The sequence below is a fragment of the Streptopelia decaocto genome (genome assembly GCF_964273445.1).
Source record: "Streptopelia decaocto genome assembly, chromosome: 10".
In the NCBI taxonomy this organism is placed as follows: domain Eukaryota; kingdom Metazoa; phylum Chordata; class Aves; order Columbiformes; family Columbidae; genus Streptopelia; species Streptopelia decaocto.
This window is the reverse complement of record NC_138665.1, coordinates 18,972,111-19,221,549: the sequence shown is the minus strand read 5'-3', so window position 1 is coordinate 19,221,549 and position 249,439 is coordinate 18,972,111. Positions and strand designations below refer to the sequence as shown.

The window sequence follows — 249,439 nt, the reverse complement described above, 5'->3', positions numbered from 1 at the left end:
AGAAAAACCTCTGATTTCCTCACTCCCAGTCCTATTCTTTAAACCAAATTCCAGCCTCGATTGGATTGGAGTTCTGCAAACCTGAGATAGTTCATTAAGCTGCAAAGCTCTACTGAGAGTTGTTCCAAAAATTGCTGAATGGCAAAAAGTCAGCAGAGAGAACAGCTGCAAGGCTTCTTCAGCACAACAGAGGATGGTTGTAGATGAGAATGACAAATAGGCTACAGTCACTTGGGGATGAGATAATCACACGCACACTTATCACTAGGCATTAGTTTATTTTGCCTGATGTTTTGTTATGAGTTTCAAACCTGCAGCATTAAAAAAAGAGGCAGTGTTTAACACTGAAATTGCCTAAAACATGCCTTCCCCAGCTGTCTAGTGAAATTGAGTCCAAACTCGTACTTTCATTCAATGGAATGGTTTCTCATACTTTATAACACTGAATGAAAGATCTTTCAGACTCACAAGAAAGAATAAACAGCCTTCCCAAGAGGAGGACTGTGTGTTGCATTTATTTACAGACTGGTCTACTAAAAAAAAACCCAACAAAACCAAATGATGATTACTGCTGGCAGATGAGACCTGGGGAAGTGAAAACCTGCTATAGCTGGATCTAATCACCTGAGAGACACACACCAGTGCTCTCTGCTTCCTGGCCATGGAGGTGTTTGTTTGCCTTGTTTGTCTTTCCTCGAAGGAAACAATTGACAGAATTTATACACCCACAAAGACAAAATCTCCAGAAAACAGACAAAATCTAGCAACTCACACTGAAGTCAAACTATGTGGTAACACTCCAGGGAGAGCTGGCTGGCTTCTCCTGGTTTTACCTTTGAATTCCATTTAAAGAGAATGTAAGTTTAAGAATGTAAAGATTTTATTTAGATAAATTTTTGCTATCAGTTTGCTGCGTTCTTTCTTAAGTGGTTGACACAGTGAATGCAAAGGTGAAGGGGATGAGAAGCACATGGAACATACACAGAGATAAACTGGGTACAGCCCAGCTGCATTTGCTGTACCTGACTTCAATGCAAGGAACTTCTTGTTGAAAGAGACTTGTTCAGAGCGGGTTATACTTACAGAAAAATAGTCTTATAGTCTTTTGCATTCCAAAGTCTTTGGCTGGCAGTGCGGCATTGAATCTTTCATTTGGTTTGGCTATTGCTGGTTTCTATCTGTTGCTATGAGAGAGGTCACATTGCTTTAAAGTAAGAAATAAGAAGTAACTGGCCTCTGCAGTCACACCATCCATTCCCATCTGATCTGAGTTTTTGTCTCTGTAGCAAATTTTTGTCTTGTGAATTGTGTCCAGTTCAGCACCTGCTTGCCTACACAGTTTAACTTGTTTGCTTCTGAATTTCTCCTGCATTTTAAGAAAGTGCTTGTCTGCTTAATATTTGCTCACATGTGTGGGGTACACAGAAGCATCCCAGGGAGGTGCTACTTGATCCTTCAGTACTGCTGGTAGGTATGGGATTGTTCATAAAACTACATGAATAAACTTCAGCCAGTAGCTATTGAGGTGCAAGCGTTTGGGGACTTGAAGGGCATGTAGCTTCAGGACAGCACTGCAGATTAAATAAGCTCAATGTCTTGCTTGCAGAGAAGAACAGATTTCAAGTATCAAAGAATGTTGCCGAGCTTTCATTTGACTTGCAGGTGCCTGTTTTATCTAAATCAGTTGCTATGAAATGGGACTGTACAACTATGACCATGAAGACAAGATTCATGCAGAGAGAGCCAGTTTAGGAAGTCTGTGGCTATTAGCTTGATCAAATGATATGGTGAAAATGGGTTAATAAATCTAAAAAAGGAAGGGAGGAGGTCTTCTGAATTATTCAACGTTTGTTTCCCAGTTGACATATTTACTTAGACATGAAATTCAAGTGGGAGTATAGAGAGTGGGTTATTTATTAATTACAGATGAACTGGACAGACCTTCTCTCTTATATCCAGATCCACTTTTGCAACTTAGCATTGCCTGCAGCTGGACAACTTCTTTTTGCCTTCAGCTGAAGAAATCCTAGAATACCTCTGAAAAATCCAGTCCATCAATAATTCAAATTCAGTTTAGGATTATTTTTCACACATAAAATCAACTTAGATTATACTGTTCTCTATTATGAAAGGGCTGAGAAGGAAATTTTCATATAGTGTGTTCTAGAGAGCAAGCGTGCTAGGAACAAACTTCTTGTGGTGATTTTTCAGGCTTTGTTTTGCTATCTGTGCCCACGCAATGAACATGAGGAATTGAAGACTGCTTTTGTTCATGCTGGAACTTTACAGCCTTCTGTAAATGCCTGAGGATGGTGAAGATCTCAGAGAGCTTTATCAGGTCAGGTTTTGGTAGATGGAACGTATAACACACAGTTCCTTTTGTGAACAAATATGAAATCTGGCAGGAACAATAACTGAAAATGTCACCTTCCCCAATCAAAAGGATGTAGTCTTAAATCTTCTCTTCTGGCTTTAGCATTGTTTATAGAATTATGTATTTGGGTGCTATTTATTTAAGATTTTGTCTAGTCTTTTTTAAGCCCGCTGCATCTATCAAGCAGACTTCACCGTCTCTAGGTTTATTTTTCTATCAAAATGGCAACGACTAAGTTGACAGCTCATGTACCAAGAAAATACCATTTGGGTTTTTTCCCCTTTTCTGATATATCTGCATCTGAAGTTTCAGTCGTGCATGTCACTGTAAGACTACACATTTTTTGCAGGGCTTATCTGCACTAGGATGTTGCCTCATAAGTAGTTACTACATTAGTAACTGCAGGGTGAGGACATGTTTCTTTTCCTAGTGAAGACAAAGCATGCAAGTAAGTTTTCATTAATACTGACAGTTCAATGGATGTGCGACTTCACATAATTTTTGGTTTCAAACGCACTTTTTATTTCTTTTTCAAGTAAAATTGAAAAAGGTCCTTTGGGGAGCCCAAGGCTGATCTTCTGCTGAGTTATGCTCTTTGCAAAATTATGATCTTCTCTGCAGCCCTGAGAGGATATGAAAATATACATTTATGTTTACACATTCTGACACAGAGAATGAACATATTTTATCAACCCTTTCTGCTCAATACTTAAGGGTTTGTTAATGCAGAAAATTCATGGATGTGGATGGAAATCGTGTGGACAAGATTACCCAAGCATAAATCCTGTAGAATATATGTGGTTTGGGGAGTTACACCATACTCAGGTCCTGACACCACCTAGACTACATACCCTGGGAGATTTGGGAGCGAGGGTGGTTTTCTGCTTGCTCAGACCTCGCAGTCCCACCCACAGGGAACAGCAACGCTCAGGCATTTTGCTGCTCCTGCAGAACAACACTTGTTTTGCTGCTGTCTTCCCCCGCAGGTATGGAATGGAGGAGGTGATGAATTTACTAACTAGTCCCGTTTGTTTCCAGTGCCTAAGATAGGAGTAGAGATGAGAGCAAACTGTCCTGACTCGGGTAATATTTACACGGACTGGTAGGGGGTCTTCTTACACAGATGCCCCGTGAGGCCAACAATTACTTTGAAATGAGCGGCACCGCTTGAGCGTATTTCTGCCTATGAGCTGGTCTCCCACGTCCAGACCTGGGAATAGCACAGAGCAGTCAATGACTCACCATTTATAGTGGTATGTCTCTTTATTTTTGTAACCCCCCCCCTAATTTTCTGTAGCAGATGGATGAGTGGGAAGGAAACAGGCTGTTGGAGGGAAGGGTATGGATGTGACACCTGCAGTTCTCCAGGATTCAGCAAATCCATGCAAAAGTTCCAGTTGCCAGTCCTTATAGCCAAAGGATGCCGAAGTCCACTAAAGCCCACCCGGTAAACACAGGTCAACACATCTCAAGAGTCTTTTTTCTCAGGGACATCAGGTCTTGCACATTACAAATGAAAATTAAAAAAGGGAAAAGGCATTCTTCTGTTTCTCCATGGGAAAAGCTTTAACATTTGCTGGCATTGTACAGACCAGTGAGGTACTCACAGTGCCTCTGGGACTGTAGATGTATCAAGTGGGATAGATACTTTGTGTGAAATGAAGCTTTAGAAAGGAAAACTTGTCATTTTAGTGTTAGAAGATAGGGCTGCCTTCCTTAGCAGTATTAAATAGAAATATACAGTCTGCCCAAAGATACAATGTAATGTAATGTAATGATATATATAAAGTGATTGCTCTTCTATTTACAGTACACTTACTGAATAAGTTCTAAAGGGTTGTGAGACTTTTCTGAATGTTCTTTAGTATGAAGGAAGGAAACAGTCTTGACACCTGCTCTGGGGGGCTTTTCAGCTGAGATCAGAGCAATCAGAATTTGGGTCCTATCTTAGATTCTGATACTGTCTTTTTCCATTAGTAGATCTGGTATTTTATGTCAATATTTGAATCCATCCTGCAGCTTTTTGGAAACAAGGCTTTTCCACAGAGAGTTGTGCTGGAAGGCTAATGTGGTTTTGTTGCTGATTTAGTATGTTAGAATATTTATGGTGTATGTAAATTGTAGCTTTTGAATCAAGAAAATTGAGAGGCCAGACATTGAGCCTGGGCTAGTCTGCCTCATGATGGTTGAATGAACAACACATACCAAGCCAACTTGATCTGCATAGATTTTTGTGAAATTTAAATATCAGTGACTAACTCAGTAGCCATCTGTCTTCGTTGGATTAATGTCTAAATTGTCACACCAAATTTGGGCTCTTGTGCAGTACTGAGAGCAGCAGCCCTTGAGGAGACAGGCTTCAGATGGGCTGTGAAGCCACCACCCTGCCTGGTGGCATCTGTGTGCTGTCCCCAGGTGGACAACCTGCCTCCTGCCTTCTTGTCCAGGTAAACCACCAAGGGTGCCACGGGGAGATGTGGCTGAGTGCATCGTTTGCTTACACAGTCACCCTGCTATTTCAGAGATTAAACCTGCTGGGGTGGAGGTTAATGGAGTATAAAGGTGCTATTCAATATAAGGAAGCAATTTTTAAATAGTTTCATACTGAATACTTCAGGGAGAAAAGCATTAGTCCTGCCCATGGATTAGCTGTATCCTGGTATGGATGTTACTTTTCATTCTGCTTCCCCCCCACACACTATCAGCTGTAAAAGCCATATTCCTAAGTCCAAACAGCTCACCCATATGTACATCTTTAAAGGTAAATAAAGAACCTGTTGGACACAAAGCATTTGAGAAACAGTTTCTTGTTACTATCACAAGTCCACGGAGTCAGTGTCATCTCTAATTTTAGCACTGTTTTTGTATGGGGAGTTTACACTTTGCAAGCCCTTGAAAGGGGAGAATTGGCAAATTATATAAAGGCGGAAAGCACCAAAGGATTGTTACACTAAGCTGTCTTGAAGATAAGCTGGGTAAAATTCATGCCCTTTAGAGATGTAGCTGGAACAATCTTGCTCAAGGTTTTCCTGTAAGAGGCAGTGGCTCTCCCAGAAGTGATATGCCATATTTTACTCCATCTTTCCCATCCACAGAAGCAAAGTCTATCTCTATATCATTCATAGGCAAGAGGATTGGGTGAGATTGTTGTTTCATCAATTTAAGTAAACATTTTTTTCCTTGCTGTTCCAAATGATCTGCTGGGATATTTGAATCCAGTCCTATTTTATAGTGCTAAGTGAGTTTACTTTCTATCTGCATGTTGCCTGCTAGTCGATGTCCAAAGCTGTTGACAGTATTCGTTATCGCAGTGCCAGGCCATGGCATTTCTTCAGCTTTCCTTGGAGCAAAACAAAGAAAGCTTTGGCAGAGTCCGTCTGTCTTCTGAGAAAGAAAACCCAACACAGACCTGGGAGGAAATGTTATGAATTTGAGTCTATTAGGAGAACAATGTCCATTTGACTCACAAACTTTACACTGCATTTTAATTACTGAGTGATACTGGGAAGGGTGAAATGCATGGACATGTTGGTATTCAGCTCAGTTCATGTAATGGAGAGCAAAGGAAGAGAGGTAGAGTGTCTTAACATTTTTTCTCTCCTGCTGCTCGTTTCCTGCTGATGCTTTGTTTTTATTTTAAACCTTTGTTAAATGTTATCTTTATTTTTTTCCTCTTTAAATGTTCTGTCTCTTTCTGATATCCTGAATGCAACTATTCCCTGTATGGTTTTTAATGGCAGAAACCAATAGTTCCAGCAGGTGATGAAACATTTGTATACTTCTGAAACTCCGTTGTGTAAATCCACCATTCAAGTGGAAAAAAAGAAGTTCAAGGCTTTCCTTCTTGAAGGGGAGAAATACCTGAGAATTTCCACACCACCAGTAATTTCTGTACGTGCCCTGTGTGCTCTTCGCGCTTACACCACTTAACATTTTTCATTTAACTCTTTTCACAAACAAGGAATTTAAGGGCAGAGAGAGAGGTCAGCAAATACAGACTCCAGGACACAGTCTCGTACGTGTCTCTTTGGGTTTTTGGCTGTCGTTATTGTGGCTTTTACCATTTTCTGCAAGGGCTTTTAGGGGGATATCAGTCTTTCCTGACAGCAGTAGATTTCTGTAAGTAAATTTTATTGAGGCTGTTGCACACATGTTGCCTGTAGTGTCCACGGCCAGTGGCTCCCAGCCAGTCAGTCTGAGCTGTGTGACGTTGTCCAGGTAGTCTGTGCTGCCGTTGCTGGTTGTGCAACAAGTTGTAGGGCTCAACAGGCAGGCAGAGATTCTTTCTCCCACCATTTTGCTGTTTCACAAGCGCAGAGCCCCCGTTGCTTTGGTGTCTCTAAGTGGTAGGAATCCTGCTGTGCATTTCCACATCTGTGAACTGCTGGATGTTCTCAGTGCTCTCTGGAGAGGTGGTGATAGGGGAAACAACGTGCTTCAGGCGCAAGAGCACGGAGAAGAGCAATATGAGAAGGATAGCCAGAAGCGTTAGGAACAATCCCACGTACACATAGAGGCCGGAATATTTATCTGCCGTTGTGTCTACTTCTGTAGCCAGAGTTGGAAAGTGACTGCGACCAGTCAGGTTTCCACGGAATTGGAAATAAATCTCAGTCATTGCTCTCTGTCAGCTTTGGTCCATTTTCCTTATTTACCTTTAGATTTCCTGTCTTCCTTCCCCAGGCTCACAAAGGAGGTCAAGAGAGGAAGCTTAGGACGCATGGCACAATGGCTCCAGCAAGAAATGCCCCATGCTCTTGGTCTCAAGACTGCTGGTTCACACAGTTAAGCAGACTGCATGAGACAGGCCTTTACAAATAATTTTGGAAGTTGCTATTACAATGACAACAAGCGTCAGACTTCTGTTTTACACCTCCATCTGGCTTTTATTTTGTCCTGAAAATGCACTGGTCCTTCTGTTGGTAGGTCAGCTCCTTTGGTAGGTGAAAAGCTTTGGTCCTTCTCTCCAACTGAGCCGCAAAGGTTTGCACAGATTTGGTCTTTCCAGAGTCAGCTTTCTGCCAGCTCCTCCCACAGTAGGTGGTTTATCCTTGTATGAGCTGGGGAGGTTGTTTTCTGCTTTGCTTCTCTCCTAATCCAGAGCTATTGGTACTTGCTTAAAGAATACGGACTTTTGAGTTTCTCATTAGGAACGGTCAAAAAGTTGGCTTCCTAAAAGAAGAAAAATGAGAGAGAAAAGTGAAACTAGGTACCAAAATAGCCCAGACTATGTGTGTTATCTTTATAACAAATAGATAAGAAAACCCTTGTCATGTTCCTGTGAGACACCTTGGGATCAGGAGAAGCACCAAGTATATAAAGACCATTGTTAAGGTCTCCTCTAGTAACATTCATTACTTATGGGTAAGAGAAGGCCCCATGGTCTATGGAATTAGATGTCACAGAGGAAGGCAAGATATTAATCCATTCATTGTATATCAGGAACCGCTGCTTCAGAGGCCGGGTGCACCTGGCAGGTGTCCAGAGCCATCCCTGTCCCACTGGGGCAACTTTGCAGTATATGACACTTCACTCACCTCCTTGGAGAACTTGCTAGAAATGGAGGGAATCTTAATATTTTAGCATTTTCAATTCTTCCAGCTGGAAACAGAAAGCATAAATGCCAAAAATTTGCTGTAAATGCTGCATCCAAAAGCATCATGTTCTGCTTTGATAAGACCAGAATTTTGGTTTTAGATGAAGTAAAAATGAACAAAGCAATGTGGTCTTTTATAACTTTCACAACATACATACCTACATGAGATGTAAATACAGTAATATTAAGATATTAATATACTATGGTAGTCAGATTAAAATGAAACATTAGTTCAAAGTCATTGATGCTCTGATGCTTTTAGATAAAGATTTCATCTAAAAGACATATTGCTGCAAAACATTTTGACTTTCACGGGCCTTCGGTTTGTAAAACATGGCTGCTTTATTGTCAAAGTTTGGTTATGTTCTCCCCATGCACTGATGGGAACATCATCTTGCTGTTCTTCAGAGAGAGGTGGTTGAAATATGGAGGCCTGAGTCATCAAGGAGCTGATATTCGGGCTTTCGTTACAGGCAAGACAGACCCGCTTTGGCTCATGTGATGGGCAAACATCTGATGTGCTGAGACACTGGAGAAGGGACACTGGGGATTGTCACCTCTTTACCTCTCAGCTCCTGCAATACCTTTTTCAGTATCAAAGCATTTGAGATAACATTGATCCAGTCTAGGGAATATTGGGCCAGATTCTCCTTAGTAATAGGCTGGCTAAGCTGGGCCAAATTGCTGATTGAAAAAAATTGCCTGGGGATTTGACTCCTGCAGTCCTGTGTGGGCAGTGGGTGCTGTGCTTCATGCAGGAGGGTGTGGGCAAACATGGTAGGAAAGGGCTGCTCAGCATTTTCCCAGGGGCTGACCCAACCCCTTTGGAGCCACTTATTCTGGCAGCAGGTTTGGAAGCATCCGCCATGAAAATGAAGGTTGTGTTGCAGCCAGGCACTTCTGCTCTCAATTATAGGGCAATAACGCTGATTTTCACACTTCAAACCTATAAATGGAAATTCTTACCCCATGAAGAATATTCTTACGTTACACAGCAGGTGGGAAATAAAGGGCGTGAAGGTTACTGGCCATATTAAACCTCTTCTTTTTTTTTTTTTTCCCCAATATGCAATCAGTCTGGGATCTGCCACTTGTGTGAGTTAAAGTACAGAGCAATGTCTTTGCCCATCTCATCTGCTGTCTTACCAAGAGCAAAAGCCAGTGCTAATTTCTCTCCTTAAAGAGCATAGAGCCTAATGGCTTCACATACTTCATAAAACTAGACTGCAGAATGCTAAGGACATTAGTCTGAAGCTCAATAATTACCTGCAAACCAAGACGTTGAATTAACAAAGCTCAGCTGGGCATTTATTGATAAAAGGAGCAGATTAATTGTAAAAAATATTGACAATGGGGAGTCAGTGCAACTTTTTTTTCTTTAGTTTCAACTATAAATTGTCAGGAGCAATCAACTATTCAGACTATTGAAAGCTGTGAAATTGACTACATTTTTTTTTCCAGAAATGAGCCAGAAATAATTCAGGAGCTTCAGGCAACCCCAAAGTTTTTTACCTTTCAATCTACCAATGATCTCACTGAGCAGCATCTTTTTGGATATTAGTATATTTAGCTTTGTGCACTCCCCGTTAAGGAATAGGAGTTTAAAGACTCTGGAGACCAAGGTCCTGTGGAAACAAGTGCTACCCAAAGATTCTGAAAAAACTGTGTATCAAGCAGGTCAGCACTATAACTTTGTATGACTCAGATTACAGGAGGCAAACCTCACTGGTACCCTGAGACCACCTCAAGTCTGTGGACAGAGACCGTAAGTAGAAGTAATAGAGCAGAGCAGTGTAAGCAGAGCCCACGCTCCCTGGGATCTGAGTTATTGACTAAGACTTCGTCATTCTGCTCTGGCTGGACAATACTCCCATTTCTGAGAGGTGCCAAGCACCATTAGTGTTCACTGATGCTCAGTGGGTACAGGTTGATTCCAAGCAGACACTTCTTTTTTTAAATCAGTTTGTGCTTGCTTTTAAGCAACTATTTAAAAAAACCCAAACCAACATATTTAATGTAATAAAAACCACTAATGAAAGTAGAAGCCTCGTGTAAAACCACAGAAAGGTTACTTCTCAGAGTGTGTCACTGAGACAGGAAATTCATGAGCCAGAAGTTCATGAAATTGCCATCCTCTCGCTGCAGCTATCAGGTTTGGGGAGTTTTAATGAAGCCTGCATGGCCCTGCTCTGCACCTTTGTAGGTCACAGAGGAGCAAAGAAAAAGAATTATTTTCCTCAAAACGGTGCAGACGGACAATACAAACTGATCTTGCAGCTGCAGTAAATGTCTCATCTTGCCTACTCTCTTCCTTTTACTCTCATTCCTTTTAAGTGCCACTTGCCAGCAAGGTATCTCTGAAAGTGCAAGCAACTTTTCCAAGTTCTCTTTTGCTTTTCCACCCGATACTAAAACTACTATAAAGAGGTAAGTGGGACAGAACAGAACAATTACTTGTGTAGCTTTTTCAAGGCTGTTAATTTAAACTGCACTGAACTGACTGGCAGTCATAGAAAGGTTTGGTTTTGAACACAGCCAGTACCAGGTGTGTTCTGTCTAGGTGATCTTTAGAGGGAAAAAAAAACGGCACTGAAGAAATGAGAACAAAGCATTAAAGTATCAATTCTGTCCAGCTTGCATTTTCTCCAGGGAGGATCTGAGAGACAGGAAAGAGGGGATGTCTCTTCTTTCAATGGCAAACGGTATTTTTTGTTCTCATGCTGAAGTGCAAGATGGTATGTCGGTGTCTCCGCTGTGGTAGTGCATAGGAAGAGAACAGAATAAAGCGTAGTTACCTTTCAGAGCAGGCAGGGCTGTTGGAACCAGGCACTAGAGCAGCTGGTTCAGACCACGAGCTCGCAGGCGATTTATCTAGGAACATCTCCTCCCAGAGAGTGGGGTTTGCGCAGAGAAGATTTGCTGGAGTCAGGATATTGTCTTTTCAGCGACATGCCGAGTGCGCTTTCTTCTCCTCCGCTCTTGAATTCACATGGTTCACTGACAGGGGTAGTTCTTATTCCCACTCTTGAGATGTCAACTGTCAGTCTAACTGAACAGCATCACTGCTGATGCCCTTTCTTCGCAGGCGATAGGAGAAGAGGGTGAGGAGCCTGATCTTCACGGGCTTCGCTGCTTGGCTGGAGACAGCAAGTCCTCTCCCGCAGCAGCGGTCGGCACGGCTTGGAGCGGAGCGGATCGGTAGCGCTCCAGCGCTGCTGCGTCTGGTCTCGGCAGCAGGGAAGGGAGGGAGGCTGGGAGCTGAGCTCGCAGCAAACTTTGTGCAAGGTTCATCTTAACCCTTTCGTGCTTGCAAGTGGTAAACGAGACTGAGCTGCCTGCTAATTGTGGAGGAAGACATGAGCCAGGAGGACAGGATATCAGTTTCTCTCTCCGGTTTTCTGAAAGATGAAAAGGCTTTTTGTTTTATGCCCCTTGGGAAGGGTTGTCTGGTGAGGGCTCCCAGCTGTGCTCCTGTCTGGAGCCATGGACAAGTGTCACTTTACAGCTGGGACCCTCAGAATAGTCCCCAAGCATTGTTTTTTGGCATTGGAGCTTTTGATGTTATTTTGTCCCTGTGCTGTCTGGTGGTTTGGGAAGGGCTGTGTGGCTGGTTTAGTTTACGGGTCCTGAGTAGTTTGAAACTTGGCATGAGTGACCATAACCCCAACTTGCAGCATTATGGGCAAAAATGATTTTCGCCAATTTATATACATGTGAAGCACAGATCAACCTACAAGGCACCACAGAAATGAGGCAGAAGGAGCCAAAGCTTGGGTGAGAACCGAAAGGAGCCTAATTCCTCTGATTGCCGTAGCTTCTGATCTGCATTTCTTAGCTCCCCCCAGCTGACAGTAAGGGTGTTTTGTGATGCTGTTCCAGTTACGACACAAATTAGGGTAAACTGTATCAATGAACTACTACAATTTTAGTTGTGTGCGTGTTTCAGAAGGGTGATGGGGAACAAGATTTCCTTTGCTCTATGCAGGGCAGCTCCATCTTTTGGGGACAGATGTCAGTTTGGGGTGTATTGAAGTGAGCCCAAGGTTTCCCCAGCAGTGGAGCACAGCTGGAGGTGACCAGCACAGGGATGGAGCAGCTGCAGTTTGCAGCTCTGAGCACTGAGCTGTGTACAGCTGCATGCAGCTGTATTTCCCATGTCCATATCCCTCATGCCCCAGCAAGTGGGCTGGCTGGAGGCACCTCATGCGCTGAAACCGACCCATAGGCACATACTGGCCACTTGGCTTGTGTTAATTCCCAGTGCCTCCAGGTTTTGTTTCATGGCCTGTGTGGGAGCAAGGTTCCCCTCTGAAAAGTGGGTCCCACACGGGGGGACAAGTTCATTCTTTCTCTGCAGCTTTCTGTGTGACAAAATGGAGACAATCTCAAAACTGTCTCAGAATAGCTCTCCGTCTCTGCTCCCCCATGGCCAAAGGGTAATGAACCCCAGAGCTGCACAACTCTTTCATCCTCCTGGGGTGGAGGGATGTATTATAAATCCATCTCTCTAAGGGCTTCCATCTCTGGAGCTAACAAGCACAGTGTATTATTGCAAAGCAGCACTACTTAGATAAATAAAATGTAGGCCCTGGGAAAAAAAAATACAATTCCTCCATGCTTTTGTGGTGGGACCAACTCTCTGAAAACCAAGACTTGTAAGACAGCTTTGATTGCTGATTTTATTTCAGATTTCCTTTGTTGTAATATCGTGTGCAGTGTCCAGTGTTGCAGTCTATGCTACAGTTCCCTGCTAGCTGCATAGGAATGAAAGTACAGTGATAAACCAGAAGGAAGACTGTGTATTTTTCCTTGGAGTCTGTACAATTACTGCTTTACCAACAAACTACAGGATAGCACCTCTAAACCTTGGGTACATGTCCTCTTATTTAAGAAGAAACAAGTAAGAGCTCTGTTTAACCAGGAATTATATTGCTGGCTGAGTTATGCGACCCAGAAGAGACAGACGTCTTGAAATCCTGCGACTCTGCTTTCTGTGTGACGCTAATGAGCAGAGCTGAAATGAATGGCTCTCCCTCCCTGCCCATGCAATCCAGCTGCTCTGCTCAGCTTTTCTTTCCTGTGTTGATTTTGCAGTACATTATCTCTCTCTTTGTAGGATCGAGCTGCTGTTTGCTGGATTTCTTGTTTCATTTGTAGCAGGGTATAATGAAGACAGATGAATTTTAGATAATGCCGCAATTTGTACCAGCTGAGGCTGATGAATGCGTGACTGACTGATTGCTGGATTCCTGAATTGTGGAGATGTATGTAAGGCTCTCTCTCTCTATGTAAATTTTTGGGCCAATCAATGACAAATTTGTGCTACATAAAATGAATTTGTACAAATTCCCTTGGAAATACATGGAGATACGAACCCAGTGAAAGTAATTTTTCAAGCAGCCATTAAGAATTTGGGACCAAAAGACCAGGGAGCTTGTTAGGTTCTTTCCTTTACATTATTTGACCTGTGTCTCAAGTATTCTATCAGGTCATTTTATGCTTCTTTCTCATAACGGTCCCACACCGGTCTTGGAGTGAAATGTGCATTTAACAAGGGGCAAATAATATCTTGGAATGATTGTTAGTGAGTATAATTTGTATGTTCCTACAGAGATTCTTCTATTGTCCAAATTAATGAATCCTATGAATGTAGTAAATGTATATTTTGCGTCTTTAAAAATTGCTTTCAGTGCAGCTGCAGTGATTGGAGAAAGAGCTGTGCGCTGCTCTCCCCCACATCCCTTTCATAGCAGGCACAGCCCAGAACGGGTTATTCCAGCCCTCGACCTTCCATCATGTGGGGCTGCATGTGTGGGAGGGCCAGGGCCAAGCAGAGATCTCTTGTGCTGATGTAGATGCTGTATATGGAGCTCAGGAAAGAGCTACGACGTGGTAGGTGCCTGTGTATGTGTCAAAGATAACAGAGAAAACAGAAGCAATGGCTGATTTTTCAGTATAAGGGCAGAAAGTGCATTAAATTGAAGCAGACTTGGAGTTGTTACCTCTGAAGTGTATTGTGTGTTTGCACAGATTTTCCACTTGTCGTTTAGAGGTTACAGTTAATACCAACTCACCATTTCTCTATTACCATCTTTCCCTTTCCTCCTGTTAAAACCATTTCTCTCCTTGGCCTGCGTGTTTAATCCCCGCCTGGATGAGGGTTTGGCTGGCTGAGTGGTTGTGCTGAGTTTGGAGTTTCACAAGCTTTCCAAGGGCTCTGGGGGAGTTCCCCCACTTCTCCTCTGAGAACACTGCTAGAAACCTGCACCAGATGGCTTAGAAATCAGCTCAGCACTCTGAACTTCTACAAGGATTCATTACTTATGGCAGTAATAATCATGCTTAGCACTTCTGTATTTCAAGACACTCCACGGTTACACAGTCCCTCAGTGAGGTGCAGTCAGACAGTGTTGAAGAGGACTGCCAAGCATCCAGTTTTTGGTAGATTTGTGGCTGTTACAGGCTCTGTAGCTACCCATGGGACACCTCCTTGAAGAGGTACCCAGCCCCTCTCTAGCCTTAGAGGCCACAAGGTCCAACTCCCAAGGTGTCCAGCTGATATTAGGTGTATTATATGGAAAAAGACCCATCCTTTGCCTTTCCTGCCTTCCTCAGCCCTGCCCTGGCCACCCACAGGGGTGCCAGGTGGCCCCTCGCTGCCACGAGGAGAGTTAGATGCTGGCACTGCCCTAGGGGGTTGCCTGGGCAGTTCTTCCAAAGATCAGGATGGTTCCTAAATCTCCACCTACAACTGTCCAAGTGCTGTGAACAAGAGGGTAAGTCACTATGGAAGAGCTGCTGAGCAAGTGACAGCACTTAGCACTGTTTATCTTCGCAGAGCGGAGTCTGTTGTAAATGTTTTTGTTTTAATATGTTTTGTCTTTATAGCCACGGTACTGAGTGATAGATGATCTGTACCACAAACAGGCTCATGGAACACATTTAAAAATCGTGTTTCTGTAGGTTTTGAATCGGGAGTCTCGAATGAATGTTTAATCTTTCAAATATTTATTGCTCATTCAGATTAATGTGAAATAGATCTAGCTGCCATAAGCCTTAAGGGGGAAATACCGCAGTCTATGGAATGGCAACCTTGAAAGCAAACAAAGTCGCCTGCAGATTGTTTCTTGCTTAAGCCACTAAAGGTCACAAGAAAATGTTCTGACTTCTTTTTGTGTCACTTCTTTTTCACGAAAAGGGAAAAATGATTAGTACCTCTCCACCATAAAGAATCTGTCAATACTGAGCGCTACACAAATGCCTGTGCTCACGTGCCCATTGCTCCAGCGAAGCCGAGCGCCTTTCCCTCTCTGCATTCCCACACGATCTTGTCTTGTCCAGTGCAATCTGTCTGAAAACGCTCATGCGTTTGGACTCAAAGAGTTTTGTTCCTTTGAAAGGCTTTGGAGTGTTTTGAGAATTTGGCTTCGTTCTGAACTTCCTTCATCAAAAACACTGCAGTGCTTCAGTTTATTTATAGAAACTGATTCTCCCACAGATAACTGAAGAAATTCAGGCTGGTCTGATGTTCCTGCTAATTTTGAGGAGTATTTTTAATTTGATTTACTGTTGTCCGTGAAAGGCGACATTGTCTGGCACAGAATTCTGTCTGAAACAGTCCTGAGCTTCGTCTTCATGAGTGAGCTTGTGAAGAAGGTGTTGCAGGTCCCCAGAGAAGAGACTTCCAGTGCTGTAGGTAAGCTGAGGAGAGGCGGCTCAGGCAGGGCCAGCTGGCCCTGAGCAGGGGCGTATGGACGTCCCGTGGAGCAAGGGGCGGCTGAAAAGCAGCTTCCACCTGGATCTGAACTGCAAGTACATATCAGCCACCCTCCATCGAGGTCCCACAATGGTCCTCCTGAGCCTTGGTAAAAATCAGTTGAACAATGAGTCAGGGTTAGAACTTAAATCCTGTGTTCCTGTGGAATATTTCTGTTTCCTCTGAAGTAGGACAGTTCTTGCAGCAATGCCTATTTTTAGGGAGTTCAGCACAATTTCTAGACCCAAGAGCTTCAGGTAAACCTGGGGAAGCTTTCAGATGTGCTGAGCATCAGTTTTTGGCTGGCCAGTTGCTAAGATACAACCTGAGAGGTGCTTGCATGACAGTGAGCCACTCTGGCTTAGTGGCTTGAAATGGGTGCTTGTTTTTCACCCTCACAATTGAGCTTGTCTTACAGCTCATCTGCACAGCTTACCAGGTGATCTTAACGTGACTGACAATGCACAATAAATACTAACAACTGGGCTTTATTTTAGCAATGAGATAGTGGATTGGCTCCCAGGACTAGGTTGTTTCTCTGCATGATGGACAAATAATCCATGTGGACACTGCAGCATTTGCTGGCAATTGCTCATGGAATTTTCTTCTTCGTGTCTGCATGTCAGGGCTGGTGTCCCCAAGAGACTTGGCATGGACCTCAGTATCAACACAACAGCTGAACTGTGTATTTGCGTGAAATGGGTGTATTTTGTGCTTCGGTGCTCTGTTTTTTTTTTCTGAAACTCTGGAAATTCTTGATGAAGCTTGAAAATCCACTTGTTCATTTTCTTTGTTCCCATCTCATTTCCCCACGGGCAGGTTCCATGCTCTGGCTGTGGACAGCGTGGCCTTCAGTGTTACTTAGTGTTGGTCCGTGGGCAAGTGGGTGAGTCCCTCTGGAGCCACTGGCCACGCTGTCACCACGAAGGCCGTCTCAGCCCACCCAGAGCTGGGCCAACCTGTAGGCAAAGAGTCCTTGGGCTCCTGTGGGCTTCACACAGATTCCTGCCTGCAAAAACAGCTTGTGGGGTTAAAACTTGATGTGATTCCCTGAAAGGTGCTTTTCACAGCACAGATGACGTGAGGAAGGTCTCTGATACTATCACGTGTTAAAACATGTGCCTCTCCTCCTGTTACAGTCAAAGGTGCTACCTGAACTTGCCAGGCAGCACCATGATTACAATGCTGATCAGTATAAGGCTTTTCAGAATTCAAATCCTCAGCAGAAATGTCCTAAAGCTGGCGTTCACTGTCATGCAGGATGGTATTTTGGTCTGAACCTGGAGCTCACAGACTCCAGAATTCACTAACTCACTACTGGCAGGGACTCATGAGGCATAACTTCCAGAATCTTTAAAATATAAACAGATATTCCCCAAATTCTCACAAAATCCTTCAAGCCAGACCAAAAAGCTGAATGCACACTGGGTAGAGTATGGGGAATGCTCGCTGCAAAACAGTTAAACCCTTCTCTGAAGTCCCCGATGTCACATTATTTGCATGATTCACAGTTAACAGATGGGCTCATGCTTATATTGAGGGGGGACCAGTTCTTCAATTGCTATCATTAAATATTAATTATGGCAGTTTATACTGAAAGGAAAACAATTTTGTGATGACCCCATTACATAACTTTTTATTTCTTTGGTTTGTTTGTTTTAATTCCAATCTTAAAGACAAAAATATTTTCTTGGTTCTCATTTACAAAATAAGCAGCTGAGAGAACTCTGCCCACCCACACGCTTCAGCATTTCAGATCCCAGCATTTCCATCCAGGGCTGGATGAACTCTTTTTAAACCCGTTTGGAGGAAAAGTGGTTGAAATCTTCACAGCAGGGAGAGTGAAAACCAGTCAGAGATGCAAACACTGCCGTGTCTGCTCTGCCACCAGGTTCCACTGCGATTCTGAAGAAACCCTCCCTTTGGATGCATCTGTTCTACACAGGAGGGCACAGCACAGGAATCCGGAGCTGCTGCCAGTTGTAGTAAAAGAGTTATCGTAGTTCAAGCTAAAAAAAATTCTTCAAGAGATACGAAAGCCCGTGATGCTGTACCTGACTACCATGGCACTGGATGAAATCTTCCAGGGGTTCAGATTATCCTGTATCCATCTGCTTCATAGCTTCTGACACCTTTCTTACTATGGCCTTGCTCAAGCAAGGTACTTGATGTACTGTGGGTCTGAAAGAGTGTGTTGAATCAGAGCTGCTCAGCCCCACTGTCCTTGTATGGTGTCTGTGATTCCCTGTATGACACAGGAAAATTCCTCTTACAGCTAAGGTGTTCCCGGTGGCTTCTGTCTGCATGGGGATTCTGCTGCAGAGGGCCATGGTGCCTCCTGGGACAAATATCAACAGCACAGATGTGTCTGGGAATAAGCCCTCATTTGTATTTAACCTGTGGGTGGGCATGAGAACCCACTGGTGCTTTTCAGTGAAATAGTCAGGGACATCAGATTGGGAAAAATAGTTGCACTTTCTTCCTTTGCATCATAAAATAGCTCTTCAGGTATTTCTCTTCAATCTGCTTCCCAGGAGTGACCCTTCCCACTAGCGGGGATCCCTCTCTTGCTGTGGCTCCCTAAGCACTGCTCTTGCTTCTACCCCAAAGCATTTGTGCCTTAATATCTGCTGTTTACTGCCAAAGAGCCCCATAGTTCTGTGCTGGGACAGAGCCCAGACATTGCCCTGACCCTGGGCAACAATGTCCCACTTTATTGCAGGAAAAGAGTTATGTCACGTAAACCAATTTTGAAATAATTTGTGATTTATTGGATGAAAACATGCTACACTATTGTCACTCACCTCAGGTACAATAATAAGAACCAACATTACCAGGGAATTCCGAGTAGAGATGGGTCTTGAGCCCTAGTTCCAAACTTTAATCCCCAATTGGCACTTTTAGAGTGCTGAAGAGGAGAAGAGCAGCCACTATGAAGATACAGAGCAACTGCATAGTGTCTGTGTTTGAGGCCTCTTTACACCACAACTTTTAGCATCGCCAGCTTTCCACCGACAGTGCAGACAGGACATTGGCCTGGACAGACTCTCAGTCTGAGTTATGACAGTAGTTGTTATACATTTATGGTAAAGCCAGGGGTGTTTCCATTTGATGCCTTTGTCTAATAGCAGTCACAAGTTTCCTTTTCCTCAGCCTCTGGGTCTGTAACAGAACAAGCTGACTGGCCAGTTCCACTTAATTATTGTTCATTTTTGTGAAGCAATGAATATATATCACTGTGTGACTGTGCTTAGCTAATGTGCCTGATTATTAATAGCCAGTTTTGGTCCCCCTCCCAGCCTCTGTACCACAAAATACATTTCCCTTCTGTCTCCAAGTCCAAGTTGTCTGGGAAGTCACTGTTCTATGAAGAGACTGGACAAAAAGCTTATTGAACATCCCTTCCTTTTTATCAGAAGACTGATCTCCCTTTTTATTTTTAGCATGTTAGCAACAAAAGTTGCTTTATTGCTTCAGTTTTCATAGATGAAGACACATTTTCAATACAAAGAGCTCTACCCAGAAAAATTCGCCACATGGTTCTCCTGCATGACACACATCAAGTCTGCTGCTTGGTTGCCTGGTCCTTTTTCTCTCAGACCTCAAACATTCACCACACTCTGCACAACCTCCCGTAGTTCTCACTGAAAGCAGAAGGTTTTCTCCATGCCCCAGATTGACTTTACCAGCTTCTCAAACCCCAGCCGTCTCAAGTGCCCAGGCTTCAGCTCCGAACACCAACTATTTTGCCATGTAGATCTTGTACTGGAATCGGGTGATGCTCTTTAGAAGGGAGAGAGGCTGCTCGTTCTGTGGAGCGGTCAGAACCCTCCTTGCTGGGCAGTAATGGCCAATGAGACGTGTTGGTACAGGGGATGATACTGAAATGAGATACCTTACAGATGCCGTGCTGTTGCTGAAGACAAGCCTTTTCGCTGCCAGTCCCTGTTGGAACAGCAGTTCCATGTACCCAGATTAAAGGACATACCTTCTGGGCCAGATTTACTCTCCATACATACATGTGACTGCCACGGGAGGTGCAAAGGCATTTGACCTGACCCTGGCAATGGCTTTAGGAAAGCCCACCTCAGGCTCTCACAAAGCTCACAGGAGCAAAGCCAATTCATTGCAACGTTCATATTTCAGTGAGTGGGTCATATTGGACAGGGCTGCAGTGGAAAAGCAGCAGTGGGCAGCTGTTTCCCATTTATCCACATGTAACCTCCGCAGCACTGTCAGCAGAATATTAAACAAGGTTTTAGCATCTGCTTTTTTGGTTGGTTGGGTATCAGCCAGCTGCTCCTGAATTCTGAGACTGACTAAGTGCCTGTGTATCTCATTAGCAGGGTTAGCTAATCTTTATCACTCACTGCCACAGCAAAACCTCAGCAGCTTTAAGCTCCTTTGCAGAACATAATTGTTGTCTGCAAGTGTTTGATTCTGGTGATTCCTATTGCCAAGGCACAGCATAGGCTCTCCTCTGTTTCACATGGACCTGTGAAACCTCCAGGCTGTACTAGACTTAAAAGAGCTGGTCACTCTCAGGAAAAGGAATGTGACTTTTCTCTGGTGAAAAAAAAAAAAGGTAGTATTTATCTTACCTCTCTGCTGGCTTTTAAATTGAACACAGTACAGAAATGTACTGGCTATTTCACTCTTGCTGGCCCAGAGTGACATCCAGGTATTCATGTTTGTCTTCCAGGCAAAACCCCAAGGACATCCCAAGAGGTCACCGTTTGTGATGGGCTGCAGCTCCTTGCAGCCTCCTCATTCCGGTCAGTTCATTCTTAGCTCTCGCACCCACTCCATTTTCTGGTGAGCAGAGGCTATTCCAAGAGCTCCGGTGGCAAGAAGGAAAAGCAGGTGGAAAAAAACCAAGCAAACACACACACGAACAACCAACCAACCAAAACCAAACAAAAAACCAAAGCCAGGAGGGAAAGATGCAATCTTTGAAGTCCCACAATTAAACTGGCACAATTAAACCTGCATGACTTGGGTGAACACATTCCCTTCTCACCAAAACAGAGTTGTTAGCAAAGGCAGTATCTCCTCTCCATGTTGTGTGAAGGCTCTTTCCTGCAGCACATTTACAAGTACTTCACCCAGTCTACTTTTAAATAATGCACTTGACACCAGTTAAGAGGAAATAGCAAAGGTGAAGTGTATTTTCTATGCTGGCAGCGACTTTGCCTTGGAAGATTCCTCTGCTCAGTCTTTCTGTCCATTTCAGTGATGCAGCTTAAATTCTACTGGGGGTGGGTGAAGTGCAGCCACTGAAGAACATCTGAACACCCTGCAGTGCATTCAACTCTGCTAATTTAAATATAAGTTCTCTGAAGTGAATTTAAGTCTCTAAATCTTCCTGAACCAGCTGATCTCCTTTAAAGTAGCAGGCAGATTTGTACCACTACTTTTTCTAGCCATAACATTTCATATTTTGAGGTATTTCATTTTCAGCGAGTACACTTCCACAAGCTACCTTCATGTTATGTAAAATGTACACACAGTTTGCCACGCATGACATGTGACACAGCAGCTGTCTTCTCCATCAAGTGTTTCCTGTAGGCAGGAAAACGTTTTTTAAAAGAAATGAAGACAATATAGATTTCTTTCTTGTGCCCTACAGAGAAGCACACTCAGACTTAATGGTAAGACAAGGTCCACAAATTAATAACTATTTTGAAAGGAAACCTGTATTGCTAAAACCTGGCACATCAGTCTCTACATTCACACGCTCCTGTATGCGGAAATCAGAACGGTCACTTCTGGAGACACGTCCTGTTCTTTCTGGCGGTGGGACATTGAGGTCTTTCTCAGATCTGCTGACATTTAGTGATTCTCCTTTTTTGCCCTGCTTGTGACTGTCACAGCACATCAGATTCATTGCCAGCAGAGACAAGGCTTGTTTTATGAGTCTGACAAGAGATGTTAAAGAGTCTGAGGCACTCCGGATAATTCAGCTGAGACAGAGGGTAAGTTCCTTGCACAGCAAACATGCTGACCTGCCAGAAAGAACTACAGAGAGGCAACTGAAGAGAGTGCACGTGTACAGAGAATTTGAGTGCCACTCATCCAAGCAGCAAGAGCAGCATTTCAGTTGCTCAAGTCTGATCTTGCTCAGGTCTCAATAGATTGAAATACCTTTCTATATTCCTAGTGACCTGAGCACCGTTTTCAGTTCCTGCTGAAGCGTCATTGCCTTCTGCTGCAAATCTGAAGTGAGCCAGTGTGCCAGAGAGGATGAGGCAGTTAAAATAGTACAACAGGAGCCCATTTAAATGCCTTTCTGTTTGTCTGTGTCCAAAGTCACAGGGTTCAACTTAGCGCTTACACGGTTTACCCCGCTCCTGACTTGCACCCACAATGCTTTAGCAGCACGAAGTGGTGCAAGGCCAAGCCGGTATGTAGCTGACAGCGCAGGATCACTGAGACGCTTCAGCACAGAGTGCTACTGTAATAAACATCAAGGCCCCAAAAGTAGCTGACATTAAAGGGTCCTGTTGCAGCATCAGCAACTACCAAAACTCTACAGCATAGAGCAACCATCAGCTGTCTGGGGCTGACAGACAACCTGGGGGTAGATTATTGCCCAAGTGTTACTACTCAGGTTTTACAGCAGCTGTAAGAGCAGCTGTCTTGCCGTGTCTGTGAGGAACCAAACTGGATGAACTCTCACCTGACCTTCCTTCCTAAATCAGTGTTAGATGTTGGGCTCCTGACTGTCTGGTGATACAACATTGTCTCCCTAGAATCAGCCCAAACTAGTACATTTTGAGGGAAAAGGGCAAAACTTTGTCATGTTTTGCCTAAAAACCAGCTTGCGTATCCTCTACAGGGAAAGCTTTGTCCTTCCCTGCGTCCAGAGGAAGGGATCCCAGCTCTGCAGCATGGGTATGTCTCATTAGATCTACACAGGCATGACTCTCACATGCAGTTTGAACAGTAGAACAATTTTCTTTAAGGAGCCTGAGGGAACAAGGGAGGAAAAATGGGGGAGGCAAAGTAGTGGGAGACACTGTCTAGGGAATTTGACTTCAAGAGGAGAGTGCCATAGGCTGATTGATGTCTTCACATCAACAGAAGGCAAACACAGCCGCCCTGACTTCTATATTCAGATTTTGACTGTAAAGCCTTGCAACACAAAGAGCTCAGACGTTAAGAATCCATATTAGCAAAAAAGAAAAATAAGCTTCTTGTATAGCAGACTACTACAAAACTTACAGACTGTTAAGTGTTGCAATTTCTCTACCAGTGTTACCTTACTAGGATCAACAAGTACTAGGAAAAGAATAAGGAAACTATCCTACCCCATTGCCTTTAAGTGCTCTGAATGGCCACACCTGGCCTTTGCTTTGAACCAATCCTTGCCAGTGAGCCTCTATTTAAAAGGTATGTAAACCCTTACTAGAGGACAAGTTGCTTTATAAGCTCTGGTGGTTGCTTTCACATATGTTGAAGTCACCAGATTTTGGTACTTTGAGGCCTTTTTCTATATGTGGTAAATAGTGTTTCGGTTGTTTTTTTTGGGCTTGTTTGGGTTTTGTGGTTTGGTGAGAGGAAAAGGGAGGAGGTTGTAGTTTGTGTGTGGGTTTTTTGTACCTGTGTTCCTACAAAGTGTGTGTGGCTGGACAACAGCTTTTTTTTGGCTGAGTACATAGTCATAGTTCTGGGGTTTGATCTCAAAAGAAAAAGCTGCTATGGACTGTGCAAAAGATGGGGTTTCACCTGGGTGCTTTTTGTACTATGGTATCAGAATAAGGCAAAGAAAGCCCGTGTGCTGGCTTGTGCCAGACACCGAGTGATGGCTGAGGGGAATCTCTGCACTAAGTGTGGCAGACCTGGGCTCTCCTGGCAAGGGCAGGAGCTTTGTGCCTGCAAGCATGGTAGAGAATTGTGTTGTGAACACCTGCTGTGGTTCTGGTGTTTGGGATATGGTGTTTGCACTGTTCAGGGAACCCTGATTCAATGCAGTGGGTTAAGCACTTTCCTGAATGCTTCTCTTTTTTTTTTCCTAATCTTGCTCACTTTCCCCCCGTCTTTATGCTAGCAGACTGGACATAATCTTGCTTCCAATATCTACTTGCTCTCAGACATCAACTATAGGATCTTTAAGCCTAGCTCTCTCTTCCTCAGGTTTTTTTCTTACACATTCCTTCTGTGTCTTACACATTCCTTCTCCCTTGTGTCTCTGCTGTACATGTGCTTATTGCTCCATCTCCCCTGTGCTCTCCACCCCATCCACAGCATCAGAGCTACGCTGGCAACAGCCCAGCTTGCGCTCCAGATGGCTGGCATTGCTGCATCTCACACCGGCTGGGGTGACGAGCTAGTTATTTCAGAAACAAATCCAATGCTATTTACAGCAGGGAATGCTTATACTGGAATATGCTATTGCCTGCTTCATTTCTGAAGGATGTTTTCCCTGCTAGTTAAGACATCTTTCTGTAACTTCACTTTGAATCTGCTCCAGGACTTGCTCACTGAGGCATGGAGCAGACTGTTTTCTAACAGAGGTGTAGTAGCACCTCTCCTCCTTGCTGGTGTTAGTCTGATGATGACTCTCACTTCAGGACCGCTCACCCTTAGTTTTATCCACCACATGGCTATTTTTTCCAGTCAGTGTGCAGAACATAAAGGAACAAAAAGCTCTTTTGCCAGCCCATGCAATGCAGCCTCTCTCAACTTATGAGTAACTTACTGATAGCTGTTTGAAATGGTATTGCTTTACTCACACTGTGTTGCTTGTTTCAGTGCTCTATAAATCTTATTTCCTTGGATTCATGGCTTTAGGTCTTATATGTCATGATTTTGCTCATCAGTCCCATTGTGTACCCTATGGACACTTTGCAAGCACCAGAAACTTTACAATAGGGCAACCAAACCAGTGAATACTCTGCTTCTGCTGTGGCTGATACTGGTTTGGGACAGCCACAGGGAAAAAGCTTTCTGACCATGGAGCCAGTTCTTACTTGTGGGAAAGTCAGTGGAAGCATGTGGAAAGGTCAGTGCATGGGGAGGGTCTAGAAAGTCATGCCACTTCTGGCATGTCTGTATTCAGCTGGATTGTGGCTAGACTGGAGAGCAGAATTTTGGTAGGGAGTAGCAAAGCCGAAACTGTGAGTAATTGCTTTGTATTAACAAGTCCTGGGACTTGTCCCATTCCTGTCACTGTAGCAGTAACACAGATGTGCCACCTTCCCCATCACGCAGCTGGTGAGCTGCATCCTCCCCTGTCCCAGCGTGGGCTCACTCCTGCTCTGGACTCCCCGACCTCACACCACCCTGCTCTGTAACAAACCTGGTGTGTGCAGTGACACACCTGACATCCACAACCTACTAAATCCTGCAGTGGATTAGAAATAGATTTATAGGAGCTGAGGCTTAGCTTTCAGACAGGGACTGCTTATTAATATTAATGTTTCCTAAAATTGCTAGCATTTCAACCGACATAAATTAACATAAACTACTGCTATTCTCTATCCTGGGTGAGCAGCCTTCTGATACAGCAATTCCACATGCTAATTAAAAGCATCAGCTTCATCAGTAGTTCAAAGAATGGGACTTCTTGTCTCCTACCCTACTAATCAGCTAGATGTTGTTGTAGTCTTCTCCTTTACTAGGCAGCTCGCTTGTATCCCCTTTAATGACTTCAATGGTTGTTTCATGTAGTCCTTCTGTATGTGTTTGTCCTGATAATTACCACCCTGTGTAGGGATATTTTTCCATTTTTCATCCCTTTTCGAGAAAACTCATGTTGGTGAAGCATGTGCCTGGGTTTGGGGTTTGTTCAAGTGCTGGGAAGGCTGGGCAGGCTTCACAGTTTCAGAGCTAAATTCTCCACTTTAAGTGCAGAAGCAGAGGCTGAAGAATAGAGCGGACTCTCCTCTTGAACAGATGTTCCTCATGTGCTCTGCGTAGGCCAGGCTGGTAAGGCATAGTCAGCAAGCAGGCATCTTGAGCTGGGCTCTTTCTCAGTGCAGAGCTGAGCTAATGTCAGAAACATGGATGAAAAGCATGTGGGTTGTGGGTTGTCTGGATTTGTGCTCTTGCTTCAGTCCTTTGGATTCTGCCAAGTCCCTGGGCACCCTGGTCCTGTGGCTGTGGGCAAGCACTGCTCCTTCCTAAGAGGCAGTAACTCTGCAGGGAACAGCAGACCTGCTACCTAGCAGCCTCTGAAAATCCAGGAAAACTACAAATGCTTAAAGCAATACTGAAAATATTCTTCTGCATGTAAACCCTAACTGCCTAATACCAGAGTTTTTGAAGGAAGAGGGAAATGTGCCTGAATGGCAATTCACAGCATAAAGTAGTCCTCCTAGAGCCAGCCAAGAGGAAATCCTGAGCATGGGCACCTGTAGAAGTTGGCTGTGTGCATGTGGTTTTATGCTGTGTGAATTCAAAGCTGTACTTTGGACAGCGCTGCTTAAAGGAAACCACTTGGGAGTAAAAAGGGAGACTCTGGCACTGCTAAGTCACTGCAGTCAGTGACCATATGTGTGTGGTGTGAACTTCCTATCTGTTAGCATTGAGAAACTAGTAAGAATTTTATGGGATGAGTTAAAAGCTATCAAAATGGGTTGTTCAGGTAATACCACAGAGGCATCACTGCTGCAGAGTGGCTGACTAGAGTCTAAAACGCCCAGATGTTCTCTTTAGCCTCTGAGATCCTTCACAAATTTGACTGCAGTGACACAGAACTTCTCTGATCCTCTTGCCGCTTTGCTGAGACAGGAAAGCGGATGCTTTTGGCTGCCCATGCATGTTTTTGGCTGCTGGTCTGCATGGCTCCAACAGCTGTTAGAAACTCATATTGGGTTGCCATCTGCTGGCACTGCATATAACTGCTTCCTGCTGGGGGTAGCAAAAAGGACACCTACAAAAGAGGGTCAAGCAAGCCTGATGTGAAAGTGCCTCATAACTTATTTCCTTCAAGTGTTTAAGTCCTTCAACCAAGTTGTCTGCACTGGCTTAGCAGAGCTTGCATTAAAGGGAAGAAAGCTGTGCTGTTGTGTAGGGAGCCTGTTCCTAGTGTTTGTTCTGGTTTGAAATGGTTTATTACTGCCATCACTCAATGGGCCACATGAAACAAAACAATAATTAGCTTCTACAAAGCCTTCACGTGGCCTGTCTGGAAACAAATAAGTCACATTACAGCTAATATTTCTATGCAATATTGACTAAGCTAAAACTCCATCTCTGGAGCTTGTTTTCACTAGAAATAGCTCAAAAGGTAAGTTGTATAGTTTAAGCAAGAGCTATTCTGCTTTTGATGACCCTGTAAGGTGAAAACCAGAGTATGTCTGTGTTCCTTTTCCACTTGCAGGATGGTAAATCCCAATATGCAAACTGAAAGGTGTGTATAAATCTATCTGTATCATTGCCAAGCAGCAGTGCTCCAGGCCTGACTATCCATTCCAGATGATTGGAGAGAGACTCAAAGCTCATGGGTTCAGGTGAACTTGCTAAGATTTCAGTTTGCCTTGTTGTCAGGCTCTTGGAAGTGTGTGCTTGGTCTGTTGTGGTGGCTTGACCTTGGCTGGAGGTGGATCTCTGCTCCACCACCGAGCTCCCTGGCTGCAGGGGCAGCCCCCCCACCACGGGCTGTACCAGGGCTGAGGGGAACCTCTGCTCCGCTGCCCCTCCTGCACTGACCTTGCTGTCTGCAGAGCTGTTCCTCTCACACTTTCACTCCTCTTCTGCCTGTTGTTCCTGTAGTTTATTCCCTCTTTTAAACTGTTATCCCACAGGTGCTACCACCATCACTGGGCTCAGCTTTGGCTAGCAGCAGCTCTGTCCTGGGGCCAGCTGGCGTTTGTTCTGTTGGACATGGGGAAAGCTTCTGGCAGCTTCTCACAGAAGGCACCTCTGCACCACCATCTCCTACCAAGACCTGGCCACACAAGCCAAATACATTTATGGTGAAACTTGTAGGAAGAATAACCAGGAGATAGGAGCCGGATTGTGAAGACAAACTTGAAGGACAAGGCTGTCAGTTCATTTGAACTAAATCCATTATCGTTATATACTAAATCTATCTCTTTTCTCAGCTTCTTGCTGCCATGCCAAGGGGGTGGGAGGGGAGGTGACTTCTTTCTTTCTTGCCATAGTAGTTCATTGAAAGATGGCCTAGCTGTTGTACCTGCAGGTTCTGCCTCGGGATTCCATGGCCCACTGCCCCTAGAGCATGCTGACAGCTGGTTGTCCCCGTGTCCTTCCTCTGCTTTCTAGGGACCCAACAGCACAGTCATGAGCAGAAGTCACTCCAAACAGATCAGCACCTCCACAGGCTTTCCTCTCCTGATGCTCAGTTTTACCACAGGGTGGCATCGTTGGTGTCTTACGGACACCTATGGCACAAAAGTGGCACACGGCATGAATGGATTGCAGGGATCCTCAGTGGGATTGCTGGCCAGCACACCAGCTCCACGGGCACTCTGCAGCTCTGTGCTGCTTTGCAAGGTGCAGTGGAGGTGCCCTTTGTGCACTGAACTTGTGCATCATCTGTGCCTCACAAATATCCCATCGCATCTGTCAACCTCGAGGGAGCCAGCTGGTGTTACTGCACCTGCGAGTGGTGTGTGTGCATGTGAACTGTGATGAGCCACGCAGGATGTACAAGATGTCTCTCTTCCTTTCACACATCTATGGAAGAGACAAGGAAAGAGGACTAAAATAGGTATCCCAAAGTGAAGTGAGGGAAGAGTGCCATAAAGAAGAGAATGCGAGGATCTCTGGCATGGCCAGCCTGGAGATGACTGGGCTTGTGTGGGCTAAAAGTGAGATGACTGCTGCCTTTCATAATTCTCTTTCAGGGTTATATCTACAGATTTAGCCCACAAACTGGAGGTTTGAGCTAGTCAGCAGTGCTGAGGGCTGGATTGTTGCAGGGTGACCACAATGAAAAAAGTCATGACCATGCCCCGGAGACATGCAAAGGCAATTCACATTGTGGTGTGGGCCTTGAATTATTCTGAAGTGCTATTTGAGCAGAGTGCTCCATGTGTGTTCAGGGTTAATAACTGTAAGGATCAAACTGAAAATATTTGTTGGGTTGCCTAGTGAGTGGAAGTCACCTAATCCAACAAGCAGTTTGGATTTCTAATTGGAAACAGAATAAAACTTTAGCTCAGAGCAGTAAAGCGCTTCATGGGTACAAAGAACAAAACAATGTCCTGTTATTATAGTATTTATGGCTGTACCCTGTTTCTCTAGTGGGGTTGCGGTGAGCTGATCTGCCTTTCTCTGGTGGCTAGAATAAAGCAGGAGATGGACAAAACTAGTGGCTGTAGCAGTTATATAATAATATGCCATTATCCCATGGTATAAAGGTGGGACGGTGACATTCTGCCAGGACTTAGCAATGTACACAGAGCACTGGGGGCTGAAGCCTATTGCTGCAGGAGGGCCCTTGCCTTTGGAGTTTAGCTGATGCTAATGAGGGAGAGGGCTGTGGTTATAGTCCACAGGGCGCTGTCTTTTTCTGTTCTCTTTGAATTTTTAGGATAAAACAGTTTTGAACCATCCCCTGCAAACAACAAAATACTGGTACCAAAGCACTCTTTCCCCGCTCTGCTCTTCTCTTTCCTGGAGAGCATCAAAACCTTTGAGCTGCCTCTCTCTCTCAGCTGTTTCTGCTGGTAGAAGGAGGTGAGCAAGCTGAATGACAATTACTCCTACTATGTAGCTGACAGCTCAAAGCTTCTACATTACAGCTGAGCTCAGCCAGAATCTACACTTTAAATACTGATTACTCATCTCCTGCCAAGAGTCAGGTTTCCGTAGAGCCGTACAGCTCCCCTGGGAGGTTTCCAGCACCCGGGCTCTGCTGCCAGTGGCCAGATGCGTTGGCACAAGCACAGGCTGTGCCAGCGTGACCCTTCTGCCGCTTCCAAAGACAGCATGGGCCTGAATCAGGATTATCCACAGCAACGTGTTGGGGTGCATTGACCTGACAAATGCTTGTAATATTAAAATGCAAAAGGCTTAGACTGTGAGAACTCCAGGTTGGTGTAATTTGCTGCCTTATGACCTCTAGTCTTTGTTCTGTGTCATGCTGGATATCAGTTCAAAAGCTCTTAATGTCTCCTAAGGCCACTGAAGGTATCTTTTTGTCTTTTGTTTGGTGTGTTAGTTTTGTAGTTCATATGAATTCACTATTTGAAAACAAGAAGGTGTTTGCCTAGGACACTTATATGGCCAATTCTGCAGCCTCTATTGGGCTTGGTCTGGGAAGACTGAGTGTACTGAGTGAGAAGTCTCTTGTGGAAAACGACTCAAATTACAACAATAGGCCATTTTTGGAGTTGTAAGATGGGCTGTTTGGATATCTTCCCCAGTGACTTCACTGTCACTGCCTTCAGAGTGACAGACAGGATCTATGTTTGAAAGGAAACATCTTGCATTTTCAACTTGAATGTGACATGATTCCCCCATGATGGCTTTGATGGGATTTTCCTTTCCATCATTTAATATTCCATCAGGAAAGTCCTTCAAACCAATGTTACATTCAGCAGGCATTTTGAGAGAGGCTGGCAATCATGTATTCAGGTAGAATTACTGTCTAAAATGAAATTATCAAGAAACTATTAATGTCTTGGTCTTGAGTGTCCTAACTACTATGATGCAGCCCATGGACAGCCTCAGAGAAAGGAGACATCTGGATTTCTTGTGGTTTCATTTGTCATGACCTTGGCTGGGACTTGTGGACCATATATCATGCATAATTTGGTCAGCAAAAATGTGCTGACAACCTCTGTGAGGTTCTGCGTGTCCCCCCCGGTACTGGCAATGCACATGGCAGACATTTCCGTGGCTTTCTGCAAGCTTTGCGAATTGCTGCTAAGGGAAAACGCTGCCACTGAGCTGCCACCAGAGTCTGGCTGGTGGAACTCCCTGGGGCTGCCAGGATTCACCCAAGACCTCCTGGGGTGTGTATTGGGGTGAGGGAGCGTCGTTTTTACTGCTGTCAGGGAATTTGTTTTCAGCTGGGAATGATGTATTGATTGTGGTGGTTTGCTTGTAGTAAGGAGGGGATGGAGCCAGAAGCAGTCTACTGCAAAAGGTATTTTTCATTTGGATGACTGGTGTGTGTGTATTAGTGTTAATGTTTTCTTGTATCTGGATGCCTTCAGTGAATTCATTGAATAACTCATTATGAGCTGTGTTGTTTCCAGATACTTACAGAGGGCTTATTAGCAGAGAAAATGGCCTTTCCATTTGCAGCCTGCTTCCTGTTGGTCCCTTGAAGGATGCAAAGGCCTCTTTCTCCCAAATTTCAGCAGGAGCTTGTCTGAAACCAAAGTCATCTGCTGGGGTAGAGGGCATCTGCCAAGGGTGTGGGGCCACAGCACAAGTGCACTAAGGCAGCGCAGCCTCTGGGGTCTGGAGGAGTGACAGGTCTCGCCCAAGAGATACTGGTGCTGTGGAACACTGGGGGGGACCCTCACATGGGCTGCTTGCTGGAGGTGGCCTCGGAACACAGCTTCTGCTTCCACCCCCTCCTCCTTCCCACACTGAACAATTGTCCCTGCTCCTCCCTGGGGTTTCCAGGGCTTTAGGCTGTAGAAAGGTCCAGCTCTCTGTCTTCAAGGTCTGAACAGCCCCTGCACACGTGTACAAGGCTTGAAGTGGTGAAGCTGTGCTATGGAGGTGTCCTCCACCCTTCCCTCCCCAGCAGCTGAGCTGACTTTGGCTCACTAGCATTGGTATTTAAAAGACTTTCAGATGTGTGTGGTCCCTGTAAAAATAAATCTCCAGAGGAAACAAATGTTATATGGTGAAAGTCTGCCAAGTCCCCATTGCTTATTAGCTCATAGTGTTATGTAGGAGAGACTTAACTCTATAGAATAACTCTTCGATGAACGGTTCTTCTGAAAATTCAGGTTTAAAGCCTGTTGCTCTGTAGGGTCAAGACTGAGCCATTGGTTTTATGGGCTTTGAGTTCTGAGCACCTTGACACACTTTGCAGAGCTCTGAAATAGTAGTTTGTCATTTCAGAGGGTTTTGGCAGGTAAGTTCACATCAAGCAAAGCTCTGAAAGCAGTGATTTGGGATAATATTTTCAAAGCAGTCCAGAAGAACAGGGGTTAAAATAAGAACTATAACTAAGCATATGCATCTAAACAGACTGACTTGAAAATGTTGATCCAAGAGTTCCTTCAAAAGCAGTGATCACTTGTTTTAAGTTTTTCCAGAATTCACATCTGTGGTGCAGCCAAACCTTGGCTACTTACTACCCCGACTTACATCCTGGTGAGAGAATATGCTGTGCTATCAGATGTAATTTTTTATACAAGTTGGGATGATGTATAACAAAGCAACCGGGCATTGACATGGAAAGTACTTAAGATGGCAACTCTAATGATGCTGCAAACTGGATTTTCTAGGTCTATGTGAAGCAGTTAGCACAAAGTAGTCACAAGATCCCTTTAACCTGAAGTCTAACCCTTTCCAGGGTATCACAGTTGCTCGGCAATGTCAACAAACATGTATTCATACAGATTTAGTTACACAGGCAAAAGTCTAAATGTTAACTTCCTGGAGGAAAGATGATTCACCTGATTTAAAGCAGATAATTTAATCTGAAGAGCTAAATTTATCTTTTCTTGATGAAATTGATGGGAAGAGTTTTCTTTCCAATTCTCAATCACTCATGTTGCCTAAAATGCTTTAGATTACGGTGTCTCGGGGGGTGAGTCTCTTCTGATGTCAATAGGTTGTGACTAGCTTTAACTCCTTAAGGCCAGTGAAGTTCTTGTGCCTGAGCCACAGAAGTGAAGTCAGGATCAGGCCCTCACATTCAGCAGGAAAGAGCTCTTCATTTCTGTGCCTTATTGCACAGCCCAGCCAGTGTCTGCGGTAGAAGGTGATCCTGTTCGCATTTGAAGAGAAGCAAATATGGTGCAATTCCCTGGAGAACGTGTGAAATCAATCTGGCTCCAGTGCTTTTCACGTCTGTGCTCTGGCTGCTGAGATCCTTGTCTTGTGGCAGGATTTAAGGATGACAACTGTACTAAGGGTGATTTGGGCACCTTTTAGGAATAGCTTGAGGTTTTACCCAAGATGAACATTACCATCACTGGCTATAGAAACCTTATCCTTCAGTCAGGAACAAATACCAGGTTTCTTGCTGGAGTAATTCTGCTTTTAAAAGGAAGTGTCCATGCTCCAAAAAGCTGCTCGCAGTGTCCTGAGCAGATGCGTTAATATAGACACGCATGTCTTCTCACCAGCAGGTATGGTCTCAGATGTGGAAAGAAGTCAAGAGCCACCTGTTTATGCTGTTTGAGACCCCTTGCCATCCTCAGAACTCCATACAAGTCAAACCTGGGAGATGAATAAGTTATTGTACAATTCCAGTGACTGCATGGGTTTACATCATCCTGCCAGGTTACCCTGGGGTAGTGTCCAGGTCCTTTGACATCATCCCAAACAGTCTGCCTCTTCTCTATCAAAGCTCTGTGCTCCACTAAAGACTCAACTTGGTTTCTTTTTCTCTTTCTTGCTGTTACTGTACTTAGCAGATGCATAATTCTTTGTATCTTTGGTGCATTTGTAAGTATGAATAAATTTACAGCAGTATTGTGGTATGGGGAAGAATTGTTAATCCTGGACAGATTAAGCACAGGGTGGTGAATGGCCAGGTATTACTGAATTTGGAATGGGATCTAATGGGAAGGAGAAGAAGTCCTACCTACCTTTTGCATCTGCATCCAGAGACCTGCCCTCGATTGCTAATTGCCAAGGAGGGAGAGCAGATCTGTGGTCTCATCTGTAGTGATCGTGCCAAGCACATAAGGGACCAGCCAGCAGTTTTAGTGGAGGATGCACAGGAGCCTTTGAGTAAAAGGACAGTTTCAGTGAATAAGAAACTTTACAAATGTCATGTGTGAAAGTTGCTGGCAAACAAAGACAAGCTCTCAGTGGGTTTGTGTCAGTGCTGCCTGTACAAGGCAGACAAAGCTGGAATAAATACTAACTTTTTCTGTGTAAATGTGATACTGCGGTGGTGTGCCAAAATGACCAAATCTGATGTTTTCATTAAAAACAGACAGTGTTGTTAGGAAAGATTTCCTTCTACAGATGGAAAGACCCTCCCGCTTCCAAATCTTGTTCTTTTCTAAAAGGAAGTTGGGACCAGCACCAGTGGGGTTAGGAGCAGGGTTAGTGGTGCTCTCTTCTAACTGCAGGATGGGTATCTCCAGCCACAGAGCAGGTGAAAGTTTTTGCTGTCAAAATGAAAGACCTCAGTCCGATTCTGTAATAGCTGAGTCCTCATGCAGTGGAATCAGGAAATAAACTTCTAGTTTGGGATATGAGCCAGCTTGGATCTGTTGGGTTAAGCTTGCGTTGCATGACTCCATCCTGAACCCCTTGGGGATTTGAATGAACTGGGATTCAGAGCTCTGGCTTTGGCTTGTGTCCAGTGTTAATGCAGAAAAACTATTCAGGGGTACTGCATGCAGAACCACCAAGTGAATTCTCCCTTCCTGCTTGCCAGTGTAAACCATGAATGCTGTGTAAAACCAGTACAGGAGCAGGGCTGTGCCCAGTTCCACTGCTCAGCTTTTTTCTTAGTTGCTTTCCTATTGCACAGCATTGTAGCTCGCTGCAGGACTGCAGCCATGACCTCCCTGTGCTGGTAATCCTATAATATTGGTGCATCAGTCAGATTATGCCTTTTTTTTTAAATTGGGGACAGACGCATTCTCAGTGGAGCTAGAACCAAGGGGAAATTTGCATCCTTCAGAGCATCACGTCAAAATTTGCCCCTTTAAACTTTTTCTTTACCTATCTGTTAACATATCCAGAGCTGGAATGACACACTTCTTTTTTTTCCTTCTCAAATACAGAGAAGACTACAAGCAGATGCCTGATAACGAGAGTAAAAACCACTGCGGCAAAGTTACCGTGGAGGGATCGAACAAGGCACTAGGACCTAGGAGGCGTCTCATCCACCCTGGCAGGAATTTCTTGCTTGGAGCTCAGACAACAAAGGCAGAGTGAGCCTGGTTTTCTTTCTCTCAGCATCTCCACCCTGCGCGCTGAAAACCGGTGAGTAGAGCTTTTTTGAGTGACTTGCATGCAGAAAAGTAACAGATGTCAGATAGAAAGGAGGAATCTTTCTCTTAGTACCTTACAGCATCTGCAGTTCATTTTAAAATCAAAACCCTCTGCATCCTCTGATTCACTCCCGAAGTTGCGGGGATGTTTCATTGTTCACTGCATGATACCAGACTGAATACACCCCAACTGGCACCGTGGGGAAAATGTTCACAACTTGGGGTGTTCGTGTGCACATTGCCTGCATTGTCACCTGCTTTATTGCAGACTGGGGACGATGATTTTTCTTGGCACAGGTCACGTTGACATTGTAAAACACAGGCAAGGAGCTTCGTTCTGGCAAATGTAAGGAGTGTGGGGGGGAGATAGCAACAGCTTTTCCTAGATTTATACCTGACTGCCAAGTGCTGGTGTAAATCCCCTCTCTGCCCTGTTTTACCGTGCAAGCAAGGTAACATGAGTTGCATGTTCCTGGTTGTGCCGGGTGAGAGGAAGGGATTTTCTGTTGCAGGCTTGGGGGTTCCTCCTCCTTTTGTGTTAGGGTTTGGTGCGGGAGCAAGGTTATTCTTGAGCATAAACTAGACACACGCAGAGATTCCTGCTTGCTGGGTGTCAGCTCCAGCCTCAGCTTTTCTGTGCTAGTCCCTGGCGCTGGGAGCCCCCCGTGCTCAGAACAATGAGAGGTGAGGAGCAGGGGCGGCGTGTCCCTTGGGCAGGGGCACTTCCAGCAATTAAATCACTTAAGGCTGGAAACGGGGTGGAAATAGCCCCTTTATTTTCTCTTCCTCATTAAACGGCAGCAGAAATGCAATTCAGAGGAGACTCGGGCTGAAAAGAGCTTATCGGAGCCTCGTTTCAATGACAGATTTTTTTTCTTTGCAGTCATTTCTTCTTAGAGATGGAGGCTGGTCCTGGGAATTGATTGATGGGCTAGGAGGGGGCTGCGGATAGGGGGAAGGGTGGGCTGGATCTCATTGCTAACCCTTATTGAACAGGCTGTCACAAAGAAACTGCTTATTCCCCTGTGACCATTCTTTCATAAATGCCAGTTTATTCTAATGTTAAACATTCAGATGCTCTGGTTGCTTCCGTGATTCGACAGATTGAAGGGCTGACTTACTGGGATCTCCTTGTTTTCTGTTACCAAAGGAAACCTCACAAGGCTCAGAGGTTTAATTCATTGCCAACTGGTGTTTGGATGAGTTTTTGGGGGCTGAGTTGTGATTGCAATGTATTCCTTTGGCCTCAAATCCCAATTTACTGCACTTTGAAAACTCCCAGGTGCAGGAGCAGACAGCTCTCTAGAAACACGTTCCCTGCCCCCAGTGGTTGGATCCTTTTCAAAATGCGAGGACCCCTCCTACCCTCAGTCCCCCAAATCGATAGAAATGTGGGTCAGAGGAGGGGGAGCTTCCCAAATACATCTGTCCTGCTCCACATACAGCTCTCGTATTAGTGTCATTTTTCTCTCTGGGTTGTAGCTCTGCTTGGCTCTAACCTGCTCTAACCTGCACTCCTTCTCTCCCCATCTCCCTCCTGCTCAGCTTCAGATCTTTAGGGTTCACCAAACTATGGAACTTGATTTTGGACACTTTGACGAAAGAGACAAGGCGTCCAGAAACATGCGAGGCTCACGTATGAACGGGCTGCCCAGCCCCACTCACAGTGCTCACTGTAGCTTCTACAGAACCAGGACCTTACAGGCACTGAGTAATGAAAAGAAAGCCAAGAAGGTGCGTTTCTATCGCAACGGGGACCGCTACTTCAAGGGGATTGTATACGCCGTGTCCTCTGACCGCTTCCGAAGTTTTGATGCTCTCCTGGCTGACCTGACCCGATCCCTGTCTGACAACATTAATCTGCCTCAGGGAGTCCGTTACATTTACACCATCGATGGGTCGCGGAAGATTGGGAGCATGGATGAGCTGGAGGAAGGTAATTAGCATCGCTGTCTGGTGCAGTGAGGAGGCGGGGTGGGAGGGGGCTGCACCACTCGGCTCTGCCGTTAAGGTCACGTTTCCCCGGGCGGTATTTCTGCCCCTCTGTGCTGAACCTCCCTGTTCGCCTTCCCCACCAGAGCGGCGCGGGAGAGGGTGGCAGCGCAGGGGCTGACACCCCGGGCTGTCTCCAGCGCGCTCACTCGGGTGCAGATGTGGAGCCAGAGGGGTGTGTCCTACCCTTGGCTCGACATGGCTGTGTCCATCGCTCGGGGGGTTGTCTGGGGGTGTCCCCACGTTTGTCCGGGCTGGGAGGGTTCCCCGGTGGGTGCAGGGGGTGGCTGAGGATGGATATGGGTTTCCCGCTGGGGTGGATTGGTATGAATGGAAAAGTGAGGCGTGCCGGGGGGCTCATGCAGTGTGTGTGTGATAGGGGTGGGAGAGCTTTACGCATTCTGTAAATGGGGGTGTTTTGATGGGTGCATAGGGGTGTTTTGATGGGTGCACAGGGGTGTGGTCGGGACCGTGCAGGGACTCTGTGTGTGTGTGGAGTGGGGTGTTGGGGTGCAAGCGGTGTGGGTATGGGGGGGGCAGGGTGTTAGGGGTTCTTACTGTGGGGAGTGCGTGGAGGGGTGTGTTGGGAGTTCACAGCGTGTTTAGACGGGGCGGTTAACGAATGCCGTGTGTGTGTGGAGAAGGGTGTTTTGGGTGGGTTGCCCTTGGTGAAATTTAGGGTTTTATTCCTTTCCGGGGGAAGGTGTGACAAGGTGGTGGGATTCCTTGAGGGGGTTCATGCACAGGGTATGTGCTGGGATTTGTGCTCAGGGGTGTGTGGAGGAGTATTGGGCTGTGTGTGCAAAGGGGGGTTCTTACATAGCGATGTGTGTGGAGGGGGCGTTGGGAGTTCACATGCTGTGTCTGAATATGGTTCATGCAGGGTCTGTATGGAAGGGTGGTGGATTGAGGTGTTCACATGGGCTGTGTGTGTAAGGGGGTGTATTTAGGGAGTGTTTCTGCAGGAGCTGTGTGCTGGGGCGCGTTGCTGCGGTAGGTCTGTGGGGCAGTGTGGGAAGGCAGCTCTGAGTTGATCCCTGTGGCCAGGGGGTGTTGATGTGCCTGTTCCGCTGGGCAGCACTGGGACTGTGGGATGAAGGACGAGTCAAAAATCAGCCGTGTGCCCGAAGGGGTGACCTGGGGCAGGCTTGCTCTGCGGGGCTGAGCTGCCCCGGGGTGCTGCCTTTCTCAGGGAGTGTCAGCAGGACCCCAGCATGAAACTGCTGCACGGCCAGTCCTGCCTCCTTGCCCATGGCAACCTCTGCTGGGGGTGCAGGCACAGTGCGCTGCACAGAGGACGCCCACAGCCACCCCGCTGTTCTCTGCCCTGAGCAATCCAGATATTCCATTCTTTGTTTGGACTGGTATATCCCAATTACTCACTTGCAGGAGGGGAGTTGCTCTTCCCCGTTCCTTGATGTTTTCCTGCAGGCAGATGCCCTGGCTGGTTTGGTGACTACAGAAAAATCCACAAGGCTTCTGCCTTTAATAAAAGACAATGGGTGTGAGTGTGTGAGCCACTGAACTGCAGGGGCAGCCTCAGCAGCGAGTCATTGTGTGACCTTGACTAAAGCATCTCTCCCTAGAATTCCTTATCTGTCAAGTGGGCTGCTCATCGCCCCAAAATACTTTGTGGGGACAAGCACCCAGAATAAATACTGGTTTCCACAGAGGAGTTTTACGGGGAGGAAATTGCTGCCTTTCAGAGAGATGATGCAGTCCTGGTGGAGTTATTCTCAGCCCAGTTTCAGCTGTCAAATGGAGGTGTGGCCTCCCTTAATTTTAGAGATTCTGCCATGTTTCATTCTGATCTCTTAATATGGCCACAGCCTATGTCTAAGGGCAGCGCTCAGTCCTGCGTGGCCCAGGTTTTATGGAAATCTTCAGGAATAACTCCACAGGAGAAAATGCAGTTCTTTATCACAGTCTTTTGCTGCTTTTTGTTAGTGAAGTTAAGAAACCTTTAGTAGTTATACCTGCTGAACACTGGATTTTGCTGCAGGTAAGAAAGTACCTAGTTCTTGAAAATCTTTTTTACTGGTGAAGGTCCAGGCAAGAGATGCTGGCATTGGGGTGCTGGCTTTGTTCTGCCAAAATGGGATCTGGAAACAGCACTGAAGAAGTGGCACTGAAACAAAGCCAGGATTTTCTGTGTGGCTGTGTCCTCAGCACGGCATCAGTGAGGAAAATACCATCTGAGCAGAGGGAAAACTAAGACAACCAGTATTTGAAAATGCAGAAGTAGATATGCGTGCTGTCACCGACAGTTTCATGGTAACAGTACTCCCGTCTTTTTACGGATGACCTATGCACCTGTTGTATAAAAAGCAATAGGTGTCACTTTTGATTTATAATACCATGGTTGTAACCAACCTTGTGGTAAACTATGCTGTTAGCTTGGGTGTTGGTGTAACTGTGTACCAGGTACACGCATGGACAAACAGAACTTCAGAGTAGTTGGTCTGTGACATACAAGAACAGTATGTACACAAGCAGTATATGTTAGCCATATAGATTAGCTTTCTGGTGGGAGACCGAGGGTGACTAAACCAGTTCTAGTTGCTATAACATGACTAATTTATTACTGTAATTTCCAACAAACAAGTAGAACCTAGGAAAAGTCATCAGAGAGGCTCATCTCAGTAGTTTGATTGCAAAAGCTGTTGAATTACTGATAATGTTTCACATCATGTTCCAAGTACCTGCTTAATCCTGTATGATTTAAAAACGTGTGGTGTAGTCTGAATGTATTTCTGGAGGGGAAAGAATGATATTGCACAAAACCAACATCCTTGAGGCAGTCATTTCAAGTGAAAAAACCCCACTTGGTGTGCTGCTAATTAAAGGGGAAATAACCTTCTTGGTCTCCAGACCCAGCCTTGGTAATCTTTTCTTCCCTGGCATTCAGGGTTGTTCTCAGAAGGTTCTGGCAGCATCTCCCACTTGTGTACTCTCTTGGCTGAGTCAGGAGTGGATACTGGGCCCAACTGCTACTTTCTATCATGGTTGCTTTAGTCAATAAGTGAATCTTTTGGAAAAGAGCACCAGGTGATATTTATTCCCCTTCATATTATAATTGGTTCTAGTGACCAAGGCTTTGGGAAGGCAATAGATGAAGCTGCCTTTACATAGATTCTTGGTGAGCCACTGTCGTAACAGTTAACTCTATGCTTTGTGCTGTGAGAACTTGATTATGAAAGATACTAAAAAAAATAATGTGGCATCTTTTTCCAGCATTGCTCAAGCTGATAGAGTAACTCACGTTGTCATCCAAGTTTCTACTGAAATCTAGTTACCTTTGACATCTGGGCAGGGTGGCTTGTTCCTTGGTGCGTTTTGAGCCTCTGTGCTCCTGCAGACTCGTGATGAGATGCCGAAGTCTCCGTGCCTCAGCTCTGATTGCTCTTTTTCTCTGAATGGAGGGCTGGATGAAGGTGGAAACCGATGTTATGCATTGACTTCAACAGCAAAGAGGGCTTAAGAAATGCTGTTCTTGGCCATATGTTCCACACTCAGGTTGCAAGTTGCTGCATCCATTGTCCCAGAAATGAGCCATTTGTGGGATGAAAATTTGAGGGGTTTTTTGGCCACTCTGTAATTTTCCTGCTCCCCCATGTGGCCCCACTACTATTTCTCGATGTAATGAAAGGGACAGTGAGGTGTGACTTGAGAGTGATGGAAAGGCTCAGGGCAGCAGGTTAACGCCAGTACTGGTGGAGATGGTGATTTCTTTCCTGGGGAGGGACTGACACTTCCCCAGAAGCCAAATACCTCACTTGTACAGATTAGACATTTGTCACCATGTATTTACAGGTGCTGGCTAAATGGGGCATCCTACTGTGCCAAGGCACTATTTAAATGTGTAAAAAGAGAGAGCTCCTGGTCTGAACATGTGAAGGTGGAAGGTGATACTATTACTGAGGAGGAACTGAGATGCAGAAAAGCAGTCTGACTTGTTTGCCCAAAGTCCATCGACAAGACAAAGATGGAAGCTGGAGCCCTGAGCTTTCTTGTTCAAGTGCCTTCATTCCCTTGCTGAGCCTTTTTCAGGGTCTGGTCAGTGGTTTAGAGGTACATGCATCTTCCAGGCTTTTTTATAGAAGTGGACTTCGGACACGCTTCTGGTCAGCAGCTGATTTCATGTGAATTAAGTGTCCTTTACTGTGTATAGTCAGGGTCAAAAATACACGTGGAAATAAACCCAACAAATACAACTATAACATGGATTGGACACAGATGCAAACACAGATTAAAACTAGAACTTGAGAGACTCAACATTGAGCTGAAGCTGTGGAGCTCCTCCCGGTCCCGGTGTGCTCAGGCTGTTGGGCAGGGCACAGCCCTCCTTGCTTCGTGTTCGGAGGGCTCAGCCCAGGTGGATTTATGCCCTTGGCCTGTGCTGGGCTACTTGTCTGAAATTTGTTCTTGCCTCAGATTAAGCAGTAGAAAAAGCTGAATAGGATTTTGTTTTGCTCGGTGGGGTTTCATGCAAATACTCTTGGGCTGTGTGAGATATTCCAGAAAGTGTTTCCAAGCTTTTTTAATCCTATCATGCCCTGGGGAATCTTTTCCAAAATCTTGTCCAGGATTGTTTCAAGTAATCACAGGAGGAGCCCCACCCTGGGGCTGTGCGGAGCCTGGTGTGTGCTGGGACCGAGGGCTTTGGAGGAAATGTATTGAAATCTCCACCCAATGTGTGCGTGTTCCAGTTTGCATGGAAAATAGAAATTCATGTAGTCCAACAGTGATGTCTCAGTAATCTGTGGCATTGTTTCCTATGACTGTTGTCCTGGCAGCTTGGCTAATTACCTCCTATATAACCGAACATATCCCTGTGGTTGTGTTTTATTTGCACGTCCTGGCCATCACACTAGAGCTGGTGCGGTCCCATCAGTTCTTTACAGGCATTGTGTGATTTTGAAGGCGATTTGGTAATCCTGCGTTTCTTCTACTTTTTCAGCAGGAGGTTCTTCTCTCTTATGGGAGAGCTCCCTGTGGAACAGCCAAAGGAAAGAAACTCTCCCAGAGTTCATTTTGCCATGGTGGAGTAGGTCTTGAGGCGGCAGAAGCCCTTTTAATGCATAAAGTATCAGGAAGTCCATGCATTTGAAACTAAAGGCCTACACCAAATGTAATGAACTCTGCAAGGTGTTAAGTCCACTTAATTCCGATTGAAGTCATAGTAAATCCCATGAAACATGAAAGCTGGGCGCAGCAGCAGAGTCTCAACTTCTCAACAGCACAGCTAACAACCAAAATAATTGACTGGAGCCCACAGAGGCTGGTTTTGGAACAACTCTGAGCAGTTACACTTTCAAAATGGTCTCAATTCAGCTTTTCTGATTTTACTCGCAAGACTTCTGCCTCCAGTTCATTATACTTGCAAACTTGCTGGTGCACGCTGAGAAAGGATAACTTTTCTGAAAGCACAGCCTGTCATTTTTAGTGCTGTCACAAGGAGCTGCTGTAAGAGGGTTGAAGGATTAGCACTCATTTTGAGCTTAGAGTTTCTCTAAGAAGCCTTCTCTGAGGCAAACCTTATCTTTGCTGAGATCATCCCTTCTTTAGGAGCCGAATAATCACCTTGTGCTTCTATCAAATTGGTAGCATAGTAATGTGGAATGCACTTGGAGCCAGAGTAATTCAGTGTGACGCAAACCATGGCTTCAAATGGCAAATATGCTGATTGTGACTTAAGGTCAAAGGTCTGCAGTCAGTCCATCTCTTGCTAAGGGCAGGATAGAAGGAATAAATCAATGCCCTTGCTGGTTTGGTGGCACGATAGAAATTTCGCCAGCTCAGGAGCACGCTGGCACGATGCCAAGTGCGTATCATCCTGCAGGGTGTCAGCTTCTCAGTGCAGAAAGGGCGTCTTGCACCAGCCTGGCACTGCGCTGGACAAACACTGTCCTTAGCACCCTTGGTGACCTGCCCATCGTGTGCTGTTCAGCAGCAGATTGAATCTTGGCAGGACGATGCTTCTCGCTCTTACAAAAGCTTCCCACCCTCAGTGCATGAGTGTATCTCTTTGGGGCTCTTACTTGGGGTTTGGTTTGGAAGGAATGACATAACTGCTCATCATACCTTCTCCTGGCTTAGAGCTGGATTGCTGCACGTGTACACAGCTGCATGCTGTCTAAAGACGTGTTCCTGAAAATATTTGTGCGCAGATTTCTATGCTCAGGGCTGGGGAGCAATACACTTCTTGGAGCTGTTTCTTTTGCTTTTGACAAAAATCTCATGTCCACTTTTCCTCTCCTTGTGTTCTGCTGTGCACGTCTCTGCAGCCGTGCTGTGCCTGTCAGCTCATCCCTTTGGCTGGCACAGTTGCACACCTTGACGTCTCATTAGAGGCTGAGCATGGAGAGATGACACAGAGGAACCAAGAAATGGCTCCTGTTTCCGTGGCAGCACTATTCCTCACAAGATTTCTCTCTTTCATGATCTTCTGGCCACAGCACACGTTCAAAGCTGGAAAGTTCACAGGTCTTGCCCAATCCTGCTACCACCTCATGGTGAGGTTTAGGTAAAAACTCAGCTTGGGAAGAGAAATAGAGAGAATAGTAAAGAGAATAGAGTTCCTGGCTGGCAAATGGTGAAAGGGGCGTGCCTCACTGAGTGATAATTTTGCTATTATTTTAGGGCCATAAACTGAGTTTGGGAAGATATCAGTTGAAGCAGATTTTAAATTAAGTTAAAGCTTCAGGTTACATCTTTAGGTTGGGGAAGGAGGAAAGAAAAGCTCCTCTTCCCTGGAGCTGAGCTGCTATAACTGCAGATACGAAGCTGAGAAGAGCTGCTCTTCAGAACTGGTCTTCTGAAGTGTCACTCCAAGCAAATTTTTGTCCAGTTCTAGAATTCAGTAAAATATCTGCTAGGGTTTAGGTTAAAGGAAACAAAGTGAGAAAGGGCAGATTATGTTTTCCAGTTGTGACTGTGAGCATAATTTAAAAGGCCAGTGTACATACATGCACAGCTCCCTAATACCACATTTATGGAAGCAAAGCCTGGGAGTATTGCCCCTGTGCCACCGTTGCCTTCAGTGCGTGCTGCTGTAAATACACGAGACAGCCATGATGTGCAGGGAAGAATCCAAACCATTCAGCTGCAAGTAGTAGTACCCTACCAAACAGACCAAGAATCTTTTCTGCTTGCTTTAACCATGGAACTTATTAATGGACAATATGCTCCAGCCCTGGTGGAACTAAGAGTCAAGTACTCTACTGGACAGACCAATGTTCCCTTTTGCTTACTTTAAAACTTGGAACTTAGTAATGTAAAATATGCTCCAACACCTAGTGTTTATAGAACATGGTGTCAGTATATACTGTCTTTCATTGTGCCATCTATCCCAAAGTATTACAGAATCACAGAATCGACTGGGTTGGAAAAGACCTCAGAGATCATCGAGTCCAACCCTTGGTCCAACTCTAGTCCATTTATTAGATCATGGCACTAAGTGCCATGTCCAATCTCAGTTTAAAAACCTCCAGGCATCGATGGAGAGTCCACCACCTCCCTGGGCAGCCATTCCAATGCCTGACCACTCTCTCTGTAAAGAATTTCTTTCTAATATCCAGCCTAAATTTCCCCTGGCAGAGTTGAAGCCCGTGGCCCCTTGTCCTATTGCTGATGCCTGGGAGAAGAGCCCAATCCCCACCTGGCTAGAACTGCCCTTCAGGTAGTTCTAGAGAGTGCTGAGCTCACCTCTAAGCCTCCTCTTCTCCAGACTAAACAAGCCCAGCTCCCTCAGCCTCTCCCCATAGGGCTTATGTTCAAGTCCCTTCACCAGTCGTGTTGTTCTTCTCTGGACCCGCTCCAGCACTTCAATGTCTTTCCTGAACTGAGGGGCCCAGAACTGAACACAATACTCCAGGTGTGGCCTCACCAATGCAGAGCACAGGGGAAGGATCACTGCCCTTGTCCTGCTGACCACGCTATTTTTGACACAGGACAGGATACCATTGGCCTTATTGGTATTATGGTGGCTTGGGGCAGGGGCGAGAAGAGCATTCAAATCACTTATTCCTAGTATTGCACTTAAACATAGCAATCCCTTTTCTCAAAGGATAATGCTGCAGTTGCGTTGAGCCTCTGCCGCCCAGGGATTATGGGCTTGGGCGGGCTCAGGTCCTTAGTGGGACTAATTCCCTGTGAGCATCTCCAGCTCTCGGTGCTGCAGCTCACCGCTGTGGAACCGGAGCGGAGTGTGGCCCCCGGGCCAGGGCCTGCTTGGGGGAAGCAGATGAGTAAACCACAACTTATCACTTATTAATCAGAGAGATTTAAAGTGCTCAGTGCTTCTGGAAAACAATCAATATCTCCCATAGGATTTATTTATGATGTATGGTACTCTCTGGGGTATCTTTATGCTTCTATTGAGTTAGATTCAAGAAATGTAAGGAATTAAGGAGCCTCAGCTATGGCTACTACATGTTCAGTTTATTGAGGGGTTTTGCTTACAGCATACATGCCTCAAGTATAGATTTGTATTTGTTCAATCCAACAGAATGGGATTATCACATTAGTTTGGGGTACACTAGCTAATAAAATGCCCAGCTGACAGTGTTTGTCATGAACCTTGATAGCTCTCTTCTGCCTTTTGTATTTCTGTTCCATCTTCAGAAGGGAAAATGGAATATCTGCTTTCTCTTGAGAAATGATTTTGGCCATTTCATGCAGCTGAGGAGACAGAGAAGCTGCAGCTGGTGGTGCTCACAGTACACGTTGCTTTTTGGCAAACTGGCTACAAAGTCAGGGTTAAAAAAAAGTTGTCATCGTGCATCTTTCCTGTGGCTGCTTGTGACTTCACTTAGCAGTAGGAAGGACATAAATACCACACAGACCATTGTTTTAAGCCTATTAAAGCTTTATTTTTTTCCTTATTGTGTACCTTGTAGTGGCCTCACCATATGTTCTATGAAGGGATCGTCTCGGTGCCTCTATCAAAAATGCAAGTTAGTCAGCAGGACAACTATTTGAACTGAATGTTATATACCTGGACCATAAAATTCTGTGGAAATTAGCAGGCTGTTTGGAAATCCATATTTACACCTTTTCCAGTTGGACATCAAATCCTGACCTAGTGATCCTGTAGTGGAAAACCAGACTTGCATGGTGGGTCAGGCTTTCAAAGACCTCCAGGCCCTGGAGTCTGCAGTAGGGAACAGATCAGGAAAAGCAGCCAGCCTGTTTATGTGAAGAGGGTTTTTTTCTTATTCAGTGTAGTTAAGTCCAGATTTTTATTTCAAACCTATTGTAGTATTTGAAGCACTTCATTCTGTAAGAGCAGCTCAATAAAACACTGAAAGAAACTCCACAAGATCCTGCAGGTACCCATGTTATGACTTCAGTTCCTATTAAAATTTTATTTAATGGCGAGACAAAAGCGTCTTCCTCTAGCAACGACCGACTGCTTTCAGTGCATCCTCAAGTGCTCAACAGCCTGAGTCATTTCAGACTAGACAGCTACATTCCTTCAGGGATACTGTTTTAGTCTCATTCTAGTCATAATTCTTCTAGCATCCATCACATTTGCAGGCACAAAAGATGATCCTGCAAATCCTTTAAGGTGCTCTTAAGACCTTTGATAGATAGGATCCTGTAAATTACAGAGAAAGCTTGAAACTAACTTTGGATGGCATAGAGAAGGGCTTTTTTTATGGATTGCTAACAAGACTGTGTAACCCTTCTCTACCATGTCTAAATTTGGATTGAATATATTTTTGGTTGGTACCAGTCATATAAAAGCAAGCAGTGGTATTTGGTGTAGTGTTTTATCTCAGCTGCCACTAGGTCTGTCCCTTAATAAACCACTGACACTGTAACAAAGCGTATTTGTTATGCCTGCTAGATTTACCGAAGCTGCTTTTGCTAGAGACTGTTCAGTGCCTTATTTTCGTTATTTTTCAGGCCTGACACAAAAGGTACTCTGTGGAATAATGTCGATATCCTCTCACCAGGGCACGACAGACTGAGCAGTAGCTGGGGCTGGCAAATTTACAAAATAATTTAGCTGATAAAATTATTCAATTAACTTGGTGTTGAAGAGCTTTTAGGCAGCTTAGTTGCATGTTCAGGTACCTAAATACCTTTATAACTGTTAACCTTTTATACCCCTGATTCATGTTACTGAGTGGCAGTGTGTATATGCTGATGCAAGCTGTGGCTGACTTGCTTACTTTGGGGAAATATTAGTCATGTTTTAAATAAGCATAAATATACAATTAAAATAAGACAAAATGTTTTAATAAGAAGCTCTCATGGAAGTGCTAATGAAAAAAATGATCAATGATTTACATGATTAATGGTGGGAAATGTATAGTGTCTCTTTCAGCATTCTTACAGTAGTAACGGTAGAATTAGACTGATATTTGTTTCTTTCCAAAGGAGAGAGTTACGTCTGCTCATCTGACAACTTCTTCAAGAAGGTGGAATACACCAAGAACGTCAATCCCAACTGGTCTGTCAACGTGAAGACATCTGCCAACCAGAAAGCACCTCAGTCTCTGGCCAGCAGCAACAGCGCCCAGGCAAAGGAGAACAAAGATTTTGTGCGTCCCAAGCTGGTGACCATCATCCGCAGCGGCGTGAAGCCGCGCAAGGCGGTGCGTGTGCTCTTGAACAAGAAGACTGCCCATTCGTTTGAGCAAGTTCTCACCGACATCACTGAAGCTATAAAACTGGAGACGGGAGTGGTCAAAAAGCTCTATACCTTGGATGGGAAACAGGTAGGGGGTTTTACAGATGTTACATCTTTTTCTTTCTCTTATCTTGAGGCTTTGCTGACTCGGAACAATTTTTGAAGCCTAAAATTAACCTGAGATGATCACTGCCAGCTGTTCTCTTAGAAATCAGACTTCTTATGCCAGTGGTTAAGTTACTAAATTTTCACTGATATTAATATCAAGTATGTAGCCAACCGTCTGAGTGAAACAGATGCTCTGTCTTGCACGCCAGCGTGCAGTTGCGTGTCTTCCGGACTAGCTAAATAAATTACATGGGGAGTTCGGCTCGCAGCCACCAGTTGATTTGGCTCTGAAGTAATTGCAAAAACTCTTGAGCTTTGGATTCATTAAGTGAAAATGTGTTGCTTGACTTCCCTTGCTTGCAAAGAAAAAGTAATTGATACAAGCATGCTCATCTGTCTAGCTCAGTAATTAGGAAAAGCATGGAACCGTGTTGCATTTTCTTGACTAAGTGCATGAAGAAATAATACGCAGAAAGGGATTTGGGTCAAAAATATTTGGTTGGTCATCATAATGTGCTTCATGTCTACATTTTTTTGGAACTGAAGGCAACATCTGTCTCTTGTTAGCAGCTACACAGTAATAAGCCATTTCATGTTGCTGTATCTATGAAAACCCTGAAAGGAATGTGAAGGATAACTCTGGGGACTGGGAAGAGCTGGATTCTTCAAGGAACATTCTGAGCTTGATTTAACAGTCCTGTGTCTTCTGTAACTAACTGAGGGATGGTCTTATTTTTGTCACTACTTTTCTTGCTCCAGATTCTGGAGTGAGGCAATACAGCTCTTGAGTGGGGCTTGGATGCTGGCTATTCTAGGGACTGATGCTGTTGCTTTAAATTAACTTTATTTCCTATCTCTGGAGAAAATGATTCAAATACCAGCTCTTTAAGTACCATGCCAACCCTAGGCAATGCGTCCAACTAACGTGCAGACTTTACATATGAAAATGTTCACCCTTTCAGCCCCAAATACAGGCTCATAAAGTGTCCCACACCCTCCAGGTGCAGGGGCTGGGAGCTGAAGTAGCGTGTTACTCTAACCTATCTGATATTCTCGCTTTTTCTCTGTATCCTGCACATTAGCTAGTGGCTGCTTCTGGTTTCAGATATACAAACATCTCATCTGCTTGTCAAAGCTTTTCTTTCCACTTGTCTTAACCCAGCACTTTTTCTTCGTAAGAAGGATAGTTTATACACGAGTAGGTGACTTTCCAGATAGCATGCTGTAAATAAGCAGTGAAACAGGGGGTAATGTACTGGAAACCCTGAAAGTGGCTGAGGGAAGACGAAGGGGAGTCAAATGATCTGTCCTCACTGAGGAAATAATATATGGGCACAGGGCCACGTGTTTTCAATCACAGCACCTTTACAAAGGGCTTAATGGACGGCTCTGGTCTGAAAGCAGCTGTCTGCTCATGCTCATATACAGAGTCCTGTTGCTTTCACTGTTGTGAATGAGGATCTTAATCTGAACCTGGAAAACACCTCAGTTCGTTGAGAACAGGCAGCATTTTGGAGGCAAGATGGTGCTTTGGATGTTGTGCAGAAATAGGCATGCCCCGTGAGCTTCCACCGCTGACTGGAGAGCAAGACCAAATCAGCTGAAGTGAGCTTGTGGCAGGAAGGGGTTGTCGGCATTGGAACAGGCTGCCCAGGGCAGTGCTGGAGTCATCAGGGGTTTAAAGGCGTTTAGACGAGCTTCTTGGGGACATGGTTTAGTGCTGGAGTTGGTCAGGTTATGGTTGGACTTGATGATCCTGAAGGTCTCTTCCAACTGAAATGATTCTATGATTCTAATTTGTTTTGCTGGCTTAATAGTTCATCATTTTATGAAATGTGGTATTTCTTTGTGTTAGAGACACCCATGGGAGTTTCTCTGTATGCAAATGTACCTGCAGTATTGTGGTTATTAACAAGAGAGATGTTGTGATTTGACAATAATAGAATGTTTGATATTTGTTTGCGGCATCAGTTACTCTTGAAGCTTCCTGGAGAGCAAACCTGCTTCACCAAGGCTTTATTCCTTCAGTATATCTTTTTTTACCTAAGTTTATTTGAAATTTTCCACATACGTGTGTCTTTTTACTGTTGAAGCTAGAGCTAGAAGCTTCTGCTGTCAGTGCATATTTGCTGTTCGGGTTGCCATAGCATACTGCTCCATAAAACCTGACCTTCCCATGTGATATTAGAGGCTTTTGCATGTCTGATTCTGACATTAGAAAGAGATTCTTGAATGCCTAATTCTGACAAACAGTACTTTATTTTCAGGAGAAAATATTCATGCAAAAACGCAAGATGCTCAAAGCTGAAATACTGACAAGCGTCCTGACAGTCTGTCTCTTCCAGTGTCATCAGAGGCGCGTTCCTCCCTCTGTTGTGAAATGATAAAATTTACAAAAGGAATTTACAAAGGAAAATAATCCTTGCTCAGTCCATGAGCTGTAGCTTAATGAGGGGAGATGATTATTTTATTTATAGGCGCTTCCATGGTGCTCATCAGCAGAGTAATCAAGATGCTTTAGAAGTACAGACAGTAGTGGCGATGACAGAGGGGTGTGTAAATAATTACATTTCTGTGCACCACAAACCTGCCGCATTTGGAGTGAGAACGTGGTTGCTTGAGAGCTGGATGAAGTGTGTTTGAATATATGTAACGCTCAAAACGAGAGTGACTTCAGCTTTGGAAAGGAAATTTTGTTTCTTATGGCTTGGGTTGTCTGTAGAAATATCGCCCTTTGGAAACTGCTCAATTAGTGTCTTCTGGTTTAAGTATTTTATTTAACTTGGTCTTGCACATCTTTCTAGTGCCTTTTCTATGTGTACTCAAACTCCTTCCCTCCTCGGAGTATATCAGCACCTCTTGATGGACACCCCAGAACTCAAAAGGGGTTTCGAATTGTTGACCAAAAGGAATCATTACAGAGAATCACAGCAGAAATTTAACTTTGGAATCTTCATGGCCATATAGGAAATGACCTGTAGCTCAAAGAATTTAGTGCCTTAAGCAAATACTACAGTGGATCAAATTCAGCACTTGGTTTCATGACTACAACTGCTGTTGTGTTGGGATATGTAATATACATAATTAATATATACATATGCAGCATTTAATTTGGTCTCATCTGCGGATCCTATTGGACAACAGTTGTTTTGGTAGATTCTCTTTTTTAAGACTCTTAGTTATATCCAGCATCCCAAATAAGTCTGGATTCCTGAGAGGACTGGCTACTTTATAAACACGATGACAGTTTCTGCCTCATGTCATTAACAAACCAAATTAGAAAACAGAATTTGAGAGTGAGGATAAAATTGCTCTGGATATTTTGGATGCAGTAGTCTGAACTAGTCTTTACAAATGTTGTGTAGATTTATTGTCCTGTTTGTGCTCGAGCTTCTTTTTCACCATGGCACATGATACATTGGGGCTTTTCTGGAAAAGAGGAGGCCAATGTAGTTTCATCACTGGCCGTCCAGTATCCGTGTTCTGCTTTCTGCTTTTTGCTTTGGAGCTGGTGTGGGTCTGCATTCATTCCTGTTTTGAGAAGTGACCTGTAGAAGCTCATGTCATGTGTACATACTGAACTCTTTTCCTGCACTGTCTTGGATTCCAAAGTCTGAGTGTTGTTCAGCAAGTCTACAAACAGACGTAGTAACAAAAATCAGTCCTTTTGTTTTTTGTGATACTCTGAAGTGGCCAGAAATTCATCAGGCATCTTCAGTTGTACTTTAGCATTAAGATGTTTTCTGTGATATGGAATTCCTTCTCGTTTTCTCCAGCTGATGTGTTGCCATGTCTTAATTAACTACATACTCCATTCTGTGACCCATCAGTTAGCATCACCAAATAAGTAGAATAAGGTGCTGTTCAGAGGAGGGCGAGCTTGTATGCTTCATTTCCCCACAAATACAGATATTCTGGTCAACAAGCAGGGAAACAAATGTGGTTTTAGCCATAATAATGTACAGTGATCTCTTCTGGCTTTGGAAATCTTCAAGCACAGGGAGAAGTCATAAGTGCTATTCATTGGCTTTTCCCCAGCTCAAAGTGATTCTGTTCCATCGGAGTGTGAGCTGTCTCATCTCATGAAATTCCATACAGTGTCATACGGCAGAGCATTCGTGACTGTGCTCCCAAAAGAATGTCTAGTCTTAATAAAACGGTCCCCTCTAGCAGTCTTTGCTTTGATAAGGATTTCATGGGGCAGGTGATGAGTGAAGTTCATCTTTCTGTTTGCCAAGCTGATGTAAGTGCCTGGAAGGGCAGCCCACCTCTGCTGTCCCCAGGAGCTGTTGCTGTTCCACTTGGGCTGACTTGCATTGAGAAGCGCAGCAGCTCCAGCGGGAGAGGCAGAATGACTGAGCTCACAACAGGTGAAAGGCTGGGACTTTGGGATCAAAGCCAACAAAGTAGTTGATAAAGCAGCTCCTAGTACAGCACTGCTAGTAAAAAGCTGCCTTAGATGCATCCATACAAGTTGCACTGGAAAAGGCTACCAAACTTTGGAGTGCTGCACTGATTTTAAACTGGTATTTGGAAACAAACTAGTAAAAATGTCATTGCTTCGGTGTCACTGCAAGCAGTGGACCAAACTCTGCCAGGATAGTGTAACTCTGTTGGTTATATTAATGAAATTGAATCAATGTGACACAGGACAAGGCTTGTACCAAAAGATACAGATGCCTCCAATGGCTGTAATCGGTAACTGGTGCTTAAAAAGAAGGTGAATACTTCCATGAGGGGCCCAGTAACATCTGCATTGCTGGAAGATTAGAGGGAAGATATTCCCCCTAGAGGCCTGAATAGAGTTAACTTACACCCTGAGGCATGAGGTTCAAGGCTGCAAAGCAAGCAAATTGGTTTGCGTTATTACATGTGTCAAGGGGTAGGATGTCAGAAACTCCTCATCCTTCTGAGATTTTGTAATCGACTGCCCTTTTGGATACTGAAAAACTGCATTGAAGTAACCCCAGAACAAAGCAGTTTCATGCACTCAGGCAAAGCTGGGATCTGGCCCCAAAGCAGATGGGAGGGAAGCACGGGAGATGGGTGCAAGTGTGCTCTGTGTCTGCCCCTGCAAAAGGCTCTGGAGCAGCTCATAGGTAGAGGCGAGTCTGGGCTTCCCTCCCCGCTGCGTGAAGCTGTAACAATAAATCTGGTTTGCATCTTTTTCGCAGTTCTTTCTTCTCAGTGGTTCCTAACTGCTGAAATTTGGCAGGCCTTGCTTAAACCCCTCGCTTTGGTACCAAGAGGACAGGTGTGGATGGCAAGCACCAGCAGAGGAACGTGCAGGCAGGATCTTTGCCCACAGCCACCTCCACCAAGAGATCGCTCAGGGTGAGGATTAACTCCCAGCTTCACTCCTTCTCATTGCTTTTGCAGACTGCTCTGGCTTAGGGTGTTTGCATGAGATTATTCCTCTCTAGCAACTGTGTGTCATGCAAGGAAGGGTAGTAATAATGTATGGGCTGAAGAACTTCTGACCCCAAGCTGCTTACGCTGCCAGACAACATAGCCTAGTTCTCTATCTTTAGGGAGCTCTTAGTCTAAACTGGAAACTCAGCATTGCCTGATTCATGCAATGACTAGACACTGACACAGACAAAACCAATTAGTCTGCAGGTATCCCTTAAGGATTTTATCATTCGCTAGAATGAATAAGCCAGGCTTCCATGAATGTGGATCTAAGTGCTTATGATAAAATATTCAGAAGGCTTTCTGAGATGTTATTCAGAAACCTTATGCTTATTAATTTCTGTTTACTTAGTTTTGTGAGCCACAGAATCTGGGAGAAAAGGAGCTTCTCTGGAACACTGAATCCTAATTCCTGTACTTATTAAAGCAGAAGCAGTCTGATATCAGCAGCTAAAGTCTTGCTTAAGTCTGTTCCCCTGTGAGCATGGGGACTGCCCTGGTTGCCATCATCAGTGCGGTCTCCAGTCAGCTCCCCAAGGCGCGTGTGGAACAAGGGGAGACAGCAGAGGAGACCATCATCTTGAAAAGGTGGCGGTTGTTTTGGCCTCAGGCTGGGGTTGGGAGAAGTGTCACTCCCTCCCGCCATCCTGCAGAGCTTTGCCTCTCTCTGTTCACTGGTGTCTTGTCTGTTATGCAAACGCTGGCTAAAGCTCTGGTGAATCTATTGTCCTGGTAAGGCAGTGAGGCTCCAAGTCCAGAAGTGGGCTCCAGAGTTATTCTGCTGCCTGCTGAAAATTGGTGACCTTCTAGAAACACAAGCCTTGCTGGTCGACGTGTACTGACCGAGATCCACGTGAACACCTGCTACTTGTGTCACAGATGGCAGGCTGTCAACATTACTGAAAGATGCAGTCAGATCTGACCTGGTGACCCAGAAGTGCGTGGCCCCTATTACTGAATCCTGGTGCTATTCACACCCCAAAAGAGACGTATGGTAAAAAAATCAGTCCTCACTAGCATTTGTATTTTGGCAGCTCTCTCTGTCATACAGAGTGATATGTTCTCTTTTCACTCTGAATCCCAGGAGAGGGTTATTCACTGTAGTGCCAGAGGGTTTATCTAGGAATAAATGGGCTGAAAATGAGCAAGGGAAATTGGTCTGAATGTAAGGAGCTAAGACGGGCCAAGAAAGCCTTGTAACTTTTTCCATTGCTGATTTGTATTGTCACGTGAAAATAAGTTTCTGGTTCCTTTTGGTGCTTAAGTAGGAATTTCACCAAAGTGACTGGGAGTCCCTCCAGCTCTGAGAGGGAGCACGTTACGCTGAATCTATTTTGAGCATTTTGATCATGTAGAATAATCAAATATGTATCATTTTCTTGTTTGTAGTGGGGAAATGTCCTGGTGTATCAGGGTCCCTAGTCTTAGGCTGTGAGTGGCATCACACGTGGTATGTTTGCTCACATCTCCCTACCTGCAGTCGATGCTCCCCTGAGTTTATCCAGTGCAAGACACTTTGAGAATCTAATGGTGATGGGTGCCATATTCCACATCTTGTTGCAAGTCCTGCCTCTTCTTGTCTGCCTGAAACTCCTTCTTCTCTTCCCTTGCCTTCTCAGCTCTTACTGGCCTTTGATCAAAAGGCTGTTTTCACTCAGTAGGGAGTTAACTTCTGACACAGCTCATGCTTACACCTCTTTAGGAAGAGCCTGTGCTACATGTGGGTAAAGGCACACAGCCTAATAAGAGATCTGTAAAACATAGCGTGATAGAGCAATCAGCCAGCACACCACTATTGCCTTTGCTTGTCCCTAGAGCTGCACACAGAACTAAACCAGTATGTGCATCTTGATGGAGCTGAAGTGTTAAGGAAATGAATCCATGTTGCAAAGGGCCCAGACTGGGCGTGAGAGGTTGTCAAAGCCTCCTCTCCTTGTCCTTTGAATGTGATGCTGGTGTCACTCGGAGGTCTCTGTGTGGGGCAGCAAGGGGAGGAGTGACAGCTTTGCTCATGTGCAGAGGATACCAGCTTCTGTCTGCCCTCAGCTCTGCCAGAGGTGGCAAAAGATACTGGCACAGAAATGTCTGTAAGAAAAGTAAGTCTAAAGGAGTTGAGGAGAAAAAAAGCTGGATCCGATCCATCCAGATTTTCCGAATTGGCTCAGGTAGGCCTGCATATGTGGGAAATGCAAAGCCAAGCCATGAAAGCTGAGGGCTATTCCAGCTTGTCTTCATGGGTTCTCAGGCTGCAGCAAATTGATTAACACATGGAGCTGGAACTGCAGACCTGCTCCTGGAGATTTGCTTAGCCCTGAATTCAAGCTGAACAGGGGAAAATAAGCAAGGCTAATAACCAAAGCTTTCCCTGCTCAGAGCCATGGCACACCCGCTCCCCTCTAAAAGTACAGCCAGCCCTTCCCAAATTGATAGAAACAGTTCTGGTTTCCTGGTTAATAGCAAGAAGAGTATGTATGAAACCAGACATGGGGAAGACGAGATAATATGCACCATTGATTAGAAGGATTTTTCCAGGAGATTTTGCTTCAGTCAGAATTGGTGTGAGAGGGTCAGTCCTTCCAGTCCTCCAGCTCTGAGCTGTGTTATCTGGAGGACAATGAACACAAGGAGCTTTACTGGCTCCCCAGGAATAATTATGCAGGCAGTGAGCCTGCGGGGGAGAGCGGGACTCGGGGCTCCTGCCTCCTCCCTGCCCTCGCCATCTGCTCTGCTGAGCTGGGCCCGGGTCCCCTGGGCAGCCGGGGCCACCGCTCTGCTTGTGCTGCTGTCTCGCTGCGGGCATCGCTCCCTGCTTGGGATGGACCAGTTCGGGTCAGCCCCGGAACACCTGGCCGTGCTAACTGTGCTACTGGGAGAACAGCTTAGGGCTGCGGGTGTGTTCTATTGGAGTTCTCTGAATGGTTTGGGAAAGCATCTTGTGGTGCACGCACGCTTCTGTGAAAGAAGCATCTCTTCGGGATATTGCTGTACCCCTGCACTCCTGACGCAATCTCTCGTGCCCTCCCTCGTGCTTATGTATTGCTGAAAGAGGAGCAGAGGCTGGGAATGGTGACTAATGGGTGCACCTGTTCTCCTCGGCATGTCTGGTGGTGAAAGCACACTTGGAAAATGGATAAATCAACTGAAATGAGTGTTAAAATTCTGAAATGCACAACATGGTATAATAAGGCACGAATAAACATCACTTCTGCAAGAAAAGACTTTCACCTTGGTGGTCTAGTATAGAATAATAGAACAATTGAAGTGAGGGGTAGGGGAGAGCCAGTGGACAGTTGGACTTAAATCACGAGGAAAGGCTCCTTAAGAACCTAATAAGGAACCTGAAGTAGCGATGAGAAGGGAAAGTATTATGACAGATGGGAAATAGGTTTAGAAGAAACCAGAGTAGGAATAACTTTTTTTCAGAGTAAAAATTAAGTATCAAGATCCAAGTGTTGTTTACTGTCATCTTGAGTGACCTTCGTGTGGAAGTACCTGGTGAAGACGCAGGATTTGTGACTTCTGACAGCCACTTCTCTGCTGTGTCCAACTTTTGCACTGTCTTTGTATCTACAAAGTAGTACCATTGGAGTGGAGAGAGAAAAAACACCCTTCACCCTTTTTCCATGCCACCCAGTATTTAGAAGTAAAGCCTGTGAAGTATTTTAATAATGGAAACAAGCAAAAATGTCGTGCAGTCATTTCAACTTTGTCAAGAATTTTAAACCTAGCAGATCAACTGTTTGGGAACAAATGCTGAGAAGCATTTGCAGAGAAGCAAAAAATTGTTCAAAACCTTAAACCTGAGCAGCTTTTCCATCCTTTCGCTCCAGAAAGGCAGTAAGAGGGCTGAACTTCTTTCTCAAATGTGCACATATCGGGAACCTTATCAATTGCTGGCAGGCTGCAGGATTACATGTAAATTAAGTGTATCAAAGAGTCGAGTTAGATAGCCAATGTAGGAGCTAAGAATGTTATTCTTGCCTACTTGAAAGCCCTTCATAATGGATTAGAAACAAGAACTTACATCTCTTAATGCCAGCTGAAAATTGAGGCATCTTTTTGCTTCTAGTAAATTTTAATACTGTGAGAGTCAATGGTACTGGGGATTTCCTTCATTTCAGACAAGCCCAGTCACAGGGGGCTGCAAAATGTGCACGTTTCTCATGCGATATGAAAGCCATGATCTGCCTGAATTTTCTGTAAGAATCTCGATAGAGGTGTTGGCAAATGTTATTTTTAGTGCTGTAAAGCAACAGAGATCTTCACAGTTTTGGCATTTCTTGCGGTTTTAAAATGGAGAACAGCTTTTGAAATGTCTGATATTCCTTGAATTTGTATCCGTATCATGAGCGTCTTCATGAAGTTTTTGCAGCGCTCTTGGCAGCAGGCAGCGATTTAGTGCCGAACAGCGCAGAACTGCTTCGTTTTACACTGTTTCTGCAGAATGCTTTTTCTTCCAGAAAATAGATGCTGGAAAAAATGCTATATGGTCCTGACATTCATTATTTGGGTTGTTTCCAGTTGCATGTGTGAAGCGTTCAATTTGGCGTAAAATGGACAGTAAACAAGGAAAACCAGAGTTGAGCCTAAAGTGGATACACTAAGCACTAATTTACAGATCTTGGAATGTCTAATACCCATGAAAATCAACTTGTGGTTTTGTTTGTCTAAGCGCAGCTCACCAAATAAGTTGTTTCTCTCAAAAGCAGGAGGAGGTGGCTGCCACAGCACATCTCTTGTGTCACAGATGGGCACCATCCAAGCAGCGAGGCTGGGGCTGGGCTCCTGGCATCGACCTGAGATCCAGCTGCACTGGCTCACCCCGGTTAAGGCAAGCGGTCTGGTATTTTCAGACAGGTGTGCCTTGGCACATTTAAATTCATGGGGAGACTAAAATGAGTTTGTCAATTTGTCTCGAATGTTCGAGAAGTTTTCACGTATCTTTGTCTTAGCTGTTTTTTGGTAAAGCAGAAGGTGACTCAGTTGTAAGACTTGGACTGCTGAGAGCTGGAGGGATGGTGTAGGTCGGGGATATATCCGTTACCCATTTCTAACAGTTTTCTAACAGCTAACATTGCTATACCAGTCAGTAAAACATAAAGCACAGTTTGAATGTTCATTTATCTCCATTTTTTTCCCTCCCATGCCATTCATCTCTGCTTGTGCACATGGAGATTTGCCCGTTTGCTTTGCTTTCCTTGCCATATGGTTTCAATTTCCAGACAATCCTTTTTTCACCTCCCCTTGACTTATATGTGGGTTTGACTTACAGCTGGGACAATACAGTCATTCTGGCAGCTGTACCGTGGGCCACCTTCTGCTGCTTTTTGGACCACCGGCTGAGACTGATGGAGAATACTAAATCTCAACAGCATCATAACAGACTCAATCCCTCTTCTTTTATTGCATCTAGATATCGCATACAGGTTACCTGGGTTTAGTACTGCAAGGGTCTGGCTTCTAAAATAAAGTGTCCGGGTTCTGCCCCCTCAGCGGGTGACATCCATTGAGGGTGATCTCTTCTTGTGTCTGGTGCCATATTTAGGCGGGAGACAAAGTGGAGATTGATTCAGTCCAACCCTTTATCCCTTTCACATGCGCTTCCTTTCCATACGTCATGCTTTCAGTCCTGTTTTGCAGTCTGGCAGCTCCAGGGCCGGTTGCTTGGTGACGCTCTCAGCAGCACAAAGAGCGCTCAGCTGGGAGCCCAGGTCTGCCCGCCACAAACAGCTGGGCTAATTTTATTTGTCTTTCTCTTGTTCCTGTTAATTGCAGGGACCTGAATCAAAGTCAACATAATAGATAAGGGAGCACCAGCAGATACTATTTATGGCTTCTTCAACATCCACCTTTTTCTCCCGGAGTCAGGGAAGAGACAGCGTGCACCAGAAGTGCCCTGTTACTTGAGAAACGTGGGAGTAAAATTAAAAGGTACAATTTCCACGTCTGCTTCAGACAGGCTCTTACCAGGTCTTGCATAAAAGCAACATGTGAGACTGGGTTTTGGATTTATGAATCATTGTGCCTTAATCGGATGTGTGACTGCCTGCCTGTTCATTCTTTGTAACAATCATATGTGGTGCAGATCACATCTATGAAATAATGACTTTCTTCTACCTCAGGAGGATACACCACTCCTAAGACTTTGTGCAAGATAAAACCAACTAATAACTTCCACATCTGAAAGTCTTATGATTTAATGGTCTGGGCACAGGTCTTGGTTTTATGAACTCCTGGTTTCTCACTTCTGCTCCTGTGTAGACTATGTCCTCCTGAGGACTTTTTTCTTATTTCAGGTCTAAATCATAATATGATACTAATCAGTTGTTAATTTTATGGTTTTGGGTAGATTAATTATGCAAGGTGCCATGCAGTAATCAAACAAGTAAACCGTAACAGTGAATATTCACAGTTCACTGATGAAATGCACGTTAACGTGGATAAACTGATATATGAATATACTAAAGGATCTGCTGTTAAACTCCAGACCACGAAGTGCTATTGGTTTGTGCATTTTCTTCCCTGATCAAAAGCCCTCAGGTGCCAAGAAAAAAAAGTGCCTTTTGAGAGCTTGGGCTGCTCTGTTCCTAGGCCTAAAGTCAAGGAAGATTGAGGAATGTGAACTGAAGTGCGAATGTACCCGCTTAACACAGCGCTAAAGCCAGTATGCAGAGTTGCTGAGGGAATGGACTAAAGTAGCGTGATCTTCTGGTCGGATTGTGAAAATGAGGACTCTGAATTTTAGTGCCCCAGATCCACGAGCTGTGATAGCAGGTGTTATAGGAGACGCTCTGGGTTTTTAGACCTTATTTTTATGCCCGCAGGCCTGCACAAGGCCTTATTACATGAACATTTTCAGTGAAGAGACAGCAATCCAGGTGGTATTTCTTTGATTAAAAAAACATGTGCTTGAGGTATCATCTCTTTCTTGATCTGAAAAGATTTTGTCACTCTAATCCAGGCACTTACGGAATAGTTTTCATCCTTGAGCTGGTGCTTCCCAGATATTTTTGTGTAAAAGGCATTTACATAGATTTTGTTGATTCCAAATCAGTTTTTCTCATTGATTACTTTCCAATTTACTACTTCAGATGTAAATGTATCGAGGCAATAATCAGGGCCGTAGCTCCTGTTTAGGGTTTAGAGTGTCACTGAAGGGATCAAGAAGGAATTGTCCTCTCCAAGCAGCATCATGCAAGCAACTATAAGTGCATGTGTAAAGGAGGAGCCTCCCTGTCCTCCCAAACGTCAGCTCTTACCCCTCACAGAGGCTGCGAATCAGCCTGCATGTGCCGACTGATGGACTGATCCTCCTTGTCAAATCCTTATGGAAATGCAACAGCCTAATCCCCCTGCCCTAATAGGAATTTCACACCTTAATCCTCGCTGTGTTCAGGGGCAAAGACATTCCTACTGGGCAGTCTGACAAATGTGTCCTATTTTGAGAAAAATCGCTGTATTTAAGTTTGTGGTAATAGGGAAACTGTAGTGTCTGATTTGTATGGAAGACTGAAGCATGTCACTAATAAAAGTGAGGGGATTATGTTCCTAAATTGTCAGTGGATTTCAGAGGATTTGCCACACCAAATGAGACCATTAGCCTACCACGTCCTTCATTTTGCCCCTGGCCAGTTCTTTCTGCTTTAGCTGGAAATGCTCCCTGGGCGATAGCGCTGAGTCTATAGGAGTGACAGGACAAGGATTCCCTCCCGACTCCTGCAGCCGTCCAGGTTCTACTCGCAGCCCGGGCTTCCACTGCTTGACTTGGGAGAAGTGTAGGGGTGTGGGGGACCATTCTGAAGCAACGTGTAATTTACATTATTATATAGCCTCAAAGACATTAAAAAGCTGAAGTTCAGCACTTTGGGGGACCTGGGCAAGTGCCTTGAAGTCATCCTTTCCTATATAGGTAAGTATTAGTCTCTCAGTCATGGATATTCATTTCTTAGCCAGCTGCAGCCTCATCCAGAGCTCGCTGAAGTCTATGGAAGACTTCCACAGGCCACCGCCTCAGTCTGGGGCTCCAGTGTATTCAGACCCTTCCACGACAAAGGGGCAGACCAGCACTGTTCCTGAAAATAAGGATGCACCAGTGTGATTCACGTCGCAGCTGAGAATTGCACACACAGAGGCTCCCTTTCTCAGACTCGGAAGGACCTTCTTTGTATCTCTTGTGGTCCTGGTTGTGAAGATAATTGTAAGTGCAAATCACACAACTAGACGTGCAGTTATTAAGCGTTATTCCCCCAGTCTGTTTGCTAGATGCACGCACAGGCAGGGTGGATCTCAATCAACTGTGGATTAACCGCTAACACAGAACACAATGTGTGCACATCTTTACAGGCAACAGTGGTTAGCTGGCCATTTGGAAGAAATCTGTGTACATGTGTCTTGTTCTTTCCACTGCCAAAGCTTTTCCAACCCAGCCTTTTGTTTTAGTTTTTCTCACTGCCGAAGCCTGTTATTCCGTGCCCTGCTCTCTGGTTGCAGCTCCAGTCCCTCTTGGCTGCTCTTTGTTTGCCCTGTTGTTACTGGGCGCTTCAGTTTGGACTCGGTTCACACCAGTGCACGAATGGGGCTCTTGAACAGTCAGGCCTTTATATCTGTTCTCTGCAGAGTCCATTCTACTAGGGCAACCCTTTGAGCATTCGCATCCAAAATGCCAGAGCACTGAGTCAAATCTGCTACTACACAAGAGAGTATGCACAAACTAAGCCTTCATTTCTTTTCTGGCTGTGGAAAGTTTTGTTCTTTGTAACTCTAAATCCTGGGGTTGTTTTTAAACAAATTTGACTGTAGCTCACTTAAGCGTTTGTGGCTTTTCCTTAGGAATGATATCACTGTCCCAGCTGGCTCCTGTGGAGCAAGGGCTGGAAAATCTGCTTTATGACAAACTATAATTTACAAGTCAGCAATGTCTGATGTAGCAAGAAATGCAGTTTTGGAGGGGAAACTGTTAGCCGGTTATTTAAATGTTTCTGTCACGTAGAATAAATCCATCTGTAACAGCAAAGGTCACAGCATCCCCAAAAGCTACTTTTTCTACATTTTTTTACTCATCTCTACCATGGAGTCAGTGACCTGTTTGCATGTGGCCCCACAAAAGGGCTGTCCCCTCCTGTGGGTGTCCCTGTCTTGGCTGGGTTCAGTTTGTGACACTGTGGAACCCCTGGGAAATCGTAGAGGAAGCCATGGCAATAGTCAGGTCTCTGTGGATCCCTACGAATGCAGCCTTTTCTGGGCTTTTCTAATGCTTTTGATAATTGCGTGTCATTTTTGCAGCCTGACTAAAGCAATTCTCATATTTCCTGGTTTTCGTGCCCTGCGTCAGCATTTTCCTGTACTGGAGGTGCCCAAGCACACTGCGTTCATCTCCACACTCACCATTTTGTATCTTTACCACGTACCTAAGCAAAAAGTTTGAAACGATTTATTATAAAAATTATAAGGAAGGAAAAAGCATCTCATTGCAATTCAGGCAGAAATGGCAAAACACAGAGGGGGTTTTTCCAGGCTCACTGGGTCACGTCTTGAACAAAGCTTCGGTTCTTGCATCCAGCCTGCCCAGTCAGCCGGCACGCGGAGCCGCGTTCGCCTGCCCTTCAACCTCCACACCCAGCACCTCACCGATGTTCTGTGTCGCTCTGGGCTCTCTCAGCACTTTTCTACTTGTTCACACGTAAAAATAGCATACCTTGTTGATTGCAGAGAAGTATATGGTGGTTGTCTCCTCCCTGTGTCATTGTGCCGGATTTTAAATGGTATCTGCAAGAGGGAAAATATCCCGTAGGGCCTGTAAGCATAGGGAGAGACGAAGCCATGTGAAGCTCTGCAAACTGAGACCTTGGCCTCATCCCTATTGCTACAGGTGTAGAAACTACTCTGTTCACAAGTGTAGCATCATAATTCATCCACCAGCCAGGCTTTCTTAACAAATTCACATAACGAATAGCTGGAGCCTGCTGCAGCCAGGCTAAAGCTTCCTACCTTGCCTGTCAAGTGGAAAGTTATACCGGTTGCAAGTGCTGATTTATGGAAAGGAAACTGCAGGTCATGCATGGCTGAGCGTGTGCGTTTGTGGGTGTACGAGTGTAGATCAAATTGCAGCAGCTGCTCAGTACTGCCTGGCATTGCTTCTTTGGACAGACATGTGGAAAATAAACACAATTAACATAAATAATCTCAAGTTTTTTCTTGTTTCTATCAGGCTATGCTACAGTAATAAGAGTAAAGGGGACCGTCCCCTCACCATCATCTGCTTTACCTGTGTCCTGCCAGGTGCTGGCTTCCTCCGGTCCTTGCACATCAGTAACGTGTGTGTCAGGTCACGCTGGCTCTGACTGGTGTCATTTGAGCAGTGTGCCTCAATATTTGAACACCTTTCTGAGACGTCAAGCTATTTCTGTGCTGCCAACGGGGCTGGGCTTAGTGAGGCACGGGAGGCGCATCCTCAGCTACCATCTATTACCAGTTAAGTGGATTTGCAACAACTAGGCATGATACTCTAGGTTTTCATCCTCTTTCCTCCTTTCAGCTGAGTGGTTGGGAGGAAGATGAACTCTCAGTGGAGAGCTGTACAAGAATTATTTGTGGGTAGCACCCATGTAATTCTCCCTGAGCCGGCACAGTGGTAGAGATGCTATTTCTGGCAGCACTCAAATGTGCTCCCAAAGCACAACGCGTGTAGGTCTTGAACTTGCAGAAATCCATTAACAGGGCTGGTATGGGAGCTGCCTGGCTGCCACATTTTGGTTATGTTTGCAAGAAACCTGGTAGAAAAATAGATCCTTCTTGACAATAGAATATCCCCAAAGCAAGATTTTGAGATGCTGTAAATGGGAAGATCTGAGGTGCTATTTGCAGCATCAGAACTGATATAAGCCTGGAATGCTCTTTTAAAAACAGTGCGGATTTATTGATATATGCTAGCTGATAATCCGTTCCTAAAGCTGCTTTTAAAATAAAAGTAATGTAGTTCTTCTTGTTTGTCCTTGTCCTTCCAGTGTTGCTTCTGTCCCTTGCTTAAGCGCTGACAGTTTAAAAATGTATTTGGAGAGAGTGTTCAGAGGATATTGGACACGATATTGTTAATAGGAGCATTGTTCTATCAGTCTCAGCAATTACCCAGTTTCCTCTTAGGGCGAATCTGCCATTTTATAATATCTGCTTAGGCACCAGATTACCACCTTGGGGAACAATCTTTTCTATTTTTTCCCTGCCAAATAACACCCAGCATCTGTAGCAGCTCCAACAGCAGGTTTGGTATTTGTCATTTGCATTGCTGCAGAGGAAAGGAAAAAAAATACATAGAAGACAGATCTCTCCTAATTATCTGGTCTGAGCAGGTCAGAATAATTTTGAAGCAACCGCATCCCCGTAGCACACTTCGCTCAGCAGAGAGCGAGCTGAGAGCGGCCAGCCTGCCTGGTGCTGAGCACTCAGCGTCTCTCAGTGTGTGACACGCGTCCTCCTCGCCGGCAGCGATGATGTAAGCCAGCTCCCAGCAAATCCTTTGTTTAAGCGATTGCTTCAGCTCAGTGGAAAAGCTGAGCCGCTTGGGCTGCAGTGGATGAGCTGCGTTTAACAGCAAAGGAGCTCCGAGGAATCACTTCTGTTCCCCTTAGAATGGAAATTTTCTTCAGAGGTGCTTTCCTGATGATCTTGTTTGTGCTGTTTGCACATGTTGGAGATGGACTGTTAGCCGTTCAAGCTGTTCGAAGCTTTCCCTTGCCCAGGATACAGCCCCTTTCCCTCTGCTACATCAGCAGGGGGTAAGAGAAGAAGCTCTAAAGATTCTATTTGGCTCAGTTGTTTACGAGGTGTTTACAGAAATGTAGTAAACAACAAACCGGACCAGTGAGGCAATACTGCCGTGTCCAAATCTTCACAGAGAATCTGGTAAGCAGAACTGGACTTGATCAGTTCAGCCATTTGTCTGTTTACACTGGAGAAGACAAAATAGGCTTCTGATTGCAGGCGTCTTCCGTTCCCATGGAGGGGGTTTACAGACATTTGTCTTTTACTTACTGAGGAGACATCTGCTCTGCGTTGCACGTGGCTTGTCCGCGGTGCAGAGGCCATAAGCAAGCACGTGTCAGCGTGTGTCGTCAGCATGGCCGCAAGTGACAGGCAAATCGAACCTGATCAGGGAGGGTGAGGTAAAACTCCACTTACTGTGCTGAAAGGAAAGTCAGAAAATGGTGGGCTAGAGAGGATGAGGGTGCTACCTTGAACGTGTGCTTACCCCGGGCTGGCTGTCACCTGTAGCATCAAGCACTGCAAATTGAGGGCTTGGCCCCAATCTGATTATTTTTAAACTTAACACACTTGTAATCTAGCAAGAGACTTAATCCTATTAGCAGAGATGCTTGTTTATTGTTCAGCTGGCCATAAAGACCCTGATTTTCTGTCTTTTTGCAGTCTGTGCTCGCTCCACGTTGGTGTAAATGACTGAACAAAGCCTGGGGCTGCAGGCGACGTGATCTAAAAGCAGCTCTGGTGTTGGGGGTTCCCCAGAGCTACAGCAAATTAGAAGTGAAGTGGAAACAGGGCTCTTCTGCCTTGCTGTGGTAACATCACTCCGCGGACAGCCTTGGTTTGCATAGACCGCTGCTGAAATGCTTCACCACTTCATATTAGTATGGTTGACTGGTAGGTGATGAACAACAGCTTCCATGGGCAGCTGTGGCGGGAGATTTGGAAGCAAGGATACGGTTTTGCACACCCCAGTGGGCAGAGAACTCAGTCCCTTAAAAGTAAAACATGTACCAGCACAGGGGAGTGAAGGGATGAAAGGGATATGCTGCTTCCTTGTTGCAAATGTAAATGCTTATGAGACTTCTGGTTTAATAGGTAGCTATTTAGAAACACGTCCAGTGGGGACAGAGGGGCTTTAGGAAGTTGTTGTAGGAAGCCAAATCCTCAGGTGGTCTAAATCCAGTGTGGCCAGTGCGTGTGTGCTGAACCAGAGTAGTTTATCTCACTCCTTTGCACTGGTGGGATGTCATAAGGTTCAAAAGTTTGCTTGCTTGGTTGTAAGAGGCATCCGGTTTGATTATTATTTCAGTCTGATCAAACAGGTCATCTGCGTTTGCTTGTGATGGTTGATCTCGAGGCTGAAGAGGCTTTGGCAAAGTACTCTGCTCTTGCTCCGCCAGGATTTTGCTCACCGAGGAGGAAGGAAAGTAAGTGGTGCCTTTTTGCTTGGCATCTGTGTCTGTGGATCGGTGCTGCTCTAAGAATTATCACAGGATGAATCATAATAGAGGTACTGGATCTTGGAGGTTAGGAAAAGATCTGGAGGAGGCAAGTATCCAGTGCCTTATTCATCTAGTTCAGTGTATTTGTCCAGATTCCTCCTCCCTCTTACCCCAGTATTTATATAAAATTAGTGGACTGAAAAGTAAGCTTAAACAGGATTTGGCCCTTGAACACCAGTAATGTAATTCAGTTATAGAAGACAACCGACCTTCGCCTCATAGGGAGATGTTATAGTAACTCCTCTTGCTTTCTATCCATGTATTTCTCCCTTAGAATAAGAAAGGATATGGATATTTAAGTATGCAAGTTACCAGGGGGGTTATAAATGATATTCTTACTGCAACTTGCTCTTGTTTATTTGCCTGATGTAATGCAATAAAAAGGAAGAAGTGGAAAAGGAGCCAAGCCATTTTCTTGTAGTCTGCAGGGGGGCAGTTTAATGCATCTGGAAGGCAGCAGTGCAGGGAAAGAGTATTTGAACTGGCATATGGCAAAAGAAGTGTTATGGCAAATCTGCGTCAAAATAGGGGCGGTGTCAAATTGGGCTCAAATTCAGTAATCACAGGTGCCAAATGGATGAATTTAAGTTCCAAGTTTAGAATTGTTGTGATTACTGTGGTTATTCTGGGTTCCTTTTTCAGATCGTCCCAGCGGACAGCATAAAAATTTAACCATTTGAATGTAAGGACACTGACAGAGAATGACAGACTCTCTGATGCAGGAATTTAGAGTGGGAAGTTCAGAAAATGTCGATGAAATTAAGAACTACTTGCAATTCAGTCCAATATAGGACACACTTAAGTTTTCCAGCCCTCAAAACTTGGGTGGGTTTGCATAAATAGATTTACAGCTCACCCAAGCGGCATTACTTTGGCCAAGCATACCTTTTAACTTGGGGGAAAAAAGAGCAGCTTCCAAACCAAGCAATTAGTCAAGTGTGAGAATACTTTAGGCACCTTGTGCTTGCTTAAGTTGCTCAAGGGTGAGACCAAAATCTGGGGAAATCAAGTGCATTTAGAGAACAGCATCACGGAGATCTTGGTGTTGGATGCAGAAGATAATGCTGCATCCTCAGCCTTTCTCACTGCCCCACTAATGTGGCTTTGTGTCCCACAGCACCTGGAAGGTTTATTGCTATTTTTCCTTGTCAATTAAACTAAAATCCCAACTGCATTGTGCTTAACTGCTGCACTATGTGCACTGCATCCCCGTTCAGAATTGCCCTTCCTGGACAAATCATGTAGGCAAACCGCATTTATCAAAGTAAGGACTTTAGGGAGAGCTCAATTAATCTTCACTTATCCCTGGAGAGCTGCGAGGTGGAAACAGGTCTGTAGGTGTGAACAGCGGAAATAGCTTGATTTTTTTCCCAGCTCCAAAATGAACAAAGAATTCCTTGTGGGAAGAAGGTGTGCATGGAGAGTGATACAGGATGAAAGAAGAGGGTAGCAAACAGGCTGGTAGCCTAAGACTTGGGGACATTACTTGCTCCAAGGAGCCTCTCTCCTCCATAGTTAGTCTGTCACAGGGAACACAACAGTTTGAAAGAGCAGGAGCAAGGAGAAAGGAGAAGTGAATTAGCTAAAATGGAGTCAGTACTGCTTTTTCAGCATCCTTTGCAAACATCAAAGCATACCATTTATTATAGAAGAGTACTCGAAGGTGCTTTTCAAGCTTTTTTGCCGATGAGATAAGTGGCCTTACCTGTTACTGGGAGCACCTGGATGCACAGGGAACATCAGGACCCTCCCGGCCCGGGCGGCTGGCAGGGGATGGGGGGTGTCTGTGCTCCCCAAGGCACGGGCTGGGAGAGGGAACCGCTCGGAGGCTCTGTCCTTGCCTTCTCATGAGAGATCTCTGGAACTCGGGCTGTGTCCCATCTCCTTAGTGCTGCGCAGATTAGGATGTAGCAGCGGATGGTGAGGAATAAGCTGCGTTACGTTACCTTCATTGGGAGAGTGAAATACTTTATTTTAGCTAAATTCAGTCAGTTTAGTATCTGCGCTTTGCTGGCCAAAGAGCAAGCTGGCTGAAGCCCATGCAAACAAGGTTCTGGTCTGGAGTAGTGTCGTGGAAAGGGGATCTCGACCTGTTCTCGGTGTGCGCTTGTCACGGCAGCACGGGCTCTGTTCCTTGCTTTGCTGTGCGATACGCAGACCCAAGGGAGTTCTGCGACCATCTGCTTCTGCTGAACTGGGCCTCCGCACACTAATCCAGCCCTTTGTAACCTGTGACTTTGGTCTTTGTTGTCAAAAAAAGAGCAAGGCCATAGCTTGTTATGATGAGCAGCAGCACGATTGCACACTTGTTTTTTCCCTGCCCCTTATTTCTTTTTCTTTCCCTCCACACCACTACATTTGGAGTGCAAATTCAGGCTATTAACTTGGATTTGCAAAACTGCAGGTTGTTTGGGGCATGAGTGCCGAAGAAGGATCAATCCCCGTATCTCAAATACTGAGGCACAAGGTAGGATGAGCCAGGTGCCCTGGACGTGTCCCAGATCTAATACCTCGGTGCCAACTTTACATCGAGGGCGCTTGCGTTTGGAAGGTGCCTTCCCCAGGGGCCCAGTCAGTCCTGAATCACTCAACACCGAAGAAATAGCAATAGTGCTGATGTCTCTTGTTCTCCCTGGGCACGGCTGGGTGACCACAAAGACGGGAACCTTTCCCCTTGCACAGAGCAGACGTATATGTGCCTACGTGTGGGGGATTTTAATTAGCTTGTAGAAATCTTCCCTGAAGTGTGTTGGGAAGAGGGTGCATTTTGTACTGCTAAAAATAAATACATATGAAATTTGTATATTAGATTTCTCTTAGGGAAACAGGCTAAAATGTGTGTGTTAAATTTAACTGCAAAAACATAAGTGGAATTTGATTAAAAAAAAACATAACTCTGCAAGAATATTGTTTTTAATGATTTTGATACATTCATGGAGCTTTTTTCAAATGCTTTAAATCCTAACATGATTCATTAAAGCCACTAGTGATTTCTGTAGAGATGGAAGCACTTCCTTATAGTAACTAATTTGGCAGTGTAGCAACTTAAATAGCTGCTTTAACCTCTCGTCCTTGAAGATCTGATGGTGAAATCGTTTCATCATTTTCTCTGTAATACTGTAAGATACTATATCTTATGTTCTTTCAAAATGTGAAATTATTTTTGTTACATATACATGAGTGTATAAGCATACGTACCTGTGTATGTGCAGACATGCACTTCCTTATCTTTTCAGCCAGCTCTTGATGGGATTCCCTTGGCCTGTGGAATGAGGCAGCTGGATCATCAGGCTACGATAGCTCTGGGTGCTTCTTGCAGAGCTCTCAAAAACTAGGAAACTTCCTTGATGGATCAAATAACATGTTGGAAGTAATGCACTTGACAATTGTTCGTGGTTTCTGTTGCCTCATTTTTCAGAGTATGGTGCAGTACTAGCAATGGGCAGCCCACGAACCAGAAATAGCTCAGAAAGGCTGATGGTGAGCTTTGGTTTATCTTCTGTGCAAATATGACTTTTTTTTTCTTAATATTTTACCAAATAATCTGCATTTCTATGAAGAAAATGTCACAAGACCTGATTTATATGGGTAGGGTGGCCATAGGTGTTCTGTCTAGAAAAGCTGAATGGTGTAAGTTTATAGGAATGGCTTGAGTGGAGCTGGGAAGCCATGGGATGGAGTCACTCTCGCTATAATGGAGAACAGGGCTGAGAAACCTAGGAAGGGAAAACTAAACTGGAAGCAGCACAGAGCAAGAATAGGAGTCTGGAAAGATCTGTCCGTCCTAGGGACAGGCGGGAATCACACATCACAAACATGCACACAGGGCTGTATGCAATCATGGGTTATTAGGCACCATTGCAAAAGCAATGTGCTAGAGGAATTGGTACAAAAAGTGTAATAAAATATGTATTAACATTATGAAATATGTATTGGAGTGAATACTAAGCATGGCTCTCAAATGAGACAGCTCTGGCAGGACATGACTTTGGCTCATGGAGAAGCTGCATTGCGTGTTAGCCCATTGAAGGTGTTGGAGAACTTCCACACCGTGTCTTACTGCACAAAACACTCCTCCTCTATGTTGAGACGATGCTTTAAGGGGGAATTTAGCACCTTTTGGATTCCCCTTCTGCAGGAGGGCAGGCAGGGAGCTGCCGCGGCCCTGGGGGAGGGTGAAGGGCTCCTGCAGGCTCCGGGCCCCAGGGCTGTCCAGCTGGACGTGGAGTGTGTTGCACACGTGCACATAATGACAGTTTTTCAATGACAGTCTCTTACAGAAAGGAGGCAGGAGAGATTAAATACTTTCTGTAACTCATTCCCATTCTGAGGCACTGAGAAAACACTGCAGAAAGAACAAGGCAGACCCCAAAAGGAGAAGCCCTGGGCCCAGTTCTACCCTTGATTATGCCATCATCATTTTTACCAAAGGCATTAGATTTGCACAGGGCATAATGGAGGCAATAACTTAGGATCCTGCAAGCCGTTGCAATTCCGGGAGTGCAGCGCAACTCTGGTGCCAAGGTCTCTTGCTGCCGACTCTCCAGTGTGATGTTCAGGCGTGCAAAGGTCTCTGGCACAGTGGGCAGAGTGATTCAGAGGACACAGAGCTCTGAATGCATCTCCACCAAACATTTCTTTGGGAATGCAACTCCAAGGCTCCTCTGGTCATGTTTCTTAGTATAAAAGCTGGTTATGGTTTTGGCCAGAATCCTGTTGTAACTATTACTATTAATGATATTACTATCATATTCCTGCAAAGCGTCAGGGAAGGTTTTCCAGACAGATTAATCACTAATGAATTTGTAATCTGGCTTTGATCACTCATTCCTTTTGAATGCTGGTAGGTGGAGTTTACATGCCAAGATTTTCTGAATAATGAAGATGCTGTCTCCAAGGATCCTTTGGAATTAATTTTTCAAATTTAGATCCAATATGTAAGCTGGGCTCCCATAGTTGTTTTTCTCCTGATTTAACATTGAGCAGAAGAAACTCTGGCAAATTATACAGCTATGCAGGCCTCCGCATGCTCCTGCTGGAATAAAACACACCGTTCTATCTGCTTCTGGAGAAAGTTGGAGCAGACAGGTAGAAGTACTTGCAATCATGAAGGCAGATGGAGTGTTATCAGAGGAGCTGGAGCGAATGGCTCTTGAAAGTGACTGACAAAGCTTCAGTCTCTAATCCTTCCACGCTGTGGTTTACGGCACTGAGATCTTGTGCAATGTCAGCAGCATCCGACATCAAACATCCAGGAAATAGTCGCAGTCAGCTTTGACACAGCGAAGTATAAATCTCATTCCTGTTGAAGCATAAATGTCAGAATACTGTCTGCACATTAGCCAAGGGCGGTGTAAATTGTAATTAAAAGCATTTAATTTAAGTTAATCTTCATTAGGAACATAATTATGTCCGCACACAAATGGCTTCAATGCAATTGTCACAGTTGTAAATAACTAGTTATATCAACCAGCTTTTCTTCAGGATAAAGCAGCTAAGAGATGATGCGCTGATTTTGGAGCAGGAGCAGAGGGTGTCTGTTAGTGTATCTGTAACGCGTGCGTGTGTGCAGTTGGAGGGTGGTACCAGCTTGCACATCCCCTATGGCTCCAAATAAGCCCTTGTGCAGAGATAAGAGGATACTTTCTTGGAGCTTCAATAATTTATTAGAACTTGTTTGTAGAGAAGCAGAGCAAAAGGTCCTCCTGCCCCAAAAATGGCTCAAACTTGATTTTTCAAGGGGTGTTTTAGTCTACAATGGCACTGGCTTCAGCGTTGTCCCTGTCTTGTAGGCACGAAAGTAAATGAGAGAAGTCCACCTTCCATAAAGATGCCATTTTCTAATCAAATTACCAATGAAATGTATAAATGGGCTTTGCTGTCCTGATGCCCAGAGGAGAACTGCACGCTGCAGAAGCCTGGAGCTCTGTGCTATCAGCAACGTTCTTCTGGTGGAGACAGGCCAAACTCTTCCACTGGTAAAATGGCATCTACCAATTGATTACTGTAATTCTGTCCTTCAGGTTTCTTGATTTCTATGGGAATTTAAGGTGTGATCAAACACATGTTGGAGTCAATAGGGAATTTTCCCACTGAGCTCAGTGTGACCAGAATCACATCTGCTATGGAGGAGCAAAGGATGTAAGACCTGTTGGATTCTGCTGAGAGCAACCTGACCTGAATCCAAAGAGGCTGAGAGCAGCTACTGCAAGACTTAGCTTAGAAAAGGAATGATTTAATCTTCTTCACTGCCTCAGGAAACAATGCTATGAATGCACGTAAGAAATTAAATAGTGCTTGGGACATGAGTAAAAATAGTCTCATAAGTGGACATGCATGCTTGAAATGGATGTCCTAACATAGTTTAAAAAGTAAAAGGAGCTTTTAACTGTTGTCAATGCTCTTCCCAAATAATCTGCGCTGTTACTGCTAATTGGCATAAATCTTGCTCGTAAAACCCATAGCAGAGATTTGCACTGAATCCATTGCTAATCCTATCAACTGGTGAGTTTGATAAAGTGCATCGCTTTGGGCATTGCTAATTTTATTTTCATGCATCCACTTGCTGTCATTCAATAACCCCCAAATGGCAAGCTGGTCTGTGTATGCAAACGAGCAATAGTCATCTTGTTAGTGGCTATAAGAGGGAGTGGGAAAAGGCAGGAAAATGAATACATATGCAATTTAAATAGGGTACCTCTTCCTGTGTGTTGGAATGGTGCTACCTGCTAAAAAAAGGGCACATGCAAAGTTAAGTCTAGTGCAAGGAAAATCTCTACTGAATGGCACTATTTTTCACATGGCTTTCTACTGTACCCCAGGCACCACAATATGTAATACTCCTGCTCTTTGTATCTCATCGTCTTATTCAAAACTACATATGTCACATGGTTTAAATTCTGCACCACATGCAGTTATTAGAGCACCTATCAACTGGTAGCATATCTGGGGCTCAAACCTGCCCACGGGTCTCATTGGGTTTAGTAACAACCAGGTTCAAAGACCAAATTTTGGCATTACAGTGGCTGAGACATCCCTCATCAGTATTAGAGAAGATGTGAAGGCCAGAAGAAGCATCCCTAAGGTCCGCATCAGACACGGCCGTTTAAGGCAGAATCGGAGTGTCACTGGAGCACAGTGGAAAGGCTGCCAATATTGATATTTGTAGTTCCATATCAGTGAGCTGGGCTCCTTGAAGAGAGTTACGAAAACAAAGGATCAGGCCGTAAGACAAGACTTCCCGTTCACACTCTGAACAGAAGAAAAATCTGTTCACTGAAAGACTGGAAACGTCCTCTGGCAACCACTGGGCAACTAGGGAAAGCAAAAGAAAACAAAAGGTCTTTACATATAAGTCAGCTTGGATAAGAGAATTGAATACTTGCCTTGGTGTTACCAGGAAGTGAAAAGCAGTTGCAGAGAAAAATATACCATTCGTTATCTAAGGCTAATTTTCTTCTAGGCAGCCAGAAAATCCACGAAAGCTGCCTTGGAACAAACACAAAACAGTGGCCTGGATTGTGTATTCTATTCAGGAAAGAAACAAAATATTTAGCATAGACTACAAAGGAAAAACAGTGTGAAGTTTTAAAGATCATTTCAGCATGTTGAAGTTCAAGACAGCACAGCAAAAGCAAAAGGCTTGTTAAATCATTCTAGTGTGCAAGTATGGCAGTAGATTTGACGTTCCGAGAACTGACTGCAGCAGCATGCCAATTGTCAGGATAGGATTTTGGTTTTAAGGATGTACATGTGTTGCCTTATTTGGTCATAGATGTTTTACTGCCTCTCGGTACAGAATGAAAAATAAGGGAAATAAAAAGGGCAGTTGTTTTTTTTTACAGTGACATTTTAGTGAACTCCAGCACCACATTCCCTATAGAAATATACATTCTGGACTGAACAGTATTTCTACAGAGACACCAATGAAACTACAGCACTGGTCTTGCTACAGTTGCCTCTCTCCCCTTACTCCTGCTGTCCCATGCTGCAGAGGTGCCGTGTTTCTTTACTTTTTACTGGACCCAACTGGAATTGCAGACATTTGATGTTCCTTAAAAACAGCTACCACCGAGGGGACAGAGAACGGCCCCGCAGGAGAGGCTGAGATTGCTGGAGTACCGGTCCAAAATGATGGGAGATGAAAGGGGAAGGGAGCAAAGTGAAGCCAAAAAACACTTTAGGGGAAAAAATAGAAATACAAGTTTGAGCAATGCTGTCAGTGTAATCAGGGAGGGAAGTCAGATTGATGCTCTTTAGAATTCTTTTGACTTCAGTAGATTTGTACCAAGAGGTTTGTATGTCAATACAGATTTGGCCGGTTTGCTTACATTTCTTTTCATAACTATATATTCAGTCTTTATGCAGTGTCTACACAAGCTTATGTATGAAGAGTATTTGCACCCTGAGCAGACAGCAAGCCCAGGGTTGTTGGGTTTATAAGTGAGATCGGCAGCTGACTCAAAATCTGCAAGGAGCAAGAAATATCCAACTCTGGGTCAAAGCACCAATTTGAGTCCTCGTGGTGACTGTGGAGATCAGGAACTTCGCAGCTCCAGTTAAAACAAAAGGACGTTAAATAACCCTTTGTTAGGTTCAGCAAAGCTTAAAATCCGCAGGTGTTTTCTTTGGTTGGTTCGTTGTTGTGTTTTTGTTCTTTAGTCTTGTTGTAGACACGAAGAAAGAAACAGGGCTTGCTGTCTGTTGGTGGTGGAAACGCTGCTCATAATGATGTCTAATCCCTGTCCCTGGGAAGGTGCAGAGTGGCGCAAGGCGCTGTCTGTGCTCATTACGGCCTCACACCGGGGTGCTGGGGAGAACAAACAGCTCGGTCCAGCCTGTTGGTGCCAGCGGCAGCGGAGACATGCGAGGATCCTGCTCTGGGAGGATCCGTTTGTCATGGAAATGCCGTGGTCAGTCTAGAGGGAGGAGGTGGTGAATTCATGCAGCAATGGAGAGAGGAGGGAAATACCCAGATGTGTTATTTCTGTGGTTCAAATAAGAAAAGCAGCACCCAGCTATCCCAGAGGCAGCGCTCGCAGGGAATGTAAATGCGCACAACCATCTGCGGCCGCTGATCTGTGAGCTCGTATCGTCACCTCTGCACAGGCACAAGTGGCATTTGTGATTTCTTAGAGATTGGGAAAGGAACAGACACGGTTCTGCTTGTAATTCTCTGGCCATCTCCTGTTTCTCTTATCATCTGTCTCTTGGGGGAATCTCATAGCAATTAGTTTCTAATTGCTTCATTGTCTACAACTCATTTAATGAGAAATACCAGTTAAATATAATGGTTCTTGCATGTTTCACAGAAATTGACTGCATCATAATTTTTAAAACCCTTCTTCTTTCTGTTCCTCCTTCTTCCATCCCATAATACTTTATATTTCAAAAAGAAAGGTAAAACCTGAGAAGGGAATGTTGTGGTGGTGGGGTTTTTTGGATTGGCTACTGTTCTGCCACTGCTCAACGGCAAAGATTCACCCTGATGTGCTATACATTTTTTATAATGATGTAATTTGAACGATACTCCCAAAATTAGTGTGGATCCTTTAATACCTCTCTCAGGTGCTATTTAGTTGGGGCAGGAATGCTTTAGCCTTTCGGAATCCCCCTAGTAAATCAACTGCATCTTGGGCTCATCTCCAAATGCAATGTGCTTGCTACGCAGCAGCAGGGAGACGTGAGAGGATTATAAAACGGGGCTATTTTTCACTGCAGAAATGCTTGAACTCACTCCAGACAATCATGCAGCTGCCATTTCACACATCAGCTCTTTCAGTATTGCTGCAGCAATTATTCCATTAACGTCACTGCATACTAAGCTAGAACTTGTCATTGGTCCTGAAGACAGGGAAGGGATGGGATCTATTTCCAATTAAGAAAAAACGAAGAAGGAAAAAAGGCATTTTGAAGTGAGAGGCTTTGGGACATTCATCTCAGTGGCCTCGCCGCATGTTCCGTACCAAGTATTTCTATCTCACAGCCTGCTTAACATGGTGAATTTCTACCCTAATTTGGCTTAGCTCAGGACACAATGCTGCATTTTCCATTACTCTGCTGGCTGTCAGCTGAACTGAAAAGACCTGTTAATTAGAAAAAAATTAATAGCTTTATTCAAAGATTAACAGAAATTAGAGTGAAAACAAAATTGTTCCAATAGGGAGGGCACACGCATTTGCTGTGAATTCAGGAAATCTCCCGAAACACAAAGAATGTGTTCAGAATTATAATTAAGGAAGAAATTTTAACTCCCTGAAAGAACAGCTTGATGGCAATTGTTACTTTCCTTTACATTTCATGTAGCATCTGTTACAATTTAATTCTTAAAGGACACCATTTTTCATTCCCATTAATCTCCAGAATTAAAAATGTTATAAAGATCTTGCAAACATGTAACTAGTCAAATTGCCTTCAGGAGCCTTTACAGAATACTTCAGCAATTGAGCAACAGCTTTGAGTGGGGGGCAACGCAAAGCCCGTGTTAATTAGATATAGAACCGGTGGCATCTTCCAATGTTCTTCGCGAATGAGGCTGCCTTGGATCCATAGGCTGCAAATGAAGTTGCACTGTTGGAGGATGGGATGGTTTGTTCATTGTCGAATTTGGAGATGCATATTAGGACGGATGACTTGAAGGTTCAATACTTCATACTTGTGTCTTTCTTTCGTTAACGTGGACAGCATGAATTAAAAATGTTGGCTTCTCGCCATCTCCTTTCATAAGAAAGTAGTTTGGATTTTGGAGATGTTGAGCAAAACAGAGCTGTATAAAATATGAGCTCAGTGATACATCCAAGAATTAATAAATAGAAGAAGTATCATTAGATATGATAAAAATAGCAGAGCTGATTGAAAGGCTGTGTGAATGAATACCTAGATCCTGATTAAATCCAGTGCGGGCTGAGGTACAAATATGTGTATACACCGAATTGACAGAATAAGAATAGTCTTGTCTGGTCAGAAAAGGTTTTTATTTATAATCGAGTTAGAGTGCATGTTCCCCCAGAAAAACTGTGATAATACATTGCCATAATCCTGATTACCATATGCTGTCTCCCCCAAACACCCAGGCAGACGGGTTATCCGTGGTGAAGCGTGTCAGTGTCCTGCTGGCCAGGGGAGGCGCGGCCGGTTCGGAATGTGCTGCCTTCAGAGTCAGTGCCAATGCCCGACTTACGCTGAAGTGTCCTCGAGCTCTCCTGACGCACTAATGATACCGGCAAGTGTGACACTGAAGTGTCCCCAGCACTTCTTTTGGAAGGAAGTTACTGATGGCAGCAGGACTCATGATAATGTGAACTCCAGTTCTTGAAGTGAGGCTGCCTCAGTGAATAGACACATCCACTTATGACATGGAAACCAAATCTGTGCATATTTAAAATCATTTCCTCTGCCTCTCTGGGTGATTGTCAAAGACAGTATTTCCTCTCTTATGTCTCTTTACACCAACACCACATCACAAAGGGGCTGTAGGAACAAATCCTGCTATTTCGTACAGTTGTGTAATCCTCTTCATTTTGCCAAAGCTTCTCTGTGCCCCGAAGCGCTGGGCGGGCGCGCTGCCCCTCGGCCGGGGCTCCTGCTGGGCAGGGCTCGGGCAGAATGGGTGGGCTTATCCCTGAAAAATAGAAACGCATGAATAAATCAGGCTTTTTCCCCCAGTGAGGGTTCATTTTTGGCCATGCTGTACTGGGCTGGAGTCCATAGCTGTACCCATGTGGGTGAAAGTACAAAGGCTTCTCTATTTGGTAGTTGGCCAATGTACAGTCCTTTGAAATGTTTAGGTTGAGAATTAAGTTCTTGATGCATCTGACCATGAAATAATTAACTGGAGGAAGTATTTACATATAATGCTGACTGATAAGAGAGAAGAAGGAGCAGGAGCCGGCAAGACTCACAGGACATTGAGGAGGGAAAGACTCTCCCAGGGCGCCCTTCTGGCGGGAAAGGAAAGCAGAGATGTCATCTTAGTCTTTCAAGCAGACAACACCCACTGCGTGTGTGGACAGGAGCAGTTCTCAGCGCTCCCATTTCACTTCCTCCGTTCCCCATGCTCTCCCCCAAACAAAAGCCAGCAGGCAGAGGGGTGGCTGTGGGGACCCTGGTCCTCACCTTCTCATGCACCAGGCGGGTGCTGTGGGGCTCAGAAAGAAGGGCTCCTGGAGGGAGCTGGGGAGCAGCAGTGAGACACAGCCAGGGGGTGGGTATTGGTCTCCTCCAGCCCTTCCAGCTTGCTTACAAGTAAATCCTTGGTGTAGCTTTTCACCCCTCCAGACCTGTTCTCAGCTAATGGTGATGTGCTCCCTGAAGGTGGAGGAGGCTGCTCGGGGCTCCTGGTACAGGGCATTTTCTTCACTTGTGTTTTAACCAGGGTGAGGATTTATTTACCAAGCCTCTCCACCACTGTCTGTACTGTTGTTGCAGCTGAATTAAAACTCGCACAAAGCTGAACAAGCGCCTTTCTCTTTTATGAAGATATGCACAATAGGATCAGCAACAGCTATAGGTTTTAGGAGCTTGTTGCTGGAAATCCCATTAACTGGAAATTCCAGCCCATGGGTTCTTCAGCCTGACCTTGAGCAGGTCGACAGGCTTCCTGTGCTCCTGCTTTCATGGCTCTCATTTCAAGTAGTGTTGCTTGACCTTGGCTGCATAGACTTCCAAAGTCTCTGATGCTCTTTTGTAAGTGCGGAACTACTGACAAGAGGGACGATTAGGAAGAATGATTTGGCAGTTTTCTGAATTCTTAAGTGCTCTCTGTTTTGGGACAATTCGTGCTGGGAATCTTTCATGGTCTTAAACTGTCACCTAGAATTTCTGGTTTTCTGACATGAGAAAGGGTGATCTTTTATATCTTGGTGTTGATGGCTGTGCTCCTTGTTCCCCCCAACTGCACGGCACATTTATCCCCAGCCTCATACATTCATGAATGCAAGGACAAGCTTTTCTTCTAGGTAAAACGAATCAACAGCCTGAATATCTGTTTCATAGCCCCCTCCATCCGTATGGGGAATGGGGATAACAAACTAACCTTTCTTCCAGGGGCTAATTGGATTTCACACAGTTTGGATGCACCACTGATTCACCAGATATATTAAATTCAGCTTTAACATTCCCGCTGGGTAGCTTGACCTCCTCCTCCCCTTACTTTTTATTCTATTCTATTTCAAACTTATCCATTTCCAATACTTAAACGAACAGGCCCCTTGTGCTGCAGCCCTTTGGAGAGCAGCGTTTATTCACGCGTGAAGTCTTAGAAGCTGCTGTGCACATACATGCATGAATATTTCTTATTCCACTTAAATAAGCATCACAAATGCTTATTATAGAAATAATGCACATTGGTCAGAAGCTGGTGTTCCTACTCTGGTTTGGTTGCATTATAACAAAATACTCCAAGTGGACGCAAAGCAGCCGTAATCAACCTGCTGTAGTTATACAGCCTAAGAGGATCTGCATTTTGCATCAATAAGAAGGTGTAAAAATGCCCTGTCGCATCAAAGGAAACACTTGATCATGCAGACTTGCCCAGAATTTTCTCTTTTGAAGGTGAGAAAGGAAGAAAAAAATACCTACAGAAGAGTGGAATTTGATTCCTTCAATCAAATACTCTAGACTTAAATGTAAGCCATGGCTCTCCATGAATACAGAAAAGGTGGCATCTCTGAATAATGTTTATAGAATGGCAATCTCACTGCCTGTTTCTACTGAGAGGTCCAATTACGGGCCCTGAACCCTGGAGGGTGGAGGTGATTTTTCCTCCCCGGGTGGAACTGCACATATTGTATGGTATGGGCTGGGCACACAGGAGCGAACCCGAGCCGGTTTTGAATGGCAACATCCATGCTTTTTCTGTTCATCTTTCTATTGCTTATCCATTTTAAGCAGTATTTTTTCATAATAGCGGATGAGTAATTCTCTTTCTGTGAATGCAAATGTGGAATATGTTGAGTGGGCGTGTGCATACTTTAAAGAAATAATTGAATCCAAACATCTCTTCTTTGTAAACGCAGGAAACCAGAATATAATAAAATGTAAATCAATTCAGTGTCTGCTTTGGGCTTGTAGCCTTCAGACTGTTAAAAAAACCCCCGAACTATGAAGTGGTGCGCATTGCAATATCAACATCTTTATTTTCCATCATATCGTCTTAACCCCTTAAGTCTTCTGAAATCTTTTTCTTTCTGGACATGTGGTAAAGAGTTTGTCAGAATAGAGAAAGCTGCTCATTTAAAGTCTACTCTGCATGTTCATTAATTCCCAGCATTCACTCTGGTCCGTGACCTTACTGAGTCTTCCTGTGGCCAAGGGTGTCTGTGTTTGGTTTCTGTACCCGGCTTTATTGATTGCAAACACCCAGCTCATTTATTGTAAAGCACACTTGCCTTTGTGATTTAGGACTTTGGCTTCTCTGACCCGAAATAAACACACCACTGCCAATTCATCTTGGGGTACAGGTGCTGGAGTATAAACAATTCCATCATATTTCTGGTTTGAGTTAAAACAATTGAAACAGATTTTAGATACATTCTCAGCTCAGTTAATTCTCAGTGCCTGTCTAGCTGGTCTGACTTGCTTTGCTTCATCTGGTGCTGCTAGAGAACGGATGTGAGCAGGCATCTAAAATATGGTATTTGTCTTTAGCTGACCGAGGGTTGGGTATGCTCAATTTTATACTATTTATCGAAGCAACCTGGAAAGTAAGAGGATGTCTTAGTTCTGCTCTTGGTAGGCTTTATGTGTGTACGGCATCCAAATTGTCTTGTATGGTCTTTGCGGCCTTAAGGGACGCTGGTTCTGAAGACAGTTTTTCCTCTCTGCTGGACTCTGAGGCCTACAGGCTGAACATGTGTGATGATCTGAAGAAAGCAAACAGACATCTCCTTGAGCATAACCATGACCTCTGCAGAAACTGAAGGAACAGTTTCAAGCTACCTATCCAGTGGTACCACTTTCTGTTCTGCTGTCTAAATTCTTAAAGAGAAGGGATCTTACAGAGAGAAGGTTTAACAAAGTCATTATGACTAAGGGAGTGAGGAGCAGAGGAAGAAGCCTTGCCCTGGCCCTCACTTATCCGGAGACTTGCAGGGTCAGGCAGTTGGTTAAGTCCCCAAGATGGAAGATGTTCAGTCCCCAGGTCGAACCTGTGGTTGTGTTACTCCAGATCTCCTTTGCCAGACCTCTGCTGGCCATTTAGGCAAAGGTCTTTCCTCCTTCCATGGCATAAGGAAGAGCTGTAAAGTCTGGGAGCAGGACTACGTACATAAATCACTGTTCTGAATAATCCCTAGCTACAGTGTCTGATCATTTATCATTCAGCCTCATTTGGCTCCATCAGCTAAAAATAGAAACCTCTGCTAAAGACATGTCTCAGAAAGGTGAAAAAGACAGTTCCATCAACCCTCCTGGTGATATATTCCTTTCCAGAGATGTGCTCCGTCATCTTCTTGGCAAACTGATGGCCAGTCCCGGCTACCGGACACTCCTGCTAAAGCAGCGGCCACGGGAGCTGCAGAGCTCGGTCCTGGAGCCTGTGCTGCTGCTGCGAGGATGTTCTGTGTGCAGGTGTTGAGGTGACAGCGCGGGCAGCCCTGGCACCCTGCGCACACCAGCTCTCTCACTCTGCACCTTGGGAAAGGGAGCAAAAGGACCTGTGAATGGTAACACCCTTTAAAGCACAGGAGGCTCTGCATGGGCAGGTGATTTAAAGCTTAAGTCGTCAGGCTTTTGATTTCTAGTTATTTTAAATGATTGTATTTGATAATGAATTACAGTTTGTAAATACTGCTGCTGCCTCCTGGAGGATGGTAGAAGTAGCCAGTTACTCACAACTGTGCAGGTATATATCCTGCATATTTACTGCTGCTTTTCCAGGTGAGCTCTGAAAATCTGTAGCATCCCAGGTGTTTCAGCAAACTGGGAGCTCACATCCAGAATGATGCTGCAGGCAAGTCCCATTTTGTCAAAATCCTGAAAAATGCTTAGTTCTACAGCTACCGTATTAAAGTGAACGGGACGGCTCAGCATCTCTCAGAAGGCTGAATCTTTCCATTCTGCAATTGGAGCCGCTGCAGCAGCCGCTAATGGATTGTCACTGCAGAAATCCCCTCTTGGAAGTCCCAGTTAACACTGTCCTCTCAGGGAAGGTTTTTCTAACATAAGCAGAGAAGAATTTCATTGAACGAGAAAAGAAACCACAATGAAAACCTAAGGAAGTGCAAACACTTTTGTAGTCCCTAAAATCTCTGTTAATCTCTACCAGCTTCTATTTCTTCCATAATATATTAGAAAGTTTAAAAAAATTAAACCTTGACACAAAGAAAAATGCTACTGACAAATCTATTAGAAATAATTACTTTGTAAGAAATAAATTTGTGCCTCGTCGAGTGGAGTGTGAAGATTTACCCTCCTTCATTGGAATTGCTTAAGCTACGGGAATTGCAGAGAAAACACTGCATGCAGTATGACCCTTTTTAACTCAGCGTTCTCTCCTGAATTTCAAATTAAATAATATCCTCCTTTAAATGAAGACTTGCACATATATCTTTGAAATCAATGCTATTTATCCTTTCTTCTGTAATTATGTACTCAAGTTTAATTCTTGTTATAAATACATAAGTTTCTAGACTTAAAAATGGAAAAAGACCAAATCTTTCTAATTTGATGGTTTCCAGTGTTGTTGCTAAAGGTGCGGGATAACAGTCACCAACACAATCCCCATCTGCAGGTAGCGGCACAGGCCCTTGCACTAGCGGGCCACTGTCCGTCAGGTCTCGTGCTTTAATAAATTCAGAGCTAAGAGCAAAATGCAGCATTTATAAGCAAAGATTTTCCAGGTTATCAGCTGGGGTAAATTTTTGTCGATGTGAACTTTCTTTTGGGGTTTTCATGGTATTCCAGACTAATTATTGGATATAATTAGAATAGAAGATTACAGTAAGCTCAAGCAGAACCTACAATTTCCAAACAGCCCAGACTGCCTGGGGGGAGACTTGTACTTTTATTATTATTATTATTTAATTTTACTGAGGAAAAATTATTTAAAAGACTTTTGAAGAATGGAGAGAAGACGACTTATAAGGTTATTCTGGGTTCACTGAAAACCCTTAAAACAATGAATGCAGGGTAGAGGTTTGGCCTTGCTTGTCCAGAACAACCTGAAATGTTCCATACTGGGTAATAAGGTCTCGCACCAGCTTTCCCAGCAGAGCAGCCCGTGGGCCCACCTGTGTCCTCCTCAGCTTCACGGCCTTCAGCGATGAGCATATCCAGGCCTTTCTCCTGGTATTGTTCTTTCTCTGTGCATCACTCGGGCAACGCGGCTCTGGTGCTGTGTGATCCATCACTTCAGCCCCATGTTTTCATACAGAAAGCTTCCTCCAGCGGCTCTGTGTAGACAGCAACACATCTGGGGCATGTTTCAGGGACACGCAGTCATGGTCGTGGATTTACGTTGAATAAACAGAAGTTAAAAAAGGAAATACCACACACGTGGTGAACATAAGCAACATAGCTACAACTGCATAATACGCAACACCTTTCATTTTCTGAATTTTGCAATGTTTTGCACTGTTTAGTGGCAGCGGGGCTGTGTTTTGGCTGTCTTTTCTACCAGCTTGTGGTGAGTTCTTAACAGTAGAAGTTACAGCAGGAAACAAAAGGGAACAGATAAAGCAAGTACAGAAGTTACTGTCCCATGAATATTAGGATTAACTAATGTCTTTACCAACCTCCAGTGCTCATCCAGCCAGCTGTTCATAACTATATAATACACATAATAACCTACTATCTGAAGGGACAAGAATGCAGCAAAGCAAATGTCAAGCACCTCTGCTTGCCATGTAATCAGGTTCCTATCCACGTGCGTGCTGATAGTTTTCCATCACATTTGGACCCTCGATCTGAAGGCTTTCTTGGTTGCCCAGACTCTTCTTTTTGCGTGTGGTGGTTGTGGGGAGTTCAAGGGCAAAATATACACTTTGACTTACAACCTGGAGCCAATAAAAGCACCTGTGGGTTCTCTTTGACTTCATCTAAAAGCCTGCAAAATTTTGGAACCCTTCCGTTATGATCCAGCTTTGCACTGTGTTTAACAGTGGTTTCGGTACTGAAGGGTGAGCTAAGCAGCCCATGGGATTTTTCCATGGCATAAGTATAGTACTTAGCATTCAAATGGGAACTTGTGTCTTGAGCCAAACCCAATTATTTGCAAATGAATCGGTGCCACACATCCGCAGGGGGAGGACTGTAATACCAAGTGCTGGTTTGAAATGTCATCTTTTCTGTGGGAGAATTCTCTACGGATAACATGTTAACTATTTTCCAACTAATTTTAGGCAAAAGGAAATTGGAATTCACTGAGGTTTGCAAAGAAAATTCTACCTTTGTTCGAAGCCATAGCTTCCGTGGATTTCAGTTTGCTCCATTATGAAGTCAAGCCAATGTGACAAGCAAGCTTTTCACTGATGTTTGGCATCGTAACCAGAGCTGGCACTCTTAGGCAGTGCTTTAATTATACATTATATTAACCAGTGTGAAATACTGAGCCTTATTAAGATAGCCAAAAGCCTTCTTTATAGTTGATTTATTAGAGCTTGAAATTAACTTTTCACAGTCCAGCTCAGCAAGATCAGTAGATATGGAAATTCAGCTGTGTCTACAGCAAGTTTCCCTGCGGTTATCTCCAGTGCTCACTCCCTTCCCTTGCGATGCAGCTGTAAAGTCCTAATGCTCAGATGTGCCAACACCAGCCGTCAGGCCGGTACCTCTGTTATCAGCATCAGTGCCAATCTTGCAGTCTCTTGGGATGGTCTCCTGGACAAATGGAATTTCAACCCCCCACGTCTGGCCGGGGCTCAGCCGGGTGCTCAGTGTGCCCGCTGGGCTGCACCGGCTGGCTGGTGCTGGAGAAGTTCTGCTCCGGTGTGTCTGCACGTCAGCGTTCGTTCTCCTCCTGACCCAGTACTCAGTCTGTGTCTGGGAAGTCAGGAGCTCAGGCTGAAGTTCTAGGCAAAGTCAGTGGGATAAAGGTACTTTGTTGTCCCTCCAGCCCTTGGAGGCAGGTGCTGTGCTGAACGTTTGTCTCTAGAATAGCTGGACAAAGGCTTTGAAGTTGGGCCTTCTGACATTTTCCTCCTCTTCAAAGCAAGAGTGTTACTTTCCACTTCACATGAGTTTTCAAACCATTTTCTGAAGCTGGAAGAGCAGCACTTTCTTTGCCTCAGAAGAGCCGCTGCCAGCCTGCCAGGAACCTGAATAAAAGGGAATCTTCTACAAGATACTGATGACAAGTCTGGGTGTTTATGGACCTCTCCAAAGAGCAATGATGTGCACATTTTCCACTAGTTGTACTGAGATGGTTTGGATTAACTTTAGGTATGTGGAGATAACACAAGAGCATTGACATGAGTTACTGTGTTATTACCACTGGTTCAGTGTAGTTACCATTAGCACAGTTGTCTTGTCGCTGCGTAATCACTTCAATTATTTCCCTGGTGACTGTGTAAGTTACCGTGACTGTAACTGTGTGGATTCATATGATGGGAAGAGTGTCCAGTGATGCTTTGGGCCTCTCCCTCACCGGTGCAGATGAACCTTGTGGTCATCCTGAAAGGATTGCAAATGCCGTAACCTCAGACAATTTGCAAGGTAGTTGGGATTTTTTTTCCTCTTCTTTTAATTACACTTTTAGGCTTGACTTGCCCAGTGAAGTTGTGTGTTGTGCACCAAGCTTACGGGAGGCAGGACCGAACCAGCATGGGATGGGGGAACAGCAGCGAGGCAGCTCCCTCCTGTTTAAATTAAAACTGAGCCACATCAGAATGTTGCCAACTAAGAATAAAATGAATTACTCTGCTCTCTCTGTAGGTGACCTGTCTCCACGATTTCTTTGGGGATGATGATGTGTTCATTGCCTGTGGTCCAGAAAAATTCCGCTATGCACAGGATGACTTTTCTCTGGATGAAAGCGGTAAAATCAAACACACTGCTCTCCAGTCTGTGTGTTTATTTGATTTCCCTTCACTTGCTTGTATCAGATAATAATGCTGCATGCTTTTGTTCTGTTGTTTAAGACCTAGTACATGGACTTTAACATCTTTTTGCAATACTTGTACAGTCAGTTGATATTATAATTGGGCACATGCTAACTGCAGTAGCCTGTCAGAATAGATGAACTACTACACCATTTGACATTTACTGCAAAATCCGATAGTGTAAATCTTTCCGGTTTTATCCAGCTGCAGTCAGATACATTTTTACTGAGAACTAAGCAGGACTCTTGTCTACATATATGTATATTAAAAAATGGGAATAAACACAATTAAAAGGAAAATCTCACCCTCCACTGCTTTCTTCTGCTGATTCAAAAAGAAGGGCAATAATTCCTTTTGTAGGGGAGGGGACTGGGACAGCACCGTTATTTCTCCCCGTTACAACTGCAAGCACAGATGTGTAACAATGGCAGTCTCTAGGATCAATTAAGCCATGAAATCTTTGATTTCACAGAATATACAGAGCTTGTTGTAGGAGTCAGCAGCCACCCCACCTGGCAGCTGCGCACCCCAACAGTGCGGGCTGCCTGCTGGTGCCAGTGAGAGCAGCAAGAGTCACTTCATGGAACTTTGACCATTTAAACTAGAAGAAAATATGGTCTCCAAACATTCAGGCTCATTTCCTGAAGCTCTGAGTATCCTATATAGGGAACAGGAGCCCCATGCTGTCTTGTGTGCTACAAACTGCCTCAGCATTTAAGAGGATCTTTGCTGTATAGCAGGAAGTCAAGCAGCCTTTAGTCTCTAAACACTGTATTTTTATGACTCCTTTGCAAGCCTGATTTTATTTGACGCTGGTACTTCTGACCTGTGTACTCCAGATGAACCCATTTGATGGTCTTGGGTGATTCAAAGAAAGGTTCCAGGGTTCAGCTGAAACTTTGCAAGCGGAGAATAAAGCCTGTGTCCGGCCGGGGGAGCAGTCTGTAACGTGAGCTTCAGATTGTTTGAACACTCGGCAGTCGAGTCAGCTCCACGGGGAGTTCCACGCTGTCCAACAGTTTGGATGCAATCCTGGCAGAACAACCTGATGGGAAGCCCAGCTCTCTGCCTGCATTCCTGGTTACTACTAACTTTTCCAGCTTGGATTTCTCTAGCAAAAATAAGCCAAGCCTGCTGTTGGGAAGGCACCCAGTAACTGCAGCTCTCAGTGGTATTTTCAGGGGAGTAGGGGTGCCCTGTGCCTCTCCAGAAGCAGATGAGGAACTATGAGCCAGCAGCATTTTCCCTTTAGACACCCACTGTCCTTCCTTGTTAGGAGTCAGATGCTGCGAGAACTGTGAGTGCTGAGCTCTTGCAGATGAATGTCACTTATTAAAATCTCCTCTGGCATGGGGTACTTTTTCTTGCCTCTTTGGATGACGTGCCCTTGAACTGCTGGTTATTATGTTCACTCTGGCAGGACATCAGGAAGCAAAAAGAGAAATAGCATAAGAGGATTATGTCATCTTTTTCCTCCTGGCCGCCCACCACAGCTTCTGCCCGATAATTCCTCTTGCTGAGCACCTTCCAGATCATGTTGCTCTGTCTCATTTGTACCCAGTGGTTTCAGCATCAGCCCATGGAAATCTCACCCCCCATGTGATGTCTAGAGGCCTGTTTACAGTAACTTCAGCTCAGTCAGGTTCCCACCTTCAGAACCTTGTTTCAAGGCGCTCAGGGATCGCCTTTGGTGGACCGACACTAACCGGCTGAGCTGGACGAACTCCTCGGTCAGCCTTTCTGGCCTGGAAAACGCAAAGCTGAACTTCTTTTCAAGGAAAAGAGACCCCCTTGCTTTCTGAGATACCCACGAGATATATGATTGCCAGATACCACACAGGGAGGCCGTACTCCCGTGTATCTCACATAGCATTTGGTGCCCATGGCTGGGCAAATGAATGGTGCTCTAAGATCAAATCATTGCACTGTTTTTGTTAAACAACTGTATGTAAGAGCCTTGAAAAATATTAGTTCTGCAGTGACTGAAGATGATTTTTGCCTGTGTTTTGGCTTGGCTGGTTAATACCAGGAGCAGTTATTTGCACACTCTCCTTAGTGGCTATTGCAGTGTCTCATCAAACACTATATTCTTTAGTATCAAGGAGGGATAGTCTACCTTCCACATCTGTCCCCCTCCCGGCCATTATTGCTCTTCATGTATAAAAAATTGGGTCTGTATTGGTGCTGGAGCCCTACAAGCCTTTCTATGCCATCATCTGTGACAAGTAAAGTATGTTGAAAAGAAAACCCACACACTTTTTCTATCCCTGAGTTAGAGTTTCCAAAATCCATTTAGCAGGAGAGAGAATAAACTCATCGTAGGTTTAACTATCGCCTTGCAGCATCCCTGGAGCACAGGGAGGTGCTACATCCTCTCTTCATATTCTTTTACTGCATGACCCAACAGCAAACTCTCTTGCAAGCCATCTGGAAGAAGAAGAGACTGACTCTTGACTGTCTGAGATTGAGGAAAGCCTGGGGAAAAATTTAAGGCAATTAGATTTTCATAGATATACTGATATATAAATAAATAACACATACATTTAGGTCAGACGACTTGTTTTTCGGTTGACCAATTATTTGTCTGCTCTGTGCTGCCTTAGTTCATTCCCAGTGGGGAACGCAGTGCGGGGAGCCCTCGGTCCAGCCCTGCACGCTGAGCTGAACTTTTCCACGGAAAACTGTCTGTATGTGGAACATCTAATTCATGTCTGTAAAAAAGACCTGATTCTCACATCTTGGTGAGGACAATCCGTTGCAGGAGACGAGGTGCGACCAGTTAGCCTTTGACAGAAAGGAAATCCCCTTTTTATTGCCTCCTTCTTAACTGGGTTAAGTTAATAACTTGAGAGGTGGAAAGTGCTTTTTCTGTTAGCTCTCAATGTAAATACAGCCTGGTTTTGAAGATCTGGCATGCCTGAAATCCTGGGACACCCAGAGGTTTGTTAGCATTTCGGTTCCCTTCTGCAGGACGCTGGAGATCATGTTTACATTTTATCCTTTTCCTGGCCTATTTATTTTTTAAGAAAACACAGTTGGGGTTCTCATCTGCCCATGTCTTTAAGTACATAAATCTCCTAGACTTGTTTGTACAAACCTTTCTGAAAGGGGTGAGTGGCCAGGACAGAGGACGTGTTTTGTAAAACCGTTCTGTCTTCTTTGCTTTCTGCATCTGAAAAGTTGCAGCTTGTTGAAACCGCAAAGGAGGTTGATTGTGGCTGGGTGAAAGCTCCTGGGGCACATGTCCCATCAGCCACTTACAGACCTTTATGTCACACCACGAGCTGGTAGCTGGCTTGCTGCAGCGGCATCAGTTGCACTCATCATTCCTACCATTAGGTCTTCCTGCAGGAGTTACAGCAAATTAACTGGTTGTTTTGCCTGATTCTTCATGCAGTCAGTGTCACCCATAGTCCTCATTAGCTGGTGAGAACCAAGGCAAGGGGAAGGACAGAAAATCTTTGGTAGGACACAGGTATGGAGATGGGAGCCAGCGTGATCTTGTTTCAGCACCTCTTCTAGAGAAGCAAAGCTGTTCTTCTTTTTGCCCTCCCCCTAAAAAGTCTCCTTTCTGCCCTGGAAAAAAAGCAGAGATAGCAGCTCTTCCCTTGCTGTTGGTGTTTTCTGCAGCTGCCCCTGGGTGTTTGCCAGCTGGTGCCCGTGGGCAGCGATGGGGCAGGGCCGTAACCGGGCTCCGTGTGTGTCCGCAGAGTGCCGGGTGATGAAGGGGAGCCCCGCGGCCGCCACGGGCAGCAAGTCCTCTCCCACCCCGCAGAAGAGCTCCGCGAAGAGCCCAGCGCCCATGCGCCGGAGCAAGTCCCCCGCCGATTCAGGTAACCACCAAGACGGTGAGTGATTGTTCTTTGCTGTCTGAATATTAACTGTGCTCGAGAGGAAAACACATACTGGGTGTCTTTGGATACACTGACGTTGGCTGTTTGCATATGAAACAAGCTGGTGCTAGAGTACAGGGGCCCCTAATAAATATTGGAGAGGGATCCTCTGGTCAGTTAAGTGCAGCTGTGCACCACAGTCTCACAGTTTCCTGCATTAACAGAATTTTAATAGAAGTTTCCATTACACAGGCCAGAAATCAAGGCCCATAACGCTCCCATATGTTCCTTATAGATACAGACTGATATACAATAACCCCTTGTGCAATGCAAATGTTAATTACTGTGCAAGTCAGAAGTGTCTCCTTCTAATCATTGTTTAAAGAAGACCAGTGACCTTGCAATTGGAGAACTAGCGATGGGTTTATTGATGTGACATGCATTCAGTAACAGAAGAGAAGGAACATGGGAGTTCTGATGTGCTGCAGCAGCTTGAGCCATTGGAAATGTCTGGACATAAATCAGAAATTGCTTTTCACTTTCATAGTAACACATTGCGTATTGCATGTGGACACCCCACAACAGTCAACCATCAGTAGATATTGGATTACTGGATATAAAATTCTCCTGACAATATTCAGTCCGATTTTTCCCAGGACTGATTTAGTTTGTTTAGGGTCTCTTGATGTTCTTCAGCTGCTTAAAGAGACAACGTGAAATTGGTTGGCACATGCAAAGACTGTGATTTTTAAAAAGTTATTTATTGGTAAGGTGGTTCTGCATTCAGAGAGTTTTCCTTCAGGAAAACTGTTCCTAAACTCAGGGGTTTTTATTATAAAAAGCTTTTACAATCCCAAATGCACAGTAAAGTTGCGTAGGTACATTGAAAGCATGATGTGAAACATGTTGTTGATTTCAAAATCCAAATAACTCCCATTCAGTGATCAAGGAGTCAGCTCAAGCATGAGGCATGAAAGAGCTTTCATACCTTCTCCATAAGCATCGGGTGCTAATTACCACCAGAACTAGACTTTATTGCATGAACACATAGTCTAATGTGAAATGGCAACTGTTGTGTTCCTAATTTTAAGTGACTGAATGACTCAAAGGAACAAAATGATGAGTCATCTGATGAGGTTTAATGAACACAGTTAGTGGAGCCTTTCAGAAGGAGATTAAAATAACCAGAAATGCTGAACAATAGCCAGCCCCTGGAGTTAAGGCCAGTAATGAAGGACAAATCAGGTTTCCTTAATCCATCTAGACAAGGGTCTTTCGTACTTCCTGTGATTTCAATACAGAAAAAAATGGCAGCTTGTCCTGATTAATGAGAATGTAAAAGGACTGAACTGTTTTCGTATGGACTGAACATGCTAAAACAGACATAGGCAAACTAGAGAAAATCCATAAGAAATTTCCCAGGGTTCAGAAACTGCTTTGGGAGGGAAGGTTGAAGGACTGATTCAGCTTAGGAAAAAGGAAGATCAAGAAAGGACAATTTCCCACTCTTCAAATGCATTTGCCGTGTTATAAAGAGGATAAGGATCAATTTTCCTGTGTGCCTATCAGGGATAGGACAGGACGTTGGTTTAAACTTTAATACGGGATATGCAGATCATATATTAGGAAGACTTTTCAATTAGAAGCTTCTAAATCACTGAAGTGGGTGTCCTGGAGAGTTTGTGGTTCCCAGTCAGACTTGATGATTTTAAAAAACACTTTAGAAAGATCTCTACTGGGGACGATCCAAATATGCCTGATCTCAATTCAGAGCACAGAATTGGAGTTACAAAGCTTCTATGGTTCTTTCTAGCCTCTATTTTTCTTTATATGACGTCAGCTCTGCTAAATGACATAGCTTAGAGCAATAAAAACCAGACTAAACTACATCTGCAGTATACCATCCAACTCCTTCTCCTAACATGACAGACGAAAACTGGGCACAAGGAGATAAGTCTGTGCTGCTGCTGTGGTCCATGAGATTTAAATGGGGCAGGATCAGCGTGAAGTTTGGCATCATTTCTTTAACAGACAGCTCCACCAAGAAGTCAAACCAAACCAAAGACAGAGCTAAATCTCAGGGGAGAAAATAATGATGTCATTTGCCATTACTTCTTTGTTATAAAAATATTAATACATCTTACAGTAACTCACATAACAACCAAGGATTCAGTTGTATAAATACATGTGCTGTGATGGTTTTTAAAACCAGCACGATCTTGGTCCTTTGCAGTACGGAGCCACAGGTCCCTGAGCTATAAGCAGATGGGAGCAGACCCCAGTCCTTATATTGGAAAGTGTCTTTTCCCCAGCGTTGCCTTGATTTGGCACAGGGAGCTGCCGCTTCTCAGTCCTCTAATGGAAGGGTTTGGATAGAGGGACAAAAGCATATTCACAAGGCAGCAGCAATTAGCAAAACAGATACAGAACGTCAGTCTGTCCTGACGGCAGGTCTGGCTCCCCAGGGTCATTATATATGAACGTGTTAAAAAGGCAGCAGATGTCTTTTGGGTTGCACACGAGATAGAGCAGCTTGTTATCCCACTTGTGCTTACTTAGGTTCTGCTAGCTGACAATGCACAGCACGAGTCCAGCGGAGGGATCACCCTCGCAAGATGTGACGAGAAAAGGTGCCAGCGCGGCAGGGCTGGGTGCTTGGAAGTCAGGAGGAGCCTGGCGCAGGATGCCCGTGCAGCCTGAGTTCTGCCACGCCAGTCTCTGTTTCTCCCAGAGGCTCCTCTGTCCTGGAGGAGCTCACTAAAGAAGCTGCTATTTCTACCTTTGCTTTACGCTGTCCTTGTTCGGGTTGTTGCCTCTCTTTATTTTCTCACGACTCTTCAAACCCTGACTTGGAGACAAAACTTTCCACGTATTTCAAGCTTTTTTCTCCCACTCTTGCGATGTGCGAGTGTGTGCTCCTCAAACTAGAAACTCATCCACAGAACCCAATGGAGCAAGGAGTATTAACCTTGTTTTACAGTTTGATAGAAAAAGAGGTATTTCCACACATTTTGAGCACTGACTGTGATCCTCGGGCCCTGCTTTTTCCACTTCTGTTCATTGATGGAAACGTGGTTTCAAAAGATGGACCTCAGTAAGCTCATTTACAGGTCTCGGGGCTTATCCCTGCTGGAGAATCAGATCCTGAGTCCCAGTTGTCCAGGCAAACCTGAGCAGCACTCAAGAACAATTGCATATGAGGAGTTTGGCTGAAATATCTCTGGGAGAAGCAGGCACACCATTCAGTTTACCTGCATCTCTCACAGCCATGTAAACAGGATCTGATGCCCTGTTCTCCATCCTCTCTCTCATTTGCTGGACAAGCCTGATCTACCTCCCAAGTACAAATTGTGCGCTGAAGGAGGTAAAATCCTATGAAAAAAGGCAGTGCACATGTTCACACAATGAAAGGATGTGTCATAGCCACAACGGGGCTTGAAGGTAAATTGAGGTTGTAAAGCAAATACAATGACATAAATAAGATATAATACACAAACAATAACATCATGGGGAAAAAATAATTAAAATGAAAGCCAGTTATAAAGAATGGTTTCTAATAGTTGAGCTTATGTGAGATCCTTCACTACCATAAGTCATCAGCAGATTTTAGTGGAGCAGCAGCATTATACACCACCTGGGATCTGCTCTTTGCCTCTTGTTATTTTCTTGCATTTGAGTTCAAAAAATGCATGTAAGTTTGGTTATGATCACTATTCTTCATCATCAGACACAAAGAAGATCAAACTGGGCTTCTTAGTTGTTGCTCCTGCTGCAAAACTCTTTGTGTTTGTAATGATGCACATCCGTCTCCTTGGATTTCTGATTTGGGTGTCACGTCTGTTTTTTCTTTGGTGCTCATAAAATATTAACACCCCTGCTGTAGCACTTAAAGGTCTCATTGTATTAGGGAATTTATGTCCTTCCCTAGAGCAATTACACCTTTTTGCTGCACACCGACTGTTCTCCCAGCCTTCCTGTTAGAGGCAGGGAAGTTGAGCTCTTTGGTCATTTAATCCCAGGCACAGCTCACCGCAACCAGGGCATTCCGGGCAGCTTTTTGTCTAGTTTGTCATGAGTGTATTTGACATTGAACATTTCTTGTGTAGGATCTGGGATATCCGCAGCCTCCGGTTTCCACTCATGCCCTTCAGTGCCATGTGGTTTCAATTGTGTTCAACTGTTTGAGAACATAGAAATTGTCTTTTTGTTTTTCTGGCGATGTATATCTTGGATCAATTTGGTGAATATTTGTAGTGTTAAAATATTGCTCCTTCAGTCTAGTTTGTATTTAATTTATTTTACAGTCTATTATCCTGAACAGCTGAAAGCCTTAAGTTGGGTGAACAGCCATGCTGTTCGCTCATTTTTTACCTCCTGCCTAACATGACTAAAATATAGTGGTTTTGTGTTAAATGTTTGGATACCTTCCATCTCCCTGATGGACAAAGATCTTCTCTTGCTTGTCTGATCACCAGCTTCTGTCTCGTTTTCTGGCAGCAAACGGGACCTCAAGCAGCCAGCTGTCGACACCCAAATCAAAGCAGTCCCCGATCTCCACACCCACCAGCCCAGGGAGCCTCCGGAAGCACAAGGTATTACGTTTCTTATACCTTACTACATCTGTTTCTTCCGTAGTCTGCTCAGATGTGTCCATCATTCAGGCCATGGCGTTCTTCTCTGGAAGCAAAACTCCTTATGTTGAAACAGTGGAGAATTTGGCCCGTTACTCAAAGGGTTGGGCTTTAGCGATGGTGAACAACGGATCACTGGCCTGTTCCTTCCTCTGGAGTTATTAATGTATGCTGGGGATCGTACATATGGATCAGTAGAGATAACTTAACCCTGAGCTTTCATCACTGTCTGAAAAAGTTCACAAGTTATTAATGGATGTGATCTTCATATAAATCCTCCTCTCTTGAAAAGCATTAAATGTGGGCACATCTGGTCCATTAAAGAGCAGGAGAAATGGAAATGTTACCGAAGCTGTAACACATCACTTAAAGATGCTTCTCAAGGAATTTTTTTAATTAATATTATTTAAGACCATGTGCTGTTTTACAGGAAATCAGTGATTTTTTAATGTTAATATAGTAATCGTGTTCTGGTACAGAAGGCAGTTTTCCTGGTAAAAATCAGGGTGTCTAAAAGATAGCACGGCATCCTAGTAGAGATCAGTGAACCTGTGCTGGACCATAGATAATTCATGTATTGATTTATTTAAAAGATACAGCAGCAGTCACAGCTTTCTTATGTTCCTGTTAATCAGTGTCATTCTGAGTCCAGACGGTCACTTCCGTGGGCTTTCTCATTTCTGGAATAGCCACAGTGTTGCTCCCAGCAGTCTGTACTTGATACAGCAACTGGAATTTAGACATAAATGTAAGTGTAAGAGGAGGTCAGTGGGATTTCTCTTTAGGAATCAGAATGTACCTCTCGGCCCAAGTTGCATTGACTTTAAATTCTGGAAGAGTCATTAAGAAACTCTGCTAGGGGCGATGTTTTTGCAGTCAGCAGCCACACGTATCCCCAGAGGTCCAGATTGCACGGGTTGGACTCATCTTGTTTGAGGATTATGTTTTTCCTCAAAGCAAGGAGCAGTAGCAGCAGCTGGACTACAGTTGTTATCATGGTGGAGCAAAGCACAGAGAATTCAATGGGAAGAATCCCCAAAATTCCAGTGGGCTTTGGATTACACCTCTGCCATGTAAGATTTGGGATCACAGACCTTTGGACGTGGGGCTGGGTGGTTCTGGGGAGCCTGCGCTGGACTTTGGCCTTCTCAAAAATCACATCTTTAAAATTTTCCCAACATGTGGAGAGGTTGCATTTACTCAGCTTTATTTGACTTCCATTAGCAAAGCCAAAGCTGAATCCAAATAAAATCTTGTGTTTTCCTTAAGAACTCACTCTGATCTCAGCTGCTCAGTCTAAGTCTGAGAAAATGCACCGATTTTAACACAATGGGTGCAGATTTATTATTAATTTAAAACTGAGAACAGGATCTGGCCCATAGTCTGAATTCAACAATTGCTTGTGAGTATTCCAGCAACAGTAATGCTGTGATCTGCATCCTTCGCGTCAGCCATCAAGGACATAAAATACTTTCCAGCACCATCTCCTGCAGGACTCTGCCGAGGAGTGTTTGCTTCCTGCTAAAGACAAGTAAAACTCACCTTCCGTGATGTTTTATGTAGGTTTTCAGCTGGCTGATTCATGACCTTTCCAGAGAAGCCTCCAGAACATTGTAAGAGATGCTGACTGCTGAGGGCAAAGCCAATCCATCTGTGTGTAACATTTTAGGTCACCAGAATATTCATGCATCATTGTCTTCCTCCCAGAAGCAATTTCCTGCTTATGATGAGGTCGCTTTTCTTTTTTTTTCCCCTAAAACTCAAATGATAAACGCTTAGGTTGAGTTCACTACAGAGTTGTGTTTTACCCCTTCTTATATCAGGATTGTTGCAAGTTTCTTTTCTGTGTATGTGGCCTTTTCCTCATTTTGCTCACAGTTATTATCAGTGGGTGAGTCTGAGTTCAAAAAGGTCCAGGGAGAGCTTGAGCCCTCCAGCAGGTTTGTGTTCCTAGTTGCATGCAGAACTCTAAGGAAGTGGAATAAGATGGTTACCCCAAAAGGGACCCTGGAAAAGCTTTACATTCAACATTTGATCCAAATAATAAACTTGGGATTATTTTCTTAACCCTTCTAATCAATCTGAAATGACTCAAAATCAAGAATAGATCATGGAACATGTGATTTTCCTAGAGATCTGTCCTAAGGGCGACTGTCAAATCAAGGTAAGACTCTTTACTGCGGACTCAGGTTCCAAGAGACCTGTTTAAGGAAAGGTCCTGCTCTTTCATACATGAGCTATAATGGACACATTGATCCAGAGGCGATTGAAAAACTCTTCTCAGACCTCTCACCGCACAGCCACCTTTCTTTCGTACCAAGGTGCACGGGCTGCACTGTGTGAGTAACCTGCCTTGATTTTAGATTAAATTACCTGGACAACTGGTCAGCCTGTCCAGTAACCGGTGTCCGAGTCTTCCAGGCTCTCCCCACAAACTGCACAGAATGGGACCGTTCGACTCCTTCCTTAGTCAGGACCAAAGGTGGAAAGTGACGGTGTGAGTTAACATTTCCCTCTTTCTCCCTACAGGACTTGTATCTGCCTCTGTCTTTGGATGACTCCGATTCCCTTGGAGATTCCATGTAAAGCCACGTGAAGCTAAACGTCCATATTGCAAGCTCTGGTTAAGATACAGTAGAGTACTTCTGCCAAAATAAGCAGATAGGTGACTGGTGCTTTTAAATCAGACAAAGGACACACAGTTATGATGCCATTTTTTTTTCTGTGATTTATCCTCTGTGCCACAAATCAACACCTGCCAGTCTATAGAGATAGAGGGATACCATTCTTCTAAGTTCTAGGGATTCAAAGTGGACATTGTGAGCAATTTGGGGCCAATGTACCAACGATCCTGTGCATTTCCCATGTTCTTCTATTAATTCTTCTGCTGCTGCAACTATGTAATTTTCCTAGTGATAGTAAAGTAGCTCCCTCTGGAAGTGTGCAGGCGGATCTCTTGCTGACCAATTTGCAGGCTCCAGCAAAGCAAATGATATTCTCCACCTGTCCAAATTGCCAAGGTTTGCCAGCTCACCTGTTCCTCATTTGCAGCCCTGATTTTAGCACCTGCATACTAACGAGTATTGGTTTTATTGTTGGAGGGCAGGAAGAGCAATGACTTACTAGTTTGATGCTTAACATGCCAGCAGAATCTTGGATTAAATTAGGAATCGTCACATAAGGTGCTGAGTAAGGTTAGTACAATAGTGATTCAAATATTGGGATTCCTTTTTTTTTTAATGATTAAGCAAAAAAAACCTCTAAGTTAGCTGAGTTATCTGGAGTGAAACATCTTTCACGTCTCCAAAGATACTGCTAGCTGGGAACAAACCCTTATACCTACCCTATGGTATCTCTCTATCTCTGTTTGGAACAGTAATGCCTTGTGAACAGCCAACACTGAAAACACTGTGAACATTTGTTTTCAGGTTTGACACCCTATAGATCACTTTTTATAGCAAGAAATCAATACACTTTTTATAAAGGAAAACGTTGTATCTGTGTTTTGGGAGCAAGGATTCCAGATCCTTCTTTTTTATAACAGCTGGTAATTTTCTTTTGTTTAAAAAACACATGCAGAAAAATGTACAAAAAAAACCAACCCACAATTGCGGAACAGTAATAACAATAGCTCAGTTTAGAAACCTTGTTATCACTGCCAAAACAGATGCATGTAGGGGGAAAAAAAGGTCAGTTCAAAATATTGAATGTTTTGATAGCTTTTGTAATGTTTAAGATTACATATTTGGTTTTTTACACTGCCGTATTCCTAACTATGGCCAGATTCTCTACTTAGCTAACAAATGGAATTTTGTGCTGTTCAAAAACCCATCTTTTAAGAAACTCTTCTTTCTGACAAAAACAAACTTACTGTATTTAGAAAAACCTTTTGCTTTTGTTACTCAGTAACGACTCCTACGGAATGCAGAGTTCATCCATTCACGCAGGGCTGGTGGTTTTTACTGCGCCGAAGCTTTGTCACAGGCCGGCTGGCATTGCCTCCCTTCTCATGGAATAAGCTTGCGATGAAACAGATGACTATGGAACTTTACCGAAACGAAATCTGTGCAATCGAGTCTTTCTTTGTTGCTCTATTTGCCTCTGTTTCAACATGCACACCTATTCCCGATCGCCTCGCAACCCCTTGTGATTGGAATGCATTAGAACGTTGTGATGTTTGATGCTCTGTGAATGCTGGGTTGTTCCCAAAGCCACTCCACGTTTTGTTTGCTTGGAATGCTGGTGTGAAACAATCTGTGCAGGCTGCGTCTTTAGAGCTTCACGTGACAATATAATGCAACTTAAAAAAAAGAGACGTATCTGAGAGAAGCCAGGATTGGGAATTAGCAAGGGGTCAGAGTTATCATGCACCAAATTTGCACCCAGTAGTCTTAGTGCATGATCATTAACACCCAGAGTTTTGCACAAGAAATCATTTGTTCCCACAAAAAACTTCATTTAATTGAATAACGCTCTGACTACGCAACTGTTAAATGATACTTTCACCTGTTTGTATATAGAATCCTGGGTTTAGTTCAAAGGCCAAGGGCTCATGTTGAAGGTTTTGGGGGAAAGGATGGCAGTGTGGACAAAGCACAAGTGCAGTAGTCAGGGCAGCTCCATTCAGCCCTTGGTATTGCTGAATTGAGTGTCTGAACAGGAGCAGGTCTCTTAGTAACCCTGTGCCTCAACCTGTCTGTCTGTCCCTACAGGGACAATACTGTTCTACCTCACTAGGGTTTGTGAGGCCAAATGTTGGTTAACATTGGTAAAGTGCTTTCAGATCCTCTAACAGAAGGTGCTGAAGTATCCCGGGTGCAGATTTGGTTATGGGTGCTAATTTTTGGCTGTTTAATCTTGTGGGTGCTACTGTAGACACTGGTCATGAAAAAATGACTCTTTAAGCATATAAGGATGTCAAAGGCCATGGTTGTTCTACCAATATTATTCATCAGAGCTTTTGTCTTAGTAAAAGCTTTAGTGGGCTGGATAATTTGATGTGCTTTTACCTGCTCATCTGTTCTGTTGGTGTGAATCTCAGAGTCCCTCCCCAGGTCTCTGCCTTTCCAGGGAGCCTCACTAGTAGTCATGACCCTGCCTGTTGGAGATGATGGATTTGGACTCCAGTCACAGATGGTGTCACTCCAGTGACACAGGCCATTCCTGTCACAGTCAGGGTCAGCATGTCCTGCCACCTTTCCTCTGAGTCTCTGCTAAACCAAGAGACCGGCCATGAAATCACATCTAGGTTCTCTTGAATTCAGTACGGGGCACTCACTGCAGATCCACCAGGAAAACCTAGATCTTTGATATCCATCAGCAGACTGAACTGCTAGAGCCGATGGCCACAAGAAATGAGTCTGAGATGTGTCTTCGTCCAGGATCGGTGAGTTCAGTTTGTATAAGATAAAGCAGGATCCCAAGGGGCGAAGGCACCTTTGGATGGATGGTTGTTGAGGCAGCTGTTGAGAAGCGGTTCCTTTCCTTCCTGCCACAAGCGGTGTTTGGTTATTTGAAGATGCTCTTCCTGGTGGAGCATGCAAAGGAACCACCGAGGCCACTTCCTGAGCTGCACCTGGGGACAAAGCCGAAACCCCATCCTGCAAATGCTCCCTTGGGAGTGGACTCGTGTTTCCACGAGGACCATCCCAGGCTGGGGCTGAGCCCGACGATTCCCTCAGGGAATTCGGGGGACCTTGAAAAGGCCTACAAGAAGAAATAAAACAAATGTTCAGTGGGAAAAATAGCCATTCAAACCAGCAGAAGCCACAAAGAAAACAGGGTATGAGGTCAAACGCCCAAGTTTTAAAAAGCAATTTTCTAGGTAGAAATGCCTGGGCAGTAGGAGAAGTCAGTGAGTGTTTCAGCTGTAACATATAGTTAAGTCTGTATTAATGCCAATATTGCATGAGTTCTTGTACAGAAATGCATGTGGAATGTTACCTACATTCCAGACTAGTTCTCTTTGGCTTTGTAGGATCCCTAACATAGATTTGAACACAAAGAGAAACAATTCACAGGCATTGTACCTTAGTCATTTAAATATAAGGACAGCCTTGATTCAGGAAATAATTTAAAAGACATGCTTAAATTTTAGCACATACTTTACTCCTGTTCATTTTTCGCTAGATATAAGCTTGGGTTTGGTCAGAAAGCTTTCCTGAACTGCAATGAATTAGTAATTACTTTCAATATAATATAGTAATTCCAGACCCTATGAGACCCTGGAACAGATTATAGTAATTCCACTATATACTCCAGAGTTTATATTTTTTTTTTCCCTACCTTTACAAGCACATAAAACTCCACAGGATATGAGGATTCACCATATTAATTCTGCTATAGAAACCCCATCTAATTTCCCTCTTGAGGCTGCCTTTAGTGTTTTCAGAGACTAATTGAATCATGAAGACTATATTGTTTTAAAACAATAGAGTATTAAAAAATAAAATGGAGGGAGTCTTAAAGTAGTAGGGCTTTGTTTCTTTGAAACCTGCCTCTATTCAGTATCCAGGATATTTTAGCAAATTGTATATACAGTAAAAATACCTGTTTCAGACACAATCATGAGGAAGGAATTAAAGCAATCCTCCAGGCATAGACTGATCTGTGTAGTATTCCCGAATCCCAGTGATTGTCTTCGCTTTAGGAGATCGGGGCAATGCAGCAATATCTTCAGCCTTAGGATTTTTGTCACTTGTAAAGCATTTATATCGTGAAGTTTCTGGGTTAAAGCCTTGTCTGTTGTAAGATTTGGAGCTAGTTCAGTTCCACCAGCTAAACCGCCAACCAAGACTCTGCACCTTGAAGGAGTTTGGAAATGGGACTTTACCTTGGTCCACTCTGCAGTGGGAGATGGAAATAGCCTTTGTGTACCATTGTCTGTGCTTCCTAAATCTGCACATTACTTACAGGCTTTTCAGGAGCGAGAATCGCTCAGTATGCTATTTCCATCGACATCAGAAAAATAACTATGCTTAGAAAACAACTTCCAGGGCACCTTGTGGAATGGCTCAGGCTGGATCCCCCCTGCACAGACGCTGCTCCGGCCCCGGGGCCGCAGCCTCGAGGGGCTGAGGTTTCACTGCTCGGAGAGCACAGGACGGTATTTTGTCACATCCATTCGAGGCAATTGCAGAGTTGTCTGGTACCATAGTAGAGACAGAATCCTTTTTAGAGAAAGGAAGAAAAAACAGCCAAGTAGAGTGGGTACAAAATTAGTCCAGAAAGTGTCTCTTCAAGCTAAGACAATCCACCAGCAGAAAGAAGCTATACAGAGGTGCGTTTACCACACAGAAGGTCGTGACCAAGACCTAGTGGCAAGTTGTTTTTGTGGTAGCTGAGGGAAGCAGGCTGGGACAGCGTTTGGGACTGGGGAGGTTCTGTGTAGAAGCAAATGGATGGCACAAGATGGAGATCCTTTTCTGTCTATCTGGAGAAAGAGTGAGGTCAGTCCGTGCAGCAGGATTAATGCTTCACACAAGATACCTGGAAGAGATCCAGCTGAAACACCATCTTGGTGTAATGAGACCAAGAAGGTTAAGACTTTAAGTGCCTTCCAGAATGCTTTGGGCTCCAGAAACAGGACTATACAAGTGCCCAACAATGCCTAGGTGAAAATGGCCTTGAAAAAAGGGGACAGGACAGACTTTGATTCTTGAGAAGTTTAGCCCATTTGCATTTATTCAACCAGCTCTTGCAAATCACTGTCTCCGGAGTCACAGATTTCTTCTGGCTGAGGCCTCTGTCCCATCTCTATGAATCCGAACAGGCCCCTCCGTGGTATCTCAGGAAATGTTAAAGCTGAGTCTTGTGTCTCACGGCATAGCTGCTCCTCACCAATGGTGGAGGGAACTGGGCTGGGTTCTGCTGCATTGGTCATAGATTCTGTCGCTCAGATATTCTTCACCCTTCTTCTAGGCTCCTGGTGTCTCATTCTGGGTGCCTCCAGGTGAAGGGCTGAGGCCAGCAATGTGTATAGACGCCGCATTTTGTTTTGTGTCCTCTGGAACAGATCTAACCATTTGATGTTTGTCTGAAGGTCTGGAGCCAAGCTGACAAAACCCGATGTTTTAATAGGGAGAGGGGAGATGCTCAGATTGTAAGTGGCTGGACAGAAAGGCTCTTTTTTTTCAGCAATGCCATTGCATAGCTGCTCTGACAGGATCCCAGTTGCAGGGTATGAGTTCTGCTTCTGCAGGTGAAGATGTGGAGCTTGGTGGTCAGACCACTATCCATCCCTCAGGACACTCTGTTTGGAGAAGGCTAAAATCACTGACACGTTTTCAGCCAATAGATGAGCTTCTGAGCAAATGAGAATCAAACCTGGTGGATTCAGCAGTGGGATGTCAGAGCTACTGGGATGTCAGAGCTATTGGGATGTCAGAGCTACTGGTCTTTGGTGTAAAAGTGGACAGAGCAGTTGTCCTAGTGCCATGGGGTCGCAATACTCACCTCCATCTGTAAGGTGCTTTGAGATAAGCTGATACAGAGATCTATGGGAGAGCTTGCTCTTAAGATTTATTCATTACTTAGCAAAGTCAGAAGACCTTATAGAAGCAAACTGGTCCATTGTCTTTAGCAAGTCTTTACAGGAACTCTGGCTTTCTCAAAATTATGGTGTAAAAATGCTTCATTGTTTTACTAATGGTGAAAGACAGACGCATCACTTTTAGTTATCCCCAAATGCGTGAAGGCAGCAGCACCCCGGAGCAGGGCCACGGCCTCATCCAGCAACCCGCTCTCTCATCTGGAGTTGCCACCTCTGGCCTGAATGCAGTCCCCTGCTGCCCCTCTTTTTGCCACACGTACGTGTACATATTGGGGGCAATTCGTGTTACCATCCAAAATGTGAGCCCTGTATTTGTAAATGATAAATAAGGCTGGTGATTTCAGTGGCCTTCTACCAAGAAAACAGTGGGCCTGTTGTTGAAAGCTTTCTTGTTTAGAAAGTGTTGATGGCCAGATGGCTTCATGGGAAAGAGTTGCCTTTCAGTTTCATTGCTTAATGCACATTGTTGAATTAACCTATTTTGGCCCTTGCTCTGTATCTCAATGAACTGTAACTCAGGACTCCTGAGGCAGTTTAGAGTTTCCCCAAGTCTGACAGTTTATCACTCAAATGACTGCAGAAGAAGGATGCCCAAAGGGAATTAACAAATGTTTGCAGTAATTAGAGTCTCTTGGCTAAAAAACAGAAAGTTGGCATCATTAGAGAAAGATGCCGTGATGGCCAGTGTCACGGGAAACAAAGAGACGAGACTTCTTTCTAAGAGGAATGGCAGGGGAAGTTTATTAGGAGTTATTTACTGAATGATGAAATGAGCTTGAACTTCACAAAAAATCAAACGGAAGGGAGAGCATGAGGCAGAGCGCTGGAAGCGTCCGTGCCGTTGTGTGGGACTAAGGACAGACAAAAGCCAAGAAAGCTAAGAGAGAAACAAAAGGGGAGGCTGGGGCGGGCTGAGGATCCACAGCCTGGGCTGGGCAGAGAGCAGCAGGGCTTCCCGGCTGCGTGGGGAGCGCGCTCTTGCCCCTGCAGGTATCTAAGCAGGGATGCAGCCACACCACTGTGTGTCCCACTCCCATGGCAGAAATAAGGTCACACTTGGCCACAGGCAGCAGAGCTTAAGGCTTGAAGCTCTTCCCCTGCTCCTGTTCCATCTCCTGCCAGCACGTGTCATCCCTGAAAGCGGGGAGGGAAGGTCCAGCCCTCTGCTGAATGACAGCACCAACCTGGGCTTTGGGTTTATTTTTATTCCTCCCCGTCAGATCAAAAGTAGCAAAGAATCGGGGTGGCTGGGAGAAGGACGGCGGGAGCGCTCCGGGGAGCCAGCAGACCCTGGCAGAAGGAGCAGCCCCAGGGTGCTCCTGGAGGGGCTTCCCTTGCGCTGCTGTGCAGCAGGGGCTGGGTGACTCCTCCATGAATGCGCAGCCCCCAATGCGAGAGCTGCCGCGGTCGATAAGTCAGTGAAGTCCACGCTCAACAAGGGGATCTGTGTTTAACACCCGTTTTCTCATGAGATCTTTTTTCTAAATTCAGGAGAGTTACAGTGCTTGTGAATTTAATCCTAAAAGGCAAAACAACTGACTTATTTGAACACATTTTTTGCTGTTTAGTCTCAGATTTTTATTTTTTTTTTTGCATTAATATTGTACCTCTTTGTTTCTGTAGATTCTCAGACGCTCAATATAGCACTAGTGAAACCCAATACACCTAATTCTCTGCTGCTTTAAACAGGCAGAAGCTCCTCTGTAATTAAGGGAGCTGAATCCATTTGGTCCAAGGTCAGTCTCCTATTTCAAAGATTGATTACTGTCAATAATTCTTGTCTGATTGATTATTTAAGTGCAGATTCAGTTTCCTGGGTGACAGCTGCAGACTTTGCAGAGAAAACCTCATTGACCCCAGCCGTAAGGTGATCTCCTGTACGAACACTCTGATAGCAAGTTATAAAGAGGAGATATTTTGTATAGTTTTATTGTAGTTAATGGTAAAGCTGAAAGAGTTTTGTTTATTGAAATATCTTAAAACTTTTAGAACTGAAAATTAGAACCAGAAAATATAGAGGAGACCCTGATTTGCGAAGGTTCCTTGTTTAAAGAGTTGGCTTTATCTCACTTCGCTCTCCCTTCCGTCTGCCGACAGACCTGCTCTGAGCCCAGCAGGTTCACACAGGTAGAAACAGCATTTCTCTTCCTAGCCCCACCTAGTACCAAACAGAATAGACCTTTGTGGTTGGCTCTGAACGTGAAAAGGAAGGTTTGGTTCATTTTCGATGACTCATCTAAACTCAAGGCTGGTTTTAGTTTTTATCCAGGCTGGTTCTTGCATCTCCTTTTGCGACAATTATATATAGGAAATCGAGACTAATTTGAGCCACGTTGGAGCAGTGGGGTTGTTGCAGAGCAAAGTGATTCACCTGGCATGTGTGGTCAGAATGGAACACGGTGCTCGGGGTGACCTGAACCAAACCCTGGTTCTGAACACCCCAGTTTCTGAGGCACCCACGTGCAGAGTCAAACTGAGGAAATGTCTGTAATGGGCCAAATGACCCTGAGCTGGGCCCAGGCCCAGTTCTGGAACTGAAGAATTTTAACTCCAGAGAATCCCTGTGGAACACTGAGTGAGTTTTTTGGTGGTGTTGTTTGGGTTTAGGTTTTTTGTGGGTTTTGTTGTTGGTTGGTTGTTTTTTTTAATTCCAGCCTGGCTGTTTTTCTCCATCTGCTTCCCACCATTGCACAGCAGGTACGGATGGGTGTTTCACTCAGTTCACTTTGCAGGTGGCAGTTGCAATGTTGGGATATTCTGTCTGTCACGTTGGCTACGCAGTCACTGAGGGGTTGCAGAGCACCACACACCTTTTATTTCCCCCCCGCTCCCCTTTACAGCAAAAGAGCTTTTTTCCAGATTTAGTGTGATGTCTAATGATGTGTCTCCTTAAAAAGAAGAATGTCTAGGGAATTAATTGCACTGTTAATTGGTGTTTATAGATAAGGTGAAGCAGAAGTATTGAATGTAAGAACAAGAAAGCCTGTGAGTTATAATTACATGCCAAATTCTGACATGTAAAATTCTTGTTAGTTTTCTTCTTGTTTAAATTATGTGTGATCCAAGCAGCTTTATCACCGTGGCAGTACTAGTACAGCGACAATTATCAGTTTAGAAGACACCTAGGGTCTTTTAGAAACAGAAATCCCATCTAGCCAAAACTCCTTCTATTCTCCGAAATGACGCCACATTCCCCTCCGTGATACTCTCTCTTTACGACGCTGTGTAGTCCAGAAGCACAGGAAAGGGCTCTCAGCTTGCTGACCTCGCTGTTGCTAGCCTCTGCCTCTTTTCTGAATCACAAATATCATCACAAGCCGGGGTTAGCAGCTCTCATCGCATCCGCCCGAGCTCCTCACGCCGCTCTTCTCCCAAGAGCAGGATCCGCCGTGGCCGCGGCTCTGCCCGGCTGCACGGGTGCCGAGGGACGGAGACCCGCAGCTCGGCCGCACCTTGGTCACGGGTTACTGTCTTAGGTCATCCATTGAGTTCGTATGATTTCATAATCAATAACAAAGCTGCAATATAATATAACTGAGAGGCCACAATGTATTTTCTATTGTCGTTCAGCAGGTGGGCGTTGGAGGGGCAGCCAGGTTTAAAGTTTAGCTGGTATACTTTAAACTCTGTGTACATAACCTTGGAGGACACGTGGGTGGTAAGGGTTCGGTTGTTGTTTTGTTGGGATTGGTAAAATTCAGTTTGTTTTTGTTTAAATAATAAGGTATTTAATTGTACAAAGAGCTATTAATTTAAAAGGTGTTTTTGTTCTCCTCAAACAGATCTATCTGACCTTTCTTTTGGCAAACCTGCAGCAATCCTAATCACGTTGACTTTTGTACCTTGGGGGAGCGCGTGGAAGGCGAGGGGAAATGCTCTTCTCTTCAGACAAATGATGTTGCCCGTAGTTAACTTTCTGCTTGGCCATATACCTTGAGTTCCCTTTACACTGAATTTTAAGTGAAATTCTCTTACAGGGACACAACAAGCAGAGGTTATTCCAAAAGATCTCAACTGTATCATCTTGTAATATATTGCAGCTTTATGCCAATGATTCCTCGCTTACCTGTACACAGTCCATGCATGTTTTGAACTAATTTTGCATTCTCCATTTGTGGTGAGTTATTTAGCATTTTAACCACCTTTTGTGCCATTCAACTTGTACAGAAAACATTTTTATTGACGTTTAAAAGGGAGGGGGAAGAAACGATTAAAAAAGCCCCCTTCTGCTCCCTAGTTGTAGGTAGAACTCAGTTACTTAGCAAACAGATGTAGATGAGTGGTTGTAGTGTTAGAAATGTTAGCTTGCTCGTGAACAAGCTTTTGAGAGTAAATGCATGGTCCTGTACCTCTCTCTCCTTAATTAGCTCTTCCTTTCCTCCTGGAAGGATTCTCTCTCTCTCTCCCCCTCTCTCTTCTTCTGTCTTTGTCTCTCTCGTGGTTGTAAAGTACAGATTTGGGCATAAATAATACACAACAAGGTTTGAAAAGCAGTTCTCAACAGGTTCTCTTGGTGAACTTATTTCTCACAGCGCCTCATCTTGGCACTTTGATTAGACTGTTAACTTTCCCAGTAAAACAGATGGAGATCAGTCACCTGTTGCCTCTGCTTGAACTGGGGAACGCATTAAATCTTTGGAGTTTGTGTCACTGGTACCCGAGGAGATCTTGCTGATCCTCTGCAGCTGAGGCATGTGGCACGTGGTGTATTGGCCGTGGCTTCCACACCCGGTGGTTGTTGTACACAGGTTGGTCCCGCGGCCCCTGATTTGCGGAGTTTGCACACGCTTTTTGATTCCCCTGGATAGACAGCGGAAGGGGGTGGGGATGGGGTATTGGAATGACGTTGTCTGGGGCTCTGTAGACAGTTCCTCCATGCCAAGCTCTGAGTTGAGCACGCAGGGTTTACTGTTTCATAGCTGTGGTTCTGGTGGCAACGGAGCACAGGAAACAGTCAAAGGGTTGGAAAAGAGGCGTCACTCACAAAGACGGATTTTGTAAGAAATGGATTTTAAAAAACCCCACAAAGCCCTGCCACAAAACCACAAAATGGACCTAGATCCACACGTCTACCCCCCATGCCTCTTCTCCCTTAACAGAATTTCCTTTGTTAGAAGATTTGACTTTCTAGAAAACAATTCCTTTTTTGTGAGGTGTTGTGAACTGTTTTTACTACTTGTAATAACCATCCCAGGTCTGAGTATTCTTGTAATGCAATGCCATGCAGCAGAGAACCTGTCCACTTTATAGCTTTGCTCTCAATATTTGTTACTCATTGTTTTCTCATCTAAATGTACATTTGCAAGATGTGTGTAATGTCATTTTCAAAAAATAAAATTTGGGTTCAATATTTAGGCCGATAAAACCTTTCCAATGCTTTTATTTGGCAAGCGCATGTTGACTGTGACTTGTTAATTCCAGTGGTACTTGTTCATTTTGATTCATCAACTTTCCCAAATCCGTCCTACTTGTACAAATGCAGAAAAAGACTGGGAAAGAAACATCGTCCTGATTGAAACAGCCCAACCTGTGTCAGACCCGTCCCTTCGGCTGAAGGGCCGAGCCCAGCGTGGGTCCCGCTGGGAGAGAGATGGTGCAGGTAAGGGCAGCACTTCAGTCCAAACTGTGCACTCCAAATAGCAGGATCCGGCCCCCATCTGAACTTGGCCTCGGCATGAAGGGCCTGGGAAAGGCCTGAATGATCTCACGTTGGCTTTGGGAAGTTTGGTGAGATTTGAGAGAGAGAGACTGTGTTTGTCCTGCCTTCCCACACAGGCCTGAAAAAGGTCCAAGTTCTTTCACAGCTACCCTGTCAGAACCACAGTGAAGACAATAACATTCTGCCTTGTAAGCCCTGAAAAATGTTAATAAGGGTTAGACCTCATTTAATTATATAATACAAGGCGCTTTGCTGCTTGTTTCTGCTTCACATCTGCAGAATTAAAAGTGAATGTGGTGAGTCAGCCCTGGCCATCCCCGCTGTACACCGGGCTGCCGTGGAAGAGCTCAGATTCTTCCCAATGTTTCATGCTCAGATGGAGCCCTTTATCTTTTTCATTCTCCCTGTGGTCAGCACACGTCAGCCCAGGGACGGCTGTGCTCTTTGCCCTCTGGATGCAGAGGAGATGCTTTGCCAACTGGCAAACAGCACCGGGGCTACCAACTCATGGGCCCAGCGGGTCCATTCCTGGCACCCCTGTGTGATGATGGTGCCGTGCCTGGCCAGGCCAGAAGCAGCACACACACTACGGCTCTGTTTGCGGTGAAAGACTAGGCTAGAAAAAAATTGCAGTTCCCAGAATAAAAGCACCCTAAGAAAAACACCCTAAGAACAGCTTTTATCTGAATGTGCATGAACTGAAACTGAAGCAAATGTTATCAGAAAAGCAGAACAAGAACTTTAGAAAATGCTCCGCTGGTGTCTTGTGCACTTCAAGAGCAAACAAAGCACAATGGTGTCTTTTCTAGGGGCTACGTATTAGATGGGATCCATGAAAACCGAAGAGCTAGTGCTCCTGCCTATGTAAAAATGTTCTGGAAATGGCAGATTTAAAACCCTTAGCATGCTGTGTGCATCCATCACAGCTATTCCAGGGACTCTAGAGAGCAGTAAGAGGAAACCTAGATGGTGATAGTGTGGCACCAACAACCAGCACTGCAAACCAGTGGAAATGACACTGCTGTCTTAGTATGAATCCCACTGACATATATGAAATTACTGCAGATTTACAGATATGTGAAGTAGAGCAAAATTAAGTTTCCAAAGTCCAGCCTTCCTCCTACACCAGCTCGCATCTATACAGAAATGCACCTCAGGTATCCTGAATATGTTGGTTCATCAGAGCAGCAAACCAGGGTTTGTTTCCAAAAGGTCAAGGTTCAAGTGCATTGGCCCTGCGTGGTGTCAGTTGTTTGGACTGAAATAAATGTTTTGGCCTGGTTGGAAAACCTTTGGCTGGTCTCTCGACCTCACTGCCGTTACTTGATGTTCAGCCGTTGCTCACTGTACAATCTGGTTCCAATCAAAGAAAATGCACTTTCTGCCTGTCAGGCTTGTCAGCTGCAAATAATCCAAGTTTTCTGTGGTTGCTGGTTTTGAATTGCAGCCCAAAATATGGCAGCCAGATTCACATGTAATGGGACATTTACTTGGCTCTGTCAGCTTTGCTCTGTGAAATGGTGAACACAGTTGTAGCATCAGCTCTATGGCTCAGGGTTTATGTAGTGATGTTTAATCTTTTCTGTAAACAAAACACCTTTAGAAGTTAACAAATCTAGATCATTTGCATGGTTTCTCCTACCGTCTGAGCTCTGTCCCTTGTCCTGCACTGCAGCCATCTGCTCTCCCACCGCAGCCCTTCTCAAATACACCTAAACCTCAAAGGTACGGTTTTCTGTGCGAGCATCACCCTCACCATAGTGCGGGCCCTGCAAACAGATGTGACTGTCTAGACATCCACTGGAAAAAAGAGTCGTAGTACAGCTGTTTGTTTTCATAAAATAAAGCACCAAATCAAAAAGGTTTGATTTTACAGCCCCCAAAGTAAATGAGAACTCCAGTTACTTGAAATTGTAGGCACTCAGCCCTGTGTTTGCAGTCCTGTTGATACGAGTAGTGCTCACCTGGGCTCTGTATGGTGACCAAACTGGACCCCTTGTGTTCAGTCTCTGTGAGATTATCAACTGTGTGTGTGCAAGGCGGCAGGACTCACGGTTTATGGAGTGTGACTTCAATTAGCATATACATACCTTTGCCACTGAAAATAACAATAATCATTCATTGTTAATTTGTATTTTTGTAGGTCTACTGAATTTAAAAATTCCCATCAATGTTTTACGTAGATCTGTTTGCCCTGAGATCCCAGAACATTTTGCTTCACGATGACTGTGACTGCTTCTCCCTAATCTGCATGTATGAAATGATGCAAACATTTTGTTTCAGTTGATATTGCTTTTCTGGGGCTATACTGCAGGGTAATAAGGCACTGAGTGTCCCAGACTCCGCTGATATGTCTGGGGGTCAAAACGTAGGAAAGATCTTGCAAAATATGCTTATCTTTGGATGGTACAAGCAGTGATCAAGAACACAGTTAGTGTGATGTGCTCAGAACCTGAAACCAGCGGGATAATCAGACGACATATCAATCAGGGATAATCAGACACGGTGCTGGCCTAGTGGTGACATCCCCTCCCTCCTTCTCTCCAAAGTCCAGCATCCAGGCCACCAAGTACAGCTGGTTTTACTGCAGGGGTTTGTCTTTGCGAAGAAGCACCTTCACCCAAGGATAGAGAAGCACCTTCTCTCTCCTGCTTTGCTCAGGACAGAGCCCACCAGCCAGGCCACCAGGGTGATGCAAGGTGGTGGTAAACCTGAGCGCTAGTAAAGGATGCTAAATAAGTCAAATCCGCTGCTTTCTTGTGCTGGAAACCCATTTATTTTAAACGTAGGTCTTCCCACAGTCGGCGCACCCAAAGGAGTGCTGGCAGTTGAGCAGATGCTTGGAAAAGATTTGAGTTTCTTCTGACAACGGTGCTCCAGCCACGATGCACGTGTTCAGAGCGTGCTCTTAGCACCCACATACAGCCATGGGAAATGCCGTTCAGCTGGCTAAACCTCTGTTCTTTGAGCCAAGTGACAGGCAGGAAGACAACTGGAGCTGAGGAGAAAAAGGTTGTTTCTGAAGGACCCTTGAGTGACACAGGCTGCCGCGCACGGCACGCAGGGTTCCCAGCACATTCACTGCTTTTAACGGTACATGGAGACCGAGGAGGATTTTAGATCACTGGAAACGATGTTCAGCATCTGTCTTCAGATCTTGGTCTTCTGAAGCCCAGGGCAACAAATCATGGGTTTGATCGCTTTCTCACGTGCAGCCTTCAACGTCCATCATAAAATCCTGCAATCTAAGCAGTTTCTCTTACCGCAGGCTGCCTGCTTGCTGCAATCTGGACAACATGTCCGTGTTTGTTCACCTCCTAAAGCAGAGATATCCAAATGGATACAAGCGTTCATAACCATGGGGAGATCCTCCAGAGAGCTGCAAAACCATTTTAACTATATCACTGCTTTACCAGCCCCATTAGGCTGATCTGCATCTTTAGCTGCCTTAAAAGCTTATGAAAATCTGGAGCTGTGACTAAGAGCCTGCGTACATCATCCAGTGGGACAGGGTACAGAGATCTGAGCATCGCAGCACAGGGTCCTGAAGCATCACCGCGCTGATGTGGCCTCGGTGCCTCTGGGACATGGGGCAGTGTCACTATAAAACTGCTGCAGCTCCTGGCAGAGAGCACCAGAGCCCTCCCACGCATGATATGATATCACATTTTCAATCGCTGGTGCAACAGTGGAACTCAATTGTTCTTTCTGGTGACAGGAGGGGGACAAACATACCATTCACATATGCCCCAGATTTGCTGAAAAACAGCAAAAAACAGCAAAGCCAACATAAGCTTGTATTAGCACAGTACAGCAACCTGACTGTAATGACCAGAAAAATTCCCACTGGAGATTGCATACACAGCCAAATCTGCAATGAGCCTGTGAACCATGATTCTTGCTATACTGCCTAGAAAGGTGACCAGCATCTACAGTAGGATGCAGCAATAAAACCTTCATTTTTATAGAAACAGATTGCCAGCCTGGCCTTTGAAGAACAATGCATTTGTGCACCCAGAAAAGAGAATCTTTGGAAGATGCTGTTCTGTTACAAATTGTTCATGCTTTAATTAAGATGTCCTCATCAGGGAAGAAGATAACTGTGAGATACGTGAGGGGAGGAACACACTTGATCTCTAATGAAATCAACTCTCAAATGAGGTCGCCCACCCATGTATTTCCACGCACATGCAGCATGAAGATGAGCCAAATGCAGCTGAGATGAGGCCAGGCTTTTGTAGCTCTGCAAGTGAATAGTTTTGTTCTTTGGGTGAGGTGGTACAGCTACGTGCTGGAAAACTGGAGAATAAGGGCAAATGTGTCCTCTTGTGCCCTCCTCACAGCTCCTTTTAAAGGACAATTTCCTTTTGCTAGTGTCGCATGACAAAGTACTGTGGGACAGGCACATGTGGACAAGTGCAGCATCCCCCTCATGGCTTATTCCATTAAGGCAGAAACTAAAAACCACCTTTCCATCCCCTTGGCACAGATTTAGATACAGAAAAATAAGCCTGCCCTTAATATCCTTGATCTTTAAATCTAAATGACTCAAGACAACTTTGCTGCTGGTCAGAAAAGTAGATCAGCTGTGACTTTTAAAAATGTAAGGCAGTAGCACTAGGAAAAGAGTAATTAGACCACAAGGCTACAACTCAGGAGAGCTGGTTTCAACTCCTGATGTGGCCACAGGTTTGTGTGTGACCTGGGGAGTCACAGCCAAAACATGGGAGAGATGCCCAAAGTGGACTTAGAATTTCCTTGGGTTCCAGGTGTCAGCAAGAAGGATAATCAATATGCCAGACTCTGTGTAAAGAGTTTCACATGTGGAACTAGAGCAGCTGCCAAGAGTTACCAGCACCTGAAATCACCAGCACTATCAGTAACAGAGCTGAGATCTGAAACTGCAAGAAGACAGGCCCTCGTTAAATTAAAAAAGAAAAAGTCGTTATGTGGCCAAGTGTTTAAGGTAAAACCTCAGGGGCTCCCAAGCAGGTGTGAATTGCAATGAGCACTGCTGGGGCACACGTGGTACCCGGGAGAGACGAAGCGAAGGAGCCCAGCGCGGCGTGGTGGGCTCGGGAAAGGCTCAGGCGACGTTCGTGCCGCAGCAGCATCCCACAGAGCGTGAGCGTGGCCGAATCCAACTCCTCCGAACGTTAAACGAGGCTTTGATTTAAGCCTGTCTCAGAGGGACGCCGCTCCTAGAGACCTCGGCTGCTCAGATGGAGAAGGTAAAACAGTTCAGCCCGTGAGCTTTTCTCATGACCCTGAGACAGGAACGGCTTTATCCAAATCCCACTGAGAAACAAGAGTGCTACAGGCAATGTTTTAAATATTTAATGTTTACACAACACTCAGAATACAAATGGCAATTCAAAGAGTAGGAAACCCCTGTCTTCTGTAAGCTCCTGAGGGAGTTTTATCTTCATGTGTGTTTTTCAGCACGATTGACATCTGCCCACACAAATGGTAAATGGCAGCATATCGCATTCCTCGTGTGCCTCTAGTAACATCTGTCTCAGGGCCTTTCTGCAGGACCCTCGCTGCCAGCCTCACATCTGCCTTGTGGGGAAAAACCCACCTCATCCACGGGACCACAAGATGGAAAAACATTGCCCGGCGCCATGGCTGGCTGTGGAGGAACACCCAGCCTCCTCCAGCCCCAGAGCTCCAGCTGCCTGACACAGAACGTGCCCAGAGAACTGGCTGAGGTGAACTCAAGGGCTCTCCTGGCCCAGGCTGAGGTGAACCAGTTCACACCAGTGTGTCCAGCTGTGGCCCCTCAGTTCCAGCAGGACAGGGAACTGCTGGAGAGAGTCCAGCGCAGGGCAATGGAGATGATGGAGTGGAGCATCTCCAGTGTGAGGAAAGGCTGAGGGAGCTGGGGCTCTGGAGCTGGAGAAGAGGAGACTGAGGGGTGACCTCATTAATGTTTATAAATATATAAAGGGTGAGTGTCAGGAGGATGGAGCCAGGCTCTTCTCAGTGACGACCAATGATAGGACAAGGGGCAATGGGTACAAACTGGAACACAGGAGGTTCCACTGAAAGAGGAGAAGAAACTTGTTTGGGGTGAGGGTGGCAGAGCCTGGCCCAGGCTGCCCAGGGGGTTGTGGAGTCTCCTTCTGTGCAGACATTCCAACCCGCCTGGACACCTTCCTGTGTAACCTCAGCTGGGTGTTCCTGCTCCATGGGGGGATTGCACTGGATGAGCTTTCCAGGGCCCTTCAACCCCTGACACTCTGGGATTCTGTGAACACCTCGGGCGCTGTCCCGGCCCTTCACAAAGCAGGTGACTGGCACTACCGGGGGACCCCCGTGCACAGGAGGCGGATTCCCGACACCCGCTGCCAGCCGCCAGGGGAACCCCACAGGGTCCCGGCTCCAAGATGGCGGCGGGCGGGATGGGGCGGGGCCGCCTCGCGCGGCGCCAGAGGCGGCTCGCGCACCGTTGGGCGAGGCCGCCACCTAGCGGCGCGCGGCGGGGCCGCCCGGGCGGGGCGGCGGGTCCGTCACGCTCCGGGACCCGCACCGGGACCCGCACCGGGACCCGCACCGGGACGGGGGCTCGACCGCCCCCCCGCCCCGGGCCCCAGCTGCTGGGCTGCCCCCGGCAGAACGCTCTCCGTGGTCGGGGCTGGGTCGGGGCTGTCGGAGGCACTTGCTCGCTCCCGGGCAGCGGGAAGGTGGTGACGCTGCAGGCAGTGCCCTTGGTTTACTCACAGCTGCTCGGGGTGGGTTCCCAGCCCTCAGAGCCCCCTTAGCTCCCGGCTCCGAGCTCCCGGTTCCCGCCGCGTGCCCTCAGCCCCGCACGGTAGCCGGTTCCCGCCCGGGTTTGTGCCCCTCAGGGGGTCCTGGGGCCGGTCCCTCCGGCCGCGGCTTCTCTGGAGTCGTGTTCGTCTGCTCCGGACCCCCATGGCCAGCCCGCCTGAAGAATAACTCCAAACAACGCCTTCGAATCGTGTTTCTCCAGGTATCCTTATCCAGGTATACCTTATTGCTGTCACAGCTGCCTGAAGGGGGTTGGAGCCAGGGGGAATAGCGAGTGATAGGACAAGAGGAAATGGCCTCAAGTTGCGCCAGGGGAGGTTTAGATTGGATATTAGGAAAAAATTCTTCATGGAAGGGGTTGTCAGGCATTGGAACAGGCTGCCCAGGGCAGTGCTGGAGTCACCATCCCGGGAGGGGTTTAAAGACGTTTAGTCTTGGTTCTCAGGGACATGGTTTAGTGCTGGAGTTGGTCAGGTTATGGTTGGACTAGATGATCCTGAGGGTCTCTTCGAACCGAAATGATTCTATGATTCTCTTCTACGATTCTAGGTAGCCTGAGAGATGGTAACGCTGCCTCGTTTGTCTCTGCTTCTGTTAAAATCTCTGTTGTCTCTGAGTTGCTGAAATGGGCCTTTTCTTTCTCATTTTTCTTATGATTGTGGTTAGGGTGGTTGGGGGATAAATCTTGCCCTGCACTCAGTGAGCAAGAAGCTTCTCTGCCAGCGGTAGATGGGGCAGAGCACGGCCCGTCTGTTGTCTGCCCTTCACCCAGGGCCGTGCAGAAGGTTCACGACCAGAGAACCATCAGTCTGGGACTGATCCCTCCAGTGTCCTCAGTCCCTCCCGGCATTTATGCTGTGGGAGAAAGTAGGAAGGAACCTATTATCAGGATCCCAAGAGGCAAGGGATGAGTGATCCGGGTTCAAAATGCTGTTGCTGAGCAGCGCCAGACCCGGTTCTCCGAAAGGTTTTTCTGAATCTCAGTTAGTTTTCAGATTCTGCCTCTTGGGCTCCTCTCTGTATGAAACTGCTTAAATTCGAAAGAGAAAACATGTAGGATTTAAGTAGAATCTCTGCTGGAAACCACCCAGTGTTTTATTAATAAATTGCCCCATGCAATTAAGTGAATAATAGATGAATGTAGCTCTGGTGGGACATGAGAACCTGACAGTGGAGTGTGTTTGCAAGGTGACAGACAGGTTGCAGGCTTCTGTGATGAACAGTCATGAGTGGGGCAAAGCCACCTTAACACCTCACATTAATAGCTCTTCTGACAGGCAGGAGAACAGCTATTGCTGCAGAGCAATGTGGACTGAACTGTGAAACCAAGAAGCCCTTTGGCATGAAGAAGAGCCTGCTATTGCACCCTTCTTTGTGAAGAAAGCGTTTCCATAAGAGCCAGTCTCCTGGATCAGGGTTGGGTGAGAAGAGAGGAACAGTGCTTGGTTCTGGATAGCAGGATGTGGCAGATAATAAAGAAAATGGGGTGGCTTTGGACCACAGCCTGTTCAAATTTGTCTGCTACCACCAGCTTTGGGTGTTGTTCAGGCTTTTTAGGATCTTGCTGGTGTTTGCCTTGTTCAGACCTCGGAGATACGGCAACCCCAGCAGAGCTGGGCCAGATGCAAATGGGAAATGTGCCCTTTTACTGCTTGGCATGAAGCACCAAGTTGCTCTCAAAGGAACAGCTTCTTGTTTGATCACTACAGTTTATTTATTCTAGTAACCACAATTAAATGGTGATACCCACTGGCATCCTTATTTGGGACACCTCTTAACCATTTCAATAACTTTCAGAAGCGCTGCCCATTGCCCTGGTAAGCCCGTAGCTGTTCTGCGTGTCCTGCCATCAGACCTGCTGCTGGCACCCAGGAAGGCAGAGCCAGAGGACACCGCCTGGGCCAAAGCAGCCCCTGCAATCTCTGGCAGCTGTGTCGCAGGTTGTAGCAGGTTGTGTCCTCTCTGCAGCTGTGGGTGATTCTGCATTAGGCACAGCTGGCACAGCACTGATTAGACCGTGTGCTGCAGGGGGGTGGGGGTTCCTGTGTCGTGACTCAAGGACTGAAGGGTGTCAGAGTTGCTTGTGGATGCAGGGTTGTGCAGATGGCAGGATGTTCCCTTTTAGGGGAGAACATGTATTTATGGAGGTACAGATGGGTTTTGGGCATGGGGGCAGAGCTGGTGCTCAGTGTACAGGTGTGTGGGCACCATGGCCTTGTGAATGAGCTAGTTCAGTTGATTGCCTGTGCTGTGTTGTTACACAAAGGGCTGGCTCTGGGCTCTGCCGAGGGTGCAGGCATGAGTCAGGTTTGGAAAGCAGTAAGTCTAGAGCAGAGGAGAGTGGTCAGTGCTTTGGGGGTGTTAGCAGGCTGTGCAAGACAGCAACAGGGAGATCGGGACACCTGGACATGCAGCGCGCTCATGGATGTAAACCAGCCTCGAGGAGCATGTGATGATGGTGATTCTCAGGAAACATCCAAGAAGGAGGCTGAAGGCTGCTGGGAACATCCAAGGATTTCAGGTACGTTGTTGAAAGGTTAAACTGTCCACAGTAAGTGAGACCTCTTTCCATGCCACAGCAGTACATGCGAGCGTGTCTCTTTGGATGCCTTGGCAGAGCCCACTGAATTACAAGCATTTTCTGCCATGGTTCTGTAGAGACACCAGAGCTGTCTGCTGCCCTTGGTTTGTTGTTGCCTGCATGGCTCATCTTGCTGCCCATCTAAAGGAATTCCTATTTCTGGCAAGACTTCCAGCAAAAGCTCCTCCTCAGCCCAGACAAATTGCACACAATTACGCCACCAGATTTAATACTCACATGAAAAAGTTCTCATGGTTGTGTTGCATGTTGGATGAAAGGCAGCTACCGTGAGAACACATCTATATAAACTGTGAATATTTATTATCAGCTTGCAAAAAGTAGAATTTTTGTTGTGTTCACGTGGAATTTTTCACGTTCTTCCCTCAGCTGTGCAAATGAATCGCGGTGTGCGTGGTGTATATAGGTGGACGTCAGCTTTTTATTATGACTTAAATTCTGGTCTATTTCCTCAATCATGAATTGAAAACACATGGCTTTAGTTTGTAGGGCTTTTTTACTCATTAAATACTAAAACTGTAGTGGCAGTTTCCAGGGGCTTTCTGTCCAAATTTCAGCATGCCTTTGAAAGGAAGTTGGGCAAGTGCTTCGTAGGAGAGCAAACAGCCCTGCAGCGAACCCTGCAGTACAGAAATTTATGGTACTACTTAACACTTAATCTTCAGAGTGCTTTCTGTGTGTAACTCACCCCTCGAGATCCAAACTCCTTTGGGCGAATAGGAGGTTTGCTGAATAGTAGGGTTTGGGAGAAGGAATGGACCTATGTGTAAACTTAGACCAGTTATGCTAAAATAAGGAGGACTAAACGGAGGAAGCAAATTGGGGAGAATATTTAAAACTACTGGTACAAATGGAATTTTGTAATGGCCCTGGTCGGGCTGTTATCGGAAGGGACGCGCTGAGGCAGAGGCATTGACACTGGCTTTATGCAAGTGAGGAACAGCGTGCAGCCTAATAAGGAATATGATTTATTTTTTTCATGGTGCGCATTAATCTGCCCTGTTTTCCATAGAAAAAAAACCCTGCAACTCTGGCCAAACAGCCTCGCCTCATCTCCTTTAAAAGTTCATTCACAGTTACAGCCACCACCGCAGCTAACAAACAGTTTACGGGGAATAAACAAGGCTCTGCGTTTTGGGTCAGTTTGGGAGGTTTCCTGGTGTCCCTGGGACTCACCACTGGAAGGGTCATCCCAAAACACACCCCCCGGGTGATGTGATCTTGGTACAGTCCAGAGAGTTTCAGGTTAAGAAGCCGGGGGATGTTTGTTCTCAGGAGTTGTTCGGAGTTGATGTGCCAAGAGCTGGGACAGACCTGGGCCAGGTGAGTGCAGAGGTACCCTGGAAACTGAGATTTGCTTCATTTGCACCTTTGCCACCGGCATGGAAACTCTCTGTGTTACTAGTAACGAGCGCTATAGCCAGCACAGTGAGAAATTGCTTTTGTGTGCTGCAGTGATGTACATTTCTTTCGGAAAGTCGCATCTTGACTGTGTGCGAACTCTGAGCCAAGTGCTCATTGTGATTTATTGCAAAAGCAATTAAGCCTTCTTTCTGCTGGCATTGTTAACAGTTATACTGAGTAAGGGGCCAGACTGATACAGTGTGACTTGATCTCGGCATTCGTATAATTTCATTCTCCATACTGTCTCTGATCTTTAAAAGTACTGTCAGTGCTCTCTGTAGATTCTTTCACTGTGAAATTTGAGTGGGTATTTTACTTTTGTTGTTGTTGTTCCTGTGAAGGTGAGATTTTTTGTACTGTGTCTAAAATAATTGATAAATGGATACATAAAATAATGGATTGACCTGGTAGGGAGTTACCCATTAATTAGCGGTCATTGTCTTTTTTTTTTTTTAAATTAACTTTTATGAGAAGGCAGAATGGAGTGATACTGGGCTTTTGAAGAAAGTTTTCCGGTGGTTTCAGCATAAAAGCTTGGCTTGAAGGAATCAACTGACATTGCTGTTAGCGTTTTCTTTAGAGCTTGTTATATATCTCGTGACTTGGATTGATGTTAATTGTAACAATTGGCATGTACAATGCTAAATTACTTTTTAAATTATTATTCTTCAGAACTGGAATTGTACCTCTCTCTAGTTAGCTGCAAATTTCTCTGCTCTTGAGGCTGTAGGGGAAGCCACAGAAGGTCAGGTACGCAGACACCTGTGCACTTTGGAAAACCCTGTCTGCCTCCATACCCTTGAAAACATGTCCCAGAGCCACTTTGGGTCCTTACCTAAACCAGAGGTGTTATATTAATTTAGTTAAAGGATCAAGCTGTACTCAGATTGGATCCCATGCAATATACACAGCCTGAGACAGGACTCCTTTCACTGAAGAAACAAAGTGGCAGTGTAAGAAGAGCAAGTGGCAATTGCAGTTTAATCTTGCATGTCAAGTGCACGCAGATGTGCCCATATTGACCCGTAGTGCTGTATGTTCATTCTTGTGCGGTCACCCCGGCTGCTGGAGGAGTCGGAGACCCCCCAGGTCCAGGCATGTGGAGATTGTGAATTGCTGAACGCTGGCTGAGGTCTGGCAAGGGGCTTCAGCATCTGCAGTGGGGATGGAGGCAAAACGTCAAGCCTTAAGGCTAAGATGTAGTCTAAAAAACATGACTCGAGCTATTGCTTAATGCCTAAACTGAGTGCCACATAATTCTATAGCTTGTGGACTTTGTGTGCCCCTAGTACGTGCTCAGTACAACAGAGATGCTCTGTGGATTTCCAGCTGCAGCTGCCAAGGGAGTTGAGCCCCTTAGGGCCTTGGTACAAGATATCTTCCAGCAATTTGCTTGTTTTATGTGGCCAGAACCAAGAGCCACACAAAACACAGTTGCAGAAGACCCCACTTTTCTAGTTTGGGTGAAGGCAGTGGGGCAGCATGTGCCTGAGAGCACTTATGGAGGAGTAATTCTCTGCTTGGTGTGAGTGGAGTTGGGCCGCTGGGCTCTCTTGGGGGACCAGCCTTGTCACCCAGCCCGTCCTGCCACAGCATGCAATGAACTGGTTCATTCTAAAGTGGTCAGCTGGACTGAAGGCAAGGAGCCCTGGGGTTCTGTCTCTGCTTGCAATGATCTTTAAGCATTTTAACCATTGAAGGTTTCACCTGGAAGCCAATCAGTTGGAGGCAAAACTCTGCTGCTGATTCTATTCCCTTTAAACCTTTTGCCTCTGCCTAGGGGGAGAGAGAAAACAGTTAAGAACTAAATCACAAGCAGCTACACTGGGATGAACTCTCAGAGAAATGGCAAGGAGGAGAGAGAGAGACTAAAGTCAGGATTTACCCTCTCTGAGTGTGTCCTGCCAAGGCTTTGATCGGTTCTGACCATGAAATCATGGTAATCCCGTGCACACACTCGTGTTGATTTTGCTCCATTTTCAAGCTGAAAAGATCACACACGGCCCCCGACCGTCAGCCCTACAAATGCAGCCTCCTTCTGCCAGGCGGAGTCCTTCCCCCTTGGGCGCAGCCGCTGTCAGGTGTTTGTCCCACCTGTCCAGCCCCAGCCCTGGTTGGTGCCCCGAATGCTGGAGCAGCTGCGCTTTGTGCCGTGGGACGGGGTTGACCAGCACCTCCCACCCCAAAGCGCTGCAGAGCGCTGGCAGGGCGGGCGCCCCAACTCCAGCACTCCCTTCCCGAAGGATTTGCATTTTACCTCACTGGCGACTGACTAGAAGAGACGTGGGAGAGGGAACCAACTCTGAAAATCAATGGCAGGGTTCCTGGTGAGGCTCCTGGGCAAAGGGAACGGCAGGTTTGGTCTTGAACTCACCCCCCTCCTGAGCTGTCTTGCTTGGGGGCAGGTTTTGTAGTACAAACTGCATTCTGGCTCCCAGCTCAAGTTCTACGGAAAGTCTCTCTGTCCCTATGAGACTGACAGAAAAGCCTGGTTAAGCACCATGATGTTGCAATACAAGTGTTGTGACTAACTTTTTTATAGTAAAGCTTTGGTTTGTAGGCAGGTGCTTCTGCCAATCCTTGATGCTGTCCATGAAAACAAACAGACTGTGGCCAGTCCTGGTCCTGGTGTCCAGTTAGTCTCCCCAGCATTTCTGCTCAGAAGTGACAGGATATGGGCAGATATTCTGAGACAAAAATATGTGAGTTTTCCTCCCTCAATGTTAATGCTAAGTATGGCAAAACTGCACAGCAGAACAATGTTGGCACTTTCCTGTTGCTATGAGCAGAGAAATGCTCATGTCTCCTTCCCTTAGCCAATTCTTGAGCTGAGCTAGGACAGAGAAACCTTTATATGCCTATATATATGCCTATATGCCTAGAGAGGCCATAAAATAGTTCAATTAACATTATTTTGTTGAAAAATCCAAAAGCTGGATGAGAGAAGAGCTAATGCTGTGCAATCATGGTACCCCAGAGCACACAATAAAACTTGGTGTTTCATCCCAGCAGAGAGAGTATTGCTGCCCAAAACAACTCAGGAGCCCTGCGAGCATGGTCATTTATACTGGACTGGTAGTATTAAATTATCCTGTGCAGCAAATTTCATCCAAATTGAATACACTCTTACTAACACAATTGCATTTCCACACAATACAGATTTAGTGCTGACTTTATACTTTTATATCAGCTTATGCAGAAGAAAAGGGGACACCCAATCCAGCATAAAGACTCCCAGTGCAGTTAATCTGTTGAACTGTTTAAAAGAATTGGAATGAGTAAGTTTCTCCAGTAGCGACATTCTGTGTTATGGGCAGTGATGCTTCTGATCCGTTAGCAGCAGTGGAACAGCCAGGATCACAAAACCACTGCATACATGAAGTGGAAGCTTTTCAGCTGCTTAAAATTCTCCTGCGCTCTTAATACAAATTTGCAAAGTCACTGCTTTGTAAGGACCTGTAATCATTCTGCACAGGAAGAGAAGGCAATAACCTTTTCCAGCTGGAGCCCTGGAAGTGCCTTTAATTAGTTTTACAGAAAACCAGTTCAGAGTAATTTAAAGCTTTTGGCTGCAGGGCCACTGTTTTGGAAGCTCTCAGTGATTTGATTGCTCCGAAGCAAGCTGCAAGTTTGGAGAAAGAGATGTTTAGGAAAATGCTAAACTACCTCTGCAAACAGTTAAATACTCAAGTCTCTGTTTTGCTGTCACAATCTAAACAGCGGCTGTGAGGTTTGGTGAGAAGTCAGTATTGAAAGAACAGAGTCTAGAGCTGGGAGATTTTGTGCATTGACAAGACAGGCACACAGCTGCAGTTACACACGAGAAACCCAAGAACCAGGTGTTGGTTGTTATTATTGGTAAGGCTACAGTTCACATGAAACAAAAGCAAGCTTGGTATCTGCGGATGGATAACAATCTTAGGAGCGGGATGCTGCCTCAGAGCACAGCACACGCTGCAGCAGCAGCAATGTTGTCCCAAGGCTGGATGTGCCTGAGCTTGGACAGTTTGATTTCAGAATCTGCTTTCTGGAAGAAGCAGCTTCATGTTCAACGCTGTGTTCAACCACGGTGCTAAATACTGGCTAGAAATGCACTTTGCCTTTTAGTCCTGGTGCTGCACATGGAAAAATTCTTTTAAGTCCTGCAACTGGAACAGAAAAGTGGGGTGTGTGATCAAATCCATGTGTTAGAGCGTGCCAAGCCTCTGCCTTGAGGAGTTTGATCTAGAACAGAGGGTTCCCTGCAGCTGCTTGGCAGCGTTCGCCTTTGGGATTGCAAGTGCTGGTTTTTGTTAAGGCGAGCCCAGCTCTGTGCCGTGCTCCTCCTGCGGGAATGCGGAGGGAGGATTGCTTTGGCATGCGAGCGCTTGGTTAACAGCTGCAATAACTTCTCTCTCTGACTTCTTTTACCCTGCGTGTTGCTTAGTTACCCAGAGTAATAAAAATGGTTTAAGAAGAGATGACTTCTGTTAGTTTTCATGTACTTACTTTGCGTATTTAATAGTAGCGAGGGTGTAAGTTTCCCTCACACGCCTGACTGGACAGTTGGTCGGTCTTGTTTGTTGTGAATCTTCTGCGTAGCAGCTGGGGAAGAGAAAGGTTAAAACAGGAAAATGTGAGTGAAAAGAAATACTACTGGAAATAATACTTGAAGCTCACCTTAATACTTTTCTGAATCCAGTTCTGAAGAACTGGATTTCAAGTGAATGTCCCTTTAATTTAAGGCTGCAAATAACACCAGGAGCTGGTATTTGCCACTGTGCTGAGTGTGATTTAGCTGTACTCTTGCTGGTTACGACAGGGGGAAGCGTCTGTGAGTATTAACTGTAAGTAAAAATGAAATGCTTCTGTTGTCAGGCTGAGGAGGGGACTCTGTGAGTAGAGCCCCATTCAAAAGGGGACCTGCACTGGTTTGGCTTCCTTGTTCTGCTGAAATCCTTTTTCTGATCAAAATAGGAATATTGCTGGAAAAAGAGAGGGTCAGAGGAAGACATTAAAGCTCGGTGGTTGAAAGCTGAGAGATGTGGGGCCTCCTGTGCTCCTGCTGGTGTCAAGGGGCATTGCTGTGGTGCTTGGGCTGGCTGTGGAGCTGTTGTGCTGCCCTGGGAGCTCAGCCCAGAGGCTGGAAAAGATACAAGGCAAAATTCTAATTGTATGTGGTCAGGGAGATAAACCAAAACTAGAAGAATGGCTGACCTGTAGAGCTCTTCAGGCTTTTCCCCCCCTTCCTCTCTCTTCCGTCCCTCTCCTGGAGCGGTCCCTCTCTCTGCAGAGCAGCACAGGGTCTCCGAACTGCAGGACGGTATTTTTAGGAGCGTGGTTCTCAGCCCTCGCTCCGTCTCACGTGGCAGAGCGGCTGCCAAGCCGTGCTTGGTGCCTCCTCTGCATGGCCGTGCGTTGTCAGCCCAGCCAGCGCTGAGCCTGCTGGGGCAGAGCGCTGCTGTGCACCGGGGGCTCCGGAAAGGAGGAAGGGCTGGCTCGTAGTTTGGGAGCTTCAATGTTCAACTGAGAGCCAAAAACTGGCTTCAAAAATAAACCTTGGAGTGGGAGGCAGGTGCCTGTTGTTGTGACGGGTTAGGCCGTGTCCTGCTGGGTGAACCCCAGCAGTGCAGGGGCTTGGCTGTGGTCCCCCATCCTCAGCGCTCAAATCATTAAGCTATTGTATAGAAACTGCATTTGCATTCTTTACTGTGGACTTTCCAACAAGAAAAAGAGGCTTCTATGAGGCGAGTTAGCGTATGGAATAGGGGTACAAGTGAATCATTAGCTGAGGTTCACATTGGCATAAAAAAATTATGGCTCAAACCGCTCTTTATATATGAAGGCGTATTAAATACTCACCTGAAGTGTTCACTGTACAAAAGTAGAATTAAATACAGCTCTTGGGTGTTCATGATCTAACACAGGTGACAGAGCACTCTTCAAAAGAGACCATTCAAAAAAGGTTTTAAAGATTCTGCTGAGAGCATGAAGTACCTATCACAGTGGAAGACTCATGATAAATCTAAGCCAAAGAGCATTTCTAGATGTACAAATGTCTTCCTAATAAATTGATAAGAAAGACCATCGTAAAAGAGTGAGAAGATAAGGGAAGATCTGTATTTAATGGTTTCTCCACAGAACAAGAATTACAGGTGTGCAATTTACTCATTCTTCCGAAGAAAGTAACTGCAGATCTTCATGGATAGAACTTGTTAGAGGAGGATGACAACCTTTTCAGAATTAAAAGCTGAACATACAGGGCTGTGTTCTGCCTGAAGCCAAGAAAGAAGAGAAGAACTTGGCTCCAAAGTTCATCTTCCAAACCCAGAAAATAATAGTTCATAGACATAAATAAATAATGCATTTTAAATTAAGATGTAATTATTTAATTACAAAGGAGTGGATTTATTTAGAACAATTCAAACCTCTAAAATGGAGAAAATAAATGATAAGTTGTACATCATGAGCAGTCTGAAAAATTTCCAACAGAATATAGGATGCAATCGTGTTTTGATTATAGGCCTTCAGGTCGAGGAAAAAAGAGCGGTTTTGGGTTCCAGTGTAACTGGGTTCCTGCTGGTTCAGCAGATGGTGATGGGCCCTGGGTTGAGCTCCAGAGCTCGGTGTCCCCTGGGCTGTGCTTTGTGGCCGCGTCCCGTGCGTTGCTGTTGTGTCATGGGGTGTTAATCCTGGCAGGACTCAGGCTCCAGTTCCAGTCCAGCAGATAGGAGGGGACAAAGGGTGGGGGAATGAGGTCATTAAAACTTATCTCTGTGAATGAGGCAGTGACAGCTGGAAACCTTATCACCAGGGGGCTATTTGAAAAGCAAGCATACCTTGCAAATAGGCTTGGTTTAGAATGTCAGCTTGTGGGGGATTTTTAACAAGCGAGAATGCCAGTTGTCATGAAGTAATCTATATCCCATCTATATCCCACCCAAATCAGCCAAACTTTTTTCTTTAATTGTTGCTGGGCTATCTTTTTATAATTGACAAATTGTTCTGCACTTCGATTTGAAAAACTGGTTTGTGGGGGGGGAAGCAAGGCTATTTGCATTGTCTTGGGAGGCCATCTGCCCAGTGAGATGGCTTGTGACTTGTTTTTGAGGGAGATAATTAGGAAGAAAATAGCCCTTAAGACAAAGGAAATTGCAAAAAATGGCATAATATCAGTGAGCTATTTTTGTATTGAACAGTTCATTTAAATGTAGTTTTGTTTTGTTGAAGCTGGATAACACAGTGTCTAAGGGACTCTGTGGAAGGGGGCGCCTTGGTCTGGCTAAAGGCATAGGAATTTTTCCATCCATTCCAGCAGCATCAGGATTTGACTTAAAGTCATTACAGTCCTGATGTATGCAAAACATATTGCTGGATTTTTGCCCTGAGAAAGGGTGGAGAATGGGCTGGCATCTGAAGATTTGGATGGTTGAAGTCTCAAGAATAAACTGGTTCTTCCTCCTATCACTTTGCTGTGTAAGATTGTGCTGGTAGAAATCAGGTGGTGTGTACACATGGGGTAGATTGCTCTGAGCAGCTTTAGGAGGCTTTGGAATGGATGCGGGAAAGGCAACAAGAGCAATCCTGAATACTGCCCTCATTCCCATGGGTGAAGGCATTAGAGCAGCATTTCTCATCCTTGAAGGACCATAAGATTTATTTTGGGGTAGGTAGGGGGAGAGGAGTGAGGGGAAGGAGAGAGAAAGAGGGTGTTAAAACCATCCCTGGACTATTTTGGCCACAGTACTTTCACCTGCAAGAACAAAGACTATGGTAAATTTGACATTTCCAAGTGCTCCTCATTACCCTTCTGTATTTCTCTCATTGTGCTCACTTGCGTGCCTGGAAAGACTTGTGCCTATCTTGGTTTAGTTTGTATCTAATTTGTGGAATCTCATCCAATTTGAGCTCCAAGTGGCTCAAGGAGCACAAGCTGAGGTCACTGCAAGAGGGCACAGCAAGGAGGCTGCTAGACAATGTGATGCCACGCTCCCATGCATGCGTGTTGTTTAAATCTCACAATCTGACATCAGGAAAACCTGCGTTTGTCTTTATTGCTGTAGATAACTCAAGGAAGGGGAGACACACCTCTAACCTGTAGCGCGAAGGAGGAGGAGAGGAGTTGATGCACTGGAACGTTCCAAACAGAGTAAGTTCTGATATTCACTCCCTTTCTTGTAACAGAGGTAGCACCCTTCATGTGCCACAGACTTCAGACTAGGCTTAGACTGGATATTAGGAAAAAACTCTTCATGGAAGGGCTTGTCAGGCGTTGGAACAGGCTGCCCAGGGCAGTGCTGGAGTCACCATCCCGGGAGGGGTTTAAAAGGTGTTTAGTTGAGGTTCTTAGGGACATGGTTTAGTGCTGGAGTTGGGTTAGGTTATGGTTGGACTTGATGATCCTGAGGGTCTCTTCCAACAAAAGTAATTCAATGATTCCATCCTGAATGATTTCTCTAGAGGATTTCTGATTCGTAGAATGTTCTTACAAAATTCTTTTGAGCTCTGTGGCTTGACCGTAAACTTGCCAGGTCAGATAGTCATTATTCTGGGAACGAAGGCAAATTGTTTGAGTTTGTTGTTGTGAGTTTGGGTTTGTTGTTTGTTGTGTTTTTTTTTTTTTAATTCTCAGCAATTATTTGTGAATATTTGCTGCTTCTAGGAATTCAGTTCCCTGAAATATAACATAAAGTTCAAAGACAATATCAGCCAAAGTGTTGTCACTTAATTTAAGACAGACAACTGTAGAAATCTGGTTTTGGTTGTCTTTAGGCATAAGAGTTGGAGTAGCTAATTAGAGCTTTAGTGGCCAGAAGAAGAATGTAGCACAGAAAGATGGTCCAGCCCTTCGCACATAGTTAAGACTGAGAGCGAAGTCCCATTCTGCCACCTTTCCAATCGGACAGAACAAAACGCTGGGTTTGTGCCTTCTCTGGGCTTTCTAATGTCTTTACTGATAAGAGTTCTGTTCAGCCAAAATTACTATCCTAGTATTTAATATCTTCTTGGGTTTTGTGGTTTTCTAGTCTACTACTTAATATAATTTATAATTGTTTGTGTGTTTTTGTTGTTTTTTTAACAGAAATGAGTAATTAATCTTGTTTAGAACAAGTTGTATGCTTGCATGTTAAAGACCAATGAGTAGTATCATCTGTGGACTTTAAAGAGCCTTCATAATTTGCACAAGCCAATATCCATCTTCTCTAGACAGAAAGATGTCCTCATCAGTGCAGCTCTTCAGAGACCAGAAGTACCACGAGCTGAAAGCGCAGTGTGTCCAGCAGAGGCGGCTCTTCGAAGACCCCGAGTTTCCAGCCTCGGACGAGTCCCTTTTCTATCAGTCAGCGCCACCAAGGAAAGTTGAATGGAAGCGTCCAAAGGTAATTGATGCTCTCCTTGTGAGGAGGTGCCGTGTGTGTTGTTCCACTCCTATTGTATTCTCTGTGCTAAAACACAGTTACGTGAGTATATTCTCTCTCCTTTTTCCGTTCATTTCCATCACTGTGTGATTCAGACAGCAGCCCCTCTGTGCTGTGCTAGTGTCTGAAACAAAAGTCATGCCTTACTGTAAAAAGACCAAAAGATAGTGTTCTGGGCAGCTTAATCCTGCTTTTTACTGTCAATGGCTCCCTATTAACGAGCAGCAGTGTGACTCCAGCCATAATGATGTTTAAGTCAGTCCTCTATTTAATTAAGAATACCAGTAACAGATCAGTCAGTACAGGAGTATGTTTCACAAATAATTTATTCCCTTCCCAGGTTAGTCATGAATATGTACCTGTCTAGGTTGCTGCGTTGACAGAAGCATTTCACCAAGATGTGAGGTTCTTAATTGAAGTTTCTCTTCAATACCTGTCACTTCTGAGGGGTTGGTGTCTACACACAGTAACTGCAATATAAACCCTTAGCTAGCCAACCTGGTGCCCACCCCCGCATTGTTTTGTCTCGTTTGGTTGTTTTTCTCAAGTTAAATATTATCCTTGCAAAAAGCACTATAGAAAATTAGATTTTATTAACTGAATAGATAGCATCTTCCTGTCTGGAATACTGGGAACAACTCAAATAATAGTGGAGGATTATCATTCATTATTATAGATCTCTTCAGGTTTTCAGAGTAACTTTTGCCTTATTAGAATGTATGAGGAAAGGAAATCTTAGCAGCAAGTGGAACTTTCTCCAGTCTCAGATATCTGGCTAGCTCATTTATGTGTATAAACAAATGATTTGTAATTTTTCTTGGAGGAGACAGTAGGAAAGAGAAGAGCCACAGTCTGCCCAGCAAGCGATCTCTGTGGCAGCAAACAGCAAAGCACCATTGGCAGAGCGGTCTTCTTACGCTAAAAAAAAAAATGCTTGGATATTTCTAAATGCCGCCAATGGAATTGCTGCCCTCGTCAACCAGTCACAGCGAGGTCAGGGAAAGCCTTTGTGCTTCTAGACAAGGATGCGGTTTCAGGCTGTTTGTGTGTGTGTTCATTCAGGGTGGTGATCAGTGGTACGAACTCCAGTTGTAGGCAAGTCTTGCCTTTCTTGAGTGGGAGAGGGATTCGATGCTGAGGTGGTGGTGGACACTGCCTTTGTTCTCATGGGGAGCCTGTAAGGACATCTTGGGGGAGAGGGCCTTGTGTCTGTGCAGCAGGGCAGAGGTGAGGATCTCGTTCATGGCATCTGCTCGTGGATTATCTCCTCTCTGCCACATGGAATGACATTGTCCTAGAAGTTAACTGGTTGAATGCTTAACTGTCCTTTTGGAGTCATGGGCTTTCCAGAGTGTTTCCTTTTTTTGGGGAGGGAAATGGCCTTGCAATGTGAGCATGAGGCAAAGGCCAGAACTGTCATCTGCTCAGATGGACTCTGAGCGGGCCACTTGCCTCACCAGCTCACCCAGAAATTACAGTTGTTTCTCCTGACCACTCTCAGATGTTGGCACAGCATCTCGAATGTGAAGGAACTGAATGGTGATACCCTGGTTCCAGTCCTTCTGCCCCCTACATAGACAGTGGGTAGCCTGTCTGGATGCTGGTACTTGGACAGTAGTACGAGCAAGCAGCTTTAGGCTTTAGAAAGCCTGTGTAGCTGTCTGAGCAGCTGGGGGATGCTGCTGCAGTTGCTGATGCTGGTGCCCAAACAAAGACATTTGGGATCTGTGAATCTAAAGCTTTTCTGAGAGGTTAAAGCTGGTATTTCATTTTCAGCTCACAAATACACTCATGCTTTGTTCAGTTACCCTGAGTGGTTGGTGCTGGCCAGACAGAGCAAATGCTTAGGAAGAGTATCTGCATAGTCCAAGGGGTTTTATTCTGCCCTAATGGAAAAAGAGTACACATGAGAGAGAGAAAAGAGGAGGAGGGATAAAGGGCTTTTTCCACTTGGTTTTTGTCCTTGGATCTGCACCTGCGATGTTAAATCCGTTCTGTTTGCTCATTCCAGTCAGACTCGAAGTGATAGGTCATTAACAATCTGACATTAATTACTTGTTTTGTACTTTTAAAGTCTCTTTGGGAAAGAGAACAAAGACAGGGTAGAGTTACTTCTTTGGCACCCCAGTATTAAGAAACTGGAGAACACAAAAGGCACAGTGTAATTACCGTGCAGGCTCCCTAGGATGGTGTGACTTTCCAAGGAGAAATGTTGTTATGGAAAGATGATCAAACAAATAAGAGGAATACACGCTGCCCGTGTGCAGTACTGGGTCTTGATTTCTCTGGGTGCAGTTGGCAGGCAAGGCTGCTGGGTTCTGGTTGTACAGAGGAGCTTAGGTGCTGGGGGGGAAATGAACTCCAAGGGATATCCCACCTGGGGTATCTGATAGAGCTGTTTGAAACATGGGATTGCCAGGCTGTAGCACTTTGAAATTCCGTATTTTATTCTGAGTAGGAAAAAGAGAAGTTTGAATGTGCTACAAGATTTGCCTAAGTATGAGCTGGGACCTTATTTTGCATTGTTTCGATATCACCTTCCTTTTTGACACTCTCCAAACCAGTGATGGCTTATGAAAAGTAAAAATAGTACAGAAATGCCAAACCGTTTTTCACTTCTGGTAAAAACATCTGGAAGTGTTGGACTTGATTTCATAGAAAGACATCCTCTTTGTCAGAGTGACATTTCTGACAGCATTGCTGGCAGATGAGGCTGGTGTCAACCTGCGGGCTGTGATTTCCCTGTCTCGCCTCTGCAGCCCCAGCGGGGATGGCCAGCCCTGGCCCGCCCTTTGGTTGCCCAGACCGAGGCTGTTTATGGGCACTTTGGGCAGGACTCGCCTTGCCCAAGGGTTAGATGTCCATGAGTGCTGCTGTGGGGCAGCCACCACCAGCTCCTGTCCCAGGCAGTGGAGATGAGTTGATGTATATAGGGTGTCACACTGACGTACCTGAGACGTTGGCTTCAGACCGAGATGGATCATACCCCACATGTGCCTGATCTCTGCCAGCCAGGAGTCCAGAGGGTGAATTTGGGTGTTGATGCCAACAATGCAACCGCTTTGCTGGTGCTTCCAGATGTTGGGCTCTGATAATATCTCAGTTCCTCTGTCTACCTGGCAAACAATGATAGGACAAGGGGTAATGGGATCAAGCTGGAACACAAGAGGTTCCACCTAAATTTGAGAAAAAATTTCTTCTTAGTAAGGGTGACAGACACTGGCCCAGGCTGCCCAGGGAGGTTGTGGAGTCTCCTTCCCTGGAGACATTCAAACCCGCCTGGACATGTTCCTGTGCGACCTCACCTGGGCGTTCCTGCTCCAGCAGGGGGATTGGACTAGATGATCTTTTGAGGTCCCTTCCAATCCCAAACATACTGTGATACTGTGATACCTGTAAAACACCTGACCTGTGCACAACCATTTTAAAGGTGCAGCATCTTTCAGAGCCCTTCAGCATGCAGGAAGCCCCCTTGCTGTTATGTGTCTTTATGAGGTACAGCTTATTCCCTCCTTTGGACCTGGCACTGCACAGGGAGGTGCTCCCGCTGCTTCTGCGCCCTTGCATCACATGAGAATCAAGGTACATCCTTCCCTCTTCTGTTCACAATCACTGAGGGACACTGTCTGTGCCCGTGGAGGGGGAAGTCATGCAGGGGCTGGTCACAGCTGTCCTCAGGCAGAAGGGCTCAGTCCGTGAGCAAGGATTTATAAATGGCTGATTCCATGCAGCCGTTCTCAAGAATTGCCTTTAGAACCGAATGCAGAGCTCAGGGACTCTCCTTTATGGAACTAGCCACCCACCATTTAGATGAAAATTAATAATGTAAGACGCAAAACACCTGAAATTTTCTTTGGGGAAAACCTACTGATTCGTTAGAAAAAGAGTAAGAAAGAATCCCCCGCATTGGTGGATGTTTTTTCTGCTCATTGATATTAGTGTCAGAGCCGATCCTGCTTTTTTCCTGTGATTTCCCTGGAGTTTCCATCCTCTGTGCCAGACTGAAGGGGGCCTGCGGGCAGCTGTGTCCTGCCGAGAGGTAGGAGAATCCTCTTGCCCTGCTGGCTCTGCTGGCCACCTGGCCCAGTCAGCCCCCTCCTGAGGGCAAGCGCTGCCTCTGGGGGGTGGTCCTGGCCAACAGCGGCTTTTAGCAGCGAGCAGCTCTGGTGTAAGTATCTGGGAATGACAGTCACTCCGCTGAAAGGATATATTTTTTTTTTCTGTCTTATTTTTAACTAAACCCCGGGTTTGTCTCAGGTTTTTCACTGAGCGCTGACCTTGCAAAAAGTATTAAATCCCAAGGACATCTTTGTCAGCGTTAAACAAATAGCAGTGGTTCCCTCAACCAGGGCAGGCATCCGTGTGGGAAAAGAGTGGATAAGCTTGATTCAGAGATAAGTGACGTTCTTGAGTTATTCATAAACGAAAATACTAGTCTGATCGTACAGAACAAGAGTCTTATGTGCTTTACTGGTTTCCCTGCTTGACCCCCTGTTTTAGAAGACATATTTCTACTTTTGTCTGCATCTTCTCCTTATGAAAGGGATATGGTTGTACTCTTAATGTCCTGGAAAAGCAGAACTAGTTCTTTTTCAGCAAGACAGTACAGAAAGACACTGTGTGACAATACTGCTGAACTGCTTCCCAAGAAACCCCTCTTGCTCCCAGGCCTGTGTTTGATTAAATCCCCATTAACTCGCTGGTGCCAAAGGTCTGATGCCTGAGTAATGATGGCGAATTGCACGCTCATTGCACTGCCTGCCCCGTGTTCCTGGAAACACTGCATGCCATGGGCCCGATTCTCCACTCTTTTCACCAATTTTCTCATGCTTTCAGGGATGGTTATGACCATGCAAGTGAGAAGGATCAGGAAATAAGGCACCGTGTTCTGGAATGATACAGCGATAGGAACGAACAGAGCAAGTTCCCAGATCCCAAACTTGTGAGTGTGGGATGAGTTGGTTGGTGACTTATTCAGGGCAGTGTGAGACACCGAGGTACCAGAGAACTCAGGAGCTCTGACTTCCGTGCCTGCACATGTTTCTTGGAGGCATCACCAGCTTTTGTTTGCTTCAAACCGGTGGGAAATGATCAGTTGTCTCAGGAGCTAAAACATCTTCATATTTGCAAGTGCTGATTTGAACCTTGGAAACCTCTACACCTGTCTGAGAAGGTTTTGCCCTCCTTTGGAGAGCAGAGGAGACTTGGGGCACCCCTGCCTGGGCACTTAGTCTGGGTTAGCTTTACATGTTTTGCATTTATGTTCTTTATTCCCTATATATTCTCAATGGCAGATTTGTGGTCACAGTAAGCAGTCCTCCAGAATGTTTAATAGTAACCTAGTTCTCATAATTTTTGTGAAATGAGTGTCGTGAAAGACTTGGCTGTCAGGCATGAGCACCCCTGAGATAAAGCACAGCTCCATCATTTGATTCCTCTGTCTCTTCTGTAACTGCATTGCTGCAGCCTAACCCTATTTTCCAGTTTGACTGTGAACAAGACCAGAGACATCTGCTTACATTTGGGACTGCATGTCAGAGGCCAGTAAGGCGTGCAGGAGAGGCACTGCGGAGGGGGTGTCCTGGCACTGTGTCTGGATTTGTGCAGTTGCCCGACAGTGCACTGTGAGAACAGTTTTGGGGCACGGAGCGGAGTGACAGCTCATTGCACCCTGGGACAGCTGCCAGGACGGGGCCTGGGGATAATGCAGAGCTGGCAGAGAATGGAGATTAAAGGGGAATACCGTAAACTGGCATGACAAAGTGCTGTGAATTCTTAGCAGTACAGTGTAGTGACGCTGCTGCCTTCTGTGTGACAAGCGGGTTTGATTGTAACAGCCCCCATGAACAGTGACACTGCCCTGGTTTGCCAGATTCCCTCCCCACACCCCCAGCTCCTTTCTGGAGCTCTGGATTTAATGATTGCTTTTTCAAATCTGAACGTGCTTTTTTTCTTCTTTCAGCCTCTTCTTTCCAGTTAAAAATATGGGTCAATGCCGGTGCTCTTGCTTAATCAGAATAGAGGTCTCTTCCCACCCTCTTTCCTCACCCCTCAAGCTTTGAAGGATCTCATTATTCTTATTCTGCAAAGGCTGCTGACACGTCCTGAAACAGCCTAAGTTTTGGGTTTTGTTTCTGTCTCTGTCTCTGTGCCCAGAACTGTCCACGTTTCTCTGTTGTAGGTGGCTATTGACTCTTGTTGAAGTGCAGATGAACACAAGTTGCAAAGCCCTGTGTGCTGTGATACTTGCATTTGTACTTGAAATACTGGCACATGTGGAATGCGCCTGAATCTGAGAGGTGAGGAAATGTATGTTAAAGTGTGGTGGTGAGCCTCTGCTGAGCTTTGGGGGAGCTCACAAGTCCCTTTAGGTGCCTCAAACATTTGGAGGCATTGATGGGAATACTACGGTGGTTTCAGGTTGTAGGTTGTGTAGGCTACACACCAGCGTCTTGCAGCTTATTTGATGTGTCTCTCTGGAGCGTGTTTGAAGGAGAAAAGGACTGTGAAAGCCTTTTGTGGCTATCACATCCTAGATCACAACACCATGGATATTGTCCAGCACAGGCAGACCCAGTGAGTCTGAGGTACTGACTGTAACCTTCAGTGGGTGACATTTCAGACACTGTGCTCCATCACTGGTGCTGGTTGGGGCTCCTGGAGGATTATAGCGCTTCCTAGATTACAGTATTTATCATTTAACAGCACTGTTGTATGCTGTAATTAGCGGTGATTGCACACGAGTGCAGTGCCGTTGTTATGAATAGCTTTACTTGCCATTAAAAGCAGGTTTAGCTTGTCATCTTGAGCTCCAGCTTGTTCTCAGCTATGGAAAAAATTAAGCCAGATGTTTATTTGCTAGACATACATGTGAGCATATATAAAGGAAAGGGTTGCATTACAGCTCTTTTTTTTAATAGAAGAACATAAGCCTTGCAGACTCAAAAGAGGTAGGCAAAGTAGGCTCTGACCTAAGTTTAAAACATTCATCTTAAAGAAATAGGAAAGAAATGAAGAGCTGAACTCTGGGAAGCAGTCTGCTCTGGGAGATAATCCGAGAGGTTGATGGGAAGGGTTCTGTACACATTAATCATGTTTTCTGAGTTAGAATTGTGTAGGCAGAGAGAAGACCGTGTAGTCATCTAGATATGCAACCTTCTGTTAGTATGGAGGGAGTGGGTGAGGAGACAACAATAACAACAACAGGTAGACAGGAAACCACCAGAAGAACGTTATTTTTAAGTGATGGTAAATGAGCTTTTCTTTCGTCATTAGCTATGTCCTCCTCCAGCACTGCTGAACGTTTCACGTGATAAAGCGTTACAGCATCCTCCGTCTCTCTCATGCAGGCGTCGATCTGCAGAGAAGTAGCTGCTGGCCAAGGGCTGTGAGGATGGACAGGCTGCTCCTGGGGACGAAGGCGTTAAATCCAGCCCAGCTGCGGGAGCTGGGGTGCTGGCTCAGCTCCCAAAGATGCATGTGGCAACACAAAAGCGTGCTCTTCACACCGTTGCCCTGGCAACTGCACGTTGAAATGGCAGGGACTGGCAGGCGGATCCTGCGGAAGATGCTGCAGTTGCAATTAAGCCGAATTGTCTTCAGGCTGTTAGATTTAATTTTAAGCTGGGGGAGAAGGGGTGGGGTGATGGGTGAACATTAGTGATACTAACAATGAACCGCCATGCATTTGAGGTCCTGGTGTGGGCAGGAATCCATCATGCCGTGTGTTTCTTTAAGGGTAAAATTAGTGCTGGCACTTGCTTTCTGAACTTTTATTTCTTTTTGTTGGAGAGACTAAAGACTCTGCCTTGAGAGCTTTATTTTTTTAGTGAGGGTAGATTTAGTGGAATTAACAATCTTCCGTATGTCTCAGCTATCGTTGTTGCATGCTGGTGATCCACAGACTGGAGCAGTAGGTTTTACAAAGGCTCCGTGGAACTGGGCTACTAGGAGAAGGTGTCTGAAAGTGGAGGGCAGTGTCTTCTAAGTCCAGGTCAAAACAAGTCTTATCCTCGCTGTTTGACTGCAATTCTGGATCGGCTTGTTTTGGAATCTGCTTTCTTGTTATCTTATTTGGCTGTTGGTTTGGATCGTTTTCAAAAGCAGTGGGAAACGTAATGCCGTGGTGTTCACAGGTGGTGTTTGCCACTTGGTTCTGCCCTGCAGCGCTCAGAGGTGCATGAGAGGTACATGTGAATCCATGGAAATTTCAAACATTATAAAGCACTGAGCAGCACCTTGATGTTTTCAGTATATTGAGACTAATATTTCCCATGCTTTTAAAGCCCAGCAAATCATCTGAACTAATGCTGTTTGTGGCCGTGTAGCTGATGATCTAGATATTCTGAAGAGAGTCATGCTGGGCTTTTCCAGCCCTTTTCTTCAAGTCTTGTGTTTTGGAACCTATTTTTAGGACTCAATCAGCATAATTGCCTTGCAGAATAAATAGGTCTGATGTGGTGAGAGTATCAGAGCATGTGTGTGTGTATGTTTCTAGCTTTTATTATGGTGATTTTCTTTGAGTTTGGGGGAAAGGGTGCTTCCCTGAGGAGGAAGGAGCTACAAGACCAAATGAGCATCATCCTTTTCAGATTGTTCATGACTTGCATCAAGATGCTGTTGCTCCTGTATGTGGGGTGTGCTGTGTCCTGCTGCCCCAGAAACTGGGCAGATGGAGCTGGGAGCCCAAGTGAGTTAAGAGCAGAAGGAAAGACCAGAACCGGCGTGCTGCCCTTTAGCAGCGCCCTGGCACATGAGGGCACTGAGCTCCAGGCAGCTGTTTCATGCAGTGCTTTGCCTTTACTTGGCCGAGAAATGGCCAAGGTGGGTTTTTTGGGGGGGGAGGTGAGTTTCATAACTGGGAGGAACTTGTTTTTGTGTTTTCCCAGCTGGCTAGAAAAGGAACAAACCAACAGGAGCATTTTTGTTACATTAGCCATGTAAAATATGTTTGACAGCTCACAACATCTGAAAACAGCCTGGGGAAACAGGGAGACTCCAAAGGAGACACTGAAGAGCGGACAATTTAGTCTCCTGTGTTTTGCATTAACATTATCATTCGTCTGTTTTTGTTAGCTAATCCTTTATGGAGTCAGCTCCTGAAGAGTGAAGGGAAGGGCCTTGATTGCCAGAGTAGAAGAGACAGCTGCCACAAGATATCCCTCCTCAAGCTGATCGCAGTAAAAGGGGAGTAGCGTGGATAGGAGACTACCCCGGGCCAAGTGCCCGGGCCAAGGCCGCTGCGCCGGTTCGTGTTCAGCGTGACGCTGATCCCATCACAGTGGGTGTGATGGGCCCTGCTGCAGGTCCTGCCTCATCTGCCAGCAGGTGCTCTCATTGGAGTTTATTGTCAGAGCTTTGGCTTGGAAAATGTGTGTTGGTTTTGTCTACAGATTTGGCTTGTTATCATTTGAAAGGAACTTGTATCACCAAAACATTGAAGTAATAATTAACAGGCTTGTCTCTGCAAGTTTGCTGTGCATTGGACCCTGCAAGAATTCTGTTAACAGCAAATATTTTGTATTTGATTGCACTTTTCTAGAAAGAGAATTTTAAAGGTGAAGCAATATAAATTTCATATACGAGTATAAATGTCACCAATATAAACCCCCAGCAACCTGAAATCTTGGTTCACTTGCAATAGCACTTTTCACCTGTGACAATACCAACCCGATTTCTAATGTAAATCTGAAGCGTATATGAAGGGCCGTGTGTGCCAGAGCCCCTATGCACTGAGAAGTTTTGTGTCTGGTCCCAATGACTATTAATAACTGCAAGTGCTTCATGCTCACAGGTCCTCACCCAGAGCAAGCAGGCATGGACGTGTGTTCATGGACGAACGTGCATGGACGTGTGTTCATGGACGAACGTGCATGGACGTGTGTTCATGGATGAACGTGCATGGATGTGTGTACATGGACATCTGACAGGGACTTGGGAAGCAGAATGGTGGATTGAGAAGAAGGATGGAGCAGTGACTTGGACTTGCATTGTCACACCAGAGCAAATCTGTGCCGTTCTGCACGCAGCCAGAGAGCCAGAACCTGTGCTATAAAATTTGAGTGGTGTTAGCTTTATAAGGGTATGATTTAAAACAAAATTTTCTTGTTGAGGTGAGTCAGTATTTGCGTGTTCTAAGAGGAGTGATGGGAAAATAGTAATTTTCCAGAGGGACAGAAACAGCCATCTGCTTTTCTAGAAGACAGGTCCAAGAAGCATGGAGAAGTTATTGGACAGGGCAATCACCAAATGCGAAGGGCCGCCGCAGATGTGTTGTTAAGAGCTTGCTTTCCCAATTGTTTTGTTCCCGTAGCAAGGAAGCGAGCGGAACTGTGTGCGGTGCCCTGAGGACTCTTCTCACATCGCCAAGCAAACAAGTAGGGATCTCTTAACTCCCTTAATCCACCCCGGCAGTTATTGCTGGCGGTGGCTGGACTTGAAGTCTCGAAGGGCTATGTACAGCTGTGTGACCTTCCTCTGTGTCCTGTTTTCCTAGACCAGAATCTGTTGTTCAAATCAAGGCTGAGGTGTACTGGGGAGTCAAGTATGCTGTGGCTTGGCCGTGCTCTAAATATAATAAGAAGCCTAGAAAACTTCATGGTATTTAATTCAGATGGGCTCTGTTTCTGTGCTTAAGAAGGTTCATCAGAAGTAGGAACAAGAACTCTGCTTTGTTCTGGGCTCTTGTGTTTCTCCTCACCTTTCTGCAACAGACTCGTGAGGCCTGACTGGCGGCTTGCTTAGCCCTGAAGAGACCTTGGTTGTGCTTCTGGCTGTGAAGAACTTCGAAAAATGAAAACATGGGAGAACTTGGTGCTCCAGAACTTGGGAAGGGAGGTCCTCACTTTTTGAGATGAGTATTTAATTTAAGAAGTGCTATTGGGACTGAAACAGATACTGTTTCATTCTCTTAGGGATGTTATTTTAGAAAGCATCCTTTTTTAAACCATAGGAATTTATGAACTTAGTTTGATTCACTCTCATTACCATCAGTGATATAAGGTGGTGCACCTCAGGAACGTGTCTTTGGAGTGAAACCCTGGCCCCTTTCAAGCCTGGGGATTTTCGCTGTGGTCTGGTTTATCACCTTGCCAGTCCCCTGGTGGGCTGAGTGTGGGAGGCATCATGAAAACATTGTTTGGCATGTTTCCATTTTAGTTTCTGACTGGATAAACCGTTCCCCCCCAGAATATTTTATCCTTTATGTTTTCATCTAGTGAAGCTGTGATGTGTTTCTTCTTGAATTGCCAAAATGTTCCCACAACAGAGCTGTTGCTCACTCTTATTAATTCCATGATTTTATTTTTATTTTGCCTGGAAAATCTTGTCGAGATGGAGCTTACCCAGCAAACGAGATGAGCAAGGAACGATCAAACCTTCAGCCGTCAGCACGTACCCCGTGTCTAACCTCTCCGTGGCAGTCTGGTGACTGAGTGGACCCTGTATGACGTGAACTGGATGGCTCAATCCCATTCCTGGTGTTACTTAAGCAAATTCTTTGTTCTTAGTTGTGTCCTTCTGTGTTGCCCGTGTCATGATAGGAAACAAAACCCAGAGTGGCACCTTGCCAGCATTCCTGCCCTCCGTCCTCCGGAGAGCTCGCCCAAGAGCTGGGAGGGACTGGATGTCCCAATATGCGGCTGCATCTTTCCCCTCCTTGTCTCACAGGTACCGAGGCAGCGTGAGGCCTGGGTTCCCCCTTTTTTGTGGTGATGTCCTTCGATACGCTCACCCTTTAAGGAGCGTTGCATTATTTAGATATGATCGAGAGGCAGTCTTCTGAAAGTGGCATCTTTCTCAACGGTATTATTCACCCAAGTCTTCCAGGGATATAATTATGAGCAAACATTTGTAAATGATATGCGTGCTTGCCAAGCAGACAGCTCTCCAGATGCCAGCATTTTGTTATCTTCTCTCTTGGCAGATTGTCCAGTTTATATTTCCCTCCTTCAGGCTGCATGGAAGCTTTCTTATGTTGTTGCGGTTGTTTCTTCCAAAGAAAAAATGCTCAACAACCTCAGTGTCACTTCTGGAACATAAACAGTACAATTCCAAGGTTCTGAATGTTTCTTTAGAGAGCTTAAAATGTCAGGTTTTATTTAGTTGCTTCAATCGTCATTACGTGAAAATTGGTTTCTCAGAGAGTCAGATTCTGTTTGTCCTGAGGTAATGTGATGATGGTAAGAATGACATGGTAAGATTTATTTTGAGCCTGTGAAACAAAAAGCCCGAGGATCACATCCTCAGCTAGTGTAAGTCTTCTTACAGTAATTGCTAGTTCATTGATTTAGTTGTCCTAAAGAATTAAATGTCTGGCTTCTCTGAAGGAGAAATAATAGTCCAAACATGCCAGTTGCCAAGGAAATGAAGGTACTGTTCTGTCAACACTCTTCCACAAGAGTGGAAAGCATCCACGTCCAAAAAATGCTTTGTATGTTAAGAGCTTTATGCTGTTCTCGTTTTATTTCCATAATTTAAAAGGGTATTTGGGATGAGTTAAATCCTGGAATTAGAGATTTTTGTAAGCCATTAGGTCTTAGATTTCCAAAATAATTTGTCTGAATTTCATGATGTTTCCCTGTGATTTAAATGTATGTTGCCTTCAAGATTAATCTCTTTAAAAATTAAATAAAAATGTTTGTTTTCTGGCTAAAAAGAAGCTTTTAAAAATCCTTCACAGCTGAAAGAACCTTTTATAGCTGCTGTCTTGCCTGTATGTGGCATTGTTTCTAACTTAATCATAAAGGCTAAAACATTTTGCATTTGTGTCTTTAAGTTTGCAGGAAATAAAATGTTCTTTCTCAGGAAAATACGCTGTCTCTGTTAAGAGCAAATATTCTATTCCAGCATCTGTGCATGAAGTAGAATTTTGTTCTTGCATATTTCAGTTCCAAGCTCAATTAGCTGCAACGTGTGGTAGTGTAGGAGTCAGGATCTGAACTGTGCCTGGTGTTGCAGGGTCAGAAGCCATCGTGACTGCTCATGTGCCTCGGGAAATGGCATCTCTGTCCTTGGAGACATTCAGAAGCCATCTGGGCATGGTCCTGGGGCCTCTGCCTGAGCTGAGGAGTGGACAACTATAGACAGTAAGGGTGACCGTGTTCTTGGAAGAAACAGGGACACCATGCTCTGTGACTTCTGCAGAGATTCCAAAATCTGCAAAAAAAAAGTAAAAATAAAAATCCCCTCCTGTGAACACATTGGCTGCACCATAAATTCTGAAATTGTAAGACAAGAAAAAAGCAACATTGGTAGAGGTCAACATTATTAGAAACAGTCTCTTCCCCTTGCCTTTGAGAGTTAAGATATGCATCCTTACATGTTCCACTAACTTCAGTTTGACTGTTAGACCCTGACTGAATAAAATAATTAATGTGATGGATAGTGTGAGGGTGGGGTTGAAGTTGACTCATGATTTTCTCTGGGAAGCGATCTGTGTGTTGAGTTCTAGTACAGAGGTTACTGGAGACACGAATGAGCCAGAATGATTTCAGTGTCCCTGATGGGCTTTGGAATTCCAGCTGGCTGAGATGGTTTTCCTGGTACATCATAAAGGAATTAAACTGGCAGTAGAGGAGCAGCGCTGGAGCTGGAGTGGTTCTCCAGCACTTAGAGGTGGAGCACTGTGCTCTAGCTGGAATTTGATGTCTACTCAAGTTCATGTCTGAGTTATCAACACCTCTCAAACTTCTCTTTCTGGGAGACCAGCAGCCTGGTTTTCACAGCGGAAGACCTTGGGAGGTTTCTGTCTTCTCAAGTGATGGGAGGCTTGAAGTTCTTATGGCAATTCCTAAATGTTTGTAGACAATCTCCATCTTTAAAGGAAATATTGTGGTGCTTTGAACACATTGTAATAGGAACTGGAGGTCTGGATCCCTTCTGTTTTACCCAGAACGTAACTTCAAGTCCATAACCGCAAATGGAAGAGCTTGTTGTCTCTGGAAGAGCGTTGTGAGGCTGGTACTGTGGTGTTCCTGTGGCTGGTAGTGGTCACTGCAAAAGATGAGTGGGAGCTTATTGGGATTGCCAGGAGCGTAATTTCTCAGTGGTGGCACTGACTCAGCTGCTGGCCATCACTGACCTTTGTTTGATTCCTGCTAACTTGATTTTCTAAATAAACAGTTCTACAGAGTCTGTTTTTCCTTTTGTATTTATACGATCCTCTTCCTGAAGATGAGGAGTCCCATGTGATCCTTAATGCAAGGCCATCCAGTCTGATGCACACCCTGGTCTTCGTACTAACTTTATTTGAAATGATGAAGATGCAGGTCTGCTAGCACTGACTTTGGTGATAAAATGATTCTGGGTCAGGCATTGAATTTTGATTTGCTTTAAGCAAATAGCTGGGGGAGAACCCCTCAAGGTGCTGTCTGAAAAAGATGATGAGACTGGGAGAAGAGGATAAAAGATTTTTATCTTCAATCAAGTGTCTGAGATAGATGCCACAATTAGCAGATACTGGAATCCAGGCTGAAACCAAACCCTGCTGGAAAAGCGATGGAAAAAGGAGGAAAGTGTTGCTAAAGAGGTTTAGACTTATGCTTTTTAACTTTTGAAGTCTGTGTATTGCCATTAGACAAGGAACAAATATCTCTCTTCAAGTAAAACAAAGCACTCCAGCTTAATCTGAATTTTTACTCCAGATAATGTTTTGTGGATGATCTGACTTTCTTCCTTTGCTGAAATCTACCTAATACTTTTCTGTAAACAGCATATTCCTTTCCTCATTAAAGGCAGTGATGAAGAATTCAGTCTGTATCGGTTACCAGCACCCTGAGACACAGCATAAGGTCAGACTGGACAAGCCTAGACAGGTCACGGCCACTGAGCCAAAATGATGCTTATTTATTAGGCAAAGCAAAGAGCTGCTCCCGAGCCAGGGATGGACAGTCAGGCACAGACCTGGGAACTGTTTATTCCGCGGAATGTTTCAGTGTTGTGAAAAATTGTGTGCGATGTTTTCCAACCTCCTTTTCTTATTGTTTTTATTTCCATTCTTGGGAAACTAGTTCAAGAACTTGATTGAAAAACATGTTTTGAGGAAGCAATAAAAAAACACAGCTAAACGTTGGGTGGCCTTTTAGTCTAATGAACCGTGCGTGGACTTATGGCCCATGTCTGACCTGAGCCACACTAGTGCGTGCCTGGACGTGATCTCGGAAGTCGCATATAACTCACTGTCTGAACTTGGCCGTCCTTTTGTTACTTGTATTTGATGCAGAGACATTTCCATTGCTTTGGTAGGTTGCTCTTTGCAGAAGCAGAGTTAGGCTGGCTTATACCACCTGCTTCTCAAAAGAACTGTACGTTCTGTTTTTCTTGAGAATGCTCTCAATTTCTTCCTTTCCACTGGATAAAAGGCCAGTTGTCCGAGATCCCTGACTGGGGGCAGCCTGTTGGGAGCAGTTACACCTTGCTCAGTAGCATCCCAAATAACTGGTTACCGCACACATGCAGCCTGCGGAGCTCCTGTGCTATGAGTCTGGCTTGTCTGGAGCCCTTCCCACTATGCTGTTTATCCCCTCGCCGTCGTACGCATTCTCATCTCAGATAGTGATTTTGAACTCATTTGTGATGGATTTTTATGAAACACTAAGAAACAGACTTGCAATGTCCTTATTCCTGCTGTTGGGCAGCTCAGCCAACAAAAGCTCTTTTGATGTCTACGTTCACAGTAGCAAGTGTTGAATATTGTCCAGCCTCAAGTAATATATCTATGGTATCTATCTGTTCTTCGTGGAGCAACACCATCACAAAATCATAGTAAATTCTTGTAAAAGCATTTTACAAGAAAACTTAGGGTTAGTGGCCTGAAAATGGTGTCTTTTTTGGTGGGAAACAATTTTTTCAAGAAATCAAAATATATATATATTTAGCCAATTAAAATGATGTTTTGATTAAATAATTCTCCCCAAATTATGTCACACTTGCAGTAGCTTTGGAATAGCAGAGGATGAAATTTCGTAGAGGTTGGAGTCACTAATGGGTGAGATATGGAGGAAAGAAGATATCCCAGACATGGTGGTAACATTAACCAGCCAAAAGTGGTTTCAGGCTGCTCAGCATCTGTGTTCACTAAATCAACAATAATTTGAGGTTTTAACTTCAGGTCACCAGTTAATACTTTTAAAAAGTCAGATAAAATAACCTCTGAAATAGTTATATTCTAGCTTTCAATCTGTGCTATTTTGGATGCATTTCCTGTAACTATCTGGGCCTGCTTTTGTGTTGTGTATTACTGGCTTTATTTTGTGACAAAAACCGAAAAGAATGTTATTCTCAAGGCAGCTGAATGTGCTGCAGTTCTGTAGAACGTTGATCTAAAGCATTGCAAACTAGGATAGTGCAGTAAGAGGCGGTATGATATACGTCTGATATACGTCTAAGAGGGTCCTGGGAGAACAGAAGGTCCTTCAGCATAGTTTGGGTGATTTCTGGGATGAAGTGGCAGAGGACTCGAAGAGCTTCAGTGAGCACTTTATTACTGAGGGTCAGGAGAAGCCCGGCCCTGCAGCACATCAGTTTTGCCCTTTGCAGCAGCCGTCAGCGTTCTGGAGGAGAGCAGCTCCAGGGGCCAGGTGGAATCCAGAGCCAGCCAAGATACGCACCGTGTTGCCAAATGGTTGGTTGTTTTTCTTCCAAAATGTTGATTCAGATCCTCCCCAAATTCTCATGTCCTGTAGGCAGGGCAAGGCTGAACCCCATGGCCTTCGCTGAGGATTAGTCAACACTAGCCCTAAAATGAAAATGGGAAAAAAGAACACTATAAAAATGTCTGTGATGCATTTGGTTTTGTAACAGGATTTATTGGAGAGAGAGCCGGGGGAAGAAGCATTTCTCAATCCCCAAATAACTGAGTTTTCTTTTACACAAGGCTGGAGCCAACTGGCATACTCTCCCTTGTCACGGTTGGGTCTCTTTTTTTAAGCAGCGTTGGGCATTATCTTGCTCTCAGGTACTGATGTTGCTGGACAACGGGCACAAAGTTTACAGAGTAATTACCCTGAGCTCAGGGTGCACAGAGCGGGGGAGCTAAATCTTCCTTTTGCTGGTTTACAGGGCATAACAGCACTGATGATAAAGTCACTGCCTGATCTCCGCAAGGGCCGTTTCAGTCAGGGTCATATCTGACCCCGGTTTCCTTTTGATGGAATTTCTCTGGGGGGTTACACCTATACCACAGGGCATGACTATAACTTGAGACTTCTCTTTTTTCACTCCATAGGCAGAGTTTTTTCAGGCATAACATGGTTGCAAAAGTCTTTTTGCAAGCACTGAAGTACTTAGCACAGTTGAACTCAGTTATTTTTCTTTTTTTGGGCCAAGTGCAATTGCCTTGGCAAACAGCCCGATCTGTTGAGGGCTTCAATAAACATGCCAGCACAGCTGGGCTTTATTATAGGATAGACAATCTCCTCTCCCTCTTCAGCTACGCAACCTCAAAACAGGTGCTGTCTTTGCTCCTTTCCTTTAGATGAGGTTGGTTCATAGTTAGCTGTAGCCAAAGCTGAATTTTTTGCATCCATATTCAGAAAGAATTGTCTTTCCCCTTTTTTTCCCTGCACTGACCTCATTCTCTACAGGAGTTGACTCAGTATGATGTAAGGACAAGAGAAGAGATGAGAACGGAAAGACTTCTCAGCTCTGACATAATTCAAACTGCTTTAAAAAACGTACAGGAGTGGTGTACTGAGCTCGAGTAGATCAGTCTGATAGAATCAAGGAAAGTGCCTGTCCCATAGGTCTTGCGTGCAAGAAAAGGTAGATTATTTTTTATGTTAGGGCTGGGGTCTTTAAAGGGTGCTGAAGAACGTAAGGTCTAAATGCTACTGAGTCCTTTGAAAATCTGAGTTGTAAACATAATTATTACTTTTTCTCTTCTTCCCTTTCCCTGAATCTCTGTTTTTCTATCTGAGCCACAGACCCTAATCCATGAAAAAATAATCTTTCCCTTTTCTCAGACGTCAGAGATCTCTCATGTTTTACAGCGCAGGTTCAGTTAATGTCTGTGAAGACACAGAGCAAATTAATTAATGCTTTGAATGTCTTCCTCCCTATTTATAACCAATATTGCATATTTTTAGGTCATGGATGTTGGAAATACTTATGCCAAGAGATGCATCCTCAGAGTTAAGAACTTTTTCCTTTAGCTAGATTATTCTAAGATTCAAAGTAGCCACAGCAACCTGGAGTTAATGTGTATTGGTTATCTCCTGTACTTTCTGTGGTGCTCCTGGTCTCAAATAAAACCCATATGTATATCTATGTATATATTATTTTTTTTTTAAAGGAATCATGACAGAGCAACGTAGAAACCATTTAATAGCTCCAGTGAAATGGGTGTCTGTTGTCTACCATGGTTCCCATTGTTTTGAGATCTCCTAAGGAAGATGTGTTGTAGCAAAGAAGAGTTCCCATCTTTCATATTCCTGCTACAGTCCAAACATTTTTATATCTCAGTAAGATTCCCCACTGCAGTTTGTCAGATCTAAGCAGATGACTGTTAGTGTGCTAGGTATAGCATGTATTATAAAAATGTACTGTGTGAGAGACACTAATATGTTCTAGCTTGATTCTCTTTCAGCATATGGTGGGACAGATCTTGTGACTAAGAAATGAGCAGTAGATCTGATATAGTTTGACCTTCGCAAGACTTTGGCAATACCTGGTATGTCTCTCCAAAGTATGAAAATTTGGATTAATTCAGACTTCCATAATGGGGATACATAGTTGATGAAACCAATGGCTTGGAGCACTCTCAAGCTGGTGTTGCATCAATGGAGTCCTACAGAAATGTCCCTTGGTCTGGTACTCCTCAGTATTTTCATTACTACTTGGATTAGGGGCTAAAAAGGCATGTATGGGAATGCCATGGGACACAGACTGGGACAGGAGTGCAAGCCAGTTGACAGGATTGAGAATTCGAACTTATCTTGATGTCTTGGGAAAACTGTGTGGAATAAATAGGATGGAATTCAGCGTCATGTCATCAGTGCAACTAAGTGGAGTGCTTCGGTATTCAGTGGCTTCATGGCTCAGCTAGGGGGAAAGAATGACAAGGCAGCAAGTCCATAAAGCCTCTCTTGGAGCAGAGCATCTGGGTTTGGGACCACCCTTCACAAACACGCAGAACCAGTTATTAAGACTGGGGAAGAAAGGCTTGTTAGAGGTTTGTAGATCATATGAAGGGTTGCTGTAGAAAGGAATGGTAGCTGGCTCAATTCACAGAGGTCCTGGGCTTGTGGAGCAGCTCAGCAGTGCATCACTTGCTGACCACTGGAGAAGGCACGCGGACTTGCCCTCCTGGGCTGTGCTAAAGGCAAGTTAGAGAAGCGTCAGTCACAAGTAGGTCAGGAACAGCCAGTCTGGACACTAGGCAAGTGTTGGGTCTGATTAACCTGTCAAGGTCTCTCCCACTGTTAATTCCTGTGATCCCACGCTGAGTTTCTCATCTCCAGCCTGCTCAGTGTTCTCCTCGTGTGCTCATTAACCAGTTCATTTACTTGCTCTGTTACAAAGAGGTGAACCAATTAAAATCAGAAAAAAGGGTTTATGAGCCCCTTTATTTCTCACAGCATCAGTGACTGAGTAACGCTAAATGTCAGACATCTCAAGACTACGCAGTGCAGCAAAGACAGGAGGTGACACAAATAGACTTCTGTCGTGCAAATGGAAGTCTGGTATGAAAACAGGAGCATCAGGGTTTTCAGCAGAACCATGAGCCCCTGCAAGCTCTCACCTCACTTTCAGACTCTGTGCAGCCTAATTATATTGCTGCAGATGGTGTTTATTTTACTATGCACATGCGTAAGGGGAGAACTGGGAAGAGCTCTGCATCTTGGATGGTGGAATGCTCCCCGTGGGCCTGAATAACACAACAGCTGCTTCTATTAGTGGTGTTGTATCAGAAATAGTGTGGCTATTGTAAGTTAGTGATGTATAATAAGACCCAGTAACCTCCTTTAAACTTTTTATTGGAAATGTGAAGGTATTCCTCTGTTTTTAAAGCACAGATGATCCATGCTGATCCTGAGAAAAGGGACTAGGGTTAAACCACTATGTTTGCAAAGGAGGTACTTCTAGTGGAACTCAGAACCCAAGTGCTTAGGTTGCAAGGGAGAGAAGGCATCAGGTGTCCTGAAATGCCTGGGCCACGTCTCATATAAGTCTCTCTTCCTTGTCATTCCTCTGATGATAGTTGGCTTGGTCCTCAACTATCCAAAATTATCACTGTTGGGACCACTATTGGAAAATTTATTTTATTTTATTTTATTTTTACATGCCTGGGGCAACTGAAAATGCTTAAAGATCCTCACAAGGACTGTAGAATAACCTATTTAAATAGCACATTTCTAGCTGTGTTGTGGGAATTGTGGCTTAGATAGCTAATTCCATCTCAAAAGTATTCCTTTGAATTTGCTGTGCCACACAAATGGTGAAAAGCAAAAAGCCCAGAAGAGAGCAAACAGCTGAATTTAACTGTAGGTTACACCGGAGTATTGTTGTGCTTCTCATCTGAGCCACACAATGACAGTCATTACAGAAGCCCTCATAATGGCTGTAATTAATGACAAGAGAAACGGAGCTAATGTCATTTTCTTGCCCTGTTCTTTAGTGTCAGAAGTCTGGGGCTTCTTGGGAGTTTAATAAAAAAGGGTTTATCAAGCAGGATCCTGAAGAATTTAGTGGCTGTGGTGGAAACAGGGGGGTGCTGTTTCTGAGTCCTGCCCTCCCCTGTTTGCTTTGGCCCCGGTGCTCAGCAGATGCTGATCGCATCCGTATGTTTGGCAGCTGACACATGCAGCTCTCTGGTTTTTCTCTGAGGACTGTGAGATGCGAGACACCCTTTGATTAAAAAATGAGGGTTTAATGCGGTTATTTTTAGCAAAACGAACCAAATAAGAAAATATATTTGTAATATACGGTAGTGCTTAATTTCTTTCAAAGCCAATGAAAGTATTGGCTTTTTCTAGTGACAGAAAAATTTGGACAATTTTAACCTTGAAGACTCAATTTATCCCTTGCTTATTACACTAAGAAAATAACATTTTGAAAGGAAAAACAAACTAGAAATTATTACTGCCAGAGATGAGTGGAAATGGGGTATGAAACTTGAGTCTACCCAAGCTGGGTCTGGAATGTTTGCTACCACCATGCAGTGAATTCCACATAGTCAACTGATTTCAGTTACCATTCCCTATCAGAGCATCCAGGCAGATGGAATGAATCTGTCTGCGATGCAGACGAGTATCTTGTATATGGTCGGTTTTCCTCATAGGCACCGTTTTGTTATTCAGAATTTTATTAAGGTCTGTTAATAACCTTTGAAATTTCTCTAAGTGAAGACACATGTAAGAAATACTGACAGAAGAACAGTGTCATGTAATGATCAGTCACTTGTTTCCCCAGAGGCATATAAAATTTCTGCCAATTGTTATTTAATGGGAAAAGTCTCATGCCAAAAATACCATTTTCTTAAAGGAAACAGCAGCAGCTCCGTGTGTTCCGTAGGGTGAGCCGACTTCAGGCTGCCATCTGCTAAACCAGCCCCGGAAAACAGGCTTTCAGCTCAGCACTGGAGTGGTTCTTCTCTCTGAAAATCAGTTCAGCTGGCACTCGTTTGTCACAGTCCCTTCAAAGGGAGGGCTGAGAGGTTTTGACATGCCCATGGTGCGTAGCCAGGCTTTGATTGCAATCTTGGCATTTTGGGATCATCATCTTTAATTACCAAAGGGCAGTGAGAATCCATGAGGTGAGGAGCACAGCTCCTTGTTCTGCTGCTGGTAACAAATTGGAAAGACTGCAGTAAATTTGGAGTCTCCTGCCATTTTGAGGTGAGAGGGAGTTACTTATTCTGCATTTCTAATGCCTGGATATAAGATCATTACCTTCCCACAATGTTGAAATTTAGGGTTATTCTTACACTGCAAAAGAGCAGAATTTCCTACCACTGTCTGCTCTTCCATCCTCTCAACCAGTCAGGAAAAGCAATGATTCACACAAGAGTGTCATGAGCAATCCCTGGGTTGAAACCAGTAGGTTCCATATAAATTATGGGACAGTCCAATGACCTGTTTTCTGAATTGTTGCTTGGGAGGTTCTCTCTGAGACTGTGAGGCCACATACATATCTGCTCAGCAGAGCACAGTCTGCCATGGATTTCCTGGTAACAAACACAACACTGCTGCAAAGTGTACCCCCGTGGCTTTCCCATGGTCAATGATACTCAGAGGTGATTCTTTTAGTGCCTTGATCTGCAGGCTACAAAGACACAGCAAGGGGCAAGCTGGTGAGGAGCGGGGAGACATCCCAGCAAGAGCCAGCTGTGCTCCGGTGAGAGTCTGCGTGTGCATAGAGATGGACCCAGAAAAGCGATGGGAGAGGAGGAACAAGTGGTCCTAATAAGACCCAGATAAATGCGAAAGATGAGACCCAGTGAATGAGAGGCACATTTCACAGCTGCGCACCCGCCTGCTTTGGTGCTGGACGCAGGGCTCGTTGCAGTGACTCGTGCTGTTGGTGGAGGAGGGTTCTCAGTGTGTCAGCCAAGGGAGTGGCAATGAAGTAAGAGGAGCTTGGAGTTTTGGGGTCAGTAGCATCATTTCCTGCTGCTTTTCTTGATTTATTTTTTTTTTTTATTGGTCAAAGCCTTTCCCTGTATTGCTTCCTCCTTCTCCTTTCATGTGTTTTCAGTTCATTAACTGCCTCAATGCCATATGAGTCTTCCAAATGTTGAATTCATTCCAGTCCTCAAAGGTGACCTTCAGCTGAGGGCAGAACTAGGAATTCTGGCAATAAAAATGGGCAAATCCTGGTGTTTAGATAAGGCAACACAATTGACTTGTAAGAAGTTAATCCTGTATACCCTGACTTTCAAATATACTCAAGCCAGAGGGCTTTTGAACTGCCTGATACAAAAACCCCACGCTTCAATGGGAATGCGATGCAGAACAAGTGTGGAGGGGACTAGCTGGAAGGATGGTGTGATCCTTTCTGGAGCGGAGCCTCCAGTAATCTCTTGTTTTGCTTTGTTAGGACCTCTGTGAAGACCCCCACCTGTTTGTGAACGGAATCAGCGCCCATGACTTACACCAAGGCACTCTGGGGAACTGCTGGTTTGTGGCTGCGTGTTCCTGCTTGGCTCTGAGGAAGACCCTCTGGCAGCAGGTGGGTGATCAGTGTGCTTGGTGCATGAAATAAAGCCTGTCAGCCAATGTGTTTCCCTCTAGGACTAATGTGCCTCTGATAAATGGTGGATTTTGGTGGATTCAAATCTTCCCTTTCCTTAGAAGTTCATATTTCATGTTATGAGACCTCTGCATTCCACAGTCCCACTGAGCACCAAAGAGGGGATATAACAAAGCCAGAGTGCAATGGGTTGTTTGCCTTTGTCTGCAGATCAGTATGAATTTTACTTTCCTGAAAGACTCTTTGAAGTGGGACTATATTTGACTTTGTACCAAATTCACCCTCTTTCTTTCATCGCTTCATGTGTTTAAGGCCAATTGCTCGTGAAGCTGAACACCAGCCCAGTGCATGCTGCGGGTCAGTCTGCCCTCTGAATAAACGTTAACATAGTACATTTGGTGAACTTTCCCTTGCATGGTTTCTCAGGTGATTCCAGACTTTAATGAACAAGAATGGGACCCTAAAAACCCAGAGAAATATGCAGGGATTTTCCGTTTCCGTTTCTGGTGCCTTGGAGAATGGACAGAGGTGGTTGTTGATGACCTGCTGCCAACAATGGACGGGATGTTGATCTACTGCCATTCCAATGTGAAAAATGAATTCTGGAGCGCATTATTGGAGAAGGCTTATGCAAAGTATGAGCTAGTTCATTGTCCTTTTAGTCCTCAGTGGTGTCCCTTCTGTCCATCTGTTTTTGTCTTTTGATTCTGTCATACCATGTGGTTTAGGTTTGCTGCTAGTAGAGAACCTAAGAAAGATTGAAAACTCCTCCTTTAATCTGCATGAAGGAGGTGAATCATAAAAGAATGCAATGCACTCTACTTCAGCAGCCTTAAGGACTGTTACACTCCTTTCCGGGAAACCCAGGAAAGGTTTTTCTGCAATCTGCCATTTTGGTTTCATTCTGTTATGTTTTTCCCTTGGTGAGAAACAAATATATTACCTACATCCAAGCCAAATTAGAGCATTTCTAACAGCTGCTTCTTGACTGAGAATGTTCCCTGTTACCTCCAGGCTGGCTGGATCTTACGAAGCCCTGGATGGAGGCAGCGCTGCGGATGCAATCGTGGATTTCACGGGAGCAGTGGCGGAATCTATTGATTTGGTACAGGGCAAATATGGTGAGAACATTTCTGAGCAGATGAAGCTGTTTGAAGACTTGCTGAAAGTGCAGAAAAGAGGCGGGTTGATCAGCTGTTTCATTACGGTATGTATAGAGAGCTGGATTTTAAGAGTTAATTTCAGTGAAAAAAATCTGGAAAAAAATTACTATTATTAGTATAAGTATATCAAGTATGTCCTTCATGTGCTTTGGAAAAGCTTTGTACAGAAAAAGCTAGCAAGTTGGCAGTGCTGCCAGCCAAGTGCAACTCCACAAGCCACTAAATACAGCCACAAAACCGCCAAGCCATTTGTGCTACCACTTTACTGTGGAACTGAAATGCTGTCTTTTCTGAATGGTCACAGTTGGGTATTGACCCAGGGTTAATCCACCTAGAATGCCCTAATTTACAGGCCAGAGGACAGTTCAATTTCTTTATTTCTTAGGGAAATCTGTTTACAGAAAACAGTTCTGCTGGCACTGAGCTGCCCTGGACGTTGGTTGTGATGGTGCAGAGGTCTGGTCAGCGCCGAAGCTGAGCTGAAGGGCTCACCTCTCTTGGTTATTCAGGTAGCACTGTTTGTTAGTAAGACACCCTGTTGGAATTAACTAGCAAAACCACTTAAACACTTTGCTTTAGCTTTCCTGTCTGTGAAACAAAGATCATATTACTCTAGCATTTAACTATTTCATACCTGTAGTGGAGTGCTAAATCCATGGTAGACTGGTGGACCTCCGAGTGTTGGTTCATTCAGAAATTCTTGCAAGTGTCATGGTAGTTGTGGAGTTGTCTAGAACAACAAAAAATCAGCCACGTTTGGAGATGCCTGAGAACATTATCTGTTTATCTGGCCACGTGCTGCTCTGCACCAGTGCCATGGTACCAAAGAGGAACACGTGGTACCTGCTGGGAGATGAATTTGAACCTGAGAACTCAGGTGGGATAGAACAGGAGTCCTGAATTATCCCTCCCAGCAACATCAGGCAACAGCTCAGAGACAAATTCCTGTAGATCTTTGGTGTTTGTTTCACCTTTTTCATAAGGTCTGAATTTTTGCTTAGAAAGCATTCCCTCTGGTTTGCTCAGGCCAGACATCCTGGTGTGGATTGTTGTTGTAGACATTGTTTCTGGGACAAGAGGTTGCTCCCAAACACTAAGGCAGTTCGTTTTTTTAACGTGGATCTGGTGAGGAGATAGGCTAAGTACAGGGAGTTGTACTTTAAAAAGCAATTGATTGGGCAATTGTGATGCTTTCACTTCTTCCTGACATTATATTTCTACCTGTCAAACGTAGATGTTTCTAAACATCGATTACACAGGGCCTATTCCTATTGGTTTGGCTTGTCTACGTTTATTACTTTTTGATAGATGTATTATACACACAATGAAGCTTGCTAGGTATAGAATGTTTAATATTCAAGTAGCTTCATTGCTGACTTACAAACATATCATCATTTTCCTTGGATTACAAAATAGCCTTGAGCTTCACCATTTAGAAATCTGAACAGACAGTAGATGCTTAAATATCTCATTTAAATAAATAAATATCTCCAGAATGAGGTGGGAAAGGCAGCCCGGCAGTAAGAAGAGCCTGGGGGATAATAAAGGCAGTAGGAGAGGTTACAGACTCCCGTGCTGTCCAGGACTTTTGTTCGCTTTTAGTTGTGAAAAATGCGAGTGGCAGTGTTACACTGGAGAAAGCCCAAACCCACTGGGAATGTCAGCCAGTCTTGATGGAACACTCGAGCTGATTCTTTACGCCCTGTTGTTGGTGAAAGGCAAAGAGACCTTGGCAAGAGTCTCACAGTTGCCAGACCATCTGTCAGTTCCAATTTGGTATAAATTTCTCTTTTCCTTTTACATTTTTTTTCCTGATTTCTTATCTTTGGGGACTGAATGCTGTTGTACCAGTGCAAACCTACCTTAGGAGAGGGACCCTGTCTGTTTAGACCAGAGAAATTTTGAAGTGTGTAAAAATATCTGAGAAAGTGCTATGTGCATTTCATAACTGTAGTCTGAAGTCCATCTCTCTCACCAGAGCAGATGTTTGCTTGATCATTGAGCTCTTAATTAGGTTATTACAAGCTTACACTCAGGGAACTGCACTGAGTCAAACCTTCTTTTCTTGCTGTCCAAGGGAGTGAATGTCTCAGGGTTACAGCCCAATATGGGTGAGACTCGATCCGGCTCGGTGCAAAGGTGCTTTGTGCTGGTACCGGTGAGGGTGTGATGAATCCAAACATGACCATTTGGATGGTTTCTGGCTCAGAAGAAGGGTTATAGTGCTGGTACAACTTCACTTTTTCCACTGTCCTGCCTGGTGTGTGTTGCTCAAATGGTCCAGAGAAGAAATTCTTTACAGAGAGAGTGGTCAGGCATTGGAATGGCTGCCCAGGTAGGTGCTGGACTCACCGTCCCTGGAGGTTTTTAAACTCAGATTGGACATGGCACTTAGTGCCATGATCTAGTGAATGGACTAGAGTTGGACCAAGGGTTGGACTCAATGATCTCTGAGGTCTTTTCCAACCCAGTTGATTCTGTGATTGTGTGATTCTGTCCTGTGCTCCTGTCTCTAGGATTTGTCTGGCACTACCATGCAGAAGACCAGACTAGTCAGCTATTGGTTTTAATCCCCAGTGCTGGTTTTTTCTTGCATGGTCACATCATTTGGGAAGGGAATGTGAAAGAAAACAAGCCTTCTGCATCCTGCCCCTTAAATGTGGAGCTGCTAGATGCCCTCAGTGATGCGAGTTCCATTTGTTTTTGTTGTCGTTCTTGGTGCTAAAGGCGTCCTCTGGCAGCACCAGCGAAGCGGAGACAAAGACGGGTCTTGTCATCGGTCATGCCTACTCAGTGACTGCGATTCGGAAGCTGCGCCTTGGAGAAAGCCTCATATTCTCTTTCAATGCAGAAAAGCTGTTCATGATCAGACTGAGGAATCCCTGGGGGAAAAAAGAGTGGAACGGCGCCTGGAGCGACAAGTAAGTGCTGCAAATCCAGTGTCAAAGGAATTAAGCTGTGGTTAGGGTCACTGGACGTTAGATGCATGGTTAAACACTGCAAGACATGACGTTGGTCTGCAATACTCAGTGACAGCTGAACTGTTATGCCACCTCCTCCCAAGTGTAGCATTCTCTGAGCAAACAAATACATCCTAGTGAAGCCAGGAGGTTATGGCCTCCTGGACATTAGTTTACTGTGTATATCATTGTTCTGGCACACTGGAGCATGAGTAGAAAAACAACTTACAATTAAAGTGAGGACTCAGGAAAGTGAGGTTTGTTCCCAGCTTCACCACTGAGTTTGTCTGCGACTCAGTTTCTCATATGTAATTGCTAACTGCTGGGGATGGCACAAGTGTTTTATTCTTAGATAATTTAAGTGACTGGTGAAAGATGCTGTAAAATTGCCACATTTGTGATTTCTTGAATTATTTTCTAATTAATTTTAATGTGGGCCATGAGCTTAGCAGGCACCCTGACAGAGACAGAAATGATGGCTGGAGGGGATGTATTCCATCACTGGCAATTTACACATGAAAAACATTTAGCTAGGATTTTACAGTTCAACACTGTACTTCCTAGTCACTGTTAGTGTTTAATAATGGAATATTCTTAACAACAGCGTATTAAGTGCTTATCATCCATACTTTAGCTAGCAAAAATCTATGACGTTCAAAGAGTTTGGTGCAGGTGAAATGCAAAGAACATGCAGAAGAGCCACTGTGTCTGGTTTAAGCATCAAACTGCTTGCATTTCGGATCCTGTGCTCCCCTGCAGTGGGTGTAGAGAGGCCGGTGCCTCCAGGGTACAATGCAGAGCACTATGTTGTGCACAATGCAGGTAATGAAGTGTCTTTGCAGCGCGGTGTTAATCTGGACACTGGGCTCCTGCTGCAACAGTTCCTGCTCAAAGGCGCGCTGGGGAAATCTCAGACCTCAGGCTGTTTTATTTAAGGAGATGGAAACACAGAGAAATACTGTGGTCCAAGTGAGATGTGCAAGAAGCTCCTGAGGAGGAAAACCAGGTTTCTTTTGAAGGGCCTTCAGGGAATGGAGTCAATCTCATATGACCTTCCAAACCAGCTGTTTAAGTGTCCTCAGGGAGGGTGTGACAAAGGAAATCAATAAGGCTTTTCTCTAGTTGCCCCAATTTCCCATTCATCTCTTTCTTTTTGATTTATTAATCATCTTTATTGTTCTTTCTTTTTAATTTTTGTTTGTTTGTTTTCCTTTTAGTTCTGAGGAGTGGAAGAAAGTCAGCGATTCAGAACGGAAGAGTCTGGGACTCACTCTTGAGAATGACGGAGAGTTCTGGTGAGTGGGAGTCATGTGGAGGGTTTGGCGATACTGGCTACACTGAGTAATTGTCATTAATTCTGCCATTTAACAGCTTCAAAAATAATTTCCCCAAATGTATCATTTTATCCAGTCCTGGCACAAAGTCTGTTTCTTTTAAACTCTTCAGGGATGACAAAGAGCAGAAAAAATAGATTAGAAACTAGTAGAACAAAACTAGTAGGTCTTAGTAAATATAAGTTTCAAACACCCTCGAAATCTCTTATCTATATTTAGGACATTCACTCAGAATCCAAGACAACACATGTGCTGGTTTACATGACAGAATGCCACATATTGAACGCACTGTCAATCCTGTTTACCGACTGCTGTGCCTAGCTGTAGGATTTCTAGGTCAACCATAGCTGAGGTAGCTGTAAATACAATTGCAGCCAATGAATTTTTATATTTGTCTGTGTTCCCCAGCATGGGCATGAGAAGTGTTCATGCTGTAAAGAATCTCTTAAGTGCTCAGCAATCCAGTCTGTCGCTGCAGCAGGCACAGGGTGTAGCGTTGAGACGGTGCTCAATAAAAGCTGTGTCCAGATCACAGAGGTTTGAGTCGTGCTCAGGGACAGATGTGACCATAAAGACTGTAATAATGGGGACTGGATAGTGCTTTGGTTGCAGATAATCTCTTTTGCCTTTGCAAAACACATGTCATTAAATCCAGCCTCATAGATACCACCTCTCCTTCAGGCTTAGGTGCTGCAACTGAAGAAATCTAGAGCTGACCAAACACGCTGAGGTGATATTTCTCTAAATTAAGTTCTAAGATAATGTGATTGTGGCTTCATAAGTGTTTCCACATGGGGAGCTTTCCAGTGAATCAGTTTGTCCTCTGGACAGCTGAGCAATGCCTCCTTTTAAATTACTGGAAGATTTTGTTCTGTTATTTTGGCTCTTTGGTTGACTATCACTGTTTTTTTTTTAAAAACATGGCTTTCCTGGTATCCCATGAAACAGGATGACGTTTGAGGACTGGTGTAAGAATTTCACTGACGTGGACATCTGCCGGATTGTGAATACCTCCTACTTCAGTATCCACAAGACCTGGGAGAAGAAAATGATGTGTGGGGCTTGGGCAAAGAACTCAGAGCCTCTGCTAAATCGCTCTGGTGGATGCTTTGATAACAAAGAGACCTTCCTTCAGAATCCCCAGGTAGGAACCCCTGTATTTTTTGAGGTATCGAAGCATATCCACTTTAGCTAGGGCTTCTGAAATATCCACCCTGCTTAGGAGCTGGCCGTGACTACTTCACAGAAATCTCCTTGCCAGTGTTTGTCCTCCAGGAGAATGCTGGTTCACGGCATGTTTCAGTGATTTCTGTGAAATCCCTCAGAAGAGTTTAGATATTTGTTGAGGACTGATGATGTTTGGGGCTGATGAGTCAGACACACCAGAATTAGTGAAGTCTTGCCTGGACTTCTTTCAGTTTCCCCGTTGTAGAAAGGCAGCAAGTCTGATTTTCTAGTGACACCACCCTTAAACAGCCTGAGCATTGATTTGATCCACTGTATTTAGTTAGTATCCCTTTGCATTAAGCTAAGATTCTGAAAGTATCTTGTCGCTTCCTCAAGCTCACCGTCTCATCAGCATTACAGATTTTTCCTTGTCTCATCCTACCTGGTGACTTTCAGGCTACTCAGGTTATTTGTTCACCCGTTCTTACTCCATTTCTCACCTTCCCACCATTCTCAGTGTTGTACGTTTTCATCTTAGTGAATGCAAATTCAGGTATAGAACTTCCATTGCTGTCAGTGGTCACCTGCTGCTTTAGTTATTATTTGAAAATCGACCTTTCCATTCTTTTGTAATTCACCATATACTTTAGATTAATTAAAGATGTTCTTGTGTCTGCTGCCCGCACTTGTCTGGGAGGTTTGTCGGCACCCCTGTTTTCATAGCGGGGTGCTGGAGAAGTGCAGCCTTTGCTGTTCAGACTAGGAGCGGATCTCCAGCTCATCCTGTCTTGCAGGTGTAGGTAGAGCAGCAGTTGTTCACCGCTCTGTCTTCTGTCAGTGCCTCATTTCCAGAGGGTGATTTTATTCAGATATGACCCCGTATGATTCTGGACTTATTCCAAGTGCTTGTCTGGGTCTCATTTGTAAGTGTTTAGCTGCCACAGAGAACAAAATATACACGCTACGGTTGAGTGCAATGGCTGATGCAATGGAAGTTCTTTTTATTCCGGTTTTATCTTTAGGCTAGATGATTAAAAGGCTCTTAATAGCACTGCTGGAGCACATTTATGTTAGCTTAGGGCCATTATAAATTATTGTGGCACATACTACCATAGTCTAGAGATAATCAGTGTTCTTCCTGACTGAAATCCTTGACACTGAGGCCTCCTGTGAAGTTTGTCTGTACAGGGATGGATTGTTACACTCCCAGTCCCTCTAAAATAAGGGAATTTAAGCCCAGTGTAAATGTCTTCCTACAGCCACCCACTGATTTCCAGGTTGTTACCCATGAGGACAGATCAGAGGTGGTCACAGCTGCACACCTCTCGTCAGACCAGGAGAGCTCTCTCGCACTCCACAGTTCTCCTTCCGCAACTCTGCACCCCGGCAGTTTTGGGGTTTTGTTTGTTTGCTTCCCATTTAGAGGCCTTTGAGGATGGAAGAATACAGCATCTATCTAAACTTGGCCTAAATAGCGGCCTCTTCCCCTCTGATGCTTCTGACAACTCAGATTTGCCCTCTGTATGAATGAAAGAAACAAAATTTAAAGGAGTCCCTAACAGTGAATGAATTTGAGTGTTTAATTTTTTGTTGTATAAAGAATCGCCTATTTGACCTTTTTTGGTTACTGAAAGGGCACATACTTGTGAACTGGTCTGGTAGTGATACTTGATAATGTAAGCAATTCAAGTCTGATTTATTGGGATGGGAACTGCTGCCTAAATTTGAAATAATTTCCTTTGATTGGTCTTAAAGCCAAGATGATTCAAGTTTACTTTAAACACCTTGGATAAAAGATTTGCTTGTCAAAGATGCAGAATTATTATTAGCACTTCTTACTGGGTATTCCTAACACTTTCAGGAAAACAGAGAAAATCCAAAATTAGCATTCTTGTCATTCTTAAATTAAATATAATTGTAAGTGAAGAATAAAGGTGTTTGGGTTTTTTTGACTAAGATTTGGAAGATTCCTTCATTTGTGGGTCCTAAATACAGGTGTTTGAAATATACAGGCCCTGTTTAGATACTGCGGTTAAAAGATGGATCAAAAATTATCAAAGACTCCATCTTGAATCTGTTGTTTTGATTTTTTTATCTTATTCCTGATTTACATATATCTAATTAAAACTTAATATTTTATCTTTAGCTTTCAGAGGAGATGTTCTGTTGCCTCAACAGTTATTTTGTAATACTGTTTCATGCTGTCCTTTACGAGAATTACCTGTTTCGGTGTGTCTGATACTTTGGGTTTAAAGATTCTTATTATTAGCATTTATTTTCAGCTGTGAATTGCTGGGAATGTCTGTCCCCAAATGTGTTTTCTTTTTCCTCCTTTGTATGCTGATATTCCCTTGGTGGTATCCTAAGGCAATTCTCACAGCTCACCCTCTTCTCTCTTGTGCCAGTTTGTCTTTGACGTTAAGAAGACTGAGGACAAAGTGTTGGTCTCATTACAACAGGAGGATCGCCGCAAATACAAGAAAGAGGGGAAAGGGGACAGCATCCCAATTGGCTTTGAAATACTCAAGGTAGGCGGCCACCTGCCATCCTGGTTCAGGGTTTGTTCAGCAGCGCTGTGTCACCTTGAATTTAGTTCAATTCAACCTCTATTTGAGCTAAAGGAACATAAGTCGTTTTTCCCTACTGCAAAAGAATTGTAAGTTGTTTTCCTACCCCACGCTTTGAAGAGAAAGAAAGACAAAAAATATTAACACTTGAAACATGGGTCGTTTGGAGGCTCCTGTCTCCATTTCATCAGCAAATACGGCCAAGTGAATGAGTTTGAAAAGTCTGCAGGGGTTTTTTTGCCACTTAGAAAAAAGAGTCAAGAGTGTTTTCAAAAGCTGGAGTAGTGAGTAGGAAATGAGCATATGTGAAAAGGAACCAAAGGGATCCCAAACAGAAATATAATTGCACTCCCAGGGCAAATTGAGTAAAACGAAAACATATGAACTGAAAGAAGGTTGAAAGCAAGAGAAACAGCTATGCTTTTTCACTCAAATCAGGATTATCTTATCATCTGTTGCTATAGCTAATGGGACTACCCTGAGTCTATGGCCCTACCCTAAAAAATCATCAGTTTTTAACAGTCAGTTAGAGCTGCTGACATCTGCATCACACCTATTCATTTGGCAATCACGTTTTAACCACATATTATATATAGAATAGCATTACAGAAAGTAGCATAATTCACCTTGCCTTGTTTGTGCCTGTACATCTAATTTGGAAAGGCTTGGAAATCACACCTTCAGAAAAATATCAGTGCTCTGTCTTTATTTCTGTGCAGTAATTTTTCTATTTCACAAGTGGTCTAACCCACCAGGTTAATTATCATGACTAAAGGCCTTCAGAAGACCATGGCCTGTATTATCCGAAGACAGAAGAGAACTACCAGAAAAGAATGTAGAGATGTCTTTGTCCCGAGGAGCTGCTTAAGAAATCAGTTTATATTTTAACTGTGCTGTGGCAAATTTCAGTTCCCTGAAGAGGATGTTAGTAGTTAAGCACAGCTTCAGGGCTTAGAACAAAACATAAATGGTTCTATATGAGGCAGCTGCTCGGAAGCCTGTGTGGGCTAGCACTTGGAGCACTGGGTTGCCTGTCAGGACTATCTCTGCCACAGCTTCAGTGGATGAAAAACCACTAGCCACACCATTTGCCTTTATTTCATGTTGTCTTTTCTGTTCGCAAAAGGCTGCGTGATGTGCAGGGAAAATCCTGCCTGTTAGCTCTGATATCCCTCTGTGCATTAACCCCGATACTGCTCTGTGGCTGCAGGTGGAGGATAACAGAAACTATCGACTCCACAAGCTGACTGTGCAGGAGAGAGTGGCCACGTCTCCGTACATCAACACGCGCACCGTGTTCTTGAAGAGGATCCTTAAGCAAGGCCGCTACGTCCTCATCCCAACTACGTATCATCCTGGCATCACTACAAAGTTTATCCTGAGACTCTTCACAGATGTGCCATCAAAACTCAGGTAGGTCACACTCACAACTACACGAGATCTCCCCTTGCCCACACTGGCTGCACCTCATTGGAAATGGCTGCTTGGTGGCCCTCAAATACCCCTGAGTCAGTAGCTGGTATTGCTCCAGAAGCAGGCCTTGGAGATGGTCAGGGTCACCTCCAAGAACCTGCAGATGGCTCACTGGGATTTGTGCCTGGTCAGGAACTTGGTGGACAATTCAATTTGGGTCTTTTGACTTTTTAGTTTTGCTTTTGTAGTCGCTTCTAGTTCTAGGTCAGAACACTGAGCACTGGTGCAGTTGATACTGTTTATTTCTTTAACCATCTCCTTTGAAACCAGTGGTTGTCTGTGAGAGCAAAACTAGTGTTTCGTGAAATCAGGCCTGCTGGATTTTTTTCTTGTTTTGATACTGTTTTCCATGATTTAAAGTTGTTTGGGTTTGTTTTGTTTTGTTTTTTGGCCGCTCTTGCTGCCATGCAAAGGCTAACACACATTTGATTTATTTTACTTTGCTCTGGCTTTATTTCTTAAGTCTGTCATTTCTGTACCACAAACTTCCAAAACAGTAGAAGAAGAAAGTACAAATCTCATATTCTGAAAATACCAAATTTCCACAGCCATTGATTGTTTGCTTGACATTCATTGCTTCAATTGCTTTTCCCATGACTTTTCAGGGAGCTGAAGGCAGATAAGCCTAAAATGACCTGTTGGAGTCTTCTTTGCGGCTATCCACGCAGAGTCACCCAAATCAAAATTCACTCTGCAGGGGGTTTACAGAAGCAAGACAGATCGGGTGGTAAGTGCAAAGCAAACCTGGAAGAGTGGAAGGGGCTTCTTCAGTCCTCTAAAGATGGTCTGAGTTTATATGTAAGCAAGCAGAAATTATCCAAATAAACTGAAGATTTATGGGATGGGTTTCTTTCAGCACGTTGTAAAATCTCCTCAGAAGGAGACATCAGACAAGTAACACAATGCAAACCAGTAAGAGTTATGTGTTATCTGTGCTGGTCCGGGTAGGCAATAGTAGTCAGGCCCTCCTGAGAAGCTTTTTGTGGGGATTAGTAAGAAATTTACCTTTCAGGGTTATGTGTTTTCTAACTGGATAGTATCCAGGGAGGCAGCTGAATCACACAGACTCATGTAGTGTGTTACACTTACCTCAGCAATGTCATTCACGGCCTGCAGAGCACTTTGTTCTTCATTACCACAAGCTTAATAGCACTTCAAGGAGGAAATTATGGTTTTCAAACCAGCGTTTTCAGCTGGGTAAACTAGGACAGGGAGAGGTGAAATGACTTGTCCAGAACTGTTACCTACGCATCAAAGGAAGTGTCCTGAAGGACACTAAAATGTCTTTCTGGCACTTGATCTTGACAGTTAATTTAGAGACATGTCTAGTTGTCATATGCTTTCTCATTTTCTACTCCTACTCTCCATCTGTCAACGTTCGTTTTTCATGATCGGCGTGATAGAGAAAGGTAGACACATCCAGCACTGGGTGGTTGGGAGGAAAGGAGCAGAGATACTACAGTGAAATGGGAACAGGAAACTAAAGTGGTTTCTGAAACATCTGCTGTGTTTGCTCCAGATAACTCTTGAGCTCTCTTCACTTTAAGATTTGGAGCTCAGTTGCATTAACTTCTTGTGGTAGAGAAGGTGTTAGGGAACTCCTTTGTCATTTCTCGTGCCTTCTCTGGATCCACGTTTTGGACCCTCTCCCGTGCTTATCACAAGGAGAAACAGCAGCCAGGCTTTTGAAAAAGACCAGTTTTCTCAGAAGTGAATTTAGACCTCAAAGTCACATGGGCAGGTACCAAAACACCAGCCTTACCTGCCACTCCTGGAGCATTTCCTGATGTGAACTGCACTTAAAAGTTAAGAGCAGCCTCCTCGCTACTCAATACTGTGAGGTGAGGGAAGAAGCCACACAGCAATTGCCATTGGGAGTGACAAGTAGAGGTTTCCTTTCGGATTAGGCACAGTCAATATGTTTGTTCAAGTAGAAAATAGGTAGAAGAAAAGTGGTTGTTTTCCTGCTGCTAAGAGGACCTCGAACAAAGGTTACTCTTTTTTCTGGTGCAAGGATTGATGGCAACTGGTTTCTGTGTGAGCTGCTGCTTCTGATGAGCCCCACTGCATTTCACAAGGGTTTCCTGACCTCTCCTTCACCCTCTGATCTGCAGCTTCTCAGCTCTCAAGCTGCTGCTTTTCTTATGCTCTGTCTCTGTCAGCTCTATTCCCCTTGTCCAGCCATCGCCTTGGTTTGTCACCATCATCCCTTAGCACAGGTAGAAGACAAAACTTGCTGATAAAGGTTATGATTCATTCTGAAGCTTCTGAGGACGAAGACATGGTATTACATCTCTGTGACAAACTGTCCTGAAAACATCAGGATGTCTCTGTTCTCTGACACGGGGGTATGCAGAGCAGCTGAACAGGAACACCTTTTTTTGATATAACTAGGATAGAGGGATTTTAGAATTGAATGCACTGTTCTTCACATAAGCCCATCACTGTCATCTGACAGTTATGCTTAGCACAAATTTCTAAGCAGCTACTGAAACAAAACTGGAAGAGAATGAAGATTGCACAGCAAGTGCACACTCAGCCTGATTCATGAACCAGTTGTCATCAGAACTGTGCTCCCTGCCAGAGGAAGATGGTTTAATCTCTATTTTAAATGTTTATTGGAAAGCTCCTCCTTGCTGCTGTCTTTGATCCATTGTCCTGTCTGTAAAATAATGGATGGTTTGCTCTTGTTGGGACCAGTGGATGACGGGCTGCCCAGACACGATTCTGAGTGCTGGTTCTCAAGTTGATCCAAATGTCAGCCGACCGCAGTGGCAGGTTTGCAAGATGAGGAAGCACCGTGTGCTTGAAGGTTTCTTGTCTGTCGTTCCCAAGTCTGTCTTAAAAATTGCTCTTGCTACTGCCTGTCACACTCTTTTCCCAAGAGAACAAATCACCTTTTGCATTTTAAGTCTTCCCACTGAAATTCCATGCTGAATCTGCATGTTTGCAAATTGCCTTTCACTGCTTCTTTTCCAAACTAGGCATTGTGATCCTCCATATATGACATACCTGGTAAGCAGAGTATCTGGGACCTTTAATGGCAGTTGACTTGGGAGCAGTTTGAGAAACAGAAAGAAGGCGGCAAAAAGCAGCTGCTAAATATCCGGTCAAAGCTTAAGTGAAGCAGAGAGATAATGGAGCAGAGATGCGGGGAGGATTTACTGATGCCAGTGGAATGACTCCTTTTGATTATGTGTATTGCAGGAGAAGCTCAGAGGTATCACAGGAGCGCAGACTCAGCCGCAAAAGGCAAAACCACCTGTTGTGCTTCCCGAGGCAGCGCTCGCGTCCCAGCGCGGTGTCTGCTCCCTTTGGCCCGTGCCTTTTCCCTGGGACGGAGCTGCTTGTAGCTCTCTGCATACCCGTAAGAGTGGTCTAGCTGGAGGAGGGGGGATGTCTCTGGGATCTTTGTCTCAAGAATGTCTTCTAGAAAGCCTTTTGTGTTTGGTACAGTGCTGAAGGATGTGGATGTTAGATCCTCAGTCCAATTCTAAAAAAAAAATAAAGCCTTTAGACTACTGTGCCTAGATTTCTTTAAGCCTTAGGAATGTTATTGCTGTTCAAGTGTTTCTGGATTTTACAGATTTCAGCTTTTTCCTTTGTGCTTTTCTGTCGTACAGCTTCCCAATACAGCAGCATGGCTGTAGGACTGAGATGGAACAGGTATCTATATAGGGTAGGGTGCTGAAGGCGCAGCTTGGGTCAGACGTGCTGGAGAACTGAACCCCATCCTCCTTCCAGTGCCAGAGCAGTTGCCAGAGTGGCAGTTCCACTTGTTTTCACACCCAGCTCCTGGCGAATAGTACGATGTTGCTTTTCCACACTAGTAGCCCTTTCTGCATTGTCTTTGTACTGTAAATGAACCAGGCCCAGAGCTGCACACAACTGGGCCAACTGTAGCTGAGAACATCCCTTGTCTGACCCCACATGTGCTGCTCTCCCATTTCTTTCTCTTGTTCTGGAATTGGCGCCGGTTCCTCCTCACAGAACTGACCATTCAGCGATGCCATCGTGAGGTGGTGCTGTGCGGGTGCCTCTCATGTTCCTCTTCTACCTCCCTCTGTTTCCCTAGCGCTTTCTGAGAATTTGAGTCTGTTTCTTTCACATGCCAGCTTTCCCTTTCCGTTCACTTAGCAGGTCCCTTCACTGGTGTCTCTTTCCTCCAGCAGACATGCCTGTTACCTCTTTAAGCTCTGTGTCCTTTCCCCACCCCTTCTTATGCCCTTTATCTCTTAATTACTGTTAATGATCGGATGTTGCTTTGCTCTTTGCCCTCGGCCAAAGTACTTGACACCATTTCATGCAAGACCCCGTTTTATTCAGATCCATTTTCCAAATCTATTTGTGATACACAGCGTGGTGCCGCCCGATGCCCCAGAGCCAAATCCACACATTCAGTGACACAGAAAGGAATTGCCTGTCGGAAAAGCCAACACATTGGTACCTGCTATAGAAAGTGTGAGGTGTTGTCAGGGTAACAGGCCTGGTGGTGTCTGGCCAGGTGTAATCATAGTGCAGTACATGGAAAAACGTGTTTCTTTCTTGGAAGTGGAAGTAGCTCCTTCTGTTTTGGATGTGGTTTTTAACGTGGTTTGTTTGAGCAAGGTCTTGATGTCCATTCCTGCAAATGAATGACCATCCTGGATATGAATTGTTAAAAAAATAAAAGCTGCTTTAAAATGGTGCTGCCTTATATCTGTCATGTCAGTGGTGGCATTTGCAAGTAGATGGTGACAAAATGTGTTTAAGAAATGATCACAAGTCCAACTTACACTTGCACACATTAGGTGGGTTTATTTAAAATCCATATCTAAAAAGTAGCAAGGTGTGGACAAACAGATATGCTGTCATTAAACAATAGGAATGGACAGAAATATTCATGTTGGAATATATTAAAAAAAGGTAGTGCCTTTGTTTAATTAAAAGCTATTTAGAAAGTAGAACAGTCTGTTCTATTTGAGGATAAAAACAGGTGTTTCCAAATCGGTTCTTGCTCCCTATTGGAATGGAAAGAAAATATCAGTATTTATAACAAAGTAAAAATGTTCAGTGTGAAAACAACAAAGCATTTCTAGAATGTTGAGTAACCTCAGTGGGTTATGTATGATTAAAGTTTAATCTAAGACATTAACTAGGACCTATAATAGATACAAACATGTTATGGTAACTTAAACTTTAAAACTACATCAATCCAAATGATAGAACCAAAGAAATTGTCTTATATTCATAGGAATGAAATGAGAAACTAGGGAGGATTTGCTTTGACAGTTTCCCACAGGAAACTGCTGAATCCAGTGCACTCCTACAAATGTTTTTGCGTTTTGACAGTATTTTCCTTTCTGGAAGAGAAACTGCTTCTTGAAAACTACCTCCTAACACTAATACTCGTATCAGAATATGGTAGACAGCACTTTTGAGCCAGGCAGTGTAAAGCTGGGCACAGAGATGTGCTTTCAGTCATCTAACAGCATTTCTCTGCAGTTCCTGTCCTTGCCCTCCATAGGAATTATGGATGATAAACAGATTTTAGCTTCCATTTTGGCCTGGGCGCCCAGAACTGGATATTGCTTCTGCTGGGTTTCTGGGCAGGTCTCAGCTGCCATTCTGTGTCCTAAGAGCTGTGCTGCTGGCTGTGTTTCAGGAGCAGATCCCTACGTGCTGATCAAGTGTGAGAACCAAAGCGTGCGCTCCTCTGTGCAACGCAATACGACCAGTGCCGTCTTCAACACACAAGCGATCTTCTACAAAAAGAACATCGACAGTCCTATCATTGTCCAGGTGAGATAAGCCACACAGCGCGGGCTGCTGAAGGCAGGGAGGGGAGCACAACAGCATTACTGGGCTCGCCGTGTGCTGATTCTTCCTCCTTATGACTGAAAGGCAGGATAGAAGTGCAAGAACCTCTGTTCCCCTTACTGAGCTATGCCTGGAGCTGTTCAGCTGCTCTGCTGATTCTCTAGTCTAGGTCTCTTCCATAGAACAGTGACTGATGACACTTAGGAAGCAGAAGGCATATTTCATTCCAAAGCTTTGAAGGAATTTACAGAATTACCTTTTGCCTCTTTTAGTACCTGACAAAACAGAGACAAAGAAAAGCCAAGTGTTGTCCAGAGTCAGCATTTGAAATAAACCCAAAGCTAAGGCTACTATTACAAAGCTTTTCACTTTGAATTCCAGTCCTGTGGGAACTGTTCACACTGTTTGCCTCAGCACTAGGGCGAGAGACAGAGCTTAGTATTTAGATGAGGCACTAAAGAAAACTGTGAGAGTGGAACAGCATTCCAGTTTGATAACACGCTTCTTGAATATTAGACACATAGTAAGAACTATGTCTTTTTCATCGGTGTAGAGAGATCTTAACATGAATCTGTGAATCAATTCGCTGTGGCACATAAGTGCCAGAAATGGAAATAGCCTTGCATTGCAAGAAGAGAGACCTTTCTGGCTTCTCACTGCCTAATGCAGTACTGGTGCATGGTGCTCCTGTGCCATGATACTCCTCTGAACAAATATGTATATTCTACCAATATTATAAACAGAAGGAGGATGATAGCAGCGTTATTCCCCAAATCACAGGCTGTAGTTATGGATTAGAGGAAGCTGATACAATAGCTGATGGAATATAGTCTGCGTTCTTGGCATGTGCAGGATTGCCTAATCCATAATAAAGATTTGGTTTACACATGGGACCTCACCCCATCTCTCTACAGTATGCAGGTCAAACAATTTGACTTTTCCGGGTAACTAAAAGTTAGATAATAATGAACTTCACAGACCAAAGACTGCAAAGTGAGACTAGCAGCAGAACCCACTATTAGCCCTGTTTCAGTTGCTGCTTGCTATATGCCCAACCGCATCTTGAGCAGTGACAAAGGACATGTCCAAGGACCCCAGAACTACTGCAGTCCCTTGCTCTAGCAGTGTCGACCCGGCTCCATCACAGCCAGAGGAACAGCACCGAAGGCATTGCAGAGAGTAGCACAAGCAGAGTGGCACAGACGGGCTGATTGCATGTAGGTTTTTACTGCCCATGAGCTCAAACAGGTAATTTTTATTCCTCTTTCTAGGCAGGCTGTGACCTAGAAAGCAAAAAGCTGCATTTAGCTCCTTATTTGCATAGTGTATGTAAATGAGCATGCAAATCCACAATCTCCCACACGCTTTCTAGACAATTAGCTAAATTTAGATGTACACCCCCTCCTCATTGCTTTTTCAAGGGGTTAATGGGGGTCACCCTCCTCCAGCACAGCCCTTCAGGTGGAGTGTGAGAGCAGCACCGCTTGGGCCGGGTTTAATTCTGTTCCCTTGTCTCTAGGTCTGGAACAGCAACATCTTGTGTGACCAGTTCCTCGGACAGGCGGTGCTGGCAGCTTCACCCGGTGACCCCAGAGAACCGCGGACTCTGCGGCTCCGAGGGAGAGGCGGCCAGGAAGCCGTCGAGGTGCCAGGTCACATCACCGTCAAGGTTTTTTCCAGCGATGACCTCGTGGAGCTGTGAATAGCAAAGCCCCGCAGAGCCAGACAGAGCTGTCACCTCGCAGCGGGGGGGCTTGTCTGTGCTTTCTGTGTGAATGACTCGGGAGCAGAGGGTGCACATAATCATAATCGCTTTAAAAAGAAAAAGCCCTCTAACTCTCCACATTATCAGGGATAACGGGGAGAGGCTTTTAAAGGGAGAAAAAATACATATTTATACATCTATATGTTTATGATACCGCAAATACAGTAGAAGAGGGGCCAAACTAAACGTTAGCAGATAAGCTCGTTAAGATGTGACCGTTTTACCCAGCAGCATCTTTCGGGAGCTCTCGGCACATAAGCTGGAAGCACACGTGACTGTTCTCACGGGTTCTCAGCAGAGGGGCTGGAGGGATGTGGGCAGGAATGGCATCGCCATGGTCACGTACCCGCAGGCTGGTGGGGTGGCAAGCGCAGGGTGCATTCGCACGGCTCAGTCCTTGTTCGCTGCCAGAGCATTTTTAAGCTTTGATTGGATTTTTTTGTTCCTATATAGGCATTTAAAATTTTGGATGAATTTCATTGTTATTGCTATAGGTCAGATGTTTCTGTTGCTTGGTGAAAATGTCATTGCTTCAGGAGTTCAGTCATAGGTTAGCATTAAGACCAGGCGTGCCTGGGCAACATGAAAATAGGACAGGTCTTGCAGTGCCTGTCTGAAACCAGAGCAGATAGGAGCTCTGCCCGCATGAAGGTGCTCAGATTGACTTTCTTATTCTCCACCTCAGGCCGATGACTCACAAATTGAAATCTCTGGCCACCGGGATGCCACCTCACAATTGAGGGCAAATTCAGTAATGGGAGCCTGCTAAGGAGGTTTTGTTTAATCCACATGATGCTATAAATGGAATAACACTCCCTTTGCTTTACTAGATGTGATGGGTAGCACCAAACTGAAAGAGGACAAAACTAGCTTATGATAAAGATGGGCGTGTAAAACAAAGATGCTGTGCCCTGGCAGGTATCACGTTTCACTCAGAATTCTGCACTGTTTTTTTGCTGTGCCAGAGCTAATGTCTTTAATGAAATTTAACTTGGGTATAACGGAGGACAGGTATGGTTTCACATTTCCTTCAGAGCAGGGGTCAGGAACAAACTTTCCTTTAACTTTTGCTGTAGCCCGACAGCAGGTTTCCACGTGGCAGCCGTTTCTGTGCTGTCAGGCTGTGCAGTGATCCTGGCAGTGCAAGAGGCTCACTGTGTTAGAAATTGACTTTATACGGTTGCAAATTCTGGTCTTGAAAGTGAAGCTCAGGAATGCCTTTTCTGCAGCCAGGAAATTCGGATTTCTGTGTACCCGGTAACCACTTCAGCCATTTTGTGCCATTTTGATAATTTATAAAATGGCTCTCGGTAGAATTAATATTTCACGAAAGGTTTTGAAGTCTCCTCAGGCCTCCAAAAGGATCAATGCTTTTTCTGTCATGTTGGAGATGGAATGTAAAGCTACGAATGACAGTATACTGCATCAGCTTAGTTGTGTGTACCGAGCACCTATATCCAGCTCTCTTTTTAAATAGCTTGGGCTTAAGCCATTTTACATGCAGAGCATTTGTCAGATGTGAACAACATGTGGTTGACAGCCCTACAGGCAAGTCTAATTCTTCTCTGTAAGCTCACAGCTTCAGAGTTGCCTTCTCTCAAATATGTTTGTAAACTGCAATTTTTTCTTTTAAAAAGCATGAACTTTCTAATATGGAGCAGAGCTTGAAGAAGCCACCCAGGGAACTGCGGCTGCACTCAGACAGACACAGGAATTTAAGGTCAAGTGTTGCCAGAGCTGGGCAGTGCTTTTTAACAATTAATGATAACTTGTGGGAAAATGAAGGGTTGTTTTTGTGTGTGAGGTGCATTATGTATGCGCTTGGGCAACCTTCGGCAGAGAATTTTGGCCCACAAAAATTAAAACAGAGGGAAATAGTTGGAAAAATGTTTCATTTCAGCCTTTCTTTACTTTTCAATATGAATTGACCTAAATAAAAGATTAACAAAAAATGAACGCGTTCAGTAATTTCTGAAATGAAACAGTTGTTTTCAGATAATAGAATCACAGAATCATTTAGGCCGGAAAAGACCTTTGCGATCATCAATCCGACTGTGCAGGTATGGCGACTCAACCGCTTCCCTTGTGCTTGATAGCTCTTTCGGTCCAGATTTTGTTCATAATACCCAGTCTAAACCTCCTGATACTCACCTTGAGGCCATTTCCTCTAATCCTATCACTCTGCGATGATCCCAAATGTCATTTTTCCCCTTGCTCTAGAAGAAAAATGCATCTCAGTTGTTCACTGAGCAGTTCTCCTGCCTGCATGCCTTTTATTTCACAACCGCTCTCTACTTTCCACCAATGAGTTCCCAGTTCATCGTGCTATTCATGTTATTTACTTACAGTGCTATTTATTTCAGCACAGCCCAGGTTTTGTCCTCCGCTGTGTTCCTGTCCCTGTCCTTCCCCACCAGGGTGAGCTCTGTGTAGCCCTGACTCTCCTCCCTGTTGGGCTGAGGCTTGTTTGTCTCCTCTGGCACACCAGACCAGTCCCGTCTGTGGGGAATGCAATACTAGACTGACTGTGCTGGGCTTAGAAGAGCTCCACTCCACCCATGGCTTTTGCTGTTTGTCTCAACTAAATCCTCACTGTTTCAAATTCTCACTCTAGGGCGGCTGCAGCATCTACGGGATGAGGTGCAGAGGATGATCCCGGGTGTTAGTGGTGAGCAGCCAGAACTGTGGGTTCCAGCCAGCGTTTGTGGGTGTTGTGTAACCCGCTCCTGCAACTCCTGGGGACAACAACCGGCTGTTGGTGCTGCCAGGTTAGTGCTGCTTGAGTCCCCCCCGCCGCTGGGGGGCGCGCCGGCCCGTTCCCGCTGCCCGGCCCCGCGGGAGGTGCTGCCGCCGCCAGTGTGCCCGTGTGGGCCGGCGGGCGGGGCGGCGAGGGGCGGGGCGGCGAGGGGCGGGGCGGCGAGGGGCGGGGCGGCGAGGGGCGGGGCGGCGAGGGGCGGGGCGGCGAGGGGCGGGGCGGCGAGGGGCGGGGCGGCGAGGGGCGGGGCGGCGAGGGGCGGGGCGGCGAGGGGCGGGGCGGCGAGGGGCGGGGCGGCGAGGGGCGGGGCGGCGAGGGGCGGGGCTCGGGAGCCCTCTCCGTAGTGGCGTGGCAGCGTTTTCTCCCCCCAATGTACTTCATGCATGTGTGTATCTAAAACATACATACGCACAGCTGTTGCTCTTCTGTGACAATATGCCAACATATTTGTACTATAGAGTGTGTTATATTAATATTTAGAGAAGAATCTCTGTGTATGTAGAGTGTATAAAGGTAGGCAGTATGTAATATAGATGGCTAGAGAGACGGAATGTTATTTAAGGTTCTCTGTGTGTGTATGCACAGACACAGCTATGTATATATTCTATAATATGTAGAATCACAGGATCCCAGGTTGGAAGGGACCTCCAGGATCATCTGTTCCAACCTTTCATGGCAAAAGCCTGGTCTAGACAAGCTGGCCCAGCACCCTGAATCTTAACAGTGTCCAACGCTGGGGAATCCACCCCATCCCTGGGGAGATTATTCCAGTGGCTGATGGTTCTCATGGGGGAGCATTTCCCTCTTGTGTCCAGACAAAATCTGGCCAGGAGTAACTCGTACCCATCGCCCCTCGTCTTTTCCTCGTGACTCCTTGGACAAAGGGGGTCTTTGTTCTCTTTGTAGCCACCTGACAGGTGCCAAGTAGAGCAGGACAATGACTTTGTGAGTTCTCTGTCCCTGCTGGAGACACCCTTGGTGCTCATGCAGCCCAGCATCCCCTTGCCCACAGCAGCACCCTGGTCACTCCTATGGAGCTTGTTGTCCCACAGGTCCCTTCCCACAGAGCAGCTCCCTGGTCCATCTGCATCCCATGGTTGTTTTCCCAGGTGCACAACCTTACACTTGTTGAATTTCATGTGTTCACGTCCCTGGGAGCAAGTCACGGGGAAACCGCGTTGAAAGCCTTGAAGAAACCCAGGTAGACAGTGCCCCCTGCTCATCCCACAGCAGCCGAGCAGCTTCCTTTGTTGTACGAGGCGATCGGGTTTGTCAAGCGTGACTTGCCTCTGGTCAATCCGTGCTGGCTTTTCTCCTTCACGTGTTTGAGCTCACCTGTGATTGCCCCCAGGAGGTTTCCTTCCAGAACTTTCCCAGGGGCTGGGAGGTATTTGGTCCTGTTTTACATCCCTTTTATGTCAAGATTTAACAGCTTTAAGCATATGAAAGCAAAAGGTATTAATGGGCAAGATAGCATGTATTTTGCTTCATCAGTGGAGGACTTCACCCAGTATATATTTGCAGAGAAAACTAAAACAGTGAGTCAGACTTCTTTTCTCATCTGGTTATAATGTACTTTTTAACATAACTAAAAATGCTGGATTAAAGTTTAGCCTTGCGTGAGAAACTATAGGACTAAGCTTGACACTAAAACTCCTTTTTTAGATATTCTCAATTGTGTTGTGGTAACAAAGTTGTACTGTTTTGTCTTTCAGGACAGTACAGAGTAGCTGTAAACTACAAGCATCTAAAGTGAAGCTTCTAGACTGATGCACCTATAATGTCCTGGATCCTCCTTTAAGCCCTTCGTGTAGACGGGGGTGACGTGACCCTTCTGCCGGCCTTGTGGGACATCCCTCAGTCTCCACTTCTCAAGGATTATGGAGGGTGGCTTTGCAACAACGCCAGCAGCCTCACAGCCTCAGGTGGGTGTTGTCAGGGTGACCACAGAGCTGAGTACATGTTACACAGGTGCATCTATGTCTTCTTATATACATCTATCTATCGTCTATCTATCATCTATCTGTCTATCTCTCTCTGTATCTATCCTCTATCTGTCTGTCTATCTATCTATCTATCTCATGCATGGATTGTGTGAGATGAAGTGTTGTAGAGTTAGGTAAGTTGCTCGCATGCTCTTTCATGTATATATAATATAAGCGTACACACACAGAGCTATAACCACATATATAGCAATATTAAAAATATATGGATGGAGACTGCTTTATAAGCATTTCAATAGATATGCAGTTACATATTTGTATGCGGGCTATCTCTATTTCTCATCTCTACCTCTATCTCTATCTCATCTCTATCATCTCATCTCTATCAATCATCTCATCTCTATCATCACCTCTATCATCTCTATCATCATCTCTATCATCTCTATCATCATCTCTATCATCTCTATCTGTCTCTATCATCTCTATCTATATATATTAACATTTTAATATACATATCTAAACACGTATGAAATAGTTAATAATTACAGAAGGATGTATCTTTCCTCCCCGGCCCCATATATAGAGTGTGTATATATAAAAATATTTTTATATGAAAATATTTTAACTTCTAATATGCATTTTATTTTTATATTTTATATATAAGGCTAGAGAGAATAATATGGAGGGCTCTGCGTGTCCTTTTGTGTGCATGCGTGCACACATAACCCACATACATAGTATATAATTTATAGAAGATACTATATATTGCACTATACACGATATTATATAGTGTGTATTTACATTTACAGAAAATTTACAGAAGGGCTTCTGTCTATATATAAAAATATATACTATACAACATATAGATGGCTAAGCATCATATGAGAGCCATGGCTCAAGAGTTATATGGGGTGTTTGTGCATGTGCGCATGAGTGCACACACATACACGTGTAAAAATGTATAAACTATGGTCTTATATGTATCTATATCTATATCTATATCTATCTACATACCAGGGAGAGGGTGTGTGTTAGCTGAGCATATAGCTGTCTGTCTTTAGTGGGTACATACGTACAGTGTTCCATGGTTATAGCAGCGTCCCCGTCTCTTTCTCCTAGACACAGCTTCACCTCCCACCCCCCTATATAATAGGTACACGCTTAGAAACCTTTCTGTAGCTGTAGGACACTATGGCTACCTGCCTCACACACCTGTGCTCGCACACCTTCCCCTTGTTCCCCATCTGTCTTGCTTGACAGCTGGATACAGTATAGAGTATGTGTACGTCTACAGTGCTGTGACACACTATCTGTAAATAATTATGTTTATTGTGTGTGTGTGTATGTGTGTGTGTGTGTATACGTGTGTGTGTATATGTGTGCGTGCGTGTGTGTGTGTATGTGTGTGTGCGTGTGTGTATATGTGTGTGTGTATATGTGTGTGTATGTGTGTGTGTATATATGTGCATATGTATATATAGATGTGTGTGTATATATATATATATATATATATACACATACACACACACACACATTTGCATATACACTCACCCATATACTACTTACTCACTCTTTAGCTATCTGTCTAGATATAGGTATTTTATAACTGTATTTATATAGGTATAATACGTAGTATATTATGTAGTTATATAAGTGCCTCTAGCTGCATATATATATAGTACATAAAAATGTATGTTGACGGAGAGCAAGTTATATAGTCATATAAGGGCCTCTGTATATATAGGTATTCTATACTATAAATACACAGAGAGAACATAACTAGATAACACATTCTATCTATATATATTGTATTGTGTGTTTTATTAACATGTAGGTAGCTGCTTCTGGACAAAAGCACCATCCGTGCAACTCCCCGGATTCAGCAGGAGGGGGTGTTGGATCTTTATAAATAGGGAACAATGGAGGCGACGCATTGAGGACCCCACACAAGGAGCTGCAGCAGGTGAGTTCTGGTCCAGGACACCATGCGCTGGTGCCACAGGACGGACAAGCGCCCACAGCCGCACAGGCGGGTGTTGGATACCGCAGCCCATCGGGGCTGGTGCGTCTTCAGCCAGCCCTGGCGCTGGCTTGTCAAACAGCATCAGCAAATCCTGTAGGAAAAGCTGCAGCCACACGTTGGTATTTATAACTTTTATTTGCAATACTTTAGGTCCAAGTTTCAAACTGCAATATTTTTACACTCAAGACACAGTCATGCACAATCCATATTTCAGTTTTCTATTGCTTCAACCACAATTTAAAATAACTTAATATTGGAAACAAAACCCAGAATCTTAAAAAAAAAAGGATGCTGAGGTCAGTAAGATGGATCCATGCCATCAGCACATTTACAAAGTAAATAACTTAGTTCTTTTTTTAAAAAGGTCAGTTACCTCTTAATCCAAAGTTACAGAAGATTTCTCACTACACATTTGTTTTTCGGTTTTATATTTTTCTTTTTTTTCCGTTTTTTCTTTTTCTTTTTTTTTTTTTTAAACAGATAACACGTCCTAAAAAAGGAATGTACAGCAAAATGAGATACATTTCTGATAAACGGTGAAAACGAGGCTCCTCCTCTTTACTTTTGTCTGGATACCCTGAAGACAAAAAAATAAAAACCCCTATGGGACACCAGTAGAGGTGTAAACTGGCTGCTTCAGACTAAACTGGCATTGAGCATTGGCTACGTCCTGATGCAGCCAAGAGGTGCAGGATTCTTTTGCGAATCGTTGCGAAATGTTTGTCTGTGCACACAGCGCCGAGTGGCCTCTGCCCGCACGACGGGTCCTCCGGGGGCTCTGCTGCCCCGTCCCACCCCGAGCGGCCCCCCCACCGCCTGCAGACACTTCGGAGAATCACCCCTGAAGAGCTGAGAGGCTTTTTTTTTGCCTGTTGCTGTGCTACAGCCTGGTTTAGCAGCATCGCTTAACACTAATAATATAAACAGAGTGACAAAAAGCACTTGCCTTTGTGCACCTTAAGCGCAAACGTCAGGAATCTCAGCAGACGTGGATGTAGGACAAGGGGCAGTGGGTTCAAACTGGAACACAAGAGGTTCCACTTAAATATGAGAAGAAACTTGTTCCAGGTGAGGGTGGCAGAGCCTGGCCCAGGCTGCCCAGGGGGTTGTGGAGTCTCCTCTGCAGACATTCCAACCCGCCTGGACACCTTCCTGTGCAACCTCATCTGGGTGTTCCTGCTCCATGGGGGGATTGCACTGGATGAGCTTTGAGGTCCCTTCCAACCCCTGACATTCTGTGGTTCTGTTGCAGGGTTGCCCGCTTTGGCCCTGGAGAGCTTTGCAAGATGAAGACCAAGGGGCAGCTCCTTCCACCCACTCCACCAAGGGACCCCCCACTTCTGCAGTGAGTGGCTCTGCTGTCCCTGCAGCCACCACGGGCTCAGCAGCTTCAGTGGGAGCAGTTGTGCTGCCTGGACCACAACCCCCCGGCCACGGCTGGGCTGGACGAACACCACACACCCATCAGCAGCCAAGGGACCTGACTCTAAAATCAACACTGGCCCTGTTCTGTGGTGTTCGCAACAGTTGCACACCAGCCTGAGGCATCTCGGAGCCTGTGGGGGGTGAGCTGCCTCCTCCCCTTCAACAACATCAGAAACTTCTAGACTGGCGGGTGTGCGTGTCAGCCCTTGGCTGACAGGGCCCTGGCCAATGAAACACAAGCAAGAGAAGTTTCTAGACCACTAAGCATGTATGACCACAGCTCAGATTCCACTTGAGTATAAATGGAGCCCAGCCAGAGGCCCATTGGGAGTGCAGGCAGGGACACGGCCCTTAGGGTGGGACATCACCAAGGAAAACTCTTCTAGGGCGCTTCGGAGAATTACTCTGAAGCAAGAACAAAGATTGCAGGTTCATACCCACGCAGCAGCCACGAAGAGCATGTAACCGTCCCTCCTTCTCTTCCAAGAACACCCTTTCTCCTTTTGAGATGGCTCTTGTCACCAAAGGTGCACACAGCCATTGGTAGGTCCAGGCCAGCGACAGTCTATGTGCCTGATGCACGCCGATTTCGGCAATTTGCTCTAGACCACATCAAAAGAGAGGAGTTAGAAGGAAGATTCTGCCAACTTCAACCAGAAAAAGAAATTACCCTGTCAGCTCAAGAACAGACACAAAGAGAAGTTTTAAAGATCCCTGAATTGCAAATCGCACTCCAAGAAACCTTGAATGGCTTCTGTTGGAACACAAAGTCGTCCTTTGCCTGCTTCCCGAAAAGGGGGGGGGGGGGGGGGGGGGTAAAATTATTTACCTGGTCTGGGGAGACAGGAAAAAAAAAGAATTTAATTGCACCCTTTGCATTTCTGCGTCTTTGTCAGGTTGCCCATCATTAAGTCCTGCACATCTGTACAGGAATGACCAACACTCTGGTTGGCGGGTGTGTGGAGTTGATAAGCTTTAGCAAGGCAAAGCCGGGCTTAGAGCCGCAAAGCCCGGCTCCCGGCCGTGATGGCAGGCGGCGCTGAGCTCGCGCGGGCGCTCGGCTGGACTAGGAAATACACGTACTTACATGCTCAGTGTGAGGAATATTCAGTAGCCACACCAATAACTGTACACTGGAAACACAGGCCGCACAGACACTAGGGTATGGGGACACCTGCTCCTCGAGGCCAGCAGACAGGTACTCGCTTCCCTTCTCGCGCTGACTGGAATGTGCTTCATTTTCGGCGGCAGGACACGGGGAGATGGACCGAAAGCCCTGCGGAGGTGCAGCCGTTGGCCTCAAGGAAACTCAGCACAAACAGCTAATAAAAAAAGTGACTTCATTGGTGTGTCCTGCAAGTCGGCCAACCCGCGGCCAGAGGTGGAGATTAAACACGCGTATTTACAAAGGTGCCGGACCCAGCAGTGAGCGTGCAGCCCCGCACCCGCGGCGCAGGTGTCTGCTCAGCCCGGGAGCGCTGTACAATGCGCCCTCGCGGGCTCCCACAGCACGTGCTGGTACATCATAGCTAGGGGCAGTTTTTCTTTTTCTTTTTTCTTAAATAAATAAACTTTTCTGTGCTTCTCAAGGTTCCCTGACATCGCTGCTGCGGCCCAAAGCATCGCAAAACTCCAGCGCCCTACCCCGTCACTTACACACAGTTTGCTGCAGGGGCGGCGATCCCAGTCAAGCTCTGGATCGGGGTTTTCTGACTGTTAAATGAATTTAAAAATGAAGACAACCCATCTTTTAAAACCTTGGAACGAGCGTGTTTGAAATCTGTTTACCTATGCATTTCACAACAGAAACAGCCTATTTCTAATACTTCCAAAAATATATTAAACTAATTACTTAATGTGAGGACTGCAGTCAGAAAACCCCAGTTGGTTCCAGAGGTTTTACAGTCATCATCTTTCCCTTCTGCAAGGTCAATGCTATTGCCAATCCGGACACACTATGAGCCTGTAAATCATACGCAACACTTGCCCCTCTCAGATTATTTGCTGGATCCCGTCTGCCTCCCACGACCTCTAGATTTGCTGATGCAAAGAAAAATAAATACAGTATTTAATAACATAAAAAGTAAGGCCTCTTATGACAGCAGTTGTCTTTACAAAGCCAGTGCTGACAATACTGTGTATGCTGGGGCATACACTGATGAAAAAAAGATGCTACCATTTGCTTTTCCTATTTTTCATACCTGTTCTCTTCCAGGAAGCTGTGGTGGTGGCTTTTTGCAAAGTAGAGACGCTGAAATACTTAAAGGTAAATAAATAGGGGAAAAAAAAATCATCTAATCGTGTAGTCCGTCAACATAAGTATTAATATTGTATGTCCAGCAAACACGTGCCATAAAAAAGTGCTTTCCTTTTAAAGGACGGCTGTCTGTTCTTTTGTGGCTAGGAGAAAAATAAAAGCTATACTAGAAACAGAAACTGTCACTTGTTTCTTCACTTCTTACACGGAATACAAACCTGGTTCATTCGGTTGAATGCTTTACAAATCGAGGGCAGCCCATCTCGAGCCCAAATGATTCTCTTTCTCAAGAAAGTCTCTTCCCCCAGATCGACAGCTTGAGCTGGCAGAGAAAAACGGGACCTCACAAAAGAAACAATCTTTTGTTGTCTGGATATCTGAAAACCGGCCCTGTTGTGCTCCCAGGAAAGCAGAACCGCTCGTTCCCCCTCGGCCGCACCGAGCGCTGCCTCGGGCAGACGGCGGGACGGACAGAGCCCGCCAGGGGGCGCGTTTGCAGCATTAATGACAGTTGCAACACAATTATAACTAAATAAGAAGCCCAACCAGCTAATGGCCTAATTCAGGAGCAGCATGAGTACCTTCCTTCATTCCTACTGGCAAAACATGAAGGTGGTCAGTACCTTAAAGGCTACTTAGCCCTTGGCGGGACCAGGCCAAGTGCTGTTTTCAGCATCTTTGATTAGTTGTACTACTAAATTACAGCAACAAATACTTCATGGAAATGCTTTTTCTGCGTGAAGCCACATTGCATCTTTCAGAAACGAATAAAATACCCACAAATTGCATACTTAAAACTATTCCGCTCCCTTACAAATCAGTTGACTAATCAAGCGCAATCCTCAGTCACATCCAGATTCCCTCTCCCCCAGCAACTCGGAGCTGCCTCCGGCAGCGCTGGCGGCACACGGGGCAGCGCTGGCGGCACACGGGGCGGCGCTGGCGGCACACGGGGCGGCGCTGGCGGCACACGGGGCAGCGCTGGCGGCACACGGGGCGGCGCTCACGGCACACGGGGCGGCGCTCACGGCACACGGGGCGGCGCTCACGGCACACGGGGCGGCGCTCACGGCACACGGGGCAGCGCTCACGGCACACGGGGCGGCGCTCGCGGCACACGGGGCAGCGCTGGCGGCACATGGGGCGGCGCTCGCGGCACACGGGGCGGCACTCGCGGGCTCACGCGTATCTGAACTGCACAAGTTGTCCCTCACTCATGTCGTCCCCGGTTTCTGGGGCGCCTGGAGGCCGCTCGCCCTCCTCCTCTGCCAAGAGCGGCACAGACCCTACAGACCTTGCCCAGGAGCTACAAGGAGAGCAGACACCTGGTCTGGTCTTCCCTCCTCTACTCCCGCACAGAGCCAGGACGGTGAATCCCACGGTGTGCGTATCTGGCAGCACAGCTGCAGCGGAGCAGCCGCCCACGGCTCCGGTACAGGTGATCTGCCTGCTCCCAGTGCCCACCTCCTGCCGCCACCAGCACCTCCTTCCAGCTGGGTCTGTGACGCTGAGGCTGCGCCCGCTCTCAGCGCACGTTTCTCTTACAGCTTTGCACCAGACAAGCCCCTTCTGAGCACACCGACTGATCTTTCTGCTTTTTCATTCCAATAAGACTCTCATCCAGGCAAACAGATCACAATTAGTTATACAAATCAAATTGTCAAGAACCAAAACACTATATATTCACAGTTGAACGCCTGTATCTCAACAGGACTGTTTTATCTGCCCCACTCTCAATTCCTTTTTGGTTGGAAATGCAATCTCAGTTTCTTCCTCATCTCCAAGTACCATGACTGGGCACATACCAGCAAGTGGGCTTATTCAAAAGGCAGTGCAATATGGAGTTGATGAATGGAGGAGATCCTTCTCCAATTCCAAACCATACCAAAAAAAAGCAAACCAAATAAAAAAAAATCCCAATGCAACAAACATAAAAAGGACTTTCCATCTTTGAGAAACAACTGACAATTTAAAAGTGAATGTACAGCTTATTCACAAGGTGAGAAGGAAGGGAATCTTCCAATTGAATTTGCTTTACCTTGGAAATGGCTGAGGCAGCAAGGCATTTTCAGTCATTACCTGTCTTAAGCCCTGTTTCATCTTAAAAATAAATTAAGGAGCCAGAAAGCAGGAAGAAGACAAATGATAGTTTTTTACTCCTTGAGGGACTGGGTTTTCTCCCTCTTACCGCCATGACTGCGACCGTTGGTGTGTCCGTCCATCCATCCGTCTGTCCTGCAGCACAAGAGCTGAGGTTTTATAGAGTTTTTGTTCTCAGTCCCGCTCTGAGCTGGCGTGGGAGAAAGCGGCCTGAAGCGCTAGCGGCTGCTGTTCTTAATCGCTTCCTTTGCTGCAATGATCAGAGGAGTCAGGCTGGAGAGCGGCTTGGCTAATTTTAAAAATGGATGCTGCCCAAAGGAAAAAAAAAAAGACACGAACCATTATTTTCCAAACTCAGTTACTCACAGGTTCAAGCAGTGTTCCTCCGGTTACCAGCAATATTCAGAAACACGACGAGCCGAGCGCTGTGGACAGAGCGGACACGGCAGCCAGCACAGCGGGTCACGCAGGGAGGGCAGCGGCTCTGCCAGCCCTGGAGATGAGCTCGGCTGGTGGGCATCGCCCTCCCAGAAGGAGCCTGACCGTGGTATCCACCCGCTGCACAGGTTTGTCCTCTGCACTCGCCAGGAAGGACGCAGCAACCCAGACAGAGCTGCCACCGAATCCTGCGGCCACCCAGCACCCATTGAATCCTGCGGCCACCCAGCCCCCATTGAATCCTGCAGCCACCCAGCACCCATTGAATCCTGCGGCCACCCAGCACCCATTGAATCCTGCGGCCACCCAGCCCCCATTGAATCCTGCGGCCACCCAGCACCCACTGAATCCTGCGGCCACCCAGCACCCATTGAATCCTGTGGCCACCCAGCACCTACGGAATCCTGCGGCCACCCAGCCCCCATTGAATCCTGCGGCCACCCAGCACCCATTGAATCCTGCAGCCACCCAGCCCTCGGTGCCAGAGCCGTCCCTGGTGCGGGATGGCAGGAGGTACCAGCTGCGTGCGGTGTGACCAGGGGCACGATCTCTCAGCCTGGTGGTGGAGCTGAGAGAAAAGTAGAAAGGTCAAGAAGCATGAGGGAGTCTGAGGAGGCGGAATGGTGGGAGACACCAGCTGCCTGGGACACCGACAGCCACCAGTGAAAAAAGCAAGATCAGGGGCATTTTGTATCCTCTTCCCGCCAGAATGAAGACAGCAGCTCAGGGGAAAGGGGGGAACGCAGGCAAGTCCACACTCGGGGCAGCAGGTGAAACCCCCCACTTGCCCAGGTGCCTCTGTACAACAGGTATGAGGCTCTGGATGTGGAAAGCCGGTCAATGGATGAGGAGGTGTTGACAGGATGAGAAAGGCCTACCACCTGCATCACAACCACCTCCACAGGGAAGAAAAGAATGGTTATAGTTGTAGGTGACTCCCTTCTGGGGGGAACAGAGGGTCCAGTATGCCAGACAGACCCTCCTCTTCGGGGTGTCTGCTGCCGCCCTGGGGCCTGGGATAAGGACATCACCAGGGAACCTGCCAGCTGGTACAGCCCTCAGGCTACTGCCTATGACTGCTCTCCCGTGTGGGTGACGATTAAGTTAGAACCCGTAATCCAAGGGGGATCAAAAGAGACTTCAGGGCTTGGGATGGTTGGTGAGGGAACTGGGAGCACAGGAGGACACGCTGAGAGTTGGGGTGTTCAGCTGGAGAAGAGAAGCTCCAGGGAGACCTTATTGAAGCCCTTCAGTGCTTAAAAGGGGCCAATAAGAAAGATGGGGACAGGCTTTTCATCAGGGCCTGTTGCAACAGTACAAGGGGTGATGGTTTTAAACTAAAGGAGGGGAGATTCAGGCTGGACATGAGGAAGGAATTGTTGTCCCTGAGGGTGGTGAGAGCCTGGCCCAGGTTGGCCAGAGAGGCGGTGGCTGAACCATCCCTGAGACAGCCCAGGCCAGGCTGGACGGGCTCTGAGCAACCTGGGCTGGTGAAGATGTCCCTGTCATGGCAGGGGGGCACTGGGGGAGCTGGGAAGGTCCCTCCAACCCAAACCATCCTGTGATTCTACTATTTTCCATTTGAAAAGCACCAAGACTAGAGACTAACATGAGAGGGTTCCACCTTCAAGCTGGCTGATGAGAAAACCATCCCAGCTGTTTGACTCGCAGGCACTCTGCACTTTACCTGCAGCAGTTCCTTGGCAGAGCCTCGCCTGTCCACGTCCATCTCCAGGCAGCAGTTCAGGAAGTCGCGGAACACGGCCGAGAGTCGCTCGGGGTTCTGCAGCTCCGGTGTCCCGTTCGTAGCGATCAGATACAGCGCCTAGAGCAACAGGAAACATCACACTCTGCCTGGTTCTTTCCCACCCGTAACTGCTCACGCAGACCCCGCTGTTCCAGGTCCAGTCTCCAGTGGCAGTTTCTTCCTGGCAGAGGGTCAGAGATAATTTTTCTATACCAACAAAAAAAGTCCTGATGCAGCCATAGCTATTCCAACATCAAAATGATCCTGCCTTGACAGCTCATTTCATTGGCTGACCTAGTTAGGATGAACAGCATCAGCAAAAGCACGTTTTGCCTCTCCAAGGATTGACACTAGCTTTACAGGCTATTTTAAAGAATGAATTTGGTCTAACTGTATTATTTCAAAGGATTATTACATAAAATGAATCTCTGCAGTGCTCACTGGTCCCTCAAGTACAGCCTCCATACTGCAAAGGCTGTCATATTTTTTGCTCTGTTCTTGATAAAAATGGTAACCAGGTGAAAAAAAAGGATATTATCAGCTTATTCCTTGGATAAAGAAACAGAAACATTTGGAACCTCACTTTCAACAGACACATAAACTGCAGGAACAAACACATTGAGAAGAAAATGCGTAACTGGGCAGACAGGAGCCACCTGCAACTATGACTTTCAGCAGCCTCCAAATTCCAGACCAGCTTCACTCATGTGGTAAAGGACAAACTTTTAATGGTCTAATTAGAAAAATGAGTAATTCCATCCCTATGGTAACCCCACGCTAACGCTGATATTCAAATAGATACATGAATGATGCCCCCACCTAAGAAATGGCCTTTTCAGGGTCATCTTCACAGAGAGAAGAGCTGGAACAACTGTAGCAGTCCAGGTACCTTAGCAAGTCTTCCCGCTATTCCTCAGGCCAAGGAATGACCATGTCATTTTGCGAAACACAGGGTGAGCATTATCCAACGTGGTTCGCTTGTAACCCAGGTCTAACGTGCTGAGAAGCCAGAGAAATGAGTTCATTCTGCTTTTGCAAGATGTTCTTTAGAAACATAAGGTGAATGTTTTGAACAATTCAAACTTAAATTTGCAGAATATGTCCACTATATACAGTAATAATAATATAAATCGGCCTAGGAGTCTTCCATAAAAGTGTCTGCCATGATAACAACATCTCTGTGCTACTGGCATTTAAACTGACCATGACCAAATTGACTGCAGGATTATCCTCTTATACGCAGAGAAAAATTTCCAAGCCTAAAAAGCTAAATGAACTATTCCAGATTAAAAACAAGAAAGTTTCTTCACTTTTTGCACAACGTGAAGGTCATGAAATGAGCTTCTCCTGCCCATGGGCAGCTGCCCACAGCCACCTGTGACAATGGCGCCACCCAAGGGATGTCCCATCTCCTTGGAAGTTTGATCCCAGCTGCATTCACCTGAGTGTGGAACACGAGTGCCAGGACAAACAGAGCTCTTTGAGTTGTTTATCTCTTCACAGAGGATGAATCATGAGGAACGAGTCATCTTGAGCTCAGTACTGCACCTCTTCAATATTTCTACAACAGAAAAAGGTCTATGGGAAGCTCAAGTACCCATTATTTATCTTTTGGTTTCCTATGACACAGCCGGCAAAGCAAAACAACCGCTGTACAAAGGAAATGGGTGTTTGCAGTAGCTGCAAAGGGGCAATAAGCTTGTTAATTTGTTTAACATGCCAAGAAACAAGAACGGATCCAGCATACAACTATAGCTGCAGTCTGTGAAAACGATATCCTAAAGTTATCCAGGCCACCCAGCCACACGACAGAACAACACACAGATGATTTACAAGCCTGAAACAGTAGAAGATCCACAGCATTTGGAAAATATGCTACAGTTTTGAGGAAAATTGAGGTGCCGTGCTTAATAAATGAAAAAGCAAACAGAAATGCTTAAGGTTTTAAGTTGAAACTGGGGAGGTCCAGCCTGCATTTCAAAGGATATTTATCACACCAATGTTTGTCCCTCAGGCCCGAGGCTCATGCCTGATGGAGGGAAATCACAGTGAGAGGAAACAAATGCGGTCAGAGAAATATCCGGGACACTCGTGGCTGGAAATGGTTCATTCCTGTGAGTCCTGCACAGCTCAAAGAACCTGGACAACATGGGATGCGTTTGCACTACATGTGGAAAGCAACAAATGCTGTTAACTCTACGATTAATGATCCTTTAATGCCCTTATAATTAATTTATATATTTATATTAGTGTCAGTAACTGAAGTTCCTGTGTGCCTTCCATCATTAAAACAATCATTCATAAAAACGAAACAACATCCTTTTGTTTCCAGGCTTTGCAGAATTCCCCGAATGTTCTAAACGTGACTATTAAACCCAACAGCTACTGTTTGCCATCAGCCGAAAAACTAAGCTGTACAAACAGGTCTGTCTTATAAACTCTCCTGTTTGGGTGCAGCGGAGACCTCTGTGATTCCACCTACAACAGCAGATGGACCCTGTTCTGGTTGGGTTAGATCTACCCTAAAACCCAGCTGATAACGGCACTGGAGGCTCGTGAACACATCACGAGCTGTTCAGTGTCCCAAGCTCAGGGACAACGACCACAGCAAGAGAGTCCAGGAAGCTGATCCAGCTGGTACCAACTCCAGAGGCCTGATTTTAATCTACTGCAATTGTACTCAGACACCTCAAGATGCCTTGAAGCTCTAAGTGTTCATGTTGATCTCAACTCCAACAAGAGATGAGGCACGCATGGAGAAAAAGAGCATCTCAGACTGTCTGGGTAAGGGCAGGAAAGGCAACGTGCATTTGGTCAGAGATAAGAAATCCAGCTGTCTTTTGACAGTTGACCTGAGGCTTCTCAAGTAGCCCTAATCAACATTTGAGGTTAACAAAGCAGGTAGTTTTCAGCATCCAGACCAGTAATGCTTATTATCTTCATCTGTTTTTGCCACCTCATACCAGGCAAATGCATTTTTTCAAGGGTCTTCCATGGGAGCAAGTGGAACATGGGGTCCTCTCTTTGCAGGAAACAGAAGCAGAACTGGTGATGTGCACGAGTCTCTGCTGGTGACAGTAACGTGACAGTGGCGCAGGCTCAGCGCCACTGCTGCGTCCTGCAGCTGTGTCCTCAGCATCGCTCGCAATGCAAACCTGCGTCTCCCTCACCCCCCAGCTGCACAGCGCACGCCGCTCTGTGTGCTGCAAACAGAAACCCCAGCGCACCTACCCAACCAAAAGGAGCCTTCCAGGAAAACTCATAAGACTGAAATTCATTGTATTCCTTTCTTAAGCATCATGGCTGGGGGTACTTCCTGACGGTTCTGTGGTTTGTTCTTTCAGTCTGCGGTGCAGACCCGAGTGCAGCCTTGCTGCTACGAGAAAAGCTAAAGGTCGTGCTCTATTATAATTCTAGCCTTAACAAAAATTACGTATGTATACACACGGGTCAAAATTAATTTCCTCACTAATTCCTGCATCCTATCAGGAATTAACTGTGCAGCGTTTCTGTCGGTTTCATATGAGGCATGAGGTTTTGTCTTGGTACACACTCCCTCACTATTCTACGCTCATATGATACAAGAACGAGTAATTTCACTTGAAGGAATTAGGATAAAACTGAAAACTTCAGAACATCAAAAATACATTTGTTTACTACAAGTACCTGTGCTAAAACATACTTTTAGAAATGTATTTCATAATAAATGATTATGGCATTACTAGTGACACATAGGGAAAGGCTCAGGTAAGCAATCAGTTCAGATACAGTTGAAATGCTGCTCATAAAAATTCCCCAACTGGAGAAACTCGCCACTGAAAAATTCTTGTCATCCAGAGATCCAGGTCAAAGAGTTCAGAAAAACAGACAGAACATTTCAAACACGGTGGGAGGCAAAACTGGCACATTCCTGAGCTGGCTCCATGTCTCTTCTCTTTCGAGGTTCTCTCACTGATAGAACCAAAGCTACAGAATACACCAGTTGGCACCAGCAGCATTTTTAGAAGTGGGCCTTGGTGGAACTCATTCAACCTGATGTGACCGGGATTTTGTTTCACAGGAGAGAAAACACGGGACAAATCAGAAAGACAGTAGTACCCGATTTCATTCGCCCCTTACCCTGAGAGGATTTTCATTAAGGTACGGAGGTTCTCCTTCCACCATTTCTATTGCCATGATCCCAAGGGACCAGATGTCCACTTTGGGGCCGTATGCTTTTCTTGTCACCACTTCTGGTGCCATCCAGTAAGGAGTCCCGACCATTGTGCTCCGTTTGCTCTGCTCGGGGGTGATCTGAGCACAGAAGCCAAAATCAGCTGAGGACAAAAATAAGTATCGTTAACTCCAGCTTGGATTATGGAGCCAAGCAAAAGAAATCCCCACTATATATGTCTGAGGATGCATTGTTGAATCTATGTGGACAGGCGTCCATGCTGTGTTTACTCAGTGCTGTAGCCAAGAAAACACTGAATTGGACCTTTAAAAAACCCTCAAGTTTCATGCAGTGGCTTTTATTCACTTTATTCACTTGCCTCCCCCTGTCTAGAAGGGACGCACACAAACCAAAGCCGCACCCTGCCCAGGAATACCTACTCAATTTGACAGATCCATCCATTCCGAGAAGAATGTTGTCGCTTTTAATGTCTCTGTGAATCACTTGGTTTGAATGAAGGAAATCCAGTGCTTGCAGGCACTGACAGATAAAGAAGAAACACCAGGGTAAAAATTAATGACCCGATTTCATCACACAAGAAAGGAAATGGCTCTAAAAGATTTAATTTCTAGATGAATTGTGAGTAATAGCAGAATATTGTGCTGTCAAGAGGAATAGCTTGCTGCTTCAACACTGTTAGAGTAATAACTTTCTAAATGAAGGCATATTAGCTTTTGAAAGAAAAATGTCAATTATTCTACAGACCATGCCCTGAAAGCACCGGCAGAGCAGCTCCTGCTGCCCCAAACACTGCACTGCAAACACTGCTGGCTAAAAACTCAGGAGGGCCTTCCTTGGGTATGGAGGGGATCACCTTCGCGTGGGAGGTGCGTGACAAAGCTTTTGGAAATAGCATGTTAGTCGTTTTTCAGAAGCAAACACCATTTTGGGTGGAATGCCATCCTTTTAAGCTGCAGACTCTGATAAATGAGTCTCTATTTTTCCTTGCTATCATTTTAGAATTCTGCCACCAGCGTGTTTGCTTTTACAGGCAGGAATGCAGTACAGCTGTGCTCCAGGCAAGTGTTTAAACAGGCAAAGTTTAGAATAGTACAACTAAAAGAGAAAAAGAGATAGTACAATAACAGTATATAATAACAGAGTATACTAATTGCAGTGATACTTGCAGGCTGTTCACTTCAGATGCTCTTTCTTTCCCATGTTATAAAAGCAACATGAAATCACTCATATTCTTTCCACTCGTTTGGAAGCCCCAAGCTGCCCGAGCAAAGGGCAGCCCGGGTGGGATTCTCACCTCCCGACAGACAGCTGCAATCTGCCCCTCGTCCATACACGTCTCGGTAACGACGTCGGTCAAGGAGCCTCCGGCCAGGTATTCCATGACCACCCAGAGCTCGTCGCCGACCAGGTAGCTGGAAAACAGCGGCACTGAGATGAGCGTGCAGAGCTAAACTGCCTTACGAAAAAGGCTGCAGCTGATTTTTGTCTCCAAGCCGTTTTTAAACGAAGACAGAATAACATTAGTAGACATTCCTTCCAAGCTATATAGAACTTGGAATTTGCGGTCTAAATGAGATGTCTTACATGTCAGGCAAGTGAAAAATGCAGTTTAGTCATGGCAAAGATAAATCTTGAAGCAGGACATATCACGTCATCTGCTTCATCATCTTAACGCATAAATTCCATTATTAACTCCAGGAACAAGGCAACAGAGTTTTCATGGTTGTCTGTGGTAGGAGGGCGTGCACCACCGGGGACAGGCACTGCTCAACAGTCTGAAAAACCTTACACAAAATACATTCAGAAACAGGAAAAACCATTTAAAACTGGCAAATGACAAGTTTCTGGATGTAAGAGCCTGGTCTTCCTGGCATCCACAGCCATGGAAAATAACGGGAACAGCCAAAAGGAAATAGTTTCTATGATGATTTATCAGTATTTATCATAAGACACAGAAAATACGATCAACTTAAAAAACCACAACAAAACAACATGAGGGTAGTGAAGTTACAGGCTGTTTTTTTTAGTAAGATACAGCGGATAAAGGTTTTTGAGAACAGTCCTCAAACTGGATATGCCAGAAAAGATCAGTGCAGACAAAATGCATTCTCCTCCCATAGATTGTATATGAGAAGATCAATAATAAAAAGGTCATTTTCTGCCAATGACCAAAGCGTTTCTTTAATCTTTGCCTTGCAGTGCGTAAATGAACATTCATGTGAGAATACCAGAACTACTTACCTGTCTAAGTAGTTCACAATATTTGGGTTCTTATTTTCCCTCATGACCAGGATTTCATTAATAATTAGTTCTTTTTTGGGCTGTTGTTGGAGATTCATTTGCTTTATGGCCACCTAAAATGACACAGAAAACCATCAACTTGAACGGTTGTCACGCAAATGGACACGGAGGGTGTTTCTGGACTGATGCAGCAGAGCTGTGCCCGACTTCTCATCACTGGACATAAGAGCTCAGTAACCGACATTACAACACCCCATTTCTCTGCTGGCTTGGGTGCCACTTACAGGACACACGGCCATATATATTTTGCCTTGTAAAATCTGTAACAATGGTTTTAAACTATCAGCCACAAATTCCTAACACCACTCTCTGGACCCACATTCTTCTCAAAAGGCCGTAGTTTATCACCACTATTATTATTAATGCATATTTTGAAAGTGGAAAGTGATTTTTTTGCTGGGAAAATATATAAAAACAGCTGGTAATGCTTAAGCAATTATATTTTTGATCATTATTTCAGCAACTGCTGTTATTCTTGACTGCATAATGGAAAGAAAACACATACGTACGTTACATATAAAATGCTGTATTAAAAAGATCATTAAGGCTAAACAAAAAATACAATCCTAGCAATTCCTAAATTCTTGATTTTTTTATTTGCCACTCGAAATAGCATTTTTAAGACAGTTTGGCAAGTATTTTCTTGGTTAAAAAAAAAATATTGCTCCTGATCCATGTCTGCTCGTTTGCAGCGTGTGTGGCAAACAGCTTCAATGCGACTGAAAAACCCCTGCATCCTAAACATGGTCTCTCCTTAATGTGCTCTCGCATCAAACTTTGAAGATGAAACACAAGATGGAAAAACACTAAACAGTATTACCTGTGATCGAGATAAACTGGGACTCATCGGTGAGCAGATGCATCAATATATTGAGTGATTAAGACAGAGTTAATTGTGCCCTTGTCTGAAAGATACCGCTTCCTCCTTGCATTCTTTATAGAAGTTAATAAGGAAAACCTTGCCCAAAATTAAGCAACTTAACGAAGCTATTTATTTCTCACAGCAGCAGGGGAATCTGCAATCACCCCAGGCTCCTCCCAAGGCCTCTCGTGAGGACAGATCTTTGGTTTTTACAATTTATATTGGTATTACTAATTGATCTATGGCCAGGTCCACAGGCACATTTTATGCTGTAAATGTGCAGAGTTAAATTGTATATATAGACCAACATTCTCTGTAATAGCACAACTTCATGCACACTGGGCAACAGAGATAAAACAACCAATTCTAAAGTAACACATTTACACTGGCAATAATTCAGTTTGTATCAGGCCCAGAAGCTTTCTGGGATTTCTTTACAGATTTCTGTCCATTAAAACACCCGTTCAGGGACAATGTAACACAGTACCAGGCTGGGACCAACAATACTGTGGAAAGCGCTGACCTGCTCTGAAGACAAAGTAAAAAAGCAATTATCTTCAAATTGGCCTTAAAAGCTACGGGTAAAGCATCAGCCCAAGCACAGAGAGCACCGAGGCTCTTACTGAGTCCAACGGGACCAGGACCTGGTCCCGGGAATTCAAAGGCACCTTTTCAGACATTAATCAGCACCTCAGTGTAATGGGTGCTGGAAAGAGCACAGAGCTGCTGGGGCACAGAGCCTGCACTGCACAGCTGAACACAGCACACGATGTATTCCGCCAGCTGACACGAGTCTGCGCTGAGGAGGAACAGCCTCAGGAGATGTATTTCACAGGGTGACGCTCATCTGTGCTTCGGAGGATCAGCCCTTGCTGTGAGGATCCCACAAGCCCCATCCAGCGTGCACCGGAGGGGACGGCACTGAACACCTGCGCTGCCGACACTTACCTCTTGTCCTGTGGCGATGTCGATCGCTGTATAAACAGTTCCCGATGCCCTAGAAATGAAACAGCAGTGAAGAAATGAGAAGGGGTCTGGTCTATGTGAGTGAAAGCAAGCCCGGACAGATCCGTGCTGCCTGCAGTGTTTGTCGCACACCTCTGCTCACCCATGGCCAGCGGTGCACAGCGCTGTGTGGCAAAGAGCCTCAATGCGACTGAAAAACCCCTGCATCCTAAACATGGTCTCTCCTTAATGTGCTTTCGCATCAAACTTTGAAGATGAAACACGCGATGGAAAAACACTAAACAGTATTACCTATGATTGAGATAAATTGGGACTCATCATCTTGACTTGACTGCATAACCGAAAGCGCGGACCCACCAGCCCTCCGCCACGTAGGGTATCCCAGATATAACTTGTGTCCAACATGAAGAAAAAGGGCTGGTGCAAGTCTCAAACGTACATACTTAATTATTGTCATTCAAAACTTGAGGGAGAGGTATTTACAAAACCTAGAAAATATGATATTTAATTCTTTTTCCATTTTCTCCAGTCTTGCTTTGCTGGTGGGTGGCATGTTTGCGGTGTTTTTTTTCCAGGGAATGTAACACACGGTCTAGTTGTGCCTTCTCAGATGTCTTATTTGAATCGATCTGCAAAATGTGGGCAACACTCTGCAGTCATCCTGAGAACCCTGAGCACACGTGGCAGCCATTTGAGGCAAGGATCCAGACACAGGCTCCTCCAGCATGCACAGAAGCTGTTACCCGGCCCTCCTGCAGGGTCGCAGCTGGAGCAGGTTAAGGCATATCGAGTTTCACACAAAAAGGAAGAACTACTCAAAGCAGAAGCTCCTCAGACAGCTGCTGTGTGTGTGTCAAGAGCTGTCAGCAGGTGCTGCTGTCAGGTGCCGCAGACACGTGAAGGATCCTCGCGGTGTCCAGGTTTTGCTGCTGTGGCAGACACGGGGTGCGTTGCGGAGCCGCCTGCAGAGCGACAGCGTGGGGCTCTGTTTGCCATCCGCCTCTGCTTGCAAGAGGCTCTTCCCCATCACCATGTGAAGGGATGAAAAGGCCACGAGCAGAGGAAATCCCTTTGGGGTTAAAAGCAACTGTGAGCTTGTAAACCCTACTGGGGCTTGTTTGTGAGCTAAGGCCCAGGCTGACATTGCCATGGATGTCTGCATGGGCGGTGAGGCGAGCAGAGCAGGGCGGGGGTGCTGAGAAGCGGGAACACACATCAGGCAAGTGTTCCACTGCCTGAAAATGCCCAAAATCAGTTTGCCCATTTTTACATGATTCCCCGGCTTGTTTGTTTACCTGCAGGCTGAAATATTTCTGAAGCATTTTAATTCAACAGGCACCAGAGACTGTACGTCTGTGTTGAGAACAATGTTCTCATTGGGCACGCTATGTATTCTATTAATATAAATGCAAATGCACTTTCCTATGACTAATTGTCGAGATTAATCCAATTTGTTTTCAGAAAAAGCCAACACCAGTTATTCAGACTCACTAATATGGTGCTGCACCTCCTGAGCAAAGTCCTGTCAGCATTTATTTAAAAGCAGCTATTTAAATTAAGATGCTTGTGATATGCTCCAGGCCATCTGTGAGGAGTTTAGATAAAGGTGAGTAATTTAAGTAAAGCTGTGAATTAATTGCGAGGGCTCGGCGACTCCGCATTATGAACTTTTACTTCTAAGCAACTATAATTTCTGATCTGTATCGAGCTTTTACACACTTCTGTAACACCTTGGTTTTAATGCAGCGAGGCAGGTACCAGGGCCCACAATGAGATCTGTGTCACTGTGATGCAGAGCAGTGCAAGTGTAAAAACCAGCCTGAACCCAAGCTGCTCATGGCTCTGTACTAATTTACCCTTCTAGCAAGAGCTAACACTGCTTGAGCAAACACAGCACCCTTTTTAAGCACAAGTTAACTAAGTTTCCTCCAGTGTCAGCAGCATTTTCAGTCCCCACCTGGCACCAGACGACAAAGCAGAGACTCAGCACTGAAGGCTCCTCAGCACAGGCCTCCTGACCACCATGCCCTGCAAAACAGCTGCAAAACCATCACCCTGGTCATTGCAGCAGCTACTGAAAAACTACTCACTTCAACAGTACGAGTGCTTTGGCACAACCGTACCCAGCTGGCTGCAGAACGGGGCGGCTCAGGAAGCAGCAGCAGCTAAGCACATGTGCACACAGACACGCTAACGCGGCCACGCTGCGCTACGCTTCCTCCCCATCGTCCTGTTCAACAGCCTCTGTGATGATTTTTCTTCTTTAGGATCTTTCCCCATCACTGTAAATCAACCTGTGGCGCAACAGCCATGGTCAGGGCAGGACACCCACCCCTCTGTGAGAAGAGCCTGCAGTCTGGGCTAAAAGCTGGAGAAAATCAATTTAGATACCCATATAGTCCAGATACTAGCCACTTGTCTTTCCACCAGTTGTTGAGGCACCTTTGCACAAGCTCGCTACCAGGACTGTCAAAATAAAAGACTGAGGGTGATGGTCAGATTCTCAAGAATCTGCTTCACAAGCATGTTTATTCTGACATTCACTTCTTGGTTGACATCTTCTGAGAGACTGGCACAGCTCTAAGTGTCCACTGGCACTTTATAAATGGCAGTAAGAACCAAACCTTGGGGTAGAAAGCAAGCTGGAATCTGAGAAAGCGGTTTTTACACAATGAATGGGGCAGAAACACCTTCCCACAAATGCTCTACCAAACAAGATATATCTGTGATAGAGCCAGCCAGAGAAAGAGCACGAGCGAGCCTGGTTTGCTGTGGGATGATCAGTTCTAGCTCACCAACATGCTGCCCTGAAATCAAACCTCCTAACGAGTTAAGGCAGAAAACTGATGTCAGTAAGCAGCTTGTGTCACACCCGGACAGCAGCGTGACCCTGGTGTTGCACAAATGGCACTCAGTGACCGCCCAGCCAAGGAAACCTTCGCCAAGCAGGGAGCCTGTCCGTACTTAACATGGGAGTCACATTTGTAATTTTGATGTGATTTCTTTTGTTCTTGCCTCTCACATTGGAAGTATTTGAAATCAATCCTATTTAAGCAAGCAAAATTGGGTTTCAGAAAATAATAGCTTGGTTGGTAACTTTCAGTAAACTCCTAAAACCTGCGGGACCCACAAGTGCTCGTCTGCCATCAGGGAGATGATGCATCTTCTCATCATGTAGTTTGTGCACTGACACTGTGTTTATTACAGAATTTTCTTTTGTTTTTTACTTCCTCTGCTAGAAAAGGGAGCTTACTATTTAAATTCTGGATTCAGTTTCTAAACTCTGTGGATATAATCCTGATTGCTGAATTAGTTATTAAGCAAAATATTTGAAAAAACTGTTCTTGAGAACTGTTGTTTATCTGACAACTGTCAGGTGGTAAGCTGCTCTTTTAGGCAATTAAGTTTTTGCTCTTTTCTTTAGTGTGGCCATGTTATTTTGAGACATACAAACATGATTTCTCCTAAGAAAATAAGCAAACAGGCAGATCTCCCAGGTCCCGCTCCCTGCGGCAGACAAGCCATTGCCAGCACCAAGGGGTCTGATGATGCTTCTGACCTCACTGACAAATTCTGATCAGTACTGAGACACAGGAGAATCTCACTGCAGTGTCTGAACGTGTTTGTAACTTGCCCAACCTCACACTTGATATTACACCAGCAAAATACCTGGCCCATGTTTTTGTATAAGCAACTGTGACTGGACTTACCCTTGGCCAATTTTTTCAAATCGAGTGTATTTCTTCTTAGGATCTCCCACGCTCACAATGCTTCCTGAAATCAATAAGATTAAAGCTGTTCAGTTAAAACCAGAGACACCAGCTTCCAGCAGGTCAGAAACAGCCCCGCTGAGGCTGTGAGCTGCGTGCAGCCAGGGTGACAACGACCACAGCAGCGCCAGAGCACAGGCGGCCTCCAGAAGACTTGATTTTCTACACAGTGCTTTGCAGAGTTACCTTGAGAGGAAACGAAGAGCACAGAGAAACAGGCACCGGAGACAACATCAGAAAAGAACAAGAACCAGTGCAAGAGTGTGTTGTCTATAAACATTAATGAGAGCTGGAACAACAGAGCCTTTATTTTCTTAGGACTAAATACTCTGTGTGATTCAACAGATGTTTTAATACTTATGAAGATTAAGTACACCTTGGGTTCTGGAATTAATTTTTATGAACAAGTCCCATTTTCAGAACAGGAAGAGTATTGCAAAGCGTTCCCAGGAGGGGATCTTCTCGACCTTTTAGCAGTTTGGCAAAAGAATGTCTGTATGTTTGTAAAGAACAGCATCTCATGTTATAATCAATAATTAAGGTGCTTTGAGAACCATGAACATAATTTATTACCAGGCTAAGTTCTGAAGATGACCTTGCTTATTCCCTTTTTAAGAACCACACTGCTTGTCTTTCACCCGGCTCGGAACAGCAACGAGCATTTGCCTTGCGCTCCAACACGTGCTGGCTTTCACAACAAAGCGCAGCCATGGCGGCCAAGCAGCACAGCAACGTTCCTCACCGCCGGCTGCACACACAGCGGCACAAACCAGACGCTGATGATTCAATTCGGGATCCAGGCCAGCCGGGTGCTGCCGCCTTCCGGCAGCTCCGCACCGCGGCAGCGGGAGGCAGCACCGGCACCGGGACACGCGGGGTCCTGCGGCACCAGGAACGGGACACGCTGGGTCCTGCGGCACCGGGACCTGCGGCACCGGCACCAGGCACAGGACACGCTGGGTCCTGTGGCACCGGGCACGGGACACACCGGGTCCTGCGGCACTGGCACTGGGACACGCCGGGTCCTGTGGCACTGGGACCGGGACACGCCGGGTCCTGTGGCACCGGGACCGGGACACGCCGGGTCCTGTGGCACCGGCACCAGGCACAGGACACACCAGGTCCTGCAGCACCGGGCACGGGACACGCCAGGTCCCGCGGCACCGGGACTGGGACACGCCGGGTCCTGCGGCACCGGGACTGGGACACGCCGGATCCTACGGCACCGGGCAGGGGACACGCCGGGCCCTGCGGCACCGGGCAGTTTGTGTGCCGCTGAAATCTAAAATGAAAACGTTCAATGCTTCTCGCCCACTCGGAGGTGTGGGCAATCTGAACAGCAAGGAATGGAAGCAGTAATTAGGATACTGTGTTTGTGTTGAATCAAAGAGCTAAAATCTGAGACACTTAAAAAATCTGAAGGAATAATAAAAAAAAAAAGAGTATTTTTTCTGGTCTGGTAGTTTCCTAGATAAAATACAAACAACAAAGCCTAAGGTGGTGTCTCAATGCAAATGACTTCTAATGATTTAACTTGGAACATATATCGCTGAAATACTTTAGAATCATAGAACAGAATCAGAGAATCACAGAATCATTTCAGTTGGAAGAGACCCTCAGGATCATTGAGTCCAACCATAACCTGACCATCTCCAGCACTAAACCATGTCCCTGAGAACCTCAACTAAACGCCTTTAAGCCCCTCCAGGGATGGTGACTCCAGCACTGCCCTGGGCAGCCAAAAGAGAGAAAAAAGTATTAAAAGTCTTATTATTGTTATTCTTTGATTAGTTCAGGAGGGAAGACTTCAAATGTTTCACAGCATATTTTGTTTGAATGATCTGTCAATATTGCTGGATCACAACTACACGCACATATTTATTTGTTCACCTGTGCATCCCAAACAAAAGCAGGTGATGTGCCATCACCGTATGGAACACCCCCCACCCTGTCCAGGCCATTTCTCTGGACAGGGATCCCCACGAGACAAAACCAAATGCAGGCTGGACAATGGGACGAAGCCGATGGTGCTGGTGTCTGGCCTGCTGCTACCTGAAGGGAGCTATGGAACTGCGTATCCATCAGGACAGAGATCTACAGTTCACGGAACTTCAAGTTAGAAAAGAAAAAAGAAAAAGGCTGTAGAACTAATGTTTTGGAAAAGAATTTTCCAAACTTGCCACTGGTTTTGCAGTTCAGATTTCTGGAGTTTTTCCTCAAAACTTGAGGAGCTGCTTTCACAAGTTAATTGTTTGTGGCTGGTCTCCTGTGCTTAAGCCAATGCACATCAAATATGACAGCACTAAAATCAACCAGCACATGGCTCCGGTTCAGAGCAGCACTGCCTTCTCTGGACAGAAGATAAACAGAGCAGCTATTTTGATGTCTTTAAGCACTTTCCTTTATCGAGTCCTAAATTAAGTGGATAAGGAAGCAGAATTGGGCCACTTCTGTTTTATAATTACAGTGGAACATATTCATGACTTCATTACAGACAGAATTGATTTGATCTTATCTCGGTATTAAAGGCTTTACTCCCCAGCAAAACTTGTAATGAAAGTGGCTCTAAAAAGACCAAGTTATTTCAAGCAGAGAAGGATTATGAAAGCAATTTAAGATAAAAGAGGGCAGGGGCCATCTTCCTAAAAGTATAAAATCAATTGTGGGGGAATTAGGCAAGGTGGAGAAGTCACATGAGCTAAACCAAAACCAAAGCAAAAAAAACCAACCTCACCACCACAACATGCTTAAATATAATTAGCCCCAGACTATAACAAAAAAGCATCACCCCCATTTTCAGATAGCTTTGTGAAAGCACAAAGAGATTTTCATTGCCCACATCACAATTTGCCCAAGGCAGATCTTCAGACCTTGCTCACTTAGTATCAAATTCTTAAGAAAGGAAAAGCACGGAAGCATGTAACATTTCAAAGATATAACCCACAATAAATCAAGGGCTCCTAATCTGGCACACACAGAAGGCTGAATAAACGATCCACATACTCAGGCTGGTGTTTGCAGGGTACCTATGGATCCCAGCCTGCCTCAAACACTTAGCCGCAGCTGAAGAAGCTGTAATTCCTCCCTTTGTGAGCCGACATACCTGCAGGTAACTTATCTGCTCTGGAATTTCCTTCCTTGTGCCCTCAGCTAAACGTACCGAAGTTATCCCTTGGATACACCCCAGCAACACCGAGCTTCAGCAATTCATGGTGCTGCCAGCTTGCTAAGGGTGCAGGAAGCTCTCCAGGAGCAGCTGAACCTCAGAGCCGAGGAGGGCGCCAGCCTCTGCGGCCACAGCAGCCACCAGTGGAGGGGCAGGCACGACAAGAACATTGGTCCAGCGTGAGAACGAGCATCGACCACTGTGAAGAAGCCACAACCGGACTGTGTCCCTTTACAAGCAGTTGCCCCCATTAACGGCAGAACCTTATTGGCTTTGAGATCAAACACAAGGAGATGTAGACGAATCCATTTTTTGTTCTCAGAGTTAATAGTAGAGACAAACTGGGCCATGTTACAAACCCAACAATTTATTACCTGAGAACATTGCGTTGGCAGCTATTACGTGCAAGAGGCAGATTAAATTGGTTGTACTGCAGAGTCATGAAGGGCTTGATGCGTTTTCCTAGAGTATGATCTGCGCAGGGGTTTGGGGACAAGGGTTTGGATTCTAACAGCATTAACTGGCTGGGAATTAGCTATGACAAAGTGCCGTGTATCAAAGGAACGCACAGTGCCTGTGCTGGAGCCTGGCTCCTGAGAAATGCCTGCAGTGCCGTTTCACCTGATCAGGCCACACAGATGTGTCTCTTTGATACAAGCAGAAAATAAGGATTGTTTTTAAAGTTTTGTTTTTCTTTCAGTGCACATTGCAAACATGTCCCCTTCACCATCCAAGGTTTCAAGTGATGCTTTTTTCAGAGGAGTTCTCTCTGACAAAAATATAAAAACAAACTCTGATACATTGGTAGATGTAGTAACCATCATAAAAATGACACCAGCAGAATATCTCAGGGAGGAGAGTTCACAGAATCCCAGAATGTCAGGGGCTGGAAGGGCCCTGGAAAGCTCACCCAGTGCAATCCCCCCATGGAGCAGGAACACCCAGATGAGGTTACACAGGAAGGTGTCCAGGCGGGTTGGAATGTCTGCAGAGAGGAGACTCCACAACCCCCCTGGGCAGCCTGGGCCAGGCTCTGCCACCCTCGCCGGGAACAAGTTTCTTCTCATATTTAAGTGGAACCTCCTGTGTTCCAGTTTGTACCCATTGCCCCTTGTCCTACCACTGGCTGTCACTGAGGAGAGCCTGGCTCCGTCCTCCTGACACTCACCCTTTATATATCTGTAAACATTAATGAGGTCACCCCTCAGTCTCCTCCAAGCTAAAGAGCCCCAGCTCCCTCAGCCTTTCCTCATAAGGAAGATGCTCCACTCCCTTCAGCATCTTTGTTGCCCTGTTGCCAGTTTAGTGCTCTAGTTATCTGCCGGTGAAAAACAACCAAACAACACCAAACATAAAACCAAAAAGTCAACAGATTTCTGCAGAGTATTTTGGCTCCAATGACTGCTGAGCAATCAGGAGTCCAAAGAGAATTTAGGAACCCAAATATTCTGTTCCATTTGGCCACTAGGTCATTCACTAGCTCACAGTCTCCTACTCAAGCAGAAACAAGCTCTGCTTTGCCTTCGGAGGCAGGAGGAACACCCAGAGTGCTCACGTGTCCTCCAAGCACAATAACAGTTTGTGTATGGAGTCATAAGTGACTCTGTGACACTAAACTGAGGATGAACATTTGGTACCTATAACCCCGAGACACGCACAGAGCACACTGCTTTATCAGACAACAAACGCAGGATACGTACGCAGTTTCTCTAGGATCTCCTCATCTGTCATCTTGGATTTTTTTCGCTGCCGGTCTGTGTTTCTGTACAAAGTGTTTGTGTTTGAGTTTTCAGGCTGGGGAGTGGTGGCTTCTTTAGCTGGTGCTGGTGCAGCGGCGGGTTCAATGACGGAGCGTGTGTAGATCTGTGGCGAGAAATAGTTTTGTGTGAGAAAGGTGGCTTGCAGAGATGCCCCTGAGATCATATTTCAAATGCAAACCCTTAGGAAGATGCTGTCTGCCACACCTACGGCTCTTAAAATGTTTGGGTTTGCTATCCACTTCTCAAAACTGAACAGGCAAAAATAAAAGGCTAGGTTTACACAAGTTCACGGCCCGTTTCATTTCCAATTTTCATTGATTTTCTGAAAGTTGACTGAAACAATGAATTTACTGTGTTGCAAGGATACAAAAATAGATCCATCCAGGGCCCCCAAGACTTGTTCCCTGATGCCTGCGTGTTCTCATGGGTAACAAAATGACTCTTTAGTTGGTACGCAGTTGCTTGAATAGGGGCAGGGAGCATTTCCCTTTTCTGATCAGAATCGTTGAATTGGCTTCTCATCAGTATTTCAGGGTTTAAGGAGTGGACACAACTGTGCAGGATTCTTCTCACCAAACTTCAGTCATGTAAAAGTTAAGGGTGTTGTCTACGCTGTTCATTTAGCTACTCAGATAGTCTGTGGAGAGGGACAGGTACCTGCAGGGCACAGTTTCCCCTGTGTATCCTGGAGCATTATCCTGCTACACTGGTAGCATTAAAAGACACGATGCTATCTGTTACCTGATACTAAGATAAATTCACAGTCCCTATCAGAATCACAGGAAACTCATGACTAAATGTGAACGTTCAGAACAGGTTTTGCTGGTGTTAGCAGCCTGGGTGAAGCACTATGTCGTGGTAGCACTGTAGCCCTTGGGCTCCTCACCCAAGAACAAGCGCCATCTGATCAGGAACACACAGCGCTAAGCACAGCTGGGACTTACTGATTTTGTATGTTCAGGCCGTGGTGCGATAACAGGCGGAGGTTCATTGTCATCTTCCTCTTCTTCATCTTCTTCATCCTCTTCTTCAGAAACAGAGGGAGCTAGTGGGGGTTCTGATGCTGTTTTTGTGCTCTGTGGACAGTGGCACAGTGACAGTCACCAATTTGGCACATGGGAGGTTTGATAATTACAACTTCAGTCTGCTTAGACTCCAGACACCAGTCCAGCCATGCCCACAGTCCTACATGCCTCACTTCTAAGCTACACACGGCACAATACAATTTAAAGGTTACAAATTACCGTGCTGTTTTGTTAATTCATCTCTGTTTTCTTCATTTTTGCCAAAAACAACTAAATCATTCCCATGCTTTGTCAAAGTCTAATTTCACAAAATGTAATGCCTGAATATATCACCAGAAATCACATCTTGTTGCTGGCTAATTGCTTTGGCATTGTGTCTACAGAAATGGTAACAGTTCATTAAGCTAACAGGTGTCTACTGGCTAGGTTAATTAACACATTTTCAAGCGCAAAGCCTCCTTTGTCGTCTTGCTGAGAATTTGGGTTTGGGGAGAAGGTCTATTTGTTTCTTTACTGTTTTCCCTGTGAGGTAATCACATCGCCTGTCTCCACAGCTCTGAATTCCCCTGTTCAGTAGCTCTGTTTTCAGCACCATCCTCCGCTTTACCTCATCAGAAGTCAACACACCCACCTTTCCACCGCTGGCCTGTCTCTTCTGCTGCCCATGGTGCGGCCAGCCTTGGGCAAACACAAACACAGGCCTGGCCGGTCACTTGTCTACGTGTAAAGTGAAGCCTACAGTGCAGATATTTAAAGGCAGGCGAGTTGAACCCCCCCGCACCAGCCCCAGCTGCTACTCAGAGGCAGGGGGTTATATTACGTTGTCACCAATTTGCTGGTGAAACAAAAGCCTGAGAAGGTGCCTGGTTAAGTGTTTACCAACCGCTTTGCAGCTGGTGGCAACAGGCCGCTTGGAGAACTGAAGACAATCAAAGGCCCTGTTCTAAATATCCTCATCTCACTTGCGTTATCTTGAAAATGGCACCAGTTTGGTGCAGTACAAACACCAGTAGGGGTTGGCCCGCAGGAAAGGGGGAGACCGAACCTTCGCCCCTGTGTTTTACTGGCAGAGGCCTGTATTGCTGCTTTACATCACCCGTGCTTGAACACGCTGTCACACACACACACAGAATATTGTACTTTCTGGGAGACTCCATCCGTCACCCAGCTGTTAAAGGCAAATGGTGAAACAGGTCACCGATCTGGACACAGTAGGGAATGATACGTCAGACATTCTAAATGCCCATGTAAGAGCCAGCTCTGTCAAGCAAGGGGTGCCCTAGTGGGCAGATGAACATTACTCAGTCATACATTAATTAGATCAGCGTATAGCTTTCGATACATCACTAGCACTTTGCTTACATGGGGATAGAAGATGATTAAGGGAAAAATAAAGAAGAGAATAATCACATTTCTGTTACGTCAGATTCTTATAACTATTTTTCCCACTGAGCTCCATGCTTGGCTTGACAGCACTAAACTGTGCAGCTAGAACATATACAATGCCATATTATTTAATGCCAGGCTCCCATTAAGGAATGAAATGAAATTAAAGTCATGCCAATGACTGCTCGATCCTGTCAGAGAGTTGTTTTCCCTGTACTATAACATTGAACCAGCATCCTGGGAGTCGGTACCTTCAGACAGCTGACACCTTGGCTGTCTCAACACCGTGTCCACCAGAATAAAATACCGCAGCTTCTGCCCAAGTGTCCGTGCCCAGTGGAGAAGCCCCCGGGAAGCCTTACCCTGCTCCGGTGAACCCCAAACCTCCTTTTAAAAGTGTGTTTTATTAAAGATAAAGCGGCATCAACTGAAAATCTGAACTGAATTTTCAAAAATAATTTCCATTTCACTACACACGCTCTCTGCTGTGCAATCACAAACCTAAAATTAAGTTGCTTAACTCTTGAAAATCAAGGCCAAATCCCCATTCAGTCATTTGCTATTCAATGCACTAACATTAACACTAGTAAATCTGGTCAATATTAATGTGGATGTCATGACTGTATCTCTGGGATTGCTATGGCAATCTAGTGTTAGAGTGGATGATTATTTAGAACTTTCTTCCAATGGTTCCAGTGAGTTACATATCAATTATAACCTTATTTATATTCAGCCACATATCCAGCTGTACTAAGGATAAATCATACAATTTAATAGAACTGGATTCTAAGTTGTTAAAACTAAATTAGAACGGGCTAATTAGACGGCATTGCATATTGTTGTGAATTATATATTCCACTATGGCTAGGAACAGCAATCCATCTTCTGTCTGCAAAACCGGGCTGTCATCTGTTTAAAAGTTCTTCAACAGAAGATCAGAACACAGCCGGCGATCCCTTTTCAGCTGCTGCAGAGACAGTACAATGTACTTTCTTGCAGCCCACACGGCTGGCGCTGTCACGAAAGGCAAAGCCCACAGCTCCACAATTCTTAACCACTGAAAGCACAAGGTTACCGTGACACTCACCGAAGGATGGGCCTCGATGTATCCGTGGGCACTTTTATCTGCAACGTGCAAGGGAAAATCAACCAGAGGCTGTTAGAAAACTGCCTGTTGTGGGGAATCCCGCAGAACAAGTAAACACAAATAGATAGCATCTTTCTTTCACAACATCCCTCCAGTAGCAAGTTATTCTACATAGCAAGCAAGATAACAGGACAATACACCACGTTGTTATTTTTCTATGGTTTCTTGTGCCCATTTTTTGTTTTGCCAGTAAATAAAGCAAATAGAAACTTGGTCAAAAAAATGAAGATTGTTCTTTAACAGCCAATGCTGCTGTTCTGCCCAAGAGCTAAATCAGCTTTTTGATTTGTTTTCTTTTTAAAATATATCTTGCATGCATCGATTCTCTTTAGCTTGCTGAAAATGTTTCCCCATCGAACCCTCCCCGAACGCCCCTTGGCCGTGGCCGTTCTGTTCGGACACAGCACAGCAGCAGCTCCCGAGGGCAGGAACACAGAGTGGTTTCCATTTTGCATTTCCTCACAAAAGTAACTGCTATTTTAGCAAACATCAAGTGCCATGTTAGACAGTCAAATCTATTATTTATGGAATTTAGAAAAAGAAAATTGCTTTCCCTCAAAAGAAGAGAAATGATAGCAAATTCTGGAGAGAACAGCAGTTTTTAGGAGGACTTCTGAGAAGCTCTCCCCGTCTTCATTTTGGAAGTCGTCTTGGTTGAACCAGCAAATTGAGGAAATTACAGACTCCGCTGCCACCAACTACCACGTGCAGGGAACCGAACCACTGCAGGTTATATTACAAACGCTGTCCACACCCTGTTGGATGCTGACACCCCCTTATTAGGTGAAGCTGTTGACATGAGCCTTACCAAACTAATGGTATTGTAACAGTATTTTTGTTTAAAAATCAATTCAGTTATTAAGGACTAGCAAAAGGACACATCGATACACAAGCCAGCTATGCAGCACTCAGTAAAAACCTCTGCTTACTTGCACAACGTATCATCAGCCAGAGTTTTTCTAGCGTAAGACAGAAAGAACGGGCCAAAAAAATGAAAGCTGCTAGCTGCAGCAAGGCTTGCTCTATCATTTTTGCGACGCGACACTATGATTTTGCTGACTGTATGCAACCAAGAGAAAAAAATGACACCCCCATTGTGTTTGCGAGCTTTGGAATAGTAATGCTGAAATCAGGAGGATCTTCCCGGAAAAAGAGACCTTCCTCCTCATCCTGCAGCAACGCTCCTTTGACATCACAATAGCAGCCGCTCCAGGTTTATTTGTGAATTTATGCATAACAACTTAGGCTTCTCCGCAGTTAATGCAAAACGATCCTCCTCTATCACAAAAAATCCTCACAGTCCATAAGCTATTGCTCAAAGGACCCAAGAGTAACTCCTGTGATAGCTCGTACCCCAAACTGAACACCACTAAGGAATGGGGAGGCAAGGAAACTGGCCACTAATGCTGCTGACTAAAAACGGTAATGACTGTTCCACTGAGTATCTTCCTTAGTTATAAAAACAAGCGACAGTCACAGTCGCAATGACATTCAGGGGACAAAAGGAGAAAGATTCATTTCAGGAGTATTCCACCAAGTGGAATTTTTTAAGGCTGCTTCTTGAGCATTTGAACGTCGAAATGCTGGTCTGACTCATTTTGAGGCCTGACGCTTCCTTTTTCAAAGCGAGTTGTTGACTTACCTCCTGACGTAAAGCTCATATATTTCTGGTTGTTAACTGTTTCTTTGGAATCATAGAATTTGAGAACATCTAGTACAGCCTGTGGGTTCTTCTTCTGCTCCAGTTTCGTGATGTTGGAGGTCTGTAGTAGCCTGGCCCACTGCTCTGGAATGCCCTGCGGATGCCAAGCGCAAAGAACGCACATTTACAACACCCAACAGCCACAGCCTCACGGATCTTTACCAAGATCCCATGCTACCTGGAAGATTACTTTCAGAAATTTTGATTTGACACCTTACAATTAAAATGAGTAGCGTATACATTAGATGCAGTTATTCTCTTCCCAATCAAAATATAGAGTTAAAACCAGGATCCAACTTTCAAAAGAAAAGAACGTTATGACTGTGATAGGAAAAAAAGTGCATGAAACTCATCTTTAAATCAACTCTGCTATTCCATGGAATGATGATTTAAGGCTTAGCTCGTTTTCCTGGTGATTCAGTGCAGACGTAACATGACTATGCTATATCTGTGGACAACGCAGTGTATTTTAGGAGCTTTACACTGGATTTTTAATGCTGCATAACACAAATGCATTTGGCTGTCTGATTAAAAGGTAAAGCCCATCCTGGTACAATTAATTTTCAGCATACCAGGGAACAGTATGAGGTTAAGAATCGGCATTGAAATTCTCAAACTCGTCCCACTGAGTTGTACCACTGCTGCAGAGGATGGCTCTTTTTCAAGCCCCTGTGGCTCTGTACATTCTCTGCTGGAAATATACAGAAACCAGGGGCTCAGAAAACATGCTGAGCGTGCCAAAGCCTTGCACAAATCCTCGGACATCTCACGAGTGAGGGTGGCGTTTGAAGAGTTATCCAATTGCTGAAAGCCACAGCTCTGCGTTGAAACTATACTGAAGAAAAACGCTTTAAATATCCAGTATAATTTCCTAAATTTGAAAGCCTGTAATTTTCCCCATTCACTGCACAGCCAACATCTCCCAGCAAACTGCATGAAAAACTACACCTGAGGTACATTTAAACTTAGCCTTGGTGCCACTCCAATCGAGGGAAATGCTTTAATATACCTTCTCCCTAAGAAGATCTCCGTAAAACAATGTGTGACGTGGGCCTCCGAAGTTTAGGATTAATGAAAAAATAAAATAAAGTGGGATAAGCCAAGCAACAAATCTACTGCACACACATGGACCTGCTGCTGCAGTGCTATGACATCTCAAAGAAGCATTGGGATGCAAGATTCTTTTGGGCCTGTGACGCACCTCTGGGAGCTTCCCTGGGCACATCTGTGAGCCATAGAGATCTGGCTGTGGTGGGCGCAAATAAAGAAAGAAAACAAAGTTAAAACAGAATGTGGGACAACTGAGAAGGTGGTAGGAGGAAACCAATGGGCCAGAGCGGGGAAGGCCCGTCTAAAACGGGAGTTTAATGAGGTAGGTACCAAATAGATGAGGCGGTGGACAGGCTACGGGAAGGCAGGCTTAGGGAAACAGAAAAATCACCACTGTTCCAAAGTTTGGAAGCATCATTTCCCCTCCTCTGTTTTTTAAACCAGTTTTTCTCTCCCTCATAAAAATGCATTACTGAGGATTAATGGCAGGTGAACTGGAAAAAATTGTCCATGATCTCTTTTTTTTTTAGTTAAAAAATAAAAACAATAAAGAAAGATTAAGGCTTTTGCTGTTAGTCCAGCTTTGAAGCCAGGTTAGCAGTTTTGAATGGCTCTACACAAGGTTTTTCCAATGGTTCTCCAGTCCCAAAAATCACAACTGGCCAGTGCATGAGTCACCAAAGCGCAGGGGAGAAAGCAGCTGCTCAAATCAGATTTCACGTTGGGAGGTTGTGTATTGTTATAACACAAACACACTATGCGTGTCAGACTGAAAATTGGCAGAATTTTAAAGCAATGCTTGATTAGATTAATAATGTGCACCTTCTTTGGATCCACAGCCACAACTTTCTCCCACTTGCTAATGTCTTACTCTTGAAACTTTAAAAGTTTGGTGAGTGACCACATTTTATTCTAGATTGGGGATCGGGAAACTGTTTCATGCCTTACAAAACACTCTCCCCAAAGCCCTGCAAACCACCCTTCTTGTTCCATTTCAAAAATGCGACTGTTTCTTCAAAATGAAGCACCATAAAGCTCTAGCAGCATGCTCCTGCCCACCCCCTTCCAAACCGCTTTATTCTGAGCTTCAAAAGCCCTATGTCTTCGCCAATGTGGTTGCTCCAAGCACAGTGAAATGGAGAGAACACACATTCACGAGCAACAACACAGCTCGGTGCTCAAGCCTGAAAGCCGAAACTCGGCGGGAGCCCATGCAGCTCGGATTGGAGATGCAACAGTTGCTGTTGCAGGTGACATGGCTGGCGGGTGTCAGCAAACGGCCCGACGCGTTGCACGTCACCAGCAGAGCAGACGCTCTTGGCGTGACAACCGCGATAATTCCAAACCAAAACCCCAGATATTGGCACATTTATTGGACGTTCCCGTGGCACTTCCAAACTTTTGAAAGAGACAGGCAGTGCGATCACTAGACAGGAGGAACATTCTTACACGGTGGCAGTCCCTCCAACAGGATGTACTTACCACACGACTACCCAGCTGATACACGCATTGTACCCAGGTTGGGACAAATCAAACATGCCTAACGTAACGTTTATAGTAAGGTTTGCATCTGGGATTAGTTAGGAGGTGATAGCTAGTTTTTAATGGTGTAAAAATCCCCTTACTCTGACATTTTATTCCAGTTAAGGACTGACATTTTACTGCAGTAAGGACTGCAGCGCTAAGCCCTGTGCTGGGAAGCTGCACAGGGGACGTCACCTCTCCCTTTGGTTCATGTGGAACTGGTTAGAGCCGCTGCAAACCCCAGTGCTGCACTTGTGTATTGTTGTAGAAATACTGTGTAATTGCGAAGCAGCAACCATCTAATGTCCACTGTTTTGAAAGGGAAAAAGATATTAAGAAGAAACTGTGCTACGGCAATAAAGGTGGATGTGTTTAGTCACATACAACTGCTTTACTCTATGAAAGGCCGGGACCTGTGCTGGTGGCATCTGGCAAAAAAACCCCACAACACTACAAATCTCTGATGCTAGAGAGTGTTTTGACACACTGGATGATCATAACAACAATCAAACTGATCCAAACCACGACCCCTGAAGTACTGATAGAGTGTTTGTGCTCAGCACTGAAGTGTGTGAACCTCCGTGTCCCCGCTTTGTGTTCCGTGGGTCCTCACCCCCAGGTAAGTCTGCGAGAGAACATGTTTGTGACCTGTCGTGTTTGCACAGAGCCAGAAGGAAAAAGACTGAAGCACAAAGCAGAAATAAAGGCAGAGGGCTGAAAGGAAGAACAAATGTAGAGTAAGAACAGCTGGATATTCAGCAGGGAGAGCAGTGAATGAGCAAGAAAGGAAGGGAAGAAAAGACAGACAGGAAGGAGAGATGCAAGCAGAAAAAGGAGAAACAAAACCAAAAAGTAACAGAATATATCGTATGGTAAGAAGATAAAGAGAATGGAACTGAAGAGTAACCTGAAGAAAAAAGTGCTTAGAGGGAGAGAAAGAAAGGGAAAAAAGGAGGAAAACCAGGACAGACAGCAGGGAAAATACAACTTTAAAAGCTTTATGCTAAGTGTCTGATTAAAAAAATGACCAAATCTAGGCTTTTTAAATGAACATTTAATCAAACCCTAGGGTTTGGCAATTTTCAAGTAAGATTTTATAAGTGGCATCTATTTTTGAAAGGCTAATTAACTAGTCCACATGTTTTAAATGCAGCTGTATTTCCTAATTACTAAGGATAATTCAATTTCAATATTTCTTTGAAGACATGCTGTCACCGAATGTGTGTTTTTTTTCTCCTATTGTTATTATTCCTATTGCTACCGTAGCACACAGAAAGTTCCCAGTTTTCTGAAATGTTTTTGAGAAACAAAAGTAGCAATCAAAGCGGGGAAAAAAAGCATGAAGAAATCACCTTTAGGGCTCAGATACTGCAAAGCAACCACCCTTTGTCCAGGCAAACGATTTGTCCCATCCTGTTTGGCGTATGCAGCACTAGCACAGCTCACGATGTGACGCAGGGCGGTGACGCAGCCGAGCGCCCAGCTCACAGGGCACCACTCGTGGGACGGAGTCGCTCCTGTCTCCTCTCCACAGCTCCACCAGCTCAACTTGCTGCCACCTACGCATTAATGGTTTCAGCACCTAACGAGGAGCCTGAGATAAAACGCTTTGAAGCCCCCTGCACACCTCAAGGGGCTGCCATCAGACTCCTTTTCCCAACTCTTTGTGACAGAAATAGAAAAAGTTGACTGGTCTTTCACTAATATGTGAAGGCTAGAAATGTGTCTGATCACCTGGTCTACGGACATATTCAATTAAAATGAACGGACTTCCACAACGCTGCTGCTTTCTGGATGTCTCCAGGGGTTGTCTGCAGAGCAGCCGGACTTTGGGGCTGATTGTCACGAGTGTGGGTTTTTCATGCTTTTCCAAAGACACTGAATAACCAACCCCTGCAAGAGCTTGTGGGACTGATAAATCCTCCCAGTTTCCACCTTCCACAGGCGCTCTGCTGACAATCCTTGGAGGAAAAAAAAGCAGCCTGAATCAGACGCAAACCACTCCAAATTGTGAGCCCAACAAATAAAAGTCTCTTTCTTCACAGCCTGGCTGCTGTCATCTGACGTTTCTGGCAACAGGAGGTTATTTCACCATCAAGAAGCAAGAGGCTCTGGTAAGCACGCAATACAGTAGCAGTTACTTACTGTGAATTCTCCAGTGACGGCATCAAATCCCACATGAATGGTGTGTTCGAAGTCTGAAGGAAGAGAGATCTCGGGACGTTCTTTCTCTTTCTTCTTGTTGGCTAGAGGCAAAACGTTAACACACTTACTTTCTACACAGCTTTTCATTCAAAAACTTTCACAATCAAGTGTGCTCAAAATAGTGTTTTAAAAGTAAAAAACAAATCAATTAACGTCCATTTTACTTGACAAATAGACCCAAGCTAATACAACACCAGCCTAACTGTCAAACTGATTGGGAAGGTCTAGGTCTTATTTCATTTTGGTTTTCTTCCAGGCAGAGTCACAGCTGCCAAAGCAAGCTGTTCATGAAGCAGCCCTCTTAGGCTACCTCTAACCAGTAAAATGGCTATTATTATTAATTATTCTTTTTTTCCACAAAGTTTTCATAAATAGCAACTAACTCCTGTTTGCCTTTGCTCTGTGGGTTCCTGCAGAAGTGCAGCTCCCAGGACATGCTTGTGCGTGCCTGTCTGCACCTGTGTCTGTCCTGCCACATGCTTTGAACCTGTTGTCAAACTCAGGTGAGGTTGACTGGCTTGTAGATCCCCAGATCCTCCTTCTTAAAGACAGAAGCGACATTTGCTTTTTCCCATTCGTCGGGAACACCCCCAAGTCGCCATAAGCTTTCAAAGATAATCAAGAGCGGCCTCACAGCGACATGAAACGGCCCCCTCAGCACTTGTGGGGGCAGCCCTTCAGTTCCCATAGCACTGCAAAACAAGAAGATCCCTTCCCTTAGTTCTGTAAATACACTAACTCAAACACACTACTTTCTGCAAACGTGCTTCAAAGAATGCCCTGAAATGCTGTTTCCTCTCTTGCTGCAAGCACACCGAGCAGGTTCTAAACCAAGCCATTTCGCCTTCACTCTCACTGCAAAAGCAACAAGAGCCTTGCTCCTGTTCCTGGAATATAAGTGCAGTGAAAAAAAAGCGTCAGGCATATTGCCATCTCACTTCTGCAAACGTATTTTCCAAAGTACACAACCCCAGCCTTGTTTTTACTGCAAACGCAAAGCAAAATCCAAAGGAAAGGATTCCCCAGCTTAACTCTGAAGTTATTTTTAAAAGGCAAGTCGCACAATGTGTGCACATCTTACTGCCTTTTCAAAGACAACAGAGTAACTGACTGAACACCTCCTCCTCTCTTCTGAAACATGTTACTAGAGTAATGGGAACAGAAGGCTTTGGAAGGACTTTACCACGTTCTGCAACTGAAACAGAGAAGAAAACAGTGGCAGAAAGTAAACGCGGCAACCAACAACCACCAGAGCGCAGCCAGAGCTGCAGGTGCCCAGCGGCGCTGCTGATACGTTACTTTTGTCCCCCCCTCCCGGGAAGATGGAGCGCAGCCTGGCTTTCTTGTTCTTCTCCTCGGGGGCCATGGGGAGCGGTTTGGAACTGTGGTTGAGCGCTGAAGAATCGCGATTGTTGCTGTTCATCCTCAACGGTGGGGCTGGAGGTTTCTCTTCAATATCCAGACTATCGGACATCTTCAGCAGCCCTCACAGCCTCCTGCAACGGCAGAACGGAAAGCGTCGGTCAGGTAAGGGCGCCAAGGAGGAAAACGGGCAAGAAAAGCTTCTGCTGGAATAAGGAAGCTTCTCCTTTAGACGTTTGCACTGAATAAGGTTACTGCCGGTTGCTATAAATAAATGCAGTGGCCTTACTGTTTTACCATTTAAATATTTTGTACTCCTGTTAAAGGCTTTTAAAATCGTTACTGACAACTTTTTATTTTCCCTGTAATAGTTTGCAACTCAAATTTCCCTCTATAATGAGACTTCCCAAGCAAAATTTAAACGATTTACCGAAGCTACCTGGTAAGGTAGCAAAGTGTTTTTACGATGCAAGGAGCAAGGTGCGAGTTGTTGGGATACGAAGAACAAGCACTAAGATCTCTGCTCGCTCCCCGCTCTGTGTTTGGAGAGGGTTTAGTGCAGGGAGTGCGGGAATGATCTTTCCAAAGGACATTCATTCAGAAATACCAATTAAAAACTTTCCTGCACATAAAAATGAGAAATATATTCGCTTTAAAATGTGCCAAAACCTAAGTAGGAAAACTATCGTATCCTGCAAACAATTCAAATCTTCCTCTTTCTGTTCCGCTACCACGCAGGACTGTTAGCACAGGGATGTTTGTGGCACGGCTTTGACAGCACCATAAAGCCCTAAGTACAGTACAGCAGCAAGGAATGGACACGTACAGTCTTTTGGTGACTGCTAACAAGAGGAAAGAAACCACCCAGAAACCGTTACAAAACTTTGGGAAGTTGGGAAAACACAGGGCAGGGAGGACTCTCCAAATTCCTAACCTTTCCAGTGTATCTTAAATACTAAATTCAAATCTGGAGTAAGTGGCTGGTTTAACAAACAAGCAATGCTTGGGAAAATGAAAATAGAGTATGATTTCAGACAGATCATATGTGACGTGGGCTACACCACATGCTTTTAAAGGTTACGATTCCACAGGTACCTTGCCTTCCGACTCCGCTAAAATCACCGTGTCTCCTCTCACAGAAGGCTCGTGCAGACACTGCGGATGGGTGATGGAGCTCTCCTGTGCCAATCCACAGATGACACAAGTTACTGCACTCATCAGCTACTCTCTTAAATGTGAAAGGAAGCACCTTATGTTTTGCAGCTCTGGAGTAGTGGTTTTAATCCAGACACACCAGCCAAACGTGGTGACTGTCACACAAAGAGCTCTTGAAGCTCAACTGGTACCAGCATCGCTGCTCTCACTGTGGGCAGGTAAAGCTGCCACGGTTGATGGTTTTCAGGGTTGTGTGGTGGGGTTTTTTGTGTTTGTTTTGGCTTTTTTGTGTGTGTGGGTTTGGTTTTTTTGTGTGTGTGTTTGGGTTTTGGCTGGTTGATTTGTGTCTTTGTGCAGTTTTGGTTGGTTTGTGTTTGTTTTCAAGAACCAAGGTTAGTATTTTCAACAACTGCATTTATTTTGATAGAGCTGGAATTCTGCCAGGATTTCCAGCTGATATATTAATAGGACATAACCAAATCCATATTGTCTTAACTGACAATACCTTCCACATAAAAACTAAATGATCAACTGAAACGTTTAGAGAAGTTCACTCTGGACCATTTTCATTACATGGGCATTTTAGCCTTTGGTAAAATTTTCAAATCAGCACACATAAAACCACCACTTTTTTATTACTTACATTTTTAATTTCATCTAAACGAGATCCCATAACGACAGATCTGAGATTCAAAGCCTCTGCCTAGCGACAAGAATGATAAATTAAATATACCATCACATCACTGTTTTGCACTAGTCTCTGGATCCACATGGGGTTCCTGAACGCCTGGATCCCCAAGGGATCCCAGGGACCCATCCTGGGGTCACACGGTTGGAAATCGTGCCAAGGGCTGGTCCCAGCCCTCTCCCTGGTACATACAGCATGACGCCGGGGTCCTGGAGATCTTCATTCACAAACACACCCCAGGTGCTCAGCTCCATCAGGGGAGCAGTCTGTCCGAGCATCCTTCCCAGCTCACTTGTGCTACATTAGCCATCTGAGCTTTTCTGGCATATTTTGCCTATAGCAAATTAGGGAGAGCTCAGACAATTGCTCCGCTGGTAGACGAATATGGTGCTCAGCAGCCAAAGAGGATGCTCTGCTCACGGGTTAAAGCCCTGAGAGAAGTGGGAGAGCTTCCCCACACCACGGCGTCGCTCTCCTCCGCCTGCACACCGCATGGGTAACGCTGCACCAGCTCTTGCTCCCTGTAGCTTTGCCTGCAGGCCCGGAAGCGTGGAAAAGATCCCACACTCTTAAGGAATGAAGTAATGTATGGTAGGCAGCTGTCAGACAGAATGATGGTTTTGTCACTTGGAACCAGTGCTTGGGACAGCAGAGTGAGCCTGCACAGAAAACCGTGTCCCCAGCAAGTGTCCGGTCCCCAGCAGAGGGCCCAGCTGTCCAGGCTGAGATCTGCTGGGAGACCTGCTCCGTGATGGAGGAACACGGCCCAGCCTCCACTGGGAGCACAGGCGTAGGCAATGATGTGCTTTGTAGCACCCAGGAATCACTAAACTTGTGCCCAGGCTTGGGTCTGTGCTGACCTAACTCTTGAGTACAGACTAGCCTATTTACCTAGAGAACTAAATGCTTTTGTAGATTTAGGTCAAACAGTTAATGTTACTAATCTTTGTGATTTCTATCCCGAAACGCAGAAGGTTTTCCAGCACAAAGCCTCGTGTAAGGTAAGAGGGAGAAGCACCCGTGCCGCGTGTGTGATGCTGGTGAAGGGAAAGCGCAGCACGCCCAGGGATTTCTGCACAAGGAGCTCCCAGCTCAGGAAGCCCAGAGACACCCAGCCAGGGCTCCCTGTCCCTCCAGCAATTCTCAGACTAGAAACTTGTGGCAACAGAAGCTTTTAGGTTCTCTTTAACCCACCTACAAATAATTTTCCAGTGCCAAAGACAGCGTTGGCTCCCCGAGATCGCCGGCGTGCGGCTGCCCACAGGAGCACTGCGGCACGTTTTCAGCTTCCTACCCAAAGCAAGACGGCTATTCTGTGAAGTCCATTACAGGGCACAAAGTCTCCGCTGTCCCTCAGAACGGGACAACTGTGTCTGTCCCTGTGTCTATTTGTAAACAATGCCGGTTTGCTGAAATAGGTCCTCCCATGGGATTTCATGCCACAAAGAATACTATTAACGGTTTCTGGCCCAATTTGCCTATGATGTAATTGTTTCCAAGATTTTGAAAGGAACACTATATTTTGTTCAGAGCTGTTTCAGGCTCAGTTTCAAGAACTGTACAAAGCTCTTTTATTCACTTATAAACCAGAAAAAAGAAGGGGGGGGAGAGAAGATAGCTTAAAAGGTTTAACGGTTGATATTAACTTTCTAAAGCTGGTCTAAATGAAAACTAAAGCAAACCACAAGGCAATACACACCAAGAGACTTACAGTTTATGGTTTTCCTGCTCTTCCATTCATTCTAATTTTGAGAATTTGCATGTATTGCTGCATCACGACAAAAGAACATTAACTATCACATAAGACTTCAGATTTGAAGTATTTTTTTACTGATTCACTCCCATGCTAACTTAGAGAAAACCTGTAGAGAATGGAGGGCCAACAAGACATAGTCAGCTCAGAAACTTCTCAGGTTTACCTTGCAGGAAGTGTCAACAGCATGACAACCCAAGGGAAACTCCATCCTGCGCCAGTTTTTCCTGTTGTAATAACAAGCCCTTGGTCCTGCTAGTCTTGTTCTGCACAGGACGACCCCATCCAAAACCACCTTCTGTCTTTGGAAATGACCGTGCCATAACCGCATATTCAGTCAAACAGCCAAATTCTGGTGTTCTCTTTTTTTTTTCCAGGTCAAAAGACTGGACATTAGGAAGCACTTCTTTACCAAGGGTGGTCAAACACCAGAACACGTTTCCCAGAGAGGTGGTTGATGCCCCGTGTCTGTCAGTGTTTAAGAGGCATGTGGACAATGCCCTTGGTAACATGCTGTGGGTCAGCCCTGAACTGCTCAGGCAGCCGGACTGGATGATCCCCACTGGCCCCTTCCAACTGAAATAGTCTGTTCTTCTCTACTCTGTTCTACTCTACTCTGTTCATTACCTTGATTTCTCACAAATGTGAGGCTGACTGAGAATTTCATTCTTTGGATATTACCTTTCAAAACAAAACGCTTTCGCTGCCCTCATCACCTAACACACCAGCAGGCATGCAATGGAGCACTCCTAGAAACTCCTAGCCAAACTGCATTCAGCCTCCTGATTCTGAGGTGGGGCTCACACCTCTCTTCCGGACCCCAGAAATGATAACTACTGCCTCATTAACAACCCTTGAATGTGGCAGCAGCACCAGTTCCTGGTGGTTTCACGAGTTTTTCTCTGTCTCCTGGCGGGACCCACACAACCTCACTCCCTGTAACGCGCTCCCAACTTGACATCAAGATGCTGATGGCTGCATTCTTCCCTGGAGAGAAATGGTCACAGAGCCACCATTTCTGAGGCGCAGGATGAATTCCCAAGCCTCTGGCTTCACGCTGACTGTTTCTATGGGGTATTTCAAGCAGCACACAACCCACTGAAGACAAAAGGACAAAGATACAAAGAGGGCAGATACCAAATCACTTCCAGGGAAAATTCCTTTCAATGCCTATCGGGTTTAAGGAAGCATTTAAAGAAACAGACTGTGGTACCAAAACACAAACGTGTATTTGAGTACATCAGCTTGGGCTTCACAGCCAAGTGGCAAAAGCTGGAATTCAGTTATCAGCCAGGCCATTTGCTTCTACACAATTATTACAGGGTTAGAGAAGACGATCCAATGTCCCTTCCCCCCCACCTCTTCCAGTCATCAGTTCTCTTCAGTGTAAAGACAAACATTGCCTTTAAATAAGTGGCATTCAGCTTCTCTATGACTCAGTTCCCCTTTTGCAAAAGCCTATCTTATAATGTTTTTGCATCTAGCTCTTGCCAAGCTAGGGAGAGGAGAGGAAGGAAGATATTTGATGCACCCAAATGTCTTCAAAACAAGACACACACAAAAAATTAGTTCAATTCAGTTCAAGTTCAGAGCAAAATCTCACGCTGGGCCTTTATCCCAGTAAGCTCTTCGCCCTTGTGTATCTGGGGAACACTGTCCATAGATAGATCTTGAATAGCTTCCTTAGGTTAGTCACGTTATTTCAAAGTCTGCAGCATTCAGACATGACTGGTTCCAATTAAAACTCACAAAGAGTATCCTGTTTGCAGAGACACTGGTGTTCATTTTCAAAGCCTCAGAGATACTATTGCAGCTTGTGATGCAGAAAAAGCTGTTTCTAGGATCCCTTGGCTGGAAGGAGCCATGCCAATTTTCAGGCAGTAGCTTTGCAAATGTAACTTGAACATGCAACGCTCGCTCTTTGTTTATAAATATACTTCCTGCAAAAAGATATTTCATTACTTACTTATATGGGCCAAATTCTGCTCGCAGTGATACTCATCCTTTGCCCAGAAATCAATGGTGATGTAACTGAGAAGGATTCTCTCTAAATATTGAGTGCTGAGACACTCAGCTGAAGTACCGTCTGAAGGTATTTATACAGTACTTCCCAGCCCAATCGCAGAACTGTCTCTGCCTTCCTACACCTGCGTGTTAACCTGCAGTTGTGTTAAAGCCCATTTAAAGAGCAGCTGGTTAGTTGCACAGAAGGGACTCAAGTCACGGTTTCACTGCTTACATGGAAGATGTTTACCGTCCTCTCTGCGAAACTTGGTTACGCTAAACTACAATATTGATGACTTTTTTATTAAAATAGGCCCTATTCAGCGTCAGCTAAAGCAGACACAACGCTGCCCAGGCCCTCAGGGTCTGTAATGACCCCGCGCAGCCCTGGGTGCCTTTGGGGGTAAAGATGGCTCTTCTGGGACCTCCTCACATGCACGTGTCACAAAACAACCACCATGTTCGTCTTCCACACAGCCCTGAAAAGGCAGCGCTCACACAAACCACAGCAGGAATTACAACCCTGGAAACCGTAACAATAACGCTCCGCTTCCACACAACCGCCTCAAAGCATTCACCAGTTAGGCCTCCGTACTCCTCTCACAGGCAGGTAAACACGCTCTGAGCTGAAGAAATTATTCAAACTGAGTAACTTCTTTGATGAATGTACTTTCTGTTTGCAAACACCCTGTAAGCAGCTTGTGACTTCCTCCACTATATTCATGTATTCAGAAGTTAGCCCTGAAACTGGCTACAAGTAACTTCTGGCCCCTGCACCAGCTGCTCGTAAACAGCTCCCTGTGTGGAGGGGATATTGTGAATTCAGGTTGGATCCAAGCAAAACCAGACAGGGTACAAGGACTTGAAACGATCTGTTTCCTGAAATGAGATAAACACATTTCTGTCAGGAATTGCAGCATTAAGAGTTTTACTAAGTGACTTACTAATACCAGTTTAAAATTCACTCTTGACAGCACACTTGCAGCCATAGTGTCAAAAAAAAAAAAAGAATACAGAAGGGATGTGAATGCAGTGGCTGTGAATTTAATGGTTTTGACTAAATAATTCTTCAAATTTAAACTATTTTGTCCTTTGTCTGGATCTCAGAAGTCACCCAAGAGCTGGGAAGGGACTGAAGCAGTGGAGCTTGTCAGGACTGATGAAAATAACCTGCAAATACTTTCCCCACCCCGTTCTGCTTTCTTAATTTATATTTGATGGCATTTTTCAGTAAACAGCCTTCAAGAATCTCTCCCAACACTCACTCTACCTAATTGTATTTCCTTCTTTAAGCTTGTTCTCTACAAACCGTCAATGCAACCACAGACAACACACTACAAAATGCATCTTCCCCCTCCCGACACCTTCAGCCCACCCAATTTAAGCACCTGTCCACCCAATTTAAGCACCTGTTCCCACACAGTGGAAACGCTGCTGACTCCAGCACCCAGCACCTGCTCCCACTGCAAAGGTTGACGGCTCCTCATGCAGCCTCACTTCTCCAAGTGCAACAAGTATTGGGGCTTGCGCAGGTTTTACAGAGCACTCCCACCTTCCCTCTGCGTACAAAGCCATGGCTGCGGTCCCCAAAAGCAAAGATTGGATTGTTTTTCATCACTAAAGCCAGCAGAGTTTAAAGCTGGGTGTATTATTTAAGGGCTGTGCTTAACCAGTGTATGAGATAACATGAAGAAGGACTCTGAGGCTTCAACGTAGCTGCGAGACACCGTGAAAGAAAAACCACAGAGAGCACAAGTCGCTTTCCACCCGCTGGGACGGGGCCGAGCCCCACAGAACACCCCTAGCCCAACATATTGTCCTTGTGGGTGTTTTTGAATCACATCAAAACACAGGCGATCTGTTCAAACTGTGCTCACGCCGGGATCCTGGCCGCTCGCAAACCCACTCGAGCTCTGGGATGGCTACATGACCTGGGAGGGGAAGGAGCCTGCGGACAGAGGGTGCGGGGCAGAAAAACAGCTTTCCACGTGAAACCTCGCCCAGGCATTCGGTAATTAAACCTCACAACAGCACGGCACGGGAAGGAAGCGTATTCCTGCAGGTTGCGTTCAGCGAGCACCTGGCGGCATCACAGGCCGGCCTGCAAAACGGGTGTGGAACCAACCACACAAAAGGCGGGAAGGGGCAGTTTGTAAGCGCACTACAGAGGGGCTAAAAGAGGAGAAATGGCACCAAAATGAGGTGGAAGCTCACAAAACTATCTCCATGGGGCTACAGTGGTCTTGTCTTTTCTTCCCCCCGCTCCTTTTAAGGTACTGGGAAACACTTCTCTAGGATCAATAAGAAATAATGAAAAAGTACCTAGAAAAGGCATTCATATGCAAGAGGAAAAGCCTAAAATTTTACCGCTCCCTCTTTTGCTTTTTATTTACACAGCTGAAGGGCTCCAAAAAGCAGAAAAGGACATCTTAAAGTTAACTATGTCTATTAAATATCCTACATTCCACAGGATTGCATCCATTGGCCTTGTCTACACGTGAAACCGTCCGTGTGAAATGAAGTGTGGATTTAAACCGTTGTAGATAGACTGAAGTAGTTCTCCATATGGACTTCATTAGTCCTAGTTCAGAGCTTAAGCCTCAGGTTCATTTTCCTTCTCTAGGAGGAGTCAAATGTAAACCAAGGAAAGCTACTTATTTGAGACACCATTATTACAACTGTAGCAATAAAACATTTTATGACCTTAATTTGGATTAAAATAGCCAAGACAAATTGAGTCCTAATTTGAGTTAGCAACCTGAAATCAATCCTGAAGTAGTATCCAAGATCCAGAATGAGAGCCAGCCCCTACCACAAGCTACATACGGAGAGATGGTCACACACGACCCACCTGCCGTGACTGAACGAGTCCTTTGAGTGTCCCCACAACGTCTGCCCATGCTCTTCCCTTTTTGCATCCTATAAGTGATTTAAATGCTTCCTGACACCTAAAATGAACCGGTGACTGACCCCAGCCCCCTGACGGACAGCAATCCTTCAGCCACACTGAGGCTCTGTAACTCACCTTGCTGGACATGTTGCTGGTTCAAGCTGAATGCTTTCAGGTTCACTTAGTTCGTCAGTCAACTCAAGTACAGAGTAAAAGGATCTATGCTCTTCAGACATCATCCTTTTCTGGTACAAAAGAGCATTCATGCTGAGAAGCCTTATAGCAGCGTCTCTGCAGTGGAATAACCAAAGGGCTGATTATCTTAGTCAGTTGGAGAAACGCAAGGCCCCAAAGCAACCCAGAGAAGCCAAACCTGGGCTCGCTCCTTACAGCAACAGTTGAAGTGCGACTGCACCTGGACACTCAAAACATTAATCTGACAGGGTTTGAGCAATACCCATATTTATATGGTGGGGAACACACTATCCTTGTGTCCTGAGTCTCTTTACCGTGTTCTCCTGCCTTTTATCCTCTTGTTGAATGTGGTCACTCTCAAGCGGAGATTTGATCCCCAGCTACGCCCAGGCTAAAACCCAGTCACTGGGTTTGGCAGATGTAAGCTTGCTCGCACTGCTCTCTCTCTTAAAAGAATATCAAGGCAGGCTCTTCTTGCTTGGACTTCAGTAACAAAAATTCTATATATAAAGAAGTCCTTGAGTTCATATGTTTTGGGCACCCTAAACTCCTACTGAACTCCAGCTGGTGCATTAAGACTGCTTTTAATAAACCACTTGGCATCTTGCCTGTTACGGTTTTCATTTTGTTTACATAGAAAAAAAAGGATCAAACGAAACTTGGAAGTAGAGAGGGGACAAAGAAAAGATGCCTAGTGTCTCTGCTCCTCACGCTCTCTGCAGGTGTTGGTGCTTTCTTGGCTCTTCCAGAGTTTATTCTCTGCTTGACATACAGAAGACGTGCCATGATAAACACCACCAGCCGAACCCCCAGCCCAGCACCACTCCGACTCACGCTAACAACGTTCACCAAAGAAATGGCCACAGCCCTTTCCCCTGTCGCCACGGGCAGCCCAAGCGCTGGTTTTACCCCAAAACACACGTGCACCCACTGTTGACACCCCCTGTGCTAAAGCACCAGACACACACAGGCCAAGCCAACAACCACCACACTGCCGTGGAACAGATGAACATGCAGCAATACAATGCCAGTAATTGAAAACTATAGACTTTTGCCATTTTCTAGCACATTCCGGTCACCTTTTAGCTCATTTTGCCTTTGCAATCTTTAGTTTGTGAGAAACTTCCTGTAGTGAACAACACTAAAGGCCTGTGGCAGAGGAGGAGGATGAATCTGACATTTAAAAGACTTCAGGACTCCCCAGGATTGCCAGGCAGAGCTGGGAGGTGAAACCCGGTATAAAGGACAGGGAGTCCTCCTGGTGTCTCCAGCTCTGCTACTGGGGCTGAAGACAAGAACCTCTAATCAGCAGAGCGTGGGAGGGACTCTCAGGCCTCCAAATGCCACAAGCAGAGACACAAGACTTGCTGTGCTGATCTTCCCGAGACATCACGGTATGTTTGGAAGGACACAGCTCCTGCCCCCAGGTAAGGAAAGAGCGAAGCCCGGGCTGCCACACGCCCTCCACCCCGGAGCTGGATGCGTTCCAGATTCTGCATAATCTCTGGAGGGCACTAGGGCAGGAAGGCATTCATATCCCCATTTACTTCCTCAGGGACAACGTTTTGCCTTTTATTCTTTGCCAGGCCTTTTATTTACAGTTGGCTAGCTTCATATATCTAATATTCACCTGCTACGTTAGTGATCTTATCGTGCGTAATGGCATATCTACCTTGCGGGTATTATGGATCTGGAGCAGTCGGAGGGGGAAATGGAGCAGTTGCTGTGTGCACTTATTTCCAGTTGCCAGCTAGACCCTGGCTTTAGAGCAGCACGATGGGCAGACCAGGAGAGCAAATATCCACACGCTATTCTTAAACAGGTCAGGGGACAAATGGTACCTCTATGCAGAAAGCAAAACAAGATCCACACGCTAAATCTGCTCTTTTCTCAGCTACCACAATGGTCTGGCATTGACTGAGCAATTAACACCTCACTGCTCAAAAAAATAAGGATGATCATCTCCTCCAGAGTAGTGCTCTACTACTGCTTCTTGCCCGACTCCACATTACAAAAGGAAAACAATTCACCATCCTCTTACCGCCTAAAAAATAAAGGATCCGGGGAACTACTGACCATTTGTCTGCAGTTGTCCATCGCGTCCTGCATAGAGCCCGCAACCAGGAACACTGAGGATGAAACAACCCCCCAAAAAGGTGGTAGAATCAGAAGTAAGGACATCCCAGCCTAAGCCACGGTGAGGAGGAGTGCTTGAGCCAGCAGAACCATTCCAGTTTTGGAAATGGCACTGTGTCCATGCTACAAATCCTAGTTAGAGCAACCAGTAGGTCTCTCACACTTCAAGGTTTCATTCCTCTTTCCTGCAACTTGTTACTAGGACAAATCAAACCACTCAGCTTCTTTGTACAACCATAGATGACTTTTCTGAAGACCCTGGGAGCACATTTGCAAGTCACTGATGCAAAAGGACACAAGTGTTTTGATATAAGCAGACAAGAGCCAAGCCACATGTGTTCCAAACATATCAGGGTACACCCATCTCTGAAGGCCTGTCCAGAATGTGCAGAGCTGTCTGCACTTGCTCCTTTGAAAGGGAACCACCTCCATTGCTTAGTAGGTGTTTCTAGAGCAACCTGAGCTCCTAACGCAAATCCGTACAAAAGTACAAACTCCCAGAGCAGCAGGTGACACTAATGCAGTCTTGTATCAGGTCAAAGAAAGCACCAAAAATAAGGCACCATCAAAAAGCACAGAAACAAGTAAACAAACAAAAAGCAAGGGAAGAGGAAAGAGGACGACAACAGGATCCAAAATAGACTCCTTGTGCCAGGCACACATCAGATTTATGGCATAAAAGCTTCGCAAAGAGACTTGTTCTTAAAACAGCTCATCAACATTTACCCCACTGCTGGCTGAAGCCTACTACTGTTTGACACCCTCTACTTTCTATTTCCAACAACTTCAGGCCTTAAAAGAAAACTGAAGCACATTAACTGAGAATGTTATGAGGCGTAGGATGACAGCTGACTTCTGACACTTCAGGAGCGTTTCCGTGTGTGCACAGACAGCAGCAAACTGGAACACAGCATAAAAGGGATATAAAGGTACTGGAGGGTGTCCAGAGGAGGGCCACAAAGTTGGTGAAGGGTTTGGAGAGGAAACAAAAGAAAAATGGAGGTGAAATTATTTTACTAGTGGCAGAAAACTACGAGAAATGAGCAAGACACTGTTGCCAGGGACAGAGTCTAAAAACCCAAAACTAGAACAGCTGATTTATTGTCTTATCTCAGACAAAATGAACCTGTCTAAAGGCACTGTTGTCTAGGCAGAATCATGAAGCAGAGAACAGAATAAGTGCTCTGGTTACAGAGCTGTGCGTCACCGTGTCGATGTGTAACTCTAGAGATGCTAGAGGTCCCCTAGTGACACAGGTGACATCCTGAGACACACAGAGCTCTGGTGACAGGGGAGCCAGCAAGGCTCCGGGATCCAGAGAAATGTCCCCACACCGCACGGCCCTCGGAACCAGCCGGGAAGAGTCACAGGCCAGAGACCCAGAGCATCTGCACCGAGTGAGAACGCAGATAAAGCGACCCAGGAAGCACGGACAGACAGACTGCCTGAGGTTGGGAAATTACATATTAGAGAGCAGTGTAGGGGAAAGGGACCTGGGGGTCCTGGTGGACAATGGGATGACCATGAGCCAGCACTGGGCCCTTGTGGCCAGGAAGGCCAATGGTACCATTGGCCTTAGAAGGGGGTGGTCAGTAGGTCAGAGAGGTTCTCCTTCCCCTCTACTCTGTCCTGGTGAGACCACATCTGGAATATTGTGTCCAGTTCTGGGCCCCTCAGTTCCAGAAGGACAGGGAACTGCTGGAGAGGGTCCAGCGTAGGGCAACGAAGATGATTAAGGGAGTGGAGCATCTCCCTTATGAAGAAAGGCTGAGGGAGCTGGGGCTCTTTAGTTTGGAGAAGAGGAGACTGAGGGGTGACCTTATTAATGTTTATAAATATATAAAGGGTGAGTGCCACGAGGATGGAGCCAGGCTCTTCTCGGTGGCAAACAATGATAGGACAAGGGGTAATGGGATCAAGCTGGAACACAGGAGGTTCCACTTAAATTTGAGAAAAAACTTCTTCTCAGTAAGGGTGGCAGAGCCTGGCCCAGGCTGCCCAGGGGGGTTGTGGAGTCTCCTCTCTGCAGACATTCCAACCCGCCTGGACATGTTCCTGTGCGACCTCACCTGGGCGTTCCTGCTCCAGCAGGGGGATTGCACTGGATGAGCTTTTGAGGTCCCTTCCAATCCCAAACATACTGTGATACTGTGAAACTGTGAAAACACACGCTTTGCGGTCCAGAGCACAGGACAGAAAGATACGCAATAAGAAAAACGCTCAGGTCAGAGCAACGGGGTAAACACGTAGAGGAAAGAGAATATACCTTCCTGATGCAGTTTCTTCAAAAAGTAAATAACAAGAGTGAATGCAGTGACTGAGGATGCTCTGCATACGCCCTCAGCACACGAGCAGACTCTTCACAGCCGGGCTCTGCAGAAGATGCCGGCCAGTCTACAGATATGTTTGCTGCTGTGCGTTACATCAAGGAACATTCTGCTTCCAGCTGGACCGCAGAGCCAGCTGCAGCGGTAAGAGGTGATCTTGGACTGCTGGCAAATACAAGCTGTTGATTAAAAACAAAAGCTCTTCTCACAAAACCAGAAGCGTTATCACTTTAGCTTGACAGAAGGTGACAGACAGAACCATCCACCGCTTGGCAGCAGGGCCATGCAAACATGAAATGATAAACATATTTCATAAAGAAATATTAGCACGTTTGTAGAAATTTATGTCCCTGGAAGGCCTTAGAAGACAAGAAGCTTTGATTAAGAAACTAGAACAGGAAGAAATAAAGACATAAAATAAACGAAACCAATTAAAAGCGACACTAACTAACTGGTCACAAAGATTAACCACGATGTAAGAATCATTGCTTAGCCTGTTCCTAGTGAGGTTAATTCCTGGCCCTGCATTTACCCTTGAAGCCTTTCAAGAAATTCTTAAGAGCAAACGACACGACGAGCACCCTGCAGCACATGGAGCTGCTCCGCAGACCCTGCAGCACCGCTCTGGAGCCTGGGAACACCCGAGGCCACCAGCGCACACCACAGGCAGCGCTATGGGACCAGGAACTTGCACCCTAGGGCTGAAGAGCCCGGCAGCAGAGGCTGAGCTCAGGGTGACCTCAGGGAGCGCGGCCAGATGGGTCCCACCCTGCAGCAAGGGCTGCTCCAGCAAGCTGGGAACACGGGTGGCACAGCCCCGGCTGCCTGCTCCCGAGCCAGACACCTACATCCGCCCTCACCTCCTGAGCCACCCAAAGAACCTGGGATTCAAGAAGCTGCCCTGCTACTAGCATGGTTTTGTCATCTCCTCCCTAATGTACAGCCTCAGGCAGACAGCTGCTTCTCCCTGCCCGGTCCTGAGGTGCTCAAGTCCTACACGCCAGCTGGGAGCAACACCAAGCTGCCTCAGAAGTAAAGCTGGGAACAGTGGAAAGCCAGGGACCCGTCCCACTTAGCAGCTGATGCCTAACAGGTCACAAAGTACACTGGCTCAGACAGAAAAGCAGCCACCAGCTACGCTCCCTGGAATGTGACATTTCCATCCACACCTTACTCGTCTCCAGCACTGTCTGGGTCACAAGCCAGGAGAAAGGACCATGAAAACAACCCCGAGGAGCACACCCAGGGGATGATGGCACATGTCCATCGAAGAGCATCCACATACAGCACTTCCCTCTTGGTCACTTCTGGCAACAAACACACACAGAAAGGCAAACTGTACAGAACGCAATGAGCATGTCTCAGTGACATGCAGACAGCAGATTAACACACCAAATTATTACCTGACCCTAAGGGGAGACTCCAAGCGAGGCCAGTGCTCCAGACAGTAATGCAATACTGGCTCCTTGAGGGGTCAGATCACAAGAAAAAAATACTGCCTTCTCTTTGCAAGACTACACATCATAATATACCAGCCAGCAATGTCCTCAGAACTGCTGATAACATGCACCATTGCCAGCTGCTCTCATGAGAGAGTTACAGCAATAACAAGTATCTGCTTATACCCTCATCTTCACTAGCACTGCTTGGCCCCACCAAGTGCCACACACAGACCTGGGCCAGGAGAAAGCTACAGTGGAAAACCAGAAGATCTACTAGTGTAAATGTTCAAGTATTTTTTCGCTCTTTGTGCTAAATATCAGAGGGAAACCTAAAAGCAGCCTCTACGAAAAGGCAGTGACCACCCTATATCTGAATGAAAGCGTCCTCCCACTTCTAAGTGATGAAGGTTCTTTTGCAAAATTAATAATTTCTCGCAGCTCAAATGGCTCTTACCTGCCATCAGAAAAAAGACAATAAAAACTTTGTTTAGCAGATAAAATATTTACCTTGCATTAAGGAAACTTTTCCCAAGGTGCAGATGCAACTGTAAAGAGGAGGAAATATTATCAAGAAAAGGGATGGTAGAAGCTGTTTGCAACTATGCACCTCAAAGCCAGAAGAGATACGAAACTGGATCTCAGGAGTAAAGAAAATTGTCACAAAGAACCACAAATTATTTATTAAAGAGAGTATGATACCATGGGGAAACAAAACAAAACCTAAAATAATCTAGATGCAAACATTTCTATCCAGAGAAACTAGATAAGAGTACAGGGACGACACTCTTTCCTCTATTATCTTTAATTCAATTCTGCTTATCAGCATCATCATTACAGCTAAAAGTGCAAAGACTAACACATTTGGAGTCTTACTCAATTCCCACTGAAGTGGCCGGACAGACTCCAGTAATGCTGTATTGGGTTTCTACGGGCCCTTCCAATCTGAGGAGCTAAATGCTCCTTTAAGAACCAAATGAATTCAGCTTCCCCGCCATTGTGAGGACGATGCCCTGGCCGCGCGCCCTTTCTCTGACTCAGACACACTCAGCCCCGTCTTGCCAAGGATGAAGGCACCCGTAAGGCTCAGCACGGCCCAAACCAGGCTCAGCACGGCCCAAACCAGGCTCAGCACGGCCCAAACCAGGCTCCCTGCACACGGGGGCCAAGCGCCAGGACGCTGGCTAGAAAACTGCACAAACCCAGGGAAGAAAAGTGTGATGGCGAAGCCCATGGCTCAGAACAGACAGCCCTGTATCATTTTCTGTGCGTGCCAGGCACGTGAAGTCTAGTTTGGGCCGACACAGAATGGTGCACACAATGAGCCTCCACTGGAAAATGTGGGCCATCAGGTCATGGTTTATTAGTATTTCATTATCTTCATAGAATGACAGGATGGTTTGGGTTGGAAGGGACCTAAAAGATCACCTGGTCCCAACCCCCTGCCATGGGCAGGGACACCTCCCACCAGACCAGGCTGCTCAGAGCCCCGTCCAACCTGTCTGTGAACACCTCCAGGGATGGGGCATCCACAGCTGCTCTGGGCAGCCTGTGCCAGGGCCTCAGCACCCTCATGGGGAAGAGTTTCTTCCTTATATCTCATCTAAATCTCCCCTCTTTCAGTTTAAAGCCATTACCCCTTGTCCTATCACTATACACCCTTGCAAAAAGTCCCTCTCCAGCTTCCTTGTGGGTCCCCTTTGGGTACAGGAAGGCTCTGTAAGGTCTCCCTGGAGCTTTCTCTTCTCCAGGCTGAACAACCCCAACCCTCTCAGCCAGTCTTCATAGAAGCAACAGCTCCTAAATAAATGCAACACTTCACAGATCTTGCTCCTGTATTACTTTGTGGTTTAAAATATTTTTCTTCCACTATCTAGAAAAATATTTATATAGGATGAAAACATTTTGTGCATCTGAAGAGTCATTTATCTCAGGTTTACAAAGCTGTTCACCAGCTACAACTCATTAAACCCCTTGGCACCATGTAGGTAAAACTTCAGTAACACCCATCCCTAACTCTGATAATCTCAAAGCACGTCTGGAGTGATTAGCGAATTCTTATTAGACAAATCACACACTAGTCTGCAGAGCCAGGGCCAGAATCCTGGGCTTCCCACTGCCAAAAGTCTCAGCCTTTCAGTCTAAATGAGAAAAAGCACTAAAGCCAGACACTGCAGACTGTACAACAGCCTGTGCCAGACCTAGCTCGGCATCGGGAGCCGAACAGAGCTCACCTGGGCCAGCCAGAACACCGGCACTGTCTGCAAAGAGCTACAAACTAGGAAATCAATGCACAGAGATTAAATTGCCACTCAAAATTGCCCTAATAAATCTATGGATGTAAAAATGAGATACATTAACAAACATGCCACCACTGGTCTCTGACACACATGCCAGGAGCCCCAACCCCTCCTCTTCCCATCCAGCATTCACCACTAGCAGTTGCAAGTGCTCCAGCCAAGAAACTCAACAGGAGCTCCCAGGTTGTGCCCCCTGTGCACACAGCATCTATTAGATAAAATCTGTATGCTGAATTAAATTGTACAAAGCACCTCCGGTACTTCAGAGAACAGCAATCACTGCCTGTGGAAGACAATAACAGCAAAATCATCTTTTGCCCCAGCATATGCTGCACTTGCCTGCTACCCAGCACCCAGAGCAGTCCAGACAGGGAGCTCCAGAAAGTCGGTTTTATCGTCCCTCTGCCCTGAGCCATCGGGCGGTTTGCAGCACTAAGTCTCACCTGCCACACAGCTGTTCTATCTCTCTTAAGGTTCATACCCTCTGCTACGTTTACCGTGGTATTTTGACATTTGGACACTTGCCTAATAGCCATGGGGGTGAGCGTAGCTGGTCACATCACTTACTGAACGCTCTTCTGCTCCACACACTGACCACATCCCCTCCCCATGTTTGCAGCCTCCGATCCCCTTCAGCTACACCACTTAGTGGCCAATTTCTTTCAAAAAACTGATTAGTTCTGCTATTGACATCCCCATAACTTCTGCTGTTCTCAAGGGGAGCGAAGGTCTTTCGAAAATACAGGCTTCAATATCTGAATCAAATCCAAAAATCAGAAGGGCTTTTCCCGTCCTGCCTCCTTGTGCAGGAGCACAGGAGGAAGAAACAGGAGCCCGATTTTCCCTTCTGCTCTGTAACTGACGTATCAGGAGGACTCCGGCCAATTGCATAATTACAACGTGCCTCAATTCCCTCATTTCTCAGTGGCTACAATGATGCTGTAACAAATCCCCGCACACTTGGGACTGATCCGGTACTTAGGATTCTGCCTCCCTGCAGGCGCGTTGCGACCCGACAGGCACAGCCCGAGCTCCTGGGACAGCCGGGCTCTCCGAATGCAGTCGGTCATGAATTTTTCAGCAAGTTGCATGTCAGTGGCTTGAAAGAGAATCTTTTCATGGGAATATGCCGCTGTTCTGGAAGGCCTCATCACACGGAGGAAACAGGGAGGGAACAGCATTTCTGTTCCCTTGGAGAGCAGCTGAAGAAAGTGCAGGCTCAGGGCTGTTAACACGAGTGGGAAACCCAGGTTCAACACCAGCACCCCCTGGCAGGGGATCCAGATTCCCCAGGAACAGCTTTTCCATTCCTTTGTGAAAACAGCATTTCTTCCAGTCCCAATCTTTTCTGAACAGTTTTAGAAGGTCTTAGCGCCAGGGAGATATAGAAACCACGTACCTGGCCGTACGACAGGGAAAGGGCTCAGGCTGCACGTACCCGTCAGCGATGCTGTGTATACACAGCGACCAGGGCACCGGGAGCTGAGCTCCCAAGAGGCTGAGGATGTCGGAGTCTCCACTCGACCTTCCTCCAACAGAGAGCCAGCCTGCTGGCCACCTCCCAGCCATCCTGTGCAGATTATTCACTAGTTAATGGCTGGAGAGTGCTCGGAAAATGTAGAATGTCAGGTATTGCTGTCATTTCCCATTATTATTGTGGTTCTCTAACACACATACCACAAGCAACTTGGATCTCTCCTTCCTGTGAATCTGTGATGCTGGACTCAACATGAATCAGTTCTTCCAAGCTCAGCATGTGAGTTATAACAAATGAGTGATCATCTTGGCCTAGAACCTTTTGAGAGAGCTCTGGAGATGGATGACACAGAGCCAGACAGCCTCAGCATGCAAATGTAGCTGCGTGACACCGCTCTGCCCCACCACACTGCCTGAAAAAGTCCTTCTGCCAAGATCTACTGTTCACCCAGAAAAGCTGGCAGGAGGGAAGATGTGTCTGTACTAAACCATTTGTACGTAGCATCTGGTAACTGAGCCTGACGTGCCACTGAAGGATCTGGGCTAACCTTCAACTGCACAGCGACAAACGCTCAGACACGCTCCAGGAACCACCATGGGACCCACTGCGACCCATCAGCCTTCCCCTCAGCTTCCTCACCCAGACTGACGGCACGGAGCACACTGGCCAGACTGAGATGATTACAACCTGAACTGCAACACCAACACATTTAGAGTGGGCCTAACTCACACAGCAGCCAGTATTACTTCATTTGACAATCCAGCTGCACAAAATGGACCCAAGCAAAGGCTGGAATTTGCACAAGCGTGTTCACACTTGGTGTCCACACCACTCAAAGCGGGTGATTTATAACCAAATCAGTTAAGCCACTGCCACTTTTTTGACAAGCCCAGAATTTTCTTCTTTCTTGTGTCTATGTGAGTGCTGTATGTGCACATCAGAAATTACTGTTTAACATCCAGCTATCTCCCTCATCTCCTTTTTACCAAACCCTGTGGGTACAGGCTAACATGGCACTAAAAGGACTGGGCTAGATTCTCCGTGCAGGCAGCACGCAACCCCTCCATCTGCGGGTGCGCTTCGCCTGCGATTTCAGATAATGCACCTTCCCCACGGCTTTGGGAAAGCACGCATTTGCATTGCAGAACATCAAGAGACACAGAGGCAATAAATTCTCCTCTCCATCCTTCCAACAGGTAAATGACTTGGCAAGTTGAGTGATAAAGAACCAACATAATTATTTGTCATTAAGTTGCAATACTGGCCAAGAAGGGATAAGGGCTTGCTGATTAGAAATGCTATCAAGGAAAATCTAAGAAGTGACATTAAGGCATGCATTGAAAATATATTTTGTGCTTCTCCTAGAAACATCTAACTATTTCAAGCCAGCACCTCTTGTTTTACTTGGCATGAGCACCTTTCGCCATAAACATTTCTTTATTACATCAAGGATTTTATGAAGGAGACAACAGCACCTACCAACAAAACAGAACCTCCATGTTCTCTTTAACAAAACAAAGCTCGTCTCAATATTCATTCAGAAAGAAAAGCCAGCCTGACCAGAAAACAGCAGCAGACGTCACCGCACAGCCCGCCTGCTCCTCGTGCAAGGCCTCCACCTGAATCTGGATCATCCCCATATTTACACCCTGGACCACCTTGAACCAAAATTCCTTATCCACGAATGTCTTTTCAACCATGACCAAAACTTCACTCACTTGCTTCCAGAGAACACGATGGGACTCAGTAACGCAGCACAGCAGCCACAGCCGTCCCAGGGCTGCGCAGAAGGCGCTCAGCCCCAGGAGAGCCCAGCTCCGCCTGCACGCGACTCACCACCCATGTGCAGAGCAAACGCTTCCACTCCTCTGACAAGCAGAAGTTACTTAGGCTTATCGAGCACATACTCCTTGCACATTACCTTCAGGGCCTGGCCAGGGTTAGTATCTTCAATATCAAGAACTCATCTATGCATCTGAGATACCCACTGGTGCTTCTACAGCCCATTCAGATCACAGAACAGTCTGGGTTGCAGGGACCTTCCCAGCTCCCCCAGTGCCCCCCCTGCCATGAGCAGGGACATCTTCACCAGCTCAGGTTGCTCAGAGCCCCGGCCAGCCTGGCCTGGGATGTCTCAGGGATGGTTCATCCACCACCTCTCTGGCCAACCTGGGCCAGGCTCTCACCACCCTCAGGGACAACAATTTCTTCCTCATGTCCAGCCTGAATCTCCCTCCTTTAGTTTAAAACCATCACCCCTTGTACTGTTGCAACAGGCCCTGTTGAAAAGTCTGCCCCCATCCTCCTTCTTGGTCCCTTTGAAATACAGAAAGGCCACAATAAGGTCTTCCCGGAGCTTCTCTTCTCCAGCTGAACACCCCAACTCTGCTCCCAGCAGAGCTGTTCCAGCCTCAGATCGTTTCTGGGGCTCCTCCGGCCCCTCTCCAGCAGGTCCATGAGTGTCCTGTGCGGAGGACCCAAAGCCGGACCAGCACTGCAGGGGGGCCTCAGCAGAGCGGAGCACAAAGCCAGTTCTGACCTAATCTGTGTTCTGATCCCACACACTTACATGTGGCCACCAAGGCAGATTCTGTACCAGTTTTCTGGGCTTATACCACTCCCAGCTCAGCAAAGTTTCACAGGAGTTGCAAGCTGGGACCTTTATCAGAAGGTGAGTATTCAGTGTTACTGATAAACTCAATCATGATTCTCTGGGTAGATCATACTCTTTTAGCAATTATTATCAACCCTAGTATCACTCTGGTTGCTGTCTACTGTAGGAGTGCCCTGATCTGATTCACATTCAGGGGCATTATACCATAAAGTGCAACACACAGAATCATGGACTCAGACTTCAAGAGACCCTTAAGAGCATCGAGTCCAACCACAACCTAATTCTAGCACTAAAGCATGTCTCCAGGAGCCTCACCTACCCGTCCTTCAAACACCTCCAGGGATGGTGACTCACATGATCCCAGTCTGACAAGCTGATACTGAAGACTGTGCTAAATGGAGATGAATCACTTTTAAGTCTTTTCAGAAGGTCTGTTTGCCCTCAAAGAAACAAGTTTCCATTCTTCTAAAGGCTGGACAGCAGAACCGCGCATTCTTTTCCCTAAGGAAGCACCTCCAGGGCAAAGCCCTTTTCTGAGTGATTGGCCTACGCCTGTGACCGTCTGCAAAACACCCGTCCCAAGAACTCTGTCTGAGAAAGGGAATCTCGGGAGAGGGAAAGGACTTGGAAAGGGAGCTATAGAAAGAATGAATGGGTGCTGGGAAATAGCAGAAATCTGGAGACCATGCTCCTATTGCAAATGCTTTTGAGGTGTCACATCAAAATGAGAACTGATGCAGTTACTAAACAGAGCTATTTCATAAATCTCAATTCTGTAAATTAAATGGAACTTGAGGTCAACCCACGTAACTGGAGCAGGATTTGGCCAAAGCCATTATTTTTCATAGGACCGGCCTTTGGGAAAGCAAGCGTATCACGAAACCCCTGGTGAGATAGTTAACGCTGACTAAGAGAACAGTACTGACAGGTTATTTTTTGCTGAAAGTTATCTCACCACTGAGCTCTGACACAACTCTCAAAACCCATTCAGATGCCATAATCTTGACTGCAAAACAATTCAGCATGTGGCAAAACATACATCCCCTATATGCAGGACTAACCTGGGATGCTGCTTGGAGTTTGGTTGGTTGGTTTCCCCTGCTCTCTGAATTCTAACCTGTTTTTATTTCCAGGAATTAAAGCTAAAGGGCAAGAGTGGTAAGATTTTCCAACATCGCATGACAAAACACAGGAAAACTACCTTCCCCCAAACTATGAGGCCAGAGTTGCAATTGCATTTTCATTTGTTTCACTAAATCCATAACACACCACCTGTGCTGAATGGGTGCAAGGGGAGACATCACATTTCAAGCGTTGTCCAAACTGAACAAGAGCATCACTTATCAGTGACCACTTCACAGTTAAATGGACGAGTCCCTCGTGTTGAGGGCTATCGGCTTCCTGGAACGAGCTCAAAGGCCTCGCCTTGTGCCTTCAGAGCACGGGGCACAGGCAATAACACAAACGCAGCTGCACAGGCTGTGGGGTCCGGGTACCAGAAGTTCTGCCCAGTGCAGGCTCAGGCAAAGCAGAGGGACCGTCGCTAAGATGTGGCTCCAGCATTCACAGCTGGCCTAAATTTCACTCCATGCCAGGAAGCAGCTCCTCTCTTGCAGATGGCTGCTGTTAGCGAGCGCTGACACCCACCACGGAGCAAGTGGGCATGCAATATTAATAGCGTCAATGAGAAAATTATGAGCCCACGTCAAAGCGCTGAAAGTTGTTTTCATGACATCTGGCTTTAAAACTAAGTGCAAAGGGAAGGTATTACACTCGGCTAAGCGTGTTTAGAGGACTTTCTTTGTAAGATGCGATTCTGCAGTTTTCAAACACGCATGTTTGCAGAATGACCTCTTAAGGACGGGGAAAAGCTGTTGTCAGCTATAACTCAGCAAATCACAAGTTACATGAAGAAATAAAAATCAATGCTGCTCTGAAATTTAGCCTGGTAGAGAAGCCAAAGCTATCATAGCTGCTGGCTGGGAAGTTCTGCTGTGACCATGTGTTTCCCACAACATGGTCATCCCCTTGGAATCTGGGTCCAAAGATTCTGCTGGAATTAAACTGAAGCCAACCAGTAATGCAAATGAAGTAGTACAAACTCATTTGCTACAATTTTTCTATTAACAGGCAATGATAAAAGGGCATAATGAGTTAATCTAATTTAGAAATCTCCCCTCCCTCATTAAAACACTCTGACATTGGACCAAACCACACAGAGCCGACTCTCATCCGCAGAGGCAGCAAAGCCGAAACACACATGAAGATGCTGTTGGCAACGCAATCTCTATGAGAAGGCTCTTGGATTTTGGCATGTAATACATTAGGGACAAGTACAAAGCACAGATTGTCCCGAGGACATAGTGGCTGTCACTGGTGTCCCTTTCGGGTGGAAGAGGGACTGCTCGGGCAGGGCTACGTCTCCACAGATGGGCCCAGCCCAACCTGAGCTCCTCCGCTTGCACTCCGCTTGCACTCCGAGCAACTCGTGTCTGTTCCGAGAGCTGTGAAGGAACGTGAGCACGGAGTCCATCACCGTCCTGTCCTGCTGACAGCTACGGGACCCGATGGCCTCCAGCGGAGGACATGTGCTCTCACTGCAGCGCTCTCAACAGCTATCCCGTACGGCATGGCGGTAACAGACAAGCCTTCACGGGATTCTAGATGTGTGTCTTTGATAGCTCTGCCACCTTGACGTCTACCCACAGTCAGGGCCTGACATCTTTTTAAGTAGTTTGTTGAGACACTAGAACCTGATGACTCAATTTGGCTATTTGTCTTAATTTGCAACAGACCTTGGAACTGCACAGGAAAATACGACAGGCTATTTCCTCTTGGAGCAGGTGAAAGATGGAACCAGCCACTAATAAATCTGCTCTACTTTCTCTGCTCAGTTACCTGGTTTTGTTTTGAATCAAACCCTGCCTGTTTTCCACTTATAATTTGGGCAAAACAGACCGGATCAAAGCCAGTCCTACCTCCCACATGCGCAGCCGCCCTGACTTCACCGGCGCTCAAGCCAGACAGTTTGAAATTACATCACGGGCATCTTGCTGCAGTCGAGATGGCATCACCTCAGGTTACATAGGAACACAGGGCTGGGAGAGACCCGCCGGGTCACCAAGCACAGTCCCGGCTGTCCAGGCAACCACGTCACCTAATCCCTTTATAAATGAATCAAAAATAGCTATGAACCATACTTCACTGGGCACACCCCAGGCTGGCCATGAATGATAGATTGTGATGTAAACTGACTCGGGAAGAAGTACACAGGTGCATCCAAGACAAATTAGAAACTGCAGGGTGGCAACTTAGTCTAATGGGCAGCAAAGGGCCGGGCAGCGCGACGGCTGGTCCTGCTGCCGGCCCACGCTGACCCACGTCACCCCCGGTGGCATCGCTCCACCCCTCAGGTTCCTCTGCGCCCAGACCAAGATAATGACATTGTCCTTCCTTTGCAGATTGCTCCCAGCTCTACAGACAAAAAGAGGGATACGAAAGCTATTTTTATCCACTCAAACTCCCCAGCAGGTTTTTAAAGCCCTCCTTTGCAATTCAGTCTGTGGATAATTTGCTACCTGCATCTCTGTAAAGTTTAACCTGTCAGAGCCTGGCAAAGGTGTAATTTCATCCCCAGGCTCTTCTGACTTGAGACTCTGGAGCTTCTCTTTGTGGATTAAGTATCAAAGCAATAGCTCTGTGAGACAACAGCCCTTTGCATCTCACAACCCATGCCTCATTCTCTCTAAACACAGGTCAACAGGCCAGAATCAAAACTTCTGCTCTCCCCTCATTTCTCCTTCCCCATGCACACTTAAAGAAAAAACACAGATAAGAGCAGCAGACAGAGATACAGACAGAGGCTTATCCCACAGGCAGAGGATTATAGCATCATGATGTAATGACCTTGTTCAGAAAAGAAAAAGGTTACTTACATGACAGCATGAGTTGCAGAAATACCAGCTCCTTTCCAGAACAGGGTAAAACAATGTCCATTTAAAGTTATGCCGAAGAAAACGCAAAACACTTGTCCAGTGAACTGGAGAGAGAAAGAGCAAACTTCAGCCCAACTGCCATGGATATAATCTCTCTCCAGATACACACAACACGCTGAACCAAACAGACAGCAGTGCTGCTCAGCTACGTACGCACGGAAAGGAGACGCTGCTCTGCGTCCTCAAACAGCCAGGAGTCCCCTCCGCCGTGGACAAAGGTACAGGGCAAAACCAGCCGCTTTTGTGCTTCATTTCAGGTGCAAAATGCTACAGAGCAAACCTTTCTCTTGGTGAAGATTTTGCATTTATACTTTCTTTGAATGTCTTGTTCCCACACAGAACAACTGGAGGGAGGGAGGGACGTGCTGCCTGGCTGGGAAGCAATGCCATGGAAGAATAACTCGAGGCCAGGCTTGTTTCTCTGTTTAGACAGCATTTACTGAAGCCTTGGCCATGACTAAAACTCTAAGGCTGACTTAATGACATTTATGACTACAGGTTTCTCAAAGGGACTTGTTCCTAAGGAACTTTCAAATGCTATGAAAATAATAGGTGTGATATTTACCATTTAAAACATTGTAAAAGAACACTGACGTTACTGCCCCAGTACAGCACGCTTATTTCCCATTCATCTCTCACTGTTGTTATTCTGCTCATGGGAAGCGTATGCTATTAAAGCCAATATTTACCAACAGGTACTAGAGCTGTGTAAGTAATATAGCCCTTCCGTGTACAACCAGCTTCCAACAGGAAAGAAGAGGCGTCTGGCAAGCCCTGGCCTGCCAGGGACAACGGCGCCATGTCCCGTTCCCAGGACAGAGAGCCCTCCGGTCACCCCGGACCCTTCCACTGGAGAATGCTGGGCTTGTCTGGCGAGCCTTCCGAGCCCACTGGAAACCCCACAGCAGACACAGAAAGCTCAGAGTCTGAACTGGCACCAGATGCTTTAGGAAACAAGTGAATTTCATTTTGTCACAGGAATACGAGAAGGCCAAAATGCTTTATTTGTCAGCACGGGAACAGTCACTCATCTAAGAACATGAATATTCTTTTATGGTTGTTATAAAATGAGACTTTTCCAAGGAAACCCTGCGCTGAGCAGCAGTGCCGTGCACCAGCTTGCAGTGCCCTCCACACTCACATGCAACAAGAAATGTATTTTCTATAGCAGATGAACAGCAACAACAGCCTTCAGACTAGCGTATGGAACATCATCTGCAGCAAATCCCAGCCTCTCAAGAAGCAGCCTACGATACCTCCCCATTACCTCAAAGACTCCATACAAAGGCCAGCTCAACATCATCCATCTACTGCAGCTTTTCTTCTCAATTAACCAAGAAAAAGTGTATTAGCCACACATCAAAACTGCATTGCAGCTAGAGCTGCCAATTACCGAGAGCAAAAAGGGAGGCTGATTCATTTGACTGTATGTGGGCCTTGGCTGGAGCTTTCCCAAAACACTACAAGAAAAGGAGAAAACCTCAGTGAACCTCCCCCTCATTCCCACCCTTCTCTCCCCCCAAATCACATCCAGAGGCCCGTACTTGCAAAAACAACATTTCCTGGAGGATTCTCTCTCCAAATCGCTCCTTTTCTAAATTCAGACAAAACACACAGCAACTCAAAATACGTCTGCATATGATCTATACGCATACAAGGACACCGCTCCCTAACATGTGCGAGCAAAATACAACGCAAAGTGTCTAAAAACCCTTTAAATCCCCAGTCCCCGCTGCCGGATGGATGCACCACAGGTCTGCCTTTAAAGAAGGACATGTGAAGTAATGTTCCACCCTAAATTGTCCTCGTTAATTGCCATGGGCCCAAATTCTATCATTCAGCCACCTACTGACCTGGGTTTGCAAGGTCCCTGGCCACACCACCACCCCCATCCCCCACAGGGAGGTCGGGACACAAAGACTCAGTCACGTTTGCTTCTGATCGGTATCTTCTGCTGCTCTGCCAGCACCCGGCTGATGGTCGTGGACACGTAACCCCATCTGTGGTTCCCCTGTGTGTCTGACACGAGCCGCCTGGCACTCAGCCCCTCAGCCCCTGCCCTAACACATCTCTGCTTCTTCTCCAGGCCTGACTTCTAGCCATTTACTGTAACCCTTTCAGACAGCTTTCACAGAAAATAGGCTTTGAGATCCTCAGAGTGTAGAAGGATGCTTGAAGCACCTACTGCTTGCTGCCCTTTGGCACCAACGTTCAAAACTGAAGTGACCAGTGTCCCACCAACAGCAGGACAGGCACCTTCTGTTTAATGACCCCACCAACAAAAGCCACCAGTCTAATGAGAACTTACACTCTAGAAGCTGTTTGAGATATGTAAGAGCACAATTTCTACCTCTTCTTGCCCAAAAGTAAGTCCTGCTGTGGGTTGACTTTGGGATTACGGTTACCAGACTGCTTCCTACACAGTTACAACTCTCCAAGCGTAATTTCCGTTCCGGTATACAAGCAGTTACACTCAGGATAACCACTCCAATAGATGTATTCCTCCAACAGAATCACGCATGTTCAGCTGTACCCGTGAGGCCAACCTCCGCCATTCTGCCAGGACCAGCAATGCAAACCCCACGGAACACAGCCCAAAGGAAAACACTCAAGAATCAGGTAACTGACATCTTGCATCACCTGTGGCCCTGGAAACTGCATCCACACATTGCTGCTCACCAAGTAAGAGGAGAGAGATCCTACCTCACCAAGGACTTAGAACTGGAAAACCACCTCATACCCAGATTCCTGTTACTTTTCCTTATCGCGTGAAGCAGCCCGGCTGTCACCCGAGTGCCCCCAGAGTGTGCCCTGAAGAGAAGCTGCTCCAAAGCTCGCACTGTCTCTGTTATGGATTGTGGCTGTAGAAGAGCCCCCACGTTAGATGCTTTGGAGACGTTTTACTTCAGAAATACACAATGGTACCAGGAGTTCCAGCAATTCCGTATCACTATAGCTTTCCAAAAGAAGGGTCCAGGACAAGATCTCTGTGAGTGAACCGTCAATATACTGCAGATAAGAAGGCGGCTCCACTCTCACTCAGCTTATTCATTCTGAAGGAATCCTTATTCATTAATGCCAGTAGAGGGGAGGATTCTGCGTTCCCCTAGTGTAAGGCACGGAGAGAGAACAAGAGCATGGAGAGAAGGTGCAGAGTGGGATGTGGGGCAGAGGAGACCGTCCCCACACACTGCCACTCTAGATACTTCCAAATACTATATTACCCCATCTCTTTCTGGTCTATGCATCCTATGAAGTGCAAAGCACCTCCTCAAAAAGAAACAAAGCAGAGAGCAACTTCTGGCTGCTCGAGTCTTTTTTCTTGCTATAAATCTGACCTCTTCCCAACTTGAGCTCCCAGAGCCTCTGGCATGAAGAGAGGAGAGTCATGGCACAGCACAGCTAGCAGAGACCATATCTGTAGGAAATAAATAACCAGGATGCCAACCTGAGCTGGCCAGGCTCACTAACAGCATCAAACGAGGATGCAGGCAGCTCTTTTCTGGAGCACGCAGGCACCGTTTCAGTTGCTGAAATATTTATGCCCCAATAGGAGCTGCGGTATCAATGTCTGTCCCTGATACAAACAAACCTGAGCTCAAAGCATGACAATCTGTGTCGTGCACAGCGGAATCACAATTAAAGGCATATTCCAAGCCCCTGTTTCTGCACGCACACATTTCACAGCTTTTCTGGTGACACTTCAAGAGCATCCCAAATTTAAGTCCACAATCTTCTGCCTGTGAGGGCAGGAGACATTAAAAAGAGTTTTAGCAAATGCCCAGGATTTTAATTGCGTGACTTCCATCCTTCCCTCTCAGTTTCCCAGGCACCATCAGCCCCATGGTTCAGCTGGGGGGGGCTGGGTGCACCTGATAAATACGAGCTGGCATCTGGTCACTGCAGGTTGAATCAAAATCCTCTGCAGGGAAGAGCCTGGAAAATTTCCGATCTGGAGGATTTTCTCCTTCACAACAGGGAACAGAGAAGGCGGAGACAGAAAATGGAAAACATTAGGCCTTTCACTCCCCTTGAGAGACACACAGAAGTACTTTCCAGTGCCCTTCCCAAGAAAGCACACAGCAATTTATCCGTGCCACCAAAGGGACAGGGACTGGGGGGCCACGGAGCTGCTGCCCCTTCAACAGCACCGTCTGGAGAAGTGAGTGTGCTCAGGTGACACGGCAAGAAAACATTTTAGTGCTCCCATAACCACCTGCAAGCAGCCGTGCGTGCACCCCGCACAGCACCGCTGAGCCTGCGCAGGGGCCAGAGCACCTTCAACCCTTCAGGATTAGGAAGAAGACGAGAGCGGGATGACTCCAGGGTCTGCGCTGTACTGCAGCGCTGAAATGGCAGTTTGTTTGGGGTTATTTGGGATAGCAGTACATTGTCTTGTGGAAAGCCGAGCACACGCGTGTGCAGCACGCCGGATCAAAGCACAGCTATCGCTGCTCCCCCTGCAAGGTACCACTTCCACAAGTCAACGGGTCACATCAAAATCTTTGTTTCCGTTTCTCTGGGAAGGCATACCTTTGCTCTTAGGATTATGAAGAAAAACGTAAAACTTCCCCAAAGACTCCCTGAACACATGCTTTGGGATCCCAATTGCTTTTATCTGCTGCTGATGGCAATAAAAAAGCACACGCGACGAAAGCAGATGAAATAAAGGTGTATCCAACCTTCACTTGGCCATTTCCCACCCTTGCAAGCCTTACACGGCGCTGTACTGGGGTGTCCTGCACTAACAGAGCCCCAAACCAGCGCTGGCGCATGGGAGCGGCGCAAACTGCTCAGTGTGCAGCTGACAGCAAAGCCCCCAGGGCAGAGGAGCTTTGCCGACATCGCTCAAGAGCCAGTTGCATCTGTCAACACGCCACCAGATAACAAATTGACAATAAAAAAATAATGTTGAGAAATAAGCCTATTGAATCTATAACAACACTGTTTTACCATTGAACACTTAACACACATAGTCACGATAAGTCTTTAGAGCAAGACAAACCAACAGACAACATCTGCTCACGCTAAGTGACACCCGTGGTAGAGCTCTCTCAACTGAGCTGGACGTGCCCTTGTTTTGAGAGATGTGATTTCTAGACCTGGCTCTGGAAGGGAAGGTACAAGACTGGACACGGGAATACCCCAAGGTGCACCTCGCCCAGGGCTGCTTGTGGTAGGGCTGGTGGCACATGCTGACAAGATCCTCCCAACCCAGGAGCCAAAGACCTGGAGTACCTGCAGGCCTGACCAGGGCTTCCTGGGGTCAAGAGCTCCAGTAACTGGACACGAGACCGCATCAACAAGACTGCAGGTTTCTGTAGGACGGACTGTGTGGATGCCATGCTGCTCGCCCAGAACAAGGAGTCCGTGTCCTACACGGCGTGGCTGAGGAGCTGAGGGCCACCCTGCAGCCCTCCAGTCTCAGGAAAGCCAGCTGGCCAACTCATCAACAGGGCACTGCCAGAGCTTTAATAAGTTGCACCTGTTCAATTAAACATGCAAAATGAAAAGTCCCTTTGCTATCCCCAACAGAGCACACCCTACATCTGCTGTCAGCTGCACACGACCCACATCTGCCAATGTTCACCTGGAAAAGTTCTCCAAAACTCAAAGCACCAAGACAAACCACAGATACTTTTGTTGTATTTTTCCATTCCAGAATTACTGCCAGGAGCAGGAGACACCAGCAACAGCAGGTCTGAGACAAGACATTCACATCAGCATCTCCACCTGTGCTGGCCCTGGCCCAACGAGACACAGCAGCTGCCACTCAGCCTAACGCCGTTCTTCAATATCGGGCAATCAAAGTAATCATAGAAGAAACAGAACACACCTAAGCTCGACTATTTGTGTCTGAAAGGTAAAAGGCGAAACAGCTACAGGGAGAAAACACCAGCTAAACACAAAACGTTATCGGCAAATAGAAAGGTTTGTTTCTGCAGGTGAAAGTTAATTCATGTTTCTCTCTCACTGCCCTTCCCACCCCCTCACTCTGCTCCCCCTGCCCATCAAGTTGCTGGGAGAAAAGAGTCAAGCACCATTTGCAGGAGCCGGGGCAGGCAATGGGAAAGGAAGATCACAGTGGGTCCTGCCTGCCGTGTAGCACAGCGAGGAGCAGAAACCAGCGCTCGCACCAGCTCAGCACCAACCAACAGCAGCGCTCGTGTCCCAAAGCCACAGGGAGCCCAACCAGAGCAGAAGGCAAATCGAGCAACATCTCCCCTGCGACCAGTTCTGTGCAGACTCGGCTGAAATGAAGGAGCTGAAGGCAGATCTGAAAGACCTCCAGCTTCCAGGCTGCCTTTGATCCCACAACACTGGCAGCTCCAGGAACACTTGGACCCACAGTCACAATTAACAGCATTAAAAGGAAGAGCAGAAAGCTGCTAGGCAGAGAGACCTGGAACTGTCACCACAAACCAGCTCTCCTCTAGGAGCAAACACTGGCAGGCCAGGAGATGGCTAACGCAGGAGCTGGGTTTGTCGTGGCAAACAATACGCTGCAGAGCTGAATTTGCTTCCCCCATCCCTGTAACCATGTGCACAATAGGTGCAAAAAAATATGGTATGTGAAAGAAGACAACCTCTTGCGCCAAGTTTTGTTTTTCCAGGCCTTGTGAGCTGGTTCAGGGTACACAGGATAGGTTGGACTCCAACTTCCACACACTTCTAAATACTGAGTTTCGGTCTGATCCTTACAGAGAAATTGCCCAGTGAACTTGCTTGGAAAGGTTATGTCCTCTTCACTGCAGCCAACGGCAAAATACTCACCAACTTCTGAAGGACCCCCTCATTTGGTTTGTTAGTTTAGAAGGCACAAAGAGCCCATCAGACACTCCCTAGGAGAAGCCGGCATGCCCATGCTGAAGCCCCGAGGTGACCAAGGTCCAAGCACAATGAGGGCAGCTCACCCTGCGCCCACAGCCGCCTCCTGAACTGTTGCTGCTGCAAGCGGTGGCCTGTGAGGCTGGAAACTTAATCCTGTAACAGGAGCTCAGGGCTCGCAGGAGCTACTGAGACTTACTTTTACTTATCCAGAGTCACTCAGGGAAGAAATGCCATCCATGCAGGTCTCGATTCAGAGCACAAACTCCTCCACAGCCCAGAAGTGGCTGCCTGCAGCCCCCAACCTATGAAGCCAGACCCCAAAACACCCCCAACCCGCTCCCACCAGCTCCTCTGCCCAGGCCCCCCGAGGAGGCAGCTCCGGCAGCGCAGCCTGAGCATCGCTGTCACTGCACAACACCCAGATCATGGCAGTCCTTCCCCTTCGTGCACATAACCCGTCACAGCAACCTCCACTCCACACCCGCAAACAACACACCAGCCCATGGCCTGGGCCTGAAGCAAACCATCCCAAATTCCTGATTTACTTTTTCTGCTCACGCCATTGGGTAACCCATGACCGAACACCTTTCCTGGATGCGTGAGGCTCCTCTGCAGCCCGTGTCCCACTTCCACAAGAGATGAGGCAAAGGTGCTTGAAAACCCCCAGTGCCATTTCTGCACCAACGGGCTGTTCCCGGCCCGCAGGTCCCACACCAGCTCCCACCTGGGGGACACGGCATCCCGGCTGCCCCCCCGGGGCTCTTCCCAGCTCCTCGCAGCTGTGCCTGGCCCCCCCTCGCCCGACAGCCACCGAGAAGGTGGATTCATACAAGAGGAGGAGCCAGGGGAGAAGATCTCATCTCATCATCCCCTCCAGCCCCAGCATCTCCATCCCTCTTCCCCTCCCCAGGCAGGTAGCGGCCTGGCCCCGGCGCTGCAGCCCCCCCGCCCCCCCCAGAGCCCGTCTTCCTCCTCCTCCTCCTCACTGGGGTGATTCATGTCAGCCCGACAGTCGCTCAGCAAAGCCCACGTTCATCTCCAGCCTCCTGGTTCCCTGTGCTGAACGCCATCGCTGGCTGTGCCCAGAAGGAAAACAAAAAGCGGCCTCCCCTCTCCCACAATCCTCACACAGCGTCAAATTCGGGCAGGTGGGGCACCGGGGAGACGACGTGAACGAAGCCTTTGGGGGTGTCTGCCAAACTCTCCACGCTGACAGATAACCAGGTTGTTGGCTCCTAATGCACGTTGTGCCCACCCCAGAAAATGGAGCCACACGGAGAGAGACAAAATTCAACCCCCTCAGCACCCTTTGTGGCTGCCAGTGCAGAAACAGCCCCGCTCCTTCCAGCTCAGGCCACAATCTCTTTCAGATGTTGCTCGCTTTGAAGCCGTGGCTTTTCCTGCCCCAATTCCCTCAGCCATCTCCGTTAAATACATCACTGTATTAAAATAGGGTTCATTTCCGGCACCGGCGAAAACTGGATCTGAAAACCGTCTGAATGCCCGAAAAGGGGGCAGAGGAGCCGGGCGCATCTCCGGCGCGGGGCAGCCGGGCGGGCAGAGCGGGGCCGGAGCGGCCGGGCGGGCAGAGCGGGGCCGGAGCGGCCGGGCGGGCAGAGCGGGGCCGGAGCGGCCGGGCGGGCAGAGCGGGGCCGGAGCGGCCGGGCGGGCAGAGCGGGGCCGGAGCAGCTCCCCGGCCGCTGCACAGGGCTGGGACAAAGGGACAACCGGCGACCGGCTCCACGGTGGCACCAGGCACCGAGCACCTTCCCGCACGGATTGCGGGGAGAACTTAGCAGGCGTTTGTAAAGGGGTCAATCAGATGCGTGTTGCCAATAAAGAGTATTAAAAAAAAAACCAGCAGAGTTATTTATAGGCAGATTCGCCCCCTCCGCTGCAGAGCGCGGCCGCAGCACCGCATTGTCGGCGCTGGGCACACGCACACCGCGGCAGCCTCCATGGCCGGGGCCGACACAACTTGGGAGCCGGCGGAGGCTCCGCGGCCGCGCCGGGAGCTGCTCCCGCAGGGCGCGGGTCTCCATTCGCAGCCGGCGCGGCGGTTGCCCGGTAACGCAGGTGTCACCGATGGCGGCCGAGCCCGGCACCGGCGCAGCACGGGCCCCCCCGCCCCGCCAGCCCAACCCGCCCCGCTCCGTCCCCGCCGCGGCGCCGCGCGCACGGCCCCGTGCCCCTGGCGGCGCGGGCGGGCGCACCCCGCGGCCGCTCCCGTTACCTGCCGCTCGCTCGCGCTGTCATGCTGCACCGGCCGCCCCGCCGCGGCCTCGCGCCGCCGCCGAGGCCCCCCCGGGCGCAGCCCATCTGCCGCGCGCCCGCCCCCCCGCGCCGCCGCCGGGACGCGCCAATCGCCGCGCGCGCCGCCGGGACGCGCCGCCGCGGCCCCGAAGCCCGTGTCGTCACCCGCCGCCCGCCGCGCCCATTGGCTGCGCAGGCTGCGGGGGCAAATCTTGTGTTTCGAGGCAGCTGCGTGGGGAAAGCGCGACGCGGGGGGGAGCCTGAGTGCGCCCTCCTCCCCGGGTCCCCCTCCGCGTGGCTCGGCCGCGGGCACCAGCACCCGGCTGGTGCTGAAAGGGGCCCGGAAAGGCACCAGAATCCCAGAATGTCAGGGGTTGGAAGGGACCTGGAAAGCTCATCCAGTGCAATCCCCCCATGGAGCAGGAACACCCAGATGAGGTTACACAGGAAGGTGTCCAGGGGGTTGGAATGTCTGCACAGAAGGAGACTCCACAACCCCCTGGGCAGCCTGGGCCAGGCTCTGCCACCCTCACCATGAAGAAGTTTCTTCTCATATTTAAGTGGAACCTCCTGTGTTCCAGTTTGTACCCACTGCCCCTTGTCCTATCATTGGATGTCACCGAGAAGAGCCTGGCTCCATCCTCCTGACACTCACCCTTTATATATTTATAAACATTAATGAGGTCATAATGCTCCTTCGTCCTCATCTGCAGGGCACAGGGAATGCACTGTGAAATTGTGGGTTACCCCAAGTGACGTTTGCCCTGTGACAGCCCGTGTGGGCTTTTCCCGCCAGTGCCAAAACATGGGACAGACCCACCAGCACAAGGGGTGAGCACCCAGCGCCAGCCGCTCCTGCGACGCTGTGCTTCCCCGCAAAGGTCCCCGAACGCGCCAGCAGAAAAACATCCTTTACAGCGTGTGCTTTGATGAGGGCGACCTCATGTTCACAAGATTTTCAGAAAAAACTGATCCACGGACAAACCTGATTTCACAAGCTCCCAGCCGAGCCCCTGGGCTGGGGCACAGGCCTTGCTGAGCTGCACCCGGCCTGGGCTGTGCGTCCCTGCACCCGGGCACCACGGGAAGGGCCGTGCTGTTACAGCCCAACATGGGCACATCTTTGACCTTTCTTTCTATTTTTTTTCTCAAGGAAGACAGACAAGGTAGTGTTTAATAATGCATTATGCAGCAATGAAGGCTACCTTCTGCTGGCTGCTATTGCCCAAGGTAAGGCAGGTCATATGTAATTACCCAGGAGGAGATAACGAACCCTCCCAGCCCCACCACACGGCATGTGATCTCCTCTGACCATGAGTGGTCACAATGCCGCCTCAGAGCTCGTCCAGAGGATGGGTTCTCCAGCAGCAGAAGCAACTGAGTCACCGGGCCGGCACTGACGTGACAAGCAGCCCCCGCTGAATCACCGCTGGTCCTTCCTGCTGCACGCTCAGGCCTCACCGAGGGTTTTCTGCCCCAGTACAAGCCCATCCGTCACTAGGCCGCTGGCTCTGCGGTGATCGCAGACAGGCCACAGAGCAAGCTGTCAGCGCTGCATCCATCCCTGTAGAGAAAAGCACCCCTGTGCATGGATGTGTCGAGATGCTCTAAAGCCGGCAGCAATCCTGCGAGGCTGCTGTCCCTCGGTGCTGCAAAAAGAGGTGCCCCCACTCTGTGCAGTGACAGCACGGTGTGCACCCAGCGGGGCCGGGACAAGCAGACGGGGTAAGCGCTGTACAGGACACGCTCTCCCTTGTTGAGCTAAAGGTAGTTTGCAGAGGGCTTTGGCCCAGC

At 45.7% G+C, this 249,439-nt stretch overlaps 4 protein-coding genes across 11 annotated transcripts; 2 read left to right on the top strand and 2 right to left on the bottom strand.

Annotated features, from left to right (window-relative positions):
• Positions 1-3,635: 3,635 nt before the first annotated feature.
• Positions 3,636-11,086, bottom strand: SERTM2 (serine rich and transmembrane domain containing 2). The gene is made up of 2 exons (XM_082061857.1): positions 10,766-11,086; positions 3,636-7,546 (listed from the first exon to the last, which is right to left on the bottom strand). The coding sequence occupies exon 2, from the start codon at positions 6,990-6,992 to the stop codon at positions 6,714-6,716; it is 279 nt and encodes a 92-aa protein (XP_081917983.1). The 5' UTR covers positions 6,993-7,546; positions 10,766-11,086; the 3' UTR covers positions 3,636-6,713.
• A 19,496-nt stretch (positions 11,087-30,582) lies between these two features.
• Positions 30,583-99,816, top strand: DCX (doublecortin). Of its 4 annotated transcripts, XM_082061821.1 has the most exons (9): positions 34,322-34,369; positions 34,581-34,782; positions 36,336-36,524; positions 36,660-36,726; positions 47,172-47,512; positions 86,073-86,175; positions 89,950-90,087; positions 94,570-94,664; positions 97,233-99,816. In XM_082061821.1, the coding sequence occupies exons 3-9, from the start codon at positions 36,363-36,365 to the stop codon at positions 97,287-97,289; spliced, it is 963 nt and encodes a 320-aa protein (XP_081917947.1). In that variant the 5' UTR covers positions 34,322-34,369; positions 34,581-34,782; positions 36,336-36,362; the 3' UTR covers positions 97,290-99,816. The 4 variants fall into 4 exon arrangements, with proteins under 4 accessions (XP_081917945.1, XP_081917947.1, XP_081917946.1 ...); XM_082061819.1 differs by lacking the exon at positions 34,322-34,369 and adding an exon at positions 30,583-30,656 and having other exon boundaries at positions 36,336-36,726; XM_082061820.1 differs by having other exon boundaries at positions 36,336-36,726; positions 89,950-90,072.
• A 15,876-nt stretch (positions 99,817-115,692) lies between these two features.
• Positions 115,693-172,441, top strand: CAPN6 (calpain 6). 3 transcript variants are annotated; one of them, XM_082061703.1, is made up of 14 exons: positions 115,693-115,900; positions 127,730-127,815; positions 128,874-129,046; positions 152,120-152,251; positions 152,699-152,907; positions 153,287-153,479; positions 156,163-156,356; positions 157,613-157,690; positions 158,678-158,873; positions 161,302-161,424; positions 162,674-162,876; positions 163,542-163,663; positions 168,581-168,717; positions 170,255-172,441. In XM_082061703.1, exons 3-14 carry the CDS (start codon positions 128,882-128,884, stop codon positions 170,435-170,437), a joined length of 1,935 nt encoding a protein of 644 aa, XP_081917829.1. In that variant the 5' UTR covers positions 115,693-115,900; positions 127,730-127,815; positions 128,874-128,881; the 3' UTR covers positions 170,438-172,441. The 3 variants fall into 3 exon arrangements, with proteins under 3 accessions (XP_081917829.1, XP_081917828.1, XP_081917830.1); XM_082061702.1 differs by lacking the exon at positions 115,693-115,900 and adding an exon at positions 118,024-118,205; XM_082061704.1 differs by lacking the exon at positions 115,693-115,900 and adding an exon at positions 119,559-119,606.
• Positions 172,442-177,337: 4,896 nt separating this feature from the next.
• Positions 177,338-247,756, bottom strand: PAK3 (p21 (RAC1) activated kinase 3). 3 transcript variants are annotated; one of them, XM_082061684.1, is made up of 16 exons: positions 247,626-247,669; positions 238,502-238,605; positions 213,526-213,722; positions 212,167-212,267; positions 207,388-207,541; positions 205,686-205,723; positions 203,132-203,263; positions 202,128-202,290; positions 197,202-197,265; positions 193,474-193,522; positions 191,604-191,716; positions 190,657-190,774; positions 189,782-189,881; positions 189,308-189,504; positions 185,129-185,266; positions 177,338-183,311 (listed from the first exon to the last, which is right to left on the bottom strand). In XM_082061684.1, the coding sequence occupies exons 3-16, from the start codon at positions 213,698-213,700 to the stop codon at positions 183,222-183,224; spliced, it is 1,632 nt and encodes a 543-aa protein (XP_081917810.1). In that variant the 5' UTR covers positions 213,701-213,722; positions 238,502-238,605; positions 247,626-247,669; the 3' UTR covers positions 177,338-183,221. The 3 variants fall into 3 exon arrangements, with proteins under 3 accessions (XP_081917810.1, XP_081917809.1, XP_081917811.1); XM_082061683.1 differs by lacking the exon at positions 238,502-238,605 and having other exon boundaries at positions 247,626-247,756; XM_082061685.1 differs by lacking the exons at positions 177,338-183,311; positions 185,129-185,266; positions 238,502-238,605 and adding an exon at positions 186,669-186,749 and having other exon boundaries at positions 247,626-247,756.
• Between the last annotated feature and the right edge of the window lie 1,683 nt (positions 247,757-249,439).

Excerpts from the sequence above, each read along its gene's own strand:
- SERTM2 (XM_082061857.1), bottom strand. The coding sequence starts at position 6,992 with ATGACTGAGATTTATTTCCAATTCCGTGGAAACCTGACTGGTCGCAGT.
- DCX (XM_082061819.1), top strand. The coding sequence starts at position 36,363 with ATGGAACTTGATTTTGGACACTTTGACGAAAGAGACAAGGCGTCCAGA. Across the intron at positions 47,513-86,072 it reads ATACCTTGGATGGGAAACAG|GTGACCTGTCTCCACGATTT; the intron begins GTAGGGGGTTTT and ends CTCTCTCTGTAG. Across the intron at positions 90,088-94,569 it reads TTCAGGTAACCACCAAGACG|CAAACGGGACCTCAAGCAGC; the intron begins GTGAGTGATTGT and ends GTTTTCTGGCAG.
- CAPN6 (XM_082061703.1), top strand. The coding sequence starts at position 128,882 with ATGTCCTCATCAGTGCAGCTCTTCAGAGACCAGAAGTACCACGAGCTG. Across the intron at positions 158,874-161,301 it reads CCTTCCTTCAGAATCCCCAG|TTTGTCTTTGACGTTAAGAA; the intron begins GTAGGAACCCCT and ends CTCTTGTGCCAG. Across the intron at positions 163,664-168,580 it reads GAAGCAAGACAGATCGGGTG|GAGCAGATCCCTACGTGCTG; the intron begins GTAAGTGCAAAG and ends GCTGTGTTTCAG.
- PAK3 (XM_082061683.1), bottom strand. The coding sequence starts at position 213,700 with ATGTCCGATAGTCTGGATATTGAAGAGAAACCTCCAGCCCCACCGTTG. Across the intron at positions 212,268-213,525 it reads CCCGGGAGGGGGGGACAAAA|CCAACAAGAAGAAAGAGAAA; the intron begins GTAACGTATCAG and ends TTTTGCCTCTAG. Across the intron at positions 203,264-205,685 it reads ACATCGAGGCCCATCCTTCG|AGCACAAAAACAGCATCAGA; the intron begins GTGAGTGTCACG and ends CACTGTCCACAG.